The sequence below is a fragment of the Oryctolagus cuniculus genome, chromosome 13, assembly GCF_964237555.1.
Source record: "Oryctolagus cuniculus chromosome 13, mOryCun1.1, whole genome shotgun sequence".
Lineage (NCBI taxonomy): Eukaryota > Metazoa > Chordata > Mammalia > Lagomorpha > Leporidae > Oryctolagus > Oryctolagus cuniculus.
Genome location: NC_091444.1, coordinates 8,310,250 through 8,598,607, shown reverse-complemented (window position 1 = coordinate 8,598,607; position 288,358 = coordinate 8,310,250). Strand labels below are relative to the sequence as shown.

General features: G+C 38.7%; 1 long non-coding RNA gene across 1 annotated transcript; it reads left to right on the top strand.

Moving 5' to 3' along the window:
* Positions 1 to 134,437: 134,437 nt before the first annotated feature.
* Positions 134,438 to 268,095, top strand: LOC127483414 (uncharacterized). Its single transcript, XR_007909584.2, has 4 exons — positions 134,438 to 134,640; positions 148,836 to 148,930; positions 181,878 to 181,947; positions 267,935 to 268,095. It is a non-coding gene; the product is annotated as an uncharacterized lncRNA (long non-coding RNA).
* Positions 268,096 to 288,358: the final 20,263 nt, after the last annotated feature.

Sequence of the window (288,358 nt, the reverse complement as noted above, 5' to 3'; positions counted from 1 at the left end):
CTCCATTTCTGATCCAGCTCCTTGCTAATGTGCCTAGAAAGGCAGTGGAGAACGGCCCAAGTGATTGGGCCTCTGCACCCCTGTGGGAGACCTGAAAGAAGCTCTTGGCTTTGGCTCTCCCCAGCCCTAGCCATTGTGGCCATGTGGGGATTTAAACAGCAAATGGAAGACATTCTCTCTCTCTCTCTCTCTCTCTCTCTCTCTCTCTCTCTCTCCCCTCCAAAACTCCCCCCTTCTCCTCCCACCCCTATTTCTGACTTTCAAATAAATACATCTTTTTTTTTGTAACAAAAAAGCCTTCCAGAAATAATTTTTGGCATACTAATCCATTATATGTATGTGTGTATACTTATCTATCTATCTATATCTACATATAAAATCTCTTTGGAATGATTACAGTTTCCCTAAGCCTAATGGTCTTTGAATGCCATCTCTGAAAGGGAAGACAGCCATTAGAACTTGGTACATATTTTAAGTCAAGTAAATTTTGGCTTTTGAACTGTTGAGATTGGAATTCTCCTCATAAAAATTCTGTTATCACATGTGTTCACAAATTTTAGTATAGTAGGTTCCACCATGAAAAGAATATTGGGTATGACTTATGTTTGAATTTGAACTTGAGATTCATTGCTTGGCAGATTTTGAGAGGGAAAAATCAACACATAATTTTAACCAGTTTATATGATGTCATAATCTCATTTTTATTTTTCAATCTGCCCAAAACTTACACTGTTGGACTTTGGGAACAGAAAGTGAAAAGGAATTGTTTTGTGGCTTCCAAATTAGTATGGACTAATGAGTTATTTTGTAATGGTCATAAACTTTAAATTTTTTTATATTTTCATGTTTACAAAATACCATAGAACCTAGAGAAAGTCTATGAAATTATAGAAGTAAGAATTCCTCTCAAATCATTTTGATGTTCATATTTTATATTTAAACTAAAATAGTAAGTTAGATGAATGGAGACAAGTTGTGATATCCAAATTTCCCCTGATCTTCATGTTTCTTGATTTCCCACTTCGTTTTCTAAAATCTTGACCACAAAGAACACATATTTGCAGGCCAGGTAGCACAATTCTTGATAAAACATAAAGAATTGACATAATTACCACAAAAATATGAAAGTTTGATTACTTCTCAGGTTTTGAGAGTAATTTTTACCATGGACTTTTAACATGACATATAGAATTCAGCAAAAATATGTTTGCACTTGATGTTGCCTGAGATAAAATTTCATACAGATGAAACAGAATAAAATTTTAAACACTATTTAAAATATGTAGAAAATGCAGGGACTGAGTACAGCAGCTTCATACACACAGTAGATACAGCATCTTCCCGGAGGGAGACTAGAGGTGCCTCTAGAAAGGCTAACACACATACACATGTAGGTTTACTCGGTACATAGTCAGCTTGCCTTGTTGATTACAATATTATGTGAAATTTCTTGTCAAGTTATTCATGAAATGTAGGTATCTATGCATCATTTTAGATGGAAATTAAATCTTGGAAGATATCAACAAAACTGCTGATTTTATTAAAGTGAGAAAGATGAGGGCATGGAGGTATTAGACATTAGAAATTACAAAATTAATATTATAAAACATCTTTTCAGAGTACTATGTGCTTTTGATGGATTTCTTTTGGCTAACATAGATTTTAATTTGAGAAATGATTTTAAAAAATATTCAAATAGTCATCATGAACCTTGTTCCTAATTTAATTACCCGCTGGCCCAAACTTACACTGAAGTCAGAGATTAAAATGGACAAAAAAATTTGTCCTGAAGTTTAAAGTTTCTACGTTGAAAGGAAGTGCCAAACTGTAAAAGATCATATTGAATCCAGGACTTTGATCCATTTAGTGAGTATGTTGAAACTAGGCACTATAATATGAGAAACAAGTAATTGAAGACATTAATTATATAAAAAAGAATAAACATAAAAGAAGTTCAAAACATTGTGATAGAACTACTTATTAGGAGATGTATATGTTCTATTAAATTGGAGGTAAACAGAAAGCCCAGCTGGAGCGATGGACCATGTTAACTCACAGTGATAGGACACTTACTCTGTCCTCATTGTTATTTTAAATGTGTTGCATATAAAAGTTGAAACTGAAATATGAGTGCCCTGAATTGTTGGCTTTGTCCTACAGATAAGACAAAGAAGATACATGGAGGTTTGGTGTCTTGCCCTGCATCTAACAGTTGCTGGAAAGCTCAGCCGTAGAATAAACCAGGAAGTCTGGGTCCAGGTTCTGCCCTTTAACCACCCCAACATATGAGAGCTCTTCAAAATTTCATGGAAAAAGCATATTACAAAAAGCATGAATTTAAATATTTTTATTACAAAATAAACATCTTTTAATCCTTCCTCCCCACAAACTTATTGGAACCATCTTGTACTGATTGTAAGGACCAGTAGTGGGAGGACTCAGTAGTGGGAGCAGCTACAACTGTGAAGTGGTCTTCAATCGGCTCTATGTTGCCAGCTGCCCACTGTCTCTCCTGAACTAGGTCGAATGAGAGCTGAGGTTTTCACTTGAGATGGGGAGTGTTGACTCAGTCTGCTTAGACACAAGTCAAGCAGAAGGTGTAAGAAGGGAGAAGAAAAGTAAATAACCTTCTGAGAAACCACCTTTGTGCCAGATCAATAGACTAGTAGTATATTTGACATTAAAATTTGACCAGGAACATGCAGAACATGCTACATTAGGCAACCAGTCGTCTTTTTAGTCAATATCACAATAGATATAGGGAGGAGCAAGAAAAGAGAATTGGTGATCACCATGACATGAATTCATTTGCAAACACTACTGACTTCTGCATGCTGTATCCCTGACTTCATCCCTCACATGGAATAATGGTGAAGTTACAAATCATGATATTGAAAATTTGGATGTAAAAAATGGAGAAGCCAGATTGTGGGGAGAGGGTAGAGTTTGCAGGGGAGCAAGTACTTGGTTTACTACTTTAGATGCCTGTTGAGACGCTCCCATCCTGTATTGGAGTGTCTGTATGCACATCCTGCTCTGCTGTGTTTCCAGTTTCCTGCCAGTATGCATCTTGGAAAGCAACACCTGCTGGCTCAAGTATTTAGATCCCTGCCTCCCATGTGGGAATGCTGGACTGAATTCCTGGTTCCTAGCCTCAGCCAGCGCAGGTCATTGTGAGCATTTGGGGAATGAATCAATGGATCATAGCGCTGTCTGCATGTGTCTTTCACTTTGTTTCTCAAATTTAACAAGCCCTATGGATGACAGGTGCATGGTTCTTTGGATAAATAGACAAGACCTGTGGATGGAGGAGCATATTATGATTTTTTATTTGAGTAGAGGGCTCTGGCTTTAGTGTGGTAAACACAGGGAATGGGTGAAAGTTATAAGAGTAGTTCACCTGCTCATGAGAGGTGATGGGGAAGGAGAGGGGGAAATGTTAACCTGACATGAGGATATGCAGTTGGCTACCCTGGCATTTAGCGTAGTGCCTGGATGGATTCCACTATAATGTGCTAATGAAACAGAGAGCTTACATTAGAAGGGTTTTTTGTTTGTTTGATTTTAGTTGGCAGTTCTGTTTTATATTATTTTGAATTTGTTGAATCTGGGATGAGCATGTTGAACTGTCTGAGGAGTTGAATAAGCAATTGGATGAACATACAAATCTGGATATATAAATGTGCATGTCACCCACTAATGGCTGGGAAACTGAAACCATGTGCACAAATGGGATTACGGAAGTGTTCATGGAAGCAGAGATGAACTATGCCCTCTGCCTTGAGGAAACCTAAAATTTAATATTTGGTTAAGATTCACCAGCAGGTGATCCTGAAAAGTTAGGACCAAGGATGCAGTGGGGGGCAGTAAAAATTATTCTGCACAGGTAAGAAGGGTGTGTCCGAATATGAAATAATACTAAATGTTACATAACCCATATGATAGTATTCAATTCTAAGGGTTAAGAAATGGGACTACCATATAATGGATAGCATCAAGGAATATTAATAATTGTATGGAATGATTAATGATGAATTTAGACAGACAAAGAAAAGTTTAGAGATGAACACATGAAGAAAGCAGTTGTGATTTTATCTAAAGAGAAGAAAAGGGAAATAGCCGAAGGTGACATTAGGTTGAGGGAGGATTTCCATGAAAATTGGGGACAGTAAGAATGTGTTAAAAACCCAGTAGATTTAATTTTGACACTGGGTCAGATCAGAAAAATGACTAAATGTGTTCATTTTAAACATATAAATACCAATATATTTATATCATGTAGCAAATGTATTTTAAAATATATTTATAATATGTCAGATATATAATTTTTATGCCTTGTTAACTTAAAAGGCAAATTTCTGTAGCAGAATCAGGATTGCCCAGAGCACAAGGGACAAAATGATGTCAAGAGATGGTAGAGAGGAGGAATTATGGGAAAACTTATGCCCCTGCTGGTGGCAGCACAGATCACTGTAGTTACTCTGCTTATTTAGTGAACTTCATGCACAGTCCTTGTGTTCTAGCATCCCCACTCCTAGTGACAGGTGCTGAGAGGCATGGATAAGAATGACCCTTGTAGCAGTGCTATAATAGCAAACAAAACAATCCCTGGAATCAAGTGTTACAAAACATGCATTTTGACATGCATATGAAATATAAATATATACATATGATTCAATATTAATATTATAAAGCAACAGAGATAAATGAACTACAGGTAATTAAGTTACCAATGTGAATTGAATAAACATATTAAGAAACTAAAATTATAGAGGGATATAATATTTATAATGTATTTTAAGTAAATGATAAAAACATGCAAAGGGCGTGGGTTTTGGGCCTAGTTTTTAAGCTACAACTTGGGACATCGCATCCCGTATTGGATGGCCTGCATTCAGATCCCGGCTGATGCAGAGCCTGGGAAGAGCAAGGCAATGGTCCAGTACTTTGGTACCTGCCACCCGGTGAGGGACCAGCATTGAGTTCCTAGCTTCTGGCTTTGGCCTGACGGAGCTCAGGCTTTTGCAGGCGGTAGAGGAGTGAACAAGTGGTGGGAACTCTTTATGAATGGCAACCTCTCTGTGTCTCAAATGAAAATAAAAACGTATTAAAAACATGCAAAATAAAACAACTATATAACATATATGTACTATGCATAATTTTATGTACATATATAAGGCATAAGGCACTAGAAGTGTAAATAATATAAAAAGTATACTTATTATGCTTAAAGTGTATTATTCAGATTAATTTGATCAAAAAGGTATCCTCTGGGATGCATTATTAAGGTTTTAATAGCAGTGAAGCCTGCTTTGAGTGTTTATTTTTAATGTTAATATAGAGAGAACAGCTTTCATATATTTCATAGGTGCAATTCTAAGAAGATAACCAGACTTCCTCACTCCCTCCCTCATTCCTGCCCCTTCCTTCCTCCTTTTTTTTAAGTTTTGCAAAAACACAGTTTCAATCTATATATATAGATTTTTATTGTGTGGTACACATGTGTGTATTTGTGCATGCTTTTACCTTTATTTAATCTGTTTTCTTGGACTAATTTAATCATCACTTTATGAAAATCTTTAAATCATGCCTATTGATTAAATACCATAGTGGTGTATGGAGAAATTCCTACACTGATGTTAATAGAATTATGTAAATATAGGAAGTATCATAATTACATTTCCCTAATTTGCAACTTCAATGCATTTAGATTTATTTAGGGAGAAATCATTCAAGTGACTTAATTTTTTTTTATTTTTGGTATATTTCATTTGCAAAAAATGGAAATCAGATTTTTTTTACAGAGATCATATTTACACACATAGGCACCCATGCAAATATCCTGTTATATATAGATACATACACCAAATATAATATGTACAACTTAAATATATTTTACGTTGAACAAACGATCTTTCATTTCTTTATTACTATCCAAAGCACAGCAATGTCTTGAGAATCAAATATCCTTGGACTCCTCATGCTGGATGGAAGCCAAGCTTATGCTTCTGTTTGTAAGCGGAAAGCAATAAATAATTTTTAAATGAAATACCTTAAAAGAAATGAAGCCATTATCAACCTGCTGAATAAGGACGCAATTCATATTATCCCAGACCACAGAGGTCTTTTGAAACAATGAATAACAAGACTAATTGCCATTGAAGTCATTAGAAAACACATTAAAATGTTTACTCAGGCTTCTGAACAACAAAATACCATAACCGGGAGATTTATGTAGAGAGAGGATTGCAGGTTTATATGTGCTACGCCTCTCAGTTCCAAGTCCTTCATGCCCTCTGTGTTCCTTAGGAATGAGGTTGATAGTTGCTGTTTGCTAATCCTAAATTCAAGGCCAGTTTTTTGACTGCCTTTATTCATTTGCTAGACCTAGAGAGAATACTAGACAGATACCTACTTTCAGTTAGTTACTGTGGAAACTCTTTTTCTGTCCTGCTGAGCTGGGTGAAATAATAAGAAAGCAGTTATAATTCTCTATTACTAGTATTATTGGTGCTCATAGAACGTTTTCCCTATGGCTGCAATAGTGGTAAATGATTTACATGGACTACTCCACTTCATCTCCTTTCTGTAAATAATAGCGTTGTTTTCACCCTCTGTGTTTTACTATTGAGAAAGCAGAGGCTAAGAAAGTTTTAGTAACATGGTAAGTACACACAGGACCGGGGCAACATGGTTCTCTGACCACACTCTTCATCGTTACGCTGTGTCTCTTGTGCAGATCCTTCTGTGGGTGCTCCTTCACATTCTTCCCACAGCCACTGAGTGTGACATAGCCCCTCTAAACTCCTCTCAACGTCATAACCGTATATCCTTCATAGCACTAACCATTGCTTGTGATTCTTTGATCATTTGTATGCTTTTCAGTTGTCCATCTTTCTTCCTGTGGCAGCAAGACTTGGTCTAACACATTTGGCACACTGACAAGATAATAGTTCAAGTAAATAGTGAAACCCTAAAAACTTGAAGAACTGAACAAAATATTTTGTTCCTAGTTAGTCACATATAATACATATTAACTCCAGATCCAATAGGCCCAGCTGCCTGTTTTCTCACAGTAGTTCCAGATATCCTCAATGTAGTATGTCTAAAGGTAAGCTCATTTCTATCACCCAATTAAAAAGTCTCCTTATTTCTGAAAACTTAAATTTGAGGATCATGTTTATACCCTCTTTTTTTCTATTCCAATTCTATTTCTTTGGATTAAGTCTTCTAACTAGTTAGGGCTACTGTCTAAGGCAGTCACTGTCTTTTGCTTGAATTTCTGCCAAATCCTTCTGCTGTCCCTACCCTCTGCTGTAACCTTACAATCTCTTGTCCACACTGCAGGCTGAAATGTGTTTATTTAGCACACAAAGCCTGAAATTGCTGTGATGACATCAGTGCTGCGATAGGCCTACCTTGTCCTCAGAATAAAATCTAAATTATTTTAACATGCAGGTAGCTGATGAAGTTAGCTGGTATTTAAATTTATTTCTTCCTTCTCTCCAGCCATCTTTTTGCATTGCTTAGCACATACTCATCCAGCAATATGGAATAGTGGATGGGAGCATGTAGGACATAAATTAAGGCTCGTCTACCTCTTAGCTGTATCATATCAACAAGCTACGTGATAACTTTTGTCCCAGATATCTTGGCTAAAATATGGTAAGGAAGTGTATGTGATGTGAACATCATTGCATCTAGACAGAAGGGTTGATGTATTAAATGAGTGACTGATGTAAAGCACAAAAACAAGATGTTTTCTTTGTTAGCATTAGTTTTTTTTAAAATATGTAACTCTAGAACCATATGTTTTCTTCTGTGTATGCATCATGTTCTTTCATATCCATGTAGCTTTCCAATGTCAATCTTGCAGCCTATAATTCTGCATGCAAGCTGCACTTGGTCAGATTTTCACCTGTTCTTTAAGGTTCCAGTATAGATAGTACTACATCTGCTGAGCCTTCGTTTACCTTTATGTAGAAGATTGGGTGGCTCCTCCAAGGGGTCTCTTACAGTCCCCTGCTAACTACCCTGCAAGCAAGCACCTATCATTAAGTCTTCCATTGCCCACTTATTTCTCTGCTGCCCATCATGTAAGCTCTTGGACATGCAGACTATGGCTTGCCCATGAGTATATAAATAGTTCTAACACAATTCCTTGTAGTAAGAATACACTCTGTCAAATATCTGTTAAAACCAATCCCAAAGAGAGCTTGATTCAATTGAAAGACCTATCACTAAATGCCGTATAAAAGCCAGTTCTTTTGAAATTGTCCCTCATTCCCATGGCCTATTTTGAGGTTCCACTAGGGGTGGAATAAGGCACCTTGGATGATGTCAGTCCTTATTTTACTAGCTCCACTCCACAGTTCAATTCCAACAAAAGCAATATTGTGTACCAATTCTCTGGTGGAAAGGAAAGCTGTGATGCATTTGTTATTTCCCTAGGATACCATGTGCCATTCTGATGTTGAATTTAGTTCAAGAACTAGGTAGCACTTACCAGTGATTGTAATATTTTCCTAAGTAGAAATACTGCTAACAAAGTTCTTAGTTTTTGTGAGAACAAAATGAAGCTGTATTGAGATGCTGATGTGATTCTGCATAAATTCAAACATTACATACCAAAAAATTCATTGATTTGAACTAAATAAAGTACTAATTCCACTATTAGAATCATGGGAAAAACATGGATTCTAGGGCCTTGTATAATATATAAGATGAGAAAATGGATGGGAGATAAATGACTAATCTAGAACACATGATGAAAAATTGGATATAATGCATAAGAAAATGGACCAAGTTATGAGAGAGAATGAGAGTGAGCTTATTATGGATTAAGGTCAGGGAAAGTTATTCTAAGTTGTAATTCAGATAATGACTCCTATTTGAGCCCTCATTTTTACCTCATACCCCTTAGATTTCAATGGCATGGCATATTCTTATTTTTCCCAGCACCTTATAGTTACTAGAGGCAAGGTGAACATTTTTGACCCTGTGTCCAGATGCCTTTTACTGAAGCTTGTATATTCAGTTACCTCTGATTATTCTTGTTCTTTCAAAGATGAAATATGAAACACGACAGTGTTTTTTAAAGTCTTCTGTTCAGCCAAAGAAAGTACAATTTATTGCAGGTAGAGAACTCTAAGTAGAAATGATCCCTAAGCATAATAAAAATCTCGGTAGTTCTTCTCATTTAATTTTCCATTTTAAAATAAGAGTGTGACTTCTGATGTCACTTGGAACTAATAACACCAGTGATGTTTAGATATAACTACATTAAAGAAACAACCAAAAACTATAACTTTGCAAGATACCCTTTTCATTCAATGCCTTTTAATTCAACAGTTAACTTCCCTGAGTGATCTGAATATTGTGCAAATCTAGTCTGGCTTTTAGCAACAGAATTAATTTAAATATAGAATGCCTCTCGAACCCATAAACCATTTTCATTAATGAGTTCTAAATAACAGTTAGATTAACAGGCAAACACTTAATTACTGTCTCCTTTTTTAATCAGGCAAGCAATTCTAATGCAAACTGACAAGGCATTTATTTAGCAAGCTACTTACATTAAATAGTCACTGACAGTTTCAAAGATTTTCTTTTAAGCCTATGAAGTATATATGAGAGATGAAAAACAAACAGTAAATCTGAATAATATCTTTTAAATAACCTGGTTTCCATTACTTTGGGTTTCCAGTGTTAAAAGTTCTATTGTAGGTCGTGGAAGGAGGAAGACGTAATAATCACTGCTTAGGAAACCCAGCTTTCAAATAGGACTCAAACGCTGAGTGTTCATTCAGGAGAGAGTTGATAAGCACTCAGGTCTAAGCTCCGCTTTCTCTTCCAGAACGTTGGGCCATTCGCATTTTGACACGCTGGCATAATCTCTCAAGCAGGATTCACAATATCCAAACACACAAAGATGGTGGCAGAAACATACATTGTCTGGAACATATTGGAATGCCATGATGCTTTAAAAAAATTGGCCAGTAGAGAAAGGGGTGTAGACATGGATGGAACACTTGCATTGTTTGGTTCATTTCCCAGATGTCTGTAACTGCTGGGGAGAGGGGCTAAATGCAAACCAGGCAGCATCAATCCAGATCTCCCACGCTGGCAGCATGGGCCCGAGTACCTGAGCCATCATTACTGCCTCCCAGGGTACACATTATCAGGAAGGTGGAATCAGGAACAGAGTTAGGCCTCACACTCAGGTATATAGGATGTGATAAAGATCAAACTCCGATATAAAGGATGTGGCTGTCGCATTGGCTGGCATCATGGGTGAGACAAACATCTTCATGATGCCAACATCTGAATGTGGTACCAGTGTCCTTTGCCCAGTGTGGTTTTTTTTTTTTTCTATTCAAGTAAGTGTTATGTGATAAGAAATTATAATTGGTGAAATGCACCAGTTACAAAAGTGAATTTCTGATAGCACTGGGCTAAGTATCTGTCCAAAACAATTCCATCAACAGACTTAGCAGGACTTGACTATGTATATAATAATTATTTACAGCTTCCAAAAATACTGCAATTTGTCCAGATTAATAATCCCTTCTGCATATTGGACATGTAATACTTTTCTAGTAATAGCATTAGGAAGTTTCCATATACAATATTATAAACTAGTTTTTGCAAGGAAAATAAATGCACCTAAAACATGCTACCTAACAGGTATATAATAGACATTTTCCGTGTTTATTTTTTATGTATTCTCTATGATTTGAACAAATCCCAACATCATGAGATTTGCCTTCCCAAGGTAGAAGTCCGAATTCCATAGCCGAGTGCACCATGCCACTAGGGCTGAATGAATGATGCCTCCATGCTTCTACAAGGAGAAGCCCTATCATGAGAGTTTAGTTAGAGGGGCTGTCTGAAGAGTGCGTGAGCAGGAAATCTGTCTTGGAGAACACGGAGGCCGGCTCTTGAAGCAGCAATAGTGGTGCTCCTGGGGTCTGGACCCAGTCCTCGTTAGAGCCAATGGGGATCATTTTTTGTGTACAGATATCAGAGTAATGCTGCCTATTGCTTGATTTTATTTTATTTTTTGATGACTTTCTGAGCTGCCTAATATTTTTTAATAAATTGTTTTTGGCTCCTAATGTTTACAATAGGTTCTATTTTTTTGCAGCTAGGTTTGTTGACTTATGTTTCAAACTCAGACTTTACAGCTATTATTCATTTTCCCCAATATAACAATATTGGATTGTTTAACCCTAAAGAGTATGAGTGTGTGTATATGCATGTGTGTACATGTGATCATTCCAAAGAAATAAACCAGTTGTCTGTTATCTTCAACAGTCTCATATGTTTAACCAGGTTTCTTTGGGAAATTACTAAAATAGCCTGAAGAATTGTCTGTGGAAGTTAGTGCAGCTTGATCGATCCAATGACTTTTCTTGCAAACTACTTCCATTTTTCTACAGCTGATTTTTTCCATATGCAGGCCTCACAACAAGTTTATGTATAAATGTGTGAATTCTCCTTGTCTTCATTTTCTGTCTGAAATAAATATGGTCCCTGTTTTGTGGATCATTCTGGTCATGCAAATATATTTTAAGAGCCATATGTGTTGGAATTCTACTTGGATATGATGGAATGTCAGTTCTGTAAAGATACTAATGGCTTGAAACTTTAAATTCACAAGAAACTCATTCAGAATTTCCAGTAAGACTTACAACCACTGTTTTCTTCTCTCTCAACAAAGCTTTTTCTTCTAGAATAGCTTCATGCATAATTTTTAAAAAAAAATCATGTAAGTACTGCAGAATTATTTAAGAATTTTTGTTAATTTTTTATGATATTTCAACCATATTAATTTCTGGGAACTCATTATAAATTTAAACAGTGACTATGTTGGAAGAAAAAGTACATTTCAACCAACACTCAGATGATTTTATGCAACATTTTGTAAGCATCTTTACTTCAAGGTATTGTCTAATTTATTTTTAGTTTGTTAAATGTATAATTCTTTTAAAGATGCAAATCTTTTGTAATGTGTAGCTTAATAAATAAAAATCATATTAAACAGATTTCAATACGCATAGTTTCAAGATATTCAGAAAAGATTTGTTCTAGATAGCTCATAAAGAAAATACTGTATTGTTTTTTTAAATAAGCTCTTCTTTTAGTTTTTTTTTTAAGATTTATGTTTATTTGCTTGAAAGGCAAAGTTAGAGAAAGAGAGAGAGAGACAGAGAGAGAAAGAGAGGGAGGTCAGTTGGTCGGTCGGTCGGTCGGTCTTCCATCCTCTGGTTCACTCACCAAATGCCTGTAACAGCTGGGGATGGGCCTGAAGCCTGAAACTCCATCTGGGTCTCTCCCATGGGTGGCAGGGACTCAGGTACTTGAGTTAGTGTCTGCTGCTCTCAAGGTGTGCATTAGCAGGAGGCTGGTTGGGAAGCAGAGCAGCCAGGACTCAAACTGGCCCTGAACTGGCACTCTGATAGGGAATGCAGGTCTAGTGGTGACTTAACATGCTGTACTGAAAGCACCCACCCCTAATTTAAATTTAGAGGAAAACTTTTCCAAAACTTGAAATGAGGACACTACTCTAAAATCTACCCAATTCAGAGAGTTTATTGACACCATAAATACTAGAACTTTGTGACTATTCTAATGTCATTCACAGCCTGTTCCATTTGAAGAAATCTTTGTCAAGCATTCATTCCCAGATCTATTCACACAAATATTTATCATATTTTCTCCTGTGTGCAACTATTTTAAGCACTTGCATTATGGAGGTGAACAAATATCTCTATCAATGTTTCTGTGGCTTTCTCTGTACAGTACATAAAAATACGAACGTCTTTCAGTTTTCGCATTTCCCCTCACAAGAACTTTTCAACAATATCGTCCATCGTTTGAGGGATAGTTACATAGTTTATAGATTCCAGAACAGAATGGAATGTGGGGCTCCTTATTCAAAGGCAGGAATAAAGGGACCAACGTGTGAAGCTTTTTCCTTTCTTCTGCAGTTTCTCATGATGTGTCATGTTTGTTGTTTGCCTTTTTCAGTACAAAAATACAATATATCTGTATGGATGTTATTTTTATCTTCATACTCTTCATTGAAAGTTTTAAATGCACTTATAAGAACATTTAACTTGTACATAAAATGACCAAATTTAGATAATTCATATATTCATACATATATATTATTAATAGGACAGAGAGGACAATACAAATATCTAACTATTTTATTTGCAGTTCTTTGCCTAAACCCTACAGAACCGGCTTTGCAACAATCCCTACTCCTCAGCAGATTCTACAAGATCCTTCCTCTTGTGACTTGTCGTCCAAATCCTCCTGTTCTTCCTCACCTGGCTTGCATGTCTCTGGCTGCGTGCTGCTCCTCTTGGCTGGTGAGCTTTCAGATTCAGAGCTCCTTGCTTGCACAGCCCTGGGGGCCCCTGGATGCCCATCTGCGTGGCTCTATGGAAGATGATTTATCTGTAATGATTGAGGATTGCTGCCTCTTTCTGACCAGCTTACCCTTCCTCATCTTTGCTTCTGCCCAGAGACATGGTGAGGTCGCAGGGAATACTCACCGGAAATCCTTTTTCTTTATCCTGAGTAGAGCAGCTCCTTACGGCAGCACCGATTAATAGGAAGGTCCCTGGGAGTGGGCCCTGTGACAGAGCTGACAATAACTTGACTATGCGGAGGTACCCCAAAAACCTAACAAAAAAATGGAATTAAAAGATAAATTTAGTTAGGTGTAAAACAAAGTTTGAAATCCATGCATTGTTTGTTTCATAATATTTTTTCCATGAATTTTTTTGAAATTGTCTTGTATGTGAAAGTAGCTTTTAGTATGTTTAGGGGATTATGAAAGGTTATGGGAAATGTGTTATCTTTTAGTTCCATTTTCCACAAACTTTTTGAAGACCTGTACGTACCCCTAAACAGCTACTCAGCCTCCCTGTAACTGGATTCCACACTGTAAAAAGCATGTCACTTCAGCTCTGCAACACAGAAACAAAGGTATTTCACAGATTCACACAAATAAATTGATACCAACATTTTTTAAAATATTAGTGCTTTAAATATAATCAAAGAAGCTTTCAAATATTTAACAAAAATAAGAAAATACAGATTCCTGACTTGATGTACTCTTGTATTTTTTCATAAATAGAACTCTTCTGGATTTTTTCATATTATGAGAACTGAGAGAAATATTCTGTCTCTAATTCTTTCAAATAAGTCTTTGAAGAACACTGTGAAATATTAGTATAAAATACAGTCTGACAGGACAGTGATAGGAATGAGTAACGAAATTAATTGAAATTATTTTGATATTAAAAACAAAATGAAAAAAAATACATATTCCAGCAGTGCAGTAAATCATGAAAGAGGTACCGTTTGAAAAGAAGGAATGGATTGATTCTTAAACAGTTTCATAATCCAATTAAAAAGAGAAAATAGTTTGAACAGAATCCGGAAACTTAATTTCCTGCTGATTTGATGTGAAGTACTGATATTAACAGAGATAACATGAAACTGATAATTTAGCACTATGGTAAATCCACGTCTTTGACAAACTAACTGCTGTTGTCACTTCAAAGAGTTTCAAAAATTACTTATTCTATGAGGAAAATTAAAATGTCTTGAACTTTATAGCTTTTATATGTTAAAAAAACTTCATAGAGGTTCTCTGACACTTGCCATTAATTCTAAAAATTCATGTGATATTTACGTCAAAGTGAAAGAAACTTTTTTGATCCATCAGTAAGGAAAACTCTAAAGATGACCTATGTTAGAGAAAAGAATGAATTGTCCTTTCATTCTCCTGAGAAAATCATTGCCATGTAAGATATGTTCCACAGGATGCAAACAAAGATCTGAAGAAAATAACACGAGTGTCAGCCAGTTAATTAATAAAAAAAATTCCGATTTTTTTGGATTCTGTTGTGCTTCTTTTATTTATCAAGTGTTTTTAATTTTAATTTTTATTTCAAATGCTCTATTGGTGCCTGATTTTATTTTATTTTGTATTTCTTATTTATTAAATAAAAGGTCAAACTTTCAGGCCCCACAAGGTCTGGGTTCATCCCAGGTGGCCACTGCTTTGCTGCAGGTGAGCTGGACTTGCAGCGCCACCAGAGCTGGGCCCTCTACCCCTGGTCAGTGAAGTCTGTGATGGCCAGATCAAAGCTGTCACACCCCTCCTGCTGCTTACATTCACCCTCTGTCATTGTTCCTTGTTGAAACTATTTCCTGGCATGTGTCATTTTTCTGTAGACTGTTAGGTAAACAAGGAAATCCATGGGCTGTTGAATGACAATTGTAAATGCCAATCCCAGAATAGTGCCTGGCTTATCAGCCACTAAGCATGGGCAGGAGAGAAGGTAGGGTGGGAAGTATCACTATGTTTCTAAATCTGTATATATGAAATACGTAACATTTGTTTACCTTAAATAAAATCTTAAAGTGAATAGGAACATAAAACACTATATATGATTTAATTTTAAAATTTTTATTTATTTAAAAGAGACAAAGTTTGTCAATTGCTGGTTCACTCCTCAAATGCCCATATCAGTTGAAGCTAGGTCAGGCTGAAGTCGGGAGCCAGAAACAATCTGTCTCTCACATAGGCGACAAGGACGCAAACACTGTGCTAACACCTAGTGTCTCCCAATGTGAGCATTAGCAGGAAGTTGAATCAAGAGCAGACCCAGGACTTGAACCCCAGCACTGCAGAAGGAGATGTGGGTGTCTGAACAGTGTTAACCTATGCACCAAGGGCATGTTCCTCTTTATCACATTACTTGAAATATATTCTCTCTCTGTGTATGTGTGTGTATGTGTATTTGGCAAAGATTTAAAAATATAATTAAGCACCAATGTATTAAACCATTACTACTCATGAAGCACTGTACTAGGCCTTAATTTCAATATGAAGACAATACAGAATTTCAAATGGTCTGTCCCCCAAACATTATAGCATTTTATGGAGACAAAGACAGATAAACCTACAATATACAGAAATTAACTGTGTTGCAGTAAGATTAATAAAACAAAGTACAACAGATTTTTATAACTACTTGAAAAAGGACAAGGTAGTACTTCCTTGAAGTATTGTATTGCAGTGATACGATTAGATATTTGTTACTTTAAAAAACTTTAAAAAGTAAATTTTTGCTTTATCTAATTACAGCTCATTTTATTGCCAATCCTGGGCTGAAGAAGAGTGGGGAGATGAGCAGTTTCTGGTCAGGCCTCTCTAAAAGCTGAGTCTTCCATCTGAACAGTAGGCGAGAGCTGCAGTGTTTGAAATATAGATGGGGGAAAGGGGGTATCTTTTCATTCCCAGTATTAAAAGTGGCATATCGTAGAGTTTTAGAGTACTTATCAAGAGGTGTTTTTCTAATATTTTGATAATATAAACTCCAATTAGGAACTATATATGTTTATATCTTAATTGATCTTGTTGTTATGGTTGGTATTGTTTTATTAAAGTATAAGTTGCATTACCTGTTCTCAGCCCGGTTTCTCAGAGGGGGTGTCTTTTGCAGAATGGAACAATTTGCAGATGACCAAACTCGCTGTTGTAGAACTCAATAACTAGTGTTTACCATTAATAAAGCTAATATGCAATCTTACTTTTATCTGACTTAGGTAAAATAATGCAAGTTCACATACAGTGCCTTTGCTTGCCCAGCTCTGTGTGTTTGACAGTTTGCTAGACTCATCTGAGATCTGCTGTCCCTGTTTGCAAATTGAGCATAATAATTGTACCTTTCTCAAAGGGTTGCTGTCAGGAAGACAACAGATGATCAATTTGAAGCACTTAGCACAGAACCTTATAGGTGGTAAATTCTCAACATATTCAGACATCATCCAATAAAATTTTAAATTTGATACTCCAGGGGAAGATTTTTGTCAGTAGTCCATGTACACCTATAGGTGTATCTGATAAGAAGGTGTGAAATTATATATATATATATATATATATTTCATATATATATTTGCTTTAGGGAGGAAATTAAATCATGAACGCTGGTGGAGAAAGCAGAGTTTTCTCTTGATTTTGGGTGTTAGATTTCACAACACAGAGAGGCACTGGTGCAGTGTGATTCTTGGGAGGGGGAATCTTCACAAAATCTGGGCTCTATTTTGGTGCTTGAATAAAATGACTTCTATATAAATCTTAGAAATCAATCCCACCCTCTCATACACACTTACAAGTTATTTGGAATGGGAGGTAGCTAAAAATTGCTTGGGGGATAAGATACTGATGCCAATGTCAAGTGAGAGTGTCACTCCTATCTTCTGCTTTTCTGTACAATGTGGGTAAGTGAACATGGGCACCATGCTGCATGCCGGGAAGGCCGAGGCTAGACCTGTCGTGATGATGCACCTACTGTGCAGACCGCTTTGGGGACAGAGGCTTCGTCCTCTCTAAAGCTCATCCACAAGGCCTGGAACACTGTGAGAGTCCACTTGGCTTTCCATGCCATGTTCCTTATGGCAACTCATTCTCCCTGATTGTGGGTCAAGTGGAAGCTCAGGGTGTGACATTACACCACTCATTCACTATGTTTGCGCCAGTATCTCTGCAGGTAATCCGAGACTCCTCCTGCATCCTAGATTTAAACCCCACTGCTGCCTTGTTTTCTAATGCTAAAACATTTGGAATGATTTCAATGTTTTCAAGAGAAATCCAAATTCTTGGACACATTAAGAGTAGAATGATGAGTACATTCTACTCCATATATATGTAATAAAGGGAAACTTTTGTGTAGGATTTAGAAACAATAGTAAAACCAAGTAAATTTGATCTATTGGTTATTATCACCATGTGCAGTATTTTTTTTTTAAGTTTTATTTATTTGAAAGGCAGATTTACCGAGTGGCAGAGATGGAGAGAGAGAGAAACAGTGAGAGGTCTTCTATCCGCTGGTTCAGTCCCCAAATGGCTGCAATGGCCAGAGCTGTGCCAATCCAATGCCAGGAGCCAGGAGCTTCTTCTGGATCTCCCACATGGATGCAGGGGCCCAAGAACTTTTCCCATCTTCTACTGCTTTCCAAGGCCATAGCAGAGAACTGGATGGGAAGTGGAGCAGCTGGGACTCAACCAGCACCCATATGGGATACTGGCACTGCAGGTGGCCGCTTTACCCGCTGTTCCCCAACGCCAGCCCCTTGTAGTGTTTCTGGGCAGTGTCATTGTTCAAAAATATTCTAATCAGTTGTGCTTACTATTAGTTTTAAATAATCTATTTGCTTTAAATTAGCACAATTTATTAATTTCCTTTAATAAACTCTTTAATTCATATGAAAGCTAATTAAGGTAACTCCCAGTTGTACATGGTTGGCCTCCTATACATTTAAACTTGCCCTTATGTATTTATTTTAAGAGAAAAATCTGCAGTTTTGGGGAATTATCTGTGATCTTTTAGCTACTGCATCTTTCAGTGTTAAACAGTGGGATTGTATGTAATACTTCGGTGAAGGAAATGTAAACTGTGTTTCTGGTATGATTTCTGCAGTTTTTGATAGTTATTATTCATGGTAGTTTTAGTATATAGAGGGTGGTGTTCAGTATTCTAGATCCACCACTGGTGGGTCATTCTCTATTCAAAATATTTTTCCTCTTTTATAACTCAGCAATCTGTGTAAGGCATAGACTAGGCGTTTTTATTTCTAATATCAGCTATTCTCTGTAATTGCACTTCCAAGTATTTACATCCTAACAGTGCTTCGTATATTCAGTGCCGTTCTTATTAGAACAGGGGCTTTATAACTTTGTGTTCATTACATATAGCACTCCCTTCTTTATCAGTGTTGGATTCAAAGATCTATCATTTATTCCCTTGCATATGCACTTAACATCTGCATGTGCAGGCGTGTGCACACCCACACACACACACCGTTGGTATCTCATTCCACCCTCTCTCCTTCTCTATATCTCTTCTCTATCTCCCACTTCTCTATCATTAGAGAGAGAAATGAAGGACAGGTGAAAATAAACCCTTCACCTCCTCTGTGCTTGTCCTTGGCCTCTGCACGTTTTGGAGAAGTACATTGGGGTGCTGACAACTCTCATTTTGATTAGTGATCACCGTCTCGGCTCTGTTGCTCCACCGGTTACCAATGAGTTGACTTTTGTGATGACGATGGTGACTTCCACATTGGTTACCTGATTGTCAATCATCAGTCGTCATCTCACTTGATCTCCCATGTTGCTATTCACTACCTCTCTACTAAACACTTTTTTCAGTGGTTCTGGAGGTCTCGCTCCATCTCACTTCCTACCTGTCAATCCTGGTTGTGGATCCTTGTCCTCTAGATCAGAGATTAGGCTGGACTGAGGATTCAGATTTAATTGGTTCTCACCTGTTTTCTGTAACATCATTCAGTCTCATAATCTTTTATATGATTACCTCACCAAGGAGTCCCAGATGGATATCTTCATGCTAGAACTTTATCTTGACCTCCATACTTGGCCACCTATTTGCTAACTCCACATAGATACCCAGCAGAAATAGGCTCTATTGCCAAAACCAACATCTGATATTTTTACACTAAAATCAACTGCTGCTTCACTATTCCTTATCTCAGTAAATAGCAATCATTCTTTGAGCTATTCAAATTGAAGTCCTTAGTGAACTTACCTTTTTTACAATTCATACCCATTCCATTGTCACCCCCTATCAGTTATATCTTAGTGCCTCCCTCCCATTCCATGATTAAGGCAAAAGCAGTTTTCTCACCTGAATTTTTCACATCCTCCTGGCTGATACACATGATGTTTCCTTCTTCCCACTCATATGCGCATGTATTCTCAAAACAGAGTCAATTACTCTTTTAAGAAATCAAACCATGTCACCATATGCTCAGCACTCTAAATCCTCAGTAATTCCCCAGTGCTCTGTTAGTCACAGCCACTGTTCCCTCAGCGGCCGACACAAGAGTAAAGTGCATGTCCTCTGTCTCCTCCATGAGCGCGTCTCCCCTCCCTCTACCATCCACATTCTCACAGGCATGTGTCACCTTTGTGTGTTTCTTTTGAACACCAAACTGTTCTCAACTCTGTGTCTTTGCACTTGCTGTTCTTGATTGCTCTTTCCATAAACATGAACATAACCCCTGAACTCGTTCCATTGCAGGAATTAATGTAACTGCTCATGGGCTGCTAGGAAAGAACCATGTGAAAGATTCCTTCAGAAGGTAGGTGTTCCTACTAACTTTAAAATATGGACTCTTGGCATTCTGAAATGCATCCTTCACTGAAAGATGACAGATGGGGATTGTGGAGCTCTGAAGGATTGTACCATTTATATACTTCTCGAGGACCAATATTGTTTTCTCAAAGATGAGTTTTATTAAAAATTTTATTTTTCCTTAAGGACTGATGATAGAACATAATCTCTTTATAAAATGTGATTTTTCTGGAGTTCACTAACCAAGATCCTTCAGAAACTGGGTTTGTCCTGATTATCAGAGAGCAACACTCAGACCCAGAGTTATAAAATTAGCTCAAGACAGCAGAGGTTTAAGAAATAAATGCTAGAAATAGAAACTAGGTAAAAGTGCTCCAAAGTTGGTGACTTTTCATTTCTTCAAATTATTTTTGAAACAATTTGGGGAAATACTTTTCTCAAGAGATGGAATTCAATCAACGATCTATGAATAAAAGTGTTCTTAGGACCAGCATTGTGGTTCGGCAGATGAAGCCGCTGTCTGCGATGCTGGCGTCCCGTATGGGCACTGGTTTGTGTCGCAGCTGCTTCACTTCTGATCCAGCACCCCGCCATGTGCTGTGAAAGCAGCAGAAGATGGCTGAGGGGTTTCTGCCCTCACCCCCACCTGGGAGACGTCGATGGAGGTCCAGGCTCCGGATTCAGCCTGGCCCAGCCCCGGCTGTTGTAGCTGTTAGAGGAGCCAACGCAAGAACTTTCCATCTGTGTCTCCCTCTCTGAGTAACTCCTTGCCTTTGAAATAATAAAATCTGTTTTAAAAGTTGTGTTCTTGCTGCAATTAAGGTCACCTTAACTAAAAATAACTCTTCCTAAAAATTATGGTGAATCTACCGTATGAACAACATAAAATCTGTGGTGGAGGATTCTGGTTGGTTTTTATGTCTGTATTTCCAGCAGAGAGGGATTTGATAAAAGTTTGAATGAAAGTGGTTTTTTCAAATGAGTGACCATATACAATACTACAGTTATTTTTCTGAAGCAATGTAAAAAGTTTTATTTTGGATAAGAAAAAATAAAATCAATCTAATCCCAGTGTAAGGTATTGGACTGCTACCATGTGAATTCTTGCACAGTTTTAATTTGCACACTATGGTATCATATTCATTCAAATAACTTATGCAGTAGATGCCCCTTATTTTCTTTATAATGAAGAGCTTCATGATATATTTATGGGTATATTCCACATATTAAAACAGATTTTGTGCTTATATTGTTAGTGATTAATCATTTTAAAGTAGGTATTTTTGAATTTTAGTTTACCTTTATGTAAGCATGAGATATTACTTTAATTTTCTAGATGTGCTTGTAAAAGATACTTAGCATAACACTATTCATATCAATTCATTCTGATAAATTAGGATTTTGTTCTGAATCACATTATTTTTCAAGTCTTTGAACTAAAATACATGAAATTAGTCTTTTCTGTGCAGTTTTTACCTTGGTATTTTACAAATTCATTTTCCCACTTTTCCTACCCATTTCATTTTCTCCTTTTGAAACTCCCAGTGGCACTGAGAACACTCTATTACAGATGTACAACAAGATAATGCATACCAGCCATTCTTGAAATTTCTAGTTATATGTTCAGAGAGAGTAATATTATAACAAGCAAATTAAAGAGCCGTGAAAAAAGTAAGGAAAACCAGTTTATGTCAAAGGAATAGATGGTAGCAATTGAAAATGAGCCACCTGTTTCTCATTAAGCAAACAAGTGATATGGCGCATCATACAGTGGTTGAGAAATGTATTTTTACATCCCAGGATCTCTTAAAAGAATAGAATGCTAGGCTGTTGAAAGTGATAGCGAGAGAGCAATGTAGCATAACAGTCTCTTACAGGATCTTCAGTGTTGCGCAGAAGATCCTCAGACACAGAAGTGATCGATCAGGTGATTGTCGATGATGCTTGCTCGATTTTAATCCTGGAGTTAGGTTAGGACACAGTAGCAGCAGCAATTAACAGGTCATGTCTTCTATGTTTCTCCTTCAATAGGAATTCTCATGCTTTAGCGTTTACCAGAATCACCAGGAAGGTTTGCTGAGGTGGAGATTGATGGTCCCATTCTAAGACTTTTGGATCATATGTGTATGTGGTAGGTTTCCAGGAGTGCCCATGATGTTTTCCCAATATCACAGTCTGGGGATCACAGTGCTAGAAAGTTAGCAAAGGACAGAGAAAGTTTGTGAAGACTTCAAAGGAACTGCTCTGAAAATGCATCAGGCGTATGAGAACACATTGTCATGTACTTTAAATAATTTCATGTAGTTAGAACATTCTTTGCCTCACACTCTAAATGGAATGTGCAGGATCTAAGAAATGGATGTCAAACCTGAACATCAAACAGTTCATAGTTCTGCCCCAATGATTTTCACTGTAAATACATGCATACATACGCACATGAGACCACACACACACAGTTCTTTGTTAATCTGCATTCTTCTGAGGGGAAATGAGAATACAATGAATTATTTGAATATGAGACACACAAACACATCTAAGTCATAGAAATTAACAACAAAAACAACCAAAGCCACTGGTGGGGATATTCGTGAGATACAGAAAGAGATAAAAGCAGGTGGTTCTCCCTCATTAGTTTTTGATCTCCTGAAAAGCAAACCAAATTCTTGTTATTCACGTAGAACCTTGTCTTTTATTCATTAGGTAGTGGATGAATAATGTTTGGTTTCTGCACACACAAAGTGCCATGTCATTCATATCTCTGCACAGCGGTGAAACTAGATATAATTTATCCAGTCTATATTCTACTCTTAGAAAAAAAACTGAGCCAAAAATGGCCATCCAATTACAAGAAGATTAAGGGAAGGTACTGGCAAAATATATCCAAAGTAAGAAGATGGATAAACAGTGCTTTAAGTGGGTAAGCCACACCTGGTGTACTAACTAGTTCCATTAAAAATTAACCCTAGCATTGCACTTTACTATTTTCTGGATTTTAATATAGTCGTTCAATGTAAACTCATGAAATGATCTGGGAACAGATGATTATAGGACAGTCATAGCAAGACATTGTTTTAGAGATTAACAGAATTACGAAATCAGAAGTAGATGAGACAATTTGGACACATTAGAATGTTTTTCTAGGGATTCATATTACAGTTAAACGTCTGACATGAGAGATACCAGCTTTAAACTGGAGTCCATATTCCAGTGCCTTCATTTGATTGAACAAGTAAGAAGCTCCCTAAATAATGTGGCTTATGCTAACTGTATCTTTGTATTATTTATTAGTTGCACCAGTAAGTGTTATATAATAATTTCTTGAAGGCTTAGAAAATATCATTCACTGTGCTATAAATGTTACATATTAAGAATCAGACATAATCTGTTCAAACTCAGGAAAAATAGGCCGTAACGCTGTCAAGCTCATGGAAGTCATGATTCAGAACAGTTGTTCTAAAACTGCTATAACCAATACCGACAACCCGCTCACACCATATCAGATGGTGTGTATGTGACCTGGGAATGCTTTTTTGTATTTTATTGGGTTGTTAGATATTTTTAATGCAACAGACATTATATGGCTTTCAAAGTTTAACAAATTCACCACATGACCCATTGCTTAACAATTTGCCAACATATGTCAATACATAACAGCATGGCAAGAATGGTGAAGGTTCTACATGGTAAAGGGTTTAAACTTTCCCTCTGTAGTTCTAAATACATTTTTTGCTGAATTTTGATGATTGATTCTGGCAATGTAGAGAGCATGCAGTAATCAATGGACTGCATTTGTGCTATCAGGTATGTGTGCAGTTGTTGGTGCCACTGGTGTCAGGTGCAAGCAATCCCTCTCACTGTGCTGTTCCTTGACTGTGCCTTTGCTCCTGTCAGTCAGTCTTCTGGGAAGCCATCCCTCATCGCTGTTTTTCAGAATTAGACCTAACAGGGAGTGGCATTGCGGTGCAGTGGGTAAAGCTGCTGTCAGCAATGCCAGCCTCCTATATGCATGCCAGTTAAGTCCTGGCTGTTCCACTTCCAATCTAGCTCCCTGATAATGCGCCTGAGAAAGCAGCATAGGATGGCCCAAGAGTTTGGGTCCTTGCCACCACATGGGAGACTCGAATGAAATTCCTGCTTCTTGCTTTCATCTGGCCCAGTCCTGGCTGTTGCTGATACACAACAACCAGCAGATAGAAGATCTTTCTCTGTCTCTCCCTCCTTCTCCCTGTAACTCTGCCTCTCAAATAAATAAAATTTAAAAAATAATTAGTCCCACAAAAGAATTAGACTTGCTGTTAATACTTAATCAGTATGCACTTTCCTAATTGTCATTAGCACAAAATAGCCTTTCCTTAAAATTTACAAACATTTGTTATTTTTATGACAAATTGCATTGTTAACTGTATATATTTAATGTCTTATACAACAATTACTTGAACAGGACTTATTACAGATACACATTTGCTTTCTAAATGTGTTATGTATAGTATCTTTTTAAAAAAGGTTTATTTATTTACTTGAAAGGCAGGGTTAAAGAGAGGCAGAGTGAGAGAGAGGTCTTCCACTTCCACAGTGGCCGGAGCAGTGCTGATCCAAAGCCAGGAGCCTGGAACTTCTTCCACTGAAAACTAGGCCATCTTGCAGTGCTTTCCCAGGCCATAGCAGAGAGTTGGATCAGAAGTGGAGCAGCCAGGACTCAAACCTGCACCCATATGGGATGCCGAAACTGCAGGTGGTGGCTTTATCTGCTATGCCACAGCTCTGTCCCCAGTAAAGTATCTTTCAAAGAATGGTTTTATAACAAATGTTAATGTAGTGTTGAAAGACAGGCAAAACATAAATGTTTCACTATATCAGTTGGCATCTCATACATATTAGTGAATAAATATAAAACATAATTATTGCAGAGGTTGAGAGATCACAATATAGTGTTTATTTCTAGACTTAGGCTGTGTTAGAAAAACTTTTAGCATTCATTTAACACTATTCTGTCTTTTCTGTAAATGTCTTCATTTGTTTATGATTATAATTTGATAATGTAAGACTTCTGTGATGCTGTGGGACTAAATGCATAATTTTTGTTTGCTTTTATTTATTTGAAAGGCAGGCATACAGAGAGATCTCCCATCTTCCAGTTCACTTTCCAAATGCCTGTAACAGGGAGGGCTGAATTGGGTGGAATTCAGGAGCCCAGAACTCAATCTGGGTATCCCGTGTAAGCAGGAACCAACACCAGCCACACAGCGTGCACATTAACAGCAACCGGAATTGGGAGCAAAGCTTTGCTTTGGAACCCAAGCACTCTGATACGGAATGTTGCTATCCCAAGAGGTGTCTTACACACTAGACCAAACACTTTTAAAAAATAATTTTACTCAAGAAATATAAAATTCCATATAAATATAAAACTATAGTAGTAAAAGGGATAGGCACATATAAAACTAGATCCAAATTCTATATTGAAAAATAAATACAAATAATTCCATTAACTGGGAAGATTGCTACAATCTTTTGATAATAAAAACTGTATTCCATTTTAATGTTCAAGACATTGTGCTGCTGAAGAGCATTTATGATAAAATGTTGTAGCAATGCTAATGAGAATTAACAATTGGATTTTCCTTGAATACCATTGCTTTCTCTTTTTTTAATAGCTACGTTTGCAATCTTAGACAATACAAGCCATTTCCTTTTAATTCTATGGTAGCTAACCCCATAGAACCCCTCTAAAGAAAGCTATTTACATTTCACAAGCAGAGAAATCAATTTTCAGGATGTTTCTATATCATGACAGCAAGATTGGTTCAAAAATGAAAAATTCAGACAATCAACCAGCTGTTTCATATACAAAATGCCAAACATCTGGCTCTCCTAACTTTTTTCTCCCTAACTTGATTGAAACAGCAGGGTTGATTGTGTTGTGCAAATATAGCCTGGGAGCAGGAAAATTAGGGAGTAAAAAAATTTGACTTCATTGTAGACTTTTTAAAAATCACAGATTCAGAGATTCTGAAGCAATGGTATCAGCTACTTGAGCAGACAGTCTTCTATTGTGTTCATAGTTGACTCAGTAAGCTGTTTATAAGAGAACTCTTGATCTGCAAGATAATTTTAATTACCGTGGTTATTAACATTTCTGTTTCCTCAGTGGCCTTCAACGCATGCTTTCCCCAAATCTAGACAAATGTACTGAGGACTGCTTAGGTCTTCATTATAATCCCAGTTCCACATATAAACCAGCGATATTCCTCAAGAGATGGCCATTTATGAGATAAATATTTGCACATTCAAGTGGATGTTATAAGCTGCTCCATCTCATTCTCCCATAGGAATGTGAAATAGAATCTGAGGTCATGGAGTCAACTGAATCCTGGTTATTCCTGTCTGTGATAATATTCTGTTGCCACCACCTGCTATGCAATGCTCACACAGTTTACCATACCCTTTGAGCGAAGTTCAAAACTATTAAAGTGATAATTGGTGCATTCACAGTGAAAGTCAACAGAGGGGCAGCTGCATACAAGAAGGCTGTCCTGAGATGACAGAGTGGGAAACAGATAGGAGAACTGGAAAAGAGCAAAAGGAAACGGGACCTATTAGAATGGTCTCCTACCAAAATCAAGACCAGGTTTCAACAGAAATTGCAGAATTACGTCTGGGGTGTCCATTCGAGCATTTTGTATACACAGTGAAGATTCTAAACATCTGTGCTTGCTTTTCAAAAGTCGTCTTGTGTGTGTCTGTCTGTATTTTTCTACTGAACTTGAACTAAGAAAAGCAAGATTAAAGTCATGGCAAAAAAAAACCATGGCCTTTACAGGTGGTATTTGCAATTCTCAAATTATATAGCTACATTATACTAATCAAAATGGAGAAGAAAACTTTAAAAAATTAAATGAAAACTCAACTATCATACAAACAGGAAAAGAAGGAACAAGGGAAAGGAAATTAAATTACAGGTGCTTTCTCAGTCTTCCCATACTTCTAGCTTTCCAGCTGTGAAGGCAGCCATTGTTCTCAGGGGAGCTAATTATACTAAGAATCTTGCTTTCCTGGTGGGCTCTAATAAGCACAATTCCTTGCAGAACTTTACCAGTGAGTGTCAAAGACCTACAACCGTGTGGGGCTGATGCTAGGGGCATGCAATACAACGCTCTATAATGTAGCTGCAGTAAACACACACTCCATTACTAGGGAACTGGGGGAACAGTGCAGAGGACCAGGAACAGGAAGTTATGGTTTCATTAATGCTGAACTGTAGGGGTCAAAGAACTAATGAAAAGGCTAAAGGGATAATGATCCTACCTATGATAAACACTATTTACCGTTGTAGTCATGAGCAGACTTCTATGTTAGCAGGAGTCGCAGGGAGGGGACTATGTTAGCCATCTGCTCACTGTGTTAGTTCTGTTAGTTCCTTTTTTTTTTTTTTTCCTGCTAGCATGGTTACCATATACAGTGACCTAAAAGGCAATGAAAAGGCAAACTGTAGTGTGCTTGGAAGACTTTGCAGCAGCACAGTGAAATTAAATAGGGGTTGTCCATGTACAAATTTGCCTGTAATTTTGCAATTAGAACTTTAAAAACAATGGATATTTAATTTTTATCCATTAATTTCTTAGCTATTCACCTGTAGAGTTTATGTCGCAAAAACATGACCCTTGGATATAGATTAAGTCTTTGGATTATCTAATTTTGAACATAGCTGAAACAATAAATGACAAAGTTATTTAAGTGACTGTTATCTTTGGATTCAAGTCTCTCCACTGGAACAAAGTAGATACCAGCTGACACACCCAAATTAGCAGTCTATGATTTCACTATCAGCGCCTAACTATATTTGTTATAACTACAATTTTGATTATTTTAGTATTTTGGGGAAAAATACTTATATCAAGGAGTCTGGAGGAAAAAGTATTTGTTACTGGTACCATCATCATGAAACCTTTCAAGAAAAATTCTGATTATCCATCTTTCCTCATTTCCTCTCAATGATTTTAAAACAGTAAATCCATTTGCAGGTAAAACTGACTTTTTATGACACAGTATTTAAAAACAGTAAAGTTCTCATAGTATGCTAATGATAAGTAATGCGTTATAAATAACACAATTTAGGGGAAAGTCCCTAAAATTCCTTCTATATAACAAGTTCTGCAATGCTTAGCAGTGGAACCAGAGATGGCTTCCTTCCTTGTACAGAAACGTCGAAGCTACACTGGAGGATTCTTTCAAAGGTTCTGTTGATATTTCCTGGAGCAAGCTTCCTACAGGCCTCCTGGAAGCAGCCTGGTGCTTGGCTCCTCCCTGTTTTCTGTTGAACAACAAAAAGCACAGCAGGTTCTTTCCCAGTGTCCAATTCAAGCCCACTTTACCCCACTTAGAAGGAAACTGCCTCGAAAGGCGTGCAAACAGTTGACAACAAAAATATCCCTACCCTGTACATAGGCTAAAGCTAACTATGAATTGAAAACAAAAATTCTTTTACTGAATATCTTAAAAAAAACTGATTTAAGAGCAATAAAAGAACAACAAACACGTAAATGTTACTGTTTTAAAGAAGTAAAAGACCTTAATGGAATATGGTGGAAAGAAACAATGTTTTGTAGAAAAATCAATCAACAAAAAGATTTCAGTTCCTTGCAAATGATAGCAAAAATATGATTTGGTATATCTACTTTAAATATAAACTATGAGGAGTTTCTAAAACTTACTGAATATTTTCAGAGACATCAGAATAAGTTTACAGCTTTGAAATTAGACACTTTCCAAATTACAAAGGTGTGACTTAGTTTTTGACTTTCTGACAATGTGTATGTAAAAGCCATACACATTCAGCAGAAATCATACATCCAGCTTGAATTAGTTTGAGTTTTATGTTTCTGGGGTGGTGACATGCCTGTGACACTCTCTGGAGAAGTTAGGCAGCAATAGAGATCCTAACTCCCAGTTAGCCATATGATCAGTCAGCTCCCTGTCCTGAGCACAAACAATAGACCCACTACATGCACTGTGTTGCCAGCATTGTTTGGATACAGGTGTTCGACTAATTACACGAGACCTTCAACTCCATTATAAAATAAGCTTTGTGTTATATTATTTCACCAACAGGACATTAATGTAAATGTGCTCAACACTTTAGGATTAAGATACACTGTTTGGTAGTTCAGGTATGTTCAATGCATCTTATAACTTGTCATATTTTCAATGTATAATGGGTCAACTGAGGTATAACTCCATAATTCAAGAAATATTTGTAGCTGACATTTATTAGCACAATAATTACTCACATAGTTTTGTGATATATTGACATCCATTTGTGTACAAGTTTTGTAAAACCTAAGATTTTGTTCTGCCATTTAGATTGTTCTCATTTTTAATGAGTTCAAATATTTCTGTGCTAGGTAGTTCATATGTTTAGCATTCTTAAAGATTTCCTTATTTACTTATTTGAAAGGCTAAGTGACAGGGAGACAAATCTTCTGTCTACTCATTCACTCCCCAAATGCCCACAACAGTTGCCGATGAGTCAGGCTGAAGCCAGGAGCCGGGAACTTCATCTGGGTCTCCTCCATGGGTGGTGGGGACTGTAGTACAGGATGGTTATCTTCTGCCTCCCAGCTTAGTTAGCAGGAGGCTGGTTTAACAAGAAGCAGAGAAACCAGGACTCAAACTTACACTCCAGCATGGGAAGCCGCACCATCACACCAGCCCTGTGTTCATCTTTGTTTCTACACTGTGGAGTAGCTGATATTGATGTCAGTTTTACGGATGAGAAATCTGTGCGGCTGGTGCTGTGGTGCAGCAGTTAAGCCACTGCCTGCAATGCCCACGTCCCATATGGGCGTTAGTTTGGATCTCGGCTGTTCCACTTCTGGTCCAGCTTCCTGCTGATATGCTTGTGAAAACAGCAGAAGATGGCCCCTGCCACCTACATGGGAGACCCAAATGAAGCTCCTGGCTCCTGGCTTTGGTCTGGCCCAACCCTGGCTGTTGCAGCCACTTAGGGAGTGAACCCAATGGATGGAAGATCTCTTTATCTCTCTGTTTCTATAACTCTGCCTTTTAAACAAAGAAACATTAAAAAAATCTGAAATCTGTGGTATTATGCAGTATTTATAAAATAGTATATACACTTTTTTAGTAGCAATAAAGTATATCTGAGGTGGCAAAATGGTACCAACTAACTCAAGATTGATACCATTCCAAAACTACCTATAATACATTAGGATTTAGCTAAGCAAATATACTAAGATTTAATAAATATAGCATTTAATAATTTCAATGCCTGTATTTTATGTTAGCCAAAATGAGTAAGAGTTTAAGAAGGAATTATTTCTTCGAAATTTTAAACATTGATTCCATTGGGGAATATAATGGGAAAGGATTTATGGTTTAAGTTTGAATTATCTTCTTCTAATTTAAGTTTATGATATAGTACTGCTGAATAGTCCTGAAAGAAATACTTTTCTGGTTTACATTCAATATGGCTTTTAAAAGTAGAGGTTTATAAAATCTAAGGCAGAATTGCCTTTCTCGCCGCTCTCAGAAGAAAAACTATAGGCAGAATGGTGGTTATTATAAAGTCAATATTATGAAGCAAGCAGGTAATGAGTAGGTGGATAATCTTAAGTCTCTTTCCCTGACAGGGATATGTATACTTTAGGTCTTAAAATTGACTATTAAGATCAATGTATTTGAAGCCATGTTGTGGTGCGGTGAGTTAGGATACAACTTGTAACTCAGGACTTCCATATTGACATGTCAGCTCAAGTCCTGGCTGCTCTGATTCTGATGCAGCTTCCTGCTAATGCATCTGGGTGGGCAGAAGAAGATGGCTAAAGTGCTTGGGTCCCTGCCACCCATGTGGAGCGACCAGGATGGAGCTCCTGGCTTCAACCTGGTCCAGTCCTGGCTGTTGTGGCCAGCTGGGGAGCGAATTAGCTGATGGAAGATTTTTTTTTTCACTCTCTTTCTCTCTGTCACTCTTTACCTTCCCAACAAATCAATTGTTTAAAAATCTGTAAAAGATCAGTTGACTAAAAGAGAACTAAAATATGGCAATATTATACTTATTTAGGGTGCTATAAATCCTTTCTGTTCTAAACAAATCCATACTGGCCTGTTTCATGAAAGGATCTTGAAGAACTTCCTTCAGACTTCCTTTGCTGAAATTGGTTAACATCAACTATCCAAATATCCCTGGACGGGGTATTGCTTCTGTGAAAGGCTGTGCCAATCCATGCTGCTGCTACTGCTGCCAGGGTCATGTCAAACCATTCTCTTGGTTCTGTCCCTGATGGGTCATACTTATTAAAATGTGTGTGTGTGTTTTACTAGGAAGAAGTTCCATCAAGAGACAGACTTCACCTCTATTTCTGTTTGCCACACTCCATCTCATTTTCTGTCAGATGTTGTAACTTTGCCTATTTCTCCAGTATCAGATAACACATGTTTACATACATTTTGTTTTCCATTTAAATAGTGATATTTAAGTACATGTTTTATCAGAAGGAAGTGGGCTAATTGGGAACAGTTAATGGGGGCATCCTCCAAGGTTTCCACCTGGGATATTCCAATAGAAGGGGGATGGCGAGAAAAGATTTAGGCAGAAAGGAGGGGAGTAAATATGAGGGTGCTTCACAAAAGCTCTTGCAAAATGGAATTCAGTCGACTAATATTTTCGTGGATACAGATAAGTTAAATTTGGGTCAGAAGTGGGTTGTTTGTTTTGATGTGGAGTTTCTGAATTTCTTTGTAGATTCTGGTTATCAACCCTTTATCTGTTGCATAGTTTGCAAATATTTTTTTCCCATTCTGTCCATTGCCTCTTCACTTTCCTGACTGTTTCTTTTGCAGTACAGAAACTTCCTAATTTGATGCAATCCCAGATGTTAATTTTGGCTTTGACTGCCTGTGCCTCCAGGGTCTTTTCTAGGAAGTCTTTGCCAGTACCTATATCTTGCGGGGTTTTTCCAGTGCTCTCTAATAATTTGATGGTGTCGGGTCGTAGATTTAAGTCTTTAATCCATGTTGAGTGAATTTTTGTGTAAGGTGCAAGGTAGGGGTCTTGCTTCATGATTCTGCACGTGGAAATCCAATTTTCCCAGCACCATTTATTGAATAGACTGTCCTTGCTCCAGGAATTGGTTTTGGATCCTTGATCAAATATGAGTTGGCTGTAGATGTTTGGGTTGATTCCTGGTGTTTCTATTCTGTTCCATTGGTCTATCCATCTGTTTCTGTACCAGTACAATGCTGTTTTGATAACAACTGCCCTGTAGTATATCCTGAAATCTGGTATTGTGATGCCTCCGGCTTTGTTTTTGTTGTACAAGATTGCTTTAGCTATTCAAGGTCTCCTGTGCCTCCATATGAATTTCAGCATTATTTTTTCCAGATCTGAGAAGAATGTGTTTGGTATCTTGATTGGTATTGCATTGAATGTATAAATTGCTTTTGGGAGAATGGACATTTTGATGATATTGATTCTTCCAATCCATGAGCATGGAAGATTTTTCCATTTCTTGGTATCCTCTTCTATTTCTTTCTTTAAGGTTTGTAATTTTCATCGTAGAGATCTTGAACGTCCTTGGTTAAGTTGATTCCAAGGTATTTTATTTTTGTAGCTATTGTGAATGGGATTGATCTTAGCAGTTCTTCCTCAGTCATGGCATTTCTGTGTATACAAAGGCTGTTGATTTTTGTGCATTGATTTTATATCCTGCTACTTTGCCAATCTCTTCTATGAGTTCCAATAGTCTCTTAGTAGAGTTCTTTGGGTCCCCTAAGTAAAGAATCATATCAGCTGCAAAAAGGGATAGTTTGAGTTCTTCCTTCCCAATTTGTATCCCTTTAATTTCTTTTTCTTGCTTAATAGCTCTGGCTAAAACTTCCAGAACTATATTGAATAGCAGTGGTGAGAGTGGGCATCCCTGTCTGGTACCAGATCTGATTGGAAATGCTTCCAACTTTTCCCCATTCAATAGGATGTTGGCCATCGGTTTTTCATAGATTGCTTTGTTTGTATTGAGGAATGTTCCTTCCCTACCCACTGTTGGTGGGAATGCAAACTGGTTAAGCCACTATGGAAGTCAGTCTGGAGAGTCCTCAGAAACTTGAATATAACCCTACCATACAACCCAGCCATCCCACTCCTTGGAATTTACCCAAAGGAAATTAAATTGGCAAACAAAAAAGCGGTCTGCACCCTAATGTTTATTGCAGCTCAATTCACAATAGCTAAGACCTGGAACCAACCAACAGTAGACTGGATAAAGAAATTATGGGACATGTACTCTATAGAATACTAAACAGCAGTCAAAAACATTGAAACCCGGTCATTTGCAACAAGATGGAGGAATCTGGAAAACATCATACTGAGTGAATTAAGCCAGTCCCAAAGGGGCAAATATCATATGTTCTCCCTGATCGGTGACAACTAATTGAGCACTAAAAAGGAAACCTGTTGAAGTGACATGGACACTATGAGAAACAGTGACTTGATTAGCCCTTGTGCTGACTGTTGATGTACAATGTAATCCTTTATCCATTTTAGTATTTTTTGTTCTAGTATTAGAGAGAAAGGTCTTCCTTCCGTTAGTTCACCCCCCAAATGGCTGACATGGCCAGGGCTGCGTTGATCTGAAGCCAGGAGCCGGGTGCTGCTCCTGGTCTCCCATGCAGAGAACAAGCACTTGGAGACCAAGCATCTCTCCAAGCACTTGGACCATCCTCCACTGCCTTCTTGGGGCCACAGCAGAGAGCTGGACTGGAAGAGGAGCAACCAGGACTAGAACCGGTGCCCATATGGGATGCCGGCGCTGCACGCGGAGGATTAACCAAGTGAGCCACGGCGCTGTCCCCAGGACTTTTTATTTTTAATTTTGTAAGGAAATTGTATTTTTATGTGACTGAAGATATGGAATATTCATTTTCCTCTGATGATGCAACAGGGTATAAAGGAAGCCTGGTAGGAGAAACGAACTTTAAGCCAAGGAAAGCTTGTTGCACTGAGCTTTTGGACTGGAGAGCAAAATACAACTGTAGGCTTTGATGATTAATCAGTTTTCCATGGTGGGAAACTGAGGGCCATCCCAGTGGGTTTCCTCATTTCCTGTGTGATCAGATGAGAAATGGAATTTGGCTTAAAAAATGATGGAGAGTTTTGCAGAGGCTGTGGGGAGTCAAGGAAAATAGTAGACAAGTACCAAGTCTGCCAAAAACTCTGAAAGCCAGCTCCCACAGTTGTGTCTTTCTTTAGCTTTATAGACCTGTGCCAGTGCCTAGACATAGGCAAGCTTTCAGTACCAGCATCCAGATTTCTTTCATGTGGTTTACTCACTTTTGGTTCATTTTAAAATGCCATCCACTGAGACATAGTGTGAACTTTAAATGAGGTTTTTTCCATATTCCCTATGATAAAGTTATAGGTGTATTGATTACATCTTTACTTTTGATTCTAAATGTTGAAGTACTTTTAACTGTTGCAAAATCCAAATAGCTAACATCATCAACTAAAAGAATTACTGTTTATCAAAGATTCTGGGTCACTGCTTTGTATCTTTTAGTGTGAAGTAGAACAGATTCTCCCTCCTTAAAAGTAAGATTTTTTTCATATTCTATAATAACCTTTCTCTTGATAAACTATTTCACTGAAATGATTTATTCATATTTTTAAAGAGAGATTAGTATTTATTCTGACAATGAGTGTTTCCTTAAACCAATATATACCTACAAATATATGTAATCTGAATTTATTTCATGCAAAATGTAAGAGAATAGAGATTTTGTTGCATAATGAAATAAGCAATGCCTGAAGCCTTGAGTTTTATTGTTTATTCTGACATTGAATCAGCATTCAACTTAAGGCAAGGCATTTTACTGCTTCTGGCAAATTTCCTAATCCATAAAGTGGAGTAATAAGTCTGACTTTTGCCGAAGGGTTTCTCTGAATAACTCCTTACAATTTTAAATTACATTGTTGACTAACAAGCTGAAAATGTTTTGAGCTAGATTAACTAAAGTATTCAATAATCCATAACAGAAACACTTAGTAATTAGAAAAATATAGCTAGTATTTCTACCTTTTTTGAGCTATTTTAAATTAATCACTTGAGAAATTAAGATATTAGACTAAAAAATTAACATTTTGAAATAAAATATGTTTTTCCAAAACATCTCTTGGAAGAACTATATCAGTTAAATAAACAGGCTTCAAAATGAGAAATTGGGTTAAGACCTGACTTAAGCTCTACTTAAATAATTGGAAAAAAAGGTCATACTTCTTAGGTATCAAGACAAAGAAGACAGTTCCATAAATTCAAAGGGAAAGTATGGTATATTACTACTTGACTATAAATGTTTCAAACAAATTAAAATTGTTTTTAAATACTTTTGAAAATAAATTTAAGATATGTTTAAAATATTATTCTTGAATGTTAAAATGCCTGGGTTACTGGGCAAACTTTAACTGCCTTTATTTGATTCTTGGGAAATACAACTGTTGTCGAGCAAGTTCTACACATAACCAAAGATCCTTCTGGACCTTGGTGATCGCCTGATTTAGATTTTGTAGTTACTTCTTCCTAATGCTTCTATATTTGGCGCTATAAAGTATTGGACAGCTCACGAGGCAGCTTGATTGATAAAACATTTAAGAGATGAGAAATCCAACTCCTCTAGGCACATAGTATATGTATTGTGATAAATGCAGAGTCAACACCATCACCAAAGTCAACCCACAGAATATGTCCACATCCCAAAACGTTTCTGGGACCATTTGTGGAAATCCTTGCTCTCCTCTTTGGAAACCACTGATTTTATTCTCTATGCCTAAAGTTTTATTCTTCTGGGATTTCATATAAATGAACTTTCCAAGTCTCCAAACTGTATTTTTTACTTCTTTTCTAAATAACTTTTAACATTTCTTGTATGGTAGGGCAAATGGTGAAAAATTTTTCTTTTTGAATTTGTATGAGAAATTAGACATCTGTCACTTTTGGATTTATTTAGCTGGACCTAGGAACACAGGTTGGGGGGGGGAGGTTCCTTTAATATTTTAACTATGTTACACCACTGTTCTTGCTTGTGTGGCTTCTGTTGAAACATGCTGTGCAATTTTTATCTCTGTTCTCCTATTAGTGAGATGCTTCCCTCTTGATCTGGTTCCATCCTCACTCTCACCTCCTGACTTCTTCAAATACTTTTCATTGACATTTCTCCTGTTTGAATGTAATAGACCTATATGGAGATTTTTGATGTTGTTGCTTCTGATTTTGAATGGTGTTCAATGAGCTTTTCACCTGCATGCATCTTAGCCACTGATATTTCAAAGTTATCTTTTCCTCTCTTTTCCTTCTGATGTCTGCATCATGCACATTTTCACCTTTGGTAATGCAGTCACTGTATTTTGTATGCTATTCCATTTTTTTACATTTGTTTTTCTCTATAATTTTGGAAGTTACTATTGATCTCAGATTCTTTTCATGGCTGTGTCTGTGATACTGATGAACCTATTGAAGGCATTTTCATATTATGTTTTTGTTTCATGTTATTTGATTTTGATTCTTAGTTTCTATTAACTGTGTTCTTGCGTATTTAATTTTTCCATAGAATCATTAATAGCTTAGTCATAGTTAAAGTTTTCTGCCATATAATTCTGTAGTTTGTATCACATCTGATTTTGATGCCTGCTTTAAGTCTGCGGGAGATCTTTATTTTTATGGTGGTCCTTGCAATGTTTGAAGAAAACAGAAGATGAACTGTTGGGTAACAAAAGCTGGGGGATCCTGATATCTGTAGTTTTCTTCAGACAGTTTGCCGCAACACTGGACCACACCTTCCTGTTCTCTGTTAAATCTAGAGGACCCTTCCTCATTTCCTCATACTGAAGGGAGTGTTGGCCAAAAATAAAAGTCTACATATTGCAATCTTCCGATCCAAATAATTAAATGTGTACTTCTGTTATTTGCTATTATATAGACATTTGCCAGAAATCATTGTTTTCCCTGTTTTGGGTGTCAACTTGTGCCATATACACACACAACTTTGTAGAATTTCAAAAAGTTTTAATTTTTTGAAGATTAACTTAGTAAAGAATTAAGAAAACACACGGAAAATTCCATTTTTCCAATGCTTAGCATTTCTAATAAGTGATAAATAGATTTTTTGTTTGTACAATGATGAAGGCATTGTTCTTATTCTAAAAAAGAAGCTAGATGGAAGCAGAGAAATACAAATTGCTGCTTTAAAAATAAAAAGTATTGGAGAACAGCAAGTTAAGCTATTAATTGGGACACCATCATCCCATATTAGAGGGGTGGTGAGAAAAAGCAGATTCTATTGACCCAAGAAACTCAAGAAAAAGTACTGAAGTTCCAGATACTGTTTCTGGTAGCTTTGGGATCCGCATGGAGGGAAGGCCTACACTTCCGGGAGTGGAGAGGCCTACTTCCTGGGAAGAAAGTCCTTGTCAAGGTCACTGCGGGTGCCTAAAGGTCAACCAATGAGGATCAGACCTGCCTCAACCTTTAACCCCCATGCCCTGAATCTATAAAAGGAGCTCTCCCAATCTCTGACGCGCGACTTCTCCAGCCCCCGCTCTGTTGCTCTGTTGGGACCGGGGAACCTCGCCTGGGAGCGGAACCCCAATAAAAGTCTGTGAATTAATCGATTCGTCTGCCTGGGAAGATTTGTTACGCACCAGATACCTTGCAGTTTCTGTTGATTTTTCCCTGGCCATGGACCACAAAATACCTCTGAAGTGGTTCCAACAGTGGATAACTATACTGCATTGGAAATTCACATATAGAGAGGGAAATCTATAAAGAAAAAAAAAACAAAAAAGTGAAAAATACAGTATCAGAAATGAAGAATTATTTAATTACATGAGTGGCAGGGAGAAAAGAATTAATTTGATCAAAGATGAACGACTGATTCAAAATGGCTTCTGACTTCAATCTGGTCCGGTCCTGGTTGTTGTAGGTATTCCGGGAGTGAAGCAGTGAATGGGAGTTTGCTCTGACTTTGTGTCCATGTCTTTCCCTCTGCCTGTATAAGTAAGAAAATATTCTAACTGCATTCTAGATAGGAAAAGAAAAGAAAAATGAAATGAAGCAGAACTCGACAGCTGCAGAACATCAGTGAGTAAGATACGCATGGGACTGGAGGCTCCCAGAGAGGAGACAATGATTGGGGCAGAAAGCACCTGACGTAATCCTGGCTGAGAATTTTCCAAAATCAAGGAAACTATCAACCTAATCTTCTAGAAAATTCCATGAAACTGAAGCAGGATAAAGACAAGAAAATCGTTCCTTGACATGCCATTTCAGAACAGCTAAGAACCCAGAGAACTACTCAAAGCAGCCAAAAAAAAGTATACAATAATAGATCAGCGACCCTAGGAACACATGACTTGGCAGTGGAAATGAGGGCAGCATCAAAAGGATCTTTGAAGTGTTAAGTGGGGAGAAAAACCCAGATGCAATGTGGTGCATCCGACAGACTGTGTCAGGCTAGATCAGCAGCCCAAACAGTGGCAGTCAGGAAACCACCCTTCACCCTCGGTTTCCATCTCTTTCAGTTCACGAAACAAGAAGCCAGGCAGCAAGAGAGCTTTGGGAGTCTTGTTGAGATACCTGCCTCCCTAAAGCAAAACAGACCCTGGGAGAACGCAGGCAGAGAGCTACGGTTGTTACTGGTCTGGGCCAGCCAAGTGAAGAATGATGGATCCATTTACCTACTCCCTTCCTGGGTTGGCTCAGCGCCTGGTGGGTGACAGTCGAATGACAGACACTTGGTTTCACTGTAGTGCGATGACACTAGCTGCTTTTGGTTTTAAAGTTTCCATTTCTGGAGAAAGGTGCCTTGCTTTAGTTTCTCATATGGATGTCTGTCTAATATGTGTTACCTTACTCAGATTCCAGAAGCCATTTGCCAGGCTTGCAGGCAATAGTCGAGGTCATAGGCATCAAATGCCGCTTAACAAGTTAGTTTTCTGCCATCTGAGTGTGATCATCTCAGAAATATCTCGTGAAGGGAGGAGAAGTTAGTGGAATGTAGCAATCGTATGCTAAATAGAAATTCATGTGGTCTGTGATTATACTGTTTTCATCAGACATGGGACATTAGAAAGGAAATGTTGTTCAAGGGCAATGAAATAAATTGTCCCACCTTTGAAAAAAGTGCAGACCAAAGTCATTTTTTACATGAATGATATATGGACTATCTCAGTACAGTCACTCTTTTTGTTTTCCTAATAAAAATATACTTAACTATCTCAAAAGCTGACTTGAAAATTTTTAAATTAGAGCTCATTGTCCTGTGCCTCCAATATGCATGCTGGGCAGGGAAGCAACGAAGGATCTGACATGTGAAATGAACGGGAGAGAGTTGCATGGAAGAGCCTAGTTCACTCGCAGCTGTGGCACACTCACTGGGCCTGTGCAATTGTCTGTTGACCAAAAGTGGCCACCGGAGTGTAGGATTTAGAGGTTGAAAAACTGACCGGCTATTTCAAATCCTGAATCCCAAGTGGCACCTTTGTTCTGGCCATCTGAACAGGTGTCACATCTGGCAAGTGTTACCAGGATGCCAGACTGTTTTGATCCCACCTGTTAGACAGGCAGCTACATCCTCCGTGATACGTCCTCAACTGTGACGTTCTTAGAGCAACCACCTTGCTGCAGCTGCATAAATTAACTTGTGCTATATCCTCTTCTAAAAACTTTGCATAGGTTTTAAAAGGTAAACCGTTTAGTGACACCTTGAGATAATAATCCTGATTTTATGAATCAGTAATGTGAGATTTGCAAAGATCATTTAGCTTTACTCAAACCCATAATCCATAGGTAGATGACCTGGAAATAATTATAGTTTATGTAAAATACCATAAAAATGTCAGCACTGGATGTTAAGAAACGAATCCTATTTAAAAACTGAACCATTTACTATTTTTAGCGTTTATATTAGCTATATCATAAAAATGGTGAATTTTATAGAGCACAGAAAGAGAAAATAGAATCCATCAGTTCAGGTCTTTATCTGCTGTGTTTCAGGCTTTTGACCATAGGAGACAATTTTCATTTGTAAATTACTAATGATAAAACTGTCCTACTTATTTCCAAGGATTCTTTTGTTTGTTTTTTTTTTTTTCTCTAAAAAGATTTTATTTTTATTTATTTGAGAGGTAGAGTTACAGTGAGAGGAAGAGACAGAGAGAGGTCTTCCTTCCGTTGGTTCACTCCCCAAATGGCCGCAACGGCTGGAGCTGTGCCGTTCCGAAGCCAGGAGCCAAGAACTTCTTCCAGGTCTCCCAAGCGGGTGCAGGGCCCCAAGGACTTGGGCCATCTTCTGCTTTCCCAGGCTACAGCAGAGAGCTGGATCAGAAGAGGAGCAGCCAGGACTAGAACCGGTGCCCACAGAGATGCCAGCACCGCAAGTGGAGGATTAATCTACTGCGCCACGGTGCCAGCCCCCCCAAGGATTGTTTTGAAGATCACATTGTATATTAGATAGGAAAATATAAACAGAAATGTTATTTTGTAGAAAATTAATTACTTTCGTTGCTATTTCAGGTGCCAAATTTAATTTTTCCCCAATATTAGTCAAAATTTTGACTTTAAGAATTGCAATTTTTTCTCCTTGTCCCTCAGTGCTTCAAAATATTTAAGTATAAACATTTTTCTATACATGGCTCTGATGTTGAGACAAAGATTTAAAATATATTCCTGGCTCCAAAATTTACACCTTTGGTAACATTCAATGATCATTAATGTTATTAACAGTTATAGTTTTCATTATTTAAGTACTCCATTCATACAAAGTGACAGGTCAGTATTATATATTAAAAAATCGTTAATTTACAGTGTTTGAAAAAGCTGGCTATTTTGTACCTGAAAATTATTCTGCTTCTGAGAATTTTTTACAAATTATTCTCTTCCAAAGTTCAGTGGTTTTCTAGGTAGGGATTCTAGTCTGATTTTGGTATAAAAGAAGTTACTAATGTTTGTAGCAATAAAATGATGTTAGTAACCCTTTCACTTTCAAAAATAGTGAATGATATTTTCCACTGACTACTTTATATCCTTCAAAAGTTACTTAAACAAGGTGATAATATTTTTAACAAGATAGAGCTACTTGGATAAAATACAAATAATCTACTTCATATGAAATTAGAGGGGATACGTTTTCCATCGAAATAAAAACATTGTGCATCAGCTTTATATCCCAGTGACATTAGAAAATTGAGAAGAAATAATGTGTTTTCCAGCTAATGCATTTCAGAATCTGATACCTGGGCTGCTGGATAAAACAAATACTCGGTATTGTTCCCTACTTCCCTATCCAGTACCTCCCTACCCAAGCAGGCTTTTTTCCTGCCTCCTATGAACCCTTGGAGAATTAAGACTTGTCCAAGATGCCTCCCCTACACAGCCAGTATGTTTGACCAGCTATTGCTTGTTAAATATTCTGAACATTTTCCTGTGTGTAGACTGTTGAGATGGATGATTTTATAATTACACGTCCACAGCCAAGCCTTCCCTCCCTACAGCAAAATGAACTCAAACAATTTGAGATAGAGAACAAAACCTTAACTAAAGCAATGGCAATGGCTCATATTTTCTGTAGAGCATTATCCAGTGGTTCCTGCACTTGTAAGTTGTGCTATGCATCTCTATTATTGTTTGTTAAAATAGGTCCTTGTTTAACATGTAAACCCGAGGTTGGGTTTATTAGAATGTTAACAATATTAATTTAGATCATATGTAAATTTAAAAGCTGTATATAAGTGCTAGATTTTAAAATTTGCACCACAATAAACTTAACTATTCATTCCATTTTTTCCATGAAATTTTTGAAGTTTCCTCCTATATAGATGGAGTTTGGTGGAGATCATAGTTTATCCATATTATAAAAAAAATTGAGAAAATTCTTCAAATACATAGTGACTGATTAAATCTTCACCTTGAAACATATTTATAGGCATTTATTAAATAGAAGTTAAAATGAGTATGATTTGGAAGGATATTCTTTATATATGTCAAATAAAAGTACATCATGGGGCCAGCATTGTAGAGTAGCAGGTGAAGCCACTGCCTGCAATGCCAACATCCCAAATGAATGCCAGTTCGAGTCCCAGCTGCTCCACTTCTGATCTGAGAAAGCAGCAAAATGTGGCCCAAGAAATTGCATTCTTCCTGCATGGGAGACCTTGATGAAGCCCATGACACTTGGCTTCTGCCTGGCCCAGCCCCTGGTCATTGAGACCATTTGGGGAATGAATCAGCAGATGTAAGCTCGCTCGCTTGCTTGCTCTCTGTCTCTCTCCCCTTCTCTATAATTCTGCATTTCAAATAGATGAAATAAACTTTAAAATAAGTAAAAGTACATAAAACATTGGATGTTCTCATTTTAGAAATACATCCAAATATACAAACAGAACTTTACTACTACAAAATGTTACTTGAGATCACGTTTATATTCTTTTTTATACTTCTCTGCATTGCTTGGATTTTTTTATATATTATGATAGCTCACGTGTACAATCAAGAATGGATATTACTTTCAATAATAAAACATTGAGAAATAAATTTCTAGATAACATGATGATATGATAATTTCTATCACATTTCTGGTAGTACTTCCAAATAAAGTGCCATGGAAGTTTTTGAATTATGGTGTTTCCTACAAAAAGTAATAAAAGATAAAGCTTCTTAGAAAGATTCAATATTTGAAGTGGTAAAACTCAATTAGAAGTGTAAAGAGAACCTTTAATCAAAAGAAAATAAATTGAAAGAATGTTGTCAATATCTGGAACTAACCTATGTGTGTTCTCAGAAGAGTAATGAAAGTTCACACAAGAACTTGAAAACCAGAAAGAGAACTTGGTACATTGCTTCACGTTAATAGGGATTGAATACTTGGTTAGGTTTTTCAATGGAATCAGTTAAAGACAATTCAGAATAGAATGAGAAGTCTAATTTGGATAGAAAGAAAATGTGTGTGTGTGTATGTGTACATAAACATTTATATTATGAGCAAGACATTTCCCTCTGAGCAATGGCAGCACACAGGCTATGACCATTGTCGTTCTCCCTCGATTTCATCTCGTTGCAGTCAGCTGACCTTTCTGTCATCCAAACACGGGGATGTTCTGCCATCACAGTATTTCCACAGTCACTTCCCTTTGTCCAAGAGGACTGTTGTCAAAACCTTATTTGTGCTTCCTTCACATCTTTTGAGAGTGAACAACCCTCTCACCTGTTCACAAAACCTTTTTGACTCCTTGACATTACAGTTCTCAACCAATTCTCAAGACACATCTTCTTGTCTTTGTACTGTTACTACCATCCTAAATTACCTTAATGTGTTATTTATTTAATTTTCATGTTCTCCTTGCAGCAGAATTTAAACTTCAAAAGATATTAAACCTTACTGTTGAATTTCTGACACCTAAAAGAGGTCCTGGTGAAAGAAAGGCATTAATGAATATTTACTGAAAGAGTGCAAACCTAGACAAGATTCTCTAGAAATATAGTAGACGAAAATCTGAGCTCTTTAGGCAAAGGTTGAACCTCAAATGAGACTGGAGATCCAGTCATTCTATGGGTTACAGGTTTGCTACCCTTAAGTAGAGAGCTCAGCTAAACTGCCTTGCCTTCTGACCACAACAGCTGTGAAAAAATAAATATGAAATGTGTTGAAACATGCAGTCTGTGGTGATGTTTTATGCATTACCAGGATGCTAACACAGCAAGGGTGTGAATTCAAACTTGGTTCCATCTACCTCTAGATTATTATGGATGCACTTGTGTCCTATAAGGGTACACATTCATTCTTACCTCATGATTTACAGAGTAGAATAAATGAAATAAGGCACATTTTTGCCCGTTGCATGGGAGATGGTAATTGATAAACAAAAGTTAGCAGAACTTTCACTCTATTTATTTCTTCCTCTTTTGATTATTCACAAGATTTTGCTTCGAGTGAGTAGGTCAGGACCCTGTATGTGAGAAACCCATGTGGCTAATGAAAGCTACACAGCACAATAGTCTTAGTGTTCAGAGTTAACAATATTGTCCTTAGTAATTTAGATTTTGGGGGATATAAAACAATGAAAAGCAAAACCAAACAGGAATCACATTAAATATGATACAATTTAAAGGTATCCACATTTTTATGATAATTATAATTTATATGATTCGTACCAAATAATACCTTAAAGGTACTAAAAGTTTATTTTAATGAAAGTGTTACCGGTCATGGAGGGGACAGCAGTGGCAAGAACGAGTCTCGTGAGTTCTTTTCCTCAGCTTAGTATGGAAATAAAAAGCCAGAAAACAATTTGTGAAGAGGCAGCAACTTTTATTTAATTGGCAAGTGACAGAGAAAGCGTCTGGTCAGAGAGGAGACCAGGCAGAGTGCCTGAGTGGGACATGGGCTTTGAGGAACTGTCCCGGGTTTTGAAGGCATTACTGATTGCTCACTGAGTCATCCTATGGGCGGGGGTGCCCATTGGACGGGGGTGCCACCTATGTGTGTTGATTGGCTTGGGGCTCAAGGAGATAGCAAAGGTTTCCTGGAGACTCTGTGTCTCCTTAGGGGCCCAGCCTCCTCCGGGTGGAAGATTGCAGCTAACTTGAAGGCATGGTTCAAAACCACAAGGTCACACATGATAGCCAGGGTCTCCTGGAGCCGGTCCGACTCTCCCCAGGGGCTCAACCCCTTCCCCTGCCAGCCCTGAGTGAAAGCTCTCAGCCACGCTGGAGGTGTCATTTAAGGCCACATGGTCACACGTGCAGCACCAGAAGCTATTAGTGGGGGAGATGCCAGTTGGCTTGGAGACAGCCACAGCTGGCAGCCTGTTTGTGTAGGACATTCTACCTGTGAGTGCAGGGGCCCACGGACCCCCAGCCCCACTGGCCAGCCTCAGAAGGCTAAAGTAGATCTTTAAGAATAGTTTAGATCTTTTGAAATTTGGTATCACATTTCAGCGTCCCAGCAAATCTGCATAGAGGTGACTTAAGGACCTTATTTATTTGTCTTTAGAGAGTAGTAAGAGTGTCTGAATCTTAACATACAGATGAGAAATGTTCCTGGGAATTGTGAGCGCACATCATACGTATGTATTCAGAGCTTGTTCGTCATCAAGCAAGGGACAATTAAGCCACGCTCTTGTCCAGTCACTTGGCATTCTCCAAGATTCCCGTAGGGTGTAATCTGCTTCTAGTATTATGTGAATATCATTGCAATTGCTAGGCTGAAAGTAATTACAGAAGGATAAATTTTTAATATTGGAAATCAAATAATATAAGAATATTTCACATGGCACTAGGTAGTTCACAAATGAATTTTCCTTTACAGGAAACTATTATCAGATAAAATTTAAGTCATATTTTTTCCTCCATAGTTAGCATGTTGAAGTTTGATTCATTTGCAATTTAATGTCCTACAATGGTATGATTCAAATAAAAATTCTGTAGTAAAAACTTATTTTCCCTTAGTCTGTATAAATAAGAATTCATTTGTTTTCTAGTTATGTTTTTCAGAGCAGAATCAGGAAGCAGATTTAAGCTGTAATTCTATTATATAAAGTAAGAAATAAAATTAATAATTTCCCTGTCATAGTTCTTATCTTTTATACATATACTATAGTACACATTTAAAAAACATGCTAAGTTTAGTTATTTTTTGAAATATTCAGTATAGTCAAGGTTTAGTCATTGCAGTTGATAAATATACCATTAAATCTATATAATCTAGTATAAATATATATCTATAGGTTATCTAACTAGTGCATATAAATCTAATATAATCTTGCCTCTAAATTGCAAAGATAAAATGTCATATTTTATAAATTTATAAGGAAAAACATTCACTAGACTTAATCATACCACACAGTAAAATGATTTTCAATATCATGTGATAACTAATTTTTTCTTACTCCTACTTGTAATTTGTAAATGCACATAGAAGACTTTAATTCATCCAATTCTGTATTCACAGTTGATATATTTGATTCAGTAAGGTTTAGGGAAATGATGACTGCTGTATATTTTTCTGAGACTGTTTTATAATATAAAACCACAATGTATTGTAGTGATACTTATTTCTACTAATAAAACTTTAGCATACTTTTTATATTTTATTCTAATTACATGTTTGTTAATTATAAATTCAATGTTCCTAAATGCTAGATTACATAGAATTATACAGTTGGCAATGAAACTAAGCAATAATTTGACACTATTGAATAAATAGTTCCATTAAGTTTTAAAATCTAAATTATTTATGAGAATATTAAAAAATCAATAAAATTAAGTACTGTGCATGTTACACATACCATGAATATATTCATGTATGTATAATTTTTTCACAATGAAAAATGTATGATTTCTTAAAGAATGGTATTGAAAAAAATTAAACATATCCTTGTGAAGTATTAAAGTATAGATGAAAAAAGTTTATAAACTTTCTCTTGAAAATATACTATGTGCATAACTGGATAAATGAAAAATACCCATTTAACTTATAATGTTAACTGACTTAGTAAATAGTCTTTTTAGCTTCTCTCATAAATCGAGTAATCAAACATACTTAGGTCATCTGGTGATAAGACAAGGAGTAGATCTCTTATTTTGGCAGTAACTTCTGTAAAAAAAATGCAGGTTATTTTAAAAAATTGCTTTTCTCGACTTAGGTAAATCTGAAGTTTGAAATGGTAGTAGCATGTTGTTTGAAAGTTGTAATCTTCATGTTTCTTTTATATTACACACTGGCTGATCCACATCACTTTAGGGTATTCTCTTCTTCTGACTTTCTATGTTTTTGGAATTTAAATTTTGGAAACCGGAGGAGGGAATTCCAGGGACTTAGAACCAACAAATTAGAGACATTTACATTTAAAATTCACAAAACAGCTATGTAAATTATTTTATTGTTATTTTTAAATATGTACTGCTTTTCTTAATTTTTTCATTTATATAAAAGGAACAGATTTCACATATTTCATATACACACTTTTTTTTAACTTTTATTTAATGAATATAAATTTCCAAAGTACGATTTATGCATTACAATGGCTTCCCCCACATACCGTCCCTCCCACCCACTACCCTCCCCTTTCCCACTTCCTCTCCCCTTCCATTCACATCAAGATTCATTTTCGATTATCTTAATATACAGAAGATCAGCTTAGTATACATTAAGTAAGGATTTCAACAGTTTGCTCTCAGAAACATGAAGTGAAAAATAATAGATGATTTTTTTAAGTGATGATGAAATCAGATCAGACCTATTGTCATGTTTAATCCCAGTGAGAGTCACACTTTTAAGAGCATAATGATACTTCCCACTCTCCTCCTCCTTCCTTTCTTATTTTAATTTTTGCAATGACTTATTTGAATTTATTTTATAATCACAAGCTTAACCCTCCACTAAATGAAGAATTCAACATGTAAGTATATTTTTAAGATCTCCAGAGCTGTATCAGTAATTAAATTCCTTAGTGTAAGGCAACTCACTAGTGTGATAACAGATTGAAGGTCTTTGTAGATACTTCTTTATATAAATGTTTTCAATAATAATCATATATTGACTTTGTTGTAGAAGGATATTAGTGAAGACATGTGCTCATTTTAATATGCTCCTTTTAAAAAATTTTGATAGTGCAAGATTTTGCATTTTGGTTACCCATTGATGTTTAATAGCACATCAGTGATTTTATAAGGCATTTACTTAATAGGAAACAAAAGACTACTTTAATAGAGAATAGTTAAATTAGATAATTATTTAAAATAATAGCTTGGCATTAAAGACAAAATGATGTATTTATAAAAAGCCAGCTTTATATCTAGAGGAGTTACAGAAGTATGAAGAGGAGCTGGAATGCCATTATTTAGCTCTCAAGGTGACATAAGCTAAATCATGTAAAATCACTAGCTATCAAGGCTGTCAAGTGTTTCCCACATTTTCTTTGTCACTTTTCTTTATGTGACAGGTACATAATTTTATAGATAAAATGCTATAAACATCAGTATCCAGCATGGTATGAAAACAACATGAATTTATCTTCTACAACTTTTAGTGTGCAACATAGCAAGTAACAGCAACTTAAATATATATGAATGGATTCTGTATGTCAATAAAGCAATGATATACTCAATAAATTTAAATTGCAAAGTTTCAGCTAATATCTACTCTTTAGTTCCCATTCTTGTCTTTTCTAGGGGAGTTTCAAATATTGTATATAATCGTACAATACTTAGATCAGTTTATTTACAGAAATAATCCAAAAACAATATTTTGTGATATTTTATCCTTAACACTTGTATTCTTATAAATTACCATGGTGTTGGAATTTATGTTCAGTTACGCTTTTTCATAATTGCATTTATTTACTAAGATTAATTGGATTTCCTCTATAAGTTACTTTCAAAAAAGAATTATTTAGTTACTAGAAAGAGTTACAGAGAGGCAGAGGCAGAGAGAGAGAGAGAAAGGTCTTCCATCCTCTGATTCACCCATAAATGGCTGCAATGGCCAGAGCTGAGTCTTTCCAGACAGGAGCCTGGAGCTTCTTCTGGATCTCCTACATGGGTGCAGGGGCCCAAGGACTTGAGCCGTCTTCTGCTGCTTTCCCAGGCATATTAGTAGGGAGCTGGATTGGAAGTGGAGCAGTGGGGACTTGAACTGGCACCCATATGGAATGCTAGCACTGCAGGCAGTGGTTTTACCTGCTAAGCCACAGCACCAGCCCATGTAAATAACTCTTGATTATCCAATGTTCAATAAAAACAAGGCAGTATGACAGGCAAAGGTGACCACTTATTTCAAGCAGTGTATATTTCCAGTTAGAAATGATCATGCCATTCTCAAGGGTCTGCAGGAAATGAAGTATTTCAATACTTTTCTTTCTTTTTCAAAATTTTATTTAAGGTATACAAATTTCATGCATTTCATACATACAGATTTAGGAACATAGTGGTTCTCTCACCCTACCCTCCCTCTCATTTATGTTCCCAACTTATTCTTCATGTCTCTCCTATTCCTACTCTTAATTTTTTACAAAGATCTATTTTCAGTTTACCTTACATTCATAAGATTAACTCTACACTAAATAAAGGGTTCAATAAATAGTATGAGAATACAAATCACTGTTCCTCAACAGTAGAGACAAGGGCTGTGAATAATCATCGAATCTCAAAATGTCGATTTCACTCCTATATATTACATTTTAGATACTCTAAAAATTACCATAGATCAGGGAAAATATATGGTATTTGTTTTCTTGAGACTGGCTTATTTCCCTAAGTATAATGGTTTCCAGTTGTATCCATTTTTTTTTTTTTGCAAAAGACAGGATTTCATTTTTTTAATTGCTGAGTAGTATTCCACAGTGTATATGTGCCATGATTTCTTCTCTAGTCATCAGCTGATGGACATCTGGGTTTATGTCATATCTTGGCTATTGTGAATTGAGCTGCAGTGAATATGGGGTAGCACTCTTGCATCTGCTGATTTCATTTCCCTTGGGTAAATTCCTAGGTCATATGGTAGGATCTATTTTCAGCTTTCTGAGGTATCTCCATAGTGTCTTCCACCATGGCTGCACCAGTTTACATTCCTACCAACAATGACTTAGGGTACCTTTTTCCCTACATCCTCACCATCATGTATTATTGTTTGTTGATTTCTGTATGAGAACCACTCTAACTGGGGTGACACAAAACCTCATTGTGGTTTTGATTTGCACTTCCCTGATGGCTGGTGAGCGTGAGAATTTTTTCTGTATCTGGTGGCCATTTGAATTTCCTGTTTTGAAAAATTCCTGTTCAAGTACTATGGTCATTTCTTAACTAGATTGTTTTGTTGTTGAGAACATTATACATGCCATTTAGTTTTGATAATTAATCTATGAAAGGAATTGTAAGAGTTGATGTACACATGATGCAATCAAACTGGAACTGGGGCCAGCGCTGCGGCTTACTAGGCTAATCCTCTGCCTGCAATGCCGGCACCCCGGGTTCTAGTCCCAGTTGGGGCGCAGGTTCTGTCCCAGTCGCTCCTCTTCCAGTTCAGCTCTCTGCTGTGGCCCGGGATTGCAGTGGAGGATGGATCAAGTGCTTGGGCCCTGCACCCCATGGGAGACCAGGAGAAGCACCTGGCTCCTGGCTTCAGATAGGCGCAGTGCGCTGGCCGCAGCGGCCATTTGGGAGGTGAACCAATGGAAGGGAGACCTTTCTCTCTGTCTCTCTGTCTCTCTGTCTCTCTCTCTCACTAACTCTGCCTGTCAAAAAATAAACTATTAAAATAAATAAAAAACTGAAACTGGATAGGTTGGGAGGCAAATATACTCCTTAGGAAAAGGCATGAAAATAATGGAGACTGAATAATTAAGCAGATAAATATTCTTTCCTGCATTGGTGGAAAAGGAGAAGAAAAGTTTTCATAGTCGATAGAGAAGCCCCCTGTGTCTCACATATAAATATTTTCCTTCCTTATGTGACCACATCTCATTGTTGTATGGTAAATGGAGAGAATAAGCAGTATTTTATTTATTTATTTATTTATTTTTGACAGGCAGAGTGGACAGTGAGAGAGAGAGAGAGAAAGGTCTTCCTTTGCCGTTGGTTCACCCTGCAATGGCCGCTGCGGCCAGCCCACTGTGGCCGGCGCACCACGCTGAATATGCAGTATTTAAAAAAAAAAATTGTTTGGATAGTTTTATCAGATGAGCACTAAAGGACACAACTTAGAAAAGACATGACCTTGAATGATGAGTGAATGCAGCGTCATGGTGCCAGACGACACATAGGGTGAGGCTGGTCTGCAGTGGTGTCTAGTGGCGGACCTCCACAGTGGAGTCCTGCTTGTCAATCTTGCAAGCCAAAACAGATGCTCTGCTGGTTCCATGTTTCTACCCTGTTATACAATGGGAATGGCCTTAGCGAATGCCATTTCTTTCACTGACATCCAAGGAAGATTTATTTTTTCATTGATGCAGCAAAGCACAGTGCTTAATGACAGAAAATAGTAGCACAAGGTGATAGGCTTACTCTGTAGCCAAAACTATTTTGCTCTTAGGTCTATTATAAACTCTAAAGTAGTAAATGTTGGCAATATGCCAAGTTAAATACTGTAGCTATTTATGTAGTGTTAGAATCAAATGACTTATATATTTTATATGTAATTTGCTCACATTATTATTTAAACAGTTTTTGACAGTATTTTTATACTTCACAGTAGAAATATGCAGAACCTTCTATGTCTCTCTGCCCTGCTACATGCTACAGGATATATGCAGCAACACGTGTTTTCCAGTATTATAATTTAGTTGGAATATCAATAGATGATGTGTATATATATTAAAATATTCTAATATTGTTAGAAAGCTTATAAACACATATGATTTGCCATTATCTGTATGAATCAAATAGAGAATAATTGTATACAGGAGGTAGTAAGTTTGCATAATTGTTTTTAAAACAGTCAATGTGAGGAGATTACGAAGGGGGGAATCAAAATAAGGTGGAAAACTATGCTTGAGAATGAAGATTTTAGGAAAGACAAGATTTGTATGGGTTGAGAGAAAAGCAAAAAATACTGGGATAGAGAACTTTTTCATTCAATAGTTACTAACTGAAGGTAGGTTGTGCGCAGCAGTAATGTTCTCATTACTATAATAAAACACCTGGGGCAGGCTAACTTCATGCTGTAAAGAAGCTTACTTATAAAGCTCATGTTGTGGAGGCTGAGAAGCTAGGATCACACAGTCACATTGGTTTGGCCTCTGGTTAGGAGGTGTCATGGCAGGAGCATGTGTGAGAGCAAGAGGCCGTGTTGCCAGAAAAGGAGTCAGACAGCAATGCAGGCATAAGGCTCATGCCTGGGGCAGCATGCTCCAAGAGGTCAGGGCTCCACCAGAACTACCTTAACATCTTCCTAGGTCAGCTTCTTCAGGGACCGATGATCTTCCACTTGGCCCCACCTCTTAAAGGTTGCCACCATCATTCTTCCAGCACAGGAACCCTTGGGGCACAGCCACACTCAAACCACAGCAGTGAGGAAAGGGTTTAGGGTAAGCCTCAGAATCCCTCTCCAGCCCCACCATACATGCGTAGGATAATGTTAAGAAAATTTAGTCCTTCTATGTCACCATATATTCATCTGAAAAATAACTTTTACAGCATGGTGCTAGTAGGCCATTCTGTGAAATAATTCATTATATTATTGGGATTGATAAAATATTGCTTTTAGATGGCTGGCAGTTAGAAGTTAAGAAGAGGGTGGGGGTGGGAAGGCAGAGACACACTTGAGAATGAAAGGAACTGGAATCTCTAAAGGATTTTCCTCCTGCTCTTTAAGAATGTAAAGGAATCTTTCCAAAAACCTGAAAAAGGCATAAATGTTTCAGGGTGCAGCGCAGGGGCTGAGCAAGAAATTTGCCCATTAAAGAGACGCAGCTGTGTGTGTGTGTGTCATGTGCACTTGGGCTTCCTGTTGTAATGGAGAAGACCGAGAATGATAAGGATAAAAGGGAAAAGAAAAGGTTAAGGGAGTTGGCAGTTTAAAAAAAATGAGCAGGTGGCTGAATCCCAAGTTATGGTAATGGTCCAAGAATCCTCTAATATTTGGTAAATCTGAGAAATTTTATTTCAATTTCTTATTTATATGAAGTGAATAGTTTTTTAAAATATATTCAGATTTAAGGGCAGACTATGGTTATGTAAATCTATTTTCCCAAACATACCAAATGTCTTTTTAAATTGAGATTTCACATGAAGGTTGTTTTATAACCAACTGCAGGAAAAGTCAAATAGAACCAAAAACAATTCTCTTGGTTTCCTGGATTGTATGAGTCCTCCAGTCTCCACATTCTTGAGTATAAGTGGCAGATACATCTTCGTCTATGTGGATTTAAACTTGCTATACAGCCTTTTTCCTATTTTCACCAAAATGTCAAGGACTTTATTGGGTCAAATCTGTTTTTTTGGTAAGGATTTTTATTTTATTATTTGAAAGGCAGAGATAGAATTCAGGAGCGAAGCCCAGGGGGACAGTGAGACTCACAAGACGTGGACATTGTGCAATGCCTCAAGTGGGCAGTGCACATTGGCATGTAAGTTTTATAGAGAGTTTAGTAGAGTAAAGCACTCAAATTTATGATAACACGTGAAGCATTAAAAAGTACCTTTTCTATAGCTCTGTTACCAAAGTATAATTTGCAGTAAGTTAAAAACATGACTTTCCCAAAATATAGACTAGGTGCATAAGCCAGAGCTTGGTCCGTTTGAGTAAATGCTGAATGGTGCATCTCACTAAAGCATTTGTGTGTGTGTGTGTGTGTGTGTGTGTGTGTGTAGCAGGATAAGATATTTAAAGCTCACAAGAAACTTTGAAGTAAGTTTGCTGAGTTAGAACCTCATTAACATTCAACAAGACATAACCACAACCTCCCAGACAGATTTTCTTTTACAAGAAAAAAATCTACATGTTGAAACTTTATAAACTCCGAACTGTTAATGGTAAATAGTGCAGTGACACACAGCTGCATTCTACCCCGGCACTCTGCCTTGTGTGAGTTTGCTTAACAATGACCGAGTGTGACAGTGAAAGGACTTGTGATCAACCTTTGATTCCAAGTAATACTTAAGTTTTTAACAGTGTCAATGGTGAACACCAGAACAGAGTCTACTATAATTCTTCCACTTTATGTTAATTATCTGTGGAGTTCTGATTTGTAGTTATTGACATTACTGTTTCTCTCAACCACTGCCACTCTTTGAATACAAAGAGATAACTATGGCTTACCAGTGAAGATGCCCGTGTCCCACGTCAGAGCCTGTGTGCCCAGTCCTGGCTCCAGTTCTGCTAATGCAGACCCGAGGAGGCAGTGCTGTGCCTCCGGTAACTGGATTCCTGCTTCCATGTGGCTGTCCTGGATCGGATTTCCAGGCGCAGTGCTGGCATTTGAGGAGTGAACCAGAGAATTGGGAGCGCTTGCTCTTTGTCTCTCTCTGCCTCTGAAATATTTGAAAATTAAAAAAAAAAAAAAAAGAAACTACCACAGTTAAAAAAAAAAGTTAATAGTGTTAAATTTTTAATGGAGTGAGGCCAAAACACAGGACATATTTGAAACTAAAAAAATCTTTCAAATTAAGTTTTAAACTCTTACATACACAGTTATTTTGGATAGATGAAAATGTGTTCAGATTTGGGTTATCAAGCAACTTTATGTATAAAATAGATAGTATTAGAGTGCTGCCAAGGAAACCACTCAATTACTGTTTCTTTTTGTTGTTTAAGGTTCATTATTTCCAAATATGGATAGCAAAACCCAGCTCTGACAGTGGCAATAGAGCTGAGCTGATCTCTGATCCATTTATATGCACGTGTGTCAGCTTTTATGTAATGCATAAAAAGCAGATATGCTTACTTAGCAAATCTTTTAAAGTCAGAATACACTTCTTAAACAATATAAAATATTGTAAAATATCTGGATTAAATCATAAATGAGTGCTGGTGAATTATGTCGTTACTGGTGGGGAACACATTCGCTATTCAAAATTACTTCTCACAGGTAGGAAGCGTGGCTGAAGCAGAAATAATAATTACAAATTACTTTTTAACTGAGATAAAATTTCATGCAATAAAATATTCAGATCTCAGAATTCGTTAGGTTCTGAGGAATGAACGCATCCCTGTTATCAACAGTCCAATCAAAACACAGAATGCTCGTGTCCTCTCACGTAGCTTCCAGAACCACTCTCCAGTTCTCTGCTTGCATCGTGCACTACCAGTTTCTGATTTTTGTGATCAGGGGTTAGTTATTTCTGTTCTTGAACTTCATCTAAATGGAATTGTACAATATGCACTTTTCATATTGGCTTCCTTCACTCAAAATAATGTCTTCTCAATCTGTGTTGTTGCGATCTGTGTGGCGTTCTTTACTTTTTAGGCTGTGTTCCATTCCACTGTAGGATGTAGGATGCATGACACATCTTTTAGGGAATCTTCCTTCCTTTGTGGTGCTTGCAGTTTGAAGCTATAGAGCATATTTCTATAAAAATTCTGATGAATACAAGTTTTAATTTTGTGAATACATAATGTTTTCTGAGTGGTTACTTAGGAATGGAATTAATGAATCATGGGGAAGGCGTGTATTTACTACAGAGGAAGCAGCTAATGTATGGAATGTAGTTGCCCTATTTTGCCCTCTGTATAATTGCCAGCCCTTGAAGTCATCAGTCATTTTACCTTTATCTGTTGGGCAGTATGAAGTGTTAGTGCGCTGGGGTCCTGCACTTTCCTGATTACTAAGATGTCGGTAACTTCACATGAACGTACTGGCAATTTGTATATCATTTATTATTATTGTTGAAAATATTTCCAAGTGTCTTGCCCAGTTTTTCATTTGATTGTTATTTATGTGTGGGAATTATTTATGTATTCTAGATATGTCAATATTAGAAAATATAAATAGATGGAACTATTTTTGCTATATATTTAAGTCTAATTAGTTTTATTTTTAATGTTGAATTGAAATAATGTTTAACAATGTACAATTCTTAAAAAATTCTGTTTTCTTTAATAGTGTCTTAAGAAGAAATGTTTTAATTTTGCTGAAGTGAAATTCCTTTTTTTCCAGTTACAAGTATTACTTTTGTAGTCTTGCTATACTAGGAAATAAGATAATCTTAATAAGTGTGTGTTTTGCTATACAGATCTGTGACTAATCCTAAAATAATATTTGTGTATGATAATGAGGTCAAAGATTCTTTTCCCATGTGTTTGTCTTGCTTTATTACCAATTAAAAATGAAAAAAATTATATCAATTAATTAAAAATATCTATTTCTGTCTCCTACGTTGTGTCTGTAGATCTATCACTTTGTTGAATTCCATTTCATGATTATTGGAACTTTATATTAAGCTTTGAAATTGAGATAAGTATGTTCTCTAATTTTGCTGATTTAAGCATTGTTTTGGCTACTCAGTATATTTAAATTGTCTTTATAAATTGCAGAATTGGCTTGTGAATTTCTAGAAAATGCTTTTGCATTGTTAGAAGTAGAATCTGTAGAGAGAATTTTCTTCTTAACAATATTGGCATATTGGACCATCTCATTTGTGAGCCAGGGTTGTCTCTCTGCTTCACTTATTTCTATCTTAATTTTTCTCAGCAAACTATTACAATAGAGTAGAAGTCTCAAATATCTTTTCTTAAAATTTTCCTTGTATTTTTTGTTATTGAAGATTTTTTATAAACTTTTTTTTTTAATTTTCCATAGTTTTGTACTCAAGTATAATTCTAGATAATAATTGATACTTCCCTGTTTAACTTATATCCTATAACACTTTCTAGGTCAATTGTTAGGACTTACGAGGCTTTTCTTTTTTTAGATTTATTTATTTATTGGGAAGAGTTAGGCAGGTGGGTGGTGAGACAGATAGAGCCTCCATTATGCTGTCACTCCTAAGATGGCCGCAACTGCTAACACTGGGCCAGACTGAAGCCTGGAGGCAGGAACTTCTTCAGGGTCTCCCATGTGGGTGCAGGGGCCCGAACTCTTGGGCCATCTTCTCTTGCATTTCCAGGCCATTAGTAGGGGGCTGTATCAGAAGTGGAGCCACTGGGGGGCTCAAGTAGAGCACGTATGGGATGTTGGCATCTCAGATGGTAGCTTTACCCATTGTGCCACAATGCCAACAGCTTTTTCTGGACAATCATGTTTGCTATGAGGAATAATAGTTTTGCATCTTCCTTTGATATTTTGCTTTGGCTTTTATTTTCTGTTTAGTGATGACTAAGATTTCTGGAATGGTGTTGAATATAAATCTTTAGAGACAACTTGCTTGTCCTCTCAATTTAGGTCATATATATTTACTCTAGCATTAATATGACTTAGATGTTTTAGATCCCATTTATCAGATTAAGAAATTTAATAATACATATTTTCCCAGAATTTTTATCATAAATGTTTATAAGTATCTGTCAAATTTTGTCACTATCTTCTGAATATATTTAATTATATATATATATATATGCATATACACTCTTACAATATTTGATTATATTAGTTGGTATCTTACATTGATGGATACATCATAATTATACTATTTATAGGACTATCCATATCTGTGATTATGCAGTATGATATTTTTAAAAATATAACTGTATTTGTATTACTAATATGAGGAGATTTACTTTCCATCATTATATTTCCTTACAATTTAATTTTTCTGGAAGTGTTTTTGTAAGTTCCTCATATCTTTCTTGCATGACTATTTTAATGAGTTGCAAAGGGCTTCCCCTTACATGAATTCTCTGCAGGAAATTTTCTACTACTGGTACTTTTTCTTTCCTTTACTTTTGATACAATTAGCCACTGAAGCTATCTGAATTTATTTTTCTTTTGGGAATAATTTTCATTAGACATGTAACAGATATAAGGGTATGCATGTTCCCTATTTGCTTTTGTACTATAGTTGGTAAATTATGATATTTGATAGATATAATGCTATTTATATTACCTATTTATTCCTGAGTTACATGAATTTTTGTTTTTTGTATGTGTGTTGTCAGCTTTTATCATGAGTTTTTTCCTTCCATGTATTACACTCTTTTTTTTTTTTTAAAGATTTATTTATTTGTTCGAAAGTCAGAATGACGCAGAGTGAGGAGAGGCAGAGACAGAGAGGTCTTCCATCTGATGGTTCACTCCCCAATTGGCTACAATGGCCAGAGCTAGGCTGATCCAATCCGAAGCCACGAGCCAGGAGCTTCTTCCTGGTCCCCCACACGGGTGCAGGGGCCTCGGACTTGGGCGGTCTTCTACTGCTTTCCCAGGCTATAGTAGAGAGCTGGATGGAAAGTGGAGCAGCCGGATCTCAACCGACACCCATGTGGGATGTAGGTGCTTCAGGCTAGGGTGTTAACCCACTGAGCCACAGCACAGTCCCCTGTTACACTTTCAATGTGTGTTGTCATTCCTTCTTTTCTTACTCATTGTTAACTGATTTAAATGAACTGTTGTTTTTGTTTCATTTCTCCAGATTTGGTTGTCCTTATCTTTATTATTCATTTGCTTCAATTTAGAGTTTAACTTCCTCTTTTTTATTAGTTTCTTAAATTATAAGCGTTGATCACTTTCTAAAAATGTTTCTTTCTTTGTAATATAACATCTACTGTAATTAATGTTATATTTTTCATTACAGTAAAATATTTATAATTTTTTGCTGCCTATCATTTTCCCTGTATGTTCTTTGAACCTATGTACTTGAGAATTTCTTAGAATCTTTTGCAATTTTCTTTAGCATAGTATACTTTCTTCATTGTTGAATTATGACAAGAGAATGGATCCATTGTTAGATTAATTGAACTTCCTTTGAACATAGTCTGTTGTTTTCTTCAATGTGATTGTAAGATTTTTCTCCTTTCAATGTAGGGCAGTTTCACGAAGGTACTTCTGGAAGTTTTTATGCTGGTTTTTATTACCCTTTTTCTGTGCTGTGAAAGATGATCTGAGCTTCTTGGATATATGAACTATATTTCAGGATTTCTCAAAACTTTTTTTCCCCATTTTGCTATTTTTTTCAAATCTTTCCTCTGTTGGATTTTCTAACAGAGAATTCAAGATACAGAGTCTCAAAAATACTTCCAAATTTTACATCCTATAATTCATCAATCTGTGCATCACAGATGACTGTAGCAATCAAGGTTTATTTAAATTATGTGCCTTCTACTGATTGTAATATTGAAAGTTCTGTTTCCTTAGTTTGGTCTCTCCTTTTTCACTAATAAAAATAACTCTCTCCACCATAAGTAAGACCAATGAGGGCACAGAGTTTGCTCAGTTGGCTCCTTCCTGAACTCCTACTTCATCGTGCCTGTATGTCTCTCATGATATTTATATTTTTGTTCTTATAAGGATTAATACTTCTATCAAAATTAATTAATGCAAAATGATATTAAGGGAAATGTCTGTCTTGGTGGTTGCCTTACCTACCTCCAGAACCCCCATAATTGTAGACACACTGTCTTTAATCACTGTGATAAATTTAATTGAAATTGGGTTTTCAGCAAGTGGGTAGCTCAACTCAAATTTGTACAGAAAGTGGACATTTTCCATGGCTCTTTAGCTTTTTTCCTCACCGTAGTCCTCCATGTTCAGCCTCATTTTCAAAGTACTATAGAAGCAACAAAACAAGGACTAAGTATGGTAACATTGCATGTGAGGTTCTTAGCCCCCATTTGAATGGGAACTGATATCCTGTTCAGAGATGTTTCTTTTCCTGCATAGACTGACATCAAAAACTGAAGATACAGAGAAATACTTGCTTTGAATATGATTAAAATCTATGTGGATTGTCAGTTTCCAATGGGATTAAAATGTATTAAAAATTTCATAGGAAATACAGGAAAATATATGGTAACATCTGCTTTAAATATAATAGTCCACCTGGTTTTCCGCCTCCCTACACCTCCTACCACAAAGGCTGTGGTTACCTGAGTCATTCGTACTTTTGCACCAAACTCAGTTTGCATAACTGATTTTGAGGTCGATTTTGCCTTTCCAGCAGATGTTTTTTACGGCACTTTTCTAGTCTATTCCCTACACCAACTCTGCTGTTGATAGTCTCTGCCCTTTAGGACTGTTTCTTGACAGAGACTTTCACTTTATTTTTAGGACTAGAATTTGTCCCAGTTTCCTTCCCACTCGTAGTCTGATTCCCGAGTGCCTTTTAGATCGATTATCACCTGAATACATGAAGCCCTACAGATCTGAAGTATCTTGCTTTTGTTCCTCGTCCAGGGGTCTGATGTTTCTTAGAGCACAAATAAGCAGTGTGAAGTTGATTTTTCAGACCTGATGTGAGTGCCTCTTATCACTTAGGCAACCATCTGAATGAGTCATGGTGTTTTTCATGCAGTCCTATCCTGAGCGCTTGACTTTTCAGGATGTTCATGTCTGAACATGTGGGTCTATCGTGTGATGACTGTCAGTCCTGTTTGATTAGTGCTGGACATTTCTGGTCGCTACTTACTTCTCGCTAACCACTGTAACTTCCAGATTCAGAACCCGTGAACCATTTTCCCTGTGCTAGTCATGACTCCCACTTGCAGTTGGATTTTCCCCCAGAACCTCCCTCACAGGGATCATCACACTCAACTAGGTTTTTGCGGAGTCACGTGGAATTATTTCTCAGTCAGCCACATAATTCTGCAGGTAATTCTTTCATAAATGTGTATGGAGATAAGTGATAAAGTTGGTAGGAAATTTAATTCCAACAAAGAATCTTGTTTGCCTGTTTTATGCCTGAGGATATTTCTTTCAGATTGTCTTCCTCCAAAGGATGGCGGGCATAGACATTGGTGAAATACTAGTGCTAGCTTTAATTAAAATATAGCTGCAAAACTCAAACTGTATTAATATTTTAAAATATTTGCATAATGTTATAAATCCTACTGATTCAACCAAAAATGGTAAACACATTTTACCTCCAGCAACTTGGAGAACTTTTAGTTCCAAAACAATTTGACTATTATTTATGCTAATAATGTCTGTAATTCTTAGAAAATATTTCTGAATTATTCCATAAAATATTGTATATTATTAATCAAAATACAAATACAATTTTGTTCTATTATAAGTTAAGTTTCAACATAATTTTGAAATAATAAATAAGTAGGATCCCACATCTAAGGTTGAAAAATGGGAGAAGTCTTCAAAACATTGATAAAAAATACATATTATGAAAACAGCCTTGCATAAATTTCAACAAAATTATTGATACAATATACTGATGAAATATGCTTATTATTGGTTATTTATTATGAAATCTATAATAACAGACACTTCAGAAAGCCAAGTCAAGGTCTGAGATGTTTGCAAACACAGCAGTGCTCCATCTGTATTAAATAGAGCATTGATAAATGAATAGGCTTAAAGAATAAAAACAAAACAACTTAGAAATATAAATTAAGGATTTAAAAACGTTAATGAATATGAATATTTTTCATGTTAATCAAATTTTACCTATTATTGGGGTATGGTGTGGTAATTTGATACTGTATTTAAAACTGGAAGACCAAATCAGTTAGCATTCCCATCTCCTTTTGTAAAGTCATTTTTCATATTATGTGGTACAGTATGACATTTTGATAAGTTTATATAATACCTACTGGCCAACTCAGGATAATATTTACCTCCTAATATTCTACGAGGGATGTCTTTGAAGTTCAAGAAAGATCTAATACTGACAGTTACCTGATTTGTATGACTTCATAATACATACAAATTGTATGTTCTTTTGCCTTCCCTGAGATGCACCCTCAAGGTGTGCTTCCCTAGACCTTCATGTGATGTCCATGTTTGTAAGTTCCTCTTGAATGAGTCCTGACTTTGCATGTATCTAATATTCTATATTTCTTACATTTTTAAGGCCCTAATGGTGTTTCTCTCTGCCTGTGAATTTGTGTTTTTATTGAAGATTTCTGTTGGAAATATTTTATAAATTCCTTTGATTAAGTACATGTGAGATTACTTTTGTCTCAAATATGCTAGCCAGACAACTAATGAAGAACTGGGTTTGTTACAATCTGTGCTTTGAAAAACAGGTTGATGAATGTCTTTTTATTCCATTTTGCATTGATCCTGTCCAAGTTAAATTACATTGCATTTCTTCTATCTAAGGAATCCATGAGCCAGTGTCACACTGATAAGCCAAGAAATAACCTTTAATCAACTAAGAAATAGAATTTGACTTAATGTAATGGAAAACAAAGAAAAAATTATCACTGTGCTCAATGAATGAAATCCTCTTGAATTATACAGTCCACATCATAATTATGTAGTTTGATTATCAGTGATGTTATGGGTGACAGTGAATACATGCAGTGGTTATAGACTGAATGAGTTAAATAATTTTAAGCTTTCTCACTCCAGGATTTTGTAAAGATACGTAAGTAAAACACTTGCTATAGATATTGAAGAATGGAAAGTTCAGTAAGAAATTGCCAGCCTGGAGTTCTGAGGATAGGGATGATGGGAAGAGGAAAGATGTTCTTTTAGGATAGGATCCTTGTGCACCAGGGTGCATAGGGTGAAAAGGAGGCTAGAAAGAGAGCAGATAAATACCAGAGATTGATTTGAAACGAATTTCAATATTCACTGCTAGCTCTGATAATTTTGTTTGGATACTGATAGAAACATAGCTATTGAATAGCTTCTTAAATATTCTAATTGGAATGTTTTTTATTTGATTGAGTCTCTTAATATAATCATCCACATGATTTTCCCCTTCTTGTAGTTTTGCCCTTTTTTATTCTTTTTGGTTTACACTCCAGGATCATATTGCCACTCTTGTTTTTCATTGTGAATTAGATTGGAAATATACATGTATAATATAATAAATAATACCAGAATGGGCCATTTGATCAAAATCAAGCAAAAGTGGAAATGTAAAGGTCCTTCGCAATTCGACCAACCCTCTAGAAAGCTGGTAGCTAAACAAGTCATAGAATAAATCAGTACATTACAACACTATACTATTTCAAACAAAAATGCAGCCAATACATGCATAGCATGTGTATATATTCCTAGTGCCATTCCTGTTCTCCAGTTTTCTTTAGTTTTGTCTTACATGTTTTATACTATGATCATTGGCCTACATGAGGGTACCTCAAACATGTGGAAAATAGGATTAAAAATCCTGTTTTTAATAGGCAGGAATAAATTGTGAGATGTGTAAGTTTTTCATAATACACATTTTCCATGAATCTTTGGAAGACCCCCATGTACAGTAATGCTCTGGTAGTTAGGCAAACCTTTTCAAAACACTTGCATATCTAATATATATGGCTCTTTATATCAAAAGCCAGTAGCACTTTGATAGGAAGATTTTTCATGTAATTGACAATTTTGTGTAAGTACCTAATGTGATGAGGGGACAAAATGAAGAATATTTAATGAAGTCTAGTAAGGGTTTAATAATAAGTGAAGAAAAAGAAATGTATATGGGCTTTATTTAAAGTCTCTCCAGTATGCAGGACTCTGAATTCTAAGATGGATGAGTTTGGAAGATATGTTATTCTTATCTCTAGGGGAACTTCCTTACTTTACTTATAAGATGTATTGGTATTTCCTATTTTTTTCTTTTAATTTATTCCAACCCTAACAATAAAATATAATTGGATTTTAGATCCTGAAGCAGAATAGAAGTTTTGTATTGTGTTTTTGTCATTTATACTAAGCTCTTATCATATTTAAAAGAATAAGACCTCCAGGAAAGAAAAAAAAATCTGAGAAAAACATAAATATTTTGTCTCAAAGGAAAGTCTCAAAACAAGGTTTTTTGTTAAAATTTATTTATTGATTTGAAAGTAAGAGTTACACAGAAAGAAGAAAATACAGAGAGAGGATCTACATCCACTGGTCTACTCCCAAAATGACTGCAATGGCTGGGGCTAGGCCAAAGCAGAGCCAAGAGCTTCTTTGGGGTCACCCACGTGACTGTAGGGGCTCAAGCCCTTGCACCATCTTCTGCTAATTACCCGGGCACATGAGCAGGGAGCTGGATTGGAAGTGGAACAGCCCTGTATCATACAGCACCCACGTGGGATTATGGCATCACAAGTAGCAGCTTACTCATTACAACCCAACACTGCCCCCACCCCCAAATTTCTTTAAGATACAGAACAAACTAATTAATTAGCATAGTTTTAGAGTTTTCAGATGATCTTTGAAATGAGAGCAGGTTTTGGCATGGGTTGACATAATTTTGTCACATTTTGAAAGATCCTTTTTGGTTATTTGAGAAAATGAATGTGATGAGAAACAGTAACAAATTTTAATCAAGGTGAGCATTTGGCACAGAGTTTAAGATCCCATGTGGGGTGCCACATCCCAATTCAGAGTTCCCAGGTTCATATCCCATCCCCAAAACCAATTCCAGCTTCCTGCTAATGTGGAAATGAAAGGCAGCAGGTGATAGGTCAAGTAGTTGTATCTTTCTACCCATGTGGGACAGCTGGATCAAGTTCCAGGCTCATGGCTTTGGTTTGACTCATCCTGGGCTATCGTGGCATTTGAGGAGTGAATTAACAGAAGGAAGATCTCTGTATTCTCTCTCTCTCTCTCTCTCTGTCTCTCTGTCTCTGTCTCTCTCTCCCTCCCTCCATCCTTTCTCTTTCCCCTTGGCTTTCAAATATAATGAATATAAACAATTTTAATTAAGGTAATTTGAACCACTTTATTATGAACAGTAAAGAAAATCAGGAACATTAGAAATCTGTAAATATTTTGAATAATATGAATTATAAACAAGGTATTTGCATATGCAGATTTGGAGTGCTGAGAAACGGTCTTTGGGTGCACAAAGCAACAGATAGGATTTCCAGCAGGTACAGTTCTACATTCGTCTTTCATCCAAATGCCTGTGATTACCCACTTTACAACTAGGATGTTTAGTGGGTATCTCAGACACATTTTGTACAAAATACCTGATTTTTTTTTCCCAAAGGGGATAATAACATTCAAAGACTTGTTCAAGCCTAAAAAACTAAGAATGTATTTTTACTCATGTAAAAGCATCAGTAAATACTATGAACTCTACTTCCAACACATCTCTCAAGTTTATGGATTTTTTTCTTATTTCCACTGTGGCAAATTTAATCCTAAAAAAATAACTTGTTGAACCTGACATTTGAATCTATAGTTTTGAATGAAAGAGTTATCCTCTTGTCACCTCCTAGCTTCTGCTTTTACTCCACTATAACTCATTCTGTGTGGAACACCTAGATTTGTACTTTTAAAATATTAATCCAGTTTTTTTTTTTTTTTTTTTTTTAGTTTCCTCCTTATACCTACTTATGATTTCACCTTGTTCTCTATGGTCTTTCCTTTGGTCCTCAGACATGCTGAGCTGCTCAGCCCTGTTCTATTTAGTTCCTAGTTTATCCTCAATAGAAAATCACATTTTCACATCTCTGGTTGACTGTTTCATTTACTTTGTTGAGACCTCGGCTTAAATTTCATTTCATTTCCTCCAATAGCAAAGAGGTTCTGCTTACCATGCTTTTGAAGGCAGCGTCACAAAATCCAGGCACAATCTCACACGGGGCCTGAACCTTTTCCTCACAGTAAGTCCTTGTGAAGTTCAATGGCGAATATGATGAAATAGTTCTCTGCCTGTATCCTTACTGGTAAGTGCACAGAGAACACGTTTTCTGTTAACTTCTGTACTGCTTCATCTTCTGCACGATGAACAGTATAGATGTCCAGTAAATACTTGATGAATGAATGAATACATGTGAACATCCTAAAGAATAGCAAGGAAGTTCTTCTTCATTCCCATTCTTTCAGTGAATATCTATTAATTAAATACTCTAGCTAATGTTTCAGTTGCTGTGATCAAATGGAAAAGGGGGGGGGCAAATGTGCTTTAGCAATTGTAGGGAGAGAGAGAATAAACAGGATAAATGAAACATGTTACTCTCTGATATTTACTGTGGAGAAAAATCAGATGTAGATAGAGGGTTAGAGAGTGTTAGTGTGGGGTGAAATTTCAGAGGAAGTAGCCTGGAAGTGTTCACTGGTACAGGATGTTGGAGCACGGACTTGAAAGAAGTGAGACAGCAAGATGAGAAGGGGGATACTTCAAGCAAATGGAAAAATAAGGGGGAGCCCTGCCTGGCTGGGGAGTGTGCCTGGTGAGTTCAAGGAAGAGTTGGCTGCGACCTAGAGAGGAAGAGGAAGGGGCTTATAGAAGCAGATGAGTTTGGACATTGAACTTGGGGAAAATAATGACACAGAGTGTTAGATGGTGAGGTCAGTTTTAGGAATTTTTCGTCTCAGATGAGAAAGCAGGTGAGGATTTGGAGTGGAGCAGAGGAGTGACTCAATAGGGCCACTTGAGCAGCTGACTTGAGGCAGTTGAGGTGGCAGAACAAAAGCAGGCAACAGCAAATTAGGAGTATAGATGTCTTCCTTTGTAATGACCCATGGGATATAAGGTTTTGACCAGATGTGCAACAATAGCTGTGGAAGTCATGAGGACGTCTTGATTTAAGGTGTATTCTGAAAATAATAGTTCACTTTTGATTACTTTAACAAAACACTCGAGGCAGACTTCTTTAAAAAGAAAATAGCTTCTGAGACTGGAAGTCTAAACAGCTTGCTCTTGACCCCCTGGCTGTGTCCCTCATGGTAATGGCCCTGACAGCTGCAGGTGTGACAGGGAAAGAGAACATCTGTCAAACAGGAAGTCAGGGAGAGAGGAGGGGCCAGTTCATTCTCATCAGTCTCTTGAGAACTGTCCAGTCCCCTGAGGGCAGGACCCTCAGTTAGCCAAACATCTCCAAGGCCTCACATCTTACGGTTCTACTTCTCAAGAGTACTGCACTGGGGACCACGCCTCCAGCACATGAACTCTTGGGAACCTCATCTCAAGCTACATCAAAACCATAACATGCATCAAGGAGGATTGCCTAGGAGATTGGATGTGAAGTGTGAGAGGAAGGTAAAGGCAAGGGGGACCCAGGGTTTTCTCCTGAGCAACTTGTAGTGTTGCCATGAAAGGAATTAGCAATGCTGTGGGAAGAGCAGGTTTTGTTTGTATTTATTATCCCTCTGCGCCCTGGCATACTAAATTCCAGTTGTCAAATAGACAGCAAAGAAGCAGTGACAAGTGGACGCTGAATATGCAAATCTGGAATCCAGAAGAATCTAGGTAGATACTACATTTCAGTAATGAGCACATCAGAAATTAAGGAGACTGAATGAATTGACTTAGAAAGCAAGTATGTATATGTATATATGTATGGGAAAGAGACAAAAGCTGAGCCTTGGATCACTCAGGTTTTTTGGAAGAGAAATAAAAAGATACTGAAGGAATGGACAAAAAGGTGAGAGAGACTCAGTGATTGTCACCCTGAAGAAAGTGTGATATCCCCAAAGAAAAGGGAGAAAGTAATTGAGGAAAGAGTGATCAGCGGTGAGAACGCAGCTCAAGGCTGTTTTATAGAGGCCTCATGAGTAAGCATTATATTTAGCACAAGTACAGATTAATTTCCGGTTACAGCTTTGAGTTTGGGAAGTATAGGAGTTAAAACAAGATGTGGATAATACAATTGTGGATTGTTTTTATTTATTTCAACAAATGACAGAGGTAGAGACAGAAATGTCTTCCAAATGCTGATACATCTCCTGCAACCCCCGGCCAAAAAAAAAAAAAAAAAAAAAAACGCAAGTACCTGTAACAGCTGGGGCTAGTCCCAGTGAAGCTAGGATCCGGGAACTACATCTAGGCCTTGAATATGGGAGTCAGGAAGCCAAGTACCTTGGCCATCATTTGTTGTCTCTCAGGTGTGCATCAGCAGGAAGTTGGGTCAGAAGTACAAGTAGCTGGTACATCATGGGTTCTTTTTTTTTTTTTTTTTTGACAGGTAGAGTGGACACTGAGAGAGAGAGACAGAGAGATAGGTCTTCCTTTGCCGTTGGTTCACCCTCCAATGGCCGCCACGGCTGGCGTGCTGCGGCCGGTGCACTGCGCCAATCCGATGGCAGGAGCCAGGTGCTTCTCCTGGTCTCCCATGGGGTGCAGGGCCCAAGCACTTGGGCCATCCTCCACTGTACTCCCTGGCCACAGCAGAGAGCTGTCCTGGAAGAGAGGCAACCAGGACAGAGTCTGGTGCCCCGACCAGGACTAGAACCCCGTGTGCTGGTGCCACAAGGCGGAGGATTAGCCTATTGAGCCGCAGCGCCGGCTCATCATGGGTTCTTGACTGAAGAGTATTCTATTCCTAACTGGAAGACTCTCTCAACAAAACAACATAATTGGGGGGCTCTATAGCAGAGATTCTCGAAGAAGCGTGCACAGCCCATCAGAGCAAATGCATCAGCTGGAGGTGATCCACTGGAGACAGACACTCGCTGGATCTTCCTGCCCTGAAGTGAGGAAATAGCCATGATACAAACCAGCGGAGATACAATGCCCAAGAAGAACCCTGGAAGACTTAAAAGACAATTTGTGTTAAAACAATATAAAAGATTAAAAATTTCTCTAAAATTTGCTCTAAATTAAACAAAAGTTTTAAAGTATTAAATGTACATGTTAAGCTGTTTCTCCAAGTTACTTTGGGATTTTAGATTTCTAGGAACTCTAGCATTATAAAATTCTAAAAGTAGGAAAATTCTGTGACAATTATCACATGATAATAAGAGTTGACTTTAGAACCAATGTGAAACACATTGAAGCCTCACAGTTGCCTCTCACTGCCTCTACAATTACTTAGCCTCCCATAGTTCTCAAAATAAAGGATATCTACTTAAGAGGATGGTTTTACAGTATAAATGAAATACCAAAAGTAAAACAACACAGTGCACGCCAAATGATATTTGAGCAATAAAATGTTTGGTGGTGAAAATATACCTGCTTTCAATTTATCCCCTTTGATCTTAGAAACAGGGTATTCTAATCTGGATGTTTTAAAATGTTGACATTTTGTTATGCTGAATTTTTATATGTATTTTCATAGCAATAATTAAAATTTAGCCAAATTATTTGTGTTGATTAAATTCCAGACACAGAATATTAAAATCAATTGCTTTTCATTACAAAAATATAATGAAAATCAATATATGGGGGCCGGCACCGCGGCTCAATAGGCTAATCCTCCACCTTGTGGTGCCGGCACACCGGGTTCTAGTCTGGGTCGGGGCACCGGATTCTGTCCTGGTTGCCCTTCTTCCAGGCCAGCTCTGCTGTGGCCAGGGAGTGCAGTGGAGGATGGCCCAAGTGCTTGGGCCCTGCACCCCATGGGAGACCAGGAGAAGCACCTGGCTCCTGCCTTTGGATCAGCGCGGTGCGCCGGCCGCAGTGCACCGGCTGTGGCGGCCATTGGGTGGTGAACCAACAGCAAAGGAAGACCTTTCTCTCTGTCTCTCTCACTGTCCACTCTGCCTGTCAAAAATAAAAAAAATAATAAAATAATAAAATAAAATAAAATAAAATAAAATAAATCAATATATGGGGGCAGGCATTTGGCACAACAGTGAAGAGGCCCTTTGTAAAGCAAATATCCTGTATTGGGTTACCTGGGTTCAAGTCCTGCTTCTTCCAATACAGTGTCCTGCTAATGCATACCCTGAAAGGCAACTGGAGATGTCTCAGTGACTTGAGTCCCTGTCATTCATGTACAAGACACAGATGGAGTTCTGGACTTTCGGCTTGGCCTGGCCCAACTCGGCAACTGGAGATGGCTCAGTGGCTTGAGTCCCTGTCATTCATGTACAAGACACAGATGGAGTTCTGGACTTTCGGCTTGACCTGGCCCAACTCTGGCTATTACACACATTTGGAGAGCAAACTAGCAGATTGACTATTTGTGTCTCTGTTTCTGCCTTTCAAATGCATAAAAACAATAAAATTAAAGTCAATATAAGCTACTTAAAACGTACACTTCAGCTATTATACATTTATTTCTCTATAGCTTTTCTTTAAAGACATGCATTTGATGACATTTAAATAAGGAAGCATGAGGAAAGTATTGTACACTGGGTTACACCACAACTTGGGACACTTGCATCCCTTCTCAGAATGCCTGTTTTGAGCCCCAGCTACTCCACTTCCAGTCTAATTTCCTACTAATGTGCTTCTCGAGAGGCAGCAGATGATGGTCCAAGTGCTTGAGTCTCTGCCACCCAGATGGTAGACCCAGATTGCATTTTGGGCTCTTGGATTCAGTCTTAACTCACCTTAGCCATTGCAGACATTTGGGGAGTGGACTGACAAATTTCCCTCTCTTTCACTCTGCCTTTCTAAAAAGTAAATAAACTTAACAAAAGGAAGACAAAGCAGTATAAAGAAAAGTTATTTTACTTGTACATTCAACTTTAGAGACTTCCAAGCTACAGCCAATTTGGTTAGAGTTTGCAGTATGCTATGATTTTAGCTGGGTCAAGAGTATGATAATGTGAATTGCATAGGGCCTCATATCATTGTGTGTTTCTTTCTTTGTATGCTATTAAAATAATCTTACTCTGCAAGGCTTAAGGGAAATATTAAACTAGATTGTAAATTAATGCTAAGCTGTGCAAGACAGTTACATGTTTTAATTTCCGACAGTAAAGTGTTGCATTGGCTAAGCTTATAAGACTGCATATACTTGCCAGATTACGGAAATAGGATGTATGATGTAGGCCTTTATCTCTGGATGTAAAAGCCAAATAGCCTAAACAGTGTTCTGAATTGGTTCAAGGTATTTGTTCTTCTGGAAATCAATGTTAGAGTATAAATATAAAATAGAATATTAGTACCAGAGAGGGCAATAATTTGAGTCATAATAAAATTATGAGTATGTTCTTACAGTGTAACTTATGTAATTATATATTTATAGGTATTGGTTCCAAATTAATGTATTATAAGCTGATTTCCTTTGAACTTTATCATGCATTGATAATCTAAGTTATGTTGAAACATTAATATTCTATATTTATTTTTAAAGATTCTATATACTGATAATGAGATAGAAGTTTTGATTACATCCTCTCTCCATAGTTTTCATTGTTGAGGAACTCATTCTATGTTTAGTTTAGAAATTCAACTGTGTATGCATACATGGCACACACACACACGTCAGTTGAGAACAGAGCTTTGTGATGCTTAAGCTTATATGAAAAAATGAAATCCTGTCTTTTGCAACAAAATGGATGCAACTGGCAGCTGTCACACTTAGTGAAATAAGTCGATCCCCAAAAGGCAGCTATCATGTTTTCCTGATCTGGGGGTACTATCAAAGTAGCTAGAATGTAATATACTGGAATGCAGTGAATGTTTGAGATTCAATGACTGCAGCCCTTGTCTCTACTGTTGAGGAAGAGTGTGTTGTTTTTTTCCTTCATACTATTTGTTGAACTCTTTACTTAGTGTAGGGTTAACTTTGTAAGTATAAAGTAAACTGAGAATAGATCTTTGTAAAAATTAAGTGTGGGAATAGAAGAAGCAGGAGGAAGAAGGGTTGGAGTGAGGGAGGGTAGAGTGGTAGAGTGGGAATTATCACTAGGTTTCTGAATCTGTACATATGAAATATGAAACTTATACCTGAAATAAAATATTAAAGAGCCCATATTTGTATCATTATATTTTTAATTTAATTAAAGATATGTACACAGGCTCACTCTGGATACATAAAGGCATAAAAAGGTTTTCTCAATATCCGGAAATTTTTCTATGTGGAAAGAATCGAGATGATAGAATTTTAAGTGGGCCCCAAGATTTCTGCATCATTGTGTAAGGCCCTGTGTAATTGCTTACACCCAGGACTTATAAACACCCTGTATCATCTCTTTCCTTTCATACTATAGACCTTCACAGATGCTATGAATTTCACTACCATGTTCAGTTTCCATTATATGGCAAAGAGGGCAGACTGTTTCAGATATAATTAAGGTCATTAATCTATTGAATTAGATTAATCAGATGAGACATCACCTGGGGCAGATCTGACTTATTTAGGTGAACGTTTTAAAAGGTTGTGTGGAGGTTAAGGGGTAGCAGGCAGCTGATCTTGAGTAGACTCTGAAACAAACTGCCAAATCGCACAGACCCACATGCCAAGGAGGGTGAGGAGGGTCCTCAGACATACAGCTGCAAGAAAGGGAGCTTTGTGAGGTTGTTGGAGAGAATCTTGTTGAGGCCAATTTTCTATACGATTCACTTGGGAATAAGATCTCATTCCTGGAGACTTTACTCACATGGCCAGAAACTTGCCTTAAATGCAGGAAGATTAATCTCTTCTTCAACAAACCCAGGTCCCCTGAGAACAGCAAAGTTCTCATTGGAGTTAGACTCTCCAATGGGTATCAAGCTCTAGAAAGCTCAGTGGAAGGCTATGTTATGTGTTGATTCTGCCATTATCGAATGCTGTCTGTTCATCATTATATTGCCTTATGCTACTTTAGTATATATTATTAACTTGTTATAAACATACAAGGCTGCTTCAACAAAGAATAAAGCCCTCTCTCAATGCTTGAGTTGGAAAATCATGCTTGGTGAAGTAGATTGCTAAAGCACATTTTATACAGAAGTTTTCTTTTGAGTCTACCTCAGGTTTCTCAAGGAAGGGTTTCTCCTCTCACATTGTTCATCTTGAAAAACCATGGTTGTTAATCCTTTGCCTCTGAGAATGTGAGATGTCTGGGAGTTCGTAAATCATTCAAAGAGTGAAACAAATCAACAAATGTTGAATCTTACTTTGAAATGGATTTTTGCTTCAAAATCTGCAACAAAAGGACCCCGACCCCTCCCTCTGGGTAAGGACCTGCGTCTGGCTAATAGATCAATAGCCAGGAATGATTCCGGGAGCAGTGTTTTAGAGCATGAATTTAGGACGTATCATTGCAGTAATTCAGAAACCTGATGCTTATTTTTTTTCAGTTTTACAGCCCAAGGTTAGCTGTACTTCAAACGTTCTTCACCAGTTCTAGGAAGTTTTCTCTCGTGCAATATAATTTACTTGAAAGATTTTTTTTTTTTAAAGGGTATTCTTGCTCTCATAAATTCTCACAAACTTTGGTAGATTTCAAATCTCACAATATTTTATGACACTTATAAATATTCCTGGTATAACTTTGTCTGTTTTATTTGTGAGAGGAAATACTATTAAGTGCATTCTGGTCATGCATATCATGGCCCAGTGCAGATTACAGAGAGCATTGGTGGGTGCAGTCAGGAACCTGTACTCTTTACTTCATTGACTCCCAGCGTTCCGTCCAGTTCTTGCACTCTGCTTGGAAGTTGTGCTTGCATCACCACTTGGCACAGAATGGCGTTTGTGAACCAATAGCTACTTATCTGTGCCAGGTCTAATTCCCACACATAGCAAGAGAGAACAAACAATGATGGACAGAAATGTAGTTTATCTTAAACTACTGTAAAATCTCACTGTGAAGAGAGTAGACAGGTCCCTATGGTGGTGAAGAACAAGTCTCTTTAATAGGACCTGATTCTGGCTTCAGATTGGCATAGCTCTGGCCTTTGCAACAACTTGGGAGTGAACCAACGGATGGAAGACCTCTCTCTCTCTCTCTCTGCCTCTCCTTCTCTCTCTCTGTAACTCTGACTTTCAAATAAATAAATAAATCTTTAAAAAAAATTTAAAAAACACAGTCATACAAAATACACTCTTTTGGGTCTGACATCATCTTCACAGCATACTACTTCTTTAAAGATCATTTATGTAGTTATTTACATTAGTGATCTATTTCTATTCATTAAGTAGTGTTACTTTGTATGGATACAGCAAAACTGGTTTATTGAAATATGGACTATTACCAACTACAATGAACAAAATGCCTTTAATTTTTATAACTAGTCTGTATAAATGTTTTTGTTTTATATATATTTGTTTATTTGAAAGGCAGATTTACAGAGAGGCAGAGAGCGAGAGAGGTCTTCCATCCACTGATTTACTCCCCAGGTGGCCGCGATGTCTGGAGATGCTCCTGTCCTGAAACCAGGAGCGAGGAGCTTCTTTTGGGACTCCCATGCAGGTGTAGGGGCCCAAGGACTTGGGCCATCTGCTACTGCTCTCCCAGCCATAGCAGAGAGCTGGATTGGAAGTGGAGCAGCCAGGACTCAAACCAGCACCCAAACTGGGTGCTGGCACCACAGGTGGCAGCTGTACCTGCTATGCCACAGTGCCAGTTCCAAATATGTTTTGAAAGGAAGAGCTATCCAAGAACTGAATTGTTTTAAAGTGTTTTCTGAATGTGATTATGCATTTTTTTCATTCCCATCAGTACTGTATTATAAGTTTCCAGTTGATCCTCTCTCTCAATAATAATTGATTTTGTCGGTCTTTATAGTTTGAATTCTTCTAATAAAATGTATTTATATATATATAATATATTATTGTGGTTTAGCTTTGTACAGGAAATTAATGATCTTGAACACTTCTCTATACTTCAGGTCCATTTAGTGTCTTCTGTAAAGTTTTTAATCAAGTTTCATGTCCATTAGGTGTTGGGGTTATTACTGAGTTCTGAGAGTTCTTTCTGTGTTCTGGCTACAATACCCTCATTAGATTTGTGAGCCAAAAATATTTGCTCCCAGTTGTAGTTGGTCTTTCCATTTTTTAACACTATTTTGACTGAAATTTTATATTTTGATAAATCCATATTGTTAATGCAATCTTTTTCATCTGTATTTGTGATTTCTCTGGAAATATAATTCTCTTAAATATTAGTGAACTTTGTACCTATTGGAATTTTAGTTTCATGTGATATTTAACATACCCAAAGATTAGTGTTTCCTTACATATTTCTGATGCACCTCTTGAATTTTACATACCATGTCTGTTTTCTTCCTCCACTCCCTCTCCTACCCTACTTGCCATTTCCTACTTTCCTGCTTTTCTACTTCTCACTTGCCTTGTCTCTTAATGATACTTTTTAAAAATTTTAATTAAGAAATACTATCTTGATGCAATTAATATATACAAATTTAGGAACATATTGACTTTTCACCCTACCTCCCTCCAATCTGTACTCCCACCATTCTTCCTCCTCCCTCTCCCATACCTGTTCTTGATTTTTTATTATTTTTTTAAGATTTTATTTATTTAGTTTACAGGTAGAGTTAGAGGGAGAGGAGAGAGGTCTTCCATTCACTGATTGGCTCTCCAGATGGCCACAACTGCTAAAGCTGGGCCAATCCGAAGCGAGGAAACAGGAGCTCCTTCTGAGTCTCCCACTTGGGTGCAGGGACCTAAATACTTGAGCCATCTTCTACTGCTTCCCCAGGCCATAGCAGAGAGCTGGATCTAAAGTGGAACAGCCATGGCTTGAACTTGTACCCATATGGGATGCTGGCACCATAGGCAGAGGATTAACATACTGCACCACAGCACCAGCCCCTCATTCTTAATTTTTACAAAGATTATTTTCAGTTAGCTTTATACTCAGAAGATTAACCCTATACTAAGTAGAGACCTCTACAAATAGTATGAAGAAAAAACGAAAAACATTGTTCCTTATCAATCAAGACAAGGGCTATTCAAAATTGTTGCATCACAAAGTGGCAATTTCAGTCCTGTAGATCACCTTTTAGGTACTCTATTAGTTACCGCAGATCAGAGAGAACATATGATATCTATCTTTCTGGGACTGGCTTATCTCACTAAGTATAATGGTTTTCAGTTGTATCTATTTTGTTGCAAATGACAGGATGTCATTTTTAACTTTTGTGTAGTATTCCACTGTCGGTCCTTTTCTTTTCTCTTTCTCTCTCTCTCTTTCCCTCTTTCTCTCTCTCTTTTCTCTCTCTCTTTCTCTCTCTCTTTCTCTCTCTTTCTCTCTCTCTTTCTCTCTCTCTCTCTCACACACACATATGGATATATATTTATATATGGAGAGAGATACCATAATTTCTTTATCCAGTCATCAGTTGATCTACATTTGTGTTGATTCCATATATTGTGAATTAAGCTGCAATAAATATTAGGTACAGATAACTCTTTCATATGCTGATTTTGTTTCCTTTGGATACATTCCTAGGAGTGGGATGACTGGGTCATTTGGTAGGTCTATATTCAGATTTCTGAGTATCTCCATACTGTCTTCCACAGTTGGCTGTACCAGTTTACGTTCCCACCAACAGTGGCTTAGGGTACATTTTCTGCACATCCTCGCCAGTATTTGTTGTTTATTTCTGTATGAAAGCCATTCTAACTGGGCTGAGGTGAAACCTCATGTGGTTTTGATTTGTATTTCCTTGATGGCTAGTGATCCTGAGCATTTTTTCATGTATCTGTTGTCCATTTGAATTTTCTCTCTTGACAGATGTTCAGGTCCTTTGCCCATTTTTTAACTGGATGGTTTATTTTGTTTTTGTTGAGTTTCTTGATGTCTTTATAGATTCTAGATATTATCCCTTTATCAGTTGCATAATTATCAAATATTTTTCCCATTCTGTTGGTTGTCTCTTCACTTTGTTGAGTGTTTTCTTCTGCAGTGCAGAAGCATCTCAGCTTGTAGTAATCCCATTTGTCAATTTTGGCTTTTATTGCCTGTGCTTCTGGGGTCTTTTCCAAGAAGTCTTTCCCTATCCCAGTGTTTTGTTTCCCCAGTGTTCTCTAGTAAATTGATGGTATAGAGTTATAGACTTGAGGTTTTGATCCATTGAGTGGATTTTTGTGTGAGGTGTTATATAGGGGTCTTGTTTCATATTTCTGCGTGTGGACATCCAATTTTCCAAGCACTATTTATTGAAGAGATTGTTTTTTCTTCATGGATTGATTTTAGCTCCTTTGTCAAATTTAAGTTGGTTGTAGATGCCTGGATTGAGTTCTGGAGTTTCTATTCTGTTCCATTGGTCTACCCATCTGTTTTTGTACCAGTATACTCTGTTTTGATTATAACTGCCCTGTAGTATGTGTAGTATGTCTTGGGATCTGTTATTTTGATGCCTGTTATTTTGATGTTTTTGTTGTTTACAATTGCTTTAGTTATTCAGGGTCTCTTGTGTTTTTATATGAATTTTACTTTCCTTTCATATAGATCAGTGAAGAATTTTGTTGGTATTTTGATTGGGATCTCATTGAATTTATAAATTGTTTTCAGTAGTATGAACATTTTGATGATATTCTTCTAATCCATGAACATGGAAGATTTTTCCTTTTTTTATGTTCTTCTATTTCTTTCTTTAATGTTTTTTAATTCTCACCATAGAGATCTTTGACAATCCTTGGTTAAATTTATTCCAACATATTTAATTTGTTTTTGTAGCTACTGTGAATGGGATTGATCTTAAAGTTCTTTCTAAGCTATGGTATTATCTGTGTAAAAAAAAAGGCTATTGATTTTTGTGTGTTGATTTTATATCATGCTACCTTACCAAACTCTTTTATGAGTTCCAATAGTCTCTTAACAGAGTCTTTTTGATTCCCTATGTATAGAATCATATCATCTGCAAATAGGTATATTTTGACTTCTTCCTTTCCAATTTGTATTCCTTTGATTTCATTTTCTTGCCTACTGGCTCTGGTTAAAACTTGGAGAGCTATATTGAATAGCAATGGTGAGAATGCTCATCCTTGTCTTGTTTCAGATCTTAGTGGGAATGCATTTGACAAGATGCTGGCTGAGGATTTGCCTTGATTGTGTTGAAGAATGTTCCTTCTATACCAAATTTGCTTATGGTTTTCATCATGAAAAGATGTTATGTTTTACCAAATGTTTTCTCTGAATCTTTTGAGGTAATAATAATACAGTTTTTGTTCTTCAGTTTGTCAGTATGATGTATCATACTTATTGATTTGCGGGTGTTGAACCACACCTGCATATCAGGAATAAATCCCACTGGGTCCAGATGGATGATCTTTCTAATGTGTTGTTTGATTCAATCGACTAGTATTTTCTTGAGGATTTTTGCATCTATATTCATCAGGAAAATCACTCTATTTGTCTGTTTCTCTGTTTCTTTTTCTGGTTTAGGAATTAAGGTGATGCTGGTTTCATAGAAGGAGTTTGGGAGAATACCCTCCCTTTTAATTGTTTTGAATAGCTTGAGAAGAATTGGAATTAGTTCTTTAAAAGTTGTAGAATTCAGCAGTGAAGCCATGGGGACCTTGACTTTTTGTTGGAAAGGTCTTTATTACTGATTCAATCTGCCTCTTAATTTTTGGCCTGTTTAGATGTTCTTTTTTTTTTTTTTTTTTTTTTTTCAGGACACAGTTTTTGTAGATTGTATGTGTGCAGGCATCTATCCATTTCGTCTAGGTTTTCCAATTTGTTGGCATGGAATTCTTTGCAGTAATTCCTGATGATTCTTTTTATTTCTGTGGTATCTGTTATGTTTCCTTTTTTCATCTCTGATTTTATAGATTTGGGTTTGCTCTTTTTTTCTTTTTTTTTTAATTAGTTGGGCCAATGGAGTGTCAATTTTGCTTATTTTTTCAAATAGTCAGCTCTTCATTTCACTGATTTTTGTAGTTTTTTATGTTCAATTTTGTTTATTATGTAATTTTATTTATTTCCTCCTACTAATTGTGGGTTTGCTTTGTTATTGTTTTTCTAGGCCTTTGAGGTGCAAACAGCTGTATTTTTTTTAAAAAAATCCATCCATTCAGCTAGTCTGTGTCTTTTAACTGGAGAGTTGAGGTCATTTATTCAAGATGTCTATTGATAAGTAACAACTTGGCCCTGCCATTTTCCCATAAACACTGCTGTTGTTTCCTTTGGATTTCATTTGTGCTTTTACTGGGAGATTTTTCTGCCTTCACATAGTTTCATGATGACAATCTTCTTGTGTTTTTTTTTGTAGTACATCCTTAAGTATCTTTTGCAAGGCTGGATGGGTGGTGATAAATTCTTTCACTTTCTGTTTGTTATGGAAGGTCTTTATTTCACCTTCATTCATAAATGAGAGCCTTGCAGGGTACAGTATTTTGAGTTGACAGCTTTTTTTTCTCATAAGACATGGACTATGTCTCTCTAATCTGTGCTGGCCTGTAGGGTTTCTGATGTGAAGTAAGCTGTGAGACTTATTGGAGATCCTCTGAAAGTAATCTAATATTTCTGTTATGCATATTTTAAAATCTTTTCTTTATGTTTTAGTGTTAAAAGTTTGACTACAATGTGTTGTGGTGAAGATATTTTCAGTTCATGTCTGTTAGGAGTTCTTTGTGCTTCCCGTACTTAGACATTTCCTTCTTTCTCAAATTTTGGGAAATTTTCTGTAATTATTTCTTTAAATAGGCCTTCTAATTCATTCTATCTTTCCATACCTTCTAGAACTCATAAGACCCATATGTCAGTATGGGTTAATAGTATTTCATAAATCTCTAATACTGTTTTTAATTTTTCTGATTTCTTAATTTTTTTTAATTATCAAAGATTTGTCTTCTTCCTTGTATATTTTTTCTTCTCTCTCACTGAATCTGTTAAGTCTTTCCACCACACTTTTTATTTGATCTATTGAGTTCCTCATTTCTAATACTTCAGTTTCATATCTCTTTAAAATCTCAATTTCATGGGAAAAATTTTCATGTCATGTATGGTTTTCTTTAGTTCATTCCCTTCTCTTCTGAGTAATACTATTATTAATATTTTTAATTTTTTTCTGGCATTTCATCAGTCTCTTCATTTTTACATTCTAATATTGAAATGTTATATTCCTTTGGGGCTTTCATGTTGTCTTCCTTAATGTTGTTTCTTGAGCTTCTGTACTTATCTTTGGGCATTTGTTGGGATACTTGTTGATTTATTTTTTCCTCTGATGGCTTTTATCTTTTAACTTTGCCTCTGTGGCTTAGTGGAATATCTGCTCTTCAGTGGATACCAGAGATGCGTACTGGGTTTGGCCAGGGAGCTCACTGTCAGTGCTCACCCTAGTAGAAAGGGTGACACCCAAGTTGGGCGTGGTAGATCTCTTGTTAACAGAAGGAGGGGTGTGGTCACCTCTTTTTGCTTGACCACACCCACACCTCCTCACTTCTAAGCACAGATCTGTTGCAGTGACCCACCCCAGGGAATCGGGGAGCTCTGAGCATGTGGAGCTGCTCCGAGTGACTTCTCAGAGACCCAAGTACAGTCTCAGCACCCAGGGCTTCATTGGTTCAGGAGTGCAAGAGGATCCACTCCACTCTACTAGCCTCTCCCATCCACAGAGAGATTGAGGACCTCCCAGAGTATTCTGCCCAGGCAGATAGAACCCTATAATCCTGGAGCCTGCAACTTGCAGATAGATGGGGCATCCCACAGTCGTATGTGGGTGCCCAGCCCATCCCAGCCAGATTCAAAGTCAGTGTAGAATGTGGATTTTTCCTTCAAAAAGTCTCTGGATCGCAGTTATGAGCAATACCCACCAGCTGCAGCCGCAATTGTATGAAAATTGTGCTAGAAGGAAATAAGAGTCCCTGCAGGTGGCACTTCCCTTTTGTTGGGATGGCTTCCCCTCCCCACCCGTTGCTGGGTGGGCACAGTGGAGATGCTACTTTTGCCACACTGACAAGGTAGAGACTGTCCCTGCCAATTGCACTTGAACTGCCTTGGTTATCCTTGTTGACAGGATGGAGACTGTCCCTGCTAGTTTCCGGGTACACACACAGCAGCTGGAGCAGGTGCTACCTGCTTATGTCCAAAATGGTGCCAGCCCTCTCAGAGCTGGCTGCAGGGCATTATTGTGGAGCAGGAGGTGGGGAGTGAAAGATGTGCTACTGCTTTTTCTTCCCCCCAATGGATGAACAGTCGTCCTGTCCTCAGGGTTCTGGGTCAGAATCAAAGATAGTGTAGTCCAGTAGTCTCTCCCTCCAGCTGTATCAATGGTGGTGCAGGCCGGTGCAGTCTAACATCATTTTGCTTGTCAGAGTGGGTGCTTTCTCTGGATTGCGGTGCTGGGGTTGTTGTCTGTGTCTGTGCTCATTGCTGCGTGTCTGCACCTTCCACATATGTTCACAGAATCTCCACTGCTTCCTTAGGACCTCCCACTTCAGTTTTCCCCGCACCTTTCCCCTGAGTGCACTTTCTCCACATTTGTGGTTTTCATTATTATTATTATTATTATTATTTTCACTTAGCCTAGAGCAGGCTGCCCTTTCGTTATTCTGCTATCTTGGAACCCCTCAATGATTCAGATCTTAATAGATTTAAAGCATTTAGTGAGAAAAACAAACCTCATTTAAACTCAGTAAAGAAGTTTTATTCTGCTAAAATTCTTGTTGTTTTTTGTCACTCAAAATCTTTCTCCAGCCCCTCATTTGCTCTTGGGAAGCTAGAAGCCACCGATCTTTCACTTCTACGAGGCTTCCTGGATTACTAGACTCTTCCTACTCCCTTACATTTCTTCTTGCAAATGGCCATTTTCTCTCACCAATTTATTGACATCACAGGTAACAACAGAGAAGGTATACCAGTAATATTCTGGTTTTCCTTCGGTTCACCAAGCCTTGAACTCCCAGGAAGGTTGAGCCATGCCTTCCAAGTTAAATTTATGTCTTAATCCACTTGGGCTGCTGACAAAATTCCATAACAGAGGGTCTTGTACATGAAGCAGAATTAGTTCCCACCATTCTTGAGGCCAGCTTGTCACCAGCAGAGCCAGTGTCTGCTGAGGCCAACTTTCTGGTTCATGGATGGTGGTACCTTCTCGCTGTTCCTCACATGGGAGAAGGGGGAGAGGTTTCTCTCTGGTCTATTTTGCAAGAGTCTTGACCTTATTATGAGGTCTCCAACCTCATGATTTTGTCGCCAACCATAGGCCCCACATGGGTATCAGTTTGACGGGCAGGCAGTAGCTGTTCCACGACTGATTCAGCTCCCTGCTGATGAGCCTGAGGAAGCAGTGGAGGATGGCCCAGTACTTGGGCCCCTACACCCCTATGGGAGACTCTGAGGAAGTTCTAGTCTCCTGGCTTTGGCCTGGCTCTGCCCTGGCTTTTGTACCCATTTAGAGAATGAACCAGGGAATGGAAGATCCTTCTCTGTCTCTACCTCATCCACTCTCTCTCTAACTCTGCCTTTCAAAGAAATAAAATCTTTTAAAAACTGTGGGAGAGAGGATTTCAGCATATAAATTTTGGGTTGGGGAATGGGGGACACAAATATTCAGACCATAGCACTTGGGCAGTCATGTGCCAGTTCAGTGTTAATCTTGTTATCTCTCCTCCCTTGCTTCCTTACTTCCAAAGACCAGAATGGCGATATAATGATCTTAGGTTTTGGTTTTTGACATAACTGAAATCCAAACACTAACTTCTTAAAGTCTTAGCATTCTCTGCAACAAACCTTGAGTGCTTTCTGCCTCGTTTTAAGAAGAGCATCATTTTCTTTGCCTCCAATCTCACACATATTTGCCCAGTAGTTTTTATGTCCCAACCTGTATGCCATTTAATTACTTGACAGATTGCAATAGTTAGCAAGCAAAATTCTAAAAATAACAAGGCATTAGAGGTGTCAATTCTGAAAAGAATTCTGAAAAACATGATTGTTTTGAGCTTTTATTGAACTTTGACTTATCAGGAATCCGCTGTAAACTAAAGTGAGTGAGCTTGGTACAGATCAGACTTCTCTACTAAGATTGAATTTCATTCAGAGGCAGTATCATTAGGAGAAACACTTTAACATGTGTTACAGTGTCTAATGGCATGAGATAGGAATGCATTCTGGTTTTATTTCTTTGAATTTATTTCTCAATAATCTGATATCATTTGAGTTAACCGAAATACACAAATAACATGATTCATCTGTCTTCAGCTATGTTTTGCCAGGCTCAAGTAAACAATTGCAAATAGATAACAATTTTTGTTGTAGACACTCTAATGAGAATTTATTATTTATTTTGAATGCACAAGCTTGCTTTAAACACAGCTACCTATTTTGATGAATTTTTCATTATGTTACTCCATGTACGTCTCAAGGAAAAGCTAGAAATCCTCTTTCCCAGTCTTATTGCATTTGGAGCCCAGGCAGTTAACTGAGATTGCACCTGGCAAGTGTAGCCACTGAAAGCTGTGATGTAGGAGTGAGACTTAGTGAGGGTCACCCTGTGCAGCATCCCTCTTGCAAGGAGCCACCCTATGGGGACATCCGGGCACTCTCATGTGTCACAATGAGAGGCAGTGCGTGATGGGGATGCAAGTAACGTCAGCAGGGTCAGTTCTGACATACAAGCTTTCAGTGGGAGAAGCCTGCCTGTCCAGTCCCACCAGTACTCCTGGGGATCTTCCTGATGATACTCAGCATGTCTTACTCATTAAGGGAATGGGTTTCTGTGGTTGGCAATCAGGTTCTGATTCTTTGATAACTGTAAACATTTTCTCCACATTGGTGTTTACCATTACCATTTAACATTTACCAATGATTCAATACATGTAGTTACAGAAAAATACATCTTGGAAGCAAATTTCCTGTGAAGTAATTCTTTACATTTTTAGTATAACATGGTAAGTTCAAATTATGAAAATAACCTAATGCCATTGTTAAAAAAGTACTAGTACCACTATTACTATGATTATTTAAAGGAAAAGAAATCTAAGCTATTGAGATATATTAAACATTCAATTAATTGTACCTAAGTTTTGGTTTTATTATTTTCAACTCAAGTACACAAAGTTGATTAATGATAATCTTTGCCATGTCTTGTTTTTATTATTGATCAATGCATAATCCCTTTTATTTAACATTAATTTATACAGCATCTGTATTTATTAATTCATAAATATCCAGAAACCTACAACACAAGTATAAAATACTGAAAATCACTTACATCCAAGCTTGTCTCCTCTTCTTTGTTAGCACCTTGCATCTGCTCACCTGAGGTAAACATTACCCGAATTTTTGGAATACTGATTTTGTCCCGATTTTCTTCTCGTGTTTTTTACATGTCTTAAGTCTATGACTTTCACATATCTTTGAACCTTGTGAAAAGTGACCTTTCACTTTTTTGCTCATTTGTGTAATACTTATATATTCTGTTGAGAGTAACTTTCATTTACATATGTTTTTTGGCCACTTGACACAATATCTTTTGGTGAAATTTATAAAATATATTCATGTATCATCCTTGTTATGAACATTTGAATTTTTCCATGATTTCTCAATTTCAGAAGTTTTGTATTTATAGAAAAAGTAGAAACATGGTACAGAGAGAGATTTATCATGTGACCTTACCAGTCACTACCATGGATAGTTCCCCTCGTGACTATCACTTTACATCTCCATAAAAATTAACTGAAGTCCACACTTCTCGGATTCCCTCAGCTCTTGCTGAAGATCCGTTTTCTGTTCCAGGATACCAGTTACATTAAGTTGTTCCATTAGGCTCCTCCTCGCCATGGCGATTTCTTAGATTTTGTTCTTGTTTTTGGCGACCTTGATAATTCTGAGGAGTACTGGTCAGACATTGTGTAGACTGTCTCTCAGTTGGGATTTACATGACTTTTTGATTTTGATTTGTCTTCATAATTAGATGAGTTTAAGGGTTTTGCTGAAGTTATGGAGGTAGAGTGTCACTTTATTGACCTCGTACCATGGGCACAAGATAGTCTCAACATGACCATCTTCATCTCTTTTGTGCTGAGAAAGGATGGCTGATGAAAACCAGAAGCTTATGCACACACCATGAGAGAGGTTGAAAGTCCATGTGAGACACTGGCACGTGGTGAGGGCTTTTTTGCTGCATTGTGACTCGGCAGAGTGTGTGGAAGGACAAAGAGCACATGAGAACGGAATCACTGCTGTAAACCACTTTATGCTGACCTGGGCCTGCCAGCCCAAACAGCCCTCAGTGGGCCCCTCTTCCCGATGCTGTTTCACTGGGGATTAAGTTCCCAACACATGACTTCTTGGGGACACATTCAGATCATACAATGTCTTATCATTGTTGATGTTCAACACTGGAATTTGTCAGTTTCTCCATGCTATGGTTCCCTGTGTATCTCCTCTTTCCAAACTGTCCTTTTGAAAAGAAGTTGCTTGTGTAGACCCTTCTTATAGAGTGGAAATGTGTTCTCTATCACCTTCTGGGCAAGGTAGCTCTATAAATTATTTGGAAATATCTAACCAGGTAGTTTTTCTTCCAAATACCCTGGTGTAAATGCATATGCTCCAAAAACCAGGTGCTGAAAATTAATGAAGCTATGATATGAGGAGGTGGGGTTTATACGATGCTTAGATCATGCGGACTCCACCTCTAGGGGTTAGAAAGAATCCTATCTTTTTGGTTCTTCTACCTTTCTGCCTCAACCCTATGAGCACACCACATCCAACCCCATGGGAAGCTGTAGGAGCAAGGTGCCATCTTGCAAGCATAGATAGTGACTAAATAGACCCTGAGTCTGCTATCCTCCAGAATTGGGAGAAAATATTTCTATTTTTTCAAAGATTGATTTATTTATTTAAAAGCATTTTAGAGAGAAGTAGAGACAGATGGGGGAGAGGGGTCTTTCCATCTCCTGGTTCATTTCCCAAATGGCCACAACAGCTGGAGCTGAGCTGATCCAAAGTCAGGAGCCAGGAGCTTCTCCAGGGTCTCCCACATGGGTGCAGGGGCCCAAGGATTTGGGCCATCTTCTGTTTTCCCAGGTATTTGCCTTTAATATTTTTGAACATTTCATGAATTCTGAACTGTAATAACCTAATATATTTGTTTTTTTATTTACAGTAAATAATCATATTTTAGAAAACTAAGTAAATATTTGACCTCTATTCCTTCTCTAAAGTTCTTACTTTTATAGATCTGAGCCATTGACCTATATCATTTTTCTTCTTTCTGAAGAACTTTCAGCACTTCCTACAGGAAAAAATCACTGCTGATGAATTTGCTCAACTTTTCTTGTTAGAAAAAAATTTCTTTTTTCACATTTTTAATATATTTTTATTTAACTTGCTTGAAAATCAGAAAGCTAGGGAGAGGCAGGTGGAGATTTTCCATCCACAGTTCGTTCCCCAAATAACTGCAATAACGTGGGGCTAGGCCAAGTCCAACATGGGGAACAGGAAGCCGTTCTGGGTCTTTCACATGGGTGGCAGAGACCCAAGCTGGTTGTCGAGTAGCCTGCTGGCTTGAGTTGGCACGTGCTTGAGTCATCACCTGCTGCCTCCGGAATGCACATGAGCAGGAGGTTGGAACTGTGAGTGGGGCCGGGAGATACACCGGTACTCTGATTTGGTATTCTGTTGTCCCAAGTGGTATCTTAACTACTAAATCAAATCTATGCCCCTTTTCACCTTTTAAATGTAAGTTAATTGGATGTGATACTCTGATTTAGCATTTTTTTCCTAATATTTTAGTACTAAACTGCTCATGCTTCTTTGCATGGTTTCAAATCCACCGTAATTGTAATCTGAATTCAAATGTGAGGTCTTTTATTCTATACCCTGTGATCTCCCACCATGCACTTCCTTTCAAAATTTTCTCTTTGATTTCCTGTAGTTTTGTAAGGCAACCCTGCAATGAGGGCTTAGAGTCACACCTAAGATTTGGTTCAGATATCAAGACTACTGATTCCACACATAGGAAGAAAGCGAGAAGAGATGAGGCTAGCCCCTGACCAGCAGGGGCAGCACAGGCACTCCCCAACAAGGCAAACAGGAGAGATAAGGTCGACAGGTCAGCACACTGCAGCACCCGTGAGTTCTGTCGAAGCAGGAACCATTATTGAAAAAGTGTGCAGGCTTATAAAGCTTACAAAGACATGCGCAGTAGGGGAGCCAATCAGTGAAAAGGTCATGCAGGCATGGGTGGACCACACACAGGGGCATCTTAAAGTATAGGGATCATGCACAGTCCACATGTCCGGAACTAAAGTGGACCTATCCCTGCTGGTGGTCTAGTAGCTTAACACAGCAGCCGCAGACACGCCCCTGGAACATCCCCAGGTGCCATATTTTAATTTTAGGCAATGCCCAACAATAGGTTATTAACATCATGATGTTTCTGAGGACAGCATGGTAGACTGTCTAAACTTGCCCAAAACTGACTTGAGAGATCAGAGCATGGAGACAGGTTTGGAGTTTTATGGTGTTCGGGGGATAGGGTGGATGGAATATTCTGGAACCACACAAGGGGCTTTGGTGGTTTGCACCACTCAGTGTCACTGAAGAAAGTAGAGCCTAGGCTTCCTTAGATACTAGCTGAAAGCTGAAGCCAGACAGTGGAATTTCAAAGTTGTTTCTAGGTGAGGCTGTCAGGCACAGCAGTTAAGACTCCTTTTGGGACACCTGTACCCCATATTAAAGTACCTGGTTAGACTCCCAGCTCTCTTCCTGATTCCAGCTTCCTGCTGCTGTATACCGCGGGCAGCAGGCAATGGCTCAAATTCTTAGGTCCCTGCCTTCTATGTGGGAGACCTGAATTGAGTTCTGGGCTTCAGAACTTGGCATGGCGCATCTCAGCTATTGAGTATATTTGGGGAGTTAACCAGGTGGAAGATCTCTGTACCTGCAATTCAAGTAAAGTTTTTTTTTTTTAATAAGTTCTCAGACAAACATCAAAAAGTATGGGCTCAAAAGCTTTCTTATATGTCTGTATATGATATTTGTAGGCATATTCTATTTTGTTTGTTTTCTAATTTATTTGGTGTTCTCTGGGTTTTATGTATCCATGGTTTAGTGTCTATCATTAATTTTGGTGTCCCAGCCATTTTTCAAAATTTCTTCTCTTAGATGCTTTTCCTTGGAATTCCAATTTTGTATATGTGGTACTCTTATGTGTATTTTTCCCTGATTCTTTTATTTTATTGTACTTTGTCTTGGGATTTTCTATTGACCTAACTCAAACAAACAAAAAACCCTTAGAACTTGGATTTTTACTGTCAGTATATTTTTTTCTAATTTTATTTATTGTCTAGTCTTTCCTGTTGGTGGTGTTGATATCCCATTACTCCCTCTGTCATATGTCAAACATTCCTGTGGGTTATTGTGTTGTTCTGTATTGTTTGTCACCTTGTCCCTGTTTGTCTTAGTTCTGTCACCTTCAAGAGGACGTCCCAGTGACTGACATGGAATCATCTCTCTTCTTGTTCATTTTCTTTAGAGATCTCTTGTCTAGTCTTGGCTCTTTATTCTTCCCCGTACATTTTAGAACCTGTTTGGCATGTTAAATGTCAAGGTGCTTGTTAGACATTGAAGTGATACTGAGCAGGCAGTGATTCTATGTGTTCACCTTGGGGGAAGGTCTGAGATGTTCAAGGATTGTGAGATAAAAGACTAGAAAATCAGTTACAGCATTAGAGCTCATGATCAACACGACACAATAGAAAACAATGTTTTTCAAGATATTTAGATAACTGATGCCTAAATGATGTGGGAATGTGAGATTAGGGTGGGTCAGGCACACATAGATCAAACTTTTTAATTTGTGAAAATGTCATTTAAGTCTTACCTCAAATATCACATCTTTGAAGGTGTTCCCTTGACCACCTCCACCAATGTCCACTCCTCTATACTTTCCAAAAGAAAACGATCATGCTTTCTCATCAAATTGTGTAAAATGTCTCTTACTAATATTTAGCTTTGTAATTATTTAATATCTGCATTTACTAATGCCACTGAAAATCTCATCTGGGCATAAATATGTTTCCCTATAAATATATATGTTCATTCTCTAGCTAGGTTGTGATACACACACACACACACACACACACACACACACAGAGCAAGGCAGGGAGGGAGGTGAGAAAGCCCGGTGAAGCAGGGAAGAAAGAAGGGAGAAAGAGAAATCTCACATTCTCTGTCCTCTGGTTCACGACCCAGATGCCCTTGAGAGCTGAGGTGGAAGCTGGGATGCAGGAACCCGATCACTTGAGCCATCACGGCTGCCAGGTTCCGCACTAGCAGGAGCTGAAATCAGGAGCCAGAGGCAGGTGACGAAGGTGGGAGTTCTGATAAGGGTGTGGGTACCTTATCCAGCATCTTAACCACTAGATTGCATGACCTTCCTTGAGTAAGCAGATGGATAAACTAGGTATCCTATAACATTAATTTATTCATGTGGTTGATGTCTGCGTTTGATTTCTGTTTCTGCCATAGATGGCTCCATGATCTTACACTGTCTGTTTAACCACTCAAGGACCCACGGAGGTTATTTATGTGTTACAAGATTGAAATAAATGGCTCTTGCGGTCTTGTATTTTCAAAGCTTTCTATAATTCCTACATTTGCCTTTCTTATATGCTCTCTGGTGGAAGACAACTTTATAAATGCACATCTCCATTACTGAGCACATTTATCAGGAGAAAGGGGCACGAGGCACTTAAAGTTTACCTGTCATACAAGAGTGGCCAGCAAGTGCAGGGAGAAGTTAAAATAAACTGGTGATAAACTAAAGCCACGTCCAGGAAATTTATCATTTCCTAGCAGTCTCCTTGCCTAGGCTGATAAATGGCATTGTTTTTGCATCGCGGGCCCTTTTCAAAATGATAAACTTTTTGAAAGGAACCCAATTCCATGATAAAGAGGTTTGGGCAGAAATGAGGAGCAGTTTCCCTGTGGAGTGCTGTGCTGTGTGTTTGATGAATGAAATGCACCTCTGTCGTGGCAGCATGCCAGGACAGAGACGCACAGTGTGCTTGGCTGAGGGAAAGCGCAGCTGACGTGACATCCCGAGAACACCGCGTGTTCCAGTGCCACAAGCAGACTTAGGAAAACACAGCAAAGTGCAGACTTGCATCAGCAACTTAACACTGATCTACTGGACAGCCTTCTGGAGGGACTGTGGACTGAAGGGCGGTGGTGCTTGGGGAGGAAGGTGAGGGCAGAGGGGTGGAATGCTCAGGGGGAAGAAACTGGCTCGATTTTACACACACAGATACAGAGACGTATCCTGGAACACTAAAATGATCTACGATGCAGTCCCTTGAGTGCATCTCATGGCTCCCTGACGTTCCCGCTGCTTTAGTGGAGTCGCGCAGGAGGTTGGCCCCCACTGTCTTATGTTAAGTGTTCTAAGAGCATGGGAAGTAAATCCGATTATGGTGCTTAGAGGAAGGACTTTTGAAAAGTGATTCCCTGGGTTGGGTGGTTAGAGGGGAGCTGTGGTATTCGAGTCCTGGTAGCTTTGTAAGGAGAGCAGGTGCTACACAGGCCCATGAGTCTCGTCCTGCGATACATTGTACCACTTGAGATGTAACCTGTAAGTGGGCTGTCACTGAGGCTGACATGGGGCTTGCCCAGTCTGTACTGTGAACTTTCAGAGACATGAGCCAAAATGAACCTCTTGTCTTTATAAAGTTCAGCCTACGTGGGGAATTCCATTGTAGAAGCAAAAGCTAATACAACTCACATTTTTTAATGCTTATCTTTATGCCTCATAATCAGACTAAATTTTCTGTTTTGATTTCTGATGTGAGAAGTATGTCAGCTCAGTCCTCACCAAGGAGGCCACAAGCCTTGTAACTCACTGAGCATACCTTGCTTAAATTGAGACACACACCTGCTGTTTCTATAGTTGTTTCTTTCCCATTTATTTGCTGTCACTCTGTTTCTCTCCGGTGACCTGACCTACGGTGTATTTAATATCAATGTTTCTTGGTGTTTTTCTCCCCTCCTGAGTAGAGAGCTAATGCTTAGCCATGTGCTTGGCCACACATTGTGTTCTGAGATGATGTTGATGCATGTGAGGCAGGAGCCCATCTACAAAGTAATGACTTTTGAAAACCACATACTATGGATCATTTTTTGAAATAGGAAACTAGGCCAATTTTGTAAACATATGATTTTCTTGGAATAGTGGAATTGGGTACTGCAGCATAAATATATGCTAATGAAACTATTACTTCTGGTTATGAACTACTATTTTTTAAAATAAACGATTTCACAGCAAATCAGTTTTGTCCACAGTCATGATTTTCCAAAATACATACATAGAAATGTTTCTTATTTTTAAAAACTTTATTATTTACACTTGAAAATAAGATATTAATGACTGCATCAATGAGATGATAATCACAATAGGTAAAGTAAAAATTTTTTAAAGTAGACGAAACAGGTACACAGGAGCAGATTTAACATAGAAACAAATCAGATGTAATCATTTGTATGCATGTACAATTCTTTGCTGTCTAAAAAAATAGTCATTAACATATCAGAAAGTTTCAGTCCCCCCAAACATCTCTTAAACACATTTTTCCTTAAAGCTAAATTTCACAGCTATGAAGAATATAAATTATAAAATTGGATGTATCTTCTACATTACTTCCTCATCTTATGCATTGAATGGATGAGCTAGCTCCAGTTTACGTTGTTGTTTCACTTTATACTTATTTATTTACTTATCTATGTGAATTTAATTATGTGGCAATTTCCATATTGAATTGTCTAATAGAAAAAGACTTAAGCCAAAGTAACATTCTAACACTCTAGAATCCTAACATTGCTATTATTTCATCATGCCAGAAGCATTTCTTCCTTGGCTCATGCTGTTTCTTTATCTATCAATGCCCTTCCACAGTGTTTTGGCAGTTAAATGCCTCATTTCCTTCCAAGCTTATTTTAAAATACTGTTCTTTGTGGAACTATTTCAAATCCTTTGACTAAATATAATCTCTCTCTGTATCCTGCTTTCTCTCTCTTAATATGCTATCATGTAATTTTGCCTGTCACATCTATTCTTCTTCCAAGAAAATAGCATGTATTATAGATATATAAATTGATAAGTATATACAGAATTATCTTAACCATTTACATATTGCTGTGTGCTTGGCATCACTGTATCTGCTTAGTGCTCATTCATCATTTTTTTTTTTTTTTGACAGGCAGAGTGGACAGTGAGAGAGAGAGACAGAGAGAAAGGTCTTCCTTTACCGTTGGTTCACCCCCCAATGGCCGCAACAGCCGGCGCACCACACAGATCCGAAGCCAGGAGCCAGGTGCTTCTCCTGGTCTCCCATGCAGGTGCAGGGCCCAAGCACTTGGGCCATCCTCCACTGCACTCCCGGGCCACAGCAGAGAGCTGGCCTGGAAGAGGGGCAACTGGGACAGAATCCTGCGCCCCAACCCGGACTAGAACCCGGTGTGCCAGCACTGCAGGCGGAGGATTAGCCAAGTGAGCCGCGGCGCTGGCCAATGCTCATTCATCTTTACATATTCCTATTAATCAGCTATTATTATCCTTATTTTACATATGAAAATTAAGAGAAAAAACTAACTTCCTCTTCTACATTGTGTGTGTGTGCATGTGTTTAGAAGATACCATTTTTATTCAACACAACTATTCTTTTTTTATTATTATTATTAGAGTTAGAGAGAGAGAGAGAGAAAAATCTTCCTTCCCTTGGTGCGTCTCCTGCTCTCCTATGCGGGTGCAGGGGCCCAAGCACCTGAAGCATCCTCCACTGCCTTCCCGGGCCACTGCAGAGAGTTTGACTGGAAGAGGAGCAACCGGGACTAGAAGCCGGCATCCGTATGGGATGCCAGCGCCGCAGGCAGAGGATTAACCAAGTGAGCCACGGCGCCGGCCTCAACACAGCTATTCTTAAACGCAGCTCTAGTCTTTCTACCTGTTGTCTGAAGAAGAATTCACATCTTCCTCTTCTTTTACTGTGTCTGGAGTCCTTGACCACACCTCCCTGCAGATTGCAATGCACTGTGTTCCAGACCTGTTGTGGAAGAAGCAGCTCTCTGTAATGAGCCTGATAAGGTGTAGCTTTGTAATCATTAGGATGTTTTATCTTCTGTATCATATTGACTGTGCTAAGGAATGTCCAAATAGCTGGTAAAACAAGAGTTTCAGGTGTATCCGTAAATGTGCTTCAGGAAGAGATTAGCATTGGAATCAATACACTAAATGATCACCATTACTAATATGTGTCAAATTTTTCCAACTTGTTGAGAGCCTGAGAATAAAATGAAGAGAAAGGGCACATTTTCTGTCTGCTTGTATCAGGACATCTGTCTTCTGAATTTGAACTTCAGAGCTGCTGGTTCTCATAGATTTGGACTTCGACTGGAGATGACCCAGTGGTCTCCCATCACCCTCAGGCATTTGGGCTTGGACTAGAATTATACCAATGATTTTTATGGTTCTATGAGTTACAGACAACAAATTGTAGGACTTATAAGCTTCTGTGATCATGTAAGCCAATCTCTTTTTTTAATTTAATTTTTTTAACTTTTATTTAATGAATATAAATTTCCAAAGTACAGCTTATGGGTTACAATGGTTTCCCCCCCATAACGTCCCTCCCACCCGCAACCCTCCCCTTTCCCACTCCCTCTCCCCTTCCATTCACATCAAGATTCATTTTCATTTCTCTTTATATACAGAAGATCAGTTTAGCATACATTAAGTAAAGATTTCAAGAGTTTGCTCCCACACAGAAACATAAAGTGAAAAATACTGTTTGAGTACTAGTTATAGCATTAAATCTCAATGTACAGCACACTAAGGACAAAGATCCTACATGAGGAGTAAGTGCACAGTGACTCCTGTTGTTGACTTAACAAATTGACACTCTTGTTTATGGCCTCAGTAATCACCCTAGGCTCTTGTCATGAGCTGCCAAGGCTATGGAAGCCCCCTGAGTTCACCGACTCTGATCATATTTAGACAAGGCCATGGTCAAAGTGGAAGTTCTCTCCTCCCTTCAGAGAAAGGTACCTCCTTCTTTGATGACCCATTCTTTCCACTGGGATCTCACTCACGGAGATCTTTCATTTAGGTTCCCCCCCCCCCCCCGGAGTGTCTTGGCTTTCCATGCCTGAAATACTCTCATAGGCATTTCAGCTGGATCCGCATGCCTTAAGGGCTGATTCGGAGGCCAGAGTGACATCTGCCATTCATTCTATGGGTCTGCTGTGTATCTCACTTCCCATGTTGGATCGTTCTCTCCCTTTTTGATTCTATCAGCTAGTATTTGCAGACACTATTCTTGTTTATGTGATCCCTTTGGTTCTTAGTCATATCATTATGATCAATTGTGAACAGAAATTGATCACTGGGACAAGTGAGATGGCATTGGTACATGCCACCTTGATGGGATTGAATTGGAATCCCCAGGTATGTTTCTAACTCTACCGTTTGAGGTAAGTCAGCTTGAGCATGTCCCAAATTGCACATCTCTTCCCTCTCTTATTCCCACTCTTATATTTAACAGTGATCACTTTTCAGTTAAGTTTCAGCACTTAAGAAGAATTGTGTATTGATGACAGTAATTTTTAACATTTATTTAGTAAATATAATTTTCCAAAGTACAGTTTATGGATTACAATGGTTTCCCTCCCATAACTTCTCTCCCACCCGCACATCTCCCATCTCCCGCTCCCTTTCCCATTCCATTCACATCAAGATTAATTTTCAATTATCTTTATATACAGAAGACAGATTTAGTATATATTAAGTAAAGATTTCATCAGTTTGCACCCACACAGAACATTAAGTGTAAGATACTGTTTCAGTACTAATTATAGCATTACTTCACATTGGACAACACATTAAGGACAGAGATCCCACATGAGGAGTAAGTACACAGTGACTCCTGTTGTTGACTTAACAATTTGACACTCTTGTTTATGGCGTCAGAAATCTCCCTAGGCTCTAGTCATGAGTTTCCAAGGCTATGGAAGCCTCTTGAGTTCGCTGACTTCGATCTTATTTAGACAAGGTCATAGTCAAAGTGGAAGTTCTCTCTTCCCTTCAGAGAAAGGTACGTCTTTCTTTGATGGCCCATTCTTTCTACTGGGATCTCACTAGCAGAGACCTTTCATTTAGGTTTTTTTTTTTTTTTTTTTTTGCAAGAGTGTCTTTCCATGCCTAAAATACTCTCATGGGCTCTTCAGCCAGATCCAGATGCCTTAAGGGCTGATTCTGAGGCCAGAGTGCTGTTTAGTACATCTGCCATTCTGAGTCTGCTGTGTATCCCACTTCCCGTGTTGGATCGTTCTCTTCCTTTTTGATTCTATCAGTTAGTATTAGCAGATATTAGTCTTGTTTGTGTGATCCCTTTCACTCTTGGAACTATCAGTGTGTTCAATTGTGAACTGAAATTGATCACTTGGACTAGTGAGATGGCATTGGTAAATGCCACCTTTATGAGATTGTATTGGAATCCCTTGGCACATTTCTGACTCCAACGTTTGGGGCAAGTCAGCTTGAGCATGTCCCAAATTGTATATTTTCTCCCTCTCTTATTCCCACTCTTATATTTAACAGGGATCACTTTTCAGTTAAATTTAAACACCCAACAATAATTGTGTGTTAATTACAGAGTTCAACCAATAGTATTAGCTAGAACAAAAAAATACTAAAAGGGATAATGTATTAAGTTGTATATCAACAGTCTGGGCAAGGGCTTATCAAGTCACTGTTTCTCATAGTGCCCATTTCACTTCAACAGGTTTCCTTTTTGGTGCTCAGTTAGTTGTCACTGATCAGGGAGAACATATGATATTTGTCTCTTTGGGACTGGCTTAATTCACTCAGAATGATGTGTTCCAGATTCCTCCATTTTGTTGCAAATGACCGGATTTCGTTGTTTTTGACTGCTGTATAGTATTCTATAGAGTACATGTCCCATAATTTCTTTATCCAGTCTACTGTTGGTGGGCTTTTTGGTTGATTCCAGGTCTTGGGTATTGTGAATGCAGCTGCAGTAAACATTAATGTGCAGACAGCTTTTTTGATTGTCAATTTCATTTATTTGGGTAAATTCCAAGAATTGGGAATGCTTTGTTGTATGGTAGGGTTATATTCAGGTTTCTGAGGAATCTCCAGACTGACTTCCACAGAGACTTAACCAGTTTGCATTCCCACCAACAGTGGGTTAGTGTCCCTTTTTCCCCACAACATCACCAGCATCTATTGTTGGTAGATTTCTGAATGTGAGCCATTCTCACTGGGGTGAGGTGAAACCTCATTGTGGTTTTGATTTGCATTTCCCTGATTGCAAGTGACCTTGAACATTTTTTCATGTGTCTGTTGGCCATTTGGATTTCCTCTTTTGAAAAATATCTATTGAGGTCCTTGGCCCATCTGTTGATTGCGATGTTTGTTTTGATGTTGTGAAGTTTCTTTATCTCTTTGTAGATTCTGGTTTTCAATATTTTATCCATAGCATAGTTTGCAAATATTTTTTTTCCCATTCTGTTGATTGCCTCTTCACTTTCCTGAATGTTTCTTTTGAAGTACAGAAACTTCTCAATTTGGTGCAATCCCAATGGTTAATTTTGTCTTTGACTGCCTGCGCCTTCAGGATCTTTTCCAAGAAGTCTTTGCCAGTGCCAATATCTTGCAGTGTTTCTCCAATGTTCTCTAATAATTTGATGGTGTCGGGTCATAGATTTAGGTCTTTAATCCATGCTGAGTGGAATTTTGTGTAAGGTGAATGGTAGGGGTCTTCCTTCATGTTTCTGCACATGGAAATCCAGTTTTCCCAGCACCATTTATTGAATAGACTGTCCTTGCTCCAGAATTGGTTTTAGATCCTTTATCAAATATAAGTTGGCTGTAGATGTTTGTGTTGTTTTCTGGTGTTTCTATTCTGCTCCATTGGTCTATCCATCTGTTTCTGTACCAGTACCATGCTGTTTTGATAACAACTGCCCTGTAGTATGTCCCAAAATCTGGTATTGTGATGCCCCAGCTTTGTTTCTGTTGTACAAGATTGCTTTAGCTATTCGAGGTCTCTTGTGTATCCATATGAATTTCAGCATCATTTTTTCTAGATATGTGAAGAATGTGTTTTGTATCTTGATTGGTATCGCATTGAATTTATAAATTACTTTTGGGAGAATGGACATTTTGATGATGTTGATTCTTCCAATCCATGAGCATGGGAGATTTTTCCATTTTTTGGTATCCTCTTCTATTTCTTTCTTTAAGATTTTGTAATTCTCATCGTAGAGATCTTTAACGTCCTTGGTTAAGTTTATTCCAAGGTACTTGATTGTTCTTCGTAGCTATTGTGCATGGAATTGATCTTAGCAGTTCTTCCTAGCTGTGGGATTGCCTGTGTATACAAAGGCTGTTGATTTTTATGCATTGATTTTATATCCTGCTACTTTGCCAAACTCTTCTATGAGTTCCAATAGTCTCTTACTAGAGTTCTTTGGATCTCCTAAATAAAGAATCATATCATCTGCAAAGAGGGATAGTTTGACTTTTTCCTTCCCAATTTGTATCCTTTAATTTCTTTATCTTGCCTGATGGCTCTGGCTAAGACTTCCAGAACTATATTGAATAGCAGTGGTGAGAGTGGGCATCCCAGTCTGGTACCAGATCTCAGTAGAAATGCTTCCAACTTTTCCCCATTCAATAGAATGCTGGCCATGGGTTTTTCATAAACTGCTTTGATTATATTGAAGAATGTTCCTCTATACCCAATTTGCTTAGAGTTTTCATCATGAAAGTGTGTTGAATTTTATTGAATGCTTTCTCTGCATCTATTGAGATAATCATATGGTTTTTCTTCTGCAGTCTGTTAATGTGGTGTATCACATTGATTGATTTGCAAACTTTGAACCATCCCTGCATACCAAGGATAAATCCCACTTGGTCTGGGTGGATGATTTTTCTGATGTGTTGTTGTATTCTATTGGTGAGAATTTTACTGAGGATTTTTGCATCTGTGTTCATCAGGGATATTGGTCTGTAATTTTCTTTCAATGCTGCATCTTTCTCTGGCATAGGGATTAAGGTAATGCTGGGTTCATAGAAAGAATTTGGGAGGATTCCCTCTTCTTCGATTGTTCTGAATAGTTTGAGAAGAATTGGAGTTAGTTCTTCTTTAAATGTCTGGTAGAATTCAGCAGTGAATCCATCTGGTCCTGGGCTTTTCTTTGTTGGGAGGGCCTTTATTACTGTTTCAATTTCTGTCTCAGTTATGTTTCTGTTTAGGTTTTCTATGTCTTCATGGTTCAGTTATGTAGACTGCATGTGTCCAGGAATCTATCCATTTCTGATAGATTTCCCTGTTTGCTGGCATACAAATCCTTGTAGTAATTTCTGATGATTCTTTTTATTTATGTGCTGTCTGTTGTTATGTTTCCTTTTTCATCTCTGATTTTATTGATTTGGTTCTTTTTTCTTCTTTTTTTAGTTAGTTGGTCCAATGGGTTTTTAATTTTGTTTATTTTTTCAAAAAACCAGCTCCTCATTTTGCTGATTTTTTGTAATTATTTTATTCAATCCTATTGATTTCTTCTCTGATTTTAATTATTTCTCTTCTCCTACTAGATTTGGGTTTGGTTTGTTGCAGATTTTCTAGATCCTTGAGATGCATTGAAAGCTCATTTATATGGTGCCTTTCCAATTTCTTGATGTAGGCCCCTATTGATATAAACTTTCCTCTTAACACTGCTTTTGCTGAATCCCATAAGTTTTGGTATGTTGTGCTGTTATCCTCATTTACTTCCAGAAAGTTTTTGATTTCTCTTTTGATTTCTTCTATGACCCATTTTTCATTCAGTAGCATGTTGTTCAATCTCCATGTGTTTGCATATGCTCTAGGGATTCCTGAGTTGCTAATTTCCAACTTCATTTTTCTGTGGTCTGAGAATCTGCATCGTATGATTCTAATTCTTTTGAATTTGCTGAGACTTGCTTTATGGCCTAGTATATGGTGAATCCTAGAGAAGGTTCAATGTACTGCTGAGAAGAATGTAAATGCTTTATGTGTAGGATGAAAATTTCTGTAGATATCTGTTAAATCCATTTGGGATATAATTTTGTTTAAATCTGATGTTTCCTTGTTGATCTTCTGTCCAGATGATCTGTCTATTTCTGAGAGTGGAGTATTGAAGTCCCCCAGTACTATTGTATTGGAGTCTAAGTCTCCTTTAAGTCCCTTAACAAATCTTTAAAAAAAGTCCGTGCCCTGTAATTAGGTGCATATACATTGGTAATTGTTATATCTTCCTGTTGAATTGATCCCTTAATCGTTATATAGTGCCCCTCTTTGTCTCTCTTAACAGTTTTTGTGTTAAAGTTTATTTTGTCTGATATTAAGATGGCTACGCCTGCTCTTTTTTCATTTCTGTTGGCTTGGTATATCTTTTTCTAGCCTTTCATTTTCAGTCTGCATGCATCTTTGTTGGAAAGATGTGTTTCTTGTAAGCAGCAAGTAGATGAGTTTTGTTCCTTAAGCCAATCAGCCAATCGGTGTCTTTTAACTGGATAGTTGAGGTCATTAACGTTCAATGTGACTATTGATAAGTAGTAACAGCCAATCTCATAATTAATCCATTTCTTTAACATTTTTATTAATATAAACAGAAAAAATTTCATGGATTTAATACATACAATTCTAAGAAAATAACTATACTTCCCTACCTCCTTCAATCTCCTTACTTTTTTTCTTTAACTTTTATGATAACATAATTTCAATTTACTTATGATCATAGACTTAATATACCACCCTCCATAATATTCAATAAGTAAAAACTAGAAGGATTCCTGTTCCACAGGAATATAGATAAGGAATATAAATATAAGCAAATCTTATCAATTTCAATCATACACATTTTTGTATTCTATTTATGCTACCACATATCAGAAAAAAAACCTATGTTTTTATCTTTTAGGTACTGACTTATTCCACTAAGCATAATGGTTTCCAGTTGAATCTGTTTTGTTGTAAAAGACAGGATTTCATTCCTTTTTATGGCCGGGTTCTAGTCTATAAGTATGTGTGTATGCACATACATATCAAATTTTCTTTATCCAGTCATGAGCTGATGGACATCAGGGTTGATTCCATATCTTAGCTATTATGAATTGAGCTGCTGTAAATATGAGGGTACAAAAAAAGTCATTCATCTGCTTATTTCATTTCCTTTGAGTAAATTCCTAGGAGTGTGATGGCTGAGTCATATGGTAGAGTTATTTTCACATTTCAGAGGAATCTCTGTACTGTCTTCCATAATTGTTAATACTAGTTAAAATTCCCATCAGCATTGTATTTAGGTACCATTATCTCTATACCCTCATCAGGGTTTTTTATTTTTAGATGAGAGTCATTCCAACTAGGGTGAAATGAAACATTATTCTGGTTATTATTTGCATTTCCTTGTTGGCTAGTGATCATGAGCATCTTTTCATGTATCTGCTGGCCATTTGTATTTAATCCTTTGAAAAAATGCCTGTTCATGCCCTTTGCCCATTTCTTCACTGCATTTTTTTGTTTTGTTGTTGAGTTTCTTGAGCTCTTTATATATCCTGGATATTAATCCTTTTATGTATACCTATATTTCTGTCCTATTACCTATGGATAAACCTAAAAGGTTTTACATAGGATTTTCAACAGGAGTTGGATACCACACTATAGACACAGTGATTTGTTGAAGGGCTTTTCTTGTGACCATGGAAATATATTATGTCTCGAACATAATTTGAGGCCTGTCATGCCATCTGTTTTCTTAACTTCACTGTAATGCCCTTTCTGAACCGTGACTTCAGCTTTCAATTTTCTTGCTAACTCAAGAACCTCATTTACAACTGTTTATTTTACAGACCATATGTAAGTGGCATTTTGGAGAGGACACTCTCCATACTAAACTGTGGAGTCTGTAAATTCAGGGATCATTTCTTCCACATTTAACAACATTTTGGCTCTTCAGGAATTTAATAGATCTTTAATGAAAGGCAACAGAAGGGGCACTATCAGATTGTTGAATGTAGGAGTTCTCAAATTCAGTTCTCTGTTGGAATGGTATGTTGAACTTAATGCATGTAGTCTCAAATTCAGTTGACCTAAAATATGTGTTCTATATGAAAGTTAAAATATTTCATTAACCTCCACTTTACTTTTCATGTAGTAAAGTTTGAATATGGTACCTACTTCATAATATCTTTTGCTAAGTAGAGACATAATTTGTTTTGGCATTTCCTCTAGCCATCTCCTATCATTTAGTATTTATGTACTGCTCCTATAGTAGTGAGCTTATTTTCCTTTTTCTCTGTCTAACTAAGACCCTCTTATAATTTCTCAAGTCAATATTACTTGTTCAAAACCATTTTCCAGTTTTATCACTTTAAATATATTTGCATGATAAATCATTTCTTCAAGTAGACTTCCAAAGGGAGGAACTATACCATTTTTGGTTCACACCATATACCATACACATACCAAGAACAGTTGGAGCTATGCCAATCTGAAGCCAGGAGCCAGTTGCTTCTTCCTGGTCTCCCATGGGTGCAGGGGCCCAAGCATTTGGGCCATTCTCCACTGCTTTCCCAGGCCACAGCAGAGAGCTGGACTGGAAGAGGAGCAACTGGGACTAGAACTGGCACCCATATGGGATGCTGGCACTGCAGGTGGAGGATTAACTTAGTGCACCATAGCACTGGCCCCAAGAAATACTTTTTTTTAAGATTTATTTATTTGAAAAGCAGAGTTGGCAAGAGGGAGAGACAGAGAAGAGAGGTTTCTCATCCTCTGTTTCCCTCCCTACATGGCTGCAATGGCAGGAAAAGCCAGGAGCTTCTTCTGGGTCTCCCACATGGAAGCAGGGATCTAAGCACTTGGACCATCCTCCACTGCTTTCCTAGGCACATTAGCAGGGAGCTGGATTGGAAGTAGAACATATTGAACTAGTGCCTAATATGGGATGACAGTGTCATAGGTGGTAGTTTTACTGGCTATACTGTACCATCAGCCCCAAGAAATGCTTTTTGAAGTCTTGAGTATATTAGTGGTTGTTTAATTTATTTTAATGTAATTTTTAAAATGTGTGTTAGGGGCCGGCGCTGTGGCGCTGCGAGCTAAAGCCCTGGCCTGAAGCGCCAGCAACCCATATGGGCACCATTTCTAGTCCCAGCAGCTCCTCTTCCGATCCAGGTCTCTGTTATGGCCTGAGATAGCAGTAGAAGATGGCCCAAGTTCTTGAGCCCTGCACCCATGTGGGAGACCTGGAAGAAACTCCTGGCTCCTGGCTTTGGATCAGTGCAGCTCTGGCCCTTGCAGAAAATTGGGAGTGAACCAGCAGATGGAAGACATTTCTCTCTGTCTCTACATCTCTGTGTAACTCTGTCTTTCAAATAAATAAAATCTTTAAAAAAAATAAAGTGTGTGTGTGAGAGAGAGGGAGAGAGAAAGAGAGAGAGAGAGAGAGAGAGAGAGAGAAGCACTCCAATCTGCTGGTTTGCTCCCAAAATGCCCCAAATGCCTGGGCCAACCTAGTTGGGAACTCAATTTATGTCTCATGTGAGTGGCAGAAGTCTAATTACTTGAACCGTTACTGCTGACTACAGCATCTGCATTAGCAGGCAGCTGAAGTTAGGAGCTGAAACCAGGAATTGAGCCCATGTAATATGATATAGGGCATATACATCTTCACATCTAGGCCAAAAACCTATCCCTAGTGGTTATTTTAAAATGTTACAGGTGGGCTAGGCATTTGATGCATTGGTTAATACACTGCTTGGGAGTCCCAAATCTCATACTAGACTACCTGATTTGAATCCGGGCCCCACTTCTGATCCAGCTCCCTACTAATGTGAACCCTGAGAAGGTAGCAGATGATAGCTCACATATGTGTATCTCTGTCACCCAATTGGGAGGCCAAATTTTTTGTCAAAGATTTAAGTATTTATTAGAAAGGCATAGTTAGAGGGAAAGGCAGAGATAAAGAGTTGTCTTTCATCTGCTGGCCCACTCCCCCAAATGGCTGCAAGACTGGCCCAGGTTGAAACCAGGAGCCAGGAGCATTATCCAGGTCTCCCATGTGAGTGCAGAGGTTCATGCACTTGAATTACCTTTCACTGCTTCTCCAGGCACATTTGCAGGAAGCAGGATTGGAAGTGGAACAACTGGGACTTGAACCGGCACCCACATGGGATGCTGGGGCTGCAGGTTACAGCTTATCTCACTGCTCCATAGTGCCGAACCTGAGAACATTAGAAGTGTTTTGGAAATGTGTTAGAAGTCTTGATGAGAGTAAAGACTACCCGGACACATGAGATTGTCCATCAATGTTTTGTGGAATGGATGAGCAAATGAGTGAATTAATTAAATTAGATGAACTGATGAGTGGCTGTCTGAGCCCAGTTCAGGAAAATATAAAACATTTGTCAATCTGGAATTCTATAAGTATAAAATAAAATTTACATAGAAACATATTGCTTACAATTAATTTGATCTTGTTTCAGTTTGAGAAATAATTTACATTTAGAAAAATTTTATCAGTATCAAGAAAGCAGATTTCATGTATTTCATAGATACAATTCTAAAAAAAGATACTTCCCTCCCTTTTCAGTCCCCCTCCTTCCTTTTTTCCTTTATTTTTTGCAATAACACAACTTCAATTTACTTTATAATCACAGATTTAATGCACTGCTAACCATAATTTTCAACAAGTAAAAGCATAGAAATACCATTGTTCCACAGGAGTATAGACAAGGACTAAAAACAATAATCAAATTTAAGACATTCTACATTGACTGACATTTTGGAAACATTATGTTAAAAACAAAAAGCATGACCTGAAAGATGAACAGTTAAATTTAGTGCCTTACTGCATATCGATGCTAGAGCTATAGGCCCATTTAGCGATTCTTTGAAAAGCAAAGACAGCTCTTGCCACATCAAACTTTTAAGGTATTAAGTCCTTAAAGAAGCTTTGGCCCTTCCAGTCCGATAGTTTGGCCAAAGGTAGAGAGTGCATTATTGAGTAATTGTCATATAGCTTTAACTTGACCTTGCCAATGATTTTTTTGGGTAACTCAATATTAAACATATGTCTGTAAAATTTTACACTAATGATGTGGGCATTATGGCACAACACGTTAAGGCACTACTTGGGACACTGCATCCCATATCAGAAAATCAGAAAATTTGAGTCCTGGCTCCTCTCATTCTAATCTATCCTCCTATTAAAGTGCTGATGATGACCCAAGTACTTGGATTCCTGCTACACATGCAGAAGTCCCGGAAGGAGTTCCTGGCTCCTGGTTTAACCTGCCCAGCCCTGACTTTGGCAGGCATTTGGGCAGTGAACCAGAAGATGGAAGATAACGCTGCCAATCTACCTATCAAATAAATAATTTTTAAAAATATAAAGTTTCATGCTGTTTCATAAACTACATATTAAATTTTAGTGTATCTTTCATCTGTTTTCTTTGTGTACTTCCATTTAAATGACCTCAAGAAAAAAAAATGAGACACATTTGGAGACTAACATTTCTTCATGATTTGATATCCATTAAATTTTCTAGAAATAGCTTTATATTCCTTTTTGTTTTTTATTTGAAAGGCAGAGTTAGAGAGAGAATGAATGAATGAATGAATGAGTCTTTCAGCCACTGGTTCACTCCCAAGATGGTCTCAATGGCTGGGGCTGGAACGGGCCAAAGCTAGAAGCTTGGAATCTGAATCTCCCACATGCGTGACAGGGGCCCGCATACTCCAGCACTCTTCTGCTGTTTTCCCAGGAGCACTAACAAGGGAGCTGGGTACTGAAACAGGCATTTTTGTACCAGACGCCAGCATTTCAGGTGGCAACGTAACTCACTGAGCCACAATGCCAGCCCCAGGAGTGGCTTTATATTCTTTTTCTCACAGGCTGGACTGCTGGACTGCTGGTCTGTGATGCGTATTTACTCAAGATTTGATCCTCGGAGCCCGGTATTGTGGCACAGTGGGTTAAGCTGCCACCTGTAGCACAGCTTCCCATACAGGTGCCAGTGGGGATCCCAGAATTTCTACTTCCAATCCAGCTCACTGGATGGGGTCCTAGGCTCCTGGCTTCGGCCGGGCCCATCCCTGGCCAGTGAGGTCACTTGGCAAAAGAAATAGTGGATGGAAGCTCTCCCCCTACCCCTACCAACTCTGTCTTTCAAATAAATAAATAAATAAATAAAAAAACTTGCTTCCTGTTGCCATTTGTTTATACCCTAGCACCACCACAATTGCCAATGTGAAAATGGGTCATTGAAATCTTTGGTGTATATTTTTTCATAAAGACCATGAAAATTAAAGTTGAATCATTATGTTCTTAGAAGCAACAAACATAACCATTTCTTAAAGTTAGTATACTGTTTCATATTACCTACTTTGAAAAATTACTTCCCCTGCCTCTTCCATTAACACTGTTTTTGCTTCTTGCTGCTTTTTATAACAAGATCCCTTTAGAGACCACAGTTCTGTATTGATGCTCTTGGGTTAAAATCAGCAACTGATTCATATGATCGCTTGTTATCCTATTTCTTACAACAGAGAGTGAAGTAACGCAATTGTAGCAATCACAAATATTGTTAGAGTAAATTTGTATGATACACTCTTAAAATCCTTTGACAAAACAGTCTACTTTCAAACCAATATATAGTTTTTTCATATTTTTTATTAAAAACAGATTATTATAAATCACAATTATATGTCTGAGAAAGTGATGATAACACATGGATTTTAATTTTTAAAAAATTCTCTGTAGTTTTCAGTCATTTTCCTGGCATTGTTCCCTAGTGCACAAATATTTAATACTGGAAACCGCGTATTGTAGTGAGAGAAATCACACACATTCACACATGCTGTAAGAGGAAGTCGCCTCTCCGATGTTTTGTCCAGTAGTACAGGAACTTAATGGAAGCAGGAAGAGAGGTGGCATGTCCTAATGCGGGTCCCTACACCCCCAGAGCTGCTGGTAATGCTGGAAACATGATGGCTACAAGCAGCTCAGTTTTCATGGTCCTAATATCATCATTCAGGAATTTATATATACACACACATAGAAATTTCTCTTTTTTAAGATTTCATTTTTTTTTTTACCTGAGAGGTAGAGTTCCAGACAGTGAAAGGAAGAGACGGAGAGTCCACTGGTTCACTCCCCAAATGGCCGCAACAGCCAGAGCTGAGCTGATCTGAAGCCAGGAGCCAGGAGCTTCTCCTGGTCTCCGATGTGGATGCAGGGGCCCAAGGACTTGGGCCATCTTCCACTGCTATCCCAGGCCATAGCAGAGAGCTGGATCGGAAGTGGAACAGCTGGGACTAGAACTGGCGCCAAATGGGACACAGGCGCCACATGTGGAGGACTAACCTGTGCCACGGCGCTGGCCCCAACATAGAGAAATTTCTGTGTGCTCCCACAAAGATATGCTTATAGTCAAGAGTGTTCTCATTTCCTAAAATAATCCACTTCACCTTAAGTTAGAAAGTGATATTGGTGACCAAGAAAATGTCAACAATACTTTTGACCCTCAATTCTGTAGTGTCCAGAGAAGACCATTTGCTTTCCAAATTTTATTGCAGATGCATTTTCATGTTACATCCAAACTTTATAATTTGTCTTTTTAATGTTATTAATGGCGTATATACTGGACCTAAAATTACTAAAAGCCTACTATGTTTCAAGAATTATCAGCTTTGTTTTATAAAAAAAATCACCATTTTAATACCTCAAAACAAGAAATAGGTTTTATTCATAGTTAGTAAAAAAAATTTTTTAGGCAAATTAAGAAAATGTCAGACCTTTGGATTCCAAAATTTATGTTGTATGTTTGCAACATGTCATAAGAAATCACTCCATCATCCTTTTAATATTGGATATCCATGTATGATCTTCCTTAATATTTCACAGTTAAGCTTTAAAATTGTTCACTTAGAAAAAACACACCTTTTTGTAAAGTTTATTTCTAGCTCCTTTTTATGCTATTGCAGATTGTATCCTAACTACATTTCAGTTCTGTGTTGTTTTATGAAAATATAATTGACATTAGTTGACTGAATTATCGATTGTTCTTTTTGTTCTTCATAGAAATTCTGATTTCCTACTCTTACCTTACCATGTAGGATCCAACGATGGTATATGCTTGGAGCTCTATCCAAATCTTGTTTCAGATTTAGGGAATGCGTTCCACCAGCTGAGATGTCTGTAGAGGTTTTCTTCATATTTTTTGTTTAACGTGCAATTTAACAGAATAAAATAGTTTTCTTTGATTCCCAATCTACTTTTTTATTTGCCAAGATAGTTTTATTTCTAATTTACTTACTTTTCATAATAAAATCATAGTGATTCTGTAATTTTTTCACCATCTATTAAGAGGCTCAAATTAATATTACATATTTTAACATTTCATTTTTATAACTGAATCATTTAGTCTATGTGATCGTCAGTTTATCTTTTCATTTTTTATATGGTTGCATCTCATTACTTTTTAAAAAGAAGATCTAATTATTTATTTGAACTGGCAGAGTTAGAGAGGCAGAGGCCCAGAGACAGAGAGGTCTTCTAACTGCTAGTTCACTCCCATAGTGGCCCCAGTGGCAAGAGCTGTGCCGATCCAAAGCCAGGAGCCTGGAGCTTCTTCTGGGTCTCCCACATTGGTACAGGGGCCCAAGCACATTGGACATCTTCCACTGCTTTCCCTGGCATATTAGCTGCTTGGGAAGTGAGCAGTCAGGACTTGAACCAGCACCCATATGGGATGCCGGTGCTGCAGGTGGTAGCTTTACCCACCATGCCAGAGCACTGGCCCCTGCATTTCATTTACAAAATTTTGTTTAGAACTTTTGTATGTTCATTAATATACATCTTTATAAAGCCTCTATATTCTATTGCCTTTATCAAAGCTGTATGACATTGTAGATTGTACTGGGAAATAGTTTTTTTTTTTCCTGCTATCTGCAACATATTAATATGGTTTATATGATTAATATGATTAAAATGATTCAGATTGTTGGAAGCCAACAATGCCATTTTTGTGAAATAATTTTCCATTTGTGTGTATCTATATATTTTTGTTAGTTTCTTGGTAAATTGTAAGGTAGGTATTTCTACTTCCCCACAGCCAAAAGGACAGCAGTGTATCTATAAGTTCTACTGCCATGCTCTGGACTGTGTCAGCCACTGCAGTGGACTCAGACTTTTCAAATGCAAAGTAAAAGCCCAGGAACTGGTTACCCTCCCCCACTCTGAATCACTCCCGCCCTCTCCCTGCTTCTGTAGGCAGTGAACTCTGCTCCTCTGTGTCCTCCTCTTCTGGTGCTACACAGCAGTTTTCATACCTGTTTTACTGGGCACTAGTCCAGCAGGGCCCTTACTATTTAATCCAGTCATTGCTTGAAACTGACTTGGCTCTTTTATTGTGCTGATTTTAATCTTGTGTTCATTATAGCCATTCATTATAGCCCTTTGTTTGCTGATGTTCTTTAAAAAAGTATACCAATTTTGGGCTGGCGCAGTGGCATAGTGGGTAAAGCTGCTGCCTGCAGTGCTGGCATCCCATATGGGCATCGGTTCAAATCCAGGCTGCTGCACTTCTGATCCAGCTCTCTGCTATGGCCTGGGAAAGCAGTAGAGGATGGCCCAAGTGTTGGACCCCTGTACCCACCTGGGAGACTGGGGAGAAGCTCCTGGCTATGGATCAGTCCAGCTCTGGCCCTTGTGGCCATTTGGAGAGTGAATCAGTGGATGGAAGAGTCTCTGCAGGTGCCCCTCTGTAGCTCTGCCTTTCAAATAAATAAATCTTATATGTGTACACACACACACACACACACACACACACTGATAATACTTATTTGAGCAGTAGAGAGACACATGGAGTGTGCCTGACAGTCCATCGCTTTACTCCCCAGAGGACTGCAGTGGCAGACCTGGGCAGCCTGAAGCTGGGAGGCAGAAATTGAATTCAGGTCCCCACAGTGGGTAGCAGGGACTCATGGACCTGAGCAATCATTGCCGCTTCCCCGCATTCATAGTAGCAGGAAGCTGGAATCAGGAACAGTACCAGGTCTCAAACCCAGGCATGATGTAGGCAGTCTAATGGGTGTGCTAACTGCCAGGCCAAACCCCTGCTCATTTTTCTTATTCTGACTTAATTAGGTAATTCATTCTTAAATTCAATATTCACAGATGAAAGTGTTTAGGCATAAATCTTTATAGGGAAAGAGTACAATAGCTTTATTATACAAATTTGTCACAAAGCTTTTGTTTTTGTAAAAAAATATGATGCTACATATCTAAAAATTCTACCTATGATTTTTGAATATATTATTTAGAAATCCACTTTAATAATTTTCATGTTTTTACTTTTTTGTTAGCTTCTGACTTAATATTGTGATAGATAGTCTAAAATTCTGTCCTTTAAAATTAAAGCTGTTTCATTTCATATTAATTTGTAACTCTCTATGGTTTATAAATTGAACCGGACCTCCAAAAAAGGATGCTGGTGTGGTAAGCAGTAGCTCACCTGCTGAACTTACAATGTCAGCTCCAATATTCCATTTCATTTTTGACTGAAAAATTTTGATTTCTCAGTGTTATCCAAGAATTCCCTGTATATCCATACTTTAGGTCAAGTTGTTTTTATCATTCTTGATATTTAAATTTTTCTGTCTTTGCCTAATGTAACTTTTGATGTTTCAAAGATCTGGATCAAAACATCCTTCTTAGAGTTATTTGTCAATTCCCCTTAGCAGGTCACATTTTTTGATACATACTATTGATATGTACATGTTCACAACTGTTGATTTCCCTTGGTGGGATAAATATGATATCACGTCATTAATATCCTTTTTATTCCTAATGATGTCTGCTACAATAAAATCATCTGTTTGCTATTAACCATATTTGCTTTCTTTTGTTGAGAACTAGTACAATTCTGGTTGTCATTTTACTATTATCACTATTTTTTCATGTATTTGCCCTGAAATACATTATTGTGCTTTTAAAGTCAATTTGACAATCTGCTTTTTTAAGACAGAAAATGTTTGTTTATGTTTATTGGAGTTTTTAAAGTTACTTTGTATTGCAATATTGACCACTTTTCTATACTTTATTTTCCTTTTTACCTTTAATGCATTTTAAAATTTAGGTATGGTTGTATATATACAGAAAAATACAGAAATAGTAGTTTTCTATATACCTCCTCATCAGTTTCCTCTAATGTTAATATATTACATTAGTATAATGCATTAGTCACAATTAATACATTATTATCAACTAAATTCAAATAGTTGCCATTTTGAAAATCTAATTTCTTTGGTTCCAAAATGCCATCCAGGATACCACATTATGTTTCATCTCCTCAGACTCAGACAGTTTCTTAGACTTTCTTTCTCTTTCATGGCATTGACAATTTCCAGGAGTACTTGTCAAGTATTTTGGACACTGTCTTTTAAGTGGAGTGTGTCTGATGTTTTTTCTTATAATTGGACTAGTGTCATGAGGTGCTGGAAAGAAAACCCCAGAAGGAAAGTGCGTTTGTATTCTCATTCCAAATGCAGGGTACTTCCTGTCAACATGATCTAAACCATCGATGTTAGCCTTGATCTACTCACTGGGAACGGTTTGTCAGATTTTTCTACTGCAAAGATACTCTTCACATCCTCTCCATGCTGTACTGTTGCAAGGAAGTCACTTCATGCACCCTACACCGAAGGAGTAGGGAGTTCTGTCCCATCTGTGTATATCTTTTTCATATGATTTCATTTCAACAGTAACAACAGCAGCCAAAACAGGTCCCCATATTTACTACCAAGGGGACAAGAAATGTAGGCCCTGCTGCTGATCTTGTTCTCATTACCTGTAATGTCATGTTTTACAGAATTTCCCTTTGGTCTTATTTGCTTGCTTTCCTGTTTAAACAGGTTTCACATTTCTCTAAGGTGAAATAATATTTAGAACATTTGTTACAAATTTCTAGCCTTGTAATGTTAGCATATTATCCTTTTTCAGGATAAATTGCATAGGTGAAAATATTAGCCTTGTAGGAAGGCCAGGAACTAAGTTAATACTTACCACTTCTGTGATACATGCTTTAATTTTATATGTTTTTAAAGTTTTCTTTATTTGAAACATAGTATGACAGAGAGAGACAGAGAGACACAGAGAGAGAAATACACAGAGAAACAGAGATTCTACCCACTGATTCTCTCCACAAGTATATGCAACACCTAGTGTTGGGGCAGGCCAAAGCCAGGAGCCAGGAACTCCGGCTGGGTTTTTCACACAGCTGTCAGGGAAGGAAGTAATTTGGACATCAGCTGCTACTTCCAGAGTACATCAGCAGGATACTGTGTCAGGATCACATAAGGGATTTAATCCCATGCCCTAGGATATGGGTTACAGGTGTCTCCAATGATGGCTTACCCACTGTGTCACAATGCCTGCCCAAACTGTTTATTTTATAGCCAGCAGAATGGAAATATCAATAAGTTATTCCTTTGTAATATATTGAAAATTTTCTCATATTTTTTCCATTCTAGAGATACAATATTGGTCTGCTTTCAGAAATAATGGATATATTATTACTCTCATAGCACATGTGTGATATATTTATTATACAGATAAAAATATATTTTACTTGTGTTCTCATTTATTATATTTTGCTTTTGTGATTGTTACAATACAAGCAATAGCTAGTTGTGGTTTTTACTTTTGTATGTTTCAAGTTAAATATATCAGATGTTAATTGTTGGATAGCTTATCACTTTTCATTTTTTGAAATATGTATGTCATAAAGTTAATTATATAAAATTTATATTTTTTAGAAATTTTCTGCTATATTCCATATGTAGTATAACTCAATTTAAATTGTATTATAAAGATCTTTTTGTCAGCAGAAGGAAAATATGTAACACTTCCACATTCGAGCAATATTATAGGAATTAAACTTCTACTCAAATATGTTTGTAGACATGTAAGCTTTCTTACCTAAAGGTATATTATTTCAAAATACACTAAAATGGAAATCTTTAATAAACATACTTTAAAATAATGGGTGCCTTTGCCATGGGAGATGCCCCTTTAAAAATACTTAACACACACACACACACACACATACAGAGACACACACAGAGTAAACATTTTGAATGGTTACGTAAACTCACCTCCTTTTACTTTCCACTTAGTGAGGTTGGGCGCTCTGGATTCTCACTTAGTGTAAGGCTGCTTTCTGTGGAGTTGTGATCCAGGTTATCTGAACAGAGAGAGTGTTATCACAAGGATGACTTCCCTCCTTGCCACTGTGATGCAGAGATAGAAACAGGCACGGAATCAAGAACTAGCAGAAGAATGCTAACACTGTGTTAAAACGAACTGAACATCTTTGAGACACTCTAGAAGACACTGAAATTGCAAAAACAAAACAAAAATTAAGACAGAATGGTTGCATTGGAATCTGATTGACTGCATTTACCAAGGCACATATGGTCTCTGGAACATTTTCCACGTCACCTTTTGTCTCCCTCTGCTTCCCCCTTTTTCTTCCTCCTCCAAAACCATCATCATTTTATGTATTTTATATGCATTTGCCTTTGCATGCTCACAGTTAACTAAGGCCAGTAATGCTTATGTTCCTGTAATGATGAGTAATTTTCCTGAGTTCTCTTGGGTAGGAACTGATAGAGCTGAAAGTGAGCCCAGGTGCCTGAGATCCCGAGTCTGTTCAGAACTACCCAGCACTTATCTGTTGCCTCCACAGTGAATGCAAACATCTCACTCAGTTCGTTCAGTGGCTGCTGTTCACTGAGTGCTAACTATGCAGAGGTAGAGTAACTAGAATACAGTGGGGAAGTGTCAGACTTGGGATTCACATCACATGGGTTGGGTAAAAATGTTAGCTGTGTTCGTGACTGGCCCAGGCAATTTTGAATGTTTCTTAGGTTTTGGTGGTGGCTCAAAATTCTTCATTAACAAGTGGGAAAAATGGCCTCCAATACGTTTTCTCTGAGCATTTAGAAAAACTAAAATGTATCAAGTGCATAGAAAGCAATAGGTGTACAGCAAGCACTGGGTTACCATGTGTTCTGATATTGGTACTGTTTTTGTCAATTTCTTTAGGGCAATGAAAATACATAATGTAGCAGATAGACATGTAGCTGGGATGTGGTATCAAGGAAAATATTCTTTGCAGATAAATCATCCTGTGCAAGCAACAGTCATGATCACTTTAAAAAACTGCTGTGTTGGCCGGCGCCACGGCTCACTAGGCTAATCCTCCGCCTTGCGGTGCCAGCACACCAAGTTCTAGTCCCGGTCAGGGTGCCGGATTCTGTCCCTGTTGCCCCTCTTCCAGGCAAGTGCTCTGCTGTGGCCTGGGAGTGCAGTGCAGGATGGCCCAAGTGCTTGGGCCCTGCACCCCATGGGAGACCAGGAGAAGCACCTGGCTCCTGCCTGGCTCCTGCCGCGGAGGCCATTGGAGGGTGAACCAACGGCAAAGGAAGACCTTTCTCTCTGTCTCTCTCTCTCACTGTCCACTCTGCCTGTCAAAAACAAAACAAAACAAAACAAAAAACTGCTGTGTTACACTTAATCTTTCAATTAAAAATGCATAGAAAGAGCTCATTCTAAATTTGTGAGAATAGTAGCTATATCTTATATCTATTTTGATTTAAATCTCCATTTGCAAAAGTTTCACTTAATTTTCATCTGTAATACATTTGATTGGTGACTTGAGATCAAGGAACATAAGATATTTAAAATTCATTCTTTAAAATTTAGACTACTGAGGAGTCTTGAAATTTTGAAGATATAAAGCAGTTATTTGATTGCAGTTCTTAAGAAGGAACAATGCCCTGTGTTGGTCATCCTTAATTTTGGTCTTTGTAATAAATTTGGGGACAGTAAACATTTTGTTTAATTTATGAAGAAGCATTACTCAAGGAGAATAATTTTCTACTAAACAACAAAGTATTGTCAAATGCAGAGTATTGGCATTTGCAATCTTTTATAAAAAAATTTATTTGAAAGGCAGAGTTAGAGAGTCACAAAGAGGGAGAGAGATTTTATCCATTGGTTCACCCTCCGGAAGACTGGAACAGGCAGGGCTAGGCTGGACTGAAACCAGTAGTCTGGAAAGCCGTCTGGGTCTCCCATGTGAGTGGCAGGATCCAAACACTTTGCTGCTGCTTTCCCAGATGCGTTAGCCAAAAGCTGGGTTGGAAGTAGGGCAGCTGGTGCTCACATGGGATGTAGCAGGCAGCAACTTAACCCTTTGCAACACAATGCTGGCCCCTGTAGTCACATTTTTATCAACTATTTTTATATGGCAATTTTGTCTTTAAATCAGTCCTGCAAATATGAATCACTATGATTTCCCTCTACACATTGTATTTATTTATTTTATAAAGATTTATTTGTTTATTTGAAAGAGTTACACAGAGAGAAAGGGAGAGGCAGAGAGAGACAGAGAGAAGTCTTCTGTCCACTGCTTCACTCCTCTTTTGGCCGCAGTGACCAGAGCTGTGTCAATCCGAAGCCAGGAGCCTCTTCTGGATCTCCCACGTGGGTGCAGGGGCCCAAGGACTTGGGTCATCTTCTATTGCTTTCCTAAGCCTTAGCAGAGAGCTGGATTGGAAGTGGAGCGGCCGGGATGCGAACCGGCATGCATACTGGATGGCTTTACCCACTACACCACAGGGCCAGCCCCTACACATTGTATTAATGGCTGAGTTATGTCTTGTGTTCCTGATTCGGAATGGGTTTCACAATCTATTTCCAATATGGTATGTATCTAAGCTTAAATCAAGTCCTTCATATCGTGTTCCCTACTTTGAATCAAATTGTTTCTCACTGGCTTGGAAAACTGATTCTGACTCCTGATTGCTCCTGTTGTGTGATGATTAATTACTTTGAAGTAATTTTAACTGATTGAATCTCCTAATCACACAGTATGAATAAACTACTTTTGAGTTTATAATAAGTCATGAGGAAAATATTTACAGTATTAAACTGTTTTTTCCCTTCAGTCTCAAGACATAAAATTAAGAGACAGTTTTAGCAGTGTGATAGAAGTTTGGGATTCAACTTAACCAGGGAAATTCGTTCCAGTCACCTAAACATCAGAGGGTTCTCTGAACTACTGGAAATACAAATATATACTTAAAAATAAAATTAGCCTTTGGAGCTCGAGTTACAGGAGGCTCCTGAGATTCCATAGGGATAATAGTGTCATTTCTCCCAAGAAGGACAATGTAGTCATTTATGATTTTTATGTTCATTGCATTATTTTCTCTGTTAAATGCATATTTGCTTTTAAAATGGCACCCTTTACACTAGGCTAATTTAATTCAATGTGTCCGCTTGTATTCAAGTCTGAAACAAAGATATATGCTGCAGGAATTAAGTACAGTTTTCTTTCTTTATACAGAAACATAAAGTCAACGTACATTATTCATATTATATGGATAGTGTCATGATTTCCCTCAAATATATGGAACAAATTGGAAGTATTCGGCAGTTATCTTCAGTAGATCCATCTGTCACAATTCCCAGGATTCAGTCACCATGCACACTGCTCTCATGTGATTTGTTGATTGCTTTTCAGTTTGGTTTAATACAAAGAGTAATGGAATATTTTGAAGTTTTTTAATTTAATTTTAGGCTTTAACAGATTCAGTGATTTGTAGGTGAAGTTCTAAGAACATATTGATATTCTCTTCCTCCCTCCCTCCCACTGACTCCCATTCTTCTTCCTTCTCCTTTTCTTTTTGTGTGTTTTTTTAGTTTTTGAGATAACATTTAAATTTACATTACAGTTAAAAGGTTTAATAATTCACGTAATAAGTTTAACAAGTAAAAGCAAAAAGACACTAGTTGAGTAGGAATATGGAAAATGGCTATAAATAATAATTAAATGGAAAAATGGCCATTTCAGCCATATAAAGTAATTTTTAAAATTTGATGCTAACTGAAAGATCTTATTTTTTAAGATATATATATATATATATATATTTAATTGAAAGGCAGAGTTATAGAAAGGGAGAGAGAGAGAGAGAGAGAGGGAAGGAGGGAGAGAGAGAGGTCTTTCATCCACTGGTTCAGTTCCCTATTGGCTGCAATGGCCAAAGCTGAGCCAATCTAAAGCCAGGAGCCTGGTGCTTCTTCCAGATTTCCCATGTGGGTGCAGGAGCCCAAGGATTTGGGTCATCTTCCACTGCTTTCCCAAGCCATAGCAGGGAGCCAGATTGGAAGTAGAGCAGCTAGGACTCAAACCAGCACCCATATGGGATGCTGGCACTGCAGGTGGTAGCTTTACCACAGCACCAACCTCCATATGTAGTAAATTTTAAAGTAATCACAGATTAAAACTATAGTAGTATAACATTTTTATGTATTTTTTTTTTATTTTTCCCCCAAATAATCCTTTTATTTAAGGAATATAAATTTCATGTATACCTACCCTCCCACCTCTCCCCCTCTGCCTCCCTCTCCTATTCCCAGTCCCATTCTCCACTAAGATCCATTTTTGATTAACTTTTACATAGAAGACCAACTCTATACTAAGTAACGATTTCAACAATTTGCAAGGAAAAAAAAAACAAAAAACAAAAAACAAACAAAACTTCCTCAACAGTCGAGACAATTTTAAAGTCATTGAATCTTGAAGTTAATGACACTTCTTTTTTGTTGGAAACCTAATTAACTAAGAAGCATCCAAGAATGATACTTTTGCAAGAACTTAGACATAGTTATAATACAACTCTTTGAGGACCGAGGTCCTGCATGGGAAGTTAGTGCACAGTGACTCTTGTTAATTTAACAACCAACACTCTTATGTATGACATCAGTGATCACCCGAGGCTCTTGACAAGAGTTGTCTAGGCTATGGAAGACTTCTGAATCCACAAATTCTGTCAGTATTTAGACAAGATCACAAGTAAAGCGGAAGTTCTTTCAAGGTACCTCCTTTTTTAATGACTACTACTTTCCACTCAGGTCTCACCCACGGAAGTCCAACATATAGGACATTTTTTGCCACAGTGTCTTGGTCTTGCTTTCCCTGCCTGAAATGCTCTTGTGGGTTTTTCAGCCAGACCAGAATGCCTTAATGGCTGATTCTGAGGTCAGAGTGCTATTTAAAGAGATTGTCATTCTATGAGTCTGCTGTGTAGACTGCTTCTCATGTAGGAGTACTCACTCCTTTTTAATTTTATTATTATATTATATATTAATTAGATCAATTATATATTTATATTTTATATTAATTGATGATAATAATTAATATTATTATCCTATCCATATCCATATAATCAGTTTAACACTTAAGATGGTAATTTTATCAACCAGCTTAAGGGGATTTGGTGTCCCATGGCAAGTTTTTAAACTGTACCCTTAGAAGTAGTTCCATAGGAATATATGAGGAACTATACAGTTTTACACTCATAATTACTTTTTAGGAACATGGTGATTCTTCCAACTGTGCCAATCCTCCCACCCATACTCCCAACACCTATTTCAAATCCATCTCTAATTCCCACTCTTATTTTATTTTTTACTGAGATCTATTTTCCGTTGGCTTTATACACATATGTTTAACTCTATATTAAGTAAAGAGTTCAACAAATAGTATTAGAAAAAAAACTCAACAGTTAACATAAGGGCTATTCAGGTCATTTCTTCTCAAAGTGTCAATTTCATTTCTGGATTGCTTTTTAGGTGTCTATTCATTATCACAAGTCAAGGAGAACATGTGGTATTTGTCCCTTTAGGACTGGCTTATTTCACTCAGTAGGATGTTTTCCAGATTCATCCATTTTGTTGCAAATGACTGGATTTCATTTTTTAATCCTCTGTGTAGTATTCCATCATATACATGTCCCAAAATTTCTTTATCCAGTCTTCAGTTGAAGGTCATTTGGTTTGATTCCATGTCTTATCTCTGGTGAATTGAGCTACAATAAACATGGGGGTGCAGATAACTCTTTTATTTACTGTTTCATTCCCCTTGGATAAATTCCCAGGAGTGGGATAGGTGGGTCATATGGTAGGTCTATATTCAGATTTTTGAGGTATATCCATACTATCTTCCATAGTGGCTTTAACAATTTACATTCCCACCAGCAGTGAATTAGGGTACCTTCTCCCTTACATCCTCCCCAGAATTTGTTGTTTGTTGATTTCTGTATGAAAGCCATTCTAATTGGATTGAGGTGAAACCTCATTGTGGTTCTGATTTGCCTTTTTCTGACAGGTAGTGATCTCGAACGTCTTTTCATGTGTCTATTGGCCTCTTTTTTTCACATATTTCCTCTTCTGAAAAATGTCTGTTTAAGTCCTTTGTCCATTTCATCACTAGGTTGTTTGTTTTGTTGTTGTTGAGTTTCTTATCTTTCTATTTTCTGGTTATCAATCCTTTATCCATCACATAGTTTGTGAATAATTTCTCCCATTTGGTTGGTTGCCTCTTCACTTTCCTGAATGTTTTTTTTTTGCCATACAGAAACTTCTCAATTTGATGTAATCCCATTTGTTAATTTTGGCTTTGATTGCTTGTGCCTCTGGGGTCTTTTCCAAGAACTCTTTGCCTGTGCCAATGTCTTATAGGATTTCCCCAATGTTCTCTAATAATTTGATGGTGTCAGATCATAGATTTAGGTCTTTAATCCATTTTGAGTGGATTTTTGTGTAAGGTGTAAGGTAGGAGTCTTGCTTCATACTTCTGCATGGGGAAATCCAGGTTTCCAAGCACCATTTGTTGAAGAGATTGTGTTTGTTGCAGGGATTGATTTTAGCACCTTTGATAAAAATAAGTTGGTTGTAGATGTTTGGGTTGATTTCTGGTGTTTCTATTCTGTTCCATTGGTCTATCCATCTGTTTCTGTACCAGTACTATGCTGTTTTGATTATAACTGCCCTGTAGTATGTCCTGAAATCCAGTATTGTGATGCCTCTTTGTTTTTGTTGTATAAGATTGCTTTAGTTATTTGGTGTCTCTTGTGTTTCCATATTAATTTCAGCATTTTTTTAACACCTGAGAAGAATGTTTGTGGTATTTTGATTGGTATCGTAATGAATCTGTAAATTACTTCTAGAAGTTTGGTCATTTTGATGATATTGATTCTTCCAACCTATGAACATGGATGCTTTTTCCATATTTTTGTGTCTTCTATTTCTTTCTTTAATGTTTTGTAATTCTCATCATAGATATCGTTGACATCCTTGGTTAAATTTATTCTAGGGTATTTGATTTTTTTGGTACCTATTGTGAATCAGATTGATCTTAGATGCTCAGTCTCAGTCTGTGTATACAAAGGCTGTTGATTTTTGTGTATTGATTTTATATCCTGCTACTTTACCAAACTCTTCTATGAGTTCCAGTAGTCTGTTAGAGGAGTCTTTTGGATCCCCTATGTATAGAATCATGTCATCTGCAAATATGGATACTTTGACTTCGTCCTTTCTAATTTGTATCCCTTTGATTTCTTTTTCTTTCCTAATGGTTCTGGCTGAAACTTTCAGGACTATATTGAATAGCAATGATGAGAGTGGGAATACTTGTCTGCTTCCATATTTCAGTGGGAATGCTTCCAACTTTTCCCCATTCAATAGGACACTGGTCATGGATTTGTCATAGATTGCCTTGATTGTGTTGAGGAATAGTCTTTCTATATCTAATTTACTTAGAATTTTCATCATGAAAGGGTGTTGTATTTTATCATCTGATTTCTCTGCATCTATGGAGATAATCATATGGTTTTTGCTTTCAGTTTGTTAATGTGATGTATCACATTGATTTTACGAGTGTTGAACCATCCCTGCATAGTAGGGACAAATCCCACTTGGTCCAGTGAATGATCTTTCTGATATCTTGTTGCATTTGATAGACCAGAATTTTGTTGATTTTTGCATCTATGTTCATCAGAGAAATTTGTCTATAGTTCTCTTTCTCAGTTGAATCTTTTTCAGCTTTAGGAATTAAGGTGATGCTGGCTTGATAGGAAGAATTTGGGAGGATTCTCTCCCTTTTGATTGTTTTGAGTAGCTTGAGAAGAATTGGAGTTAGTTCTTTAAATATCTGGTAGAATTCAGTAGTAAAGCCATTCAGTTCTGGGATTTTCTTTGTTGGGAGTGTCTTTATTACTGATTCAATTTCTGTCTTGGTTATGGGTCTGTTTAGGTTTTCTGTGTCTTCCTGGCTCAATTTAGATAGGTTGTATGTGTTTAGGAATCTATCCATTTCTTCTAGGTTCTCAGTTTGTTGGCATACAGCTCTTTCTAGTAATTTCTAGCGAATCTTTTTATTTATGTGGTGTCTGTTGGTATATTTCCTTTTTCATCTCTAACTTTATTTATATGGGTCTTCTCTCTCCATTTTTTTTTGTTAATTGGGATAATACTGTGTCAATTTTTTTTTTTCAAAAAACCAGCTCATCATTTTGTTGATCTTTTGTACTGTTTTTCTTTTGGTTTCAAATTTTTTTTTAGTTCTCCTCTTAAATATCTCTTTTCTCCTAATACTTTTGTGTTTCATTTGCTGTTGTTTTTCTAGATCTTTAAGATGCCTTGATAGCTCATTTATTGGGTGCCTTTGCAATTTCCTGATGTAGGCACCAATTGTTGTAAACTTTCCTCTTAACACTGTTTTTGCTGGATCCTATATATTTGATATATTGTATTGTCAATATAGTTTGTAAACTTGATATTTGATATATTTTGATTTGATACAATTTGATATATTGTATTATCAATATATTTGTCAATTCATTTATTTCCAGAAATTTTTTTGATTTCTCTTTTGATTTCTTCCATGACTCACTGTTCATTCAGGAGCATGTAGTTCAATCTCCATGTGTTTGCAAATGTTCTAGAGAATCCTGAGTTGCTGATTTCCCACTTCAATCCATTTTGGTCTGAGAAGATTTATGGTATGATTTTGATATTTTTGAATTTGCTAAGAGTTGCTTTGTGGCCTAATATGTGGTAAATCCTAGAGAAAGTTTTATGCACTGGTGAAGAATGTGTATTCTGCAACTGTAGGATAAAAAGTTCTGTAGATATCTGTTAGGTCCATTTAGTCTATATTGTCTATTAACTCTATGTTTCCTTGCTGATTTTCTGTCTGGTTGATCTCTCCATTACTGAAAGTGAGACATTGAAGTACCCCATTACTATTGTATTAGATTCTATGCCTCTCTTTAAATCCCTTAACATTTCTTTTAAATAGCCTAGTGCCCTGTAGTTAAGTGCATATACATTTATAATAGTTACATCTTCCTGTTGAATTGATCCTTTAATCATTACATAGTGTCCTTCTTTTCCTCTTTTAACAGTGTTTGTTCTAGTCTTTTTTTGTCTGCTACTGGAATGCCTATAGAGCAGCTCTTTTTTGGTTTCTGTTAGCACAGAATAACTTTTTCCATTTTTTCCTTTTAGTCTGCATACATATTTTTTGTGAGATGTGTTTCTTGTAGGCAGAAAACAGATGGGTTTTGTTTTATAATCCATTCATCCACTCTGTGTCTTTTAAATGGAGAATGAGGCCACTTACATTCAAAGTTACTATTGATACGTAACATTTTGCCCTGCCATTTTTTCACAAATTTTCCTATTTTTTTACTTTGGATTTCCTTTATACTTTTACTAGAAGATTTTTTCCTTTTACCTTCTTTCATAGTGGTGAGCATGTTTCTGTGTGCAACACATTCTCAAGCATCTTTTGCAAGGCTGGACGACGGGTGGTGACAAATTCTTTCAATTTCTGCTTGTTATGGAAGGTCTTTATTTTACCTTCATTCATTAATGAGAGCTTTGTAGGGCACAGTGTTCTGGGTTGACAGGTTTTTTCTCTTAAGACTTTCCTAGCCTGTAGGGTTTCTTATGAGAAGTCTTCTGAGTCTAATTAGAGATCCTCTGAATATAATCTGGTATTTCTCTCATATAGATTTTAGATTTTTTTCTTTCTGTTTTACTGTGGAGAATTTGATTATAATGTGCCCTTTTCTGTTCATGTCTATTAAGAGTTCTTTGTGCTCCTTGAACTTGGATGTCCCTTTCTCCAAATTAGGGACATTTTCTGTTACTATAACACTAAAAGACCTTTTAATCCTTTCTGTCTTTCCACACCTTCAGGAACTCCTAGAAACCATATGTTGAGTTGTTTGATAGTATCCTGTGGATTCCCAACAGTATTTTTTAGTTTCCTATTTTTTTTCTTCTTGCTTTTTGTCTGACTGTATAATTTCCTGCAATTTGTCTTCTAAGCAGATATTCTTTCTTTTGCTTTACCCATTCTTTTGTTAAGGCTTTACACTGCATTTTTATTTGTTCTATTGAATTCTTCATTTTACTTTCTTGTAAGATCTATATTTCACAAGAGAACTTTTCTTTCATGTCATGGTTGGATTTTGTAATTTGTGCATTTGCTTCTAATTACTTCTAGTAATCCTATGATCAATTTTTTGAATTTCATTTCTAGTATTTCTTCAATTTCATCATCTCCACAACCTAGTATTGAAGTGTCATATTCTTTTGAGGGCGTCGTATTGTGTTCCTTTTTCTTGTTTCTTGAATTGTTGTACTTATTACTTGGCATTTGTGTAGATATTCCTTGATTTCTTTGTGGTTTTGTTTTGTTTTTATGTAGAGGCTTTTGTCTTTAGACTACCTATGGGTGAGTGGTTTGTCTGCTTTCAGGGAATACTTAGAGGTGTGTGGTAGGTGTGGCCAGGGATCTCTGTTTAGTGCTCCAGGGATTGAGAGTGTTATGGTGACACCCAGGTTGAGAGTGAATCAGAGATGAGGTTTGTTCTGTTCTGTTGGCATAGACTCAGCTCATTTCCTCTCTTCAAAGGAGACCAGTGCCCAGGTGCTAGCCCCAGTGGCTTTAATAATCATCCGCACCTCCACAGGGACCACAAAGGATCTATGCAGTCTTTGGTGTAAGCAGATTCCCCAGCAGTGTCTCTCATCAGGGAATCAGGGAGCCCTGAGGGTGTGGAGCCTCCCACAGTGACTGCCCAAAGTCCCAGCCACACCCTGAGCCCTCCCAGGAAGCCTCAGCGTTTTCACAGCCCCAGCACACAAGCCTCGCACAGTCACAAGCACCAGGCCCTGTCAGTTCTCCCCAGAAGACCCAGGCGTCTCTGCTTGGCTGGTTGCCACGTGTGGACACAAGCTAGCACAGCTATTATGTTTGTCCACACAAGCTGGCACAGCTATTATGTTTGTCCAAAATGGTGCCCACTCTCTATCGGCCTATTACAGGACACTGTTGTAGGGTTACTGGGGAGAAATAAACGTGTCCCCTCTTTTTCTAATCCTCTAGTTTGGAATGTACACTATCCCCTACAGAGTTCCAGGCTGGGTTCCCTAAAGGCTTTTCCTGCAGCTTTATTGCCAGTGACTTGGGCTGCTGCAGCCTGTCTCACCTCAGTCTCCAAGGCGGGTGTGGATGCTCTCGCTGCTGCAGTCCTGACTCCTGCACGTCCACACCCTCCACATGTCTGCTGTGTCCTCCAGCCTGTGTGGAGTTTCCTCTGCCATTTTCTCCCTGACTCTTCCCAGAGACTGAGCTGTTTCCACTTTTTTTAAGACAATCTTCTCCTAGACTCGAGTGGTAAGCTCTCTCCCTACTCTGCCATTTTAATCCAATCTAGTATAACGTGCTTAACCATTGGCTTGATAAAGTATTAAAACAAAAGTTTTACAAGTAATGGAACCTTTGAAAAATAAATCTTACAAATAACAATAAAACAACAGCATCAAAAAAATAACCAATTATTGATTTCCCTTTATTTGAAATCAAGTTTTTTATGGAGTTGGATTTTACCAAAATTTCCTTCTTCATATTCCACTATAAAATCTTTTCAAGAGATGGATTATTTGAGTAGAACATAATGGTGATGGAATAAAAACCTCCAACAGTTATGTCCTTACAGAAATCTCAATTTGAACAGCTGTTCACACATGAGACTGCCTGCACAAGAGCCAGGGAGACTGGTGAGAGATCACAGTACCTTGTTGGAGAATAATAATCACAAAAGACAAAACATATTAAGGAAGAAGGAGGTAAAGTGTTGCTCAAGTCAGCCCTTCTGCAAGTCCAGGAGATACAGCATGGAGAGACACAACTTCCACTTGTGGGAGAGGGAGAAGGAAGTAAGTTCAGGTCTTCAACTTAAAACCAGGTACCAGGCAGAGTCGTGGTAATTAAAGCTACGTGACCCTCTAAGCAAAGACATAGGAGAGTGATTCAGGATTTTGGAACAGCAAGGATTTATGAGTAAGAACCCAAAAGTATAAGTAATAAAAACAAATAGACAAATATGTTGCATAAAACCAAAAGGCTTCTGCACAGCAAAGAAAAAAGTGAAGAGACAACCTAGAGAATAGGGACAAAATCTGTAAACTGTGCATCCAACAAAGACTTAATATCCAGAATATACAAGGGCTCAGTAGCCAAGAAAACTCTACCTGATTAAGAAATGAATAATAATCTTAAATAGACATTTATCAGTGGAAAAATATACAAATGACTAACAGGTATATGAAAAAGTGTTCAGCATCTCCAAATATTAGGGAATGTAAATTAAAACTGTAATAACACTGTACTCCAATTAGAATGGCTGTTAGCAAAAACGATAAATCATGTGCTGGAGTCATCTTTACTCTCATGTTTATTGCAGCACTATTCACAATGGCTAAGAAATGGAAGCTACCAAAAATGCCCATAAATTGATTTATCTATAAAGAGAATGTGTATTATACAATGGAATGCTGTTCAACCATAAAAAGTGAAACACTGGGCACACAAAGACAAATCTCATTCACATACAGAATTTAAACAGGTGATCTCGTAGGAGTTGGGGTAGAATAGTGGTTAGCAGAGGCTGGAGGACATAGAACACTGTGGGTGTATAGGGAAAGGTTGGTCAATGGCTACTGTAAAAAGCAAGAGAATCATGTTCTGTGGTTCTGTTCCACATGTGATAACTACAGATGATAAGTGTATGGAGATGAGGATCTCCCAGAGTTCACGGGAGATGCATACTATGTAATGGAAAGAACTTTTTTCAACAAAATCTTTTATTTCCATTTTCCACAAAATTTAAGTGTCCCCATATTTCAAAAAAAGTAGAAGAAATTTCTACTACAAAGAAATTATAATTGAGAAGATTATAAATGAGAAGATAATTTCATTTACCTTGATTTGAACATTACACATTGCATACTTATATTAAAATATCATGATACCCCATAAATATGTACAATTTTTACAAGTAAGAAATAAAAGGGCAGGCAACAGACCATGTGAAGGCTCTGCCTGTGATGCTGGGTCCCACATAAGAGCACCTCTGTGAGTCCCTGATATTGCACTATTGATTCAGTTTCCTGATAATGTGCTTGAAGGTGACAGAAAATGCACCAAGTACATGGACTCCTACATGCTGGTGGGAGGTCCAGAGAGAGTTTCTGGTTTTGGCTTGGCCTACCCCTAACCACTGCAGCCATTTGGGGCCTGAACCAATGGGTAGGAGATCTGTTTTCTCTCTGTTTCTGCCTCTGTCATTCTACATTTCAAGTAAATAAAAATAAGTGAAAAATTAATGTATCTGCATACAGAGCATATGTGTGCATCACTGTTACACTTTACATTAATTCTTTACAGCTGAATTTCATTTTCTTCATGTTTTAATTCATAAGATTTTATTCAATATTTCAGGAACTTCTCAAACTTATATCTAAGATATGGAAGGGAATTTTTTTTAACTTTTATTTAATGAATATAAATTTCCAAAGTACGACTTATGGATTACAATGGCTTCCCCCCCTACCATCCCTCCCACCCACAACCCTCCCCTTTCCCACTCCCTCTCCCCTTCCATTCACATCAAGATTCATTTTCGATTATCTTAATATACAGAAGATCAGCTTAGTATACATTAAGTAAGGATATCAACAGTTTGCTCCCACACATAAACATAAAGTGAAAAATAATAGATGATTTTTTAAATGATGATGAAATCAGATCAGACCTATTGTCATGTTTAATCCCAGTGAGAGTCAAATTGGGAATTGATAATTTCTTTTTTTTTTTTTTTACAGAGGATCAGTTTAGTATGCATTAAGTAAAGATTTCAACAGTTTGCACCCCCATAGAAACACAAAGTGAAATATATTGTTTGAGTACTCGTTATAGCATTAAATCTCAATGCACAGCACATTAAGGACAGAGATCCTACATGAGGAGTAAGTGCACAGTGACTCCTGTTGTTGACTTTACCAATTGACACTCCTGTCTATGGCATCAGTAATCACCCTAGGCTCCAGTCATGAGTTTCCAAGGCTATGGAAGCCCCTTGAGTTCACTGACTCTGATCATATTTAGACAAGGTCATAGTCAAAGTGGAGGTTCTCTCCTCCCTTCAGAGAAATGTACCTCCTTCTTTGAAGACCTGTTCTTTCCACTGGGATCTCACTCACAGAGATCTTTTGCCAGAGTGTCTTGGCTTTCCATGCCTGAAATACTCTCATGGGCTTTTCAGCCAGATCCGAATGCCTTTAGGGCTGATTCTGAGGCCAGAGTGCTATTTAGGACATCTGCCATTCTATGAGTCTGCTGAGTATCTCACTTCCCATGTTGGATCACTCTCCCCTTTATTTATTCTATCAGTTGGTGTTAGCAGGTACTAGACTTGTTTATGTGCTCCCTTTGACTCTTAGTCCTTTCATTATGATCAATTGTGAACTGAAATTGATCACTTGGAATAGTGAGATGGCATTGGTACATGCCACCTTGATAGATTTCTGCATGTGAGCCATTCTAACCGGGGTGAGGTGAAACCTCATTGTGGTTTTGATTTGCATTTCCCTGATTGCTAATGACCTTGAACATTTTTTCATGTGCCTGTTGGCCATTTGGATTTCCTCTTTTGAAAAATGTCTATTGAGGTCCTTGGCCCATCTTGGAAGGGAATTTTTAATGAAAGAATTTCCTGAATATTTGGTCTTAATATGTATTAAGGATTAGAAAGATTTTTTATTTATTTATTCTTATTATTACCATTGAACCAATAGAGAAAAAGAAAGAAGCAATGGTCTATTTATTTCAGCAAATCCGCATTGGGAGGCATAGTCACAGAAGCTTTTCCCATAGCAGCACTGGGGACTGGTGACAGGATAACCACAGGAGGTTGGCTTCCATCCCAATGTAGAAGAAACCTCAGGCCAGAGCAGGTGAGAAGTGAGCAGGGGTAAAACTGTAGATTCCGTCACATTTTGAAAATGTAATTTCAGGGCAAGATAGACTGATAAGTGGCCATGGAATGAAGCTTTCATAGCTCTATGTTGAAAAAAAGTTATAAGATACAAAAGACAGATTTTGCCTTTGTGATACTGTGTAAAAGGTAGACCACCTTGTGAAGCTATTACCAGAGAATTGGTCAATGTTGTAATTACCCGGAGGACCATGAGAAAGTAAGTGTCAAACAAGCCCTGTGTGCTGATGCTTCAACTCCTCAAGTCACAAGGTGCATGAGTGAAAAAAAGTCCTCCCTGAGGCAATGTCAAAAAAATAAAGTAAACCTTGCAAAACATAAAATATTTTTTAAGAGTGAAACATTTCCAACACTAGAAATAGCCCATATATTTAGATACTACGTTAAGAAATAAGTATGCTTAAATTCATGAAACTATTGTAAGATTAAATCTGTAAAAGCACATAATAGTTAGCAATAATTAGCATATTTCAAAAGTAAGCCACAGTGACTTGATCAGCTCTTGTCCTGAGAGTTGATGGACAATATAATACTTTATCCATTTTAGTATTTTGTTTTGTTCTAGTACCATTGGTTGAACTCGGTAATTAACACACAATTATTCTTAGGTGTTTAAATTTTAACTGAAAAGTGATCCCTGTTAGGAATTTGGAAAACATTATGCTGAGTGAAATAAGCCAATCCCAAAGGGACAAATACCACTTGTTCTCCTTGATAGGTGACAACTAACTGAGCACCAAAAAGGAAACCTGTTAAAGTGAAATGAACACTATGAGAAATGGTGACTTGATCAGCCCTCGCCCTGACTGTTGATGAGCAGCTTAACATGTTATCCCTCTTAGGGTTTTTTGTTTGTTTGTTCTACTTAATACTTTTGGTTGAATACTGTAATCAATACACAATTCTTCTTAAGTGCTGAAACTTAACTGAAAAGTGATCGCTGTTAAATATAAGAGTGGGAATAAGAGAGGGAAGAGATGTGCAATTTGGGACATGCTCAAGCTGACTTACCTCAAACGGTAGAGTTAGAAACAAACCAGGGGATTCCAATTCAATCCCATCAAGGTGGCATGTAACAATGCCATCTCACTAGTCCCAGTGATCAATTTCTGTTCACAATTGATCATAATGATAGGAATAAGAACCAAAGGGATCACATAAACAAGAACAGTGTCTGCAAATACTAGCTGATAGAATCAAAAAGGGAGAGAATGATCCAACATGGGAAGTGAGATTCACAGCAGACCCATAGAATGGCAGATGTCCTAAACAGCACTCTGGCCTCAGAATCAGCCCTTAAGGTATGCGGATCTGGCTGAAAAGCCCATGAGAGTATTTCAGGCGTGGAAAGCCAAGACACTCCGGGTGGTGGGGGGAACCTAAATGAAAGATCTCCGTGAGTGAGATCCCAGTGGAAAGAACGGGTCATCAGAGAAGGAGGTACCTTTCTCTGAAGGGAGGAGAGAACTTCCACTTTGACCATGGCCTTGTCTAAATATGATCAGAGTCAGTGAACTCAAGGGGCTTCCATAGCCTTGGCAGCTCATGACAAGAGCCTAGGGTGATTACTGAGGCCATAAACAAGAGTGTCAATTTGTTAAGTCAACAACAGGAGTCACTGTGCACTTACTTCTCATGTAGGATCTCTGTCCTTAGTGTGCTGTACATTGAGATTTAATGCTATAACTAGTACTCAAACAGTATTTTTCACTTTATGTTTCTGTGTGGGAGCAAACTATTGAAATCTTTACTTAATGTATGCTAAACTGATCTCTATATAAAGAGAATTGAAAATGAATCATGATGTGAATGGAAGGGGAGAGGGAGTGGATAAGGGGAGGGTTGCGGGTGGGAGGGATGTTATGGGGGGGAAGCCATTGTAACCCATAAGCTGTACTTTGGAAATTTATATTCATTAAATAAAAGTTAAAAAAAAATTAAAAAAAGAAAATGTCATACAAATCCCCATGAGGGGGGGGAAGTAAGTATCAAAAGAGAAAAAAATACTTAAAATTTGCAGTTAAAAATCAGATTGAAGGCTGGCGCCGCGGATCACTAGGCTAATCCTCTGCCTGTGGTGCTGACACTCTGGGTTCTAGTCCCAGTTGGGGTGCCAGTTCTGTCCTTGTTGCTCCTCTTCCAGGCCAGCTCTCTGCTGTGGCCAGGGAGTGCAGTGGAGGATGGCCCAAGTGCTTGAGCCCTGCACCAGCATGGGAGACCAGCAGGAAGCAACTGGCTCTTGGCTTCGGATCAGCGCAGCACACAAGCTATGGCAGCCATTTGGGGGGTGAACCAACGGAAGGAAGACCTTTCTCTCTGTCTCTCTCTCTCTCTCACTGTCTAACTCTGCCTGTCCAAAAAAAAATCAGATTGAATGCAGCCAACATAGAAATTTCCAAGAATAGCAAGTAGAAGATTAAAATGAAGGGATTTGAAAATTAAAGCCATTCATTTAAAATATGAAAAACACAACATCTATTAATAGGAGACTTAGAAACATCAATTTTGTGAATTGTTATATTTAAGAAATATGGAATCTAATAAAGACAAATGCCTTTATATGAAGTGAAATCTGATGTGATTATGTTTGTAGATTTAAAGATTCAGTAAGGATGGAATATTTGAATGCTGTCAAATTGTAGGTCACACTTCTTAGTAACAATGGAATACCAATACAGAATGAAATGTCCATCAACATAGACCACATGGTAAATCATGAATAATGTATGAAGTCTTAATGAATGGATAGAAGAATTAAACTGGAACAAAATAACAGGAGACTATTTTGTAAATCAACAAATTAGAAATTATAGTAAATTAGAAAAAAAGTAGACTGTATTTTGAAGTCAGTGAAAATGAATACGTAATACATTAATGTGATGGTAAACCAAAGTGATTTTTCAGGAAAATTAAACCATAAAATTATTCCATTATAAAATAAGTAAAATATATAATCATATAACAATTCAGAATATTATGAAATATAGAGGAATTATTTATGACCTGGTTTGGGCAAAAAGTCTCAGAGTACAAAACTATCAAAACCTTATAAGTAGGATTCATAAAAATTCAAAAAAATTTCTCTTCAACAGCCATAAATAAGAAAAGGACAACACAAAACACATGAGACAAAACATGACAACATACACACCTGAACATAGATTTGTGTCCAGATGACATGAGGAACTTTTACAAAGCAGTAAGCCAAAAATCACATCTATAAAATGACAAAATATTTGAACAGATACTTCATTAAATAAGCTATATAAAATTCAAAGAAACACATGAAAAGATGTTCAAAATGCTAGTTATAGAAATGGAAACTTCATACACAATGAGGTATCACTAACACCCATGATAGTGGCTAAAATTAAAAATAGACTAGCAATTTTAAGTATTGGTTAGTGTTGAGTGAATTTGTCAATATTTCCTTGAAACTTTGTTAGTTGATTGAAAATAACAATAATAATTTTTGCCTACCAATAATTTTTTAAACTGTGAAGTAATTTCTTTACGTTCAGGATGTATTCTTGTTATGTTTTTTGTGTGTGTTTGTAAAATGCCCATTGAAATGTAACCTCTACCTTGTTCTTTGGACTTTTATGTTTTCTTGATAACATACATTAAACAGAAATGATCTGTTCAGTCACTGGATATAAAAAAAGAACAGGCCAGCGCCGTGGCTCACTAGGCTAATCCTCCACCTTGCGGCGCTGGCACACCGGGTTCTAGTCCCAGTCGGGGCACCGGATTCTGTCCCAGTTGCCCCTCTTCCAGGCCAGCTCTCTGCTGTGGCCAGGGAGTGCAGTGGAGGATGGCCCAAGTGCTTGGGCCCTGCACCCCATGGGAGACCAGGAGAAGCACCTGGCTCCTGCCATCGCATCAGCGCGGTACGCCAGCTGTGACGTCCATTGGAGGGTGAACCAATGGCAAAGGAAGACCTTTCTCTCTGTCTCTCTCTCTCTCTCACTGTCCACTCTGCTTGTCAAACAAACAAACAAACACACAAAAAACCAGAATTCCATGTTTTTAGACCTTGAGGAATATTTCTAAGCAAAGGAAATTGTTGTCTGATAATAATAGAGATTGCTGATTACATTCATGATGAGGAAAGGCTTTTGGCGTTCCTCCTTTAGGTCCTACTTTGGGAAGCACTCAAGAGTTGCTCTACGTAGATCATACGGTTATCACAGGAGCTTCAGGGACTCAAGCATATTAAATAACTTACAGTCTGGGATGGGTATTCAAAATCTTAGAATCCAGACATGCTGGTCTGTGGTGTTCTCCGTGGTTCTTGTAGCATTCCTTCCTCCATTATAATAAAGTCTATCAGTAGTTGCCAAATGCTCCCTTTCCATGACTCTAGAGGTTTAATTTTAACTTAAAGGAAAAGTGTACATAGATTGTAATGTGCCATTTCAAGAATAAGGGTTTTACGATTTATTTATTTGAAAGTCAGAATTAAAGAGACAGAGGCAGACATACAGACACACACACACACACAGGTGGAGGGGAGGAGAGGAGAGGAGAGAAAGATCCTCCATCCTCAGATGGCCACAATGGCCAGGCAGAAGCCAGGAGTCGGGAGCTTCCTCCAGGTCTGTTGTGTGTATGCAGGGGTGCAAGCATTGGGCCATCTTCCACTGCTTTCCAGGCACAGTAGCAGGGAGCTGGAACAGTAGTGGAGCAGCTGGATCTCTAACCAGAATCCATACGGAAGGCCGGCAATGCAGGCAGCAGCTGTACCTGCTGTGCCACAAAACCAGCCCCAGAATAAGTTTTCTAATTTGGCATAAATAGTGACAGCATTGTCATTTATTTGTGTTTTATATAGGTATTCAGCTTTAAGAAAATAGTTATGTGAAATAATTCTTTGATTTCAATTGACATATTTCAAACATAGAAATTAGTTTGTAAAATCAGAAATAGAGTGAGCCAGGATTATGGCTATCTGTCTGGAATATGGAAGAGCTCTTTCTGTCTATTCTGGATAGTTAACACTGTGTGAGAATTTTTAATTGTAGTGAAGCTGCTACAGACCACTTGTGTTTCAAGGGAACTCTTAAGAAACAGTAAATGATTTTGTCTTTTTTAAATAAAACATTGAAATATCACTCTCAGATGTTAAATTCTTGCCTACTTCTTATTTCCCTGCTATTTCAGGTACTGCAACCTCATTGAGTAAGATCTGATTATCTGTGAGAAGAAGAAACAAATATTTCTTATCTCTTTGCTAAAAATATTATTGATTGAGGATTACCTATGCACTTGATCTATGAAAAATAACAGACCCAAGGTCACGGAGATGGTTCCTGATACCCAGAACGATGTCTCAAGACCTGTGTGTTGTAGTCATCTAATTTTATATATGGTCGATGCTATTTCTCTAATTTTAATCACTGGGAAGAAATCTAACAAATTTGAGATGTAAATTACTTTCTACAACTTTAGAGAATGTTACCAGTTTTCTACAAACAAAAGATAGTTAGGCATTTAAAATTGTCTTTATGTATTTGCATTACAAATTTCCAGTTCCAAAACCAACTTATTCTTTCACTGTGAAATAGTAAATAAAAATGTTATTTCCCCCCCAAATATGCATTTTTGCATTTTCTCTAGTAACAATAGTATAAGCTATTTTGATTGAAATATTTTGCAAATGGTTCTTCTCATTACTGTATGGCGTTCTTTAGTTCAGTGTCTTCTAAAGCAAAACTGCACTCTGTCAGAGACTTGCTCAGAGGTGGACTTGTGGTCTTGCAGTTAAGACACCAGTGAGGATTCCTGGGTCTGACTTTGGAGTGCTTGGGTCCAAGTCCTGGCTCTGGCTGCTGATTGAATCTTCCACTAATGGAAATCCTGGAGGGAACAGGGATGGCTCAAGTTGTGGCTTCCTGCCACACATGCAGCAGACCTGGACTGAGTTCCCCACGCCAGGCCTTGGCCCCAGCCCTGCCCAATCTTGCCATTATAGGCATCCAGGACGTGAACCAGCAGCTGGTGGTTCTATTTTTCTCTCAAGTAAAAACACTACTACCACCACCACCAAGTGTCTTTCTGTTCTAATAAAAAGAAAATAACAAAAATGTTGACCTGAGAAAGGAAAATACTTCCTCTTTCAGCCCATTCTGTGGGTAAACAACTCCTTTGTAATTTAATGAATTAAATTCATATTGATTTTAAGTTACTCATTGTGGGCGCTGACATGTCTGACAGTAGTGCTGCATACTGGAAAGATGATGAATTAGGTGGGAAAGGCTGTGACCTCATGAATCTCATGACTGGAATCGACCCTGCACTGTAATCACAGCAGTGGAGCTGAACTGTGTGTACAGACACTTCCAATTCAGAGCCCTGGGGATCATCTTGTCATGCGATTAATGAGAATTCAAAGTCTCCTTGAGAAGTTAATGGCATTAAGTCACCAAACAAATGACTTACTGTAGGAGTTCATCTTGCTGTGTTTATGAGATCTGTACAAATGCTTCCAAAACTAAAGATATAAATTACTAATTACTGTAAAATTTTAGGGAGTAAAAAATAATGCATCCAAGCCATTGACATATGTTAATAGCTGTTTTACTTTTCCCTTTTATCATTACTTTAAGCTTAAAAAAGGAGAGGCGACAAACTTGTATCCTAATGACTGCTTTATTTCATGCAAAAGAAAAAGCATTAGATGTTATAATGTTTCTCCTTTAGAAGAAATGTGCAAAACCATCTAATACTTAGAATCTGTGTGGTAAATACCATACTTTTCATAAGAACATCATGAATTCAGGTTTATAAAACACTTTACTAGTTACATTTTTAATACACATGTATGAGAGGGCTCAAGAAATTTCAGAGGGAGACGTTTAGCCTAACAGAATGCCTTGTTGCATACTGGGGTGACTGGGATCAAGTCCCAGTGCTGATGACTCAAGCTTTCACCCAGGCAGCTCCTGGGAGGCAGCAGGTGGAGGATTAGCCAGCTACGCTGCAGTGCCAGCCCGGCCTCTAACTTGGGGATTCTTTCTTCTGCCTCACCAAGTGTGTTGTTAAGGCTTTCTACTTTATTTTTATTTGACATATTGAATTCTTCATTTCTATTTAAATTTGATGTCTCTTCAAAATCTCAATCTCATGGGAAAATTTTTCTTCTGTGTGATGTATGGATTTCTTTAATGAATTTGCTTCTCATTGCTTCTGAGTAATTCTATGATCTTTCTTTTGTATTCCTTTTCAGGCATTTCATCAATCTCTTTGTCTTTTCATTTTACTATTGAAGTGTTGTTGTGTTCCTTTGGGGAAGTTGTCTTGTCTTCCTTTTTTATTGTTTCTTATATTTCTGCATTTATTTTTAGGCATTTGTGTAAATAATTTTTTTCCACTGTTGGGATAACTTTGAACTATGCCTCTGTCTTAGTTGAGTGTCTGCTCCTTCAGTGAATAAATACCCAGAGGCATGTACTAGGTGTGGCCAGGGAGCTCTGGTCAGCACTCAAAGGTGAAGTGAGAATCCAGGGTGGCCCCCAAGTTGGGCATGGTAGATCTCTGTTGTCAGCAAGGTAAGGGTATGGTCACGCTTGTTGGCATGATCACAACCTCAATTCCTCTCTTCCTATGTGATCAACATCCAGGGTTAGCCCACAGTGAGTACAACCCCCACCCATGCTGGTACATCAACCACCCAAAAGACCTGTGATGTCCTCAGTGTCAGCATGGGGCACTGTGCAGTGACCCACCCCAGGCGGTCAGGGAGCTCTGAGCCTCTGACCCCAGGCACAGCGGTTGCTCAGAAAACAACTGACACCCCACACATGCCCTATTGTGCAGTCACAGGGCTCCCACTGTCACAGGTCACAGGGTGCACAGGATTCCATCTCCATCCTGCAAGCCTGCCCCATTCCTAGAGACTGCAGAGTTCTTTCCAGAACCGTCTGCCTGTGGGAGCTCTTTCTTGGCAGTTTTAATCCAAGAGGCTGTGATAGGTTGAGAGGATTGGGGCACCTTACGATCCTAAGTGAGTACCCAGCCTCCTATCAGCCCTCCCAGCCACACTCAAAGGCCGTGGGGAACGTGAGTTTTTCCTCTTGCTGAAGTCCTCCTGTTGCAGGTGAGAGCCCCCTCAGCTCCTCATGGTGTCAAGATGGTGGTGTCTCCTCCCCTCCTGTGCTCTTGTAGAGGGATGGGGAGGAACGTGCTTCACCTCCGCTGCCTTAGTGGGTACCCTGCCCTCGCTGGGGCGCTAGGCCGGACTCAAGACAGTGGGGTCTGCAAGGCTCTCCCTCAGGCAATATCACCCGCGGTGCTGGCTGCCGCAGTCTGCGCTCGCCTCGCTCTGAGAGGCTGGGGTCTCTTCCGGCCTCCATCTGTGGGAGTCGTGGATGGTGTCCACGCCTCCTGCTGTGCCTCTTCACTTTCCACGTTGCTCCACTGCTTTCGTCTTCCTTTTGTAGAACGTTCCCTGCAAACTTCTCCTTAACTCCACCCTGGGAATATACTGCCTCCACTTTTTATTTTTCCTGCTGCCTTCGCCTGGTCGGAATTAGCACATCTTTTCTCTATTCAGCCATCTTGGAATCCTCAATGCACTTTTTTTTTTTTTCATTCTGGGTGACAAAACAGGATATAAGCATAAAGAATTTCTGCTATATACCAAAGTAGGGGGCACCTTGAGGAAGGAATTGTATGTTATTTTTTGTTTATTATTTATTTATGTTTACCTGAAAGGCTGAAATATATAGGAAGGAAAAAAGTGAGTGAGTCAAAGAGAGAGAGAGATTGAGATTGAAATATTTCATCTGCAGGTTCACATCTTTAAATGACCACAAAAGTTGGGGCTTGGCCAGGTCAAAGTCAGAAGTCCAGAACTCAATCTGGGTCTCCCAGGTTGGTGACAAGAACCCACAAATGTAAGCCATCACCTGCTGCCTCTCAGGGAACGGGATGCATCAACATAAAGCTGCAATGAGGTGGCTTCTGGAACTTGAATCCAGCACTCAAATGTGGGATATGGGCTTCCCAAGCAGCAAATTAATATCTAAGCCAAACATCTGCCCACTGTGTGATGATTTTTTGATGGAAGATGAACTAATCATTTGTTCCACGGAGCAATAACACTTCAAGGAACACATGACAGGAAACTGATTTTTAAAAGTTAGATATGTGACAGATAGCTCAGAAATAAACATATGACCCTTCAAGAAGAAATAATCAACAGTATTTCTTGTTAATAATAAAATTTGCATTTCTAAGGCAAAATTTGAATATTAGAAAATTTGCATTTGCCAAAGTAACTTGAAGAATTTTCCAGTGCTTAAGAACTTTTGTAAAGGGCCAGTGCTGTGGCATAGTAGGTTAAGCATTCGCCTGCAGTGCCGGCATCCTATACGGGCAAACGTTTGAGACTCGGCTGCTCCAGTTCTGACCCAGCTGCCTGGTGATGATTTGGGAAAGCAATAGAAGCAGCGCTAGTGCTTGGGCCCCTGCACCACATGGAGACCCAGAAGAAGCCCCTGGCTTTGGAATGACTCGGCTCTGGCCATTGTAGCCATTTGGGGAGTGAACCAGCAGATGGAAGACCTTTCTGTCTGTCTCTGCCTGTTTCTCTCTGTAACTCTCTCTCTCAAGTAAATAAAATATTAAAAAAAAAACTTTTTAATACAATTGAAGCTGATATTCCTGTATGTGAACTTTTTCCATGCTACATGAAGATAATTTTCTGACCTTTGGAAAATCTTTACAATTCAATGAATCAGTGAATCTATTTAAAAAAAAACAGATTTATTTATTTGAAAAGCAAAGTTAGAAAAAGGGAAGGAGTCAGAGATCGCCCATCCATTGGTTCACTCCTCAGATGGCTGCAGCAGCTGGGGCTTGGCCAGGGTGAAGCCAGGGGCCTGGCATTCCATTTGAGTATCACATGGGTGGTGCCAAGCACTTGAGCCATCTCTCTTGCTTTCCCAGATGCATTAGAAAGTAACTGGACCAGGAGCAGAGTAACCTGGACTCGAAGCTTATACATATAGGATACTGGCATCGTAGGTAGCAAGTTGACCAGCTGCAGTCTGTGCTGGACCCAATAAACCCTAAACAGAAGAATGCATGGTGAGATCTTGGAAGGGCAAAGTTCGAGATATACCAATAATTTTAGAGCAGTTAGTTATTCAAGATGTTTTCAGTGCCCACATTATAAATAACTTCTAAGAACTGTTACCTACTGAGTTTTATTTTAGATTTAAAAAATGGCAGTTATCTATAAAAGTTATCAAAGACCCCTTCTTTTTCTAACTACATGAGTGTGGATTCTCTACATATTTCAACCAAAGGTGAATTAGTGAAATGTAGTTGCACATTGAGTCATTTACAAAAATATAAAACATTGCCACTTTTTGGTTGGTGTTATAATAAATGGTAGCTTTCATAAAATATTATTTATGTTAGCATGTAGATTTGTTCTTTTAAAGTGTTTATTAAGTGGGTATTTTCAAACGTCAGTTTTTATATCTAATACTTTAAATGCACAGTAACTTTTGAGAAGATAATAAAATCAAAGCCTAAGACCATAAATGTGTACAAATCACAGCACTAACCCTTGGGAAGCATCAGTAAGCAAAATAAATAGAAATTTTTGCCTCATGGAGATAATTCTGGAATGGTTCTGCCCCAGAAAATTGTTTTATTCTTCTATCTCATACTATTTTGTGATTCTTTTTAGTTCATTTTAAAATGAAGTTGAAGAAAAGGAGAATAATTAGATTGTTATATTCCCTTTACTTAACTTTTATACTTCTTAATTCTTGACATTTTTCATCATACTGAGATTATCTGATTCCCGAACTACTGTGTAAGTTCTCCATGATTATTATCACCATTCTTTTTAATATTATCTTAAAATTGCCCGCTTATTAATTTTATGGCATATTATTTCTTTCTTTGAAAAACACATTTCAAATTTTATTCTTAAACTGAAGAAAATTCAAAATATTATTTTATGGCAATGATGCATATTTAGAGATTTTATTTATGCATAATGCTAATGTTGACAAACTGTCAGAGTAGGTTTCTGGCAAGTAAATTGTAAAAATTAAGTATAATGAGCATTATCATAATCATCATTTATCTGAGATACTGGTAAATTTGCTTGACTATTTCTAAATACATTTGTAAAGGACCATCAATTCCACTACACACCACAGTAAGTATGGAATTTTGGAAATAATTTTTAAACCACACACAATCAGAAAATTCGTGTTTTAACTTGTGGGTTTTTTTGAATTTATGATTTTAATATATTTTTGCAGAGTCCTTGCTTTTATAAGTGCATGTAGTTTTTTTCATTACAATATTATATTTAAACTCTAATTAGGTTACTCAGAAAATAGTTTCCCTTCATTGTTTTTACATTTCATTTGAAGAAAATAGCATCTTTGTTAACAAATAGAGAACCTTGAGTAGTGTCATGTATTTTATTTATTTGAAAGACAGTTACAGAGAGAAGTAGAGGCAGAGAGAGAGGTCTTTCATCTGCTGGCTCCCCAGATGGTTACAACAGCTGGAGCTGTGCCAGTCCGAAGCCAGGAGCTTCTTCCGGGTCTCCCACGTGGGTGCAGGGGCCCAAAGACTTTGGCCATCTTGTGTGCTTTCCCAGCCCATAGCAGAGAGCTGGATTGGAAGAGGAGAAGCCGGGACTAGAACCAGCGCCCATGTGGGATGCCAGCTCCCCAGGCCAGGGCTTTAACCTGCTGCACCACAGTGCTGGGCCCTGTCATGTATTTTAAATGCTGTATTCTGTATTCATGCAGAGGGAATCACCAAAGTTATGGTACTATAAAAAATGTGAGGGTACCATATTATGTCAGAAAGCAAGAGGAAAAGAATTGGGAGTTGAGGGGTTATCATTAATTTTTCTAAAAAGGTGACATTGGAAAGGAAAAGACCCTTTCTTCATGAGAATTGTTTATGCACATGGAATTAAAGTTTGATTCATTCTCTGGGTAAGTGTTTATAGTCAAAGGTATTGACTTTTGAAATACCAAAACTCTTATTTTAGGAGTCAGGCATGAGGGGACCAAGTATCTCTAAATTTTATGATTGAGAAAGATTTGTGTACATGACTGCCAAAGAAAGTATGTTTGTGAAGGAACTTCACAAATGACCAAGGATCAAGCTTGAAAAATAAGAGAACTACATGTGGTTTGGTGCTTTATTTATACTATAGGCAGCTTTTATTTAGAAGAGGATTTATTGGAGCATTAGTTGATAGTACATTAAAGAATTCTTATCCAAAGAATTGTTATATGTAGAGATCTATAGGATAATCAGGTTTTGTTTTTTTTTTTTTTTAAAGATTTATTTGTTTAAAACCAAATGGAAGAACAGGATCTTCCATCTACTGTTTCACTCCCCAAATACTCAAAATAGTCAGGGCTGGGACAACCTGAGACAGGAGCTCTGTTTTATTCTCCCACAAAGGTGGCAGGAACCACAATACTTAGGTCATCATCTGCCGTTTCTCCAGGCAGATTAATACAGAGCTAGATCAGAAATGGAGCAGTGGGGCTCAAACCAATGTTCCAATATGAGATACCACTGTTGTAATAGTGGTTTCACCTGCTGTTCCACATTGCCAGCCCCTAACCAGTATTATATAAAATTGGAGATTGGTCTAAAATTACAATCAGATGATTCTTAGGAAGACATACAAGAAGAATGATAGCTCATGGCAATATTCAGCTTTAAAATGCATTCACCCAGACCCCAAAAACCAGATATTTTTGCACAATGGAAAATGTTAAATTCTTCAAGCAAACAGAAAGTAACCCCAGACCAGAATCCAAAAATATATAAAAGGAATTTACCTGGAAAATGTAAATAAAGTAAAATATATTTTTAGCTTTAAAAATATTTAAAAGATAATTGAACCAGCATTGCATTCCTAGACTAAACCTCATTTTGGCATGGTACAAAATTCTTTCTATATGTTTGAAATTGCATCCTTGAGAATTTTGGCTTCTAGGTTCAAGAAGATAATGTTCTGTAATTTCCTTTATTATATCTCTTTATTTAAGGTCAATATTGATATAGGGCTAACCTCATAAAAATTATACACCACTCATTATGTTTTTGTTTTCATAAAAACTGTCATCACCGGAGTGTTTGTTCTTTAGTATTTGGTAGAATTCACTGGTGAAACCATATGTGCCTGGAGCTTTCTTTATTTTTGAAAGGTTATTTACTATTGATTCAGGTTCTTTAAGAGAAAGAGGTGCACTACGGTTATCTACTTGACATTGATTCTTACAGTGTGTGTCTTTCAAGAAATTGGACTGTTCAATTTGTTGTCAAATTTATAGACATGGAGTAACCATGGCACAGTTTTGTTATCTCTTTAATGTTCATGTAACAAGATGACTCCATTTGATCTCCAATATTATTCATTTGTAACATCGCTCTTCTTGGTTTATATGGATATGGCTTTAAAAATTTTGTTAATCTCATTTGAACAAACTCTTCATTTTTTTTTAAAAAATTTCTCTATTGCTTTATATTTCAGTAATTTTGGGTTTAATTTATTTTCTCTTGCTTTGGGATTAAATGGTTCTTCTTTCCTTAACCCCTAACCCTAACCCCTATATCAACCCTAATATCTACCACAATCCTACCCCAACTCTAACTCTAACCCAGAACCACTTTTAATCCATTTCATAAAATTTCAAGTGTTGAATTTTCATTTTAATTTTTTAAAAATAATTTTGTTTCTCTTAAAAATTATTTTTAATCCATGTTATTTAGGAGAATATTGTTTAGTCTTCAAATATATGGGACTTTTACAGTTATCAACATGTTAATGATTTCTAGTTTCATTCTAGTTGTGTTTGGCGCCCTAACACGATCTATGTTGGCAAACATTTTATCTCACCTTGAGAATAATGTATACTCTATTGTTGAGGTATTCTATAAATGACAAATCGGTTGACTAACAAGAGTTGTTCAGGTGAACTGTGTATTTAATGAGTTCCTTTCTGCTTGATCTTATCAAATATAGCAGTATTATTGAAGTTTCTACTATGGCAGTGAATTTTTTCTGTTTCTTCTTTTGGTTGTAACAGTTTTTGCCTCATTTATTTTCCTTGATCTGAAGTATGCATTGCCTGAAATTAGATAATCAAATTGCTTTAGATTAGTGTTACATGTTATATGTAATTCTGTCTTCATCCTCTCATGTTTGGACTGAGACATTGTATTTAAAGTGGATTTCTTGTATATAGCAAATAGTTGGGTCTTATTTGTTATTTTTTATCAATTTATTTGAGAGGCAAACACATACAAATAGCACTCGAATCTGCATTTGCTTCTCAAATGATTGCAAGAGCTAAAGTCTGGTTGAGGCTAGAGCCAGGAACCAGGAACACAATCCAGGTCTCCCATGTGGCAGAAATCCAATTATTTGAACCATCACCCTTTCTCCTAGGGTTTGCATTGGCAGGAAAGGAAACTGGAGCCAGAAGTCAGGGCTGTGAATCAAATCCAGATACTCCAATGTGTAATATGGATATCATAACCACTAGATTACACTTGCTCCCTAATTTTTTAATTAATTAGTTTATTTTTGAAGAAATACAAATTTTGTAAGTACAACTTCAGGAATATAGTGATTCTTCCCACCATATCTGCCCTCCTACCCACACTCCAACCCCTTCTATCCTCTACCTCCTCTTCCCAGTCCCATTCTCCATTAAGATTCATTTTCAATTAACTTTGTATAAGAAGACCAACTCTATACTAAGTAAGGATTTCAACAATTTGCACACACATGAACACACACAAAAAACTGGGAACTAGTTTTACAGTTAATTTCACAATTAACACTCTTATGTGTTATGTCAGTGACCACCTGAGGCTCTTGATGTGAACTGCCTAGGATATGGAAGCCTTTTGAGTGCACAAACTCCATCAGTATTTAGACAAGGCCATAAACAAAGTGGAAAATTCTCTCCTCCCTTTAGAGAAAAGTACAGCCTTCTTTGATGGCCACTTCTTTCCACTGGTGTCTCACGCACAGAATTGCTTCATGTAGAACATTTTTTGCCACAGTGTCTTGACTTTCCATGCCTGAAATGCTCTCACAGGCTTTTCATCCACACCAGGAAGCCTTAAGGGCTGATTCTGAGGTCAGAGTGTTACATAAAGTGATTGTCATTCTATGAGTCTGCTGTGTGGACTGCTTCCCATGTTGGAACATTTTCTCCTTTTTAATTCTATATATTATCTTGGCCAGGCACTTGATCCTATGTATATGATTACTTTAACACTTAATCCTATCTATATGTTCACTTAAACATTTAAAATGATTACTTTAACACTTAAGATGGCATTTTTAACCAAACAGCTAAATGGGATTTGGGACCCCCTGGCAAGTTTTTAAACTGTACCCTTAAGAATAAGTCTGTAAGAAAGTAGGCTGAATTATACAGCTTATAGTTACAAACTTCCTCTTCCCTCTCTTATGCCTACTCTTATGTTTTATTGAGATCCATCCTCAACTGACTTTATACACATTTGATTAACTGTTATGTAAAGATGTTCAGCAAATGCTATGGAGAAAAAAAAATGAAAAAACAAAAATGATTCTGTTTCTGGACAGTCAACACAAGGGCAGCTCAAGTCATTCTCAAAGTGTTAATTTCACTTCTACAGATTTCGTTTGAGGTACTCTGTTAGTTCTCACAGATCAGGGTGAACATGTGGTATTTTTCCCTTTGAGACTGGCTTATTTCACTAAATATGATGTTTTCCAGATTCATCCTTTATGTTACAAATGACCAGATTTCATTTTTTCTTTTATCACTGTGTAGCATTCCATAGTGTACACATATCCCATAATTTCTTTATCTAGTCATCAGTTGACAGGCATTTAGTTTGATTCTATTAATTATCTATTATGAATTGAGCTGCAATAAACATGGAAGTGCAGATACTGTTTTGTTAACTGATTTCATTTCCCTTGGTTAAATTCCCAGGTTTGGGATGGCTGGGCCATATGGTAGGTCTGTATTCAGATTTCTGAGATATCACCAAACTCTCTTCCATAGTGGCTTTACCAGTTTCCATTCCCACCAACAGTGGGTAAGGGTACCTTTTCCCTCATATCCTTGCCAGTGTTTGTATTTTGATTTCTGTATGAAAACCATTCTAACTGGGGTGAGGTAAAACCACATTGTAGCTTTGATTCTCATTTCCTTGACAGCTAGTGATTTTGAACATTTTTTTCATGTGTCTATTGGCCATTTGGATTTCCTCTTTTGAAAAATGTCTGTTTATTCTTGTTTCTTGAATTTTTGCATCTGGTATTTGGCATTTGTGGAGATACTCATTGGTTTCTTAGTGTTTTTTGCTCTGGGGGGGGGGTATTTTATCTTTGTACTGTGCCTCTGTAGATAAGTGGAGTGTCTGCTTTTAAAAATATCTAGAGGCCTATGGTGGGTGTGGCCAGGGAGCTCTATTTAGGTCTCTAGGGTGAAGTGCATGTCTAAGGTGACACACCCAAGTTTGGCTCCATAAATCTCCTCTTTTTTTTTCTTTTTAATCAGAAGGGAAGTTTATTCTGCTCAGCTGAGCTCCTCTCCTCAATGGAGACCAGTGCCTGATCACTAGCCCAAGTGGGTATAACATTCATCCACTCTGCCTCAAGGACCACACAAATGATTTATGCATTTATGCAGTCCTCCGTGGAAGCTCAGATTGCCCAGCAATGTGCCGCACCAGGTAATTGGGAAGCTCTGAGCGTGTGGAGTCTTCCACAGCCACTGCCCAAAGTCCCAGCCACAGCATGAGCCCTCCCACACAGTCTGTCTGTTTCACAGCCCCGGCACACAAGGCTCCCGCAGTAATGAGCACCCAGCCCCCTGTTAGTTCTTCCCACTGGAGCCAGGAGTCTACTCAGGTGGTTGCTGGGTGTGGACATGAGCTGGTGCAGCTGTTATATGTGTCCAAAATGGTACCCACTCTATCATCTTATTACAGGGCACGGCTATAAGGTTATCAGGGAGAGGGAAACTGGTCCCTCCTTTTCTTTCTCCTTTACTTTGGCAGGTACACTGTCCCCCATGGGGCTCCAAGCCAGGTTCCCTCTAGGCAGCTTTATTGCAGTGGCTTGGGCTGTGGCAGGCTGGTCTCACCTCACTTTTCATTGCTTGTGCGTAGGCTCTTGACTGCTGGAATCTGAGTTGTGGGTGTCCATGCCCTCCACGTAGGTCCACTGTATCCTTCTAATTTTCATAATTTCCTCTTCCTTTTTCTCCCTAGCTCTTCGCTAAGACTGCACTCTCTCCACTTTTTAAAAACTATCTTCTCCTAGAGTAGAGCAGTAAGCTCCCTCCCTACTCCACCATCTTGGAAGCCCACCCCTAAATGTTTTAATTTACTCTAATCTTTTAACTGCCTTATTTACTGTTTTCTAATCTAAAGTGAGTATTGATATTTTGATTAGTATGTAACATGTTTTTCCAATTTTTGTTTGTTGTAAATACACATGACAAATTACTATTTTTATTAAATCTATATATATATAAAGGGAACAGATTTCATGTATTTCATATATACAATTTTAAGAATATAAATATAGTTACATACAGTAGTCTTCAACTTGAAGTGATTCAAACCATAATTTTTTAACTTTATGACATATTTATAAAGATGTACCCTATCCTAAGTCAAGGATCGTCTGTCTTCACATTTTTGTTCAAACTATCTTCCAGATTTTTCATCTTGCAAAACCAAAACTCTCAATCCTTCAAAAGAATCTTTTTAATCTTCCTATGCCCTAGCCTCTGGCAATCACTTCTCTACTTTCTGATTCTCTGAATTTGACTGCTTTAGTTACCTTATATAAACTCAGTCATACAGTATGTATTTTTATTTCACTTGGTACAATGTCCCCAAAATCAATCCACGTTGTTGCATGTGTAAGAATTCTTTCTTTTTAAAGCTAAATAATATCCCAGTGTGTGTGTTTGTATAACCCTTACCTTTCATCTGTAGATGGGCACTTTTTACTTCCATCTCTTAACAATTGAAACAATGTTGTTATGAACAAGGTTGTACAAACACTTTTTCAAGATCCAAGTCAATTCATTCAGACATGTACAGACATATACTTAGAAATGGTATTTCCAATCCATATGGTAAATCTGTTTTTAATTTTCTGAAAACTGCCATGCCATTTCTCCATGTTACATTTCTACCAACATTGTATAAGGATTTCAATTTCTCCACATCCTTGTTGACACTTATTTTTTTTCTTTTTTGATAGTAGCCATCTAATGATCTGAAGTTAAATTTTGTTGTGGCTTTGATTTGCAGTTCCCTAATAATTATTGATGTTCAGCATTTTTTATATGCATTTGTTCATTTGTGTGTTTTCCTTGAGAAATGTCTATTCAAGTCATTTGCTCATTTTGAATTATACTGCAAATGTTTAAATCTGTAACGAGGAAGTGAAATTGATTAGGAAGAAAAATATGTTGAGTAAATTAATATAAGCAATTATAGTAATATAGGAAAGAATTAGAATAACATAAATCAAGACCTTTCAAAGGGGAAATCATGTTAATATACTACAAGGAAACATGAGAAAAGTGAATTTCATTCCAAGACCCATAATGAAAGACATAAAACAGGTAAATATTATGTAAACTATTTTATTCCTATGTCATCTTAGAGAAAAATATGAAAAATTTGAAGATAAAGTAGTGGGCAAATACAAAAATTTTAAGAAGGCAAATTAAAATTTGTACTTTAAGAAAAATAATATTGTACAATAATTAAAATGTTCATTATCAGTTTTTACTGGAAAGATGAGGTTAGTACTGTGAAATCAAACATAGGTAGAAAAGGTGGGAAAATCCCCCACAGAATCTGGTAAGTCACAGGCCTTATGCTTGTGGCATTGGAATTCGCTGTCATGGAGTCTTCTTGACAAAATCATCAGTGGAGGACCGTGAAAAGGCCTTAAGAACTGGTGCCAGCATGATTTATGGATCTACTTAAGCAGATCTCGACTCTAAGACTTCCAGTAACACAGAGTCCAGTGTGAACACATGAAGTATCTGATTTCCACATATGCTGGAAAATTGTTCATGAATCACTCTAGGGCACATATATTTAGTACTCTCATATTTTTCACTTGGGTTAAAATGTAGTGAAGTTTTAATTTTAACAAAGCAATCAGAAAACAGAAATCATAAGATTCTTCCTAGAACCAAGAAAACATGTTCATATTAAAAGTTGGAAATGTGCTATTTTTCAGAAAATTTATTTTCTTTCATAGTTTTATCACACAAATTGACAAGCATGCATTTTTTAAAGGTAGAGAGTTATTTATCCTGTTAAGTTTCCTTCCAGTGGATTCTGTTTTGGTTCTTTTGGGACACCAGGGTCCTATTTGGTAGCCATAAATCCTCAAGTGTTAAATGGCCCGATGGCCAAGGAGTTACTTCCTCTTGAAAAGTGCTGACTGATTTCAGTTGTCAGTGCTTGCTCCACAGGAATTCAGCTAAATGTGGTTGCAATTATAAACTAAGTGGATCTTAAAAGAATAACTCTTCCATGACAAATGTGTGACAAATAACTATCCCCACACCTTTTCCACAGCACATTATGAGCCTACAAATTTCAGCATGATTTCTCTACAGTTCATCCATCAGAGAAAAAAGAGCCAGATTGCACCATTTAATAGCCTTTCCTTACTGGCCTTATTGCTAATGAGGGCATGTGGGATGAGACATTCCAGAAAGAACTGAAGGCTCTTGATCCTTTCAAGTGCTATTTTATTACCTCTTCCTTGAATGATTCTTGAGGTTATTCCTTTTGTTGAAATGTGTGGTTGTTATTCAAGAGATTACAGTTTACGTTCTTTCAGTCACCAGGCAATCCAAGTAAGGAGCCAGTATAAAGCTTTTGGAATCAAAGAACCTTTGTGCCCTAAAGTTTTGCCACTCAGAGTACCCATGATTAGGTTAACGTTCCATTGAGCGGTTTTCTGTTCCCTATTTTCTCAGTTTGACAGTCAGTCTGTCTCAGAGTGAAGCATGATTCCAAGTAAAATGGTAGACTGTGCATTTTGTTTCCCATGTAAAAGTTCTTTTCCAGATGCTGTGATTTGGAAGAAGGGCCTTTAAGAAATCAGGAAAAAGAATATCCAAGTGTCCTTTTTGGACTGTCTTTTCCATCCCCTTATACTTACTGGCCAATAGCAGGTTATATATAAAGGATTTCACTACCAAATGTATTTTTACATTAAAATGCATCTGTTGATAAAGAATATGCCTTGTATTTTAAATTTTGCATATCATGTATTCATCAGGACTATCTTAAATGCTTGATTCCTCAAAGACACAAAATAACATAATGGGTAAGTTACCCACATTCTGTATTTTTTTCTTTTACATAGTAACTATAGTTTAAAATCTTATTTTTATTGGGTGATTTTTCTGTTTGCTAAAAGAATTGTTAATAAGTTATGAAATTAAGATGCTTCTAAAATCACAAAATTCCCATATGTTATAATATATAATATATAATAATCCAATTATAGGATTATTTTTCCTTTCCTTTCTACTCTCAATCAGCAAATACCCACTCTGCCCAAAGGCAACTGTTGCTGTGATTGCCTTCAAATTTCCCTTCTTTGTTGCCATTTTGGTGCTTCCCCCTCCTTATTAATAATTTCTGTTACTACCTCTGTATTGTCTATCTCTTAGCTGGACAACTTAGCCATTTTTAGTATCAGTTGCTATGAAAACTTATAATATGCTGCAATTTGTGATATACTTGAACATTTTTAATTCACATATAATTACATATACAGGAAAAGTGCACAGAATATAAATTTACAGTTCAGTGGATAATCAGAGGGAACTCAGCTGTGTAACCATCATGTAGGTAAACGCATCAGAAGACATCTCTCTTCCTTCTCTCCATTACCACCCTTCATATTCCCCAAAGCTAAACATTTCAGATCACAGTATTTTGCTTTTAAAAACACTGAATAAAGTAATGAAGAGGGTCATATGAATATTGTTGTTTTACATCTTGCATTTTGACTAAATACTTTGAGATTCATATCCCAATATCTTTGTATGTCATAGTAGGCCAGTCATTAGATTAGCCTGTTGAATATGCATTTATAACTATTTATTTATATAGTTTATTACAGCATAAACATCTGGGCTACATTCAGGTTTGTGCTTTTCTGAATAATGCTACCAGAATCCTCTATAGCCTACCTTTGGAAACACTAGCAGATGCTATTCCATGAGACACACACCTAGCAGCTGAGTCGCAATGTTAGGAAAGTTTAGTAAGTGCTCTCAACCATTTTCTAAAACCTCTCACTCTTAGATGAGAGCTTGCAGCTTTTCATTCCCCGCAACATACTGATAACTATAGGTTTGTTTTTTTTTTTTTTTTTTGTAAGTATATTGAGGTATACCAGCATCAGGAAAATATTAGCCGTTTGAGGAGTCAATCTCCTGGTGAAAAATCCACCTGTGTTTTTTCAGGCTGGTTTTCCTGGGCAATGACAAAGGCTTTTCCTGTTAGCCTCACAGAGAGCTGGTGTGCAGCTAATGTATGGCATTCCTGCTGGGCGTGTGGGCACATACTCAGTGGTCAGTCAACCCACCTGCTCTGGCTCTTCATTCCTAGCCTAGCACCTTCAGCTCTAGGTCGGTTGGTCTCTGTCTTTCTTTGTAGACAGACAGATAAATATAAATATCTATATCTAATATCTCTACATCTATCTACCTACCTACCTACCATTTGAAAGTCAGGGAGAAGAGTATCCGCTGGTTCACTCCCCAAAAGCTTATAATGCCAGGGTCTGGACTAGGTCTAAAAGTAGGTACTGGAAACTAAGTCCAGGTCTTTCCTATGGGTGGCAGGGACCCCAACAAGTACTGAACCATCACCTTCTGTCTCTCAGAGTGTGCCTTAGCAGGAAGCTGGAATTGGAAGCAGGGGTGAGACTAGAAGCCTGGGATTCTGATGTGCGATAACTACATCCCAAGTGGTGTCTTACCTGCTGCACCGAAGGCTCATTTCGCCCAGGTGTCTTTACCACAGGCCCAGACACTCCTCTTCTGATGCCTCTGCCCAGCCCTCATTACAGGATAGGCAATTTTCCCCACTTTGACTTCGTGACTCAGTTCTAGGAACTTTCCCACCCCTAGACCTTCCTGTGTCACACCTCCCCAACTCACATCCCTATATCACTGTGCATAAAACTCAAGGAACCTTTTGTTCCAGGTTCACTTCAGTGGGTGATGATCACCAGACCTCCAATGGGTGAAGATGAGCCAGGGAGTTGGTGGTTTCTCTGGATTGGATTCTTTCTTACTTCAGTAAGTGAGAAAGGCTGAACTCTTTACTTACTTTTCTTGTTTGTGAATATCCATTACTCGTTCATGGTTTATTGGTATTTGTTGAGTTCTAATGATGTTAAAGCCAATGTGCTAGGTGCTGAGAAAGTGTAGAGAAGGAAAAGGAGAGAAGAGAAAATTTCAGTGAGGGGAGGGGAAGTTGCCATGCTGTGAAGAACTTTCTCTTTCCTTGGCTTCTTTCAAAGAACTCTCATCAGTTAGCTTTGAAATGGGTGATTTCACTTTGGGAGGCATACTTTGCATGGTAATATCTAAGAGATAGTTACCTTAATTCATATGTATAAAAGTATAATGCCAAGTTAAATCTTATCACTGATACCATTGCTAAGTCATATGGGACTAATTTAATGGGAGGCATAATTCAGAAGCAGCAAGTAAACGTTAATTTGCTTCTATCCTAAGTCAATAATTATTTATGAAAAAGTTCTAAATAGAAAGGTTTTTTTCTTCTTCCTAACAAATAAAAGCATCTTGAAGATAACTTAGGTGAATTATTTTTCAGATGTAAAATCATCATATTTCTCATCAAGCTCCAAATAAGGGTGTTGACAGGTATGAAATCCAAAAGTGATTTGGAATTTGATGCTTCGAAGGTACTTGCATGCTGTGTGCACTGAACTCTAAATTGGGTTGGGCACATCTGTATAGAATCACAGAAAGGAATTAAAGTCTTGATGGTAAACTCATCGTCTTCTATCAATAACCAGAAATATGCCTTCTTTGAGTCTGATATTCTCTGACATTCTCTTGCATGAATGTGTTGAAGTCAGATAAATCTTTAGGTTATTTATTTTGAACTATTGGATTGTAGGGTAGTGCTTCAGGTTTCAATAATGTTTAAACCTTAGTTTCTCTTTCATCAGGATGCTGTTTTTCTAGAAAAATATATGCAAGTGTCGTTCTATGGAATTTTTCTTAGAAGTTGAATGTTAACTGTATTTTTAAACTAATAAGCTGCTACTGAGAAAATTGCAGTATACAATAATTTCCCATTAAAAAAACAAAATTGATTTGGGTAAAATTGAGATTTTAGAAAGGTCTGTTGCTGGAATGGTGGATTTTGATTTGAAAATAGATAAATAAATAAAGGAGCCGTTCATTACCCATGCCAGTGTGTTAGAGCACGATGTGACTACAAAGCATGGGTTTCAGTATGGTAAGATTGGTGAGAACTTTTATCTGGGGGAGGGGAATATCAATGTGTATGAATGTTTCTGAGGTTTGACTGCTGATGATTTTCAATCCCGCATATCCCCTCTTGCCCCATGACTGGGAGAGTTGAGATGGATCCCCAGGACTCTTTGAGCTGGTAGGAAGTGGAAATCATGCAGTTTTACTCAACGCCAGTGATTCTGTATATATGTATTGCCTTATTTCGTAGGCTATGTTTACTTAATTATTGATTGTAGCATTTCCTGGGGAATTTCAGGGAAGGAATTCCTACGAAAAGGAGTGTGAATTCATGAAATTTGTGGAGACAAAATTTTTAAAATTGTGTGCTGCTGACAATTCTGAAAATATTTTTAGAAAGCAAAATGAGTATGTTAATTTGTTTTATGTAGTCATTTCATGATGAATGCATATGTAAAATGTCAGTTTAATATTAAGAATAATAAAAATAAAGATGCTTTCTAAAATACACCTTCTATGGTAGATCATGCCTTAAAACTTGGAACTTAAATTATATTTTATTTCAATGTAACTTTTTAAGCATTATTTAATAAGAGGCCTACATATAAGGATTATAAATAGAAAGAAACAGCAGTTTAGGAACATATCATTAGCAGGGTCTTTACTAGTACTTATGAATGGACAGAAAGTTCATCAGTTCTTCACTAGGAAATGTTTCTTCTCAGGGAACAGATATGCTGGACGTTAAACACTTTTTTTTTTTCTGACACATGCTGGCTATTTGTCCATTTACAGTGTTTCATTCGCAATAGTCTCCTTATCCTCCAATGTGTAACACTTGATGTTTTTAATAAGTAATGTGAACACAGAGTTTCCACAGCGTTTTCTTCTATTTTTTTTTTTTTTGATTCAGAGACTATCTGAGAGACAACATCATTGTGTAATAATTTTGAGTTCTACAACTGCTATTTTGGAGATATGCATGAATCAACTGTAGGATTCTATGAGAAAGTATAATTTACCAGGGTTTGGTTGCTCTGCCGGATGGATTTCCTAGGAAGTGGACTCTGAAACAGGGGTAAGCTTGCAGAAATCTTCTGCATAGAACTTGTGCAACACACTTGTGCAGATAGAATCCAGGGAGGTGTTAGGTTGCAATGAAGTCACAGCAGAGGCCTCAATATTTGGGGGAACATCTGCATCTTGGTCAACCACCAGGGTTATCCAAAATTTGCAAGGCAAGCTGGACCTTAATATTCATCAGAAGTCCCTAGACCTGAGCTGCTTCTGAGAATGGGACACGACATTGAGCTGAAGTGACTTTCTTCAGTTGAGAGGACACTCCAGAGGGTGACCAGCTGTGAGGCAGCAATCACTAATGCTCAAAGCGCCTGGGAAATGAACACTTTAGTCCTGGAGAAGGGAGGGGCTGGATTTTGCTAAGCACTCTAGTATCCACTGCCACTGGCCTCCTGGCCACTTGAATCCACTTGACTTTCATGATGTCTGCCAATGATTCTTAAATAATTTTGTGTGTGTGGGGGGGCTCTTAACGTAAAGGCAGTAGGTCAGAATATGGTCAGTCACTAACCTTGTAGGCAGTCGTGTCATCCTGCTAGTCATCGTTTCTCTTCTTGACTATGTACTTTAGTTTCTCCTCTCCTTGAGCAAGAATCTCTGATCAATGAGGTCACATATTTCTTAGGGGATGGGAGCTGTCTGACCTGGCCCCTCTCATCCCTGAAGAGTCGGATAGCCTGTATGTCAGTTATCAGTTTCAGCCCCAGTCCACTCTTCTGTGGATATCTGTAGTAAACAGATTAATTATTTTAGGTATTTCTGCTCTGAAGGGAGCAGGATATGGAGCTTCCTTGGGGGAGCTCACTGCACGGATTTGTTCTCAGGAGAAAGCACCTCTTTCGCTGTGTCCAGTGCTGGAGGGACTGAGTGTGGCGAGCACGAGGACAGACATCATGGCCTGCCCCAGCTGTGAATTCTGGACACTGTGCCTCTGCAGCCTGGGCTGGGAGATTGCTTTGGGGGCAGTACTCTTGACTCAGAATCTGAAGTCCTTGTGTGATGATCCATGTGCTCTCCTGTCATTCTGCAAGCCTCCGGGTAACCTGCGTGCTCCAAAGGCCTCCTGCGCCCACCAGGATCGGACTCTGACAGCACCCCCATGCCACCACCTGCAGTCTGACCTTCTCCCCCACATGCACTGTAGACAGTGACCTGTTACTTACACAACTCCAGACCAGCCTTCACCAGACCGACCAACCCAAGAGCGACTCTGCTCTCCAGGGAGGCCAAACCATATCTTCTTCACTGTGGTCAGAACCTCTTTCGTGTTTGCTTTTCTCTTGATTGGACTGGAATTGCTAGAAAATTAGGCCACTTCTACTGCCAGACTCCAAACTATGTGAACCTAGCATCACACCATGGTCATGGATGTAGAAAACTCCCTAGTTGATGGTGACCTGACATGAAAAATCTCAACCCTAAGTCATATATTTAAATTAGCCGATATGTTTAATTAAGAGGCCTGCAGCCTTAGGCCTCAAAACTGCATGGAATTTCTGTTGAATGGTTTGCTCAAGAGCCTAGCCTGGCATCTTTCGAGCAGTGAAATGAGTGATATGGTCACCATCAAGTGTGTGGAACAAAGAAGTAGGTACGGCGACTCTTCCTGTTGTGTTCCGCCTGTGTGCAGCGACATGTTACTTTGATTCATCCTTGAGATAAATGAAGAAACTGCTCCAACCATGTGCAGAGAAGGGCGAGGGTTGGAGGGCGTCCAGCGCTAAGATTTCCATCTAGAGTTTGGTTGATTGTGCTGAGTCTTAGGTACTGTCTTTCAGGGACATCCTTGTCAAGGGGAAAAAGCAGCAGTCACTCAGCAAGCTCCACCGTGTGTGCGGTGGCAATTTCATCCTAAAGTGAGCAGACTGCCCCGAGGGCTGTCCAGGCAGATGACCAAGCTGTTTCCCAGGTGGCTGAATGATCCAGGAGAGGAATGACCTTCTCTAGAACCATGGCATCTGTCAAGGAGCTGAGGACAGCGAGGCCAGCCCCTCGTGGTGATGAGCCATGCAAAAGGCTGGCTTTGACTGCATTCTGTCTCAAGGATGCCTGGGAGCCATGCTGAGCACACAGGGTGCTGCCTGCTTGACTCAAGACCTAATCGACAGTTGGGTATGGAGGGTCACGATCTCAGGACCTTGATGTCGTCTTATGCCAGAAGAACATAAGGTACAGGATTCATGAGCACAGCTTTTTTTTTTTTTTTTTTTTTTCCATAAAAAGCTTATGGGCAACTTCTGGGCATAAGATGGGTAACTGGATTCTCTAAGAATCCTGTAAGCAGGCTGTCATGCCTTGAATGTGAAGGAGTCTCTGAGGGGCACTAGTGGCATTGTCTTCTGTTGCTATGTAGAGAGATTCTGCAGTGTTTTGTTTGCATCCAGGGAGAGCTGATGCAAAAAGTGATAAGGAACATGTTTTCTTAAAAAACAAAAAGGCTTAAAAAATGGGAGCGGGTGGTGTTTTAACATTGTGGATGAGGAGAGGGTTGTTAACTGTTTATCCATGCTGTCAGGATGGAGTTGACCATCTGTTTACCAAATGATTTTATGAAATATAATCTGGATATCGGGCCTCGCACAGTGCATAAGGCCCAAGGGCTTATCCCCTCCTTGGTGCTTCTTTGTGAGTGTGCATTTGAATGAGTGCAACAAGTTAGTGTTCTTAGAAGAAGTCATCAGTGTGGTATTGCACCTGTGCTGCTGGAGCGAAGTGGTTGTGGCTCGCATCTCGCCTGCAAAGGCTGTGGGCAGTGACACGCTGGTGAGGTACCCAATAAAAATTGGTGTGTTGTAACCCTGCAGGGTGAAAGCAACCTGAAGCTGAGAGAGACATTCCACAGAACAGCCTCGCCAGCAAAACTCTTGCTGGAATCTGTCAGCAATTTCTATAACATTGGAGGTAGGGTGGAATAGATAGGGTAACTGTGTTAAGATTTCTACCACCAATCATGAAGCATCTTTAAGTGTTTCCAAGTTCAAGAACATGCCATAATGGATTCTCAAGTAAAGAAGAGGCAGTGGGGTATAAATACGTCTCTACATCCTATCATAGAAGGCCTAAATAATCTTTGAAAGCTCTGCTTTAGTGACACTGGGTGTATTACCTAATGTAGGGAAGTATCTTTGGATCTCATTTTGTCATTCTAATTTATAAAGCCAAAAACTTAATTTATCTCATTTTATTTCTCATTGAGCCAGAGTGCTCATATCCACTCTGGGCAGTTAAGAGCCATATGTGATAGGACTATGGGAAGCTCAGACAAGGGGACAGTTCAGGTGAGGCATACCTGTCTGTCCTCTGTTTTATGTGTTGTAATTCTCCGCAGAGTATAGGTTCATTATGAGATGATCATCAGATTATAATTCATTTAAATTTCTGGGGTCCCAGACATGATTGTCATTTCAGCCTCAGCGTTAAGTCCAGTTGGTATGCTGCAGCAGATGCTGTGATAGTAAATTTACAACGTACTTTAGAGGGGGGGAAATCTGTCAGTGTCCTTTTAACAGTTGATTATAAACATTCTTGTAATAAAATGCAGATTTCTCGTTGAGTCACATAGTGGAACTTTGTTTCATATTTCTTTCTTTCCTTTTGCTTTCTCCCCTTTATTTAGAATCTATATCATTTTTTGTATTAAAACTTTCATTTTTACATTGGATAGATTTTAGGTTCGAGGATCACTGTGCCGTGCTTGTATCTATGAATCAGCTTTTCAGCAAGCATCAGCTCTTTACCGAGTTTCCACTCCTCTGTAGAAAAGGTTGCTTTACAGAGTTCCGTGACCCTGTATATGGTTTGGTTTGGACCAGCCTCTTTGCTGGACCCAGAGGTGCCGGGCGTGGTTCTCCTTGTACTGAGAAGAGCGGGGTCTTGGTTGCAGCAGAGGCATAGAAGCAGCTGATGAGATATTTAGGGATCCGTGGCGACAGCTGCTCTTAGAAGCGAGGACCTCAGGAAACCACATAATGGCTGCTTTATTTGCCTCTGTTCTTGTTCGCATTCTTCTGTCTCTCCCTCCCTCTCTTCATTACCTGCGTAATGACTTCTTGTTCATAAGTGAATAAGTGAACAATTGATGGTTCTGCGTGTCCCACAGGCGGTCTTTCCCTTCAGTGCTGTATGGATCTGGGATCAATGCCTGCTTGAGATGTACAACCAACTGATCACAGTCTTTCCCCCTGAGCATGACATGAGTCACAATTTCATCTTTAAGACACATACATAGCGGCCAGTGCCGCGGCTCACTAGGCTAATCCTCTGCCTGCAGTGCTGGCACACCGGGTTCTAGTCCCGGTCGGGGCGCCGGATTCTGTCCCAGTTGCCCCTCTTCCAGGGCAGCTCTCTGCTGTGGCCAGGAGTGCAGTGCAGGATGGCCCAAGTGCTTGGGCCCTGCACCCCACGGGAGACCAGGAGGAAGCACCTGGCTCCTGCCTTCAGATCAAGCAGCCATTGGAGGGTGAACCAACGGCAAAAGAAGACCTTTCTCTCTGTCTCTCTCACTGTCCACTCTGCCTGTCAAAAAAAAAAAAAAAGACACATACATAGGTGTACGCTGAGACAAATGACCTCTGACTACTTTAAGGAGGGCTGTGATCCCATCCTCCCCTCCATAAAGGACAAATGTAGATATTTGTGACTTAGATCAGCTAACGCTTTACGAGAGGCTTTTACCTGGGCATCCTGCTCATAGCGCCAGTCATTGTGATAGCCTTGGAGAGTTGGCCAGCCCAACACATGCTTTGGTTGAGAAGTTGAGAGTGGTGATACCACATACATAGTGTCGCTCCCCCTCTTCGTGGGGGAACGACACAGGACCCTGCCTAGGCTTCATATCCGAGTGACGGCACCATTAGGTCGCTCCCCTTCTTCGTGGAGGAGCAACACAGGACCCTGCGCTGTTCTTTCGTCTGCTCGGCCCTCCCCGGGTTTGCTGCTGGTTCTTCCCGGGTTGGCTACTATCCCTTCCACCTCCGTGGAAGGGCAGTTCCCCCTGGCCACATTCCCCACTTCCGCGGGGGAGCGGCACACCGCCGGCCGGCTTTCTCTCGGGGGCTGCACAGGTGTTCCCTCAGATGTTCCCCTTAGATGTTCCTGGTGCATGCCGTCTCTCTCCTCCTTTATAGTCCTTCTCTGCCAATCCCAACTGGGCTGCCCACACGCCGAGTACGCTGCTCTCCTCCAATCAGGAGCAAGTCCTACAGTTTATTGGTTGAACTGGAGGCAGCTGTGCAGAAGCTGTTTACTTCTCTCCCAGCGCCATATTGTGGGAGAGCAGATGCATAGAATAAGTCTTAATTCCAGTAACTCAGTCTAGTCCGGATTGCTCCCCACACATAGGATACACACAGATATGCTTGGTGTGGTGGTGTGTGTGGGGAGAAAGGACAGGCCTCCCAACAGGTCTGAAATGAGAAAGTAGGGAGAGGACACCAACTTTTTTTTTTTTTTTTTTATCATGCTTGGGATTTTATTTATTATTTGGCCAGGGGCGCTGCACTCACTGGCAGGGCTTGTGTGGTTTGAATTCATTCCAGCAGCAAAGGAGGGGAGTGCCCAGACTTTCTTATCAACTTTCCCAGACAAGGGACACAAGGGAAGAGGGAGCTGAGAGGCTTAGAGCTGTCAGCAGCCAGAGTGCAGATTTGTGGAAGGGTTTAATTAAGAGACTTTTTACAGGAGGTGTAAACAGAGTTAATGAAAGCTTAGGCACACAGTTTTCAGCAGTTTGTGTAAAGTCGTTGTCACCTCTAATGTGAAGGAGCCTGCTATTGTCTTGAGTAAAGGAAAGGGGGGCATCTGTAAGCACTGTGGTTGGCTTCAGAGAGGCAGAGGCAAGGCTGAGAGGGAAGCGCCAGTAGGGCTTTCTCTCCTCCTGCCTTTGCATTACCACCTGGGCTTTGGTTGAAGCCAGATGGCAGGAAAGCCACTTACTATGGTCCCTAATGTCGTTGTTCCCAGGAAACCAAATGAGTAGAGAAGACCAGAGAACTGTTGTAAGGGTGCAAATGAGAAAATAACCAGTCAATACTTTTTTTTTTTTTTTTTGACAGGCAGGTGGACAGTGAGAGAGAGAGACAGAGAGAAAGGTCTTCCTTTTCTGTCAGTTCACCCTCCAATGGCCGCCGTGGCCGGCGCACTGCGCTGATCCGAAGGCAGGAGCCAGGTGCTTCTCCTGGTCTCCCATGGGGTGCAGGGCCCAAGCACTTGGGCCATCCTCCACTGCACTCCCGGGCCACAGCAGAGAGCTGGCCTGGAAGAGGGGCAACCGGGACAGAATCCGGCGCCCCGATCAGGACTAGAACCCGGTGTGCTGGCACCGCAGGTGGAGGATTAGCCTAGTGAGCCGCGGTGCCGGCCCTCACATCTGTTCTTGAACTTTAGTACTTTCATATACGATTTCTGATAAGCTCATCGAATTCCAAATACAGAAATAATCAAATGAAAAAAGGAGAATAAATAGCTGGTGAGAATCTGATTATGATCACACTGAGTATTTGATCTGTTTGGGGGAAATTTACATATTTATCATTTACATATTTATCATTTAGCTTCCCAAACCATGAACACTGCATATCTCTTCTTTTATGTCTGCCTTTATTAATGTGCTTAAAAACAATTTATTTTTCTCCTTTTAAAACTTAAGCATTTTTGTTAAATTTATTCCAAGGTGCTTTATGTACTTTGATGCATGGCAAATGTCATCTTACTAAAATTTCAGTTTCGAGATATTTATGGCTACTCTACAGAAATACAACCGGTTTCTATTTTTACAGCTGGCAGCTTTTCTAACTTCATATATTCAAACTATAGAAAGTTACTATGTATTAATACATGTATTTTCCCTTTGATACCTGTCAGTTTATTGGTTTTTAAAGATTTATTTGTTTGAAAGTCAGAATTGCAGAGAGAGCGAGACACACACACACACAGTGAGAAAGAGCGAGCGAGAGAGAGGGAGAGAGAGAGAGTTTCTATTGGTTCACTGCCCCAAATAACCACAGTGGTCAGGACTGGGCCAAGGCAGACTCAGGAGCTTCATCTGGGTCTCTCAAATGGGTAGTTGGGACCCAGGCACTTGAGCCATCTGCCACTGCTTTCCCCAGGTGCATCTGCAGGGAGCTGGATATGAAGTGGAGCAGCCTGGACACAGACCAACACTCCTAGGGAATGCCAGAGCTGCAGACAGTGGCTTACCCTGCTATGCCACAGTGCTGGCCCAGGTTTACTGGTTTTTAAATCTGGTCTTGCTTGCTTGCTCTGAGCTCCAATAAAATGTTCTCATATTTAGTTCCTGTTTTTACATTGAACGTTCTTCACTATCAAGGGTGCTGTGTTTGTGATACCTGCCATGAGAAATATATTTAATTAGGTATAGCAGGTCATTTTGAAATTCATTTTAAAATACTTGTTCTATGTGTGCTTGAACAGTGTGTCTATTCTGAATCTTTTCAAGGAATTTTCAAAATGTACACAGACTTGTTGATTCTGTTGCTCAAATCTCCATATTTATATATTTAGATCTTCTTGATTTGTCATTCACAGGGAGATACGTGTGAAAAGCTCCCCCCATGATTGTGTTTTCTTCCCCGTTGTTTTCTTTCATGTATGTAGCTGCTATGTTCTTTCACTGTATAGAGGGAAGCATCTTCAAATACTCTGTGGAAATGCATATTATGAAAATCATGTTGGAATCTCAAAAACTTTTGCAGCAAAATAAACTCACATTTAAATTTCATTTTGCCACAAATATTTTGAAGTCCTCTAGGGATTTTTCACTGAAATGTGGTGAAAAAATCCTTAGGTAGTATTTAAATAGCATTCACACCTTGTCCAAGGTCTCCCGTCTTAATGATGTTTTAGAGCACTGAGCCATTAAATATAAGAAACAGGATGCATAGGTTTTCAAATCAAGTGAAAATGTAAGGAAGATGGCTTACAAGAATGGAAGGAAAGACATATAGAGGACAGAGTTGTTGATTGTGCAAGGAATAAAGAACTCTAGTAAACAAAAGGTAAACTTACCCCCATGACCTCTCTCACTGCAATTATCAGGATCAACAAAGATGATTTGCCAGGTATAACAGTGTGGAATGCTACTGAGGAAAACTATCATTTATCTTATATTTGTGTTATCAAATGTGACCTTTTTTTAAAGACTTTTTTCTGAAAATTCATTTACAGGAGGCTAAAAAATTCCTTTCTCATTTTAAAATAAATATTTATTTGGGTAAAATGATCAAATTCTATTTACTGTCTCATAAAAATTACTTGTAGTATAATCAAACATATTAATATTTCATTAAAATCAGAAAAATTCTTTTAGGCAAAAACTCACATTTCGTGTCTCATCTATTGAAATTTCAGTGTATTTTTGTAGATTTTATTTTGTAGATTTTATTTCATATAAGAATTCCAGTATTTGAAATATATCAAATTTTAACACAGTACATCCAGGCAATTTCTGATTTAATTTTTTATATTTTTAAGTGAGTTCTTAACCATCACAAAAAAAGAGTGTTCAAAAGGAGAAAATTAGGGGCTCATGCTGTGGCATAGTAGGCTAGGCCTCTGCTTGTGGCGCCAGAATCCCATATGGATTCCAGTTCATGTCCTGGCTGCTCCTCTTCTGATCCAGCTCTCTGTGATGGCCTGGGAAAGCAGTGGAAGATGCGCAAGTGCTTGGGCCCCTGAACCCATGTGGGAGACCCAGAGGAAGCTTCTGGCTCCTGGCTTTGGATCAGTCCAGATCTGGCCATTAAGACCATTTGGAGAGTGACCAGTGGATGGGAAACCTTTCTGTCTCTCCTCTCTCTTTCTGTAACTTTACCTCTCAAATAAAGAAATAAATCTTCTTTTAAAAAAATTAAATACAGCAGCTATTTGCATATTTCACTTGTGTTTGACCATTTAAATATGTCAAAATACATAAATACACAATTACAGGAGTAGTTATATTATTTTTATATTTTTGTATGTGGAAATTCAATCTGTTTAATAACAAATCCTTTTGTGGGTTTTGTTTTAAACAATATCTTCAGCATGGTAAGTGTTTAATTCTTTTTAACTGATCAGTGAATCATGAGATATTTTAACTAATTATACGAGTGAAATCGATGGTTGAGAAACATTTCTTAAGCATGAACAAACTGTATATAATATATAAGACAGATTTCTCATCCTCAAAAGGGTGCTATTTTGTGAAAAATCACATTTGGCTAAAATGTTTAGTTTATATGATAAATGAAATAAGGCATGATACAGAAATAGTTTACTAAATGAAGATCTTTTTTCTCTGAATCTTTAGCCGAGACCTTCAAGTTCAGCATAATAGCTGCCCATCACTGTACCCTACATTTCAGAGGATGAAATCAGGATTTGTAAATTAAGTTTCCAAAACCTATTGTGCTAACACCAGCCTATCTCTCAAGCCCTCCTTCATGTGAGATAAGCCTGGGATCAGAATCAAAACTCTCCGAGTGAGATTTCTCTGAAGCAAGTCAGACTTCTCAGTTTCCTGTGGGGGTTTGTACAGCTCTGACCAACTTACGGTCAGCAGACTTCCAAAGAATCACTCAGGGGACTTGACGTGGATCCCGGAGCCGAGGGTGTGCACAGTTGTGTGTCATTTCTCACCACAAACAAGGAAAAAAAGCAAACTGCTTTAAAGCTGGTTCTGTTAACAGGAAGAAGAGACAAGATTAGCACATGTACTTTGATTTCCAATTTCCTTTAATACAGAAAATGAATTTTCCCCGTGTTCCTGAGCAAGGTCATTAACCTTTTGTGTTGCTGGAATAGAATACCTGAACCTGGGTATTTTGTCACAAAACGAGGTTTAGCTAGCTCACAGTTCTGGAGGTTCAGAGTGACATGGATGGCCCCCATCTGCGTCACAACAGTGTGACAGAAGCAGAAAGGGACCTTGCCACAGGAAGCAGGGGTCACAGTGCAATACTAGAAGATTCAGGGCCAGGCTTGCTCCCTGCATTGCGTCTCACTCATGTAGGAACTAACTTGGGACGCAGGAGGACAGAATGGCCCCTTCTGAGAGTAGCATCGCTAATGGCATGCCTCTAAAGGTTCTACCACTTCAGCACCACCATACTGAGGACCACGCTTCCAAATGCGGGGATCTCGGGGGGATGCAATCAGGCCACATCCAAACCATAGCAGCCAGATAGATAACTTGGCCTTGACTCACCATGAAAGGACAGAGCCTTCATGAGGCAGCACACTCTAAGAATGTCACCCTCCCTACGGCACCTGCCTTCTGTGTGCTGTCTGAAAAGAAGGAAGCAGAGAATAAATTTATGGAATCAAGGAAACTCAATGCAAGGATCCAGGAGATTCTCTGAAGAATTTCAGAGAGTTCTCCTGCCCTGAGGAACCCATTGTCCACCACACAGCATGGTCAGCACTAGATGATAAGAGGACAAGTGGACTTCAGAAAGTTCATGGAAAATGGAAGTCAAGGATAAGTTAATTTTAATGCAAAATTTTGGAAATCAGTGCTTAGCTTTATTGTAATGCACATTTTCCATGAACCTTTGGAAAACTCCTCATATATGACTTGCAAAAATGTGTCCTAAAAATATCTTGTTCCCTCCCTAATTGCTCCCACCCAGGAGCCATGGCTACTAAAATGGGAGGGGGCGGTTTGCTGTAGAATAAGTAGAAATTGTCTACGGCTCCCTGTCCCCTGCCAGTTTCTGCATCTGGGTCAGACCCGAGTCAGGGAACAAGAATCAGTAAGTGGGAAAAGCCTTGATTTTTACAATATTTATCACAGCTATTTTTAATATTCCCATACTAGAGGCAACCCAGATGTTCCCTGACAAGCCGATGGCTAAACAAACTGTGATCCATCCACACCAGGGAACATTTCTCACCAATAAGAAGAAACAGGTGATTGAGATACACAGCAACCCAAGCGTTGCTATAAGTGGAAAAAAAGTTTACCACAGGAGGCTAAACCCAGTAGTAAGATTCTCCCTACTAACGTTCTAGAAGTGCCAAGATACTAGAAATAAAGAACAGATTAGTAGCTGACAGCAGTTAAGGAGGGGTGGTGGGTGTGCAAGAAAAGTGGAAACAGCATGAAAAGGACTTTAATCTACCACAAAGCTCCTAACCTTCAACAATCTGTGATCCTGATGGTGGAACCATTCTGTATTTTCACGGCATCAGCATCAATATTCTGGGTGTGATGCAGAATGATAATTTTGCAAGATATTACCATTAACCTTGTAGAAGAAACACACTTTTCTCTGTATGTTTTTCTTATAACTGCTTGTGAATTTACAGTTATTTGGAAAGTTTAATTGCATTTGTGTGGTCTGTTTTATCAGGATTGGGGTAGAATGGTAAGTACAGAAAGTTTTGATATATCACTTTCCCTACCCGTCCAGCCTCATAAACTATCATTATCCCACACAAGAGTGGCATGTTCACTGGTAGTAGAGCCTACATTAACACACTGTTTTCACCCAGAATCTATAGCCTGACTTTGCTCTTGGTTTTATCCATTCTGAGTTTTGGCAACCACATAGTAATATACATTCGCTACCATAGTATCAAATAGAATAATTTCATTGCCTAATCTCTGTGCTCTATCAAAATCTCCCTCTCTCTACCCCTGACAACTGCTCTTTTTACTGTCCCCATGGTTTTGCTTCTTCTACAGTGTCATCTAGATGGAATAATATGATATGTTGCCCTTTCCAAGTGACTTTCTTTACTGACAATATGCATTTAAAGTTTTTCATTGTCTTTTCATGGTTAGATAGCTCATTTTTTTAATGCTGAATACCATTCCACTGTCTGAATGCACCACAGTTTATGTGTCCATTCTCTTGAAACGATGTCCTGACTGTCTCCAAGCAATGAAAGCTATTAATAGAGTTGGTTAAGCCTCCACATGCAGAATTTTGTGTGGACATGGGTTTTCATGTCACATTGATAAATACCAGTGAGCACAATTTCTGGGTTGTCTGGTAAAAGTATTAAGAGTATGTTTAATTTTGTAAGAAAATGCCAAGGCCGGCGCCGCGGCTCACTAGGCTAATCCTCCGCCTTGCGGCGCCGGCACACCGGGTTCTAGTCCCGGTTGGGGCGCCGGATTCTGTCCCGGTTGCCCCTCTTCCAGGCCAGCTCTCTGCTGTGGCCAGGGAGTGCAGTGGAGGATGGCCCAGGTGCTTGGGCCCTGCACCCCATGGGAGACCAGGAAAAGCACCTGGCTCCTGGCTCCTGCCATCGGATCAGCGCGGTGCGCCGGCCGCAGCGCGCCGGCCTCGGCGGCCATTGGAGGGTGAACCAACGGCAAAAGGAAGACCTTTCTCTCTGTCTCTCTCTCTCACTGTCCACTCTGCCTGTCAAAAAATAAAAAAAAAATAAAATAAAATAAAAAATAAAAAAAAAAGAAAATGCCAAAAGGTCTTCCAAAGCAACTGTACCAATTACATTCCCACCAGCACTGAATAAGAGTTCCCATTGTCCCATATTATTGCCAGCATTTTATATTATAGATAAGACTTGGGCTTTTATTGAAATGGATTTAAATATTTAATACCTGAAAGATGAGAATGCTCTTTGATATTTAAAAGTGCCTGGAAAAGTCACATCCCAAAATGTTGGACACAGGAAAGCAAGATGCAATGAATAGCAAAAATAAATTTTATTCCTGTATTACGTCACTGCTTTTCATTTTTCCTTGCATGTTCACTTTAAGACTAGGTCCTTTGAATGTTACAGGAAGTTTCTTTTAGGCATCATGTTGCTATATAGGTTCCTGTTGCTATATAGAAAAAGCTGAGACAGAAAGTATTTTGGTTGTGTAAGATAAGCACTGTGGAACACAAGAGGGGGAGGCAGTGATGTGACAGTGTCTGAAATTCTTCCTGCATCAAGTTTCCAGTACCTGGATATAGTTTCAATCACATTTCTGAGTTGCAATAGGACCGTGCTCCAAATGTGGGACTATAGAAAGCATTATGGCCAAATTTTAACTAACCAAATCTATACACCAAAGGGGAACTTTTAATGAGATAACAAATGCACTCCAGACTCTAGAAGCCAGGGAAACTAGAAAAATAAGCAAAGGACAGAGAAAGGGATTATGACTCCTGATTCAAATATCTTTCTTTGCAAATTCCTAAAGAAATCATTTTCTTGTGATTTGCATAAAAGACAGGAGCATCTTCCTTGAACACAAATATTGAGATTAATTGTACTTTGTTTTCCTCCAATAATGCAAACTTCAGTGCAAAGAATGCAGTTTTTCATGAATTCTCCTGGGGGTTCTGATGAAACTGTTAGCCAGGACTGTCTGCAGAGCCACGTGTCTTGACCATGTTCATGTAATCATGGTCTTTCTATCTACTACTTCAGGTTGTTGTGCAGGCTTTGAGTGCTCAGACTTGAATAGGCTAAATCCATGGTATCAAAGCTGGTATCAAGGTTTATGATTATTTATGCACCATCTGACCGTGTGTTAGTGTTATCTTGATAGAATATCACCTATCTTTAACCTATCCTTACGTTTCTTAATTTTTTTTTTTTTAATGAGAGCAAGAATTCTCTTATCCTCTGGGTTTGGGCCAGGTAAAAGCCAAAAGCCAAGAATGCCATGCAGGACTCCTACACGGGTGGCATGGACTCAACTAATCCAGCGAGCATCTGCGGACTTCCTATCGGGAAGAAGCTGGTGTCGGGAGCTGCAGCTTGGGCTCGAATCCTGGCATATGGGCATCTTAGTCACTAGGACAGACACTCACCTGTTAAATATTCCATAATGAGCAGGTTTGGCTTCTGTGTCTACTGCTTCACCCACTCCTTTTTTATATCATGTTTCCTTTAGACTTGGAAGATACTCATTAGCAAAGAAATTACTCTAGAATCATCTAGTTTCTCCAGAATTCTCTCTCTCAAATAATCCCCAGTTTATCTCCATCACCCTCCAGTCATAGTCCCCTTTTTTCTACTGTCCTTCAAAGCCAGTGACTCAGATATGCTTTGGTACCCACAGTTTCCATTTTCTCCCTAATTATTCTTTCTTTAAATCATCCTGTTTTGGCATCAGTGCCCATAACTCTCTACATGCTCTCTTTGGCAAGCCTCCACTGCTACGTGGTCCAAATCCAGTGTTTTCTTGCTTTACCCTTTCCATAACGTTTTAGTAGCGTTTAACAGATTTAACTATGTCTTCTTTCTTAAGCCCTGCTTATGTCCTGTTTTTGTGTATGTATGGGTGTGACTCCATTCTTCTTTAGTTTGCTCTGTTTCTTTTGCCAGCTCTTCCTCCACTGTTAACAAAGGCTGGGATTGTCCTGAGCTCATCGTGCAGCGGCTGTTTCTCCCTTGCCCTCCATTCTCTTACCCTGCATCCTGGGAGACCAGGTGTCTCTAGGTTCTGAGCTTTCAGTTCCAGTTTCCTATTGCTAAGTCCCTCACATGTCTTCAACTCCAACATTTCCCCAGAATTCTGTATATTATGTCCGATCAAATGTAACATGGCTAAAACAAAATGTCCGTTTTCCTGCTCCAAAACCTGTTTTCCTCCACCAAACCTGTTTTCTCCCAAGTTTTCTGTTATGAGCAAACAGTCTTGCTCTTTGGGTCTTCTAAATCCAGTGCTTATAATATATCTGAACAAATCCAGAGGTTTTCTCTAATGTCTGTTTTTCTGTCAAAATCTAATTTAACAGTGAATGAGTACAAGTATGTTGCTTCCTACATTGGTGTTTTTTTTTTTTTTCTGTGTAGCTAATTACACTCATGTACTGGGCAATTACATAATTATTTTCCTAAATTATATTTAGAAAATTTAATCTTTATATGGAATAATTGTAGAAGTTTTCACAAAAACTTAAAATACAAATTTTTTACATAACTGTTCTTGATAGTTGAAAATTTATTTGCTTAACGCATGTAACACAATTATATCAGGTATATCATTTTTGCTAACATATTTTACATGGATATATTTCTCATTTTCCATATTGTTTTAATGAGTATGAAAGATTTCCAATAACGTTTTCAGTTTCACTCTTACCAGGTAGACATTTTGTTTCTTTTATTTGTCCTGAAAACATCTTGATCTTCCTTTTAAATCCAGAAGTAACAGCACTTTTCTAAAATTGTTCTATGGTTCCTTAATTATTTTATCTCTTAATTGCTACATTTAGTTTTTTTTCCCTCCTATGGGATTCCTTATCAAAATCCTTCTTATCATCTCCTTTCTTCAGCATAGAATCAAGTGTTAATGTATTTTCCAAGTGTCTAGACTCAAGTTCAGAACTCACTGCTACCTCACACAATTCCAATTAAGACAAAGGGTAGACTTGGTGCTGGAGTTTTTCTTAGATGGACAGCTAATTTCTATAGCTTGACTAAATTTTTTTCCTCTTAACTAGACATAATTTTACAGAACTGAATAACACTCTAATAATGTATTAGCTTATAAAAATCAGGCTTATTAGAACCAAGACATTCTGTAATAAACAAAATGATGAATCAGAATGCGTTTCCACTGTTATATTAAACAGGTTTTAATTGGAATTCAGGCAGAGGAAACCAATTGAAATTCTGAGAGTGCTTCCCTTTTAATAATGAATAGTAAAGCCACAGGCAGAGCTTTAAAACACACACATCAATGATAGGAGAATTTAGCAGCGTGGTGTGCCAAACACGATCCCTCGGACTGGGGTTCTGAGGTGGCTGCTGTGAGCAGAATCACTCCTCATTAAAAGCTGCAGGTAGAGCACATGTATTTATAAAGTGTTATGAGGATGTTGGCACAAATAAAAGCTCAAATAAAATTAATTGCCTCCAAATGGCAAAAACCTGGAACAAAATAATAATAAAAAAATCTGCTGTCTTTATGTGGGTATCGTTAAAGCGTCTTTCAAAAAAATAGCTAATTACAGTAATTCTTCACAATGTGTGTGTAAATATGTCGGCTATATTCTAGGTTATCTCATTTCAATATACTGATAAAGTTTGATAAACTACACATCCTGACACTTTAGTCAATTTTTTCAAGTGATATGGAGCAATATATGAATGGGTTGATGGTTCATTTTTATCAGAACTCATTATTGCATGAAAATCCAACATCAGAAAAACAAGCTCCGCATACATTAGAACAATGAAAATGAAACGGCAAACAAAAGCCTTTTCCATAGAGACAGCGCTATCAAAATAGAAGGAAGGTATAAAAATCATGTGAATAATGGTGATTGGAGCATTTTTGATAGGTACAAGAGTATATGTGAGAAGCTGAACTTTGGAAAATTTATGTGTGAGTAGAATCTAATCAATGTTCCTGAACTTGTCTCACGTGTTACAGTGAAGTTACACAATCCCTTAGAAAATTTTCTAACTTTCTAGAAAGTAGTAGCTATCCTAGTAGTATAATTATAGGAAATGGGCTTTCTTTGAACAAGTATATTCTAGGACACAAATCTGTTTTCCTCTTCTGAATGCACTTTATACTTCTTCTCGCTTTCAGCTTCCACCCACTCTCCTTCACCTCCTACTCAACAATTTCAGTTTCTCCTCCCTCCCTCCCTCCCTCTAGACTTCTGGTTTGTGCTTGTTTCCAACCAATACTTAAAACTAAGCAGGTTCCAAAATACCAGTTTACATTTCCAGGGTAAGAATTTATATAAGTTTCTTTGAATTCTTTGTCAGTGTATGATTTTGCTGGGAATACTTTTTCCTTATTTCTAATCTGGATGTAACATTGTTCAATTGTGATTAATTCATGTTCTGTGTGTCATGGATATATATTATCTGAATGTTGTCATTAGCTAATGATTGTCTACTTTAACTGAAAACTTGAAAAGCAAAGTAGCAATTAATAATGGTTTTGGCCATGAGATTCATTAAGTATGTATTTGTGTCATCTCAGAAGACTTTGAATTTTTACATTTTGAGATATGTGGGCTTGGGTTGAAATGAGTTCTCAAAATTATGTTTTTATTTGATGGCATAGGGAAAGAATGTTTTAATACAATGATTTTTCTTTATTTTGGGCTACCATAAACTGCATTTTACAGCATTCTTTCTCATACTCATTTATTCAATCAGCAGTTATTTATTTGATGTCAAACTTTGGAATTAGAACGGTGGTAACACTTCTATAGGAAGATCAAAAGCCAGGCCAAGGGGCCGGCACCGTGGCTCACTAGGTTAATCCTCCGCCTGCAGCACCAGCATGCCATATGAGTGCCGGGTTCTGTCCCGGTTGCCCCTCTTCCAGTCCAGCTCTCTTCTGTGGCCAGGGAGTGCAGTGGAGGATGGCCCAAGTGCTTGGGCCCTGCACCCACATGTGAGACCAGGAAGAAGCTCCTGGCTCCAGGCTTTGGATGGGTACAGCACCGGCCGTGGCGGCAATTTGGGGAGTGAACCAACAGAAGGAAGACCTTTCTCTCTATCTCTCTTTCTCTCTGTCTCTCTCCCACTGTCTATAACTCTACCTGTCAAATAAAAAAAAAAAAAATCCAGGCCAATAGTTTCAGCAAAATGACTGAAAAAACAAGGCAAACGAAAACATTATCATTTTACCTCTTCATATTTAAAAATTGCCAACCCCACAGAAGAGTGGAAAGGATAAAATAATACCCATGTAGATGCGGTTAGTTTCCAGGCTAGCGCTTCTCTTTCTTCTCCCCCATTCCCTTCCATCTCTCAGGATCTGGTCGTCCAGGTTCACGCGCTTGTGGTTATTTAATCTGTTCTTCTGGGTGGTTCTCCATCAGGACATTCAAGTCCAAGTTACTTTTCTTGTAGATTAGTGCAGGTTCTGGATCACTCTGACTGTTTCCTCAGCAGTTTGGTTGAGGCTTTACACAAGCAACGAGCAATGGTCTTTAAGTGTGCATGTATCTTTGTATGTTTGACCTCTTTTTCTGTTTGCACTTTAGTGTGGCCATTTTCATCCTATCTGCATATTATCAGAGTCTATCTGATTATTTTCTTTTTGCAAAACCTTTTTATGTGGGACTTGCCTCAATGCAGTCCAAAGTTGTTGTGGGTGTGATGTTTGCCATAGCTATGGCTATCCTTAGTCCTAAGAGGCTTGGACTTATTCTAGATGTCTATGCCATCGGATTATAGTTTGAGCCAATTTTTCAGGAGTTACTTGCAGAGTTGGATTTCGGTTTTCCCTTTGCTTGTAATCTCCAGGGAAGGACGTGATGTTTCTGGGCTCCTTGCTGCTCTCCGCTGTTGCCTATTAGTGCGCTGGCAGGAGTGGGGTGGAGTGTTTTCTGGTGCAGCCTTAGTCTCACGTGGCCTGCGACGCTGAATCTCAGGTGTGAACGTCCCAGCCTTTCCTGCCTCTCCTCTGGCTGTGCTAGGTCTTTCCTCAGAGGTGGAGTTCACGCTCCTCTCCCAGAAAACGACTCCTCATCCTCCCTTGCGTCCTTCCCGCTGGTCGTTTCTAACAGGTAGGATGAGTGACTGTAGCTCTTGAGGTACAGTTGTTATTGTCCTTCCCCCATGTAACTGGTCTCAGAGGAAATCAGAGAGAGAGCTGGCAGGACCCTGGCCATGGCTGGCAGCCTCTGCTCGCCCCCAGCCTCCGCCCTGGGGAAGCATTCTCAGAAATCCGTCTCCTCTGTCACGAGAGCACCATAGTGTTCCTGGCAGAAACCCGGCCCGAAGGTGGGAATCCCTTTCCCGCAAGCTGCAGCCGCTGGTTCTTCCCACTTCTCCACTCGCCTTCATGTTCCTTTGACAGTCCTAGAGGCCACTATGGCTCACCATGATGTGCTTTCCTGATAGTGAATGTGCTGGTCCTATTTCTACCTGCAGGCACTGCCTCCCTCCATAGTTGGGTTTAGCTGTTTGTCCTCCTACCTCAGTTCCCAAGTTTAAGAAAAGTCGTGTTCAGTTTTCTCAGGTTTTTTCCTGTTTTAATGTCAGATCAGCAACTTTTCTTTTTGGGAGACCTTCGGACCAGATTTCATCTTTGAAGCACCCTTTTCTCCCTTATGGTTGTAGAAAACACGCTTGTCAAGGGATTGGGTATACAACTTGGGCTCGATATTTAGACCTTCCTCTCCTATTGTTATTTTTGTAGTATTCTCCCCATTTAAGGCTATTTCTTCTAGGAGTGATAACACATTAAGCTCGATTTTTCCTGCGATGATGTTCTGGTAAATATTCTTCAGCAAGATAGCAGGGCAGAGGAGAGGAGATCCATGATTGTGTGATTTGAAAAAAGAAGTTGATAGGCAAGTCAAGTGGGATTTTAATAAAGATTTATTTGAAAAGGAGTGGGGAGAGAAATATGAATGTCTTCTATCCACTAGTTCATTCTAGCAAATGTTGGAAACAGCCAATGCTGGGCTGCTCTGAAGTCTGGAGTCAAGAGCTCCATACTGATGTATGCCACTTGGGTAGCAGGTGCCCAAGTACTTCTGCCATCATCTGATTCCTCCCAGACACTAAATGGCCTTCTTAAAGAACTAACACATAGAAGTATTATACATTGTGTATCTCATAGAGAGAGGTGTAATGCATATTCTATTAGGGTGTTCATTATAGAGCAACCACTGGTACTGCCTATTAATACCGTTCTCTTATAACTTACTGATATATCAGTGAGATTTGAGCAATTGCTAAAACAAAATTTTGCTAAATGAATCAAGGAGTATAAGTAATAATCAGTTCCTAAAAATATAACCAAACCATTAGGAAATATTAATAGTATTCAGAAGCATCACTGCATATGGGAAGGTTTATATAGAAGAAGTTCTTCTTGAAATTTCTAATACTCTAATTTCTTTTAACTAACAAGACTTGAGAATTCTATGTCCATGTTTCTCTAAACAGTTGCATTGGAAGGAAACTGAATGAGTCCTAATGTGCACATGACACAGCTTCCTTTTAACCTTTAAGAAAATCAGACACTCTTTTTTTTTTTTTTTTTTTTTTTTTTTTTTTTTTTTTTTTTTTTTTGACAGGCAGAGTGGACAGTGAGAGAGAGAGAGAGAGAGAGAGAGAGAAAGGTCTTCCTTTGCCATTGGTTCACCCTCCAATGGCCGCCGCGGCCAGTGCGCTGCAGCTGGCCGGCGCACTGCACTGATCTGATGGCATGAGCCAGGTACTTATCCTGGTCTCCCATGGGGTGCAGGGCCCAAGCACTTGGGCCACCCTCTACTGCACTCCCTGGCCACAGCAGAGAGCTGGGTTGGAAGAGGGGCAACCGGGACAGAATCCGGCGCCCCGACCGGGACTAGAACCCGGTGTGCCGGCGCCGCAAGGCGGAGGATTAGCCTAGTGAGCTGCGGCGCCGGCTCAGATACTCATTATTAAGGTACACACAGCCATTGCATATGTACCTTCAGGGTGTGCAATGATGCTCTTCTTTCTTAGGAGTCTTGTTCAGGACGTAACTCCTGTCTCGAGAGGATGTGCTGAACAAGCTAATCCGAACTTCTTAATCTAGACCCGTTCCTGAGTCGGAGTTGTTTCTTGTATCTCCTGAGGTTTCCTGAACAAAATGCAAAGTGTGGGAGAACAGCAGCAGCATCTGTGCCCTAGACAGAGCTGTCACATCTCATCTAATCAGGTGGTAGTCTCACGCAGTATTTGATTTCCCTCAACTACAGAGAATAGGATCTGTAATAATCTCAAATGAGGAAAGAGAAAACAAAGGGATTTTAATATGTATAATTTTGAAAAAATGAATATTAATACACCAAGAAGGTTTTGTAGATTTTAATATGTTGAAATGTTAGAGAAATACAAGTTACAATTGAGTTGGAATTAAATGTTAAAACACTGTTTCCATCAAACATATGAATAGCATTAATAAGAACACATGCAAACTTCAGTGTTTTTCATTAATGTTATTCAGTCCTACTTCTTATTAAAAGAATGGGATTCACTTATAAATTTTGCTTAGAATATGAAAAAATGTCTGGAGAAGGGATATTGAATATTGAACTCAATTGTAGAGTTTCTTAGTTTTAGTTGAAATTTCATAATAGGCATCAGTGATATGGGTCTTGGATGGAAGTGGATTCCAGTTCCAAACTTGCCAATGGATTTTGAGTAAAATAAACTGAATTGGTTTTTAGTCTAGTTTTGGTTAATTGTGAAAACCTTGGAAATGTAGTTGTCATAATTGATCCCAAGTTTCCTCATCATATAAAGAAGATTAAATGGATACTGGACTCATAAATTTGCACATGAATTTGTTAGCTGATTTATTCTTGAACTAGTTTATTCTGCTGTGGGTCCTTTTTTAGTTATGAACATTCATATTTCAAAGCCACCTACTTCCATTTCTTCTTCTTATGATAAATTCTTTCTTGCACTCATTCTTCATGGATAACTTTTCCTAACCTATTGTATTTTCTACCTGTGTCTTCATTATCCAGTCAAATTTTCATCCCATCAACCCCAGCATCTATCACTCACTCATAGTGGCAACTCGGTACTCACGGTAGCAGCTTACAATGCAATTATATTGCCAAAGCATTCTTCCCAAATCTCCATCAGTTGAAAATTATTCTCTCAAACATTTCAGAAGTCTTGGTTCATCGTATCTCTTTACCTAACTCCTATGTTCTTCCAAAACTACTATATCCTGATTTCTGTTTATTCTGCAATAATGAAAGCATAATGAGTAACACAAAATAGTAAAAAATAACCAATTTAAATGGCCAATTTTCTTTCTTATCCTCAAGTTCGGTGAAATATAGTGTTCTATTGATTACCAAAATGGAGTGACAGATCATTTACTATTTCATAATAGTTTTTGTTTTTTGTTTGACTACAGTCAACTCAGGTGTACATTGACATGTTTTTATGGTCAGTTATGGTCAGCTGTGGTTCCAGTTTAGGATTTTACAAACATTTGGGGTTTGTTTGGCTGCCTTTGTTCAAAGGGTCGGGACAGCAAAAAAGGAAGGAAGCAAGCAAAGCTTGTTGGGTCTTGGAGTCACAACTGGCACAGTGTTGTTTTCCTGGTGTTCTTTTAGTCGAGCAAGTCACAAATCCCTCAAGAACTCACAGATTGGGAGTATGACGCTGGACCTACTCTTGATGAAAGGGCTGCTAAAAATAACATGGAAAAAAGTTGTGAATTCAGGTAAATTCAAAAGGAGTCTGCTCCACTGACACAGTCGATTTTGCTCCTGCTTGGAGCTGATTCCCAAATCTCTTTTCTTTATAGGCATCACTGTTTTCTTTAGTTAAACTCCACGTCTGTCTAGCTCATCTTGCCTGTGGCGTTCTTTGTACTTCCTCCTCTCATCAGTTGTGTACTGTTTTGTTTTGTTTGAGTCTTCTTTGTCTTCATGCTGCGTTCTCCTTATGGGTTTTTCATCCACATCCACGTTTTTGAAGACCACCTGTAAGCACTCATCATCAGAAGCAGCCTGTAGGTACCGGGGTGTATATAACATTTCAGGCTTGACCTTTTCACTGGGATCTTACACAGGAATGTAAAAACTAAAATTTACAAAGCCCAACTCTTCCTTGGTAGCATTGGTGTGATTTTTTTATGTTAATAATTCCACCATTAGCCAAGGCTGCTGAGACGGAAATCTGCAAGTTTTATTCTGCCTGTCTTGCCTGTCCCTCTAAATTTACAGTGAACACATTTTACAATTGTGAGAATGCCCTGAACTCCTTTTTCTACTACAAAAAATGAAAAACTTTTATCAATTCATGGATGATAGACTTATGGCTAGGCTAATCTCTTGAGCTTATTGGTTGGGGAGAATCTATTGTGCATTTATTGTGAACAAAAGTAAGCAGAAAATGAGATGTTGTCATTTCATGCCTCCCATCTTATTAATTATATCCGATTACTCTTGTCAGTCACCTGTGAACCAGAATTAAAACCTCCCTTTATTGCATTCTTTATAACCGACAGATCCAAATCAGTAATCCTACCAGTTTGCTTTATTTTCTATGGCTACTACTCCCTAAGATACTTTGTTTTCCTCAATTTAAAAAAAGTGAATTTTAGCTAGTGATTTGTTACCTACTTTCACCTCAGTCCCAAACCATAGTGACCAGATATTGAACATAAATCTTATATCATGATCTGTTCAAATGTTATACTCTTCTGTGATTCGTTACTAACATTAGAATAAAATGACCCCAGTCTTTAAAACCACCAAACCTTAGCAAGTTCTGTATATGACCATCTGTAAAATACTGCAACTTCTTTTGTACATTTCTCATTGTTTCCTATGCTTAAATCATAATGCGGTTTTTGGGGAAAAAAGTTTCTTTTTTTTCTGAAGAGAATTGTTAGGTTTATTCCACGTTCTTTATTCCTCACCTGCAAATCCATGTAGGTCTCTACCCTACATGTTTAGTCTCTCACCAATTTATAAATATCCTATTTATAAATAATTTCAATCATTTTTCTGTCATTTGTAAATTTTATGTGTTTCTTGTTTATCCCGTGTTTGAGAAAATTAATAAAATTAATAAATTAACTTGCTGGCTAGTAAACAGACATATTAAGAAATAATCTCTTTTAAAACATTTATATTTAATTCAAAGGAAGGGAGGCAGGGAAAGAGTAATCTACTGTCTGCTTGGCCGAGTCAAAGCTGGAATACAGGTCTTATGATAGCGGTAGGATCAATCACCGATTACTTGCACCCTTGCCTGCTACTCATTCTTGGGAAGCTAGACTGGAACGTCGCACTGTGACTCAGAGCTGAGCGTTCTGATATGGGACATGGGTGTCCCAGCAGGCCTCCTCACCAGCATCGTAACTTTAGTGCTAAAAATCTGCCCCAGGAAATAATCCCTTAAAATAGTTTTATATATAATTGGCAGTTGCCCTGGGCAAGACATTTTCATCAGTGTCCACTTTCTCTGTAGCTCATTGACATAATTCTACAGTCTGAGTATAACAAGTTTAAATTTTAGCCTTTAGGATGTAATGAAATAGAATAGCCTGCATTCTAGTATGATGTTCAAAGGATTTGTCTTTTTAATATAGTATTTATGCCCCTTTTTATTTCAGAAGGCCTCTGGGCATGACATAATATGTTTCCTTATAGTTTCAGAGTGATTTTGATATACTAAAGTTTAATGTAATTCCCCCTTCCATAAAATTCTGAGTTGATGTTATACAATAAGAATCTCTTTTGAATGACAGGAAGATTTTTACCTGTAACTTTCAACATCAATGGAGTAGAAGTAAGGAATGAAGAATCTATATCCAAATTTCATGTCTTTCAAGGAAATTTGGCAACTTGTCTTCAAATACTCTACCTGCAGGTACTCACATTGGATTCTGTATGACTTTAAGTGGCAGTGTCTATGTATAATCTTTACTCCTCTCTTTGTAACTAAGCAGTTTGCCTTAAGGCACCACTGCATCAGATGAAATCATCTTTTGTTTTCTGTGAGTACAAAAAAACAGCTGCCTTGGAATGAGAAAATATTAGTGCAGAGGGACTGAGTCAGCCGTGCTTAGCACTGTCTTAAAGGCATCATGTTTAATGTTGAATTTGAGGCTAAGTCTTCCACAACCACTGAGCTCAGCCAGCCATGACTGATTTGAGCGACAAAAGTTGGGAAACTGCCCAGTTTTCTTAATGTAATTAAAATTACTTAAGAGTTTAGCCAAAGTAGACTTATCTTTTCAAATGTCTAGACAAATCAAAAGTAGAAATGAATAAGCATATGAGATGTGGTAAACAGATGGTGGTCTTTTCAGGTTAATTCATATATACATGATTTATACTTGTTGAATATTATGGGTAATGATGAATTAAGCCTGTGATTGTAGAGTAGATTGGTATTATGTCTTTGCAGGAATTCAAGAAAAGGAGGAGAGTGGGAAGGAGGGGGATTGGGGGAAGGAGGGAGGTATGGTTGTCTTTTTAGAACTGTACCTATGAAATGCATGATATCTCTTCTGTTTATATTAGTAAAAATTTTAAAATATATATACATGATTTTATATATAGTATATGTTCATATTATGCATAATATATATTTTATATATATCCCACATGTATATAGGGGTATATATAATATATATTTTATATATACCCCATATGTATATAGGGGCATTTCTTTTTATATTATTTTTAGTTTAGATTTTATTATCTGTTCAAAGTTAAAATAAAATATTTGTAATAATAGCTGATTTTTTATTCTTAGGGTTAGTGTGTGTGTGTATATGTGTGTGTGTGTGTGTCAGTGTGTGACTGGGACAGACTTGTGGAAGGGATTTTATAATTATGTTACCATGTTATTCATCATCTTAACTTCCTGTGGCTTTGAGAAAATATGTACACCATTTTTGTGATCTTTATTTGCCAACACTTAAAATGCCAGAGAGGGAACAAAAGATTTAAACTATTTCAAAAAGTAATTTCAACCACATATTCTGTCAGTGTCAACCTGTGTAAAATACGTGTAGGGTGTCATAGTTGACATTGGGAAGCTAGCACACAACAAGTCCTTTGAAGGATTCATATGGCACTTTAGCCCCACCATGTTAAACCTGTCCCACGATATGTGTGGGCTAAGAAGGAAACGTTCAAATAAACTAGAAAGACAGACTCTGTGAGGCAAAATTAAGTGAAAATTAGTAGTAAATTATATGACTAAAGTTAAGACTGGTGGACAAAGTGCGGAGGGGTGGGTAGCAGCAGGAATTAATAGATTTTTCACAATTTGGTAATTAGTAAAACATGCTTACATTGCCATGAAATGACATGCAGAGCAATGGTCAGTGTACTCAAATGCAAGCTTAATGATCTACCAAGCACTCAGGGTGCATTTTCAACATTAGTTGTATCTCAATATGATTTTAATAAATATTTTTCATAGGATATACACTATATACACACATGTGTATATAATTTTCATTTGTTTCCATTAAATGTGTGACCCTTCCAGCTTGCTTTTTTTTTTTTTTTTTTTTTTTTTGACAGGCAGAGTGGACAGTGAGAGAGAGAGAGACAGAGAGAAAGGTCTTCCTTTACTGTTGGTTCACCCTCCAATGGCCGCCGTGGCCGGCGCATCGCGCTGATCCGAAGGCAGGAGCCAGGTGCTTCTCCTGGTCTCCCATGGGGTGCAGGGCCCAAGCACTTGGGCCATCCTCCACTGCACTCCCTGGCCACAGCAGAGAGCTGGCCTGGAAGAGGGGCAACTGGGACAGAATCCGGTGCCCCGACCGGGACTAGAACCCAGTGTGCCTGTGCCGCAAGGAGGAGGATTAGCCTAGTGAGCCGCGGTGCCAGCTCCAGCTTGCTTTTTAAAGTTGGACCACATTTTGTAAGACATTATTTGATCTCTTGGTGCCCGGTGTGGAAATAGCACACATTCTCTTTATGAGAATGGTGGTGCTGCGCCAGTTACTCGTTCATAGGTGAATTTACATTATATGATGTGAGTAATTCAGTGTCTTTCTCTGCAAAAGTCAATGAAGCATTTTAAAGCACCAGGATAATACGTTCTTTAAATTTAGGTTTTTAGGTTTCATAGGGAATCTCAGCCCTTCAAGTAGCTGGCAGAGTAGACAAACTCGGGCTTCACCCACCATCGTACTTCTGTTGCTTCAGTCTTGGATGTTTTATTCTATTCACTGGGATCCCTCAGTCCACCTCTCACTGGGCAGGGAATTAGGCGCCGTTGGTAGTCACCTGGGAAGCCACAAGATGGAAAACGGGTATTGAAATGTGAACAATACCTGCCATGCTATGGGAGAACCCAGAAGGAGCTGTCAGAGGCAGTGGTGACCAAGCTGAAACCTTGTGGATACACTGGAGTTTTCTTAGCCAAAGCTGACACATTTGGGGAGTTTTAAAATGATGAAACAGATTTACAAGGTAGAAAGGGATTTCTTGTCAAAGGGCAGGAAAGCAGCTTAGTAGGCCTGGATCCCCGAATATGACCAGTTCTTCCACTCCTGGGTTGGTGAACATTCACACGCGTGCCCTCTCCTGTACCCCTCCCCAGCTTCCTTGAATCTCACATCTCCAGATGTGAGATGCTCGGGAATGAGAATGGTGCTGCTTTGTTGCATTATTGTTTCCGTTTGGGCAGAGCTAATACACATAATAGATCAGTGTGGTGCTTCCTATGTTCCCAGGACCTTCCTGCAAATCAGACTGTCACATTACGTCTCAGCGTCTCAACGAGAACATAATTATGCCATTTAGCACATAGCAAAATTTCCAGTGAAATAAAATTCCTGTCTGCTTCTTGGTGTTGAATATCTAGTCATGGCTCCCCACTCATCCCAGCTGACTGCAGGATGCATGGTTGGAGTGGAGTTTAAAAGGGAAGCCCGTGAGAACAGGGGCCTTTCTTCCATCTTTCCCTGTTTTGCTCGGAGAACACCTTGAGAGAAAGGAGAATGGATTCTATTTGTCTGTGAGTTTGCAATGTTTATATATATTGTTTAATTCAGGAATTTGCAAAGTGAATGATTTGCTGATCATACTCCAGAATACGATCCCGTGTGATCTGTTCTAGCAGCTGAAAACACACGGCTTGCCACCGCCTTGCTCCTGTGCCCCTTTTACTGCGTTGTTTGAGCAGCACTCATGAGTTCTGAGCTTTCTAGGCAGCCATCAAGAACTTCAAATGCGGGCCGGCGTGTGGTTCAGCGGATAAAGCTGCCACCATAGATGCCAGCATTCCATATGGCCCCAATTTCTATCCGGCTGCTCCGCTTCTGATCCAGCTCCTTCTAATGGTCTGGGAAAGCAGAGGAGGATGGCCCAAGTGTTTGGGCCTTTTCACCCACGTGGAGACATTGAAGAAGCTCCTGCCCAGCCATCGCAGCCATCTGGGGAGTGAACTAGTGAGTGGATGGAAGATTCTCTCTCTCTCTCTCTCTCTCTCTCTCTATATATATATATATATATATATATATTTCAGATTTTCAAATAAAAATAAATCTTAAATTTAAAAAAGAACTACAAATGCTTGTAACTGAAACTTAAGTACAACTATTATTATATATCCATATATGGGAATTCATTGGTATTTATGTGACATTACCAAAATCCTATTGAATTAAATGCATCATTGGAAACTGTAATTTAAATCTTATTATCCTATATTTAAATTTTAAAAAGTGCCATGAGCATAGTAACACTGCTTCTCTATCCATCAGAATATTTAATATTTTGCTTTGAATTACTCAATCAAAAATTAATTTCAAGTGAAATTCTCTTTGGAGAAAATAGCTAATGACTTATAAAAGTTAAAAAAAAGGTTTAATTAATTGCTTTCTTTCTGGTGAAATTTATTTTCTCAAGCAGAAATACTTCAAAAGATTTTTTTTTTTTAAATATAACTTTATAACTTTGTATCATTGCATCAAAGCCTACTATGGTAAAGCAATTATCAGTTTTAAGAATCTACCAGTTTAAACTGTGGAATCCTTATAATTTCCCAGTACCAAGAGTATTCATTGAAAGACATAGCATCAGTTATAAGCATTTCCTTTGTCCAGGTAGATTACATAAATAGATATAGAAGTAATGAGTAAATACAAGAGGGCGAACAGTATTTTAATTGAGTTTGGATTTAAGTGGCTTTTCATCTACACATGGAATAAATAGACTAAAGGTTTGCTATGTTGCTGACCTTTTACTTGGTAGACCCACGTGACACTGAATCTTATGAATGAATTTTGTGAGGGTAGATAAACAGGAAGAGATCTATCTAGATCTTTTATGTAAAGGGAGTGAAAATATCTTTGGTCAAAATAGATTTTTATTGGCAGGAATTGGTTCAGAAATTAATGTGTGGATTATATGGTTCCTGCCAAGGAGGGTTTATGACTTCTCTCCCAATCTTAATTGGCCATGGAGCACTTTATGTGCAGGCCATTTTATGGTGATAATGTGGGACTCTCCGAGAAACATTGGCAGACTTAATAAGAGAAACTAAAATAAGAATCCTTCTTAAATTAGTTATGGGATGAATAAATATTGATTTTCTTTATAAGCTTGTCATCTATCTTTTTTCTGTTTTGAGGAAAATGTAGAAAGTTTGGAAAAGGTGCATTCATTTCAAGTTTGAGTGACCTCCATCCAAACCTCCCATCTGAACTTGTACCCAAATACCTATCCCAAAACTTTCTGTAACCATTCTTTTCTTTTCTCAAAAAAATAAAACCTTTTTTTTATTATTTGGAGTTTCAGTTCAGCATCTAATTATTGTGAATAGATCTGAAAAATAACAGAAAGAAAAAAGGATTTTTTAGAAATTATTTTGAGATGCTGAGATAGAGGTAGAAACAGGGATCTCCCACCCACTGGTTAAATTCTCAATTGGCTGTAACAGCCAGGGCTGGGCCAGGCCAAAGCCAGGAGATAGAGCTTAATCCAAGACTGTCACAAGGGTGGCAGGGACAAACTAGCTGAGCCAGTACCTGTCGCCTCCTAGGATGCACATTTTAAGAAGCTGGAGTCCAGAGTAAGCCAGGACTTCAACCCAGGCATTCTGAGAACTGGATGTGAGCATCCCGAACAGCATTATAACCACTGTACCAAACACCCTTCCCTAAATGTCTCTTTTAGAACTTTAATCAAAACAGGATGGAAAAAGAAAAAAAAAAAAAAGAATGCCAGACTTAGAGTAGAGAAAACAGGAATAAGAAAAACTACCAGTTGTGGCTTTTATAGGAAGTAAGTGGATAATGTTTTTGATATACCCTGTGAGCTACAAATGATAGCATACATATTCTTTATCATCACTGTTACTGGCCACAAATGTACAACATGCACAGAAAGTACTTCACCAAGTTCACCACAATCTTTGTGTTGTTTTACTCTGTTGGCTATAAAGTGTCCAATCAACTAAAATTGTTTTTCAAAGTGGAAAAAAAAAAAACAAAAAACAAAAAAACAGGATGGAAAATGTACCATTTTAACTCTCAGTCACCGCCACAGCACTAACCCCACTGAGTCCTGCCTGATCTTACTGGGTTGATTAAGTTCAGGAACACCTTCCAGGAGGGCTGTCCCACTGCTTCCACCAGAGCTCTGTTAGGCAAATATAGGGCAAGCGAATGTGACTCTTTTGCCCAAGACCAAGACTTCAGCGAAATCCTCTTCATGCCCTGTTTATGTTCCATGGTTAGATGTTGCCATCGTTCATGTTAATAATGTCCCCTTTTTCTTATTCTGTACTCTAAAACCACGTGGGACAGCATCTGGTGGTGTTTCAAAGGCCTATGTGCATTTTATTTTGAGAATGCTTCATTCATTCAGTCAATCACTTAACAGAAACTGCATGGCATATTTACTTAAGGGGAAATAGTGAGGTGATGAAGTCTAGTTTTATTATTTTGTCCAAAATTTTATTTATCATGTATTCCCTCTCTACTCCTTCCCCCCAAAAGGGACTGGAATCCATGTGTTCAGAGAGATGTGTCCACAGCAGCTCAAAACTGTAATAAATCTCGATTTACCCCATGAACATCTCAACATTTCTTCTGTGTTCATTATGCCTCCTCACTCTAAAACTCCTATGGTTTGACTGTTTGCTTTTTTCAAAACTTGTGTTGGAAATGTAATTGCCATTGCAATAATATTAAGAACTCTTTTACAATCTGATGAGGCCACAGGAGCTGTGCTCTCACGAGTGGGATTAGTGCCGTTTTAAAAGGGAGAGATTGGTCCCCTATGCTCTCTCGCTCTCTTGCCCTTATTCTTCTTCCTTTATCGTACAGATGCTGGCTCCTTGGTATTGGCCTCCGAAGCCTCAGGAACTGCAAGTCAATACAGATTACTCACTCTCAGGTATTCAGTTACAGCACCATAAATGGACTAGGATAATAACCAAACAGCTCTTTCTATCATCAGTCCTGTTCACTAGAAGTAGACGTGTGATTTAGTTGCCATCTGTCAAATGTACCTGCTGGAGGCTGACATTCAGGAAACCGCCAAGTGAGGAAATGATGTGTGTATGACATTCGCTGCACTGGGTGCAGGTAGCAGCAGGAGATTGTATTTCTGGGGTGCAGGGGTATGGCAGCTGTTGGCTGAGTCAGACGGAGCTCAGTTCTGTATTGTTATCAGTGTCAGTCTTCTTGCTAAGGCAGTTGAGAATTGCACTTCTTGAAGTCATTCCTGGAAGCTCAGCCTGGAGCATGATCAAGGTTTCATAAGCTTCTTACTTATTTCATATAAACCTCTCCCTGCTTAATTTAAGAAGAGTCGGCTATTTTACCTACAAATAAGAGCTCTAACAGATCTCAAGTGACTCAGCTGGTTGTTCCAAGAAGGGTCCCCAGACCTGTGCTAAAACCCGTCGATGCATTTCATGCCCTTGGCCACAGTGAGTGTTCATTACAAGCACTTGGCCTCATGAGGGGCAGTGAGTTGCAATCCTGAGAGTTTTGTTTGAGTAACTGAGATGCAAGATTGTTATGCCTCTGGGTTAGCTTGAGAAACTCAGAAGTAAACCCACAGGACACTGAACCTGAGGGCTGTGTCTTCTTAGGAATGAAAAGGGTGTGGGAAGTGGGAGTACAGTAGGATAATATTCTAATAAAATCATTCTATCCACTTGATCTAATTTTGTCTCAAATCAAGCATTCCCTAGAATTTTCACTTATGAAAATCAATGCGCTTTCTTTTTTGTTTGAGTCATTTCACTCTAGTATTCTGCCAGTTTCAAAAGCATTTATGAATATCCCATATAAGAACCAGTGCTGCACAGATGAGTATAAAGAATTGTTGCTCTTGAGTAGTAGAGAGGGCACATTTTTCAACAGCGAACAGTGCAAAGCCTGCTAGTATAAAGGGATATGAAAAACTCAGGGGAAGGACAGTTTTGTGAGAAAGTTGCAGCAACTGGGGAGATTGATTATCAGGGAGGATAATTAATTGCTCTGGAATGAATTGTCAAAAATTAATAGAATAAGTGAGCTGACAATATGAAAAAAAATGCTCTGACAAACCTCAAAGCAGACTACAAAGTTTGTTGAGAAGGGAGTTATGCAATAGAAAAATAGCTGAATTATGTCACCCAGAGCCTCTTGAGGAGCCCTCACTTTCTGTACCTACTCTTTAGTGAAATTGCGCTTTTAAAAATGCCTGTTCATGCCGGCGCCATGGCTCACTAGGCTAATCCTCCTCCTTGCAGCGCCGGCACACCGGGTTCTAGTCCAGGTCAGGGTGCTGGATTCTGTCCTGGTTGCCCCTCTTCCAGGCCAGTTCTCTGCTGTGGCCAGGGAGTGCAGTGGAGGATGGCCCAAGTGCTTGGGCCCTGTACCCCATGGGAGACCAGGAGAAGCACCTGGCTCCTGCCATCGCATCAGCGTGGTGCGCCGGCCGTGGCGGCCATTGGAGGGTGAACCAATGGCAAAAGGAAGACCTTTCTCTCTGTCTCTCTCTCTCACTGTCCACTCTGCCTGTCAAAAAAAAAAAAAAAAAAAATGCCTGTTCATAATTTCCTTGAAGTCTAGTCCATGTTCTTATTGATTACTTGTGGTGTGTATTTGCACACAAAAGTTCAGGACAAGAAAGGAAAACACAGAAGGAAATGCTTTGTCATTGTATGAACAAGTCAGGCAAGGAAGTCTTGCGCCTCTTCCCTTGAAGTCGTAACTATCATGGTTTCTTTATGAAGGTGAAATAAAATGTCAAATTTACTTTCAATGCCCAAAGTCTCTCTTAAATGGGGGCAGTCATCTAATTAGTCACCTTAATCATCACAGAAGCATGCACTCCAGTGTTCCCACTAGCTCAAACATCATGACTTTCTAGATGAAGTTCTTCTTTAGTGCAAGATTGAAGTGTCCTCTTGAAACTTTTTATCAGGATAGACAATCCACTGAGAAGTGTGTGATTGCTCAAAATGTCTTGGTAATAAGCAATATTCAAGGCACTCTTTTAAGAAAAATCCTTACAGAATGAAGAGAGAATTTTTTTTTAGATGGTGAGAGTGACAGTTGCTATCAGAGTGTGTCCCACGTAGGATTTAAAGATAATGGAAGGAGACAGTAGTGGGTAGACTAGCATTTATATGTGCCCTTAAAAGAGAACAAGTGATTTTTTTTGGTTAAAGAATAAAGCATGTAGTAGGAAACTATGAAATTCCACTTTTGTAATACGAATGTACCTGTTTAAGTGAAAGTGCTGAAATACGAATAAGCTATATTCTTGATAACATTGAAGTAACAGAGAACAAAGGTAAAAAGCTAGAGGGAGGATATCTATATGGATAAAAAATCTCCTAAGAACTTTATTCAAGATATGAATCAACAGAAATGTTGAACCGTCTCACGTGAGTTAATAGGACACTGGCATTAGGGCTGACGGGGTGATTCAGAGAGGTAACATTTAGCAGTATTTCTCATTAGGAGATGAATTTCACTGAGGAAATGTAAGTTCACAGAGGAGCAGATTACTTTTCAGAAAGCTTCAAATCAACCAATAATTTAATAAAAGAAGTAGGAAAAAACATTAAAACAGATTTATAAGGGCTCTTTCTTCTGAGACTTGAAACTCTTTAAATAGCGCTGCCGTTCTCTTTCAGAGAATAGGTGATAAACTGCTTACGTTTAAAGGTAGTCAGTTCTTCCCAGGCCTGAGATGCTTCGTCAGTGCTCCGCACTCTGATCCATGGTAGGATCATCCACGGAGCCTTCCAGTGATGAGTAATTTACAGAATATTCAACGTGGTATTAAGCCGCCATTGTAAACATTTGAACTGCACAGCACCCCTCTGAACAGTAAAGTGGGCAGTGCTCTCGCTTGCTACATTCTGAAAAATCTGTCCATGTCAATTAATCGAATCTGCATTATAAGAATAAGAGGTGGCCATTATTGTCACTATTTTTTACAGATGAGGAAAATGGGGCAAGATAGGGTAAGCCACAGCTTTCTTGAGTGCTCTGACATGGCCCAGGATCTGAACCAGATACCCAGATCTCATGCCTTGACACATGGCACCCCTGTGCTTCTCACACAGTCTAGATTTTGTCAAATAAAGTGCTAGAAGCAGAGAACCCACTAATACAGATTCTTCTAGTTCATGCTACTTTTAATTTGCAAAGGAAACTATTTTCAAGACCACTTCAGTAAAGGATGATTTGCCTACCGCAAGCCAATCATCAGCAAATGTCAAGGAAACATTTATGAATCACTGATATCAAACCTAATGTATCCATGATTCTCTTCTGGGACCTGGCCCAGTGCTGCAGCACTGACGATTCCCGTGCATCCTCTCAGATTGCTATATCCACAGCCTTCCCTCCTTGTCTGGGTCAGTGCTGCATTCCTTCCGGTCACCCTCCCACTTCCACCCTCCAGAGTAGCCACAGATGAGCCTCAGGACAGGTTCCAGACTCTTGTAGGGTTTAGCATTCCACCACAGCAACTTGAACCAGTGAGAGATGAGAAGGTGGATGTAGGAGAACCAAACACCAAAGTCCTCCTCCTCCTTCCCTGACCTGTTCTGAGGGACTTTCCTCTTGTCTAGTTACCGAGGGAAACCCCAAGTGGGTTTACACCCATTGTGTCCTTTGTAGCTTTCTGAAGAGTGGACATTTCTGCTGATGAAGCATCAAGTAGATTTTGATCTTTCACTGCCCTACTTCCTGTTCATTTTATCCTTGTCCTTTCCTCTCTGGCAAGCTTGTCTCCGATGATTACATTTTAGCCTTTGTGTCAGGCTCTGCTTCTGAAGGACTGGAGCTAAAATACAATATCCAACTCTGTAGAATTGAGGTTCTCTTCTGAAGGAAGAAGGGAGGTATTTGTCCAGTAGAAAAATTAATATCTGCTCCATTGCCAAAATTGAACTGGGGGAACTTGGTTTCAAACATTGATTTATGAAACTCCAAACTCTCTATTCCTGAATACTAAGTTGAATTGTATTAGCATAAGCTCACATGTCACTGCTCTATTTTCTGAGTTTCTGTCACAAAATTCCAGGGAAAAACAGAACCAGGTGTTCGATTTCCTCTGACTCTATTCAATGTCCATGAAAGAGAGAGACAGAGAATGAGAATGAGGGAGAGGGAGAGGTAGGTAGGTAGGTAGGTAGGTTGTAGACATCTTGCCCTGCCAATTCCTGGTAATTATTCCCAGTCTGAGAGCTTGATTGAAACTTGTCTTCCCTCCTCAGTCACTGTAATTAATCTTCTGTGATGCGTAAGAGTCTCCTGGGATGAAATGATCCCCATGCTAATGCTTTATTCCTCTGGTTCACCAGGTGTTCTTCACCAAGGAAGGGGAATTGAATTACACAATAATCATGTACCTTAATTTATAATTTGAAACGATATTATCTATCAGCCCATCCATATGCAGTACCAGTTAGAGTCACTGACAGTGACAGAATCTTACCTGTAACTTCTGTTTGAGTTTGGATATGTGATTGTAAAGCACTCTTATTCTTACCAATCCCCACTTACTATTCTTGGACCCATGTGACATTGTGAATTCCAGTAATTATTATGTGACATCCCAAGTTGTCAAATCATGGAAGAGCCAGGTGATGGTTGAATGGGATTCTGAGATTCAGAGAAGCTAGGGGCAATATAACTCAGATTGTCAGGGTCAGTGTTTTCTGACCCTAAGCTGAAGAGAGCACACAGGCCAATTTGTAACCTGTGAAAGATATAGGTCCATGTGGAAAACAGAGGTTAATGGGAATCCATAAAGTCAGTGGGCATGGAAGACAGGCCTGATTGGCAACTGGTTTGTATTTCTGGCTGGAATGTATCTCCCCACCATCCAAGGTCCCAAGTTTTGAGACAGCCTGGAACCTTCCTTTCTGTACAGTCACAACCACTCTGAGTATCATGGAATCTATACCCTTGTGCAAGCCTTAGTGATGTTACTTAAGCTCAGCTAAATCTGCTAGCATGAGTAAATTTCATTTCTACATGACAATGCACTTGTGATATTTAGAGAGAAATCTCATCAAACAGGAATGGGAATGGTTAACACCAGCACAGGTGATGTACACTCATCCCTGTGATAGTGAACACGACTCCATCAGCATCTGCCTGGACCTGGTGCTACACGTTTCTGAACTGCATCTTGATGCTGATTTTGATCCATAGTGTAACATGCAGTTGGACACATTCTGCCAGCCACAACTGTCCAGGCTTGTTCACTTTAATTTTCTCCGTTAGGTTCTTGTTCCAGTTTCCTTGTCTGAAGCTTTTCTTTCCTTTCACTTGACCACACTCCGTTCTCATCTCTTTATTCCCTGCTCATGTGAAATTTCTTTGCCAGGTGGGTCTACTTGGGCTTTCCTTTAGTTTTATTGCAATATTTTGTTAAACATTCACATTCTATCCTTCCTTAAAAAAAAAAAAAAACTCTTTATTCTCCAAATCAAATCTATCTTGCTTTGTCAAAACAAAACACAACAGAAGTGAATTTCACAATTTTTTTCTAACATACGATTCAAAAGCCTATTTTGGTAGACAAAAAATAGAATTCTCACCTTTTTTTCTCATTAAATTCCTACTCCAGCAAGTCTAATTCTCTTAATAATAAAATGTCAAGAAAATGCTTAATATTTCAATTAATATTTCAAAATGTGTGCTTTTAAATGTGTCAGTGTAGAGCTTCTCCATTACTGTGGAGAGAGTTTACAAGTGGTGTACTACGAGGTACTAAGAGCAGAGCATTAAGGTTAATTTCTCTGTTGTGAGTGATTCCTCCTGTCCTCTCTCCCATACTTTACAAGCAGTATTTATAGGGACACTCCTCTACCTTTCATCATTTTCCTTCTAACTACGACTACTCAGGCTGCCACATGCATGTTTGCCCACTGGGTGATAACGGACATAAAATAAGGGATTTCTGCATTGTTTCCTGTGCCCCTTCCAGTGTCACACACAGTGCTTAGAATATTTTTCAAATCCAAAACAGAAAATGTTTAATCAGATGAAAGTCAAGATTAAAGTGTTTGAGATTGAGTTCAGAACTAATACTTGAAGATGCTTTTATGGAATGCATTGTTAAGTATCTTTATTAAGAATACATATCACTATGGTCAAAATATTACATAATAGAAAAAACTAATCATTTCATGCTCTAGAGATGTTAATGAGATGGTGAATTTCATATTTAATGTTGAGTCCCAGTTGAAGCGGACATACACTTCATTTTTCACATAAATATGTTTAAGCAGTTAAGTTAAATAACATGTTAAGGAATTTATGATAAAGTTTTACTTATTGCTGTAGTGATTATTTTAAGTATCAATTCTGATTGCTTGGTGTTTATAAATTCATCATGTGCAAATCCTAGTATTTTTTAGAGTGATGATTTGAAAGGAATTTTTAAAAAGGAAAATATTTTATAACAAGGACAAGAATTTAATAAACACTTTAGATCTGTGATTTAGACTTCAAATAGCAGTTTAGAGAAAATGTAGAAAATGTAGAAAAATAGAGGAACCTGTTCAACAGACACTATCAGGATATAATCAGCCAAATCTGGATGAGGCAAATTCTACAGGGCATTTCTTCAGAGCCCAGTGCAGTCCCAAGGGGATGGCAGTTAGTGGTTGGGACACCACATCCCATATTCGAGTGTCTGGGTCCAAGTTCCAGCTCCGCTTCGCATTCCAGTTTCCTGATAGTACTCGCTGTGGGAAGCTGCAGGAGATAATTCAAGTTCTTGGGTCCTTGCATCCATGTGGGAGACCTGGACTGAGTTCCTGGCTTTGGTGTTACCCAGACCCAACTATTATGTAAATTTGCAGAGTGAATCTGCAGATGGAGGATCTATGCCTGTTTCTCTGCTGTTCAAGTAAATAAATAAATAATTAAATAATTTTAATTAAAATGAATACAAAGCTTTTCAAAATTATAATGGCAATTTTCACAGAAATAGAAAAAAGGGGTCCTAAAATTCATAAAGAACCACAGAAAATCCCAATAGCCAATGGGAACATTTCAATAAATGATATTTAAAAAAACTGGATATCCACACACAGAGAAATTAAATTGGCCTCCTTATCTGATATAATACACACAAAAAAAACTCAAAATGGATTAAAGACTTGTTTTTGTTTTTTTTTTTTTTTTTTTTGACAGGCAGAGTGGACAGTGAGAGAGAGAGACAGAGAGAAAGGTCTTCCTTTGCCATTGGTTCACCCTCCAATGGCCACCGCGGCCGGCGCGCTGCAGCCGGCACACCGCGCTGATCCGATGGCAGGAGCCAGGAGCCAGGTGCTTTTCCTGGTCTCCCATGGGGTGCAGGGCCCAAGCACCTGGGCCATCCTCCACTGCACTCCCTGGCCACAGCAGAGGGCTGGCCTGGAAGAGGGGCAACCGGGACAGAATCCGGTGCCCCGACTGGGACTAGAACCCGGTGTGCCAGCGCCGCAAGGCGGAGGATTAGCCTAGTGAGCCACGGCGCCGGCCGACTTATTTGTAAAACCTGAACCTGTAAAACTTCTAGAAGAAAACGGGAGATAAACCCCTTGACATTGTCCATGACAATGATTTCTTTTCGGTCATCACACCTAAAGCACAGGCAACAAAAACATAAATAAGTGAGAGCAAATCAAACTAAAAAAAAATGTGCTAACAAGTGAAACGTTAATAAAATGAAAAACCTATGGAATGGGAGAAAATATTCTCAAACTGTATGTGTTAAGGGGTTGATTGCACTCCATGTTCATTGCAACAGCCTTCACAATAGCCCAAATATGAAAACAGTGTAAATGTCCATCGACAGATGAATGAGTAATGAAACTGTGGTGTGTCCACACGCACACATGATAGAGTGTCATTCAGCCTTGAAATGAACAGAAATCCTACCATTTGTGATGACATGCATGGGCCAGGAGGGGGGAATGTGTTACATAACTAAGAAACTTTCATGTACCGAAATGGAATGGTTTTCAAGATGCATGTATTATTACGTTATTAAAGCAAGGATCCAAATCCCTCTCCCTGAAAATGCAGACAGTTAGCGATTAAGAGAGACTTAGAAGAAATATCAACAAATGCCATCAATGAGCTTTATTTTTGAACAAAATAAAAAGCTGAGAATCACATTGAAATAAATCAGAGAACTATATTGTCAGGGTATTAAGAAATAATTAATCTTTGCTAGGTGTGAAAATGATACTGAATTTTTAATTGGAAAAAATCAGAAACACAGGGAAATGCTTATTGGTGGGATGGTGTGATATATGTAGCACATACTGTGAATACTTTAGAAAAAGTAAGTATAAAGATAAAGGATAAGATGGACAGATACAAATAGGTACGCATGTAGATGAGTAGAAAAGAGTGAGTCATATTAAGATTACTCTCTTGGTGGGTATTTCTCAATGCCATATAAATGTTTCTTTTCTAATAGAAGCAATCTCCAGACAGCATTCTGTGGAAACAAAGGCCTACGTACTCTTTGTGATTGTTAATATTTATCACCACTATTTCTAACTTAGGGCCATGTGTAAAAAACATTTCATACAGGGAATTTTATTAGGCAGATACATAAAGTATAACTTCCAGTTTTGAATACTAATACAGTAGAATTCAATTAATCAGAACAATAGATATAAAATGCTTAAGAAGTTGTTGCTGTGAGAAAAGTACCCTTAAAAAGCCTTTAATTCTCCTTTATGTTGTAGTTTTAATCCAGGATGTAATCAAATATATAGAGCCTCTAGCCATAACATAACATCTGAGAATATCTACTATGTTTGTTCTTTTAGTTATATGAAAATTAATTTTAGCAGGAGATGTTATGTAGAGACATTCCACTGGCACAGTTATTCATCTCTATGAAAAGCCTTTAGTTGTAAATTTTAATAATAAATTCATCTAGTTGTTAGCAAAAGCAATTGGGTGTTTGTCAACAGAGCCTGGTCAAGTGAGCTCTGCTTCACCAAGAGCTTTCCCCAGATCAGTGTTACTTTCTAGAATCTTGACACTTTCTAGAATCAAGATACTCTCATGAAGCCACACCTACAAAGTAAAGGCATCACCTGAATTTCATTGTGATTCCTCACTTTACAAGCTTAATTTATTTTTTATATTTATATTTTATTTAATGAATATAAATTTCCAAAGTACAGCTTATGGATTACAATAGCTTCCTCCCCCATAAATCCCTTCCACCCACAACACCCCCCTTATCCACTCCCTCTCCCCTTCCATTCACATCAAGATTCATTTTCAATTCTCTTTATATACAGAAGATCAATTTAGCATACATTAAGTAAAGATTTCAACAGTTTGCACCCACACGGAAACACAAAGTGTAAAATACTGTTTGAGTACTAGTTATAGCATTAATTAAACACCTAAGAGTAATTGTGTATTAATTACAGAGTTCAACCAATAGTTTTAAGCAGAACATAAAAAATACTAAAAGGTTAAAGTATTAAGTTCTTTATTTTTCTGTTTCTTTTTTTGTTTGTTATATAGTTATTTTTTTTATTTAATAAATGTGAATTTACAAAGTGCAACTTTTGTATTGTTGTGGCTTCCCTCCCCCAACCTCCCTCCCTCCCGTGGCCCTCCCCTCTCCCACTCCCTCTCTCATTCCGCCCTTCATCGAGTTTCATTTTCAATTACCTTCATATACTGAAGATCAGCTTAGTATACACTAAGCGAGGATTTCAACAGGCTGTACTCACACAACCACACAAGGTATAGGGTATTGTTCGACTAGTAGTGTTGTTTTTGAGTTTCATAGTTAAACATATTAAGGACAGAGATCCTGCATGGGGAGCATGAACCCAGTGACTCCCGTTGTTGATTTAACAATTGGCACTCTTATTTATGACGTCAGCAATCACCCGAGACTCTTGCGATGAGCTGTCTAGGCTATGGAAGCCCCTTGAGTTCACCGACTCTGAACTTGTTTAGTCAAGGCCATATCACAGTGGAGGTTCCTTCCTCCCTTCAGAGAAAGGCGCCTCTCTCTTTGATGGCCTGTTCCTTCTGCTGGGGTCTTGTTCACCAGGATCTTTCATTTAGATTGTTTTTTGCCACCGTGTCATGGCTTTCCATGCCTGTGAGACTCTCATGGACCTTTTAGTCAGATCCGAATGTCCCGAGGGTTGATTCTGAGGCAGGAGTGCTGCCGTTCTGTGAGTTTGCTGTAGGGAGAGAATGAAGCTTCATTTCTTAAAACCCGTATCTCTGCTCTGAGCTATGAAGGATTAACTGATGAGAACTGACCTCTTCCTATAAAAACCTTGAAAAGCAGAAAAATAAACTAAACAACACGCTTTTGGCCATTGGACAGTAAAAGCCACAAGACTGTGAACTCCAAGAAAAGAGAAGTATGTGAGAGGAGCTCCTTGATCGTCCCAGTGTTTGAGCTCCAGACAGACTCCAGGTTCTGGCTGACGGAGAAAGAGCTCAGACATCCCAAAGGGTTGCTGGGTTAGGGAGACAGAGCTGCAGAGAGAGAGAGAGAGAGCGAGCGAGCGAGCGAGCTCTGCCGAGGAGTCCCTCACACTTCTGCGTGAGCACTCCTGTGTCCACTTGGCGGTGGGGAGAATGACTGAAGCCAGCAGACCAAACAGTACCCAAACCCACATGTGGCTTGGGCAGACGGCACTTTCACCAGCCTGGAGGAAGAGTTGCTGCAACACATGGGACCTCGGGTTCAACACTGAGTGCTTTTGTGTTTGGGAAAAATTGCATGGAATGGCCGTTGGGTTTGTCTGAAATGGCTGACATAGTCACGAGTGAAATTCTGTGAATTGCACCTGAAGTTTTCTTTTAGCAAAGTGGTTTGCTGTTTTTAAGTATAATTTCAATTACTTTAATAGATAGAGTGTTACTTGTAAAATCAATTTCTTCTTGAGACTTACTAACTTGTATTTTCCAATGAATTAACCCACTTTCACCTAAGAATTTGAACGTATTGTGTATGGCAAATTTGTTTATAATTTCTGTTATTCACTTACTTCATTCTGTAGTGACATTCTCTTTCACTTCTAATATAATTTGAGTCTTATGACTTGTTTCCCTTTGACTCTTTTGCTGGATTTGTGACTTTCACTAAAGAAGCCCATGTTCACTTCAGGAATTTTTTTCTTACTTTTCTATTTATTGATTCTATTTTGATTTCCATTTGATTCATTTTTGATTTTTTTTTTTTAACTAAGAAAGGCTTGAATAAGAGTTTAGCTTTCATGTCTACAGTTACAGGCAGTTTATTGACTTCTCACCTACTGTTGTTACAAGCAGGGACAGAAAGGAAAGAGAAGCAGGGAGGGAAGGAGGGAGCGAGGGGGGAAGAGAGCTGACGCAGAGAGAGCTTCTGTCTCCTGGTTCACTCAGCAAATGCCCCCCGTAGCCATGTATTGTTCAGGCAGGAGCCAGGAGCCAGGAACGCTAACTGGGCCTCCTACACGGGTGGCGGGGACCAGGTACTTGAACCGACACCTGCAGCTTATGGGGCCGAAATCAAGGGATGCGCAGAGCATTGCTTCTTGCAAGGGCTCAGGTAGGCTTCTGGAGGCTACTGTTTTCCTTCTCCCCCTCGACCCTCCATCCGTTGCCCTCTCTTGCTTTTCATCTCAGTCTGCACTGCCTCTCTTACAGGGATGCTTGAGATCAAATTTAGGGCCCATCCAGATAAGCAAGAAAAATCTTCCGCTTTAAATTTCTTCAATTTAATCACATCACAAAATCCTCTTTTTTTTTTTTTAGATAAATTGACATTCACGGGTAGCAGAGGTTAGGATGTGAGGGTCTGCAGAGGCCGTTACTCAATCTGTGTAGAGGAGTGCGGCAATAGGCGAATCCCGAGAAGAGAAATTGTGAAGGCAGTGCGAGCTGTACTCTGAACGGCGCTGCCACTTACAGTATCGCAGTGACGTGCGGCTCCCTGGTTCCCTGCACTCTCATAAATCGCAAATAATGTCAGACATCTGCATCTTCGCTAATCGGGAAAGCGGACATTTTCTTCGTGTTCCTATGGCCTGTAACTTTTCATGAACAGACCATACATATCCTCTGGTTTTCTGGTTTGGGAGTCAGGCTGTGTGAGAACAGGGCAGGCAACAAAACACTGTATACGTTTCCTATTCTTAGAAAATCAATCTTAGGCCGGCGCCGTGGCTCACTAGGCTAATCCTCCGCCTTGCGGCGCCGGCACACCGGGTTCTAGTCCCGGTCGGGGCGCCGGATTCTGTCCCGGTTGCCCCTCTTCCAGGCCAGCTCTCTGCTGTGGCCAGGGAGTGCAGTGGAGGATGGCCCAGGTGCTTGGGCCCTGCACCCCATGGGAGACCAGGAAAAGCACCTGGCTCCTGGCTCCTGCCATCGGATCAGCGCGGTGCGCTGGCCGCAGCGCGCCGGCCGCGGCGGCCATTGGAGGGTGAACCAACGGCAAAAGGAAGACCTTTCTCTCTGTCTCTCTCTCTCACTGTCCACTCTGCCTGTCAAAAAAAAAAAAAAAAAAAAAAAAGAAAATCAATCTTAGGTCCATACATTGTGGCTGTGAAGCAATAGCATGTCTTCATTTCAAAGCACCGTTATTAACGTGACTGAAAATTTCTTCCTTTATCATTTCCAAACCATTTTGTCATTTTGAACATCAGTGTTTACTGTTAGTTTTGCTTTCATATTACCAATGTTAATGTATTACTCTTTTTTTTTTTTTTTTTGAATGAGCTTATTTGTAGTGTTCTGCACAGGTCTTTTTGCTTTCAAGGTTACTGTGCCTCTAAAGTTATTTATACTATGCAGCTGAAGCCAGTCTGTTGTAACTGTTCTTGGTTATGTATTTGTGAGCTTTTCAAATGTGTTTGACTCACTTCAGTCTCCTATTGTGTTTTCCTTCAGTTACCATGCTATTTCCTTATTCTGCTTGTGTTATGTCAAGAGTATGAGGTTTGTTTTAGCTCCTCTGACAGCTCTGCTCAGCACCTCAAAGGATACACCTAACAGCTTCTTAAGCACTTGTTGATGTCAGAGCAGAGGGCGCTCTAATGTTTTCCTGGTAAGAGACAGGAGAAAAATGAACAAGCTTGGAGTTTGCTGCACTACCTGTTACCCTGTTATGCTGCTCCCCCAACCAGCTCAGCAGTTTTAGATGTCCATTATAATCGTATGTGGCTGCTCTGTAATTGCTATATCGCTTACATCACTCAGGATTCAGCTCCAACCTCCTTAACTTCTCCCATAGACACTGAGTCTTAAATGAATTATCTCCACTTCTCTGTTGTCAGTTCAGGCATTTACTTCCGGTGGAAGTAAAGGTAAACCAACTTTGGTTTCCTACTCCTAGGAAACTCTCCTGATGAGAGTTGGAATTCAGCCCCTGTGGGTGACTCACTGAGGGTCTTCAGTGTGAGGCTTACGGGCTATGCCTTGTCCTTGGGATAAGCTTTCCATCTGAGCCTGGCTGCTTCCTGCCCAATTTTGCTTCCTACTCAAACTTTTAAGATTGTATCTCTGCACATGCTCTCCACTCTACTCCTGCAGTTGCAACCCATTTATGAAAATAATTATTTACATGGGTTTTATTATTTTACTTAATGAGAAACTCCAAATATTATTAATTTGGGGTACATAAACAAGTGCAATGAAATAAACTTGACTTTCCGATTTATTCATCAATTTCTTGAGAATTTTGAAGATATAAATTAATAAGAATACCATGTTATACATAAGAATACCACCAGAAATTCCTGGAAAATGGAGTGAAAAGACAAGGTTGTTGTGGTGTAAAGACTTTTTTTGAGACTGACTTATTTATTTTGAAAGTCAAAGTTAGAGAGAGAGAGAGAGAGATCTTCCATCTGCCGGTTTTCTCCACAGATGGCCACAGTAGTCAGCACTGGGGCAGATCAAAGGCAGGAGCCAGGTGCTTAACCTGGATCTCCCATGTGGGTGGCAGGGCCCAAACACTTGGGCCATCTTAAACTGCTTTTTTCCAGGCCATTAACAGTGAGCTGGGTCATAAATGGAGCTGCTGGGACTTGAACAGGCCAGCCCATGTTGGGTGCCGGCATCATAGGTGGCGGCATTACCTGCTATGCCCCAATGTCAGCTCCTAAAAGACTTTTGAAAAACATGCATAGTTTTTTTTTTTTTAATTATACACATTTATATGACAATTTTGACAACTCTTTATATGTCTGCCTTTCTAATTTCTACAGTAATTTCAGGGTTAAAGACTACCTCTCAATATTCCAACAAGAAAAAAATTCAGTGTAAAAGAAAATATTTGTTATCACATATCACAATAATACATTATACATACAACAAAGATGCACACATAAAATATGTTTTACTTCCACGTTAACCATGTATTTCACATTCAAGTCTCAGGTAAATTTCTTAATAAATGCAGACTCAAAAGAGTAACTTGGTTAGTATCACCATTAAAGTACAGATGACCCAAAATAGAACAATAATTGTGTATAGACCAAGCAATAAATGTAACCATGTGACTGGAACATTTTCTATTTATTTCAGGGGGGATGTAAATGCCTCCTCTGGCTCTAGCTCTTTTTCTACACAGTAACCCACTATCTTAGTAGGAAAAGGATCCATTCCCATCCACACTAGCATGGTGTCCAAGGGTGTTATTGAGTGAATATGTTCAAATTAGATGTAGTTAGGTCCATGTCGTAGTCTAAAAATAAACCAAAACCAAAACCACGAATCAGGGGCCAGTAAGGCAAGAACTCCTCAAATGTTGATTCTGCAACAGCCTAATTTTTCTGACCATGAACCTTTATGAAGCTATGCCTCCTATCAATGCCAAAGAATGACCTCCTTTTATTCTTTTCTTATTTATTACAGTTATTTTCTGAGGCCTAGAATGAACCCCACAATTTGAAACCTACTTTGTTAAACTCTAGAAGAAAGTGATTAATCAGAGGTTTACACGTGCATGTGTATATGTGTCAGTGTTTGCTTTTTCCTCAAATACAAATAACAATGAAAATATAAGGATCTAAAAGAAGCAATGAAGAGAAAATCGTTCACATTCAAGTTCCTATAAAATTTCAAGTTTAAATATATGGTTATAATAATTTATGGAATTAAATTAGGCTTGAAGTAATTTATAATCTCCTTTTCATTTTTACTCATACGATTATTACCTAATATCTCTTACTTCCTGTTTCCCATATTGGGTTTTCTAGACTATATTCTTGGTATTCAAAAATATGTATTTCTTTCCCCTTATATAGATTAGATATAGATATATGTCTCCCATATAATATAATCAAATTCATATGCACACATGAGGATACTTCAAAAAGTTCATGAAAATGGAATTAAAAAACAAATTTATTTTGGTGCAAAAAATGTGAAATCCATGCATACAAGAGGTCTTCACAAAGTTAATTGGAAGTGCGTCTTATGAAAAATCAATTTTGGAAACCAGGCACCTTTTATAATATGCACTTTCATTAAAGTACCCTCATGTATATCTTTTGTTTTTATATCACAGAAAAAAGGTTGATACAGATGTTAATAATTGAGGTTATTTGATCCACAGACATCTTAATTAAAAATTAGCTTCATTTAGAGTCAACTCCAGACTTAATGTCTATTCCTCTTTATCTTTATTCTGCCTAAATGAAGGCTGTCTCAGATACTCTGTCATTGAAAATGATACTGAGATAGGTGAGGTATTGTTAAGTAGGAAAAGGAAGTTTTTGGTGAAAGTGGAGAGGACACTATTCCATATGTTAACATTTATTAAATAATTATGTGAGCCAAGCACTATAATATGAGGTGCTATTAAAAATTATTACTCGGCCGGCGCCGCGGCTCAATAGGCAAATCCTCCACCTTGCGGCGCCAGCACACCGGGTTCTAGTCCCGGTCGGGGCGCCGGATTCGTTGGAGCCACCTGTGTAGTGAGTACTTCCGATAGATCCCTGCACAATGAGAAATTGTAGCTCCTTCCAACAGTTTTACCTTCAGCCTGAAAGCTCAGCTCCATCCTCAATCAAGCCTTCAGATGGTTCCAGTCCCAGCCAAAAGCTTCACTCCTAAATCTTCCAGAAATGAGATGCTAAGACAAATACTAATTCTTAACCCTCAGATGCTGGGTGAAATAAAGTAATTGGTTTAATGTCACCCCCCAAAAAAGATATATCCCTGAAATTTACAAATAGGACATTTTTGGAAAGAACATTTCATTGCAGATGTAATTGAATTAAGCATATTGAGATGGCATCAGACTGGATTAGGGTTGCCCCCAAATTCAGTGACAAGAACTTGTAAATTGAGTAAACAAAGAAAGATGTGCATAGGAGAAGGCTGTGTGCAGAACAAGGCAGAGATTGGAATGATGAGTCTATAATCCTAGGAACACCCAGGATTGCCGGGGTTCACCATAGGCTGAGTTAGGCATGGAATGGAGTCTCCAAGACTCCAGAAAATGTATCCCTGTAGACTCTCTGAGTTTGAACTTCTGTCCTTCAGAACTGTGAGAGGATGAATCATTGCTGTCTTAAGACACACAGTCTATGGTAATTTGTTGAAGTGCTAGAAAACCAATACAGAATATAACATATTTTTATTCTCAGTTACTACAATTTGGTGTGGTGTATTATGCAACAATAGATAACTAAAGCAGATCTTGATATTGGGGGTATGATACTATTGTGACAAATGGTCTAAAGTAGGCCCAACGTGGGAAATGGACATTGGGCAAGAGCTGTGAGGACAACGAAAAGAGTGATTGTCAGTCTAAATTTCCTTGGATATAGATTTTGGACTTTAAACAGGCTGCCAATGAAAACTTAAAGGATGTGAGGAAAACCTTCCTGGGAATGGAAGAAAGGAAATTTATTTTATGTAGTGGCAGAAAAGTTAGCACCCTACTGGCTTGCAGTAATGGAAAAAATAGAAAATGTATCTAAAGAGTTCAGTGCTCTAACTAAGGACCTTCCTAGCCAGAGTGTTGAAGATACTGCTGACTTTCTTTGCTGTGGTTGTATGAAATGTGAGAGATCATTTTAAGCATGAAGAAGCTAAGAATTAGAGATTGGAAAACTGTCAGCCGTGCCAGATGGCAAACAATGCTAAAATTAAGAAGTGTCTTTTGGACAAAGATAAAAACTAGGACACTATATGAAAAGAACTGTCTAAATATAAATCCAAGGGTATGATCATAAAATTTTTGTTAATAATTTAGGATAATTCACAGTGCTGTTTCAAAGTATCTATGGTTCAGTTAGACAAAAAGCATTCCCCTAAAGGATTTAAAGGGATAACTCACAGATCTCAGAAAGTGGGTCTTGTGAAAACTTTAAGGCCATTATGCATCAATAGAACTTCAAGGGAGAGAAGTTATGTGGAACAGATTAGTTGAGTTTGGTTTTTGTCTGCATATGAGAAGTATTTAAAAAGCTCATGGAAAAATCCCTATTATGAGAAAACATGCATTGATAACAAAAATTGCAGCAAAATAAACTTATGATTTTTTTTCCATTAACTCTTTGACGATAGATAACTTTTGCAGGTTTTGATATTGGGAGCATGATGCTATTGTGACAAATGGTTTAAAATAGGAACAACATGGGATATGGACACTGGGCAAGAGCTGGGCTTTGATCTGGCCCAACTTGGGTTATTGTAGGCATTTGGAAGGGAATCAGTAGATGGGGTTTGCTCTCTTCCCTCTCCTCTTTCCTCCTTCCCCTTCCCCCTTTCCCTTCCCTTCTCCTCTTCTCCCTTCCCCTCCCTTCCCCTCCTCATCCCTCTCCTCCCCTGTCTTCTCCTCCATGTGTTTCAAAAGAATAAAAATGAATAAACCTTTTTTTTTAAAATTTATTCAGTGTGAAACAGTTTTTGGCAAAGTGCTTGTGCCTTAAAGAGGATCCCTCTCCATCACTTCTGGAAGGAAGTCAGCCATTTATTGAATGATCACTAACAGAAAATAAGGCACAAATTCAAAAGCCAAATTAAATAAATTGTCAAAATATCATTAAAGCAACTGGTTCATACCAACAGCTACGAGAAAAAGAAAAGTTATGACAACTTTTAACCTTGAATTCGCATTAATATTCATTAAAATTGTAGTGGTGAGATTGAAATAAATACCTTTTTGTTTCTAGATTTTTATTTATTTATTTGCGGTAGGGTTACAGACAGAGAGAAGGAGAGACTGAAAGAAAAGTCTTCCATCCACTGGTTCACTCCCCAAATATCTGACACTGAGCTGATCTGAAGCCAGGAGCCAGAAGCTTCTTTTAGGTCTCCCAAGTGGTGCAGGGCCCAAACACTTGGGCCATCCTCCACTGCTTCCCAGGCCACAAGTAGAGCAATGGATTGGAAGAGGAGCAGCCTGGACACAAACCAGTGCCTACATGGGATACTGGCGCAGCAGGCGGAGCCTTAGCCTACTATAGCACAATGCTGGCCCCAACAAACACTTTTTAAAATGTGTGTGGCCTTTTAGCTAAGTAGCGATTTAGCCATATTTCATTTTGGCTGAGTTATTTCAAATATATTTTGTGATGTGATATTAAATCTGTGATTTGTTTACAAACAAACCAGATGATTCGGAACTCCAGGATGCCGTAGGTTATGGCAGTAGACTGTGCATGACTTCATAGAATTCACATGGAAAAGAGAAGTGTGTTGAGAATGGCTCAAGGAATTCTTAGCACTTCCAGGAGCTACCGGAAAGCTGTCCTCTCAGTAAACTTCCGATGTCACTTCTGGAATTAATGGACTTCTTTAGAATCAGAGTTAGGGTAAATTTTCACAAAATGCCTTCATTGTCAAGGCTTTGTTCAAAATAAATCATATAACAAGGGCATGAACAAATACCTAGACCCATGCATACCGCTAAACATCTGAGGATTACATGCATGTACACACACATCTATGTACGTTTGTATGTACACACACTTACGAACACTTGCATATATGTGTACATTTATATAAATATATACAATCCACATATAAAAGTATATATGACATAAGTAACACTAAATTTTACACTTCTGTTCAAATTTATACTTTTTCTGTTTTTCTAGCAAAAAGTTTATGGATCTAACCATTTACTTATTTAGGGATAGAATCATACTTAAATTGTATTTTATTGAAGTTTCAAGCAACATCTGTTGTCAATTTTTGAGATATTCTATAGTTCAAAGTATCATTTTATACTATTTAACATAAAACTTTGATCCAGAGGCTATTTTTTTAAAGATTTTATTTATTTATTTGACAGGTAGAATTAGAGGGAGAGAGAGAGAGAGAGAGAGAGAGAGAGAGGTGTCTTCCTTCTGTTGGTTCACTCCCCAAATGGCTGCAACGGCCGGAGCTGTGCTGATCCAAAGCCAGTAGCCAGGAGCTTCTTCCAGGTCTCCCATGTGGGTGCAGGGGCCCAACCACTTGGGCCATCTTCTGCTGCTTTCCCAATGGCATGAACAAATACCTAGAGAGCTGGATTGGAAGAGGAGCAGCCAGCACTAGAACCAGCGCCCAAATGAGATGCTGGTGCCGCAGGCGGGGGATTAACCTAGTGCGCCATGGCGCCGGCTCCCAGAGGCTATTCTTATTTGAACAAATATGGCAAAGAGCAAATGGCACAGTTTACCTACAACTATCAACTTTCCTCCCTCCCAGTTTTCCTCTACAATCATCTCCAGCTCATAAGCCAACTTTGTTTAAATTCAATGATGAAATGGATCACTATCTGCATGCAGGAGATGAATATGCAAGAAAAATGAGACTGTTCGTGCTGATTTGTTTAACTTTAAAATGGTGACCATGAACGCAAATGAGCACACTATACATAGCTCAGCAAACTTTCTTGTTTTTCCATGAAACATCTGAGAATTCTCTTTTCTTTCCTTCTTGTGTTTTTCACTCTTGCATTTATTTGTTCTTCGGATCACAAAACATTTCATTTTAATTAGATAATGTATATTTCCATATAAACAGTATTTGATAGCATTTTTAAAACTTTTTTTTTTCTTTATTTTCACCCCATTTGAGAGGCAGAGACAGAGAAACAGAAAAAGTGCTGATTCACTCTGCAAATGCCTTCAACATCTAGGACTATGCCAGGCCAAAGCCTGAAATCTGGAAATCAAACCAGGTCTTCCATATGGGCAGGTACTCAAGTACTTGAGCCTTCATCTTCTGCCTCCCACCGTGGGCATTAGCAGGAAACTATATTGGATGCAACGGAGATGAGACGTGGGCATCTCCAATGTCATTTTAACCACTGTTGCAAACTCTTTCACCTTTCATCTTTTTTTTTTTTTAAAGATTTATTAATTTATCTGAAAGAGTTACACAGAGAGAGGAGAGGCAGAGAGAGAGGTCTTCCATCCGATGGTCACTCCCCAATTGGCAGCAACGGCAGGAACTGTGCCCGAAGCCAGGAGCCAGCAGCTTTCTCCAGGTGTCCCACACACGTGCAGGGGCCCAAGGACTTGGGCCATCTTCTTCCGCTTTCCCAGGCCATAGCAGAGAGCTAGATCAGAAGTGGAGCAGCCGGGTCTCGAACCAGAGCACATATGAGATGCCGGCACTTCAGGCCAGGGCATTAACTCACTGTGCCACAGCACCGGCCCCCCCTCTTTTATTTTTAAAATTGTCTTTCCTTGACCATCACCTGTTGTTTGTTTTACTGTTTCTTCACTCCATTTCCTAACAAAATATCCTAAGAGAATCATCTATACTCAGTGTCGTTTCTTTCTTGGTTCCCACTTACTATGTAACCCATTCCAGTCTGGTGCCATAAAGATAATTACCAATGTTACGGAGGATCCCCAAGTTTCCCAGTCCAAGAAATCGCTTCTCCATCTTCATCTCACTCAACTGGTCCCTGTTTATGGTCCACTTGAAACTTTGGGCTGAGGTAGTCTGGATGATGCCCCTTCCCACCACAGTTGCCCTTATCATGAACTTAGAATCTGGGGTAGCATCAGTATAATCGCAAGAGTCTTTCTGCGAGGAAGGTAGAAAGTTAAGAGTCTGAGAAGATGTGAAGTACGGGCAGGGTGTGAGCCAGTGAACGCGGCAGCCTCTGGAACCACCATGTGCATAAGAAAGAAAACCGATTCTTCTGGAGAACCTCCAGAAGGAACACAGCACCGCCAGCGCCAGCGCATTTTAGACTTCTGAGCCTCTCAAATATAAGCAAATAAATTTACACGGATCCGAAACACTAAGTTTGTAGGAATTTGTTAAAGTACCAGTGAAAACCTACTGCAGCTACTCTGTCACCCAGTGTCCTTACTCTGATTTTTGTATTTATCACAATAGTCAATTGTTTTAGGTCTTCCCTGCTTGCTCTGCTGCTTCCTCCCAAAATAAGTTCTGGATCACCCAAGAGGTTAGAGTTGTCTTCTGTTCTGCATCTGTCTGCTCTTAGGCGATGCTTGGCGTTTCAGTGGTTGTGAATGCCTCTGGCTACTGGTGACTCTGCTGCTCCACCCCTCCCCTACCTGCCCCCCCCCACCACCACAAGGCCTTGATCTTCAGAATCAGCCAAGTGATTTATTTATATGTTCTCATTTATGTCAAAAAGGCCCTCCAAATTCCGCATAGCCCAGTATAGAACTTTCTCTCTTTCTTCTCTTTGTCATTGGCACCACCATGCTTCCAGTTGCTAAAGGCAATTCTCTGTTATCCCACATTCAATCTGAAATCAAGTTCTGACATGTTTCCAGTTAACACGCACTAAATCTGTGCATTCCCCACCTTGCCTACTACCATCTTAGTGCAACTTTGCCCACTCAAACTTAAACTGGGTTATTAAACTGCTTCCACTTTTTTTTCTTATTTTCTCTATGATCCAGTTGTCATATTCAAAACAAAAACTTTTTAAAAATTGATACGACAGTGATTTCCCTCCTAAAATTAAAACTCTCTAATTGTTTCCAACTTATTTTAGAATTAAACCCTTTTTACTATTACTTATCAGACCCTACAAAGTTTCACCTCAAATGTGAAAGCTAGAAAATATTGGTAGATTATACCACAAATAGGTGCATAATTTCAAGGTTCTCTATTTTGTACTTAAAAATTTTCAGCTTTTTTCTATAGTCAAAAATTTACTTGTAAAAGAACTTAAAAGGAGCATTGTCAAATGTAGCTTTTTGAATGATTCTGACATTCACAAAGGAGTTACTAAAATGAGGAAATATTGAGACTTAAATTAGCATGGAGCCTGTAGGCGACAGAAACTTGATGAAGCCCAATGAACCAAGCCTTAGTCTGGCCTTAATATTGCTACTCCGAGTGATAAATGATCCTATAATTTGTATGCTTGGGAAGTTAGAGTTCAAAATAACCATTGTGTTCATCTAGATGATACATTTAAGAAAAAAACAAAACTAGACAGATTCTGAAACATTCCTCTAGTCATGGAAATGACGATAGTGGTGACAAATCTAATCTTTTTTGCTTTTATATGTATAATTTTGTATGTATTTAATAAATTATGCAACTTAGAGTATGTAATATTATTGCATTTGTGTTCAACATCTTAAAGCCCAAAAAGTTATTATTGTCCCCATTTTTAGAAGATTTAGGCAAATTCAAATGTCTTGCCTGAGTCACATTCACCAAACAGCAGAAATAAAAGCTGAATGTAGGTTTCCAGATGATTGTTCTTCATCACATCTCACAACGTTGCATAACAAGTCTAGAGAATTTGTCCTGCTACCAGACCCAAGTGCTGAATGTAGGATTTCTTTACCATCAGACACAGGAGGAGCCCAAAATGTCTAAAGACAGACTGCCTAAGAATAGGAAAGATGAGCTCGGCTCATTAACTTACATTTTATTGAAGTGGAAGCATATTTTGCATTACAATTAAACTCAAATATCACTACTTCATTTAACATTTTTTCTTCAAGCAGGAAATTTAAATGTCTATTAATGATACAATAAAAAAGAACAATTGCTTTTATGTTTAATAAAGTACTATCTATAATATTTTATTTATACAGTATTACGCTTCCCATTTTAAGCTAGAAGATATAAAATAATTCTCATTTATATTAGCATTCCTTAGATAGTCTTTTGGAGAGGAATCCTAGGGAGATTGGAATATGTCCTCAAATCATGCATACTAAATAGATTCTGTGCAGCAGCCCTCAGATCAGCTTCTACAAACCAGGGTGGCTCTAAAATCCCTGATTATCATTGTGGGTTTTAGGAAAGTTTGTTTCACTCTGCTAAAGCTCATTTTCATTTTTTCAGGAAGTATTTATAGGGGAACAGTTCATCCTCATGACTAAGATCAGAAGTTCTCTCAATACCCTTCTAAATACATTACCCTGGGCAAGTTAATTAACCCCTACAACTCAGTCTTCTCATAGGTATCCCTCATAGTGAGGTGGTGATTACTAAATGATCAGATTTAATGTGGAACTTAGCATTGAATGAAATGATTTGGTAAAGGACTCAGAAAAATGTCAATCGTTATCTTTTGTAAAAGAATTAGAGCAGGCATGATAAAACCATGCCTCTTTTTCCTTTTGCCCACCCAACTCCTTCCTTTTTTTCTCTTTTGTTTTTTTGTTTTGTTTGGTTTTGGTTTTGGTTTCCTCTCCCACCAGTGAACCTTGACTAAATGACAAACTCTATGGCTTACAAAAACAGCTCTCAAAGGAACTATATTCGAAATTGCTCCAATAATCCCAAACAAGGGACAAAAAGTAACAGTCTGAAAGCTCCCAGCCTTTTAGGTGAGGGAAATCGTGGCAACCTGAGCCAAAGCTCAGAGACACTCTTTCATTCCTTTGCCCTGTAGCACATCAAACGTGCAGGAAATTACTTGGTCTTCAGCTGTTCCTTGAAGTGATTCAGATGAATGAAGACTTTAACCTACACATGAGTCACTTACACTACATTGTGGTGTTTTTTTTTTTTTTTTTTGGTCCCTTCACTAGAATGGACAAAAGGCCTTCAAAAAGTTCATGGAAATGTATATTATAGAAAAAAAATCCATGCATGAATTTTAAAGCATTTTGCATCAAAATAAACTTATTTTCATTCCACTGTTCCTTGAACTTTTTAAAATATCCTTTTAATCTGAGAGCATGAATATTGACTGTTCTCTCCACTCCATATTCTGAGTGCCCAGGGCACCAGGTGGCATGTAAAATATATGCCATTTATGTTTGCTGAATGAGGGATGTGTGTCTATAGAGTGTTAGGAACTGTGATAGGCAGTAGTGATATAAACATGACAGGGCTCATACATCTTCCACTCAAGAGTCTTGTCTAGGAAGACATAGAAGTGAGTGGACAGGCCATTGGGGGTCATGTTGGTGAGGGCTGTGATGCAGCTAGACGCCATCAGGTGTGTGTGTGTGTGTGTGTGTGTGTGTGTATGTGGTTATGAAGGGCACTGAATGCCAAAGAATGCCGTCTACTCTCCAAGTCATGTCTCCAAATGAGTGAAGTACACATTAGACCCCTTTCTCTATACTCGTGTAGGCATCATATGAGACCAAAGTCCTTGGAATGTGCTTGTACCCTAGAAAGTTTACAGGAAGAAGTAACATGAAGTACTTTGAGTTAATTAATTGAAGGAGGAAAAGATAATTAAAAGAGTATTCCAGGGGCTGGCACTGTGGTGTAGTGTGTTAAGCTGCTGCCTGAGGTGCCAGCATTTCTTATGGGTACCAGTTCAAGCCCTAGCTGCTCCACTTCCAATCCAGCTCCCTGCTAATGTGCGTGGGAAAAGCCAAGGAAGATGTCCCAAGTGCTTGGGCCCCCACAACAATGTGGGAGACCTGGATGAAGCTCTTGGCTTCAACTTGGCCCAGCCCTAGCCATTGTGGCCTTTTGGGGAATGAACCAGAAGATGGAAGATCTGTCTTTGTCTCTATCTCTCCCTCTCTTTGTAACTCTGCCTTTCAAATAAAATAAATAAATCTTAAAAAAAAAAAAAAAAAAAAAAAAAAAAAAAAAAAAAGAATGTTCCAGGCAGGTACACTAATCACATACCAAGTAAACCCCATCACATGTTTTCTACCACACAGCGGAATTGTCTTTAAAAAGCAGGTTTGGAAGAGCATTTTTGTCAGTTGAAACTAGTTCTTTTTGATCAGCCCATTCATAATCAGGGCAAGGGCTGAGGTTGGAGAGATAAGAGGTTTCTAGAACTTAAAGGGCAATACATGCTGTGTTAAGTAGCTCAGATCTGGTATTTTAATGCAGAATTTATTATCCCTGTGAGTTCTGCATATGGTGTGGATTATTTGTCAGTTAGGAGGCTGTTTTAGTTCCCACTGCTGAAAATCAAGATCAGGCGCGGGAAGCCTGATGACAGCTGGTTGGTCAGCTCCGTCCCTGCAGTGTTGATGAGGATTGGGATGTCTGTTGGTGAGCGCTTCTCCACTTCACTTCAGCTGCTATCTGATGAGGAAACCCAGGATAAGAACCAAGACTTCTTCAGAGTTAACTGTTGGAATTCATACTCAGTGGGGACTGGAGTGAATTTTTACTTTAAAAAAAATGAGAGAGAAAGAGACAGAGAATTGTCATCTGCTGGTTAACTCTCCAAATGCCCACAGTGGCCCCGGGATGGAGGCAGAAGCTGGGCGCTGGGAATTCAATCCAGGTTTCCCATGTGGGTGGTAGGAACCCAGTGACTGGATACTTCCTGTGGCTTTGTGATAGCAGCAAACTGGAGTCACGAGCCAGAGATGAGAACATAAGTAGTCTGATGTGGGCTGTGGGTCCCATGATCAGTGTCTTAATACTAAGCCAACATACATCCCCACACGTCTATGCTTTTACACAATATGTTTATAAGTAGAGAGTTGGTTTAGTTACTTAAAAATGCAGTAATGGAAAATGACTTTCCCCGTCCATCAAGGCATTATTTATGCATTGACCTTGATCATGAAACTTGTTGGCTAATGTAGTCAAGGTAACAGTCCAGCTTTCAGCATCATGTCTGCATTCGGAGGTTACAGAGGGAAGAAAGAATCCCAGCAGCGATTTGCTTTTGAAAATCAAGAACACACGTTTTCCTAAAACATCATCTATTTTATCTTTTTTTCCTGTACTTTTTGGCCCAAATCTGTCACTGCCAGCTATATACAATTCTAGGAAGTTGGTGAACAGTACTGACATTTCGATTTTTTTAAAGTTGATTCCTGGGTTCATTTGGTGAGGCCTTGGGATAGAACTTTTGCTGCCTTAAGTGAAATGGGGATCATGTTCCAGGGTTGCCTTGTCACGTGTGATGTCCCCTTGGAGACATGCAGTACAGAAATTCCACAATCACCCAGAAATCCCTGCCATTAGTAAGGAGAAAAGGGGAAGGAATACTATGTAAACAATTAAGTCAATCTGCCCCCAGCAGCAAATATAAAGCCTGGCAAACAGAATTTGATTAATCAGATAGCTGGATGAGATCCCAGCAATGGACAGGGAGCAATTCCTGTGGCAGTCACTTAATGGATTTGGCTGATGAGTATCTGATCTTGAAACAGATTTTTTTTTTTACAGAAAGGCTTGCTCTTTTATCAAATCTGTTTAAGTAATTTTCTAATAAATATTTCTATTGCTTTTAAAATTTAGGATAATTACATTATTTTGTGTTAATAAGTTTCTAAATGAGAAAGCAACATTTAATTCATGGATGGCAAAGAATGACCTATGCATTGAATGAGGCAGACAGTGAGCTTAGACAAAGCTCGAGGCCAACCCAGCATTTAGAGAATGGACAGAGGAAAAGTGAGTTGAGAAGTAGCCAGAGAAATAAGAGAAAAACAAGAGAATCTCAGAGAAAGACAAAGTCAACAGTTTGCCTGATGTTAACAGGTTAAAATGATATGAGTTTTCAGTTTCTGTAGCTATCAGAATACCAAGAGGTGATTTCTATTACAGCAATTATAGTAAAGTGTTTGAGGGCAGAGTTAGACAGTGGTTGTATGGATGAGAGTTAAGTGGGGAATGAAGATGCAGTGTTGAGAATTCTTTCAAGATTTTTATATGCAAAGATGAAGATAGTGATAGGATGGCAACTTGAGGGAAATGTGAGTTAGGGAAATTTACATTCTGCTTTTTTTTTAAGTGAGAGAGCTGAGATTTCTTGAATAATAATATGAATGTATAAAAAGAAACAGGGTATATACGCAGGAAAGTTCAAGAAAGAAAGGAATGCTTATGAATGGACAGGTTCCAATGGAAAGAAGGCAGAAGCCCACATGTGCAGTACTGTGGATGAATGCGTTCCCCAAAAGTTCCTGTGTTGGGAACTTAATCCCCATATTCACAGTTGATGGTACATGGAGGGAGGACCTTTGGGAGGTAATTTGAATTATGTAAGGTCAAAGAGGGACAGCTCCTGAGAGCATTAATGACTTTATAAAAAGAGGAAGAGAGATCTGAGCTAGCACACTTGCTGGCCTCACCTGTGATGGCCTCTGCCATGTTATGATGCAGCAAGAATGCCCTCACTAGATGCTTTGGACTTTCTGAACTTCAGAACTATAAACTACATATACTTCTGTCCTTTGGGAATGACCCAGTCTTTGGTCATTCATCTGTATCTGCCGAAAATGGACTATGATACGCAGAAAAAGGGAGGCGTGCAATTGAAGTTCTTATATGGTTCTGCTTGCAAAGCTACCCTTGGCTGGCATCAAGTATCGTGAGGTCCAAAAGTTTCTACCATTCATTCCAAGGGCTCTTTAGAGTATATCTAAGAGATCTACTTAAAGATCTACTGAGAGATTTAAGTAGAACTGTACCTAAGTTCCTTTTACAAAAACAAAAAAAATAGGGCTTATGCTGAACACCTATCTTCCTGTTGAGAGTCTAGAATTTTGATCTATCTAGGCAGAGTGCATATGTGACCAGACCCCAATAAAGAAAATCGGCACTGAAGTCCTAATGAGCTTCTCTGGTAGAAGACATTTCCCACCATGTTGTCACAACTCAGTGCTGCAAGAATTATGGAGGTCCTGTGTAACTTCTTTGAGAAAGAGGATCTTAGAAGCTGGTACCTGGTTTCATCTGAACCTTTCTTCTTTTTTCTGTTCTAATCTTGCTTTGTATGCTTTCCTAGCTTAATTAGCCATAGCCACGAGACCAATCATGTGCTGGTACCTGTGAACCTTCTAGCACAATGGTGAAACTTGAGCTGGTCAGGAGCGCCCTGACACACCATGGGGTGGAAAGCGCAGGTGTTGATTTAAAGTTAACACAGCCAAGATAGCCTATTTCTCTGCACCTGGAAGTAGAAGCCAGATTAGGGTAACAGATTTCACTGTAAGAAGTAGAGGGCATCCATTTTGGATAACCCATGGATGAGAGAATAAGAAGAGGAGTTTTTAAAATAAGACATGAAAAAGCTGATGCAGGTTAAAAATAGTATCTATAAATAAGAAATCTAGATAGAAATATATTAATGATTGTTAGAAGGGTATTGGCGGCCTGTTAGTATCAGAAATCACGAGTTTATAAGAATGTAGCAGGACATGCCTGGGTATGTGTGTGTGTGTGCATATACTTTAACACAACAGCTCTGAAAATAATGTGTAGAGTAGTGGGTTGAAAGGTTTTCAAGACATGGATTTGAATAATGCCATGAATATTTGGGGCTTTTACAGGCCAGTTGTCCTTGTGTTGTGTCATAGTTTTAGATTACTAGGAAAGAAATAGAATCTGGTGGTTTCTGGAGAAGGAATAGGGTCTGTAACGAGGACTGGGGGAAACTGCTAAAACACTATACATGCAAACGTTGGTGGCTGATGAGAAGGCTTAGCTGGTGACACTAGTGGGTTGAGTAGTGACCCGTAGAAAATAATCTCATCTCTTAACCCCAGAATCTGTGCATGTTGCCTTATCTGGTAAAGAATTTTTCAGATATACTTAAAGACCTCAGGATGAGGTCATTCTGGTATATCCAGATGGGCCCAAATTTCAATGAAAATTATTTTTAAAATATATACATAAAAGAGACCCAGAGCGGAGGTAGATGTTGTGAAGACAGAGATCTGAGAGCCACCAAGAGTCAACAGAAGCTAGAAGACTGAGCGGGGGCTCTGGAGTAGAGGCCTCAGTGGAGTGCAGCCCTGGCAGCACCGTGAGTTTAGACATCTGGCCTCCAGAAGTCTGAAACTTAGCTTTCTGTTGTTTGAGCCACAGTCATGGTGGTGATTTGCTGCAGCAGTCCTAGGGGATTAATATAGTGACTGTGGAGGAGCACCACTGAATTGGAGTGATGAAAATCATCAAAGAAGAAATGACAGACAGACAAAGGATGTTAAATGTGTGAGGCACGTGGACTTTTGTTATTACCAGAAGGAAGACAGGATCTGGAAAGTAGAAAAAAGCAAGCAGGAAAAGTCACAATATATCAAAAATAACATAAAATACAACATATGTAATTGATACATATGGTGGAATGAGAAGGCCATGCCAAAATGGCCGCTGGCAAGCCACTCAGGAATGGCATCAGAAACCCCCCTGGGGAACCACCTGGCAACGGAGCCTGCCTGGCACCAGGCTGTGATTGGTTAAGGCATAAACTGCCCCTTGACCAGATTGGCTGCCTCGGCTATAGAAGCTGCTGTACCAACTGAAATAAACGAGTCTGCAGGCTGCTCGCCTCTGGCCCACTTTCACCCAACTCCCGGGGTCTGTGTGGTGACTCCGAGCCTCTTGCCTCTGTTGCTCCCCTACTCGCAGAGGGACGACACTGGACCCTGCGCTGTTCTTTTTGCCCGGCCCTTCCCAGGTTTGCTGCTGCCCTCCCCCACCTCCGCGGAGGGGCGGCACCCCCGCCGCTTTCCCCACTTCCGCGGAGGAGCAGCACACCGCTGACCGGCTCTCTCAGGGGTTGCTCAGATGTTCCTCAGATGTTCCCGGTGCATGCTGTCTCTCTCCTCCTTTATAGTCCTCTTCCAGAAGCACCAATCCTGCTCTGCTGCCCACACGCCGAGCACGCTGCTCTCCTCCAATCAGGAGCAGGATCAGCTCTTGCCGCTTGTTAGTCAAATTGGTGAGGCAGCTGCATAGAAGTTGTTTGCTCTCTCTCAGCGCCATATTGTGGGAGAGCAGATGCATAGAATTAGTCTTAGTTCCAGTAATTTAGTCTAGTCTCAGTTGCTCCCCACAGCCCCCATCGTGCTCCTCCTCTCAGAACGAATCAACAACAACAGATACAGTGAAATATTTCTCTTGTAGACATCTCTGAAATGTAGCTAGAAAATATTAATAGTGGCTGTTTCAATTATCTTCTTTCATATAATTAAAAATATCCAAATATATTCAATTTTCTTTGGGGATTCTTGAAAGTGAGCATTTAAATAGTATTCCATGCTACTGTCCTCAAATGCAGCCATGAACATGCTCCACTTCCCATATTCCAGTCCTGTGAAATAGGAGAAAATAATTGTGATGTGCCTGACTTTCTATCTTAAATCCTTATATCTACTATGTATGTTTGTGTCCAAAAAAGTTAATTATTCTCCAGGAAATTTCATGGCTAGTCAGTCCTGGACAGCCAAGAACTTAAAGTCAGGCTTGGTGGACTTCCAGGACTGTTCTTCATCCCATTCTCCAGGTGGCCTAAAGCAAGAGACAAAGGTGCAAATCATTCCATGCTGCTGCTTCCCATGCAAGTGAGGGTGGCCCCTGGGGGTTGTGTGTAAAATGCCAAATGGGTGGTTTAAATGATGAAGGCTACTTTTTTTAAAAACCAACAAATAGGCCAGCGCCACGGCTCACTAGGCTAATCCTCTGCCTTGCGGCGCCGGCACACCGGGTTCTAGTCCCAGTCGGGGTGCCGGATTCTGTCCCGGTTGCCCCTCTTCCAGGCCAGCTCTCTGCTGTGGCCAGGGAGTGCAGTGGAGGATGGCCCAGGTGCTTGGGCCCTGCACCCCATGGGAGACCAGGATAAGTACCTGGCTCCTGCCATCGGATCAGCGTGGTGCGCCGGCCGTGGCGGCCATTGGAGGGTGAACCAATGGCAAAGGAAGACCTTTCTCTCTGTCTCTCTCTCTCTCTCACTGTCCACTCTGCCTGTCAAAAAACAAAAACAAAAACAAAACAAAACAAAAAACAACAAATAGTTTGTGAGGTCATTTTGCCTAATTTTTGTGGCATCATTGAAATACCATAATGTTTTAGCACCTCCTGCTGCTATCACACACATACCTATGTTTTATATTTGACCTTTCAAAAGCACCATGCTTTACAGTCCATCAGCCACATAGTAAGAATAATCACAGATCTTTTGTGCATGGTAGAAGCTGTGTTCAGAGCCTTTCATTTTGATGTAAAAAATAGGCACGTAAACCCTAACAAATAATGAGTCTAGAACAATATAAATTAGTGTTGAAATACAAATAAATACAACAGAATATATATCCTTTCAAATTAAGATTTATATTTTATTCATTTAATTCCAGAAATTATGAAAATCTATGCTTATTTTCATGTAAAACATGTATCTAATTTATAATACATACATGTATAGTAATAAATGCATAAAAATTTACCTTTCTAATACTCATGGTTTTATATTGTCACAATTGATATTTGTTATCTATATCTTGACCATCATAGCCACATAATTCTAATTTTCAAAACAAAGTAAAACAATGTTGATGATATTTTGGCTAATTAAAATTATTTGTAAAACATAGTATAGTTAGTAATATGACAATAATAATATGAACAATAAAATAATCAGGAATCAGGTTACAGATCTATGTAATATATAAAGTACATATATACACATTTATAGATAAGTATAATAGATGACTAAATATCAGTTACACTGATTAATCATACCTCATTGCTTCAATAAATTTAATCTATTACATGAAAATAGAATAACCTAGTTTTCTTTAATCCAAGTTGTTTTATTCTCTCCTTTCTCCCTTACGACTATGATTTGGCACTGAACGATGTATTCATGGCATCTAAGATTTTGAAATATGCTTCTCGGTTAGTAGCCCCATCCTGTGCCCCCGATAAAGAAAGCAAAGTCAGCATGCCACATAACAGGTGGCGGCGTCCAGGTCATGTGACCGAGATGATTCAAGTGAATAGCCTGAGGATACACAACTGACCTGGCAGCAGCCAATCCATGTTTTTTTCCAGAAAACTGTAAAATAGGCTGTTTTGAAATGTAGTCCAATTAAGATGCCTTTATTTGGATAATGATGTTTTCTCCTTGATTGTACAAGAAAGATATGATCTTCAGATAATAAGACACAGAAAGGAATGGAGAGACAAGACACACAGAGTGGTATTCATATTTATCAACTCCCACTGCTGCGGTCCTTGCGGCTAGTTAAGTTCTGAGTGGTTTTCCAAATATCTGTCTTCATCTGAGGCCAGTCCTATGCCAGTTCCTTTTTGAGGATTTTTTAACATATGTCTAGTTATATGCTTGCAATTCTTATTTTCTAAAATGTAAAATCTAACCCTGTAACCAATCCCTAATTATTTTATGCGGATAAGCATTTAAAATATTTATTGAGTAACTTTATGCAGTGTCTACTTGTTGAGCATTACCACAGTGCAGGTGCCCTGCATGTGACAGATCCAACAACTGGCGAGCTCATTTGAAGTGAGAACACAAAGAAAATAATGTGGAAATCAAGCAAAGATTGCCGTAGAGGATACATGTCCCCCATCTCAGAAGTTTTCTAATCAATTTTAATGAGGCAAAATTTGCATGCAGTCAAATGTACACACGTTAAGCCTACATTCTGAGTGTTGACTGTTGCGTATACTCAAGCATGTTGATCTCCCGAGTTACAACCACCGTCACAGGGAACATTTCCAGCCTCTCCAAGATCCCCTGCTCTTTCTCATTCACTTCCTTCATCCTCCAGCCCCAACAGGACTGATCTGCGAGGCGTCTCTGCAATCAGAGTTGTTTTTTTTAGAGCTTCGTATAAATATACTCATATAATATATGCTGTTTTGTTTCTAGAATTTTTTTCTACTCAACATGCATATTTTGTTTCTTATTTTTTTATTATTATTATTTGAAAGAAAAGAGAGGCAGAGAGTTCCCATCTGCTGGTTCACTTCCCAGTTAGGTCTGTGCTGGTTGTAGAATCTGGGAACCAGGCACACACAAATGGCAGAAACTCAGTTACCTGAGCCATCCCCTCTGCCGCCTATGGCCTGCACTGCTCAGAAGCCGGAATCAGGAACAAGGAATTGAACCTGAACGCTGCAGTGTTGGGGGTGGGCAGCTTAATCAACTACCCATTCCCAGCCTAGTTTTTGTCATCCAGTTTGTTGAGTGGTTCACCACAGTATTAAGTTGTATGTAAACAACAAGATTTGTTTGCTTCTCATTAATTGTTGACATTTGGTTTGAAGTTGGTTTTTTCCCCTCAATTTGGGACTATTACACTTAAAGCTCTTTAAAATTTTGTGTGGAAATGTGTATTTAATATATTCTCAGTTAATGGGAGTAAAATATCTGGGTTGCTCTGGTGTGTGTTTAGTTTTGTAAGAAACCACCAAAATACTTCTCAAAGTGATTGCGACGTTTTATATTCTCACTTGCAATGCATGAAAAGTTTCATTTGCTACAATCATCTTAAAGCTTAAACGTCAGTCCTAGTTGACCTACTAGTGCACCAGTAGCGGTAGTTTATTGAGGCTTCTTTCTCATCCCCTAATGAGTAAGGATGATGAACATTTTTCCATGTGTACAGTAGCCATTTATTCATTTTTCTGAAATCTCAAATCTTCTGCCTGTTTTAAAAATCACTTCTGTTTTGATCAGCAATGGATGGTTGGTTAACCAGAGAGAGTTAAAGAGATAAGTGGATGGATTTTTAAAAACCCCAGCCTGGCTATCCCTTATAGTGCCCTTTTTCCTCTGTTCTGGACATTATGAAATCCCATACCACATATACATGTCTTAGCATTCTTGGGATTCTTTCCATACTCCTTTGTCTGGAATGTACCTTAAAGTACAATGTATCAGTGATCAACTCCCTTCCAACTGAGATCCTGGTAGATCACAATAGACCTATTAGTCAGTGTCTGAAAAGAGTTACTCTATTTCATCTGCGTTGTCCATACATAGAGCAGATATGTTTGTAAGTTGGTAGAGTTGTTCCTCTCCTGCTTACTCCATCATGGATGTACCCATAGGATAACATTTTCAATTCATTATTTCCACCAGTTTTATGAATACGACATTCTGTAACACTTTACTAATTAGAAAATTGGTATTCAGAAAGGTTAAGAAATTTTCCCATATTCAAACTGGTAAGAAATCCTTAGCCCAAAGTTCCAAATTGAGGGTATTATATTTTATTTCCTTATGAATTTCTATTAGCACATCTTGCTAGTATTTTCATTAAAAAAAATACAGGGAGAGGGAGTGGGAGATGGGAGCGCTGCATGTGGTAGGGAAGTTATGAGGGGGGGAAGGCCATTGTAATCCATAAACTGTACTTTGGAAATTTATATTTACTAAATAAAAGTTAAAAAAACACAAATCATAAAAAAATAGGAGCAACACAGGCATTTTCAGGATGATGGGGCATGCAGGTTCAAGCTGATTGCTTCCGACCTGAAGAGTATCCCCCTGTGACTTAGTCCTAAGTGGGATGGAAGACAAAGGAAAGAGGCTATTGCTGGCATTTTTTGTATGGAAAGTCAAGCTGCACCTGTTTAGGAGTATCTTTGAATGTTATGCTAATAAAATTGAGTGATCCAACAACTTTAAAAAAGAAAATGTAAAACCTAAACCTGGGTTGCTACAACATTTTTCCAACCCACAAAACATACATAAGAAAATGCCTTTGGTCCTTTAGTAATGAGAGCAGGGAAGCCTGTTAGAGAAGACATGCTTTATATTGTTTATATATTTGAAAGTAAATACATAAAATATGGCAGATTACTGCTAGAACCAGATGGGTTATTAAGGCAGAGTTAATGATGATTGTGAATATAGGCAACAGTAAGAATAGTTGAATTTCTTAAACAGGTCCAGTTCCTTAAAATATAAAAATTACAAATAAAAATTGTTGAATAAAATTATTTTTTGATATAAAATAAATTAGATAGACAGTACTGAACTGGCATAGCTCATCTACAATGTCATCAGAGAACCAGATATTCCATCTTTTTCATTTTTAAGATTGATTTATTTTAAAGACAGAGTATTGGAGAGGGAAAAACAGAAAAAGAGCACCCATTTACTGACTCACTCCCCAAGTGGCCACAATAGCAGGGTCCAGGCCAGGCTGAAGCCAGGAGTCAAGAACTCCTTGTTGGATGAACCGTCTTTCCCAGTCATGTTAGTGGGAATCCTGATCAGAAGCGGAGGAGCTGGAATGCAAACCAGCGCTCTGATAGGGGCTGCTGGTGTCACACGTGGTGGCTTAATCCACTGCACCACAACACTGTCCCCCACCCCCCAGCCTTTCCGTCTTTTCATTCCACCATCCCAGTACAACACAAATCCTCAAGCTTCCACCACATTTGAAGAACTTAACTTAAAACTTCCTCATTTCAAGAAGATGAAGTAGTGGTGGGAAGAAAGATTACATTGGTTCACTCTAAATAGCCAGCCCCATATAAAACTGGTGCTTACATATAATCTACCTAGATTTAGTCACATCACCAAACTAGCTGAAAAGTAGGCTAGGAAAACATAGACTTTGATTAACAACAAAAATAAGCCCTGCCAAAATCTGGGGTCTGGTATTAGAAGGGATTGGTGGAGTGGAAGCTGGAAAAGATAAACAGAATGTTCTACACTGATGGCCATTTTCTTTATTATGAGAGTAGATTTGGAAGGGAGATTATAAACCTAATGTGATTTTGCTGAGTTATGTGCTGTCAGAGCATTTATGTGGTCCTTCCAAATGTGTAACTATAAATGCGTATTTGAAGCAGGATGTATATCCAAATTGTACATTATTTGGATTATACATTTGGAAGTCTAGTTATTTTTGCAGAATAATAAACAATAAGGGAGAGAAATGAAGGCGCTTTTAGCATCATAGCCACTAATGCTAATGAGCGACTTTAATGTGACCCTGCAAAAGCAAATCTATAATTGTCCATCACGATGCAAGTGTACACCAAATCCACATAACAGTATTTACTTGAACAGGATCTGTATGAATTTCAATCATTCTCAGAGTCTCTCCATGCTCACTGCTTCAGTCCAGTCACACTAATTTATCTCAGTTTCATTTGGCATACTCTTCAGGCTACCACCTCCCAACTAAGAGCTTGTTCCCCTGTAGGTCGCTCTGAGGGTGTCTCCATATCTTCACAGAAAGTCTTATTCCAAAGGGGTCCTAGTTTGTTTATTATCTCCACACTGAAGTCTTACATGATCACCAGTTGCAGAATTACATTATTCCCTTTGTTTCTTTCTCCTTCATAGTATGTGTTACCACTTGTTATATATACTATTTTTTTTAAATTTTTTTGACAGGCAGAGTGGACAGTGAGAGAGACAGAGAGAAAGGTCTTCCTTTGCCGTTGGTTCACCCTCCAATGGTCGACACTGCCAGCGCGCTGCAGCCGGCACACCGCGTTGATCCGATGACAGGAGCCAGGTGCTTCTCCTGGTCTCCCATGGGGTGCTTCTCCTGGTCTCCCATGGGGTGCAGGGCCCAAGCACTTGGGCCATCCTCCACTGTACTCCCTGGCCACAGCAGAGAGCTGGCCTGGAAGAGGGGCAACCGGGACTAGAACCCGGTGTGCTGGCGCTGCAAGGCAGAGGATTAGCCTAGTGAGCTGGTGTGCCAGCCCTATACTATTTTTTAAAGATTTTATTTATTTATCTGAGAGAGTTAGAGAAGGAGGGAGAGACAGAGAAAGGTCTTCCATCCACTGGCTCACTACCCAAATGGCCACAAGAGCAGGAGCTGAGCCATTCTGAAGCCAGGAGTGAGGAGCTTCTTCCAGGTCTCCCACACAGGTGAAGGGGCCCCAACACGTGGGCCATCTTCCACTGCTTCCTAGGCCACAGCAGGGAGCTGGATCAGAAGAGGAACAGCCGCTGGGACACGAACCAGTGCCCAGGTGGGATGCCAACACCACAGTGCTGGCACCTAGACATACTTTTTAGTTTGCAGTCAGTTTACATTTATATTTTTGCTTAATATTAGCTGTTTTAATTCACTGCTGTATTCACTGTAATTCCTCACACCTGGAACACATGATAAGCTCAAGAGGTCTACAGTTATTTGACAAATGAACGGATGTGTTTACCCCTTTATTTGAGGGCTGTGTGAAAATGTCCTAGCGTTGTCCTACAAAGAACCATACCCCTAAAGAAAGTTCCAGAGACTATCCTGTCCAGGTCTAGAGAGACTGCCTCACCAGTGTTGGGCATATCAAGAATGGAAGCACTGAGATTTTTCTGTGCCTCTGGTTGTGCAGACATCACTGAAATTCATAAATATCTAATAGCAGTTTTTCCTTTGTAGGAGACTAGTTTTATTCAAAGGAGAAAATACTAATGAGGTATGTTACATATGTATGATAAAAACTGATTCTATTCATAAAGGAATGTATTTCTTACTGTGTGTCACCATAAAGTCAGACAAATGTAAGATAAAGAAGCAAATGTAATGTATTTGCTCTGTGTATAATTCTCTGCATTGAAAATTGGATTTAGTTCATGAATTCTCAATATTGGGACAAGTTGAGATCATGGTGACATTTTGCCCTCTTTCATATTAGCCGTCAGCATTCTATTTAATTCCTGGAAAGTCTTCACCATCAATCCATTCATATGAGCTTAAGAAAGTATTGCTAGGAAATATTCTTATCACACCATGAAGTTGAATGCATTTATATTTCTATGTTGTTGTTAATGCACAAACGACACAGACTAAGTTATATCTCAGTATCATGATATTTTGAAATTTGATAAATTTTAATTTGATCATGCTTTGTGTATATGTGACGTACTTAGGCATTGACTTAACTCCTTAGTTTCCTGAATTATTAAAAACTTTGAGGCTGGCGCCGCGGCTCAATAGGCTAATCATCTGCCTGCGGCACCGGCACACCGGGTTCTAATCCCAGTCAGGATGCCGGATTCTGTCCTGGTTGCCCTTCTTCAAGGCCAGATCTCTGCTATGGCCCGGGAAGGCAGTGGAGGATGGCCCAAGTGCTTGGGCCCCGCACCCGCATGGGAGACCAGGGGAAGCACCTGGCTCCTGGCTTCAGATCAGCGCGGTGCGCCGGCCACGGCAGCCATTGGAGGGTGAACCAACGGCAAAAGGAAGACCTTTCTCTCTGTCTCTCACTCTCTCACTGTCCACTCTGCCTGTTAAAAAAAAAAAAAAAAAAAAAAAAAACAAAAACAACTTTGAATTAATTTGTAGATTTCATCAAAATAAAATCATAACCAAAACAGATTTTTATTGTTACCTTCTGGTGCCTTAAAGATACTTAATTCTCATGGTGAGCTCTGAATTAAATATTATCGATCCTATTATAAAGATGGGAATAACAAAACCTACTGAAACAAAATGACCACTGCATGACTCGTAAGTTAAATGTTTGACTCCAAGTTTTGCCTTATCGCTTTCTTCCAGTCCCTGCAGAAAGCATTTTATTCCTCTGTTGCTATATATACTGGAGAATGAAGTTATGTCAGAGTTCTATTTGTAAAGCATCTAGGGTCTATTATAAAAGTGACACACGAAGGCAATATTTAGTAGTAATTAGATTGTTATATCATTTAAGGTTGTGTCTCAAAAATCAAACATTTTTTTGAATCATTAAAGAATTATGTTCTGAACCATTTCTCTATGTCTTTAATACACATACATGTTCTATGCTAACGTACAAGAATATGTGTGCAATGCTTTCATGACATTTAAACATTCACTACATGACAAAAATTGACATCATTAATGTTATTAAATTCATGTGGATTGAGTATTGCCTATCACTTTTTGATTGAATTAATTATCAAAACAAAGTACAGGTGGTGATCTAGAAGTTTTTTCATATTTTTTTTCTGTAAATAGCCGCTTGGAAAGGCTTCAGAAAGTAAATGCAACACAGTAGAAGATGATACAGCCTTGGCGACAGGGAAAGTGCCCCTGGGTGACAGTAAAATATGTTGCATGGTAGGAAGGGACAGAATGACACTTTCAGGCAGAGCTGTTTTTAAACATTTTATGCCAGGAAATAGAGATGATTTTATGCTATCGAAAATGTATCACAGTTGGAACATTTTAATTAGAAACTTATATTAAACAATTCAAACATCCTAAAAGCAAGCAAGTTGAGATTTCGTTCCAAGCAAAGACATGTGGCAGCTTGGCATTTTCATTCCCTGCTTTAAGCAAGAAAAATTTCAACCAAGATTTCTGACCTTAACATAAACCTCAATATCGAATACAATTCAAATCTGTCATTTCTTGAAGATTTTCAATTATTTTCAGGTGAGGAGAGGTGAAAGGTTTTCTACGTGGTACTTTGTCCCCAGATGGCTCAACTCTTCCTCCCCTGAACAATAGAAAAGGGAATGTAACTTCTGAAAAGTAGAAGAGGGGGGGATGAATGGTTAAGGGGAGGGGTATTGGAATGAACAGGAAAAGGAAGGAGGTGAAAGGGGAAACTCCATGAAGATGATAGACCAAGGAACAAATGACAGGTCATAGGAAGAGGAGCAGGTGACGTAACTGGGTAAGAAGGAGACAGGGAAGATGTCACAGGGGAGGGAAAGAAGCGATTGAAACCTAGAGGAAAATAAGTTGTTGGACTTTGTGATTAAAAGCAACGTTGGAGAGGGCAAACATTTGGCCTGGCTGCTAAGAGGTAGCTTGGAGGCTTGTGTCCCGTAACAGAGTGCCGGGATTTGAGTCCTGGCTTTGCTCCCCTTTCCAGCTTCCTACTAATGCACACCCTGGATGGTAGCAAATGATGGTTCAGACACATGGGTCCCTGTTACACACATGGGAGATCTGGATTGAGGTCTAAGACCTGACTTCTGATTGCCCAGGCCTGGTTGAAGTGAGTATCTGGGGAGTGAGCCAGGCAATGGGAGCTGTCTGTCTGTCTGTCTGTCTCTTTCTTTGACTAGCACTTCCTGTTTCTCTGCATCTATAGTAAGTGAAATAAATAAAAGCAAAAATGTTAGAAGTTTAATATTTAGGTTAAAATGGATGATTAACATTTATATAAGGAGATTAAATAGATAACTGGTATTAAACCAATTATCTATTTTCTTACTGTGAAAACCCTACAGACAATGATAAACTAATTTTTTTTTTTTTTTTTTGACAGGCAGAGTGGACAGTGAGAGAGAGAGACAGAGAGAAAGGTCTTCCTTTGCCGTTGGTTCACCCTCCAATGGCCGCCGCGGCCGGCGCGCTGCGGCCGGCGCACCGCGCTGATCTGATGGCAGGAGCCAGGAGCCAGGTGCTTTTCCTGGTCTCCCATGGGGTGCAGGGCCCAAGCACCTGGGCCATCCTCCACTGCACTCCCTGGCCACAGCAGAGGGCTGGCCTGGAAGAGGGGCAACCGGGACAGAATCCGGCGCCCCGACCGGGACTAGAACCCGGTGTGCCGGCGCCGCTAGGCGGAGGATTAGCCTAGTGAGCCGCGGCGCCGGCTAATAAACTAATTTTTATACAGGGCATTCCCTTTTGAAATGATTTTTCAGTGCTCCACCATCATTATTCTATTTTTTCTCCTTTTCACTTTCTGGGTTTACATTAGAAATTATATATCTAATGTAAATTCCTTAATTAACATGGAAACATTGAAAAGCATTAAATGTCCAGCAAAAACAAACGGAACATACATACACATCCCCCAAAAGCAAAATAAAAACTAATGCTAGTTTTGAACTGCTAGCAAGATGGGTCTAATTTGGTGAGATGGAAAAGTAGTATTAAAGCTGTATTCCTTTAGGATTTTTTTTCATCTGATTGTCTCATTGCTTTCCAAGGATCATTTTTCCACTTGACCTACTGAAGTCATGTTTATTATCTTCTTAATTTGCAGTAGTTAGTAAATGCTTTAGAAGGAGAAAAAACATATGCCTCCATACTGAGTTGTTAGTGTGACGATAAACCTTGTTCATATGACACTGACGTGTGACCAGGATACTCCTGAATTGAATCAGGACTCAGCATCCCTAAATTGCCTGTGATTGTTGAAGACGCTTTATGGAAGGGCTATGCTGAAAAATGAATACACTTCCATTTTACCAAAGGCATTTGAGCTGTGCCTGGTTCCTCTCCCTGGTGGGTTTGTTCAATTCCTGCAGAAACTAATATTTCTGTTTTCTTAACCACAATTCTCCCTAGGATAACCATACCTCCCTTTAGCTCTTTTGGTCTTGAAGGTGATGGGAGAGATGTTCTCTGCCCGCAGGAAGGAGTCCTAGGCCTTCTCATACCTTTTCAACTGCGTGAGAGGTTTCAAGGGAAGAAAGAAAGCTTACAGGAAAAAATAGCTAAATATGTTCCCACCTTGGAGACTTACAAAAGAGCAATTCAGAGAAATCCAATACAAGAAGCATTCATTTCTAGTCTTTCCCCTAATACGTTAATCAGGGCTGCCTTTGATCTGATTAGTGTTGCTCCTTGTCTTGATAAAATAGAAGTCAGAGTGTTGAGCTCCTCTGGAGGTTAGACATTGTTAAATTGTTCCTCTTTAATAGATTTTTATCACTATGGTTTCTGTCAACTTGACTTTAATAGCCAAGTAAGGTCTAGCTAGATAAATTAATACAATGGAGATCTTTACGTCTGCATTGATAGCTGCACCAAAGATATTCATCGAGAATATATGAACTAACATTCTGAGATGATAACTATATTAATCTCAACTATAATACATTTTCTCATTATTTAGTCATTTATTGTACAAGTTTCTATTGAGTGATTTCTTTGAGGAAAACATTATGATATATTCTGGGGATACTGTCATGGGAGAAAAAGTCTCCATCCTCAAAAAATTTATAGTCTAGTGGACTACCTAGCCATTAATAAAAAAGATAGATTTTAAATTGCAACAGCGAGAAGTGTGAGAAAGGAGACTACATGACACTGTCTCTAAATCAGGAGATAGAATTTTGTCGGAGAGAAGATGGTAGCATAATATTTGGCCCAAATTTAATTGAAATGTATATAATTACTTTGTATTAAGCAGATAAAGTGAGATGATAATAACATCATAAAAATGGGGAAATGTCAAATGGAAAAACAGAAATAAGATCATAGTGAAATAAGGAAGTAGGGGCTGAGATGGAATGACAGAATTTATACCATGAAATTGGGTTAAAAAATGGCATTTTATTTAGAATTACCAGATTGAGGCAACAGAAACTGATGCTAGCTAAGAAGTAGAAATTAGCTAGGTTTTTGTTTGTTTTTGCTTTAAAAATAAGAGATAAGCTTAGAGAATTGGAAAACTGATGGAAACTGAGGGAAGCTGTGTTTCAGGTAAAGAATGGCCGAGCCAGTGTGGTCAGGGAGCCCTGAGCAGGATGCGTGCTTTGTGCTACTTCGCTCCCCGTCCTGTCATCCCGGCCCAACTGGCACTGAGCTACACGATGAGACCGGGACCACTACCGTGAGCAGTGTTGACTTAGCTCCAGTACCTTTGTGATTTGGGTCAAGTGTATAATTCGCTAAAGCTGGGTCATGTGCACATTCTCAAAATCTAGAGAAAGGAAAACCAGCATCTTTCCCTTTCGCATCTTATGAAGCAAGACCCCTTCCTGATAGTGTCAAAACAGTGGAGAAGCACTAGATCAACTAGATAATACCTACTTCATGAAGAAGAGCTCAGCTTTCTTCATTACCCAGTATTTCATGATCGGTTGTATGGCTCCAAGTAGCCTACGGCCATGCCCAAACAAGAGAACAGTAACTTGCTCACAAACATAGGCTGGTACAAAAATCATGGACTACGTGGCCATCTATTAAAGCTGTGTAGCATCTATAAATACTGTGGACACTTTAAGCCAAGCATCTGCAGGGTCACGGGAGCCAAAAAGCAGTTTCCTGTAAACACCTCAGCCTGAACTAATAAGTAAAACTTCTCTTACTTTGAAATTCACTCATAGCAGGCAACCTGTGATTCATCTGGTCAGTGAGTAGAAGCTGAACCCCCAGGAATCTAGGGGTTAATCAATTCTAATTTATTTCTTTAAACCAGGTGGATGGGGCCGTAACTTGCTCCCCCTGTGTTTCTGAAACTGTTCCCTTTGATCGACAGCTCATCATCCCTTCCCTTCCTAGCTCCTCAGCCACGGCCTCTGGGGACTAGCGTTCTACTACTTTCAATGGTTTTAAATTCCACACCTAAGTAAGAGTCGTGTTAATGTTTCTGTGTCCATTTTATTTATTTAATCTGAATATAATGTATTTCAGGTTCATCCACATTGTTACAAATAACAGGATTTTGGTCTTTGTGTAAGACTGAATAGTATTCCACTGTGCCAATAGCCCACAATGCTCTCATCTACTTCTAGACCTCTCGGGGTGCCTGCATCCCATGCCAGAGTGCCTGGGTTCAAGTCCTGGACTTCTGACCTAGCTTCTGAGTTTCTGGCTCTTTACTTCAGCCTGGCCCACCTGAGCTGTTGCATGCATTTGGGAAGTAAACAAGTGGGCAGGAGTGCATTTTCTATCTCTCTGCCTTTCAAATAGATGAAATAAATGAATAAATTTCTCTTAAAAGTGAGCAAAGGATCTGAACAGACAGATACAAGAAAAATGCTGTTTATTATACATGAAAAAATGCTGTTAATTATTCTTGGGCATTTTCCCATAAAAATCTAGTGGAAATTTATCAGGCTGTTTCTTGATTTTAATTCTGGGAATCCTGTGGCCAATTAGTCACAGTCATGAGAGACAAAAGATCTGCTTTTATTTACTTTGTTTGACTTAAAAAAAGTTTCTGTTTGCAATTTCATATTTAAAACTGTCTTCATTACTTGGATATGCTTATATTCTGCCAGGATCATATTTCTAGAACTGCCATTTCTATAGCATTTATCTATTTATCTTCTTTTTTTTAAACAAAAGATTTATTTATTTGAAAGGCAGAATTACAAGGAGAGAGGGAGGTAGAGAAAAAGAGAGAGAGAAATCTTCAGTGCACTGGCTCATTCCCTAAATGGCTGCAAAGGTCAGGTCTGGGCCAGGCTGAAGCCAGGACCAAGGATCTTCATCTGCACTTTTTTTTTTTTTGACAGGCAGAGTGGACAGTGAGAGAGAGAGACAGAGAGAAAGGTCTTCCTTTTGCCATTGGTTCACCCTCCAATGGCCGCCGCGGCCAGTGCACTGCGCTGATCCGAAGCCAGGAGCCAGGTACTTATTCTGGTCTCCCATGGGGTGCAGGACTTGGACCATCCTCCACTGCACTCCTGGGCCACAGCAGAGAGCTGGCCTGGAAGAGGGGCAACCTGGACAGAATCCAACGCCCCGACCAGGACTAGAACCCGGTGTGCCGGCGCTGCAAGGCAGAGGATTAGCCTATTGAGCCGTGGCACTGGCCCTGCATTATCTTCTGATACTTTCCCAGGTGCATTAGCAGGGAGCTGGATCAGAATATGAGCAGTGAGACGTGAACTATTGTTCATATGAAATGCTGGCATTCCAAGTGGCAGCTTAACCCTCTGCGCCACAACACCGGCCCAGCATTTATGTTTATCTGGGAGAAAGGCTCACTATCTCTTTAGAAATATCCACATAATAAAGAATCCCTTATAGGCAAAACATGAAATATTCTAATCTAATCATAGATACTTAGAGTGTGTTCCTGTTTAGCTGGATCCTAATAGTTTCACATTGCTATGGTGAAAGTCTCATAAAATCCCCATCCTTCTTGAAGCTGGCATCTGTTGAAGAGCTGGGCTACAGGGAAGGTTTATAGAAAAGGGATCACTTGTTTTGTTCTCTGTTCAACTGGCGTGGGCTCCCTACGAGCAGATCTTGTGCTTAAGCACGCATGGGTGTTTGACTTGATTTCTCTGAACTTCCTGTGTTCATCACAATGGTCTTGACTCCCTCTTCTCCATACCTCTGAGATTTTGTCCTCCTTTTCCTTGTGTCTTACCTTGTACAACCATACAAAATGCCGGGATCATATCTGTTTCTGTGTTATTGCCCTAAATTTTTCTAGCAATCCAGGTGGTGATAGTGCAACAAAGCATCCTCAGATGTCTAAACTGGGAGCCCACAGGGATGCAGTTGTAGAGGAGGCAATCCTGGATGAGGAATTCATTAATTCAAGTCCCAGTCTTGCTTTCTGTTATCTCACAAACTTAATTTAATGGCTCTGATTCTTAGTTTGTTCATTTATAAATATGAATGACAATATTTTTTTCACTGGGCTTTTATAAAAATAAAAATGAAATACTCTGAGCATGGCTTATAAGTTAAAAGTCACTATAAGATGATAATATTTTATGTGATATAGATTGATTTTGGTGCTTTGTAATTTATTGGAAAAAGTTTATTTTCTGCAAAATAACTACCTTATACTTAGCCCATCTTTGCCACTCATATAACAAACAAACTTATTTGGCACGGACAAATGGCAGAAGTTGTTCAAATAAAAACATTTTAGATTTATTATATTTTATTAGTCTCATTATCCAGCTTGGCTTCTGAATAATTAATAATCTTTTAGATTGAGTATGAGAAGAATCTTGTTACTGCTTAGGAGAGAAGAAATGCAGACCAAAAGAAAAATAGTAAAACCTCAAAACCTAGGTTTCACAGGTATTCACTTAGAAGTAATCAATCATCAGGTTTTCTTTTTTTAATTTTTTAATTATTTTATTATTTTTACTTTTATTTAGTAAATATAAATTTCCAAAGTACAGTTTATGGATTACAATGGCATTTCCCTCCCCATAACTTACCTCTCACCCACAACCCTCCCATCTCTCACTCCCTCTCCCATTCCATTCACATCACGATTCATTTTCAATTTTCTTTATATACAGAAGATCGGTTTAGTATATATTAAGTAAAGATTTCATCAGTTTGCACCCACACAGAACATAAAGTATAAAATACTGTTTGAGTACTAGTTATAGCATTAATTCACATTGGACAACACATTAAGGACAGAGATCCTACATGAGGAGTAAGTGTACAGTGACTCCTGTTGTTGACTTAACAAATTGACACTTTTGTTTATGGCATCAGTTATCTCCCTAGGCTCTTGTCATGAGTTCCCAAGGCTATGAAAGCCTTTTGAGTTCACTGACTTCGATCTTATTTAGACAAGATCATAGTCAAAGTGGAAGTTCTCTCCTCCCTTCAGAGAAAGGTACCTCCTTCTTTGATTCATCAAGTTGAGAAGTTTCTGTACTGCAAAAGAAACAGTCAGGAAAGTGAAGAGGCAACTGACAGAATGGGAAAAAATATTTGCAAACTATGCAACAGATAAAGGGTTAATAACCAGAATCTACAAAGAGATCAAGAAACTTCACATCAAAACAAACAACCCACTTAAGAGATGGGCCAACCAAGTTCTTGGGCCCTGCACCCTATGGGAGACCATGATAAGCACCTGGCTCCTGCCATGGGATCAGTGTGGTGTGCCGGCCGCAGCGCGCCAGCTGCAGCGGCCATTGAAGGGTGAACCAACGGCAAAGGAAGACCTTTCTCTCTGTATCTCTCTCTCATTGTCCACTCTGCCTGTCAAATAAATAAATAAATAAATAAACAAAAAAGAGAGAGAGAGAGATGGGCTAAGGACCTCAATAGACATTTTTCAAATGACGAAATCCAAATGGCCAACAGACACATGAAAAAATGTTCAAGATCACTAGCCATCAGGGAAATGCAAATCAAAACCACAATGAGGTTTCACCTCACCCCGGTTAGAATGGCTCACATTCAGAAATCTACCAACAACAGATGCTGGTGAGGATGTGGGGAAAAAGGGACACTAACCCACTGTCGGTGGGAATGCAGACTGGTTAATCCTCTGGGGAAGTCAGTCTGGAGATACCTCAGAAACCTGAATAGAAGCCTAACATTCAACCCAGCCATCCCACTCCTCGGAATTTACTCAAAGGAAACTAAATTGGCAAACAAAAAAGCTTAACCTTCTACATCACAGCGGCGGCCCCAACAGTGTTATTTTTGATGCCCAAGTTTATGTTAGTCTTGAATTTTGAGTTCAAAATTTAAAAACTTGAATATACATGCACTTAAATGTTCATATGCAGAGTGACAAGTCATAGGAATATGTCTTGGTCTGTTATGCTTTTTAACAGAATCCCACAAGTTTGGTCATTAATAATAACCAAATGGTATTGGTTCATGGTTCAAAGCTGGGAAATACAACATTTAGGGGATGGCATCCAAGAAGGGCATTCTTCATGTGTCATCCCTTCTGGCAAAGAAATAGGGCAAGAGAGAGAGAATGGGGAGCGCATTCCCTCTGTAATAACAAAGCTACTCTCAAAGTAACAAACCCATTTTCCTGATAATGGCCTTAAGCCACCCTCTTTGCCTATGCAACCTCATCACCTCTGAACATGTTCAGCTAGGAGCTGAGTTGCTAACATTGGCTTTTTGGGGAGCACATTCACACCATAGCAGTACAGTAGACATGGCGCTGCCTCTTCCAGGAACGTCCCTCATCCCTCTCCAAGGCTTAGAATAAGGTCACTGACTGAAAACCACTAAATATCAGGGCTCAGGTGCAGAACTGGCCCCACGTGTTTCCAAGCCAATCTCCCTCCTGAACACTTTGTTCAGAAACCTTGCCTAAGCCGGTTGTTTCATTAGATGTTCCTGGCAACAGGAATTGACATGTAGTACAATTCATATCAATGGGGCTTCTCACAAAGACTGTTAACATTTTTCATCTTGAATAACTAGATCTAACAACACAAGCACATGGTCCTTGTCAGAATTTGAGCTTTTTTAACAATTGATTTTTCCTTATTATTTAAAGCTGTTTAATGTGGAATTTTTAAAACTTCCTAAGATTTTCAAACTGATAGAATTTGCAACCAATGGGTCAAAATATTATAAGAAATAATTTAAGGATTGATTGAAACAAACACAGACATAAGAATGCTTGAGTGAAATGGAAAATATGATTTTAACAGTTAAGAGTTTAACATATAAATGTAACGGATGGATGCAGAACATTTTAAATCATAGTTCTAGAGCTCATTTTTTTAAAAAATAACAAATTCTTCATTTGAAAGCAGTAGATGATGGCCCAGGTTCTTGGGCCCTGCACCCGCATGGGAGACCTGGAGGAGGCTCCTGGCTCCTGGCTTCAGATTGGCCCAGCTCCACCATTGTGGCCATTTGTGTAGTGAACCATTAGATGGAAGATTTCTCTCTCTCTCTCTCTCTCTCTCTCTCTCTGCCTCTGCCTCTGCCTCTGCCTCTCTGTAACTCTGGCTTTCGAATAAATGAGTACATCTTTTAAAAAAAGTATTGATTTGAGAAATATAAAGATGGGGGGTGGAGAGAAGGAAGGAAGAGAGCTCCTCCATTCACTGGTTCACTCTCGAATGCCTGCGGAGACCTGAACTGGGCTGGGGGTGAAGGGAGGGCTGAGCTGGGAGCTCAGAACACCATCCAGGCCTCCCACATGGGTGGCAAAACTCCAAATAGCTGAGCCTTGGTGGCTGCCTCCCGTCTTCTGCATTTGCATCAGTGGAAGTCAGGAGCTGGAGCCAGGTGATGCGGAACACAGACACTGTGATATGGGATCCAGGTATATTAAAGGCCTGGGTAAATACTCAATCCAAGAAGTAATGTTTTTACGAAGAATTTGGGCATCTTATTGGCAGTCAGTGTGACACATAAAGTTAATCCAAGGGGCTGTTAATCACTGTATAGGCTGTGCTGAAATTAGGGGAATTGTGACTCAGAGGGTCAGGCGGGAGACAGCATTTGAGCAAGCTGATTATTTTTTCTCAAATGTGCTAGTGTTCCGTGGGAGTTTTTAAGCCAAAGTGAAACCTTGCAAGGTTTGATTTCAGAAAGTGCATAATGATCAGCATTCACAATCGGCAGTGAGATAAAAGTTAGGGCCATCACTGTCATCCGGGCCATAAATAACAAATGTTAACTGTGACAACTGTGCAGAACTCTGAAAATATTCAGCGTTCACACAAGCCCTTTCTGGAAGTGAAATACAAAGAGGAAAAAAGGAAGTAGGGGAGAGAGGGAAGTGCTCTATCATCACAGAAAAGTGGCAGGTGTGTTTCCACCTAATGCTAAAAGGCAATCTTCTAGTTACTGAAATGGCACCTTTCTCCTGCCCTTGACTTGTGCTGCATTAAGGCACCAGCCCACGGACTCTCTTCTCTGGTAGTCAGTCCTGCATTTACTTCTCACGTTTTGTTCCTTGCTATACCAGCAATAAATTAATTCAAAAGCAATGATTACCTGGTATTCCTATTTTCTTGTGAGACGTTAAAGTTATAATATAGCCTAGGATGACACCACTGTAGGACCCTGACCAGTTATTCTCCAAATCAGTGCCTTCTGGGGAGGTCCCAGGCAAACCTGCTTTTATACTGAAGTCGTTGACTATTTCCTCGTTACTCAAATCCAGTACATGTTTGTTTTTATGTTTGTTTTGTTTTTAATGATTGTATGTCGGTACTCTGTGGCATAGAAGTGGTTGACCACACCCTTACTCCAGCCTGTGGTTTCCTCCTGCCTCACTGATCACTCTTGGGTCTTTCCTGTACCTCTCCTCTCAGTGCTGTTGCTCTTCACATCATAGGTGCTCTATCTATTTCTGTTCTCTGCCATCCCTGGGGGATGATCTCATTGCCTTAAATACCATCCATGCACGTTCACATGCAGAGTTCCAGCCAAGCTTTTGATATTTCTACTTGGATAGCTCATAAACTTCTAAACTTAGCCCATCTCAAATAGAAACTTTATTTTCTTGTCCCCTAAAGCTTAATTTTTTCTTGTGTCTGTTGAACTTGAATAACCATCTCTCCAAGTAAAAAAGCCAAACACTTTAGAGATATCTTAAATATTCTCTTTCTCTTATCCTGAATATCCAGTTGTTGGTTCTTGGCCAATAATATGTGTCTCAAAACTCTATTCTTAACTCTTCCACCATGCTCATCACCTATTCAGACCAATTAACCGGACAGCTCTTCAAACGGACATATTTACTATACTCATTTGCATACAAGATATATTTTAAAAATTTGGAAATAAAATGATTTGTCATTGGTTTATTTCTTTGCTTCAATAGCTCCAAAGCATTTGCAGCAAAATAAAACTCTTTCAACAAGCAAGAAGGTCCTTTACCATCTACTTTGCACGTAACATAACAAACTTCACCTCTTGTCTGTCTGCCACTCAAGGCGTGGCCATCTCCCATTATTCACAACCCCAGCCTCTTTCTCATTCACTGCATTTTCCATTTCGTTTCTGTGTTCCTGGAAAAACATCCCTCTGCCTATGTGTATTTCTTGTGCTTATTAAGGTTTCAGCTCATGCCCCACCTTTTCATTCAACCCAATAAAATTGTAGCTTTCCGTAATCATTTGATCTACATAAAATACCTAAGGGCAAAATTTGTGAACTTGAAAGTTTCTTTTGTTGGCATTACTTTTAGTCTTAATGAAATATCTCGAAGTACATTTATGAGATATATTTTGTATTTTTCTCTACATATGAACTGACTCAGTGAGTTTTATTTTTAATAAACCATACTTAGCATTATTATGGATAGTATAACATTCTTGTATTCATAGAAACTGCAAGAAATGTTAGAAATCAAAGAAGGGACAGCTTTACTTCTTCTATAAATATTTTCATTATATTGACTTCACAAGTAACAGCTCACTTCAGTTCTATTCTGTTCCATTCTATTTTATTCTTCTCTCTGGCAGACATTTACTGGTCAACTGTTAGGAAATAGTACTTTGTGTTCCAATGTTTTTCTTCCTTCTGGAGCAAAATCCAGGATGAAAGTCAATGCGCTTCGTGCCCTTTGTATCTTAGGCCCAGGAATCCAAAGCAGGTTTGTTTTGCACCAGGAACCTTCAAAGCACATTTTTTTCTTTCAAAATCCCTGATCAATTACAAATGCTGATGAGAATTTGTCAGCAGTTTTAAAGTGACTGTTGAAGTCTGCTAGCTTAAATTTGAAGCAGTTGCTCTTTGTCAGTCTTCTTCTTTACTTGAGTTTTTCTAATATATCACAGATTCTCCAAAGAGAGGAGACTATGGAAGATGTTTTGAGAGGTCTTTAGTCTTTGCTCATCAGTGGAGATGTACAAATCTTTCAAGACATTTAAACTTACCATGTGCTTTAGGCACTCAAGAGAAAGAAATTCTAACATCCCAGCTCAACGTTTAATGTATTTCCTGCGGGAAAACATTTCAGGCTACAGATAAAATCTCTCTTATTGTAGCATCTGAGAAGGGGAAGAGATGACTGGTTCTGCTTGTATTTACATAGAGTTACCCAGGAAGCATCAAATGATACAGTGGAGGACGCCAACAAGCCATTTTTCATTTTGTTGATATGTATTTTATATCTTTCATTTAAACAAGAACAGGCATTTGATGTAGAGGTCAAGATGCCAGTTAGTATGCCAGTTCCAGTAGAGTGCCTGGATTCTGTTCCCAGTTCTGGCTCCTTAGTCCTGCTTCCCACCAATACTGACCCTGGAAGGCAGTGAGGGTGGCCAAACTAGTTGGGTGCCTGCCAGTCCTGTGGGTCACCTGGATTGAGTTCCAAGCCCCTTATTGTATTATGGCCTCAACTATTGTGGGAATTTGAGTAATGAGCCAACTGATTAGAGTGATTTCTCTCTCTCTCTCTCTCCCCCCAGAAATAAATAAAGTAAGCATTTTAAAGCAACAACAAAAATAAGAAAAATGTAAAATATATTTCCAATCTCTCTTTGATCCCCAATATTAACTTGTTAAGAATTTCCTTGAATAAGAGTCTATGCAGTTTCTGAAATTCTGCACACGAGCATGTTAGTCTATAACTTGACATTTTATATTTACTTTTCAAACCCTTTTTCTAGTGTGTTTAGTATAGTAGGCCGATGAGTGCTTTTTCTATTTTTTAAAGATTTATTTTATTTATTTGAAAGTCATAGTTACAGAGAGAGAATGAGAGAGAGAGAGAGAGAGGTCTTCCATCCCTGATTCACTCCCCAACTAGCTGCAATGGCTGGAGCTGAGCCGATGTGAAGCCAGGAGCCAGGAGCTTCTTCTGGGTCTTCCAAGTGGGTGCAGGGGCCCAAGGACTTGTGCCATCATCTACTGCTTTCTCAGGCCATAACAGAGAGCTGGATCGGAAGAGGAACAGCCGGGACTAGAACCAGCGCCTATATAGGATGCTGGCACTTCAGGCCAGGGTGTTAATCCTCTGTGCCACAGCGCTGGCCCCAGTAAATGCTTTTTCTAATGAAAATCTGAACTTCTGGTTGAGCAACAGAACAACCTTTGAAACAAGATTTCTTTCCATGTTGCAAAGACTGATGTGTAGACACACACGCACACACACACACGGGGAAAGAGAGACAGAGAGAGATAGAAGAGTGAATAATTATATAAAGAATAGAGAAAAAGAAAAAAGCAGATTAAAAAACATCATATACCCTTAAGGAGCACCTAATTAAAAATTATGGAATATGATAGGGTAAAAACCTAAAACACGGTAGTTAATGCACAGTTTCTCAAGTCCAAATTTTATTTTTCTCCATTTTTATTTTTCACACACACATACATTATATATATGCATACATATGTATATATATATATACACATATATACATACATGCAGAAAGGGTGGGGGGAGAGACAGAGACGCATAGCGAGACAGAGAAATTCCATCAGATGGTTCACTTCCCAGATGGTCACAATAGCCAGGCCTGGGCCACACAGATGCCAGAAGCCAAGGACTCCATTCTGGTCTTCCATGTGGGTTGCAGGGATCCAAGTACTTGGGCTGTCATGTGCTGCTTTCACAGGTGCATTACTAGGCACTGTATCAGAAGCAGAGTAACCAGGAGTGGAACTGGCACTCCGATATGGGGTACCATTATAGCAAGTGGTGGCTTGACCCACTGCACCATAGCACTGGCCCTATTTTTCTCTATTCACATGTTTGATTACATAAAGCTGGTACATAAATCACTAAGTATCCATTGTAAGAGTTAATTCTGGATGCATTTCTTGCAAATAATGATGATAAAATGCAAAGTGTTTAATTATTTACGACTGATGTGAAAACCATAGGTTTAAGCCCTCAGGCTGGTACTTCCGCTAGGTGATCACTGATGACCAGTGACAGATTTATGTAAAGTAGTTTTATAAAAGTCTTTTTCTCCAATACAGAAAGGACACATGTTGATTATAAGCTTTAAGAAATTACAGGAAGCTAAACTCTCATAACGGCCTCCCAGAGAATTATGGTTCTTTACTAATTTGATAAGACATTGTACAGTAAGGGTTTCTGGGAGGTGTTCTTTAGGCCCTTGTCATGTCAGGCCTGATGGGGTGTTGTGTCTGCTGGATAGTAACAATGTGATTTAGGGAGTGCACATGGAGGTTTCCCGAAGAGCTGGAAACAGACTGGCCACGTGGGCAGTGAAATAGGCCTATATCACGGGGCCCTGATACAGACTCTGGGTCTCAAGGCTGAGTGGGCTTCCTGGCTGGCAGGAATAAAACAAAGAAATAAGAAAGGTTTATGATTTTTTATTTATAAAAGAGTACAATAATTCATTTTAAAAGTTTATAATTTTCTTCTCTAGCTCCCATGCCATTGTCCTGCAAGACCTCCTGAAGAAATTAATGCTATGGTTTCAAGTAGCCAGTTAGAGATTTAATCTCTCCTTTAAGACTTTCGCTTGATTGTTTTCTCCTGTCACTCCCACTAATTAAATTCTGAGTGAGCTGAACACACCAGGGAAAGCTTCCATTCACTACCAGTGACCAGTTTCAGCAGAGTTCTAAATGGAACTTGATTTCACATTCACAAAAAGCAGGCTTTAATCCCTCGGAGGGAATACAAGAGCAGAATCCCTGCTCTCCTTTCTACTTTTAGCTTTGAGCGTCTCCTGAAACGTGTGTGCGCACATACATTTCTTTTTAATTATGGAGTGTTTTCTAATGGCAAATTCAGTCTTGAAGATAAAACATATTATGAGACAAATAATATTGTTTGTTATTAGTGAAGTTACTGCAAGATAGGGAATCAAATAACAATGTTATTACTGAGAGAGCAGAATATGACTTAGTTTATTTGCCGAAGCCTCAAGCTAACCATTCAGTTGATATATCCAGTTGTAATTATCCCAGTTAAAAAAAAAAAAAAGCAAAAACAAACCATAGTTTGGGCTGAATATTTTTAAGAATGTGTCTGTTTAATGCTTCTGCCAATCTGTTCAGTAAGAGTAAATTGAGTTCTATTCAAAATTAGAATAAAGGGAGATGAAATTTTTTAATTCTGTGATCTCAAGAATAGTATATTTCTAATATAAAAACTAGTGATATTCCATATGTTTTACATCCTTAGATTTCATGATAATGAAACAGTAATATTGGGAATATAAAAACAAATCTGTCTCAAAAATAAGGCATAACAGTGACCTAATTTAACTGATTGTAAGCCAAATTTTAATGTACTCATTAATCCAATTCTATACACCCAATTAAACATTTAGTTGGTATTCTTAAAGAACTTCATCAAACTGCCTATTCTTGACCTTGATGGTAATTAAAATTATTTTCCTAATAGTTTTTATTATTTTTTAAAAAGACATTATTTATTTGAAAAGCAGAGTTAGAAAGAGAGGAGAGACACACATAGAGAGAGATCTTCCATCTGTTAGGTTCACTCCCCAAATGGACTCAATGGCTGGGCCTGGGCCAGGCCAAAGTCCGTAGCCAGAAGTTCCCTCCAGGTCTCCCATGTTGGTGCAGGGGTGCAAGTACTTGGGCCATCCTCTGCTGCTTTCCCTGGTGCGTTAGCAGGGAAGTGGATCAGAAGTGGAGCAGCTGGGACTTGACACAGCACCTACATTGCAGGCGTTAGCTTAACTTACTGCACCAAAACACTGGACCCCAAATAACAGCTTTTAAAACACAGAGATTTAAAGGATTCAATATTATACTCTGGAATATTAGGCCTTCTTTTGTTTTCCCCATTTCATCTCACTTTTCTTGCAAAAACAAACAAACAAGAAAAACGTGCTAAGCTTGCTGACAAGGGGAATTAATGGATCTCTGCTTTGCATGAGAGTCAAATGTCACTTTGAACTTTTGGGGAAAGAGAAATTACTTTTTATAAGACTCCAAGGAAGGTCTCATGGCTGTGCTTTTCAAAGTTATTTGAGAGGCAGAGAAACATAGAGGTGGCGGGGGCGGGGGGAGCGGGGAAGGAAGACGGAGAGGCAGAGAAGAGAGGCACGGAGGCAGACACCCATGCTACATCTGTCCACTGGTTCACTTCCCAAAGCAATTGCCATGGCTGGGCTAGGGCCAAAATTGATAGCCAGGAACTCAATCCAGGTGTCTCATGTGGGTGACAGGCACGCAACTACTTCCTATGTTATTAGTGACAGGCTGGGCTAAGGAGCCAGAGCGGATGTGAAACCCAGGTGCTCTAGTATGGAATGCAGGCGTCTCAATCAGTGTCATTCCAGCCCAACAACTGCCTCCTCATTACTTTTTGTTTTGTTGTTTGTTTATTTGAAAGGCGGAATTACGGAGAGGCAGAGGCAGAGAGAGAAATCTTCCATCTGCTGGTTCACTCCCCAGATGAACAAAATAGCTGGAGTTGGGCTGATCTCAAGCCAGGGTCAGGAGGTTCCTCTGTGTATCCCATTTGAGTGCAGGGCCCCAAGCACTAGGCCATCTTCCACTGCTTCCCCAGGCCATAGCTGAGAGCAGGATCAGAAGTGGAACAGCGGGAAAACTTGAACCGACACCCTTATGGGATGCTGGCACTGGAGGCAGCAGCTTTACTCGCTACACCACAGCATTGACACCCATCATTACTTTTTAGTTTAGTTTTTTTTTTTTTTTTTTGTTTTTTTTTGGGATCACTGAACTCTGTACTAGTATGATGGTTTTGTAAAGTGTCTGACTTAATTAAACTACATTTCACTGAATTTCTTCCTTGTATATTTCTAGTTGAGTGAACTTCAGAAGATTTTTCTTTCTTTCTTTTTTTTTTTTTTTGATTTTGAAGGGAGACTTGAAGCAGCCAACATCCTGTGGCTCACACAGCTGTCCAGTTGGCTGGGTCACATGGTTTTGATGTGGGACACTGGCCAATGGGGCAGTCGCTTCATGTTCTATACTCTACTGAATTTCCCTGTAGCGCCCCCAGACTCCTGCACCAGTGTTGTGAGGGTCAGAGACAGCTGGAGCCGACTCAGGTTTCATTCTATGCGGCTCCTAGATTCTAACTTAGACTTGTAGGTTCCCCCTGGCCCTGTTCTCATCTACTTTACATCTTACTTCTCCTAACTGCCTACACAGTGGGGGGAAAAGCTGCAGCACCAGACTCAGGATAACAATGATGCAGTCCTCACACGTAGAGGGAGTCTGATGCCTGTGAGAAGTGTGTGTGTGTGTGTGTGTGTGTGTGTCACTTACAGTTTCATTGCTATGAATTCTGATTACACTACTTTATATTTTATCACATCTTTTATCTAAAGCTTTAAAATTTTTGCATAAGAATATATATATTTTTGCTGGCATCCCATATGGGCGCTGGTTCCAGACCTGGCTGTTCCACTTCTAACCAAGCTCGATGCTAATGGATCCGGGAAAGCAGTGGAGGATGACCCAAGTGCATGGGCCCCTACGTCCTCCTGGGAGACCAGGAAGAAGCTTCTGGCTCCTGGCTTCATCCTGGCCCAGCTCTTGCTGCTGTTGCCATTTATAGAGTGAGCCAGTGGATAGAAGATCTTTCTCTCTTTCTCTCCTTTTCTCTGTAACTCTGCCTTAAAAGAATATATAAGAGACAAAAATGATCAACAAGACAGACATAGAAGTACTTTATAAAAAAAAAAAAAACTACTGACAACAATAATTAAACCAAAATGTATTTATCATTCTTACAAGTGCCAGTTGCTCGGCTGGGGACACCTCTTTAATCATCAGAAGTAAGATTTGTGGTAGGGGTGACGATTCCCAGTTTGCTAATATGATTACACCTATATTGGTCTCCAAATCCCAGAATGGAATTTTAGAGACTAATTCTTTTACAACAGAATCTCTTTCACTCTACCTTTAACCTCAGTGGATAGAATCAGGGAATTACTAAAGAAGGTAATCATTTTTCATATTGAGATAAAGAAAAAATTGAGTAACATTAGGAATTATATTTCTGTGACTAATATCTAAGAATGTGTTACATATGCTATTTCATTAGCCATTTTATATCAAAATATAAAGGTAAATGGAAATAATATACATATGTATCTCATAAAATATCAACATATAGCAGCTCAGGAATATAATCACTTCTCTTCTCTATGTCACTGCAACTGGTTGCAGAATGTGACGCCAGTAAATTGTACATAGCCAAAAATGTCACTGATGCAACCACAGGTGTGCTTCACTTGATTTTGTTTGTTAACAATATTTACGTAGAAGAAAAAAGATGTTTAATGTTCTCAGTGCATGGAGGAACGTGGCTAGATCATCGGGCCTGAAAATTGGAAGTTTTCCAACTGTGAGATACTTCAGAGTAGGGTTTTTATTACTTGCTGTAACCTAATTTTTCCTCTCCGGTATGTTAATACTCCACTCATAAAAATCATTTATATAAACACTTGATGCCTTTAGTTCTAGGTTGCACTCTTCTTCTGAAAAACAGACATACTGATAATATATTATGTAATATTTTTCAAGAAATGTTATGTGGAAAAAATTCCTTGCTAAGGTCATTATATTCCTTCTAATTATAAATTGATTTGATATGAAGTTCTTTAGAATTTATAAAGTATGATATAATGTAAGTAGACATTGCTTTTTTAGGTTATTAGTTTTCTTATATTACCAGCCATTTGATTAAAAATACTGACAGGTTTTCCAGGGGTCAGACTGGTAGGAATAAAATGAGAAGTTATTGCGTTCTGTGATGATGCTAATATCATGAAAGTAATAAAAGCCAGTTTGCACATTTAATGATTTTAACAGAGTAAGAAATAACATTAAATGGAACCAGGAAAGATTAAATATAAGAAATAATATTTAAGGTAGTCTTCAGCTATTATGTTATACTATTATTTATTTATAGAAATAATGTCAAATAAAGGTTAGGTTTCCTGGACCTTGAAGAAACTTCCCATTCTCATGATTCAAATTCGGAACTCATTTATTTTGGAATATGCCATGTCTAGATGAGTGCATGTTACGTGTTGAGCATTAATGTGCACGCTCATTTGTGAGAGTGTGTGTGTGTGTGCATACTTGTGAGTGTGAACATCAGTGTAGATGTGCACACCCATGGGTGTGGGCATATGTGTGTGCACACTTGCGATTGTGAGCATAAATGTACTTGTGTATACTCGTGTGTGAGCATCTGTGTGTTTGTGCATGTCCATCTTTTTTTTTTTTTTTGTGACTATCAACAGGAATGAAACTCATGGCTGATCCATAACACTCTCCTGTGTTCCCCTCCACATTTAAGACAACAGGGAGCTGTGAAATAATGCTGGGACTTCAGATCTCACTAAATTCTCTCTCTGCCACCAGCCAGAGGAAACGTTCTGCTTTGAATGTGCTCCTGCGATTCGATCGTGCACACCTTGATTATGTGCCTTATGCCCTACAGCGCAGCATAATGTAACGATGGAATGATGTTCTGGGATGTTTAGGTATCCCACATCCTCTGTGGCGATGGCAAGTGTCGCTAGGAAACACTGAGAATTCTGTGTACCACAGAAATCTTTTAAGGTTTAAACAGATAATTCCATGAAAAGAACTTTTTCATTTGAACCTTATGAACAGAAAAGAATTGGCAAGTTTGCTACATTTAAAATTTATTCTAAGTGTTATCAAACTTAATTTTGATTGAAACACTTGCTTTCTATTTTTCTTCAGTCAAGATGATCACATTTCCAGGAATGTCCACAATATTTCGATTCTGCCAGTCTTACCACTCTCCTCTATGGAAAATACAACGTGTAATTCTCATAAATTATCAATACAAAGTTCTCTTTGAGTTCCTGAAAATGCTCTGGGGCAGTCTGTCACTATTATAGTAAGTGGTGGGACTTGAGAGTTATAAGCATAAATCATAATAATTGTAAAACTTAGCAAAGCATATTTTGAAAGACTTTCTCCCATTATTCCTATATGCTAGCTTCAATTTTTTTTTTTTTTTTTGACAGAGTGGACAGTGAGAGAGAGAGAGAGACAGAGAGAAAGGTCTTCCTTTGCCGTTGGTTCACCCTCCAATGGCTGCCCGGCCAGCACACTGTGGCCAGCGCACCGCGCTGATCTGAAGCCAGGAGCCAGGTGCTTCTCCTGGTCTCCCATGCGGGTGCAGGGCCCAAGCACTTGGGCCATCCTCCACTGCACTCCCGGGCCACAGCAGAGAGCTGGCCTGGAAGAGGGGCAACCGGGACAGAATCAGGCGCCCCAACCGGGACTAGAACCCGGTGTGCCGGCGCCGCAAGGAAGAGGATTAGCCTAGTGAGCCGCGGCGCCGGCCTAATGTTCTTTCTTCATCCCTTTCTTGCTTTCCCTCCATAGCATAACAGAGGTGAAAAGCTCCCTACCTATCAGAAAATGCTGCCTCTCGATAGCTGTCTGTACTTAGGCCTGGACTGTGCTCTTTAGCGGTAACATTCCCACCGCAGGCATATTAAATATTCAGTAATTATAAGAGTATATTAACGATATCAGGTTGTTCTGACATTGAGTGAAGAAACTGCCAAGAATCTTTCTTCCTAGCAACGAGAACATATATAGACATTATACTAATGGGTTTCCAGAGATTTGCATAAGCATTTTGTTCAGATCCTTTTCAACTTTTCCCCTCCAATTGGCATGCAATTCTTCAGCTTATGTTTTTCCTTTTCTTACATTCTAATTTATTCTTTCACTCAGCTGTAGGAATTGAAATGCCTGCAATCCACCAAATATTCTTTGAAGCACTGAAAGTAATGATCGTGGGCTAGAAATGCACAGCTCCTGTTTTGTGAAACGGAAATGTCTCTGGTAGGGCAAGATTGTTTTTCTTGTCCATGAGTTGCTAGATATGTCAAGATATGTCCAAAGGTTAGCAATGATGCTGTTTGCTAAACAGAATCATGATAAGGTAGTAAAATGGAATTTTTAGATATTTAAGAAAAACAAAATACCAATTACAATTGTGGCAGCTACATGAATGGGATGGTGGAAGTGCATGCATGATTTTCCCATTGTCTGCCTTACTGGTGTGAGTTCTATGCTTGGAAGGAGGGAGAACTCCTGGGTAGCGAAGCTCAGAGACCCAGATGTTACAATGGTGCATAGGGTAACACAATCATGGACTTAAGTTTGAATGCTGGATCAATACTATCTACATGTTTTTGGGGGAAGACAGTATAGCTGAGCTTTATTTTCTTCATTTACTACTTAGTTTTCTCCTGTTTTTGCATTTTTCAAACTTGAAATTATTACATTACATATAGTTATTTCTTTTTTTTTTCAAACTTTTATTTAATGCATATAAATTTCCAAAGTACGACTTATGGATTACAATGGCTTTCCCCCCATACCGTCCCTCCCACGTGGCTCAATAGGCTAATCCTCCACCTTGCGGCGCCGGCACACCGGGTTCTAGTCCCGGTCAGGGCGCCGGATTCTGTCCCGGTTGCCCCTCTTCCAGGCCAGCTCTCTGCTATGGCCAGGGAGTGCAGTGGAGGATGGCCCAGGTGCTTGGGCCCTGCACCCCATGGGAGACCAGGAAAAAGCACCTGGCTCCTGGCTCCTGCCATCGGATCAGCGCGGTGCGCCGGCTGCAGCGGCGGCCATTGGAGGGTGAACCAATGGCAAAGGAAGACCTTTCTCTCTCTGTCTCTCTCTCTCACTGTCCACTCTGCCTGTCAAAAATTAAAAAAAAAAAAAATCTGACAACATATAGTTATTTCTTGAATGCACATCTTTTGAACCATACCATAAACTCTAGGAAGTCAGAGACAGTATCTTTTACCACTGAATGTCCAGCGCCTATCACAAATCAAAGCAAAGAAAGTATTTAATTAAATAAGTATTTAATAAATATGTGTTGGCTGACAAATAGGCTTAGTGTGAAAATGCTTACTCCGGAGCAATGTGGTCAGATTCAAAGACCATAATGGTTGGAAAAGCATTTGCTGAAACATACGTGATTTAATTTTACATCACATAGGAAACACCATTGTAAGTAATCAGTTCTTTATAGGAACGTTAAATTTCACAGTAAGCAGAATGTGTGAAGAGAGAGATTCTGAACAACTTAAAATCGGTTTACTCGGTGATATTTCATACTACATTTTTAATGACTTTGAAGATGCAAAGTTGAGTTTCTGATCTAGTGATAAAGCACCTGTAACTAAGTGAGCTGGAGAAAGCCTCTGTCATTTTTCCTCTCTGCATTTCTCACTCATTTCAAATCTAGAAGAGTTTGGCATCCTGATGGTTACTGTGGAATGTTTGATTCCCAAAGAGCTTGACAAAATATTCTCATAAAGCTGGCATTTAGCATGAATTTTAGCATCTTGACAATTTTACTTTGCCTATAATACTTCAACATTGTTGATTAGAGGTCAAAATTATTAAATTCAACTAGCCACTTCATACAAGGACACCTTACCCTTTTAGGTTGCTTTTTATAGAATTTTCTGCAAACATAAATTCAGATTTCTACTATATCATCTTATATGACCGCTTGATGATAATTGCATTTCAGTTTCAAGTTAAAGGACAGTTTTGATCAAAGTCATTATAATTTGGGGCACAGCACTGTGATAAGAGTTGAAAGGATAATTTTTTTACTGTGTATGTGACAGAGGTTTACGAAGATGATTAACAAATTGTCAGAACCTATTTTCCAACCACGTTCTTGTAATTATAATTGGTGTTATGTACCTTGGTAAAACGAACTCAGATATACTTTATAAACTGTATGTGAAAACACATGTAAAAACTGTTCTTTATAAGTATAACTATAAAAACTGTATGCTTTCAGTCAGATTCTATTACTACTTGGTTTTCTGTTCTTAATATCCCTTTATCCCATTTCAGTTCCTCTAAAGCACTTGCAAAGGTATGCTGTTCTATTATTTAAAGTTATATTGATCATAAATCAATTGCATTTCAGGTTTCTAACATTTTGTTTCTTAGTCTGCTACTCCACTCTTCCACTGACCAAAATCATTATCTATAATCAGTTTTATGTCCTGTGGTAAAGGGAGACTCTTATTTTTGTTTCAGGCAAAGTTCTATTGGATTGATATTTAAATGCAGTGCAATGAATGGAAAAACATATTAGTTTATGGTCATGCTTTTGATTATAGTTCACAGTTTTGTGATAAATCCATAATTCTAATTCTATTCTGCTCAAAGGAGTCAGTTAATAAATGCATTTCAGGAGAATACTAACTAGATGGTCAGGAAAATGGATAGAATACTATCTTAATAAAATGATGAAACATTAGGTTTCTCTAATTAAGTTGATTATTTCTAAGCTTGTGTTGTTTACATGTTAGTATTTGCTAACATTTCATTCATTCTTTGGGGTATTCAACTTCACTCTTATATCTCTGTAAGAGAATTCAATGATTTTTTTACTCAATATCTTTAATATTTGCTGCACTGTATATGAAGAGAAAAACACAGTATTAGCATAGAGTGTTTGAGTAAAGTAAATCTATACCATTCATTTAGAATATTTCCCAATAATAATTATGCTGCTAATAATAATCTATTACTTTTTGTCATGTACATTATGAATTAGAACTTTCACATTTTCTTCCTGGATAATAACATTATGTAATGAAAAGGAATCAAGTAATGAATGCATACAATGGCTGACCAACAGGGAGAAGAATGCTAATAAAGAAACCTATTAAATTAAAGGAAGATGTCTCCTCAGGGAGGTTGTACCAGCTTTGCTGCTGAAGTCATGTAAAACTGGACCAGAAGCAAAGATTTGCCAGAAACTACACCAGGGGGAACCATCCTGTTTTAGTAAGAAGAGAAAGTAGGAGAAGCACTGATTGTTCGTTTACCCCTCTGCACTAAACACCTTTAATCTATATCTCAGAGAGTCCTTCCTATCCACTAGTTGGTTTTGGCAACACAATAAATGGATTATTTATCTCTTCTTCAGAAAGTTAGATGATTTAGACTTATAAAATTTATTTAGCCATGACATTCTTACTTTAATACATAATCTTTAATGAACTAAAATTCAAATATGTTTTTAAATAAACCGCATTTTATTTTGTTGACAATATAAATTAGTTATCAAAAGAAAAGTAATATCTTATTTCCTGCAAAAAGTAGACTAATATCCTCATAGAGGAGTCATATTCTTGTAGCCAGAGTTTGGAGGTGGAAACATTAAGAAAAACAAAGCTATATATTTGATTATACAAACATTATAGCATTGTTAGTAAGTATTTAAATACTTTGATTTTTAGATCTCCCTGCACTGGGCATTTTAGAAAAGAAGTTCATCATCATTTTGGTGAGCTGACCTGTAAAGAACAAGTGAAAAAGAGCAAAGAATTGCAGACAGGACTTTAAAGCACAGGGAGAGTCAATAACCTGGTCTTTTTCTTGTGTGTTCGCATTGCCTCCTCCCTACTAGAGATTTTTGAGTATCGTCTCTGCACCGCACACCACATTTTGTCACTGAGCACTCGAGGCACCATGTTAACCAAAAATTGACACAGTTCTGACTTTCGTGATGTTTGTAGTCTTATAAGGAAGGAAATGAAATAAAAACTTCACCAGTACATAATGCCATTCACCTTGAACATGTGGTCTAAGGGATCATTACACTGCCCTGTGATAGCAGGAAGCTGAGTGGCTTGAGGTAAACCTGGTGGTGGCAGACAGAGAAATGGATGGGCACACCTTGAAGAGATGAAAAGAACAAGGGAGGCTAGGAGCAGATCCTATTCCAATGGAGGAAGCAGCATTTGCATAGACCTTGAGGGAGGTGGGCATGGATGAAAAAAGCTGAGGGAAGGCTGATGGGTCCAGCAGAGAGAGCAAGGACAAGAGACTGGCAATATGGTCTACTAAGAGTACTGTGTTGGGGTGGGGATGTGCTGGCTGCAGGATCAAATTTACGTTTTGCAAATACTTATCTGGATTCCATGTTGCAAAACATTGGAATGAAGGCAATGGAATGGCTAAGGGGGTGAGACTTTAAAGCATTGAAAGAAATGAGGTAATCCCAGTGTAAGACATTGGGAATAAATATTTCAGGAAGTAAAGGTGTATGACATTAACAAGAGGTAAAATATATGGGGAGTTTTGATGGATTAGACCTGCATGTTAAGGTGGAGGTCAGGGAAAAATTCTTTTTAGTTCACACAACTGGGTAGTGAACTGCTGTTCACACAGAGAGGAAATGCTAGAAAGAGAAGAGTTTTGAGAAGGAAAACTATGGAGTTGCCATGAGTATGGGTTTCCGATATTGGAAGATATCAAGATAAAGTAATTAAACAAGAAATGATTAGGTATATCATAGATTATTGCTATTTTGTTGCAAGTATAGTGGCTTTTTTAAAAGATTTATATATTTGAAAGTCAGAGTTACACAGAGAAGAGAGGGAGAGAGAAAGAGAGAGGTCTTCCATCCGCTGGTTCACTCCCAATTGTCTGCAAGGCCAGAGCTGCACCGATCCGAAGCCAGGAGCCAGGAACTTCTTCCGGGTCTCCCACGTGGGTGCAGGGGCCCGAGGACTTGGGCTATCCTCCACTGCTTTTGCAGGCCATAGCAGAGAGCTGGATCGGAAGTGGAGAAGCCAGAACTCGAACTGGCGTGTTTTGTCAAGCTTTATTTTGAATCTTTGTTGGGCAAATTACTAAGAGTTACACACTTCAGTAGTTTTAATGATTTCTGACTGTATTTTTACTGTATATTAGAGCCTTTCGAATCCTTTCATTTGGTTGTTGTTTGGGGCCTTTGCTATGTTCCTGCTGAACTATGGTCCTTTTGCTTTTTTGTTGCTTTTCTTTTTTTTTTTAACTTTTATTTAGTAGATATAAATTTCCAAAGTACTGTTTATGGATTACAATGGCTTTTCCCCCCTCATAACTTCCCTCCCACCCGCAACCCTCCCAACTCCTGCTCCCTCTCCCATTCCATTCACCTCAAGATTCATTTTCAATTATCTTTATATACAGAAGATCAATTTAGTATATATTAAGTAAAGATTTCATCAGTTTGCCCCCACACAGAACACAAACTGCAAAATACTATATGAACACTAGTCATATCATTAACTCACATTGAACTACACGTTAAGGACAGAGATCCCACATGAGGAGTAAGTGCACAGTGACTCCTGTTGTTGATTTAACAATTTGACACTCTTGTTTAAAGCATCAGCAATCTTCAGGCTCTAGTCATGAGTTGCCAAGGCCATGGAAGCCCCCTGAGCTCGCCAACTTTGATCTTATTCCGACAGGGTCATAGTCAAAGTGGAAGTTCTCTCCTCCATCCAGAGAAAGGTACCTCCTTCTTTGGTAGCCCATTCTTTCTACTGGGATCTCACTCACAGAGATCTTTCATTTAGGTGTTTTGTTTTGTTTTGTGTTGGTGGTGTTTTTTTTTTTTTTTTTTTTTTTCTTGCCAGATTGTCTTGGCTTTCCATGCCTAAAATACTCTCATGGGCTCTTCAGGCAGATCCAAATGCCTTAAGGGCTGATTCTGAGGCCAGAGTGCTGTTTAGGACATCTACCATTCTATGAGTCTGCTGTGTATCTCGCTTCCCATGTTGGATCGTTCTCTCCCTTTTTGATTCTATCAGTTAGTATTTGCAGACACTAGTCTTGTTTATTTGATCTCTTTGACTCTTAGACCTATCAGTATGATCAATTGTTAACTGAAATTGATCACTTGGACTAGTGAGATGGCATTGGTACATGCAAGCTTGATGGGATTGTATTGGAATTCCCTGCCACATTTATAACTCCACCACTTGGGGCAAGTCAATTTGAGCATGTCCCAAATTGTACATCTCTTCCCTCTCTTATTCCCACTCTTATATTTAACAGAGATCACTTTTCAGTTAAATTTTAAAACCTAAGAATAATTGTGTGTTAATTACAGAGCTCAACCAATAGTATTAAGTAGAACAAAAAAATGCTAAAAGGGGTAAAGTATTAAATTGTACATCAACAGTGATGGCAAGGGCTGATCAAGTCACTGTTTCTCATAGTGTCCATTTCACTTCAACAGGTTTCCTTTTTGATGCTCAGTTAGTTGTCACTGATCAGGGAGAACATATGATATTTATCCCCCTGGGACTGGCTTATTTCACTCAGCATGATGTTTTCCAGATTCCTCCATTTTGTTGAAAATGACTGGATTTCATTGTTTTTCACTGCTGTATAGTATTCTATAGAGTATGTGTCCCATAATTTCTTTATCCAGTCTACTGTTGATAGGCATTTGGGTTGATTCCAGGTCTTAGTTATTGTGAATTGAGCTGCAATAAACATTAAGGTGCAAAAAGCTTTTTTGTTTGCCAATTTAGTTTCCTTTGGGTAAATTCCAAGGAGTGGGATTCCTGGGTTGAATGGTAGGGTTATATTTAGGTTTCTGAGGAATCTCCAGACTGACTTCCCCAGAGGTTTAACCAGTTTGCATTCCCACCAACAGTGGATTAGTGTCCCTTTTTCCACATACCCTTGCCAGCATCTGTTGTTGGTAGATTTCTGAATGTGAGCCATTCTAACTGGGGTGAGGTGAAACCTCATTGTGGTTTTGATTTGCATTTCCCTGATGGCTAGTGATCCTGAACATTTTTTCATGTGTCTGTTGGCCATTTGGATTTCTTCTTTTGAAAAATGTCTGTTGAGGTGCTTGGCCCATCTTTTGAGTGGGTTGTTTGTTTTGATATTGTGGAGTTTCTTGATCTCTTTGTAGATTCTGGTTATTAATCCTTTATCTGTAGCATCGTTTGCAAATATTTTTTCCCATTCTATCGGTTGCCTCTTCACTTTCCTGTTTCTTTTCCAGTACAGAAACTTCTCAATTTGATGCAATCCCAAATGTTAATTTTGTCTTTGACTGCCTGTTCTTCTGGGGTCTTTTCCAAGAAGTCTTTGCCTGTGCCTATATCTTGCAGGGTTTCTCCAATATTCTCTAATAATTTGATGGTGTCGGGTCATAGATTTAGGTCTTTAATCCATGTTGAGTGGATTTTTGTGTAAAGTGAAAAGTAGGGGTCTTGTTTCATGCTTCTGAATGTGGAAATCCAGTTTTCCCAGCACCATTTATTGAATAGACTGTCCTACTCCAGGGATTGGTTTTGGATCCTAGATCAAATATAAGTTGGCTACAGATGTTTGGATAGCTTTCTGGTGTTTCAATTCTGTTCCATTTGTCTATCCATCTGTTTCTGTACCAGTACCATGCTGTTTTGATAATAACTGCCCTGTAGTTTTCCCTGAAACCTGGTATTGTGATGATTCCGGCTTTGTTTTTGTTGTACAAGATTGCTTTAGCTATTCGAAGTCTCCTGTGTCTCCTTATGAATTTCATTTTTTCCAGATGTGAGAAGAATGTCTTTGGTATTTTGATTGGTATTGCATTGAATCTATAAATTGCTTTTGGGAGAATGGACATTTTGATGATGTTGATTTTTCTAATCCATGAGCATCTAAATTTTTTTCCATTTTTTGGTATCCTCTTCTATTTATTTCTTTAAGAGTTTGTAATTCTAATCGTAGAGATCTTTAACGACTTTGGTTAAGTTTATTCCAAGGTATTTGATTGTTTTTGTGGCTATTTTGAATGGGATTGATCTTCGTAGTTCTTTCTCAGCGGTGGCATTGCCTGTGTACAAAGGCTGTTGATTTTTGTGCATTGATTTTATATCCTACTACATTGCCAAACTCTTATATGAGTTCCAATAGTCTCTTAGTAGAGTTCTTTGGGTCCCCTATATAAAGAATCATATCATCTGCAAAGAGGGATAGTTTGAATTCTTCCTTCCCAATTTGTATCCCTTTAATTTCTTTTTCTTGCCTAATAGCTCTGGCTAAAACTTCCAGAACTATATTGAATAGCAGTGGTGAGAGTGGGCATCCCTGTCTGGTACCAGATCTCAGTGGAAATGCTTCCAACTTTTCCCCATTCAATAGGATGTTGGCCATGGGTTTTTCATTAATTGCTTTGATTGTATTGAGGAATGTTCTTTCCATACCCAGTTTGCTAGGAGTTTTCATCATGAAAGGGTGTTGAATTTTATCGAATGCATTCTCTGCATCTATTGCGATAATCATATGTTTTTTTTTTTTTCTGCAGTCTGTTAATGTGGTGCATCACACTGATTGTTTTGTGCACATTAAACCATCCCTGCATAACAGGGATAAATCCCACTTGGTCTGGGTGGATGATCTTTCTGATGTGTTGTTGCATTCTATTGTTCAGAATTTTATTGAGGATTTTTGCATCTATTTTCATCAGGGATATTGGTCTGTAATTTTCTTTCAATGCTGCATCTTTTTCTGGCTTAGGAATTAAGGTGATGGTGGCTTCATAAAAAGAATTTGGAAGGATTCCCTCTTTTTGATTGTTCTGAATAGTTTGAGAAGAATTGGAGTCAGTTCTTCTTTAAATGTCTGGTAGAATTCAGCAGTGAATCCATTTGGTCCTGGGCTTTTCTTTGTTGGAGGACCTTTAATATTGTTTCAATTTCTGACTCAGTTATGGGTCTGTTTAGTTTTTCTGTGTCTTCCTGGTTCAATTTAGGTAAGTTATATGTGTGCAGGAATCTATCCATTTCTAATAGATTTCCCTGTTTGCTGGCATACAAGTCCTTGTAGTAATTTCTGATGATTCTTTTTATTTCTGTGGTGTCTGTTGTTACGTTTCCTTTTTCATCTCTGATTTTATTGATTTTACTTAGTTGGGCCAATGGGATGTCAATTTTGTTTATTTTTTCAAAAAACCAGCTCCTCGTTTGGCTGATTTTTTGGAATGTTTTTCTTGATTCAATCCTGTTGATTTCTTCTCTGATTTTAATTATTTCTCTTCTCCTACTAGATTTGGGTCTGGTTTGCTGTAGGTTTTCTAGATCCTTGAGGTGAATTGAAAGCTCATCTATTTGGTGCCTTTCCAATTTCTTGATATAGGCACCTATTGATATAAACTTTCCTCTTAACACTGCTTTTGCTGTATCCCATAAGTTTTGATATGTTGTGCTGTTGTCCTCATTTACTTCCAGAAAGTTTTTGATTTCTCTTTTGATTTCTTCTATGACCCATTGTTCATTCAGGAGCATGTTGTTCAATCTCCATGTGTTTGCTTATGCTTTATTGATTCCTGAGTTGCTAATTTCCAACTTCATTCCCCTGTGGTCTGAGAAGCTGCATCTTATGATTCTAATTCTTTTGAATTTGCTGAGACTTGCTTTATGGCCTAGTATGTGGTCAATCCTAGAGAAGGTTCCATGTACTGCTGAGAAGAATGTAAATTCTTTCTGTGTAGGGTGAAAAATTCTGTAGATATCGGTTAGATCCGTTTGGGCAATAGTGTCGTTTAAATCTACTGTTTCCTTGTTGATCTTCTGTCGAGTTGATATGTCTATTTCTGAGAGTGGAGTATTGAAGTCCCCCAGTACTATTGTATTGGAATCTAAGTCTCCCTTTAAGTCCCTTAAAATATCTTTTAAATAAACCAGTGCCCTGTAATTAGATGTATATACATTGATAATCATTATATCTTCCTGTTGAATTGATCCCTTAATCATTATATAGTGCCCCTCTTTGTCTTTCTTAACAGTTTTTGTGTTAAAGTTTATTTTTTCTGATATTAAGATGGCTACGCCCACTCTTTTCATTTCTGTTGGCATGGTATATCTTTTCCATACTTTCACTTTCAGTCTGCATGCATCTTTGTTGGAAAGATGTGTTTCTTGTAAGCAGCAAAAGATGGGTTTTGTACCTTAACCCATTCAGCCAATCTGTGTCTTTTAACTGGAGAGTTGAGGCCATTAATGTACAATCTGACTATTGATAAGTAGTAACTTTGCCCTGCCATTTTCCCAAAGATATTATCTAACATATGCTTTGAACTTCCTGTGATCTTTTACTGAGATATTTTCTCCCTTTACCTTCTTTCATGTTGATGATCGTGTTTCTGTGTTTCTGTGTGTAACACATCTTTAAACATCTCTTGTAGGGCTGGACAAGTGGCGACAAATTCTTTCAATTTTTGTTTGCTATGAAAGGTCTTTATTTCACCTTCATTCACAAATGAGAGCTTTGCAGGATATAATATTCTGGGCTGGCAGGAATTGGAAATGCAGCTAGGACTCAAACCCAGGCTCTTCAAATGGGGTCTGAGCATCCCAAGTGACACGTTAACCACTCCACCAAACACCTGTCTTGCATATCACTTTTCAATGTGGATACTTTATAAATAAGAGAGAATAGATGCAGACAGTGAGGCAATGAGACTGCCAAGTAATCACAGAATCATTCTGTCTCTCACCAATGTTATATATTACTGTTGCTGGCATTGGCAGGAGGAAGGGAATATCATTATGTTCCTAGACTGTACCTACATATCACATTGAATCTGATAACTAATTAAAAATAAGTAAAAAATATTATTTGGTCATCATAACACCATTTACTAGTCACTAAATCTAAGATAAAGAAATACCCTTAACTTATTCTTGAAAATTGTATTTACTTTGTGTTTACCTTGAGTGAAAGATCCCAAACACTAGACCAAATACTAATGTAAAAATAACAATGTTTAGCAGTATAAATGAGGCAGTTAAAATTTTAGATTAAGGTTTTGGTTCTGGAATATATTAATTTCAGCTCTTGATTTACTGGTTTTGAGACTAAGTAATCAGTTATATGATACAATATGACATTTTGAATTGATAATATGCAAAATGTGATTCTATTTTTATAATCAAAGTCTGAAATCATTAATATTCACCAATTTCTATTGCATTTGTTATGGTAACATCCATCATTATAAGAATATTTAAAGCTGCATATGGCATAGAATATTGCTTTCTGACTGCTCATAATTTTGAAAAATACCATACAAATGATAGTATTCGTATGATAACATATAAGGGCTAAACAAAAGAAGGCTCTGTTTCAAGAGCTACTCTCACAGCTTTGCTTTGAATTACATTTAGAATCTTGAATGGGGCCTGCTGTTCAGATTTGCTTGAAGACTTGGCTAGAATTTAGGTATTAGAGAGACATTTTGTTCTGGGTTTTGAAAACAACTTAGAGGTGAAAATGATTGAAAGCTTAAGACAGATCGATGATTTTTGAAGTTTGAATTAGAGTTTTCAGTTTGGCCTTGGAGCTCAAAAATCTGCCAAGAGGTAAGAAGTTGAGGCTGACAGAGCCTTATCTAATGTGCTTTAGATTAGATCCAAGCTAATACAATGTATTACTAACTCTCAGCACATCTAGAAGACCCAGAACCCATGAGAGTATGGGAGGTACTATATGTAAGAACACCATTATCTCCCATCACCTACTAAATATGGCTTAATAATAAATATTGTTTATGACTGTAGTCTCAAAACCCAGGAAGCAGGGTAAAATCTAGGATGATACCCCTCTCATGAGGACATGTTGGAGGAAGAATGTAGGAAGTAACCTTGCATTTATAATGATGTATATTACCATTTTTATTTTTTAATTATTTTCATCTCACCCCATCAGAAAGTAGGTTCAATTCATAAAATTTCTAAGTTCACAGAAGCCCTGTAATGATGAAACCAGTACCTAGACTGCAGCAGCATTATTTTCATTGCATTGGGGCCTGGCTCTCTGGTGCTGTGTCTGCACCAGTAGTAAGTGATAACGCTAGAAAGTAGCATGAATCACTCTGGAATACTAGTAAAATACCAGAAATTATGACTATTGTTCCATGGATGTATGCATAAAGAATGATGATCTCAACAGTTAAATTATAGAAGCACATGGACATAAAAGCCCATAGAAAAGATTGGGCATCAGTTGGAGCTGGTCCAGTGAAAGTTAATGTGGTAAGATTTGCAGAGTAAGTGAAGCATTTGTCTACTATGGCCTATTCATTCAACAGAGGTAAGCTTCTACTAGAGAGAAAACACTGAATGCTTAACTCAAAGATAGGTAGATCAATCGAAAATTGTCTTCTAGGAGCTCATAAGATCTAGAGAAGAGGAATGTAATATTCAATTAAATGCAAAATTTAAATGTAAGATACAATAGTGTTATAGATCATTGGTGTAGAATAAAGTGCTAAAATGGCTCAGGGAAAGGAGGCATTACTTTCAGCAAAGGAAAGAAATGGCTTATGGGACATGGGAAGTTTGTAGTGGGCTCTTAAGAACATGTAGGAGCAGAAGGAATAATAAGGACTCCAGGACACAGATGGGTAAAATCCCGCAGATGGACAAAGCAGAGCAGGGATGGTGAGCACGGAATAGAGCAACCTGGCACCACTGGCACTGAAATGCCGTGCTGTAGCAGGTGAGTATGGGGAGATAGTATGAGATATAGTGCTACATAGTCCTACACTATATAACACAATAGTTGATCACAAGATCTGGAAAGGAACACAGGCGTTGTTTAATTCCTGGCTCTTGCACGTGTTGCTGCATCTAACTCAGTTTTCTCTGTAAAATAAGAGTACTGAAAGTATCTGCCTCGTAATTTTGGTGCAATGAATAAATTAAAAAAACATGACATATCATCCATATGGTAAACATTTAATAGGTAAATATTTTAATATTTAATAAGCAGTTGCTGAAAAAGTCAGGGTCATATTAAAGCTGTGTTTCTGAGTGAATAAGACAGCCTTTAAATAAATCATTTTGATGATAAAAAATGGAATACTGAAGGAAGAAAGTGGAAATAGATCAGCAATGAGGTTACTGCCTATATCCAGGCAAGTGCCTCAGCTGGGATAGTAGTGTGAAAAATAAATTATAAGGGACAGGTACAAGATATGTAACTGCCCCACCATGGAAGGGACTTACCAATAGATGATGGGCTCAGGATCACTCACTTGGTAGATAGGGACACAGCATTTTCTGTGTAATAATCCCATAGTCCTATTTCCTAAGATAAATGTACTAACCTGATAGCTTTGCTACTTAGGAATTATGTAGTCATTTGGTTTGAATATTATTTAGATGTTAGATATTAACCTTTTCATGAAACTATTTAAGAAGCACATCAGAAAATCATCAATACATAAAGGAATATGATACTAAATGTTCAGAATATACTGAGAATGTGGATTGGAAATGGTCCCGAGTTTAGGCTGCAGAAAGCTCTGAGTCATAGTTCCTTGTAGACTGAAAGACAGAGATCCAGAGTTCATCCAGATCATTGAGGACCTGTGAAAGGTGGTGCTTGGAAGTTGTTGAACACTCTGAGATGGAACCATGGAGCTGATGTTGTCTGTTCTTCCAAAGCCCTGCTATTAATTTTATGTTTTTTAAGTTTGATTATTTTTCTTAAGATTAATTCCGAATACTGCATGATGTTCCGAAACTTACAATAGCTGGATTTGTCCCAGGTAGTAATTCTTGAGCGCTTAACTTTTTTAATTGTATACGTTTCATATGACATTAGAGTTCTTTGAGATGATAGTCAACCTTTTGTGTCTATGAAAAACAACTATAAAGGAGTGTTATTATTATTTTAGATTATTTTAGGTATCCTAAGAGGGCTGAAAAAATAGACTTAAGAACTTCAAGAAGGGGCTGGCACTGTGGCGTAGGAGGCTAAGCCTCTGCCTGCAGTGCTTGCATCCTATGTGGTGCCAATTCACGTCCTAGCTCCTCCTCTTCTGATCCCACTCTCTGCTATGGCCTGGGAAAGCAGTGGAAGATAGCCCTCTCTCTTTCTGTGACTCTGCCTCTCAAATGAATAAAACAACTTCAAGAAATATTGGAAAGTGAACACAAGGAAGTGGGTGTGAGGAAGAACGAGGACAAGGTTACAGTGTACATGTAGAACCACCTCAGGTATTTCAAGTGTACGCCCAGTTTTGATCTAAGCAGAGCTTGTCATCCTGTGTGTGGGAATGTTAAATGGAGTCACAATTTGGGAGTCAGAAAAACTCATTTACAATTCTGTGAATACTTGGGATACATATTTAACCATTCTGAGTTTAATTCCTTTATTAGAAAAATCAATGCACTAATAAAGATGAGCCATGTAATCCAGGGTAAGTAAAAAGAACAGGAAGAGGAACAGTTGTGAATGGAACGCGTAAGTCAAAATGCCAGAGATCATGGCAGATTGGATTATTGTTGGAGCTAGGCTGTTAGCTGATACAAGTGAGATCGGATATGAGGAGAAGATTAGGTGATTGGAGATGGTGATTAGAGAGAGGAATCTGTAAAACAGAGATCATTGTGGGGGTGCAGCTGTTAGTGATGAAAAAACATGGAGTGGAATCCTAGGAAGTAGATGCTTGCATTTATGTACGGGAGACTTTTGAAGATGACATAAATGACACTAGTGGTTAATAAAGAAGGAAAGAGGGCAACTCTAGATTCTGTACAAGACAAGATACTCCTATTTATTCCAAAATATAATATATATATATAATATATAACACCAAATATATATATAATAATATAATATATAACACCAAAATATCTGTTACTATCCCCAAGTTTAGAAGTTTCATAGTAATCCATCCAAGCAGACTTACCTTCAAGTGTTGTTTTAAGAAGCATCAAACATCAATGTATATCATCATGTAAAAGAAAATGAACCCATGGCATCCATTGGCTGATTATCTCACATGCTCCTCCACAAATGTAAGATAAATGATTATGATGCCCTCTTAACCCTACTGTTAATCAGTCCAGCTAATTTTTCGTGATACTATTGATTAATGGGGAAATTAGAGACTTGTTTTTAGTTGGTACAGTTGTCAGAGTCAATGTATCACTTACAAATATGAATTGAAACTAAAATACAATGTGTATACTTGAATTGCCTCTATCTGCTTAGCTCTTTAAAAAAGAAAAAATACCTTGTTCAGTTCAGGGTTTGCAGGTTGTAGGAAGAACAATCATTATTTGTCTTTCTGTTTCTTAGGCTCTTAATACTGCTGCTTCACATTTCATAAAAGAAACTGAAGCTATCAAAGTCTCTGTCTCCCCGTTTTTCTGTGTGTCTTGCTGACACAGCTGGTTTCCGAGGTCTTTCATAGAGCTTATTACAGAAATATGTGTGCGTCTACTGACAGCTGACCCCCTGCTCCTCCGACAACCAACTCATCGTTTAAGCTGCTAACATGGCATTCAGCTTTCTGAGTTTTCTATTTCTTAAACCACCTTAACGAAATGTAAGACAGAATGTCAATCAATTCTTTCTTTGCTCTAGCTGTGCTCTTACCTCCTCCATCACTCACTCTGAACCAAGTAAATATTTTTTTTAAACAATAATGCTTGTTGGTTTCCATGCTGTTTAAATTCTACAGGAGTCACCTACCAAAACTTTTCTGCTGCACAATTTAGGACATTTTAATTTTTAAAAGTCCAACTCTGTCCAACATACTTATTCAGTTCAGCCAAGAAACTGCCCTAGTGGGAAAACAACTGTGAATTGAACTCTGTCCCATTTGACAGCTTAAAAATGAGATGTTTAAAGGGGAATGACCAATGTTCTTTTTTGTGAGTGACTATGAGACTATAAAATTTTCTTCTTGTAAAAATTGAAAAACATTTTCTGGAAACAGAGCTAAGTGGTTATAGCATTTTCGTCAATGACTCATTTCTAGCTGTGTTTTTGCTTATACATTTTGCTGTGTGACAAAATCTCACTTTCATCAAGGGATTCACAGAATTTTACATAAAGTGAGTTTACAGTTCTGCATAATACTTTAGTATTCTCTACAGCACCAACTTGACCTTGACATATTTGTTCTAAAAAAAAAAAATGGGTCAGTGTTTAGCCTAGCAGTTTAGAAACAGAATAGGCTGCCTGCGTCCCATATATGTGTGCCTGGGTTTGATCCCTGGCTCCAATTCCTGATTCTGGTTTCCTGCTGGTGCCAACCTTGGACAATAGAGGTTATGGCTCAGGTGATTGTTTTCCTACCATTCCTGTGGGAGACTTGGATGGGTTCCCAGGTCACAGCTTCACCCTAGCCCACTCTTGGCCCTTGTTGGCCAGTGGGTGGGATCTATAGCTCCCTCCTCATCTCCCTCTCTCCTTCTTCCTTCATCCTTCCCTCCTTCTCTTCCTCTTGAATTAAAAAATTAAATATTAACTAGGCTCACTATCATTTCTCTTTTGCACAGATGAGAAAACTGAGACTAGAGATTTTTAAATGCTTGACTAGTTCACACAGCACACATAGCACACAGCACATACAGGATTGAAATCAAGTTATTCGTCACAGTTAGTATTGTTGACACTTCACATAACCTGAGGTTAAAAACTCGTTAGTTGTCCACACATGCCTCCTTTTCTTCATGAGTGTGATGCTTTTATGTATATACTATTTGTTAAATCAGACCTTAAATCTGCACACATTCCTTATTTAAATAAGTTCTGAAGTGAAGTTCTGCAAATTTAAAAATCTTTTTAAAATGTGACCCACCTGTGTTTCATGGGAGGAATACAAATTAAAATGAACATCTTCCGTATCTTCTGAATGTAATTTTACCCAATGTAGTGAATGTTTTAAATCCTCTATTTCATAAGCAAAGTTGGAATAATTGTACATGTATTCCATTTTAATTTGCCTTTTCTCTTGGATGAAAGAGGATTGCACTTTACATTTTCATTCACTCTGCCCTCAGATACATAGAGAAAAAGAAATAAGGAATACTCACATTTAATAAGGACTTTGAATTTTGATCTCAGCTTGATTAGCAACATTGGAAGGAATAGGGGATAGCATAAAATAATGTGTACTTTGAATAAATAAATACTGTAAGGGAAACACTCTGCAAGGAGAGAGATCGGGCTCTGCTTCAGAGGTGTGGCAATGCTCCAAGGAGAAAGGTTGATCACTTCTCATGGAGCAGTTTCACTGGAGGTAGCGAGAACGAACTCATGCTAGGTGTGTGTAAGTGTAAGTGGTACCAACAGGACTGGCTGATAGGAAAAGGAGAGGAATCAAGAATGGCTTTAGGTTTTAGTCCTGAGCCATGAAATGAATCCTTTTGCCTTCCATTAGGAGGGGTAGGCTGGATAAAGAGCTAATTTGCTTAGAGCACAGTGGGAGAAATCATGATTTGGTTTGGGGGCCGGCTGTGTTTGTGAACATATTAATGTTCAAATGGGCTTGCTAAGGTGGAAGTTAGCTTTAGGAATCTAAAGCTTCAGTGGAAAATGTGCCCATATTTAGTGGATAATGTTTGAAGTCCCGAGATCAAGGGGTGCAATTGGGGGAAGAGCATGCTTCCAGGTATTGAGTCTAGAATGCTAGAGCATTTAGGCATCAATAAGAGGACAGAAGAAAAAAAACACAAGACAGGAGCCAAGAATGAGGCAGGCGGAGACACGTGATTTCCTGGAAACCACGTAAAGCAAATTGTTCAAGAAATAAAAGAAGCTAATTGCATTGAATGTCGCTGAGAATTCAGGAAATCAAAATTGAAAATTGTCTGTCATTGGATCTGAAAATACCGGGGAAACTATGATTTAAAGAATTATTTACTTGGAGAAATTTTGAAAAAAAAATTTGGAAATAAACGAATTTTAGCAAGACTGTGGATCAAGCATATTAGAGAGTAAATACAAGAGGATTTCAAATGATCATGGAAAATGTAATTAAAAACATAAGTTTATTTTGGTGCAAAGAAAACTTGAAGTCTCTGTACATGAAGGGTCTTCAACAACTCGTGGAAAATTCATATTCTGAAAGGGGTATGTATGGGTTTCAAATTGCTTTCATTCCTAAATAAACATGTCTTATACTTTCACTTTTCCATGGACTTTTTGAAGTCCTTCCTAGAAATTTTGGGAGTAGATTGAGGTGATCAGGAGAAGAGAACATGGTAACATTAAAAAGAAACAGGAATCCTAGTGTTTTTTTTTTTTTTTTTTTTTTTTTTTTTTTTTTTTTTTTTTTTTTTTTTGACAGGCAGAGTGGACAGTGAGAGAGAGAGAGACAGAAAAAAAGGTCTTCCTTTGCTGTTGGTTGACCCTCCAATGGCCACCATGGCCAGTGCGCTGCGGCTGGCGCACTGCGCTGATCCGAAGGCAGGAGCCAGGTGCTTCTCCTGGTCTCCCACGGGGTGCAGGGCCCAAGCACTTGGGCCAACCTCCACTGCACTCCCTGGCCACAGCAGAGAGCTGGCCTGGAAGAGGGGCAACTGGGACAGAATCCGGCGCCCCGACCGGGACTAGAACCTGGTGTGCCGGGGCTGCAAGGCGGAGGATTAGCCTAGTGAGCCGTGGCGCCGGCCCCTAGTGTTCTTAGTGTGGCTGATTTTGTTATAGTTTTAGTGAATTTTAGTTTAATATATTTGATGCCAGTTGGAAATTTTCCACTAGACAGGTTAAAAATTTTTTAAAGATGATATGAAAGGTAAATGGTTTAATTGCAAAGGGAAATTCCTTGAAGAAACCAGTCCTCCTATGAACCCTAATTTCTTTACACAGTAGCAAAGACTTTTAACTACATTTTAGAACAGGAGTAATAATAGAGGCACAGAGAGCTTTCAGATAGAGAATAGGATCATTATGAAATCCTCTCCCAATTGCTTCTTATTTCTCTGACAACTAAGCAAGTTCATCTGTCCAAAAACTGGAGAGAAAACAATGTATCATAGAAGAGCCAAAGTGCACAGTGGTGTGAACTTAACATAAACTCCTTGCTCCGTCTCTTCTAAATGGATTTTACATTCCTAAAGTCGAGATGCTATTCTGATACAGTTTTAACCAACCTCCTAAGCCTCTGCTGCACCCACTCAGCACACTTTTCTCTCACCCTCTATTACCAAGTCAAATCCAGCAGCCCTAAGAAAAAAGGCCCAAAGACATGCACGCATGATTGTATCCTGTGAAGTCATGTTAGCCTTCAGAAATATATTATTAGAGTTTGCCATACTAATAGGTCAAAGGTGAAAATAGGAAATATCTTTAGATATAAACATATTCTTTGGCCAAAGTCAGCATTCAGTTTAGATTGAGTCTTTGTTAAATATAACATAGTTAAATATATTTATATATATAAATATATATTTATATTTGTTAAATATAAATAGTTGCATGTATAATATAGTCATACAATAATTAAGCTATTATAAAATGATGTGAATTATTGAAATCAAGAACAATGCAGACACACACTTATTCCTAGTATTATTATAATCAGTGTGGAAACCAATATAATTAGATTCCACTAACAGCAATAAACAGTAAAATTAACAGCTAACTTTAAATTATAGTAGTATGAATGAATAATCTTATAGAATAACTACTATCTCATTTAAATGTAAAAACTGTATGGCACAGGTAGTATTTTTTTCAGAATCAATTGATGAACTGACTAGAACTTAATTCATTTAGCTCCTAAAAATGACACTGATATTGGAAAAAAAAAGTCAGTGTGATTTGATTTGTATTTAGATAGCTTGAACCCAATTTGTTGTTCCCCAGGACAGTAAAATGTGAGGGAGATTAAATTTATTAACCCTAAAATTGAGAGCCTCTTTCTTATTTTTTTTAAAGATTTGTTTTATTTATTTGAAAGGCAGAGTTACAGAGAGAAGGGGAGAGACAGATGGTGGCCTCAACAGCTTGTGTAGGGCCAGGCTGAAGTCAGGTGCTTCTTCTGGGTCTCCCATGTGGGTTCAAGGGCCTAAGTTCTTGGACCATCCTCCACTGCTTTCCCAGGCCCATCAGCTAGGAGCTGGATAGGAGGTGGAGCGCCCATGTAGAATGCCAGTGTTGCAGGCAATGGCTTTACCCACTCCACCACAATGCTGGTCCCTCTGTTTTTAAAAGCCACTGTGTAAAGCAAGTTTCCCCAGCCTCAGGAGCTTATGGGCCTACCCAAATCACACTTGCAGAAGGGATTCAAGTTTTTTGCCCCTTTATCCTTCTGTATTATGTGGCCATACTTGCTCCAGGGAAACCCATTCCCATTTTATTAGGTTTTTCTTGGTATCACCCGTGGATCATTTCTCAGTGTTTCTGCTGGATCATAGCTATAGCATCTGTTCCACCCACAATAACAGGGGTGTGGCAGTGGAAATCATCAGTGTAAGTTTTTGAGACATAAAACAGAGTCGATTTTTACATTGATATGGAACTTTAAAATATTAATGTAAAACAATTAAGCACATAAAGAATCTTTGGTGTACAGCAAAGAAACAAACAAGTAAATATAGGAATAAAATTTTTTTAAATGTCAAATTTTTATATTTTTCTTTGGAATTAAAAATGAAAGATCATTGAGGTTTAAGTGAATCAAGATATATTCTTGAATTGTATGCTAATTATTGGATTTGTTTTTTTGACATGACATTAAGATGCTATTTTTAGAATTATGTTTTTGATGTCCCTCTTTTCGCTAGTTGGCAAATACTTATATAATAAGACATAGTGGGGGAGCAGGAAATATTAAAGAGCCTGGATTTGGAGTCCAAGTACCAGGGTACTAACCCAAGCATTTAATGACTGAACAGCATTGCACAAGTCACTAGGTGACTGTGCCCTGTTTCCCCAATCCTAAATTGGGGTACTATAATTTTCTATACCATAGGGCCGTCTGAAGCTTAAACACAGCAAGTAGATATAAAGTAACTAAATAGAATGATATATAGTAAGGTACAGACGGAACAGTATTTTTATGTATATTTAATGACATTTACGTGGCACAGGTTTTTTTTTTTAAATCAACATTCAAGGAAAAAAGCAGACCCAGTAATTTTAATTATTATAACTGATAGAGTGAGGAAATGCACATAGAAGCTTAAAGAGGTTGTGATGCCTGTTCTGTTCTCACACTCCATATACAGCCCGTTATCCAGTTCTGTTGGTGTCGCATTTACTTAAAGGATATCTGAAATGCACCTAAGTGCCCGCAGTACTAGCGTCTGGTGAAAGTGTCCTGGGGGTAGGGGAACATCTGGCCCACAGGTCTAATAGAGCCCCTGAAAACATTCCATGCCAAGACACCTGCAGGGGATTCAACATTCAAAATAAACTATAGCAATCCAATAATTAATGTGATAAGGTAGAATGGTCCACAAATGATGTCATCAATAGCCAAGTGGCCCTTGGTAGAAAACAGTTACCCGTCCTCTGGATCAGAAGCCGTGGTCTCTGGAGTGGATCCCTGGTTTCCACCTTGCTCCTTCCCCCACACAGCAGGGCTCTCCTAAGATGGTACTCCTAAAACAAATGTAAAGAGGACATCCTGAAAGTCTTTGCTGTCATTAAAAAACAAAACAAAACAAAACAAAACAAATTTGTTAATAAAAATCACAACACTTTTTAGTAAGAAAATAATATCATAGGCAACCCCTGTACTGTTTTAAATTGCCTGGTAAATTCTAGAATGTTTGCAGGGCCTGCAGGTTCAGCAATGGAGGCCAACAGTTGGGTGCGGGATCAGCACATGCATTGCAGTGTGAAGCCCCCCAGAGATCGCTCAGCCCTGGCCCCCCTGGCGGAGCTGAGCAGGACAGTACCCTGCGTGATCAGAGGCTGCACGCTTCTCTAATGTGCCTTTCTCTAAGGGAATTCACACATTTATGCAAAGGAAATGACTTGTGCTGATTTCTGAGTGAGGAGAAAACTACTATTTCTGCATCCTGAAAGAAGACTTGAATTATGACTTTTATCAGGAGATATTTCAATTAAAAATAATACAAGTGAAAATAGATTATGAAAGCAATGTAGATTCTTTTATGTAAGGTGATTCTACATATTCTATATTTAAATGAAATTGTATGTATCATTTTATCATTCAATTTGAACTTTATTTTAACTCGATTTTTCCAAATACCCAGAAAATAACATATTTTAGATTATTAGATAAATGCATAGGACATTAGTTGAGAAATAAAATAAAACATGGGAAAAGTTAACAGGCTTTTCCCCCAACACTTCTCTGGTCTAATTCCATCTTAAATCATCGCAACATACTTTTCAAATAAATTGAAATGCACAAGATGACTTAAGTTATATCAACTCCTTCTTAACATTGTAATCACAATATTGTGCCTAATTTGGACTTCTTTGTAAGTTTTATCTGAGAGACAGAGATATGCACAGACAGGCAGATGGAGTTCCCATCTGCTGCTCCGGTTCTCTTGTCAAATGCCTGCAGTGACCAGGCTGGGGCTGGGCTGGAGCCAGGAGCGTGGAATGCAATCCAGGTCTCTTGGCTGAATCATGGCCACTACTGCGTGAACAAGCAGCTGGAGTCAGGAGCTGGAGATGAACACTCTGGTCTCTTACTCCAATATGGGATATGAGCATCTTACATCCCAGGATTTGTAACTGCTGCCCAACATTTTTCTTTCTTTTTTTTTTTTTTAAGATTTATTTATTTATTGAAAGGCAGAGTTACAGAGAGAGAGAAGTCTTCCATCTGCTGGTTCACTCCCCAGATGGCCACAATGGCCGGAGCTGCACCAATCTGAAGCCAGGAGCCAAGAGCTTTTTCTGGGTCTCCCATGAGGGTACAGGGATCCAAGCACTTGGGCCATCTTCTACTGCTTTCCCAAGCCATATCAGAGAGCTGGATGGGAAGTGGAGCAACTGAGACTTGAACCAGCACCCATATGAGATGCTGGAAGTGCAGGTGGTAGCTTTATTTACTATGCCACAGCGCTGGCCCCTCCAACACTTTTCTTAGTCAGTAAGTTGTCTTGTTGAGATCACCCCAGAACTGAGTAGCTCATTTAACACCCAAACACTAAAATTCTGTGTCTCCTACCTTTGGTATTCTGTGGCATCCACTGCAGCTGACCAGCCCATGCTGTATGGTATTAAAAACAGCACCCAATCACTTTAAGTCATTTCGGTCATATTACCTCTAAATAGCAATGCCACTTCTCAGTTTCTCTCTATAGGCCTAATCTAAAAACCTTTATTATGACAGGAAATCAACTTATCCATGTGTGATAAATGGAAGCAAATATATTCATATTAAATTTATGTGGTGGTAACAGCTTCGGGTGACTTTGGGTGTTGGGACAAATGGACACTTCTAAGTTTCAGTTCTCTTTTGTCCCAGTGGATGTTAACAGATGTAATGCAAACACTATTCTGAGGACGAGGGATGACATCGCGAGAGCATTTTACGTCTTCACTGAAAATATTGAACAAGGGCAGTTAGGTTTCAGTGCAGGGCTGCTGGTATGGCAAAGCAGACATGACACCAGTGTTCTTTTTATTTATTTTTTCTTAGACACACAGGAGTGTCACATATTCTCATTTCCAATTATGTGCCTGTAATACTTAAAATATCAGATGCTTGCAGTCCACATTTTTATTACCATTTATTGCTATCATTGATTACACTTGAGATAAAATTAAATGAGAGCTCAGGGAGTAGCACTTGGTTTCCTTACAGGAGATCATCCCCACAGGGAGGCCTCATGAGATTAGCGGGTAGATTTCTCAGGGACACTACGGAGTACTAGAAAGTTGAGGGTTTCAAGAATATTTGTTTAAATATTTATTTTAAAGGCAGAGAGAGAGAGATCTTCCATCTGCTGGTTAACTCTCAAATTGCCCACAATACCCATAGCCAGGCCAGGCTGAGCCAGGTAACTGGAACTCCATCCAGGTCCTCCACATGGCTACGAGGGATCTAACTATGTGAGCCGTCACCTGCTGACTCACAGAGGGTGCAGTAGCAGGAAGCTGGAAAGGGGAGCAGAGCCAGCCCTTGAACCAGGTATCTGATAGGGGCTGCAGGCACCTCAGCAGTGTAACTGCTCGGGCAGATGCCTACCCGAAGACGTGGGGTTGGAGAATAAGTAAGAACGACCAACATTTCAGAGTGTTTGATCTGAATTCTCATTTTGTTCTTTATACTTCTGTGGCTTAGAATATTTATTTATCCTTTTAAGTATTTTATCTAAAGGAAGTTATTTGAAATTGATAAGGATACTATAATTATTTATCTAACTATAAATATGAATGATATTTTGCAATGAACCTAGAAAATTAACCTACAAAATGTTTTGATAAGTGCTCAGAGTTGCATTTGCAAAACTAGGACTAGCATTACTTTTAATGGCACATATTGGAAGTGACACTAATATCTATTCACAGGGAAATACAATACATTCAATGCAATGTTGTGTGGTTCCTAAAGAATGCCATGGGAGCAAATAGGAAAATAGTTAGCCCAGATTATAGATGTTATCATTTCTGTAGTGATACCTGATTGACTTATTGTTTAATGATTCTTCTACTTAAATGATATGAGGGGCCAGCGCTGTGGCACAGTGGGTTAAAGCCGTGGCCTGAAGCGTCAGCATCCCATATGGGTGCCGGTTTGAGGCCCAGCTGCTCCACTTCCCGTCTAGCTCTCTGATATGACCTGGTATAGCAGTGGAAGATGGCCCACGTCCTTGGGCCCCTGCATCTGTGTGGGAGACCCGGAAGAAGCTCCTGGCTCCTGGCTTCAGATCGGTGCAGCTCTGGTTGTTGTGGCCATCTGGGAAGTGAACCAGAGGATAGAAGACCTCTCTCTCCGTCTCTACCTCGCTCTGTAACTCTTTCAGATAAACCTTAAAAAAAAAAGATATGAGACTTCAGTATAGAGTGTCTTCAATAAAGAGTGTCTCGGAATAGTTTTGCTACACTTACAGAATTGTAATTGATGAAATCTTTAAGTCCTTTGTATAATGTAAATTTTATTGATTTTCACTTGAATTAAGGTCAGATAGAATTATTTACATTAGTAATCTTGTGTTTCTGTAGTACTTTATTTTTTAAGATTGATTTATTCATTTGAAAGAGTTACACAGACAGAGGAGAGGGAGGGAGGGAAAGGGGGGTAGAGAGAGAGTGAGTGAGAGTCTTTCATTCAGTGGTTCACTCCCCAATTGGCCGCAATGGCCGGAGCTGCACAGATCTGAAGCCAGGAGCTAATTGCCGGTCTCCCATGCGAGTGCAGGGGCCCAAGGACCTGTGCCATCTTCTACTGCTTTCCCAGGCCATAGCAGAGAGCTGGATCAGAAGTGAAGCAGCCAGGTCTAGAACTGGCACCATGTGGTAGGCTGGCACTTCAGGCCAGGGCATTAACCTGCTGGGCCACAGCACCGGTCCCTTGCTTCTATATTACTAAAACATAAGAATCTGTAATTGCCACCAAGTACAAAAGTATATTTAATAGTAAAAGGAGTAGTAATTCATTTTGATGGTAGAAATAATATTTTCGTTTTTTCAGACTTTTCAGACAATTTTCACATTGTTACACAGCATTACTCTGTCTACATCTTACAACAGGCTTTATAAAATATGGAAAATTTAAATAAATTTTCTAGGTTTGAGATACTGGTAAGTCATATCACAAGACCAGAAGAGAGATTTTCAAATTTATTCCCTAGCGACAATATTTTTTTAAATCAAAGACTGTATTATATCTGAAGTCATTTATGTGCTTTTACGCTTTTACATTATAACTATCCTTGTACATCTACTCTGAAATTATAAATTGCTTTGTCATCAGTCGTTTTAAAAAACCCGCTGTTCGAATTCTCATCTACTATTTGTTTTCAGGACATTTCAACCTTCTGTCATACATCCAGCATTCTTGTAGCGTGAGAGAGCTACAGATGAGGATTAAATGCCATTCATTCCTTCACCAAACTTGTGGAATATCAGCTGTACACCCAGACAAATGCAAGTGATATGGAGCTATAAAAGGATATCGTTTTAAACACAGAGTGTTTCTGGTTTTGTCAACATCATTCCTGTAAAGGAGCGCATACTCCTCCTCCTCTAATCCGGAAACATACTACAATCTGAGAAACTTATGAATCAACAGATTTGATTATCTAGGAGAAGGAATTCTATTATTCTGCTGAAATGCAGACATTCTTACTGAATATCATGAAATACTCCATTTAGAGATACTTTACGTGTGGAATTTACTGATGTAGCCATGTGTGCTGGCTCCTTATTAGAATTATTACTGCATCATCAAAACTTAGTTTTCACTCTCTCTTTAAAGCAAATTTATAAAGTGATATATATATATTAGAACCCCCAGATTTAAGTGTGGTTAGAATTTTGTCTTCTCAACATGATATTGGTTTCTTTTGTGCAATTCTAGTATTATGATCATGATTTGTGCATTCTATAGTTTGTAAAAATCCTTCAAATGTCATAACTTAAAGTGTTTCTGCTGATGTTATTATGATAAAGGTCCAGGTAGTATATACTGTCAGAATATTGTATCTCAGCCTATGAATTCCCCAAACAGTGACCTATTTCCTGTGTCATAAAGCTCTAATGTTAAATGTGAGGTAGGCTCAGGCATAGAATATATGCTGATCTGTAGAATGCAGAAAATGGACTATTATTCTCTGCTCTATGTCTTTTATTCCTTTCCCACCCTCTCTGTTCAGCGAAGAAAAGATAGGAAAAAAAATCACTTTTTTCACACATTTTTATGGTTGAAAAATTATTCTATGAGAAATATGGGTCATACATAAAGATAGGAAGTTATAGTCTCCAGGACACCAGCACTGAACATCTCTGTCCAACGGAGCACATATCAAAAGGAAGATAAAACAACTGGGGAAAAGAAGAATTACAAACTTTCATGAGCTATAAGAAAACTCTTCATGTATTTTTTCCCCTGGCTGTTTTTGAGAATTGCTCTGAACCTATAAGTTCAAGGGTATATGAAAATGAAAGGAAAAGTAATGAAAGGAAAGTTAATTGAACATTTATAGACCTCAATAGGAAATTTATTTTCAGGAGGGTCAATTGGCTGAGTTAATTTGCTCAGCCCTGATAATAATGTGTTAGCGATGTAAGATTCAGTGTCTTTTACTTACTGGAAAAAGTGTGTCATGCCCAAATATATTTTATTAAGGTATTCTACTTTCTTGCATTCCTACCAAATAATACTACTTAGGATCCATTAGCATACTTTTTGCAAATTTTAAAAGTACTGTAGAAGGTGTGACCCTTAAGTGTATATTTTTGGGATTTAAAAAATTGGTGTGAATCCTATTAGCACTTTGAACAAGTGCAAATGGTTCTCCGTGGGGTTTACATATTCTGTTGATACCTCAGGTATCTTTGCATAAGAATTAAAAACTGAAATTGACTAGAAGAAATCAGAATGAAGCTGCTTACTCTGTATTTGTTGTCTACACCCCACTGTGCATAGCTTGTCCCTTTTCAATCAGTGCTTCTCTTCAGAACACAGAACAGGTTTGGTCTCAGAACAATTGAGACTTTCTAAAAAGTTAACTTCTTCCAAACTGACTAAATTAGCATATCATTAAGAATCACTCAGTTAAAATGTATCTTGATACTCACTTAGACTTCAGGTATGTATTTTGTGATATGAAAGTTCTTATGCCAAGACAAGTCAAGTTAAGGGTAGTATCAAATAATAATTATTCATCTGCTCATTATTAGTATTGGACAAAATGAAAATGAACTTAGTGAATAATGTATTAATTGGGATATATATTTTTATCTTACTTGGATTAAATATAGTAAGTTAGTATCACATGGAAAGGCTATACTTGTATCTTTTGTATCTTTTTTTTTTTTTTTTTTTTGGACAGGCAGAGTGGACAGTGAGAGAGAGAGAGAAAGGTCTTTCTTTGCCGTTGGTTCACCCTCCAATGGCCGCCACGGCCGGCGCACTGCGGCCGGTGCACCGCACTGATCTGATGGCAGGAGCCAGGTGCTTCTCCTGGTCTCCCATGGGGTGCAGGGCCCAAGCACTTGGGCCATTCTCCACTGCACTCCCTGGCCACAGCAGAGAGCTGGACTGGAAGAGGAGCAACCGGGACAGAATCCGGAGCCCCGACTGGGACTAGAACCTGATGTGCCAGCACCGCAGGTGGAGGATTAGCCTAGTGAGCCGCAGCACCGGCTCTATGCTTGTATCTTAATAAAGATTGTGATACTTTAAAGAACACTTTTTCTTTTACATTTTAAATTGCTGATGAGAATACTATAACATAGTATCATTATTTGCCCTACTAGAGCATACTAGAACAGAAGCCATAAATTTTTACATACCACTAAACATGATTTTGGGGTATGTACTAATTGAACAACATTGACTACTAGATTAATATATGCATATATATATGTGTGTGTGTGTGCAGTGTGTGTGTGTGCGCAATGTGTGTGTGTGTTCATTCTTCAAATCAGCGACCTCACAGATACAAGGTTACCCCATTATTCTACTTTGTGAGTTTTTTAAAAAAGATTTATTTTATTGGTTTTAAATTCAGGGTGACAGAGATCTCCCATCTGCTGGTTCACTCCCCAGAGGCTGCAACAGCCAGGGCTAGTCAAAGCTGAGGCTGGGACCCTGGAAACTCCATGTGGGTCTCCCACTTGGTTCACAGGGGCCCAATTACTTGGACCCGCCTCTGCTCCTTCCCAGGTGCCTGAATGGGAACCTTGATTGGAAGCAGAGCAGCCAGGGCTCAACCATCAGTCCAGTGTGGGATGCCAGTGTCGCAGGCGGCAGCTTAACTTGCTGCACAGCGCTGACTCCCTACTTTGTGATTTTTTGATACCAGTTTTTTTTTTTTTTAAGTCTTATATCAGTAATAGTCACAAAACATGCATCAGTTTGAACAAAATGAAAAATAAAAATAAAGCTGTATGTGCATTAAAAGCAAGAGGATTTGCCCCCAATAAACTGTCAATTGGTTTTCATTTTACCTGTACAAACTATATAACTCGCCAATAAAAGCCAGTTGCAATAAAGGGAAAGAAAATCAATTGGTCTAAAACAGTGTTTCCTTGGTATTGAGGCACTTTTGTGACTGAAAAGGGGCAGAAAACAAAACAAAATCAGGTCCTTTTAAAATAATTGAGGGGAAAGATAATGGAAAAGAAGCTAAAGGGTATATTTGCTCTAACATAAAGTTCAGATTATACCCATTTTTAAAATTGTAGCAAAGTTTATATATGTATAATGACTTATGTCACTGTATTCACATATTACAATGAAATATGTGGGTCATATTTACACAATTTCATAAGTCTGAACATATTTTATATAATTAACATATTAACAAAAATACCCATCATTTCTCTTTCTTTTGTTTTAAAGATTCACTCATTTTATTTGAAAGTCACAGTTGCAGAGAGAAATCTCTCATCTGCTCGTTCACTCCCCAGTTGGCCACTATGGCCAGAGCTGGGCCAAGCTGAAGCCAGAAGCCAGGAACCTCATCTGGGTCTCCTAAATGGGTGGCAGGGGCACAGATACTTGGGCCATCCTCTGTTTTTTATTTCAGGCACATTAGCAGGGAGCTGGATTAGAAGTGGAACTGCCAGGACATGAATCAGCCCCCGTGTGGGACACCACTGTAGCAGGTGGTGACTTTACCCACTATGCTACAATGCTGGCCCCCAACACCCAACATGTCAATCACTCCAGAAAGCTCCCCCCAATTCTCTTTCCAGTGTATCCTGATACCATTATAAAACATTATGATTTTTATTATTCTTTTATCTCTATAACATTATTCTGTAAGCTAGATGTGTCTTGAACTTTATTAAAAAGTGTTTTAAGTTATTTTATATGCGACTTCCCTTTTTTGCATATCACTGTCTTCTTAACTGTAAATAACACCCCCCAAACACACTTTATTCTCCTTTGCTATTGATACATTATCCTGTTGGTTTTGGGTTCCTTCAAGTTTGGGTTGTTAGTGTTTAATCTACTAGGAACAGTCTTGTGCGTGTGTTTTTTTGTGAACACATATTATTACTCTTGGTGAATATCTAGGAGTAGAATTTTGGAGTGAGAGGAAGACACATGCTTGCTTAGTTTTCCAAAAGAGTTTTTGTTTTCACTTTACATGCTCACTAGTACCGTATAGTAATTCTAGTAGCTCTACATCTTTAGTTAGTGTATTCTGTCATTAGTCTTTTAAATTCTGACCATTCTGAGGGGAGTAAAATGGTACCTCACGGTTGTTTTAATTGCAATTCCTTGAGAATAATGTTGTTGAATGTACACATAACTTTATTTTTATTTTCTTTTGTTTTTTGGTAAGGTGTCTGTTCAAGATATTGCCCATTTTAGTTTGATTGCCTAGTTCACATTTTTTCAGTTGTCAGAGTTTTAATGTAAAACTGGATAAAATCCATTTGGCAGATTTTTATTGTGAATATATTCTTTGGTCTGTGTCTTTCTTTTTCATATTCTTAATAGTGTCTTTTCAAAAGTAGAGGTTCTACATTATGATGTAGTCTAATTTGTTAAAAATTCTCTGGGACTTTCTTTGTCCTTCCAACAAAATCTGTGCATACTTCAATGTTAAAAGATATTATGTCTTCTTTAAAAAATATTTAGACAATGTGGAGAACAATATGAAAGATCCTCCAAAAAGTAAAATATAGAACTACCAAATGTAGCAGCAATTCCATTCCTGATTGTATACCCAAAGCAAATGAAATCAGTATATCAAAGAAGTGTTTGCACTCCCATGTTTATTACAGCAGTATTTTAAATAGCCAAGATATGGAATCAATCCAAGTGTCAATCAACAGATGAAAGCACAAGTAAAAATGTGATAGTATATATGTATATATATACACACACACACATATTGTTTTGTGTGTTTGATGGATTAATATTAGCAATAAATAAGATTGAAACCCGAAACTTTAAAGCAAGACAGATGAACTAAATGCAATAATGTTCATTGCGATAAGCCATGCTATAAACCTATTGCAAAGGGAGCATGTTCATGCTTTCATTCAAGTAACCTGTCCAGTGGGGTCCCAGCTTGACACACGCTGGAATGATAGAAGAGTCACAGGGAAGATGATAATACATTGCTGCTTATAAAGCTTCTCCATGTGGTCAGTAGTCACATCCCTCAGATATCACTGTGCAAATGAGATTCTGCAACACTGTCCAGAGGATGGGAATATGGGATCTTCCCACATTTGTGAAGAGTGAGGTTATCTACCGCAGTCTGCTTCTCTGCCCACTCAATGTGCACTTCCGTTTCTCTCCAACATGCAGTCACGCTCATCTATACAGTCATTCCTTTGGCTTCTTTCTCTGTGAACTTTAGCATATACAACTAGAGGTATGCAACACTTTCACTGTGCCACCTAGGCTTTCCTGTCTAAATCAGCGGTGTTTTAAAGATAACAACTGCAAAATTCCAGGTTTTCTTGGGTAGCATTTCTGCCAATATTCCTGTCATTAAACATGAGTCACCTTTTGACTCACCTTGGCTAGGAGTTCCCTCACCACACGTCCAGCTTCTGACCCTAACTAGTCTTAAGGTTGGGTACTGATTTTTGTATTATTTACCCATCTCTTCTGAAAACACACACACACACACACACACACACAAAATGTAATGTCTTAAAGTGGCTACTGGAAATCTTTACACAGTATTCTCAGGACTGCAAGGGAGCAAGAACAAAAATCACTGTTCAAATTAAGAAGTCAAATTTCACTTCCACCAAATTCTGGTAAAAGAAAGTAAAGAAGTCTGCCAAGTTTAAGTGAAAGGAAAACGGACTCCAGTTCTTGTCAGAGGAAGCTTCAAAGTATCTGTAGATTTTCTTTCTGTAAAGAAAAAGGATTGCATCAAACTCCCTATTCCACTTCCTGCCCATTGTTGGCTAAAAGAGCATTATTATAAATATCAGAGATTCGAAGTTTTGCATTTTTCCAAGGTGCTGGATCTTCTGGTATAATTCTCAAATATTTAGGGACTTCATATTTGTTTCAGGATGTTCCCTTTGCCAATGGAAAAGCTAAAAATGATTAGCAAGAAGTCTAGGCTGTTTCAAGATATACTTTCCTTTCCAGACTCTCTACAAAACTCCTTGGGGAAGACCAATTCTTAGGCTCTTCCTCCTGAGCCGTTTTGGTCAACTGATGGAATGTCTTGGCCATCACTTTTGTTCAGTTAGCGGTTTTAAACAAAAACCCCTGACCAAAAGCTGAATTGTAATTTATAATTGTTATGTTGATGTTGCGAATGCTTTGGGTCATGCAGGGATGCAGACTGGACCTGCAACATCTCTTACCATGACTGTATGATCATGAAGGCTTAGGGAAAGGGGAACACGGCATGAGCAGCCAAATGCTGACTCTTCACATTTCTGCCATAAAGTGCCATGCTTGGCTAACATATAATCAAAACTCTCTTCTCATTGCTGTAATGTCATCATTTCTTATTATTCCTCCTACCATCAGAGGGAAAAGGAAGAAAGCATGTAGTATGAGGTTTGGTGGCCTACCCTTCTTGATATCTAAGCTTCTCAATGCAAACGTGTTTTTGAAATAAGATATTTTTGTCAATAGAGTACTCTTAAGTGGTTGAATTCCTTTAGAGTTTAAATACAACACTTTATTATGTCATTTTATAATAATATGGTTTGATTATGGACATCAATTCTATATTGAAATTTAATTTTGCTATTGGGCTGTCGCTGTGTTTCCACATAAATAGTACACTAATTTTGACTAGTGTCTTAGCCCCTGAATGTTTTTTGCCTTTACGATACTTGGCAGTCAGCTTGAAGACAGGGCTATACCTTGTGTCGGTTGGCTTCCTGGAACAAGTTTCCATGACTGTAATAGGAAAGAGGTAAAATGAGGACTTAGCGGCCCCGCCCTGGTGCCGCCCAGGCTCAGCTATAGTTGCTGAACTGGTGAGCGGTCGAATCAGAAGAGCTCTGAGCTAGGCTAATCCTCCACCTAGCGGCGCGGGCACACCGGGTTCTAGTCCCAGTAGGGGTGCCAGATTCTGTCCCGGTTGCCCCTCTTCCAGGCCAGCTCTCTGCTGTGGCCCGGGAGTGCAGTGGAGGATGGCCCAAGTGCTTGGGCCCTGCACCCCATGGGAGACCAGGAGAAGCACCTGGCTCCTGGCTTCAGATCAGCGTGGTGCGCCCGCTGCAGTGGCCATTGGAGAGTGAACCAACGGAAGGAAGACCTTTCTCTCTGTCTCTCTCTCTCACTGTCCACTCTGCCTGTCAAAAAAAAAAAATAATAATAATAATAATAAAAAGAAGAGCTCTGTCTTCTCTGCTCATCTGAGAAAGGGCCTGCCCCCAGCTCCCGAATTCACAGCATCCCATCTTTCTGCTTACATGGCCATAACTCAAAAGCTCTTTGACAAAGAGTCTACCTTTTCTTACCTAGAGGATTCGGAGTGGCAATGGGGAAGCAGTAAAGTCATCCTGTGCTACCAGTTCACAATGGATCATTCATTATTCTGAAAAAGCACAAAAATCATTTTTCTTAATGAAATCATTTGACAGTACTGTCAAATGAGCCTATTTATAGTTTTTATTCATCCCACTTAGCATGAATATTCAGAGATTCTCCCATGTGGAGATATTCATGTGTTTAATTATACAGCGTTGAAGACACCTCCTTTGGGGAAATTGCTTAGTATTTGGTATTTTCTTTTTTAAAATCTCAAAAATTCTGAATTCTCTTTCCTTAAAGATCTTGAATATGGGGCAAGTGATCTCATACCATAGGAGTCAGTGCCAATTAGAAAGTAATGAACATTTGCAGGATTCTCCCTTAATTAAGGTATTAAATTTTAAATAAACTAATAAAACACGAAAGAGCTCACTGCTCATCCACTCTCGTAGCAGTATTACATTGCAGATTGATGATTAATACCTATAATGAATTTCAACAGTGATGTTACTTTTCAGTTTTGCCACATATTTTATCAACTTAATTTATATATTTTGAAATTGACTCCCAAATATAGTGTAATTCTGAGTTACAGTGCACAAATAGCAACTTACTTCTTAATCAGGTTAAAATTGAACATAAAACAGCTTAATTTTCTACAACTTACGAGGTTATTTCATGAATTTTGTGGAAAGTGCGAATAAAATATAAGTATAAAATGTAGAGTATAATTGAAGTCTAAACACTTTGAAACTTATACAATATTTTCTTAATATAGGAACTTTTTGCAAATCTGTCATATTTCCTCTAACTGGCAGTTATGAATCTCTGTTTTCTAAAAATATAGCAGATTGCTTAACTATAATATTCTAAATACTTAAATTTCTTATAACTTGATTTTCTTGTTAGTTACCCCCAGTGCTGTGTAATTCATACCATCCACTTCTGGAGGTATGAGAGGACTTTATTTTCCCTTCTGTTCCCTGGGCTGGATAGGGACTGGTATGTGATGGTTTCCATCACTGCCCACCCCCCTCCTTCTTTTCTGCCTTGAGGCCTCTCTGGGGTGGCAGGACGGGGGAGGAGTAGGGAAAGGACTGGGTCTTGTTGTGGATTTGCCGCTGTGAGTGTTCATTCCTGCGGCTGTCACAGCCTCTGGGAGGTCCCAATTGGCGGTGCCTATACTGCACGCCGCCCACAGAAGGCAGAGTGCTCACAGGCAGCTCTTACTTATCCCTAAGGAGACTTCTTAAAGTTCCTTCATAGAACTTTTCTTAATACCTGATTTGCTTCTACTTACTCATTTCACCTAACTGTAGGGCAGATCTAATAGTCCAGTAATTTATCTTTGTGTCATTGTGCTTGGCTAGAACTTAGCTTCAATATCTCAAGAGAATAAGGAGCATCAATATTGAACTAAGAATTTCTCAACAGATAGCCTATAGGTAAAAATCATGGGAAAACCATAAAATTAATGGAGAAATCATTTCTGAAAAAGCAAAATTAAAATGAAGACCAGACCTGAGAAATTCCTGAGCAAACTAAACCAATGAGGCCTTAAAAGTAGCCTTAACCTTGCTTAAAGTGCAAATACAGGGGCCTGTGCCGTGGCTCATTTGGTTAATCCTCCACCTGCGGTGCCGGCATCCCATATAGGCACCGGGTTCTTGTCCCGGTTGCTCTTCTTCCAGTCCAGCTCTGTGCTGTGGCCCGGGAAGGCAGTGGAGGATGGCCCGGGTGCTTGGGCCCCTGCACCACATGGGAGACCAGGAAGAAGCACCTGGCTCCTGGCTTTGGATCAGTGCAGCACTGGCAGTGGCAGCCATTTGGGGAGTGAACCAATGGAAGGAAGACCTTTCTCTCTTTCTCTCACTGACTATGACTCTACCTGTCAAATAAAAAAAAAAAAAGTAAAAAAAAATATAAGTGACACTTATCTTGGTTATTTCTAGTACATGGTGTGTTAGACAGAAATACAACAGTTAAATAAAGTATCATTATGTGGGTAACAACTTTCCAACAAGGTAAAATAAAAAACAAATTTTGAAAGGAATACCAATCAGTTTGTTTATTTTGCTTTTGTATTCACCCTATAAATACTTCCCTCTGGTTTTTTATCATGGGAAAATTCTCTTACTTTGGTGCTTTCCATTTAAGGAATTCTTCTTAGTCAAATGCTAAGATTTTATTATGCCTCAGATTTTTCTTTCACATCGCTAAATAACAGATTAAAATAAAAACAAAAGGCTCAGGTAAATTGTTTTTAAAATCCTTACAGAAATGCAGTTATCCAGGGTAGGGAATTAATCGGCCCATTGGAATGTACACTTATAGGACTATGCCTGCCAAACTGGGCTTAATTGTTGACTAAAATGTGAAGCTAGAAGCTAGACAAAGTTATGGAAGAAGTGGAATCCCAAAGGCACAGCTAGGATGGCGCTGTTGTAGTCAAGAAGTATGTGAGGAGCCATCTTAACTCTCATCAGGCAGCTGATAAACTGCTATGCCAGTTCCTTCAGGTTGTTATAGCAAAATATCAGGAACTGGAGTCTTCTCCTAACAGAAGTGTGTTTCTCGTAGTTTGGAAGCTCCAGACGTCCAGTTCAGCAGATTCGTGCATGGTGAAGACCTGCTTTCTGGTTCACAGATGGAAACTTCTAACTGCGTAGCCACGTGGTAATGAAGCAGGCAGGCATACAGGCTAAAATTGATTAGGTTTGTGAAACTGGAAGACCACGCCTTTGCCACACCCCTGTGTGACCTCATCCCCCTACCTGGCCACATCTGGGTGCCAACCAGCCAATCAGATTAATTAACCACTCCCCTTTGGAAGTGGGTTAAAAGCCTAGGACATGATGTGTCCTGGGCCCCTTCTCTTCTTCCCTGGCCTCTTGCCAGGAGGGAGGGAGCTATAGCCCTGCGCCTCCAGGGCGTGTGGCCTTCGGGCCACGTGCTCTAGGCTTCCTGGCCTACATCTCATCCACATGGCTGGCTCCTGGTGCTCGGTATGACCCCAGATTTACCACTCTCTCTTACTAAAGCTCTCACTCTCCTATGCATCTTTCTCACTAAATAAAAGCTTAAAACGTACCATGCTGGCTCGTTTAATCTGTGCTGGTATTTAGAATTCTTCTCTAAATATTAGGCAAACCCTCTCAGGCTTGTTAATATTTGGGATTTAGTAATAAGCATATGGTGAAATGTATGGCACCCCAAATTCCGATAGCACATGTGGCATCCCAGATAGCAATTCTAGGGAACTTTAAGGGGCCACATTTTGGTGTAAATTTTAGGGGGTCATATCCAATTTCAGTAGGAGGGAGGAATAAGCTCCCTTGGGCCTATTTTTATTTTTTTTTAAAGATTTAAAGATTTACTTTATTTGAAAGACAGAGGTACAGAGAGGTAGAGAGAGAGAGAGAGAGAGAGAGGTCTTCCATCCGCTGGTTCATTCCCTAGATGGCCACAACGGCCGGAGCTGCACGGATCTAAAGCTTCTTCCAGGTCTCCCACGTGGGTGCAGGGGCTCAAGGACTTGAGCCATCTTCTACTGCTTTCCCAGGCCACAGCAGAGAGCTGGATTGGAAGAGGAATAGCTGGGCCTTGAACTGGCACCCATATGGGATGCCAGCGCTTCAGGCCAGGGCCTTAACCCTCTGTACCACAGCACCAGCCCCTTTTTGGGCCTCTTTTATGAGGACACCCAACCCATTTATGGGGGCTCTGCATGCATGACCTCATCACCTCTCAAAAGACCTCCCCTCTTCATACCATTAGCATGAGGTCAAGCTTTCACCATGTGGGCTTTTGGAGAAGGCATAAAACTTGTACCATAGAATCTATCTTGTAGGTTTACCTTGGTTCGTGTGACTCTGGAATACAAAAAGAAACATCCACAAGAAGGATTTCAATGGAGGCACATTCTGATCATGAATATGGATATTTATGGCACATCCTGTTGTCTAAATGCGAGGAAGATGTCATGGGGATGATAAGTTGTTTAGTCAATGGAGTTTTTAAGCAAAAGATGGATAGTAATCATGTGTCTCCAATGTGGGCACTCAGCAGTTGGTTAGAGAATTATACAATATCTGATGTGAAAATTACATGATTCATATTTTAAACCCACACTTAACCACTGGGTCAGAGTGTCTGAAATAGCGGTATCTAGTGATTACTGCCCTGGCTTGCATTTGAAGGAGGCTAACAGCTGTTCCTCTGATAAAGGGTTACACAGTCAAATTACTTTAGAAGACCCTGGGAGTTAACTGAGAGACTTCTTAAACCTTGAAGATGCTAATGAGCAGTGTGACCCTCAAAAGGGCTGAGAGCATGCAGGTTTTTTTTAAGCATTTTGGCTACAGGAAAAATTTGCATGCACGTTTTAACATCTCCCAAAACTGGTGCCTTATAGGAGGCACTTTTAAAAACACTGCTCCCGGAACGCATTTTAATATCCAGTTGCCAGGAACATGCAACATCGTTCCAATTGCAGCAACTGTCTCAGTCCCAACCATGCCTTTGTATTCTCAATTGTTCCTTTGAAGGATGATAAAGATTGGGAACAACAAAGCGAGTGCATTTGAATAGTGCTGTTTACATAAATATTCTGAAAGTTGTGTTTGAGAGTTTGAGGGTTTCTTTTAAGATTTATTTATTTATTTGAAAGGCAGAGTTACAGAGAGGCAGAGGCAGAGGGAGAAGTCTTCCATCTGCTGGCTCACTTCCTAGTTGGCTGCAATGGCTGGACCTGCGCCAGTCTGAAGCCAGGAGCTAGGAGTTTCCTCTGCATCTTCCCACATGGTTGCAGGGACCCAAGGACCTGGGCCATCTTCTACTGCTTTCCCAGGCCATAGCAGAGAGCTGGATCAGGAGAGGAGCAGCCGGGATGTGAACCGGGGTCCATAGGGGATGCGGCATTGAAGGCTGTAGCTTTACCCGTTCAGACACAGCAACAGCCTCTTTTTATTTCTTTATTCATTATTAATATAAAGAGAACAGATTTCATGTGTTTCATAGATACAGTAATAATACTTCCTTCTTTCTCTCCCTCCCTCCCTCCTTCATTTCTTTTTCTTTTAATTTTTGTCATAGCCGGCGCCGCGGCTCACTAGGCTAAACCTCCACCTTGCGGCGCCGGCACACCAGGTTCTAGTCCCAGTTGGGGCGCCGGATTCTGTCCCGGTTGCCCCTCTTCCAGGCCAGCTCTCTGCTGTGGCCAGGGAGTGCAGTGGAGGATGGCCCAAGTGCTTGGGCCCTGCACCCCATGGGAGACCAGGAGAAGCACCTGGCTCCTGCCATCGGATCAGCGCAGTGTGCTGGCCACAGTGCACCAGCCTTGGTGGCCATTGGAGGGTGAACCAACGACAAAAGGAAGACCTTTCTCTCTGTCTCTCTCTCTCACTGTCCACTCTGCCTGTCAAAAAAAAAAAAATTTGTCATACATACATTCAACTTATTTTATAACCACAGGCTTAATATTCAATTAAATATAGTGTTCAACAAGTGAAAATAGAAAACCACTGTTCACAGGAATAAGACAAGGTCTGATACAAAGTTGGGTGGGGATGGGATCTGTTCTTACAGGTCAAAGGTCGCTTAGAATTCCACTTGTTCTGGCTCTTATAAAATCCTCTGTGAGAAATGCTCAGATAAACTTTTATCTAATATTACAATTTATTTAATATTATAAAAACTACATTATTTTTCACATTCCATTGAATTAAAAATTGAGACTGAAATACATGACGTTCCCTAAATAGTACTTGAATAGTTCAATTTAAGAGTCCTGAAATTTTGTTTGCTTATCTCAATTTTGCAAATGAATAAGAAGCCCCAAAAGAAAGCATTTTGAAAACCTGATTTTTAATAATAGTGTTAAATGATAAAAACATTGTGCTTTTTATCCCTGTCATTTATCATGCGCTATAAGGCAGAATGGTTCCAGTTTGTTAAACATTAATTAAAATCACAAATTTTCTTGTTGGTAGTATTGATGATTCTTTAGTTGGTGAATTATTCATGATAACTAATAATAGTTTAGTTGCTTGGTTTCTTTCTTCTTATGCATGTAGTACATCATTTAGAATTTTGATCTTTTGTACATTAGAATCCACATTTACCTTCTGGCTCTTTGTAATACTGGGTAATTCCTCTTGTTTGAGAGGTCTGCTGGATGGCTTTATACATAACAGCAGCAGTTTGTTCAGGACTTTGTGTTACACATTTCTGAGTTTAAAATATCTACAGGGGCAGGCGTTTGGCGCAGTCATTGAGATGCCTGAATCCTGTATATGAATGCTTGGGAACAAGTCCCAGCTCTGCTTCTGCTTCTGTCTTCTTGTTGAAGTGCACCCAGGGAAGCAGGAGATGGTGATGACTTGAATAGTTGCATGCCTGCTAGCCATGTGGGAGACATGCATTGAAATCACACTCAACTCCTGATTTCAACCTGACCTACCCCTGGCTGTTTTGGGCAATTAAAGAGTGAACAAGAGGATGTAAGATCCTTTTTCTCTCTGTCTCCAACTCTTTTTCTTTCTGACAAAATGAAAACAAATAAAAATTAAAACATCTATAAGGCGCAAGCATTTAGCGTAGCAGTTAAGACAACAGCATCCCATATTAGAGTGTCCATATTCAATTTCCAGCTGAAGCTCCTGTTTCCAGCTTGGTACCAGTGCAGCCTCTGGGTGACAACTAGGTGACAACCCTAGGAGTTGGGTCCCTGTCATGCATATGGGAAATATGAATTGGGCTCCTGGTTCCAGCCTTGACCTAGTCCTGACTGTTCCAGTCATTTGGAGAATGGACTAATAAATGGAAAATCTCTCTTTCTCCATCTGTCTCTATCTTTATATCTCTCAAATACATATATAAATAACATATATAAAAATACACATATATATATATATAAACACTAATAGATGGCTGATAGACTATGAAATATGCCCCTATTTGATTTCACCGCACTAGCACTAGCACTGTAGCCAAGAAGAAAAGCCAGAAAGGCATCAACTTAGGGCCAGCGCCGTGGTGTAGCAGGTAAAGCTGCCACCTGCAGTACCAGCATCCCGTATGGGCACCAGTTCGAATCCCAGCTGCTCCATTTCCAATCCAGCTCTCTGCTATGGCCTGGGAAAGCAGCAGAGGATGGCCCAAGTGCTTGGGTCCCTGCACAGGTGTGTGGGACCCAGAGGAGATTCCTGGCTCCTGGCTTTGGACTGACTCACTTCTGGCCATTGTAGTCATTTGGTGAGTGACCCAGAAGTTGGACGATCTCTCTCTCTCTCCCTCCCTCTCTCTCTCTGTCTCTCTTTCTCTGCCTCTCTGTAACTCTGCCTTTCACTGAAATAAATAAATCTTTTTTAAAAAAAGGCATCAACTCTCAGAAAAGTGTTGTATTTTGCTATCACCTCACAACCTACTCTCAAATGCAAACATAAACTAATCATAACTCATTATAGAATGGATTGAACAAGATGTGAGATATGAACAGAATGAGATAGAAGTGGGTTTTGAGGAAGCCTTTAAAATCTGACCTCAAGCTTTGTAAAGTGGATCTTCGAAGATGTGCAGGAGATTGGCGCTGAGCAAAGCTGATGCTATAATATAGTTAGCATTGGTGCCTGCAGTACCAAGATAGTGATGAAGTGAACAAACTCTTCTGTGATATGTGATGTTTGCTCAGGTGAAAATGTTTTTGTCTTCAATAAATTGATCTTCAGGAATTTTCTGAAATAAACAGTGAAGTAATTTGTTGGTTTATAGTCTCATTTTTCCTATGCAAAATTTCAGTGAGAATGACACAGATGGTCTCAGTTTCCAAAGCCAACGAAAGCAAGAAATAACAAGTATTTACTATTTGCTGAGTCTATGAAAAATTGACTGTTACCTTCATTCTTGGCTCAGAAAGCAGAGTAGGGTCAGCCCCAGCATCTGTAGATTGGGAATGATGTCAGCTGTCCTTGCCCCGAAGGTCAGGACCATTATTTACTGTTTCATGCCTGCGTTTAGACATTCAGAACTTCTCATCATGGCTTGTGCTGCAGAGGAAACAGTGTGGTTCTGTACTATTCTGCTATAGATGTGGTCCTCTTGTTTTTATAGAGCTACATTCTAGAGAATATTTTCATGCTCCTCTGTTGCTTAGGTATCACTAGCCACTCAACTATGAAACTCATTTCAATCAGTCCTTATATTTGTAGATCAGTGGAAAACTGGACAAATCTTTAAGATGCCTAACTTGCAACATTCCCTAATCCATCCCTAGGTTTCTCTTTTCTTTATTTTATCTCAAACTCCCAAATCTCCGCCTTCTAAGTGAGAGGGCTCTGAGTGGGGCTCTGTGCCAATTCTGAGCTCTATCAGAACAGTAGTGCAAATTAACCTATTGCTTGGACTCTGCTTTCCTCTCTTCTCTCTTTGTATAAAAATGTAAATCTATATAAAACATTATACTTAAATAATTATAGGTATTATATTTAACATAAATGTATTGAATATTATATTCATTCTATTTGGAGACAGAGAAGACACAGACACACACACATGCAGAGAGGGAGAGGCCATTTACCAGCTCACTTTCTAAATGACAGCAGTAACCAAGACTGGACCCAGCTCCAGCAGATAGCTGGAAAGTCAGTCCATTTCCATGGGGCTTGCACTGTGGCACAGGAAGCCAGGCAGCTGCCTGCAATGCTGGCAGCCCATTTCAGAGCACCAGAATCCCACTGCTCTGCTTTCAACCCTGCTCCCTGCTAACGTACCTGGGAAATCAATGGAAGATGGCCCAAGTATTTGGGCTACTGCTAACTATGTGGGACACCCAGCTGAAGGTCTGGGCTCCTGGCTTCAGCTTCTACCAGCCTAAGCCATTGTGGCCATTTAGAACCAGGATTCGTAAATTCAACACAGGACTCCTATTTGAATGATAGGAACCCAATTACTTAACCAGTTCTGCTCCCTCCCAGGGTCAGCATTGGCAAGAAGCTGGAGTTAGGAACCAGAGCTGCAAATGAAACCTAGGCACTTTAATATCTACATCTTAACTGCTAAGCTAAATGCTTCATCCTGGTACAGTCTTTTTTTTTTTTAACTTTTATTTAATGAATATAAATTTCCAAAGTACAGTTTATGGATTACAATGGTTTCCCCCCCATAACTTCCCTCCCACCCACAACCCTCCCCTTTCCCGCTCCCTCTCCCCTTCCATTCACATCAAAATTCATTTTTAATTATCTTTATATACAGAAGATCAATTTAGCATATATTAAGTAAAGCTTTCAACAGTTTGCACCCACATAGAAACACAAAGTGAAAAATACTGTTTGAGTACTCGTTATAGCATTAAATCACAATGTACAGCACATTAAGGACAGAGATCCTACATGAGGAGTAAGTGCACAGTGACTCCTGTTGTTGACTTAACAAATTGACACTATTGTTTATGGCGTCAGTAATCACCCTAGGCTCTTGTCATGAGTTGCCAAGGCTATGGAGACCTTTTGAGTTCGCCAACTCCAAATTTATTTAGCCAAGGCCATGGTCAAAGTGGAAGTTCTCTCTTCCCTTCAGAGAAAGGTACCTCCTTCTTTGATGACCTGTTCTTTCCACTGGGATCTCACTCGCAGAGAACTTTCATTTAGGTCATTTTTTTTTCCCAGGATGTCTTGGCTTTCCATGCCTAAAATACTCTCATGGGCTCTTCAGCCGGATCCACATGCCTTAAGGGCTGATTCTGAGGCCAGAGTACAGTTTAGGATATCTGCCATTCTATGAGTCTGCTGTGTATCCTGCTTTCCATGTTGGATCATTCTCTCCCTTTTTTATTCTATCAGTATTCACAGACACTAGTCTTGTTTATGTGATCACTTTGACTCTTAGACCTATCATTATGATCAATTGTGAACAGAAATTGATCACTTGGACTAGTGAGAAGGCATTGGTACATGCCACCTTGATGGGATTGTATTGGAATCCCCTGGCACGTTTCTAACTCTACCATTTGGGGCAAGTCAGATTGAGCATGTCCCAGTCTTGATAGTTATTTATTCATATGACAGTTATCTAAACCTAAGTGGATATTTGAATTTTAGTAATATAATGGAAATCATCATTGTGCAAATATTCATCTGTCTTTTTCAAAAAAAAACATTTATTTATTTATTTGAAAGGTATAGTTACAGAGAGACAGAGAGAGAGAGAGAGAGAGAGAGAGATCTTCCATCTGCTGGCTCACTCCCCAAATGGTCACAATGACCAGGGTTGGGCCAAACTGAAGTCAAGAGCCAGGAGCCTCCCCCATTTTCTCACATGGATGCAGGGGCCCAAAGACCTGGACTGTCCTCTGGTGCTTTTCCAGCCCATAGCAGCATGATGGATTGGAAGTGAAGCAGCCGAGACTTGAACCGGCGCCCATATGGAATGTTGGCACTGTAACACCAGCCCCAAATGTTCTTCTCTTAGAAGTCATTCTGCTTAGATACATTATGAAGCAAGTGAAACCCTATTACTCTTGGTTTATTTACCACTGATTCTCCATTCTAAGCAATGTCATTGCTGCATTTTCCTGAATATTCCATCCTTTTTACATTTATTGGTGACAATCTTCTGCCCACTTAGATCACCAGGTCATTGGATCATGTTCCTTCTCTGAAGAGTCGCCAAGATATTTTCCATCAAAGGACTGCAGAGGGCCAGGAATTAAATACTCTAATTGGTGGAAACACCAAATATTCACAGCCCTCTTCTGAATTGGATTTTCCTTGCCCACAAGGAAAAAGTCTGGGTAACCTCTCCCCATAATGTTTTCCTTGAAATCCTAAATCACACTGACGTTTCCCTGTGCTGGAATCAAAGATACCCAAGAGAGTTTCTAATATAAGCACTCATAGCATTGTTCTTTATTTTGCCCACCATCACCATGTGTCTGCAATTAGGTTTCTGAAGAATAGAAAATAAACAGTGTTTTCTTTTATATCCTTTGCAGCCTGTATCTTAAGATAAATACTATGTACTTCATAAATGGTTCTTCAGTAAGTTGGTGATTGACTGAGAATTGTTGATTAATGCAACAATCTGAGCTGTTGCTTTACCATGCAAAGCAGTAGACATGACCGAAAGTGTTATACTGCAAACAGAGTTCCCAGTCACTCCTAGGACTGCTTCTCGGTGAGTAACACAGTTAGCTCCAGCTCTGCAATCCTCAGCTCTACTTGGATATTCATTTTACACATCATATCCACAGGGCATTCAATATCATTTCCTGAGTAGAAAAGTCAATATTTCAGGAATAAAAATTCACCATGTAATTCAAAAATCTGTTCTCACAATCTTCAGGGACTTGTCCTGCTAGTTTTACATGCATAAAACACATTAAAAGCATTTGGAAGTTACACATAAAACTGACAAATTGCATCATTGGGCCGAATAACTTTAGGCTTAAAGCCAAATTTAATTATAAAGCAATGGGAACATTGAAATATCATAGAGGACACAGAAGAATATGCCACATTTTTCTCTTAGCAGAAATTGCTGGTTTGCAATTATTAAAAGGAACAAAATGTTGATTTATTTAATCAAAAATAATAGACTTATGACATTAAAATCAAATTTCTGCACAATCTGCAGTGTAACTTGCAGCTGACACAGGTGGGTTCTTGACTGCCTCATTTTAAAAGAATTATTGGCACGAAGCCAAAACAATGCTTCTTGCTTGTTACCTTCTCTAAAATATTGTGGAGCTAGGGATGGAGAAAACTTTGAAATGCAAAGACTCAAAGTACCCTAGGATTACTAAAACTGGTCTCATTTTACTATTTTGGGTGGAAGGGCATTAGTATTTTTTTTTTTTTTTTGACAGGCGGAGTTAGACAGTGAGAGAGAGAGAGAGAGAGAGAGAGAGAGAGAGAGAAAGGTCTTCCTTCCGTTGGTTCACCCCCCAAAAGGCCACGAAGGCTGGAGCGCTTCACCAATTCAGAGGCAGGAGCCAGGTGCTTCCTCCTGGTCTCCCACACGGGTGCAGGGGCCCAAGCACTTGGGCCATCCTCCACTGCCTTCCCGGGCCACAGCAGAGAGCTGGACTGGAAGAGGAGCAACCGGGACAGAATCCGGTGCCCCAACTGGGACTAGAACCCGGGATACTGGGGCCGCAGGCGGAAGATTAGCCTAGTGAGCCACGGCGCCGGCCAGCATTAGTATTTGTTTAACAGTAAATATTGATCAGAGATCAATCTCAGTATTCATCCTCTTTGGAGGACTTGCTCAGAGCTTCTACCTAGAAGAGCTCCTTCCCTTGGGTTATAGAACACACTCTGGGCTTCCTTGTACTGCATTGACGTTATCTCTCATCTGCCTGTGTTGTGTTCTTCAGGCACTAATTTCTTCATCTTAGCATGCTGAAGGTCAGGTGTTTTTAATTTTCAATTAAACTTAGAATTTAATTTTTACACTTTTGTTCTACAGGGAGAGAGAAGGAAGGAGACAGATTTCCCACATGCTAGTCGCGTCCCTGCCGCTGCCTCTCCGGGTCTGCATCAGCAGGAATCTGGAGTCAGCCGCTGCGGCAGGTGTTGGACCCAGACACTCGATAGGTGTGCAGGCTTCTTCATTGGCGAGCCTGTCCCTGAAGCTCTGTCTTTGATTTTTTTTTTCTTTGTTATCTCATCAGGTTTTCATGACTTTGAAACATCGTCTATTACATTGTTGACTCCATATTCTTGTATGTTATCCAACTATGTTAATTGTACTCAATTTAGATATTTAATTAACATTTCAAAATTAATATGTGCTCAATTCAA